We start from the raw sequence: 255,755 nt of genomic DNA on the forward strand, positions 1-255,755 counted from the left end.
ACACTGATGACAAGTGCATAAACTAATTAATTAACACCGAGTCCCCGGCAGCGGCGCCAAAAACTTGTTCGGTGAAATCTACACGCAAGCGTACGCGATCACAAGTAATATATTAAGTTCGATCCCACAGAGACTGGTGAATTAAGAATACGCACCTATGCAACAATGTATGATCAATTATCACTGCTAAGACAATTAACAAGGATGGTTTCTTTTATACTACTAACTAAAATTACTAATCAGATTCAGAATAGGAAAACACATGGGATTCTAATTTCATTATCGAATTCATCTAGAATTGAAATTACTGATTAACATGCGACTGTTGATCCTAATCAGACAACACGAAAGTAATACATGCCAACTCTCGTTGCACACATATCATACCAATCAAAATCCACAATTAAGATAGAATTCTCATGGACACCAACAAAGCTCAGACCCTATATCTCTATAGCGGTAGTGTAAGCAGAGAGGTTTAATAACAAGTCGTCTATCGTGATTACACAGGGTGATAAAAATAGTTCAAGTCTACCACAAATTATGTTTCATTCACATAATCCTATGTTTACATGGCATAGTTCTAAATTCAATCATCCACTCTCGCTTCAGAAAGAATTAACACACAACTTAGAAGTTAGCTACGCTTCTAAGAAGAATAAGCACGGCTCATGCAAAGAAATCAACGTATGTCACACAATCACGTAATAAATATTCATTACTAGACTACATCGATAAATCCATTAGAATCCCATGAAGGCGGTTAGTTCATAATCGAACTAATCGACATCATGGGTTCTAATGAAAGCATGATAAAGAAAAGACGAGAATTAAATAGAATAAAATGCTTGAATTAATAATAATAAGGATCACACGTTACAGATTTGATGTTCACGATCTCGCTCGAAACTGTCACTTTCTCGCGAAGAACGATCTAATACAAACTGATAATGTGCTTCGATACAAAAGAAAACTATGATTTACGATATTAGACTCTACTCAAACTACGACTATGAGGCTAGGGTTTTTACACACGAGAAATAAAAATGCATTGACTACGTCAACCGGGCCTCGACCGCTGCGAAAATCCATCAGAAAAGCTGTAAAAATCGGCCCGGGGAGTTTCTGCGGAGCGCCACCGCGCTACACTAGCGCGGGCGCGCTAGTTGACCCGAGGATAGCGCGGGCGCGCTGCCCTGTAGCGCGGGCGCGCTACTGTCTGTGACAGTGACCCCGTTTCTTCGTTTCTTGTTCTTTCTCGCGTGCATGTCTTTCCTCGCTTCTAGTACCACTTCCGTAGGTGATCACGGTTGCATTTAGCACATGCAACAAGCCCTTTAAACCCCTAGATAGCTCTAGTGGACGAGTGTGCTCTCGTGAGGGTTTGTAGAAGATATACCCACAAAATCCCAAGTCTCGGTGAATCCACAATTCTCTATTCTCGCAAAGAATGCACCAAAACCAACCTAAAATGATAGAAAATCACTTCATCACCTCAACTCGTGACCTGCACAGAAAAACAATAAAAACACATCAAAAGACACTACACACTTAAGTACAATCAACCAATTTAAGTGGAAATGAAGGCCTATAAGTGTGTATAAATACCACTTATCACTTGGCTCGGGCTTGTCTCTTTTTTCTGGTGGCCCAGGTGGCGGCAGGGCTAGTCGTGTCTTGTCCACAACGGGCTGAGTGAGTATTTTCTCGACTTGTCCTCCAGACGTTGCCGAGGTTGTGCGGTCAGAGTACCTTTGATGCGGCTCCTGTGTTCTCTGGTAAGTGATCCTTTCGCTTTGGTAACGGTGTGACTGTTGTTCCGGCGGGGCCCTTGTCTGCTTGAGCACTTTCATGGCTTCGATCTCCGTGATGAACCGTGACGCCAATTCGTAAGCTTTAGACAGCGTTGCCGGCCTTTGGTTCATCAGTTCGCATATATATTTTTCGCATTCGAAAGGGTTCAGTCCCCTCCTCAGGTGTACCAGGGCTTCCGTCTCATTTATCGTTCCCACCTTATCGACCGCTTGCTTGAAACGTGTCAAATATCCTTCTAAATCTTCGTGATCTCCCTGTCGGATGGATTCCAAATATACGGTATGCACCTCGTGCGGCTTATTCGCTCTGAATTTGGCAAGGAACAATTTCTTGAACTCCGCCCAAGAGTCGATGGACCGCGGGGGTAATCTATTGAACCATCTTTGCGCGTTTCCTTTGAGACTTGTCGCGAAGAAGCGACAGCTAGTAAGGTCTTTGTATTCGTAAAACTTGCTCAGTTGGTCGAATTGGTTGAGGTGATCCTCCGGGTCTCCTTCCCCGTTGTATGCATCCAAATTAGGGTGTTTGAGGTGTCTTTGTTTCTTTTCTTCCTCCAGTTTCTTCGTGAATGGGGAGGCTCCTTCCAAGGGGGTGACTTCTCCTTCGACCCGTCTTTTCAGGTCTTCGATGGTCTTGAGGAGTCCCTCGCGGGACGTTGGCTCCGGACTTTTCTTAGCGGTTCCGCCATCTCCTTTTTTTCGCTTTCTTTCTCTTTCTTCGTGCGCCCTATGCTCCTCTTCAGATTTATCTCTTTTTTCTTGTTCTCTTTTTTTGTCTCTCTCGCTCCGATGGTACTTCCATGTTTCGTCGCGGTGATGATCCCCGCCATGCCTTGGGTGAGAGGTTTTCTGTGATGATCCCAGGCGGGAGAAAATGGTTTCCTCCCTACGTGTCCTTTCTTGCCGCGTCGTGGCTTGTTTTTCGCTTCCTCGGGAGTTGTTTGCCTCTTCTCGGCGTTTGTGCTTGTTTTTTAAGGCTGCCACAGTTTCTCGCAAATCCTTAGCTTGTCGGGGTGTTAAACCTGTCAGGGTTAAGGGTCTGGAATGTTGGTCATGGGAGGATGCCTCCTGGCTTTCTCTTGTGTCTGCTCTGCTATGTTCGGCTTGCGATGGTGTTTTCTCTCTTCTAGGGATTTCTTGGTCGTGCCCCTTTTTGGTACGTGATTCCTTTGGGATCTCGGTTGTTGCCATCCTGCTCGGGCTTGCTTCGCAGTGTTTAGGTTTCTTCGTTCGTTTCCACTGATGATTTAAAAGGTTCGGGGAGGAATTTCCTTGCTACCACCCCCTTCCTGGCGCGCCAAATGATAAGTACAAAAGTATCTCCGAGCCTGGCCTGGATCGCGTGGATGTGAACTGAGGACTGGGGCCTGCAAAACAATGCCTCAGACGGGGGGTTTCCCCGTGAAGCACCTCCGGTGTGAAAATAAGTATCTTTTATAGTTTAAGGAATTTGGAGTATAACATAATATCAACCTACCTCGACCTCGTGTCTCTCCTTCTCTATTTATAGTTGTGGGGGAAAGTCCGTGACTTATGGGAAAGTGTGTGCCTCCCGGACTGACATAGCGGGTGAAGAGGCCTCATGCAAGGTGGTTCCGTACAGACGTCCTTCCAGGTTATACGTGTGCTGCCACGTGTTCGTGGTTTGGGTTGTCCCTTATCACTATCTTAAAGTTTTGATTACCGGTTTTATCTGGTGATGGTATATTTTAAACAGCAATCATCACTTTCGTCTGTCTAAACATTAGTATGATCTTTGCATATGTACTTCAAATCAGATCTAACCTTTTTCGTATTGATAAATCCGGATAGGATAGGAGTCGAACAGGATACCCACTTCTAAAAACACTAGTGCAGAAGCTTCAAGATTTGTTAATGGATCGATTCCGGGCAGGATTTGGATTTCATGTCTGTACCATATTTCGATTTAGAGTAGCAAAGCAAGTACCAGTATCCAGACACAGTGGCGGTGCCACACTGGGGCCTGGGGGACACGTGCCCCCACAGGTTTCCCTTTGTGGCCCCACATATTAGTAATACTCGTATGTTTTCGTATGTTTTGTCATTTGTGTCCCGGATAAATTTCTAAATCTCTTCATGAAATCATCTCAACTTCAGTCTATTTCAGTTCTAGCAGTAGTTTCAGCATGGTCATGCTTCTCTAGGATTTGTATGTTTAAATCAGTTGTGGTAGTAGGTTGGTTTTTAAATAAGATTTGAAGGCTAGGATGTTTAGCCAGGTCTGTTTGTTCCAGTTTGTAGTAGTTGCTGTTCGGATTTGTAAAACTAATTAAGTAACATATTTTGAGAATAATCGAAAAATTAAAAGTGATCCCCTTGAATATTTTGTCTGGCTCCGCCACTGTCCAGACACCAATTTGTATAGACTCCTGTATTATTTTTTTTGTGTTTCAAAGGAATAATTAAAATTCATGTTCTTTCCAAAGGAAAAAAATTCTGAATAGAATTATGTAATCTGAGTTTTAATTCACAAAAATATTAAATCACGAATAGTCAAAATTTTCTTCTTCTAAGAAATCCTAAAATTCTCTCTACTCTTATCTTTGAAGTAGCAGTCCAAAGACTTTCATCGGTGATAGAAAAACTCCGGTATAATTTTCTTTATATTATTTTAAATTTATCTCTTCACAACTTATTTTTCTTCTATAAGTTCCCAATATATTTGGGTTTTGTTTGAATTTTATTTTTTGCTAATTGATTATACACGCACACGAAGGAATTGAACTCTTGAGCCGCAAGGGCATCAGAACTCAACCACCGCACAATTTGATTTCTCCTTGTGCACAAGAGTTTGGGTTTTTTGTTTAGGTTTTACATTGTTCATCATGTCCACGATTACAGATTTATGGGATTTTGATGGTGTTGCGTATATGGTCGATTGTTCGTAATGATGCGTATATAGTCGATTGCTCATAACAAATGTAGTAGTATTGTAATATGTACATATTTTTTTCAAAAAATTACGCGATTATTTACCGAAAAAGGAAGGATTCAACAACAATGTGTTTATGCATTTGTTCAATTTAAATTATATATAACATGACTTTTTATTATTAGATTATTTTTTAAAACAAACAAAAAGTCAATTTTGCTATACAGCTATTGTATCTAAAATTGTGTATAAAAATATTAAAAAAGAAAAAAAAAAGAAGTATTTAAATTATGGCTTGGATAACACACTTACACACCATACTGTCGTTATTTCTTTAAAATATGCTTGTTGCCTGTGTTTCCCTCTCATTTGGGGCAGGAATATCAGTAGGATAAGTGATAATTGGCCATATGCAAGGAATTGCACAGATTAGCACTTGGCCTCTTTTGTCTTGTTAAAAAGGAAAAAAAGAAAAAGAAGACAACATTGTTTGTTTGACAAGATGCGGTGATTGAAATATAGCGTTAAGTTTATAAAATTGGATAAATTTAATAATAATGTTTTAGTCCTTATTAGATTAATATAGTGACTTTTTTCACAAATTATATAGTTATATTTATAATTTATTTCATTTTACAGATGTCTTCTCCATTCTTTTATACATAAATCTCCTATTATTTAAAGTAATTATAATTAATTTCAAATATTACATGCTCATTCACTTCTATTAAATTTCTCACACACATATCTAAAATAATTCATTAATTCATTAATTATTTTTCTTATATTTATAGTGAATAATATGACCAACGTTCATAAATTTGTTATTGATGTGAAACTGGAACTTATATTTAAATAAAAATGTAAAACTTCTTTCGAACAGAGATGAAAGAAAATAAAAAGGTTGGGCCTTTACACGAAGAAGAAATCGGTGGAAGCCCTCAACTAGTTTAAAAGAAGACTACGATTTTCCAAACCCTAATTTCCAGAGAGATGGGGCGATTTTATTTTAATAACTCATTTTTAACGTGGAAGAAAATTTACACGCACTTGTTAACAAAGATCGGGACTTTTAGACCAAGATTTCGGTAAAAGTACGGGCAGGCCCTAGTTTTGAAGATTAAACTCTCTTTTAAGCATGCAGGAATTTCAAGATCTGCGATAAAAAAAAAATATGTTTGAGATATCGATGAACTTTTTTATGTCGTGATATCTTTTCTAGAGATAGAAGCATATTTTGTGGAAGCTTTTAAGGTTTATAACACTTGAGGCTTATATTAATTTCAGAAAAAAAAACACTTAAGGTTTATAACAATAAATTTTTTAAGTATTGTTTTTCTTTATAAAGTTAAGTTTTATGGAGATCATAATTTCTTTTGAGATTTTGAATACCATTTATGTTCTCCGAGTAGAATGTCATATAAAAATATAGCAAAACGCATAATTTTAGAATTTTCATCAAGTTCAAAAATCATTATTTTATTCAAAAACTTGAATATTAATATGTTTTGCATGTAAAGCATTACAAATATTTTATTCTACAAAATATGTATAGTTTGCAAAATATTTGTTCAATTTACTGAACATACACATGCCACTTATAAAAAATAAACGATTTTAAACAATTTTAGTGAATTTGTAATATTTGTTGAACATGCTTCACAAAATAATATATTTTATAATATTTTAATTGCAAAATATATATGATCTCCTGAATTCTCTAATAAAATATCTGTCTTCACAAAATTTTACTTCATTTGTATATAGCAGAATTTGTTTTAATAAGTATCAATATAATTAACATTTTAACATGTTATACTGGACTTTTCCAATGTTCTTTTTTAAAGCATGTTCAATTAATTGGTGTAAATTATTTTAAAGATTGTGTTTTAAAATAAGTATATAATACTAATGTTTTTGTCATAAATATGTTCACTAATCACTACTCCTTCCGTCCCTCTCAGTTTATACGTATTTTGAGGATCCCATAAGATATAATTTCATAATATTTTTTTAAAATTTTCTTTTTTGAATAAAAGTTTATATATCAAATTTTTATTCAGAGTAAAAAAATTTAAAAAATATATTATGGAACATATTTTAAATGAGTGTTGAAAAGCTTGCCAAAAAGTAAGAAATGATGAGGATAGAGGGAGTATCATTGTTACGAACTTGGGATATTAAAGTACTCGCATTATATCCGCTCCCGTTGTTCTATTACTCCACTATCAAATATCAATCCCTAATCTGTAGTCTAAGTGTTTAACCAATTCAATTTCAAATTAATTAATGATAGACTTATGACTTATGAGTACCCAATGATAAGACTTGAGAGGTGTCTCTTTAACCCGTTTGGCACGCTCCTAGTCCTATCACGTGTAAATATCTATCTTTCCCCCTGTAGTAGCTGGAATGGCGGACTCCGGGCCAGGCTAGATTCTTACTCTATATCATGACTATGTAAGTACTCCTGCTGTTCCGATTCCACCCGGATTTTACGTTAATATTTTCTCTATTCTTATATATAGTTTTATAATATTTTTTTAAATTTTTTTCTTCAAAAGATTTGAAATTTATCTTTTATTCATTAAAAAAAATTAAAAAATATTATGGAACTATATTTTATTGGAGACTCAAAATACAAACAATGAATATAAACAACATGTTGTGACGGAGTGAGTATTAATTAAAAACTTCTTTTGCAAATCTTATTTTTCAATTAAAGTTTTATTGAAAAAACATTTTGATCATAAATAAACAGACAAAATCAACTATAACATAATCGTATACTACTTCTGTCCATTTTAATTACTTGCGTTATTTTTTGACACATTTTTTAAGATTTTTTTAAAGTATAATTCTGTAATATATTTTTTAATTGTTTTTTATAAATAAAAAATTCATGTTTAAACTTTTATTCAAAACAAAAGAAATTAAAAAATAATATTAGAATTATATCTTAAAAGAGTCTCGAAATACAAACAGTAAACATATAACCCATGGAGACAAAAAAAGTATCAATTATAAATTTTCAAATATACATGATCATATATCGATCATGGATTCTTAAATATCCAACATCGTGAAAATTTTAGATTATATAGTATATAAATTTGTAAAACATATGTGAATCAGAATAAACTGATTTCAACTGGAATAATATAAATCTTTATTTTTGTAGAATAATGTAAATTTTTAATCATGCTGCAAAATTATAATTTTAGCCCGTGTGTATCTAATTTGATTTTATTAAATTAATAATAATATAAAACTTTAATAGATTATAAATTATTTTAATTTTATAAACTAAATTTATATAAAGTTCTTGCAATACAAACACAACATCCCAAAATTTGTAAATTATGGTTGGATTTATAAAAATGTAAAATATATTGAACAACACTTCAATATATATCATTTCCTAAAACTCCGAAAAATCGATGAAATTTCGAATACTATCATATTTTAGATTATAAATAATCTCAATTAAATATAATCGGATTTTGGATATAATTCAAAATTCTAAATGGATATCATTAGATTTTTTAGAATATTTAAAAGTCATACTATTCAAATATCCTAAACTCTAACATATTTTTTAAAATCTGAATTGCACCTTAATTTCAAGAATAATTTTTTAATAAATACAGTCATTTATTTAGTAGTATGAAAAATAAGAACACATGTTTGTAGTTGTAACGGTGATTCGGCACACTAAAAGAACACACATCTCAGTATCTCACCAACCACAGTGTAGGAGATCTGATCACCAACACCCTATAAAATATTGGCACCTTGTCGACCAAGTTTGGGGTTAGATAAAAAAATCGTCAAATAATAGTGACGTCATGCGTGACGATTTTGATATCTAGACCAACCGGTCAACGGTGCCAAAATTTCCTCGGCTAGGTGTTGCTCATCACTCGTAGTAAAATTATACACATTGGATCATTGATGAAGCGACGATCAAGTCGCAGTTTGTGTGTACACTAGGCGGTGGGACCCACATTGTCTGAAAATAAAAGCATGATTCGAGTCTTCTTCCATGCAGTTGAAACTTCAATGGCGTCAGTTCAGGTTGTTGGATAGAGCAGTGAATGATTGTGATTTCATTTATGTTTGGTCTCAGAAGATTCACCTCGTTTAGGTAATGACAATTCTTGGGAGTATTTCGTTTTCTTTTTTTTTTTATTTTGAAGTTGTTTTTCTAAATTTTCATCAATATTCAATTAAATTTTATTTGGTTTCATTGGACTTAATATTGGACGAGTAGAGCGCAAGTAATGAATCTCTCCTCTCCATTCTTTAATCTTAAAGATGACCAACTTCTCTACGTATCATTTTGAAAACGTTGTTTTAACGCATGAGATTAGTCAATAATGTATAATAGACGTACTAGAAAACCACTTCATCCGGCGCTAGAGATATTTCCGTTTTAGAAGGTAGTCATTAATTATGAAAAAACTTTGGCGAAATTTACATGAAATTGGCGCACTCCTTCCGTCTCTTAATATTTTTCATGTTTTTTATCACATTTGTCAATACAGAATTTTAATCATTAATATCTTTAATTTTCTATTAATATTAAATATAAAAATTTCACCATAATAAAGCACTTGTAAATACGAATCCAACAAAATCACTCGTGATTATATTTAGTCTTATAAACTAGAGGTAAATTAATAATTAGTCTCATGTGATGAACAACACTGCACATCAAACAGGAAATGAAAAAAAAACCGGAAGGAGTATCATCATTTTGGGACACACAAACTGCTTCACAAACCAGAAGTCCGGAATCAATATTTTGATGTGACTTGGCACCTTTTTTGGTCATACCAATTTTTTTTTGGTTTTTAGTTATTTTGACGTCCTTTATTTAATTTTTCACTGATTTAGGATTTGCTTCTTTTTAACATGTATATTGTATCACAATCACATATTTCTTTTTTGTCTTCCTAATTTCTTTTGAGTTCTGTTTTATTATTATGAATTCCTATAAATTACATGATATTTCAAATATAAATATATGTTTTTCTATGTCATAATATTTAAAATATTATGTAATGATGGATTATGATTCAATATTATTTAAAATTCCAGCTTGGGTGCCAACGAGATCATATATATATAGAGAATATTATTGTATATTGGCATTGATTTATTTGTAATTTTTTCTCTTTTTTATATAAAAATATAAATATTAAATTTTAACAATTTATAGTTTAACAAAGCGTTAAAATACATGTCAGATCTCCATGTCCATGTATACTTCCCGTCTCCATAATCCATATACACTCCCCTGTGGGATGGAAGGATTATATCTTTATTATATTCTCATAATAATTTGTGTAGAAGAGTTCCGGCCAGCATGATGGCATCCAATGTCCAGAATACCGGATATAAATTTGTGAAAGTAAGTCAATATATAAGGGCCCTTCAACCCCGATCAATCCAAGCCGCACCAAACTTATCGTTTACAGTTTGCTGTAATAATAATATCCTACCAATATATGTCCATGGGAGTGGAAAACGATTGACGTATCCTCTCCGGTTCTCTTCTGTTTCATCCTCCTTTTCTTCGATTTAAAGCAAATACCACAATTTCCATTAACTGCCCCGCACTTTATGCAAGACTTTTAAGAATTTTCAACTACTACATTTTGTTTTCATGCAAACTAATAAGATCATTATATATATTCCGCTGGAATTTTAATGTTACATCTTTCAAATTTCAAATTATCTACAAAATGATAATTATTTTAAGATAAATGGATCAGTCAATGATTTTTTTAATTTAATAATTATAGCACGGGACGTACGAGTCTTCTTTGATTGATCGAAAGAAAATTCTAATAAGTGAATTCAGTTATCTTTGCCTGACTTTTGTTACGAATACATATACAGTATTCCACATACCACGAAGAACTGATCAGAAAAATAAGTGGAAAGTTACGCTGAACTTTCCAAGTCCTATAAACAATTTAAGCTGACTATGTGAGCATGCCCCATGATAATAATGTTATAAAATTGCATGAAAATTCCTTGAAACCCGCTGAGGAACATGCATGTATTTGAATCCGAAAGAGGGAGTTTTTGTTTTTATTTATATATTAAATAATCATATCTTATTAATATAGATTTTGATTATACTCCCTCCGTCCTGGCTAGGAGTATACGTATGGAAGTGGCACGGAAGTTAAAAAAGTGTAATTTAGGGATAAAAATAAGAAATGTGGGTGAAGTGGCGGGACCGATTAATATTTAATGAGTGAAATGAGTGTAATGTGAGTAAAGTGGTGGGACCTATTAATATTTAAAGTAAGTAGCGGGTGTAGTTAGGTTTTTATATGATAAAAACTTACTGTTTTTTGTATGTATACAATTGATAGGACGTCAAAAAAAAGAAACTGTATACAATTCAATGGGACAGAGGGAGTAATGATATATATTATTTTTCTATTTATTTATTACATTTTAAAAATAACAAAAATAAATGAGTAACTTGTAATTCTTTTTCATGCTTGTTTATATAAGTGTCTAAAAGTGATACATAATTTTGGAGGGAAGGAATGTTTAATAAAAAATTACATAATAAGTTACAATTAAAATTTTATGTCCATATATCACATATTTCATACTTACAAAAACTCTTTTCAAAAGATATAAATATTATGATTATTTATATATAACAACAATAATAAATATAAAAATATAGTTAGAAACTACTCTCGTTGCGGGAGTTAAGTACGTACTCCCCCTCCAAAATAATAGTCGTTTTGCATTTTTACACGTATTTTGAAGTGTAAAAAATGTACTTTTACATATTATTTTTAAAATTTTTTTTTGAATAAAAACAAAGATGTTAAATTTTTATTCTTAAAATAAGAATTTCAAAAATAATCTATAGAACTATATTTTTTTTACATCTCAAGTCACGTACACAATATTAAAACGACTACTATTTTAGAATAGGGGGAGTAATATTTTATTAAACGAATTCAGACATTCAATTATATGTTAATCTTTTTTTGAAAAAATCCACGCGTTGTTACATATGCGTTGTTACAAATACATACATTTTGCATATTTGAAGAAGTGATTAGAAAACACAAAAGTCTGAAAAAACCGTGGTTGCTTTGAACTTCGGATTCCTATACGCTATAAAAAATTAAGCTGATCATGCGCCATAATAAACTAATAATCTTATAAAAAATGGTTTGAGAACTTTTTAATATGCGCAGAGGAACATGTTACATGCACGATCCGTCACGCCATTGCATACATTTGTAGATGGATTTGAATTCGGAGCGAGGGAGTTTTATATTATGTTTATTTAAATTCATGATTTTTCTAGAACTTTAATTTCATGATCTTATTTCTAAAAAAAGTATAATTAGCTGTTAGCGGATTATGTGGATATTTTGATCAGTTAAGTGAAGTAATTGTTTTGACCAGTAAATTGAATTACTTGTTTCGCTTGATAAACATATGTTATTTAACTTTTTATAACTTAACTAGATATATGTTAATATATTTTAATCTAATTTCTTTTGTAAATAATCTATTAGAATTATTTTAAATTTAAATTATTATTTAAATTCACTTATTATCAGACACTAATTAATTAAAATCCTAATTAATACAAATCTCTAATTTTCTCCCAGACCTCTCATTGCCAAACATGATTCATATATAGCAGCATAATAACAATAAACTTTCGAGCTTACTTCCCGGGAAATATGATGGTGCGTGTTAAATTGTTGTATTGTTTCGGTTTTTAGTTATTTAGTTCTTAAAATAACAACTACGAGTCATTGTTACCAAAATTTTATATTATAAAATCAATTCTTAGCTTACCCTCCCCTAAAAGGCCTTAATAATACATACGACACGTCGACACATATCAATTTTCTTGCGGGGACCATTGAATTTGTCTCACTTGCCACACATTTTTTATGTTTTAGCAATATGGACCACTACCGATACTCCAGAAATATATATTCTTTTCCGAAGATGGTTAAAAATCCATTAGAAACGTTTTTGAATTTGTAGGATACTGTTTAACAAGGATCTAAAGTACATTTCTAACTTTTAGTCCCCTTTGATTAATATACTTTTAAAGATTATGTTAGTGCTAAGCACCAATTTCAAATATCATTATTCACTGAATTAATGAAAAATGTTATATATGAAAAATAAATTATGCTATTTTTCTGAAAATATTAGAAATTCGAAAAGTCATCCCAAAAATTTTCAAATCTTTGCTATTTTTGATTATTTCTAGTCACTTTATTAATAATAATACCACCTTTTATATGCACACAAGTCGATCAATTAAAATTAATAATTTGTGTGTTGTACGTGGTATTATTCATTTTTTTCTAAATGATGTGACAGATGATAGATATTAATAGAATGTTTTATGTTTATACATGAGAATCATCATTATTAGTGTGGGTGACATTAATCAAAATATACCAACTAAAATTTGAGAGAATTTTTAAAATTTTATTTTGAAATATCTAATATTTTCTAAATTAATTATCAAGTTAAAAGGTGACTAATGAACTTTAAAAAATTACAATTCTAAGAAGTCTAAACTTCTTTGTTAAGCTCATATCAGAGCCGATTTCTCTCTGCCATGTTAAAAAACGAACAAAAGAAGTGGCTCACTTTAGAGCTAGAGTCACGTTTTTGTTTTTGTTAGATTGATATAATATGTATTTTTGTCTCTTCCAAATTTGTTGTTGGGACTTTATCATCTTATTATTAAAATTTCCTTTATTTTTAGAAAAAAAGTTGTCTCGATTTGGTTGTTATTTACACACTTTTATATATTGGAAATGAATAAAAAAAGATAATTTTGGAAGAGTTACAAATATACACTAAAATATGTTTAATTAAATTTGGACAAATTATTCCCTTTTAAATGGTCATTTAAAATTGGGATGGAAGGAGCATAACAGAACCTTCTGATTTAAAATTTGCTTGTTCAAACTTGATTAATGAAAACAAAGATATTAATCTATAATATCGACATAATAATAAAATCCTAAAATAATGAAGATCCCAAATTCTTTCAAAACCATCGAATCTTAATTGGATAAGACTCTCCTAAAGTATACATGATATATTTTTAAAAATCCTGAAAAAGATTTGACGTTTAAATTTTTATTCAGAAAAAAAATAATTAAAGATATGTTATAAAAGTATATTTTATAAGAATCTGCGTGAAAAGAGCGTACATAAAAAATCTGTCGAGAAGTAATTTCTAACTAATTTCATTCTTAATAATAGCGAATCTGTAAATTAATCAGTTAATTAAGTCGACCAATTTATTACTACAGAGATAGTTTCAATACGCAAGTTAATCAAGTACAATTCGGCCATAAAATACTCCACAAACAGGTGAAAGTTAATGATAAAAACCAATGGAAGCCGGCGCCGGGTTATTGAAATGTCGAAATGTTCGAATCAAATTATTTTCTAATCGCTAACTTCTGTTTTTTTTTCCATATTCTAATCGCTAACTTTAATGGATACACCTTTCTAAGTAGCAAAGCACGATTTTGGCACGTAAAACAAGACGTCTGCCTCGCTTACCTTTGATGATTTTTCGACATCTTTTAGTGTGCAACACTCATATTCATATATATCTCCACACCAACGCAGCCATTTCTCTCATCTCTTCGCTTGCGGCCGTGGCCACTCTGCTGCCTGGTAATTATTGCTAATTATTATCATCAAAATCTAATATGCATCTTCTTTGTATCTTCAATGATATTTACTCACTCAGATTTTTTGTTCTTTTTTTTCTGCTACAACTTGTTATTTATTACAAGCTTTCGAACATGTAATAAATACTATCTCTTTAATGTTGTTTGTTGTTGTAGGTAGCTGCAAAGTGGTGATTGCTGGCATATAACTCACAAGAACTCTCTGTTGCTATATATTCTACCAGGTTTTATGGTTTTGTGAGATTGTCTTGGAACATCATGGTATCTTCAGAATCTTCTTGGATCACAAGCTTTTCTTGTTCAAGTTCTGATGTAATAGTTTCGAATGATCAATCTGTGTCACCCGTTTTGCAATGGACAAGATTCTTGTTTTTATCCCCATGTCCTCAAAGAGCTCTCTTGTCTTCTGTTGATATCTTGTTGTTGCTTGTTTTTCTTGTGTTCGCTGTCCAGAAACTCTTTTCTAGAATTACTTCTAATAAGAATGTGAGTTCTGAGTTGAATAGGCCTCTTGTTGCAAACACTAGGCCTGTGGTGAAAGCCACTTCATGGTTTATGATATCTGTAGCTGTGACACTTGTTTTAGCAGTTTGTTTTGGAGTTCTGTGTGTTGTGGCCTTTTGGAGAGATACCCAGAATTCTTGGGATTTGATAGATGGGTATTTCTGGTTAATTCAAGCAATAACTCAGGTGGTGATTGCTGTTTTAGTTTTACATGAGAAGAGATTTCAGGCTGTTAGGCATCCTTTATCGCTTCGGGTTTATTGGGTGGTTAACTTTGTTGTTGTGGCTTTGTTTGCTACTTCCGGGATCATTCGTCTGGCCTTTGTGGAGGAGAGTGTTCCTGATTTGAGATTGGATGATGTGGTTTCAATTGTGATTCTACCATTATCAGTTTTTCTTGTTGTTGTGTCAATTAAAGGGTCAACGGGGATCATTGTGGAATCTGGATCAGTAGCGAGTGAAGAGCCTGAATTGTATGACTCCCTTTTGGACAAGTCCCATGTCAGCCGATTTGCTTCAGCTTCGTTCTTTTCAAAAGCGTTCTGGTTTTGGATGAATCCTTTGCTGAAAAGTGGTTACAAGTCGCCCTTACAGCTGGATGACATCCCAGCACTTTCACCAGCACACAGAGCTGAAAGAATGTCCAGGATATTCGAAATGAATTGGCCTAAGCCTTCTGAGAATTCAAAGCATCCAGTACGCACCACGTTGCTTCGTTGTTTCTGGAAGGACCTTCTTTTTACTGCTGTGCTCGCCGTGGTGAGGCTGTGTGTCATGTATGTTGGTCCTAGTCTCATTCAAAAATTTGTGGACTACACATCTGGAAAAAGAAGCTCTCCTTATGAAGGATACTACCTTGTGTTAACTTTACTCATTGCCAAATTTGTGGAAGTTATAACTGGTCACCACTTCAACTTCTATTCAAAGAATGTTGGAATGCTCATTAGATCTACACTTTTGACTTCTTTATACAAGAAAGGTCTAAGACTATCGTGCTCGGCTAGACAAGCTCATGGGGTGGGACCAATTGTGAATTATATGGCTGTCGATGCTCAACAGCTTTCTGATATGATGCTGCAGCTGCATGCTATATGGCTGATGCCACTGCAAGTATCTGTGGCGTTAGGTATACTCTATTTCCACCTTGGTTCAGCAGTGATTGTAACTCTAGTTGGACTCGTTGCAGTTATGGTGTTCGTGGTGTTTGGCACCAAGAGAAACAATAGGTTTCAATTTAATATAATGAAGGAGCGTGATTCAAGAATGAAGTCCACAAATGAGATGCTTAATTACATGCGTGTAATTAAGTTTCAAGCTTGGGAAGAACATTTCAACAAGAGAATTCAGTCATTTCGTGAGTCAGAATATGGATGGCTAGCGAAGTTCATGTTCTCAATCTCCGGCAATATAATTGTGCTTTGGAGCACTCCACTGTTTATAGCAACTCTGACATTTGGCGCTGCACTTTTGATGGGCGTTAAGCTTGATGCAGGTGTAGTGTTTACAGCAACAGCACTCCTTAAAATCTTACAGGAGCCAATTAGGACATTCCCACAGTCCATGATCTCTCTTTCACAAGCTATGATATCTTTGGGGAGGCTGGATAAGTATATGCTTAGTAAGGAATTGGAGGAGGACTCAGTGGAGAGGCAAGAAGATTGTGGAGGTCAGACTGCAGTGGAGGTGAAAGACGGGGTGTTCAGGTGGGACGATGAAGCTGGCGAAGCAGTGGTGAAAGACTTGAATTTTGAGATTAAAAAGGGACAGCTTGCAGCAATTGTCGGGACTGTCGGATCAGGAAAGTCTTCTCTTCTGGCAGCAGTTCTCGGCGAAATGTATAAAGTGTCTGGGAAGGTATTAATTTTGTGAACATTGTTCCTTTGTTACTTATAGGAACCTTAAAAATTATGAATTATCTTAATCTGGTTACCATATTACGGAAGTAACATATTTGTTATCAAGTTTCCTTTCAGTTTCCAACATATTCTGAGATTAACTTATAAATATTATTTTATTTTATTGCGTATTGCCAGAAATATTTCTGATAGCCAGCTGTTGCTTGAGTAGACAAAGTTTAGTAGATGTTCTCAACTGTAGTAGAATTAATTCTTTGGCCTATTGCTTAGTTCTTCCTCCTTGTCTGTCTTGTAACAGGTTAGAGTTTGTGGCAGCACAGCTTATGTAGCACAGACATCGTGGATTCAAAATGAGACTATTGAAGGGAACATTTTGTTTGGTTTGCCTATGAACAGAGAGAAATACAAGCAAGTTATCAAAGTATGTTGCTTAGGAAAAGACCTGGAAATGATGGAATATGGAGATCAGACAGAAATAGGAGAGCGTGGGATTAACCTCAGTGGCGGTCAGAAGCAGCGCATCCAGCTAGCAAGAGCTGTATACCAGAATTCTGATATCTATCTTCTTGATGATGTATTTAGTGCTGTTGATGCGCACACTGGCTCTGAAATTTTCAAGGTAAAAATTGGTCAGGACATCATTGTTACTGTACTGATGTTTCAGTTTTACTTTATTTCCTAATCATGTCATTGTAAATAGTCTTTTTTCCACCAGCAATCAAACTTCAAACACTTATTCAGTCACGAGACATTATTTTTTTATAATGATAGATTTGGGTAAACTACATCATTTATAGCAGACACGCCGTCCTCTTGATGGATCACCCTTTGGATCATATTTTAGTACCAACCTCATATGAGAGACTCGTAAACTATTTCCAAATGGTGCCACTAATATTTTGTCTTATTTTTATGAACAGGACTGTGTCAGGGGAGCCCTAAAAGACAAGACTGTTTTACTTGTTACACACCAAGTAGACTTTTTGCATAATGTTGATCTTATTTTAGTAAGTATTATCTTGTATTTCATAAATCCCTCTAAAATTCTTGACATCTGTGAGAAGACGTATCATCATTATTTTCCTCAACTAAAATGTTATAATATAAACCAGGTTATGAGAGAAGGAAAGGTTGTGCAGTCAGGGAAGTATGATGATTTACTTAAGTCTGGCTTAGATTTTTCAGCTCTGGTATCGGCCCATGAATCCTCTATGGAACTTATCGATGCTGAGACATCAAAACCAAGCATTAGTTCTCCAAAACTGACAAAATCTCCTCGAGGTTCATTTGAACACAGGGAAGCAAATGGGGGAGACAAATCCTTAGAACGATCTGAATCTAATAAGGGAACTTCAAAGCTCATTAAAGAAGAAGAAAGAGAAACCGGAAAAGTAAGCTTAAATGTTTACAAACTATATTGCACTGAGGCTTTTGGTTGGTGGGGTGTTGTGTCCGTTTTGTTATCATCTCTCTTGTGGCAAGCAACTCAAATGTCAAGTGATTACTGGTTGGCGTATGAAACTTCAGAAGATCGGGCCAGTTCATTTCGTCCTTCGTTGTTCATTGAAGTCTATGGCATTATTGCCGTGGTTTCATTGCTGGTTGTAATAGTGCGAATGTTTTTTGTTACCACATTAGGGCTCAAGACTGCACAAATCTTCTTCAAGCAAATTCTTAACAGCCTCTTGCATGCTCCTATGTCATTCTTTGATACAACACCTTCAGGAAGAATTTTAAGTCGGGTAAGATTTTTAACAAAATTAGAGATGCTTATTTTTCAACCCACGTGGTTCTTTTGTTTCCATGGTGTTAGTGTAAGCTCTATTGTGATGTTGAGTGCAAATAATTTATCAAAAAACTTTTACTTGTAGGCATCAAATGATCAGACGAACATCGATGTATTCATTCCTTTCATGATGGGAATCACCCTCTCCATGTACATTAGCCTGCTTGGAATTATCATCATCACTTGTCAGTATGCTTGGCCAACTGTATTCTTCCTTTTTCCTCTCGGTTGGCTTAATTTCTGGTATCGGGTATGAACAACACTATGAAGTAGACCATTTCTCTGGGACATCTACAGTTTTAGTTACCGGTGAAATTACAACTGTACTTCATAATACTTCTTTTGGTCTTTGGATTGCAGGGATACTTTCTCGCAACATCCCGTGAATTAACACGTCTTGATTCCATTACAAAAGCACCGGTCATTCATCATTTCTCTGAAAGTATCTCAGGAGTGATGACCATCCGTGGTTTTAGGAAGCAGCAGATATTTTTCTCAGAAAATGTGAACAGAGTAAATGCAAATTTAACAATGGATTTTCACAATAATGGATCCAATGAATGGCTTGGTTTCCGTTTGGAACTATTAGGAAGCCTCATTCTGTGTATCTCCACAATGTTCATGATTTTGTTGCCCAGCACCATTATAAAGCCAGGTACATTACATCAATGCATGTGTCCTGGCGTATCTTCTTGTAGATATCACCATTAAATTGCTACTTATCTTACGAATCGACATACCTGAAAAATAAGTATTATTTTCTCATAATTTTTATAAAAAAAGCTTGCAAGTTTAAGCCGGGAATCACATGGAGTAAATAGTATTCCATATACATTCCTTTCAGCTCTTCACTTATTTCTTCATATAAACTAATTTATTGTATTCTTCAGAAAATGTGGGCTTGTCTCTTTCGTATGGACTATCTCTAAACGGTATATTGTTCTGGGCCATATATATGAGTTGCTTTGTTGAAAACAAAATGGTTTCTGTTGAGAGGGTTAGACAGTTCACAAATATACCAGCAGAAGCAGAATGGAAAAAAAAGGATTACCTTCCTTCTCCAAATTGGCCCTTCCATGGTGATGTAGAGCTCAAAGATGTTCAGGTACTTGAATTTTATTTATTCTGACTGTAACTTAAAAAAAAAGAAGGGTAGACTGTTAGGCAAAAGAATAAAATTTGTGTAGCATATTCTTCGCTTTGGCATAGGTACGTATTTCCTTTCCCATTATTATTTTGTCTGAAATATATTCTAACATGAGTGCTTGAACACATGGTAAACAGGTAAGATATCGTCCAAACACCCCTCTAGTTCTGAAAGGCATTACCCTTAACATTGAAGGGGGTGAGAAGATTGGCGTTGTTGGTCGAACAGGAGGCGGTAAATCAACATTGATTCAAGTTTTCTTTAGGCTGGTGGAGCCCTCTGGAGGAAAAATTATCATAGATGGGATTGACATTTCCAGACTAGGACTTCATGATCTTAGGTCTCGTTTTGGAATTATTCCTCAAGAGCCCGTCCTTTTTGAAGGGACAGTGAGAAGCAACATTGATCCTATTGGACAGCATTCAGACGAAGATATATGGAAGGTAATTGTGGCCTACTTTCTTATTAAATGCAAAAGTTGAAGTAATAAAAACCTCCCAGTGTGCATTTTATGATTTATTAGTAGCTGATCCAAAATTTTACTCTTATAGAGTCTTGAACGATGCCAACTTAAAGACGTGGTCACTGCGAAACCAGGGAAACTTGATTCATTAGGTACTCACCTCTTTAATTTAATTAAGAATTTGCAGCCTGCGAGATTTTTTTTCCTTTATATTTTATTTTTGTTTATATTACTACTAAGTGAATCGACGGTCATTGATCATGTCCCCTTGTAAATAAACTCTGTAGTTGTTGATAATGGCGATAATTGGAGTGTTGGACAAAGGCAGCTTCTTTGCTTGGGTCGTGTGATGCTAAAACATAGCCGTCTACTGTTTATGGATGAGGCGACTGCCTCTGTTGATTCACAGACTGATGCTGTAATTCAAAGAATCATCCGGGAAGATTTTAACGCATGCACAATCATTAGCATTGCTCACAGAATACCAACAGTCATGGATTGTGATAGGGTTATGGTTATGGATGCAGGTGTGTGTTTTATTCTTCTTCCCTTGAATCCCTTCACTCCTTACCTTTATCAATGAAAGTTCATGTCGTCCAAAGAGCTAACATACAATTAATACCAAAAGTTTTTCTAAATAGTGCTGACAATGAAATTTCGCTGATCGTTTTAACATCTCCGTTCTCTAGCTAACTTCCTGTTGTTTCGTCTTTAATAGGACTGGTTAAAGAATTTGACAAACCATCTCGCTTGCTTGAGAGGCGTTCACTTTTCGCAGCACTGGTTCAGGAGTATGCAAACCGTTCAGTCGGAATATAAACTTATACTCCACTAGCAATGCAAATTTTGCCAAGCTTGTCGGAGCTTACTTTTGCTTCTGTCAATATGCAGAAGCGATAATTAAGTAGCGGTTAACCTGTGGAATGCAACCACTTCTTTATGAAACTGCATATTAATTTATCAGCTCTGTATCATAGAAAATAATTTTTGTAATTAGACAAAATTATTTACTAGCAGTAATGAATTTAGGCCAGTTTCTTGAATAACATTTCTCAGGATTCTATCAGTTCTGTTTATGTATGTACTGTAATGTGCTGGTATGTGTGGAGCTATAAGATAATGGAGCTTAATCATAACTAAAATCCACAAAGGGTTCATAAAGTGCACGCAACTATTCCCAGAACAAAGTTTATGTGTTTTTTCATCAACTTGCTGAATTTAGAGGGGTGACTGCAATGTTTAATTTGTAGAAAATATGTGAAAGTAAATTGATTTGAAAATTTGTTCATGTGTAAAAATAACAAATTGTCTACTTTGTGCCCTGCTTTTCCGTTCACTTCATCCCTCCAGGAATGGTTATTTCATTTCATCAATTTCTCTTGCAAGATGTTCTTATGAAAAGAATCAATATTTGTCTGAAAACATGTATATAAAAATAGTTATTTAATTCTAAATCGGTCTTATTTCATTTTTCAGTTCCTATGATATATTTTTATGATAAAAGATCAATATCTATTGGAAAATATGTACTATAAAAAAAGTAAATTATTTTATTTGTCTAATTTTAACCCTACTTTCTTGTCTCTTTCATTCCATATTATATTTCATTTCGCATAGAATATAATTAATTTTTCACTCTTCATATCAAAAAACTCAAATACTAGTACGTAAATTTAATATGCCTTTTTAATATTAATATATAAATATTTGTAGAAAAGAGAATTTAATATGATCAAATTCACTTTTTTCTGAAAGTTTTATCAAATTTACTTAATAATTGATATAGTCTCAAGAAAATTAATAACACTATCTCAGAACTAGTTTTCTCTACATTATTTATACATAAAACCTTCAAAATTTTCAACTATATTTATTCAACATAAAACAACATTTAATTATTACTTATATAATTAATCAGTCCTTTTTATTTATACTTGACTTTTGACTCGTCACTTTCTTCGTTCTTTTTTCTAAATTTTGATACTCTTAACAGTCTAACTAGATGATAAAAGCCATTACTTTTAAATTTATTTTATAAATAAAAAATAATCATAATTTTAGTTTAAACAAAAATTTGAAAATAAAAATTTTAGCCCAATAAAATAAAGGAGTCCAATTTCTGAATATATAAGCCGCTTATTGGGCCTCAACCCTCACTCGTTACACCCAAACACGCCCTACCCATCTCCCCACCCTAAAACCCTAATTAAACCCCTCTGCAACTCTTCTCCAAGCTCAATTCATGGCAGGCTCGAGAAGAAAGCTCAAGCGATCACGAGCCAAAGTCAAGGTTGGGCTTCCCAAGAAGCACCCCAATGTCTTCAAGCCTGCTTTCAACATGCCACCTAAGCTTGTCAAGCTCCTAGACTTGTCTGATACTCAATGGGATGACCAGGCCAGTGTTATCAAGAATTATAAGACCTTTGGTGTTGTTTCTAACCCTAATTTGCTTGGTGTGAGGTCTAGGCATGAGAAGATTATGGAGAGTGATGCTCTGCAAGCTCCTCCGCCCCAGATTGATGGCCCGGTTTCGGAGTTTGAGACGATTGATTCGGGGAGTGATGTCGAAGAGGACGGTTAGTTCTTCGATCCATTTTACTCGTTATTGTGGATTTTTGATGTATAATGCGATTGTTGTTGTGTATATAGTGTTTATTCAGGTAATGATGAAATGTGTCTGTTTGGTTATTGATGAATTGCTTGCCTCTGTATATGAAAAGATGGTTATCTGGATTGATAAAATTAATGGTCTCGTAATCAATGTTGTTGCTGTTTTTCCTTGGAGTCATTGTAAATAATGTCGGACAAAGACTTGTGCTTCTTTACTGGGGATGATCAATGGCTGTTGTAAATGCAATTCAATGTAGAAGTTGTTTTTTTACGATTCATAGAAGCAAAGCGCCTTTCATGTCTCAAAAAACCACTCTTCAAAGAAAGGAAACAGTTTTGAGTTTTGACCAATACAGCTTTAAATAATTTTTATCCTAGGAGGTTGATCACTTGATTCGAGTGGCTCTAGCAAAGTTAATTTAGCACTTGAGAATTTTCAAATGCGCATATTTGGCTGTTTATTCCCCCAAAAGACAGCTCTTTTGTTTTTCCCCAATCAGGTCCTAATAGGCATTGTTTCTCAATCTGGCCACACTTTAAATTCTCTCTCATTTCCTAGTTGTTTGCAAATTCTCTTACCAATATTGGAGATCTAACTACAGGCTACAGCCCTGCGCTCCTGTGGTTTCTCTTTGTTACTGACTGCTTGACAGCCTTGACTAGCCTAGTAGCCTTGAAATAAAAGCTATCATAAAAGTAATAATTGGCTGCTTCTTGTGTTGGCTACTTTTGTTGCAGCATATGCACTTTTGATTGTCCCATTTCTTATTTCACTTGTCATATAATTATTTTCCTTTTCCTTTCACATACACAGTCACAAGTTCCGTCTGTTACATGCACAAGAGCGTAATTAAATAAACATGAGTTTATGTTATTGCTTACCCTTTGATTAGTTTAATAATTACTTTAGAAGGTGATGAGATGATAAATTATTAAGAGTAATTTTTTGCTCAAGGAGATTAATAATTAGCTTTTATCAGTTTATGATAAGAGTGAATTACTTTTTGTTTTGAATGTGTATGTTCTATATGAATAATGGTAATATTAACTATCACAGAGTTCGAGAATTTCAAGATCATATACTGTAGAAGAATAAGCATATCGAAAGTAGCTACTTCACTGATACCTAACGGTTTGCTCACATATTCGAGGTGGTATGCTAATGCTTTGTTATCTGAACTAGAGTACAGGTGTCTGATATGGGCGCGGATCCAAGTGTCAGATAGTTTTAAAAAATTAGGATTCATTGATATGGTCCTATGGATCTGAAACTAAACACGGGTCCAAAGATTTGGCTTATAATCTTAAACGTGAATTATACATAAGTATATCTATTCAACAGTTTATAAATAGTGTTCTGTCAAAAAAAAAAAACAGTTTATAAATAGTGTCATTCTACCGATGAAACATACACATAATCATATATGTCAAATTTATTTCATAAATTAAAAGGTTAACCTGGAATAGCTTTCTATGAATATCTATCAAAAAAAAAAGTCTATGTGAGGCCTTGTAAAATAATTTGAACTTTGCTTCAAGATGAAGTGTCTAGTTTATTTATATATGAAGGATGCATCCCAGATTTAGCACCCATATCATTCGGTCAACGCGGGTATGAGGGCAAAGTTAAAGAGTCTGGGTAATGGATGTGTTGTGTATACTATTATGTAAAATATTGTAAAAAAATGATTGGGTATAATAGCTTTATCAATAAATTTTCATGTTCACTTTGATCTTGTGAATTGTCAGTTTATTTAAGCTATCATTGAAATTTGATATTGTTGTTTGAGCAATAAGATGTTACTATGTCAAGTATGAAATGAGTTGCTGGTTTTTCTAGAATTAGTGCACCAACTTTTAGGTTGGTCAGTGTGGTGGTATATTATTAAATCGTTGGAAGTTCTTCCCTGTAGTCATTCTTTTTGTAAATATTGATCCACGTTGCTCCCCAGCTGAAAGCATAATCAATCTATATTGTGAATTATGACATCCTAGGGCAAGAAGAGTGGGATGGATTGAGAAGGTTTCAAATGATTGACTACACAGTTTGCCTGAAAATATATATTTCATGACCCAAATATAACACTCAGCTGGATAGGAGGTTTTTCTTATGTGACTAACCTTTTCCCTGTCCTAGTCCTTGATGTTATTCTCAAACACACCTCACTAATCAGTAACAAAAACTGAAGACATGACCAAATTATATTCTGAAACCTGAATTGCATAAATAGTAGTGTATAGTTTTATTTAACCTTGTACGATTGGTATAACGACATGACCAAAGCATATTTTGAATTGCATGGTAGCACTTGTGTCTGTCGTCCCATCCCACCTGGATAATCAGAGTAGTACTGGTTTCACACGTGCTACTAATAGTAGCTTCTCAACTGTGCATGCATGGAGCTTGTCTTTTCTCGTATATTTAGTAGCTTTGTTTGTTTTTATAATCCTACAATTTACTACAATTTCTCAGATTTGAAGTCAGCCCTTGGAAAGAAGCGGAGGGACGGTAAAACTCTGCCACTGCTACCATTGACAAAGATGCAACGTGTTCACATTGCTCCACTCGTGGAGAAATATGGAGATGACTACCAGGTAAGAAGAGTGTATAAATTTATAAATCTTTGCAATTCTTTTATTTGTTGCTTCCCTTTGGTAACAAACATATTGGTTTCCAGAGTATGTTCAGAGATACAAAATTAAACAAGATGCAGCATTCAGTAGCAACTCTGGAGAAATTATGCGCAAGATATGTGATGTGGAAAAACCAGAATCCCTTACTCGTAGGAGGAAAATAACTTGTTCGCAACATTCATCAATGTACGAGATTTTAATCTCAGATGTAAACTTCAACATTTTGGTTATAATTTCCGAGACAGACTTAATTCAAATGCCAATCATATGTCTGATTTTGATGTATACGCCCACTATGTTTGATATATGAACAAATGAATATGGCAGAATTATTCATACCATGACTCTACCAGTTTTCAACACAGAACGACTCATGAACTAAAAGCAGGTTAGGAAAGACATGACAAGAACTTGACCCGATTTTCAGAAATCGACTTGGTCCACCTGAAACGATCCGAAATTAGAATTTAATGACTTCAACTGAAATATTCAACATAATGTCGTTTTAAGTAAATTTAGCTTGACCCGTCTACGGGAATCCCATCTACGGATACGAACCCTGAATACGTCCCTGATCCAGAGTCTTACCTATTCAGACTGTTGTCTGTTGTTGGCGACTCGGTTCTATTCCTGGAAAGCGTGTGTAAATTCTAGGTACACGTTTTATTAACATCACAAAGGACTTCATCTGTTGACTCATTCTGAAGAGTTATACTGGTTTCATGTATACAGAATAAGAACCAATATACATGTGTGTGAAATGTAACAAATGGAAGCCTAGGCATCCTTACTTTGACCAGACTTTCTTCAAAGTCCAAATTACTGCGTGTTCCACACCTTTTAACTACAAACACAACAAAACAAAACAAATTAGGCACTCAATGGTTGACCTAGCATGTGAGTTTTCAAAGGCAGGGCCAATTAATTTATCAATTAGTCTGTCAATTATTTCCATTAATCAATAATATCGTTTGATTAGTTGGATCCAGATAACATTTCACTTGTTAATTACAAAGTAATTTCAGAAACTTATTATGTCGCATGATTTCTATAAATTTCACATGAATTATTACAGATGAATTTCTTTTAATTTGTAAACCTGTATTTCTCTTTACATTATTTTGTTGTCTACTATTTTAAAGTTAAAAAAAACTGCTAAATATCTTGCAATATCTGAAACAATCTCTCTATATTAAGCAAATAAGTATGGAATATTAGTATCATTATAACTTTTAGCAGCTCTGTCGAGTAACATCGGGAAAAGAAGGTCAAACTGACCTTGACCGTACATTGAACCTGATTATACGATACTACTGTATCAACCAACGCATACAGATATTTAATTCGATTAAATCCTCTCTCTTCCAAATTATTAGTTCGCCTTCATATTAACAGGGATCCTTATATTTGTGCAAATCATTTGCTTATTAATTTATATAACTAAATATCAATTATAAATATATGTAAATAGAGTTAAGTTCAATGGAGTACATAAAAACATTGGAGTATTGGAGTACAAATCATAATTATTTGGTTTGATCCTATATAATATCTTTGATTATCCAAATTTTGATATAATCTATCATTTATAAGTTGTCTTGCACATAATTGTCAATTAATCATTAATATCTTTCAACTTTAACAAGTATTAAGATTATTGTTCTGCTTATTAGTTATATTGCAGAACATAGAGTCCTATGATTTAGAAAAGTAATTATTCTACCATTTGATCACGATGTTTATGTTGCAGAACATAATGTGCAGGTTGTCAAATATTTACAAATATTATTGGGAAAAAAAAATTGAAATTTAGATGACTAGATTACATTTTATCAAACTTTGTACTCCAATACTCCAATTTTTTTTTGTACTCCATAGAACTTAACTCTATGTAAATATTATAAAAAGTTTACGTGAATAAGTAATTATGATGAAAGTTAACGAATAATTTGAAAATGAAAACAATAATAAAATAAAAAAGATGCTTTATTTGTGGTTAATGAATTTAGTTGTCAGAAATGAAAATTTCAAATTCATGTGATGGTATTTGGAATTAAATTCTATTATTTAATTTGAGAATAAATTATTTTCATCTGTCTCATTCTCAATTCATACCGAGACTCTCATTACATCATAAGATTACTTATTCTAAGATATACAAAAATCTGAGGTTTTAATTCTCGTTGTCCGCTAAACAGGCTCGTTAATCATGAACTAAACATTGTATAAAAATCGGTTAAAAAAAAAAACATTGCATATAAATAATATATTTTAATATTATACGTTCCAGACCACGTAATCGGTAATCCAACAGATAGATATACAGAATATAAAGAAGACGTAGATAGAGAGGAGAGAGAATAATCATACATTCATATGATACTCACAACAAAAAGAACTAAATAAATAAAAAGATAAAAAATATGCAATTATTATTAATATAATTTCATCTCCTTTTCTTATGCTTTTCATTGTCTGAATTTTCACCAACTATATATCTATTTCTATCTATCCATCATCATAATTCACAAAGCTTTTGTGGCCATTTGTGTTTGCTCTGTTTATAATTAATTTCATTTTTAAATAAACAAACTATTTGATTTTGATCAATTAATGTGCTGAATTTGATGCTATGGATGATTCAAATTCGTTGAATTCGTGCTCGATTTGCCTCGATTTGGTCGCCGATTCTAAGGAACGATCTGTTGCTAAGCTCCAATGCGGCCACGAGTTTCATCTCGGTGATTTTTCGATTTTTTTTAATTTCTTTGATTATATTTTGGTTTTGTTTTGAATTAATTGTTGAAATGTGTTGTGAATGTTGATTATGATTTTGTTGTTTGTAAATGCTTCATGTGAATTGAAAAGAAGAGCTTAAAATGGATGTTCTGTTTTTAGTGATATGTGTATGCATAATTGAAGTGTTGTAGTAAATGATTTAGTAGAGTTCAGTTGTTTGGTTGAATTATAGGGTTTTGTTGATTCGGTGACGGAGAAATGCTGATCGGTTTATGGATTATCTGTTTTTTGGAGGATTTTGGTGTATATAGTGTTGGTTTAGTTAGATTGATCTTGGATTGCGTACTTCCTGCTCAATGATCACAAATTTGTAATTTCGTTTGGTGTAGAGTAGTTCTTTATATTGCGGGATCTTTTAATTGCCCAAATTGATCAACATCCTGTGTTTTCTTTTTTTGAACTGTGCCAAATGACTTGAATGCTTCTTATATAGGAATTTCTGTAGATCATAGGTGTTGTTATATGCAAGCACAAATGTTTCAGCTGGGTAAGGTTGAAGTAGATTCGACTACTCGAAAGCTTGAAAATTTACCGATTAAGCGAACACAATTAACATTTAAGCACAGAAACAAGAGAAAAACATCCTAATCGCTACAAGTTTCTAAAGATGCTAAGCTATCAAATTTTAGTTATTATTTATATAAATTCCTGTTTGGTTATGCCCTTGTCATCTTTGAATTCCTTTTCCGAATTTTGTTAGATGATGTTTGTTGAAAAGAAGTTTTCTACTCGGTTTTAGTTACCTGATCTGCTGGTGCCATGTGCCAACATAGAAAGAATTAATTTAGTAATTTACTTTTTTCGCCTATAGCTTTAGATTTTTCCTTTCTGGAAGGGATTGTTTGACGATGTTCCGATAGAAGTTATCAACCAAAAATTTGTTGATTCTCTTATTTGCATCTATAAAATGACATTTTTAATTTTTATATTTCTGAGTTGGTGGTAATTTGCCTGTCAGCATGACTCAATTCGTGTGTATGATCACTTCAGAAATGTATATATAATTTTCCTTTGTGGGAGCAATAATATTTGACAACGGCTATCTATTTTGGAATATTTTGTCGACATATTCTCATGATTCCGTTCCACTATGTATATAGATTGCATTGGTTCGGCATTTAATATGAAGGGAGCAATGCAGTGCCCTAATTGCCGTAAGATTGAGGGTGGTAGATGGCTATATGCAAATGGCTCTTCTCGTTCGTTGCCTGACTTTGGCGTTGATGACTGGACTTTTAGCGAGGAGCCTTTTGAGTATAGTTTTCCTGAAATGGTAAGCACTTTTACTTTTTCTCTGGGTCATTAGATGCCTTTGATGATCAATTTCTAGTGCGGCTCTTGTACTATACTTGGCCTCTATTAATAATCAGTATCTAGACTGCAATTATCTGTGTATTTGAAGTTGTGAACATATGATAGAGATTTTTCAATTATGTTGTATTAAGAATTTGTTGCTTTTGAACCTCTCAGCCATTTGGAGTACACTGGTGCCCATTTAGTAGATTGACAGGAGTCCATTCATCATTCGAGTAAGCACAATCAGAAGCCTTTGTGTAATTTTTATCGTATTTTGCTTCATTCTTATTTAGAATCCAACAAACATTTTTTATTTTAAAAAATAATTGTTTTAAAATAATCTTTTTCTACTACAGATACAGCTTCTTTTTTGTGCGCATGTGTTCCAATTGAAATGCAACAGTTTTTAGTAAAATGTATGTCAAAGGCACTTTTATCTCATTTTAAATGTCGGAACTCAGAAATATAATGTTCACATTTAGCTTTACTGTAGATTTATCATATAAGTGTAATGTGAGACATGCAGTGTAATAAAATAATGTTATGGATATTGTAAAGTTCACAGAAGTTTTGTTTTTCATGAAAATTTTCTTTTCAGCAGTATGCACTTATGTGGTTGTTTTTCGACTACTAAGATTTAAGGTTGATCGTGGAGGTTACTCAGGTTTTAGATGGTCTTTTCGATGCCTGGCATTTTACGTATTGGGTTTTGGGGAGCTGAGAGGTTTTTTAGGCATATCTCTTTGGTTGTGAGTGAAGGTAGGAGATATCTTATGGAATCTGGAGAGACTTATATTTACTACTACGTCCAAGTTACCATGGGTGATTGGGTGGAGTGCTGTATAGGATAGTTACTGAGATGGTTGGGGAGAGATTTAAGACCGCTTGCTAGGCTGCAGGCTTTAAGTGTTAAAATATGGGATTAATTCTATATAGTCACTTCAAAGCTGAGAAAGGAGGATTGGCATCACCATAATATGACAATATGGCAGGTAAATAACTGGTTGGGTTGGTGAACACCTGGTTGTGATAAGGTGCCGTCATGACTGACTGTGCCAGTAATGCTTTTAAGTTGGTGAGGGGCACAGCGTAGGTAAATAAATGCACCACTATCAAACTGAAACCCCTTTGGGGTAGAAGACTCGAGGTGGACTTCAGGAAAGTAGGGGGTTTAAAAGGCAGCTAAAGAAAATTTATTTCATATTCATCATCCGTTATTCTGTATCATAAACAAAATTTTGATAATAATAATAAATGCATAAAGGGAAATCTTATGAGGGAGAAAAGCAAATGGTCCTATAATTACTTCACTGACGTGGTTAACTACATTATGTGATTCTGGAAGAACTAATTTAGATGTGGATTGACTTGCAAGGTTTTCTTTGGACATGCTTAGTGTGCCCCTGCATATGTTTTTGTAATTTATTTATTTTTTGGCTAAATATTTTTTAATTTGTTTTGCCTATACTTTCTGTTGCATCATTTTGAGGACTTCAGAATAAAGCACAGAAAGCTACAAGGAGTTTGAACTTTTAGTTTTAGTTGCTTCAAATTAGGTCGAGCTTTAGTCATATCTGTTAATGTTCCTTGTAACAAATCCTGATTTGCGCCTGAATATCTTAGAACTTCTGTTTAAGCTTTTTTTTTTTTTTTTCCTGTAAATCTTACAGGGAAGTGGATCCACCATCAACCACTTGTAAGTAAAATCTCAAGTGATAATTTTAAAATTTCAGTATACAAGTGATTTTAAATTGGATTCTCCATTCAGATCACGAATTACAAGGAAACAATGCCATATTTGCTGAACATATCGCTGCGTCAACTCTGGCCCATTCCCATGTTGCCTATGCCCGACCTATTCCCCGTGCTATATCAAATGCCAGCGAGAATGTGGATGACCACACCCTCAGTCATCGCAGAAATGCACAATCTGGACATAACGAGATCTATAACTCTAACGTCTTCCCTCCTATGAATGTTCAGTATCAAAGTTGGGGTCATCATTCACCTCCAATCTCTGCTAGGAACCATCGTAATGGAGTCGATCAAGCTTCAGTTCCTCCAACGCTGAGATCGGCTAGGGTTGAGGCTGATGCTATAACAAGATCTGGGCCTTTTGCGCGTCCCTTCCTTCACGGTCATGGGTAAGCCCGTCTGAAGCCTTTAAGCTCTCGTTTGTATTCTTTCTAAAGTTTCAAGTAAATGATATGCAGAACATGGATTTATTTTTTGTTTAATCTTCCGTTGCAGTTCTTTTCCAAGAGCTAGAAGTCCATTCGTCCCTTCACTTAATCATCCGGGCAATATTACTCGGGCCCATGATAGGATCCAGGTTTCCCATGTCAGCCATCATTCACAAGGCAATCCTACGAATTTGATATCACCTATCGTGCCTGCTGTCAGAAGATTCAGTGGTCCACGGGGATTGCCTCTCATGATGCCGGCTCTCCCTCATGCAGATCATCAAGGTGGCTTCTATATCTTTCCTCCAGGCTTATCAGGCCAAAACCTACATGAAGCGGAGAACAGGGACCACTTATCTCGTTTCCCAGTTGTCTTACTTGATAGGGACCAAGGTTGGGGATCCATGCGACATGCTTCGGGTGGTATAGATTCCAGCAACAGGTCTGGCAACTTTTGGCGGCAATGGTCATAAAAGGCTTGGCCCCACTTTGTTGCAAGACTTCTATCAACCATTACAGTGCTTGAAACTTGCTTACAAACTGTGAAAAGTTCACATTAAAATCTGCAAGCATGTCTTTAAGTTTTCAAACAGTATATTTTTACGCACCATGTGATCCCAAACTGAAACCTATGTTGCCAACCATGTGGTCTGCATAACATTGGTGCCCATTTAGAGCACTGTGGCTCCTATATAACTGTTGCTTGGGTTGTGAGGACTAATTATTGGCAAAAACATTTTTTGCTATGGAATTTGGCTGTTTGTTTGCAAAATGAAGCCATCTGCATGATTTGCATGTTTCAACTTTCTAGTTCATGAATGATGGTTTAATGTTATTATGGAAGTCAAGCATATATATATATTGTGTTTGTTTCTTGGTCTGAGCGAGAGTATATCCTTGTTACCCTGTCTATGGAATATGTACACTAGGTCTCATATTACCATAAGTCTTCATATTTTCCGAATTAAGGTTTATAAGCCCTGGAGATCATTATTTCTGAATCCCAGGTTGTCAATCATTGTTCATTCTAATTTTTTGGTATAATCTTTCTATTCTGAGGGCTTACCCTAAGGTCTAATAGGAAATGTACTTGTCATCATGTTACTCTTTAATAAGTATGTTCTCCATGTATCTCATATCTTCCGAATATTTCACTCGTCAATTGATGACTTTATTTCTGTTTAGGCGATAAGCACTCATTTTTTTCGGATGTTTTTACTCTATTTTTCCCGCTTTGTCCCTCCCTTGATAAGAGCATGTCCAAGGGTGATTTCTAAATTTGTTAGCTATAATGATTATGTAAATTGTTTATACAAGTTTTTTGCTAACAGGTGAGAAAAACACTCCAATGAGATTATGTATAATTATATCAAGTTAAAATTATACATAATAGCTTTACTAGTTCAACAAATCTATCGAATCAAACATGATTATCTATATTCTTTTTGCTAAAAGATGATGGTTGGAGAGTATTTCTTTTTACATATCATCTAAAAATGCCACTTAGATGACACATGGGATGACACATAGATTTTTTAACTAACAGGTCTCAAGCCTTGGAGATGCTCTAAGCACTTATTTGTTTCTGGTCTTTTTACTCGTCGAGTTGACATTCTTTCTCTTTATCAATAAGCACTCATTTTTTTATAACATTTCCGCTCATCGAGGGGACACTCTTTCTCTCTTTTTTGATAAGTTGTCGTTTTCTTTACAATCCCGAGTGCCAAGTGGTTACTTAATATGTGCGTGTTCTCAACTCAACTCAGGAAGCCACTCGGTGATAAGTACTCATATTCTTATAAATTTTCCGCTCATCGAGGGGTTATAGATTGTCGTTTCCTTTACAACCCTGAATGGTGATTTGATAAGTGTACATTCGAAACTCAGCCACTCGCTGATCAAGATAAGCGTGCGTCCTCAACGCAATGACAAACAATGCACATAAAATTGGGCAAACAAACAACAAAATTCATGTTTGGAGTTTCACACGTGTGCCTCAGCTTCAGCATCATCCGTTGATCTTCTTCCTTTGAGGAAGCTACACCACCAAACTGTTCAGGATTTTGGAGACTGGTTAGGCGTTGTATGTGATGAATACATCTAGATAAGGGATTTCAAATTTCTACCAAATTATATGAAGACACATCACGTGCAATGCATATCTACTTGATTAAAGCTGAATATGTGAAATATACTTCAATAATATCGGAAATGCAACTTGTTTAGAATAATCATAGTCTTCATCAAATCACTGAAACCATTGTTTCACATCACCCAGTTGAAGGAAACAGACAGCCATAATATTGAAGATAAGATAATGATATACATTCTGGGTGGTCCATCAAAAATTCACTAATTTATCAGCATTTTCTATAACCATCAGAACATACCATCTACAATATATACTAATTGGTTTTCTTCTTCCTGGAGTTCCTTCTTCAAGGAAACTACACCGACAAACTGTTCAGAATTACGGAGAAAGATAAAACTCTGAATAGAATGAATATATCAATACGCGGCTGCTGCAATGAATAATCTACTTTGACAAAGCTGAAAATGTGAACTCTACTTTAATAATCGCAAATGCAACTTCTTCTAGAATAATCAGAGCCTCCGTCAAATCACTGAAACCTTTCTTTCAAATCATCCAATTGAAGGAAACAGACAGTCGAAAATATTGAAGATGAGAGAATGACATACTCTAGGTGGTCCATCAAGAATTTGCTAATGTATCAGCATTTTCTATAACCATCAAACATACCATCCAGAGAACTGAACGAGGCTTCTAGGAACATTTGTAAGAATATCATGTTCAGCCATCAGTGCAACTCCGGCAATTTGTCAGATCATGCACAACTGGGATTTAGTGGCCCACTAACAGAAATGTTTCTATAGAGAGTATGAATAAGAATATAAAGATGTTAAGCATTTAATATTATGTGGAAACCTCAAAAACTGCAAATTTCACATTAGAAGATAAAAAATATGGGCAACAAATTATGCTGCAAGATAAGTTCAGATGAATGTGCAACTAAATAAACAGATTGAATATAGAAATATATGCAGTTCTTGAGTGATTAACTGAGCTTACAAACAGGTTATATTGCAATTCCAAACCTTATATCAAATACGCCGACCAGGCGACCAATACAAATACTTGCGCAATTAAAAAGACTGAAATCGTATTCATTAACCAAAGCAGGAGAAGTTTGGATACATAGTTTTGCCTCCTACTACTACACCTTTATTTAACTTGGAAAGGATCCATATCAATCACACAATCCGGACAAGTTATTTAAGTGTACAAAGGCCAGTCAGTCCATGCTCCAGAAACATGTCCATTCTCGCAAACATAAGCTCTAACAACAGGCTCTCCATCATCATGGTACCCGAAAACCCTTTTCAAACAAAATGCAGAATGCAAATCCCAAGTCTGCTTACACGAACAAAACTCGCAATTCAAGTCAATCTTACTACGATCACCATCGTTGATCGTCCTCCACACCCTTGACCTCTTAAAATTCTTGAAAACTCCCCTAAACAACATATAAGACCTCTTCTCCTCTTTGTGGACACAACCAGGCCAATCACTTATATACAAACAATCCCCTCTAAATCTACTAGCCAACAACTTATTTCCTTGTTCCTTGCTCAAATTCCACACCCCAGAAGCTAAATGTGGTTTCAGTGATCTACAAAATTTTCTTTTTTTACTGGCAGTAAAATCACTAGCAGCCTCAACAATAAGACCATCTTTCTCAGTTGATTCTTCATTAATATCAAGATTATTTGTTTTATCATCAATACTATTATCCATATTATTAACAATAATATCTTGAGATTCAGAAGTATCATATACTGTATCATAATACAAATCATCATATAAAGACCAACCACAATCAGAAGCAACGGCAGCCGGAGAGCAAGTATTCGAGATTTGGGCCTGGCCCACTTGAAAAAGATTAGAATTCTTGTAATTCTCATCAGGGCCCAGCTCACGTTCAAGCCCGAAATCTGAGTTTTCAAGAAGCACACCCGAGTGAAGAAGCCCGGGACAACACACGGCCAGCTTGTGAAGAGCTGCCCAGCCGCCGGGAGGCGCGTCACCGGCGCGTGACTCTGCAAGAAAATCAGAAACAACATGTGGGATTCTCTCGGAGCACTTAGATTTCCAGCAAACCGTGCGCATTAAAGAAGAGAATTTATTGCACACACATGCAAGAACTGCCCAGTGTTTTGGATCATCTTCGAGATTGATAAATATCTTCAGAATCACATCATCGGATAGCTTTGAGAATACATTTTCAGACATGGTAGAGAGAGAGAGGGAGAGAGATTTCAGAGAAAAAGAGGGGAGAGATTTCTCAGACGGGTAGAGATAGGTGGAGAGAGATTGGGAGAGATTTCAGAGAGAGGGTGGAGATTGTGTGTTGTGGAAAGAGCTCAAACACTTTACGGTGAAACTTGTTATCTGTTGAAAATGAAGACGTGGAGTTTATGTAGAACATGAAATAAGATTATAGCAGGATTACTTTATTAATAATTTAATGTAGTACAGTGCATCTAATTAATATGGCAATATCTTGGGAACCCTATTTTTCTACTTTTGGTAAGCATGGGATCCTTCACCCATTTAAATATGTTAAGTTATGTTTTAAGTGGCTATTTATAGTTAAATCAGATCGGACACTATTAAATTAAGTCTTAAGTGTACTATACATGACGATATCATATTTTAGTCCTCAACCACTCCATCCACTAAAAATATGTTCTAATTTAAAATATGACCATTTCAAAAAATTTTGTGATCCAACGATATTTTAATGAAATTTTAAAAGTATTAGGATGATCAAAATATATCTAATTTTTAAAATATCGTTATATATTTTCTTATATTTCAATATATCTCTCACCTCTAATCTTTTTTTCTTCCCTCCTATATTATTATTAAGACATGTTATTCTAATTCAAATAACCAAATATTGTCCTTAATCATTATTTTCTAATATATTTATATAGTATTATTAGAAATAATTTTGAACCCACTCTTATAATTCTTTCCTAACATGTTATGCGGCTCGTCATGAAAATATGAGACTAAAATTATCGATTCATCTTCATAATAATTCAGATATTGCATATATTTTAAATTATATCTATATAAACTATATAGATATATTTTCTCATATTTGGTCTTATATTAACTCCTGTAGTTATCTTTTGTGTTTAATATTCTATATTTCGATTAGACTTAATTATAGAGTGTATTCCATTACATTTTTAAGAAGGTTTTTCCTTATAATACTTTTCTATTGGAGAAATCACATAAATAAATTATTAATATCTATCTGATATCATTATGTTATTATTAAATTAAAATATTAAAATTTTGATCGATTTGTCGGTAATTATTCAATTCATTTAGAGATCCTTTAATTTATCAAATATATTAATGGATCTTTCATTAAAACTAAAATATATTAAGAAACATATAACTTGGAGTTATATATTTATTTTAAAATCTTCTAATTGAGTTAACTATTTAAAATTCATTAAACTTATAAAAATATTTATTTAACATGTCCACTGAAATATATTATTTCAAAAGAATCTATTAATTATGTAAATAACAATTTGGATTAAATGACATATATTATCCTATTATAAATACATCTTTCAAATAAAACTAAATAAAAATATTATAAGTTACTCGTATCGCACAAATTATGAGATATAGATAATATTATATATATGTCTGTGTGTAAATTATTTTTCATAATTTTTGTTAATTATAATATCATTTTTTCGAATAAATAATCATCTATAACATTCAACTAAAAATACGAATCAAACTTTGCGAATATTATTAAACCTGAATCACAAATTATATAGATGTGATATATTTATATTTGGTTTGGATGTGAATCTCACTATCTAGATAAATTAAAATACAAATAAATAATATTAAAATAAGATTTAATTTAATAAAATAAGATAGTACAAATTTGAGTCATTTTACACACATATACCTTTTCCATCTAATATGTGCATTTATAAAAATACATAATTTAGATATAAAACGAAAATTCAGATAACTGGAGTCGCTAAGTAAATTCTAGAAGAAGATGCAAGTCACACAAGGAACTAATTTTTCTATCCATTAATCCTTTATACGTCGCTGCAACTTGGGAGCGTCATACACACAAACTAAAAAAGAGTAAAGATACTTTTTATGTGGCAGATAGTCTCCCATTTACTAGAAGGTAGGTCCCCATTGTGTTGGGACAGCAAACACTGTAAGCAAAGCCCTTTGTTTTTGGGGCCATTCAAGTCTTCTACATGTGAGAACAATTCTGTCCACATATCTCATATCGTGGAAATCCACAATTTCAAGCAAGCATCTCATTTGTGTTGTTTTACCTAATTATTTTATGTTTTTATTACTTGAAAAATCGGAGTCCACATGTTCAATTTGGAGAGTACGAGTATCATCTTTGGTTCCCATCAAAACCCGTGTTTAAATTCTACCCTATCTTCAAAACTTTTGGTCAGATGACAGGTATTAAAAACTGATTCCAACATTGATTTATCTGATACTCCATATGAGGTATATCTAACTCTATAGTTCAATTGATTTTTTAGAAATTAGTTATCAATGATTTTAGAATATTTTAAATGGTCTTGGTTAAATTAATATGTTGGAATAATATAAAATATTGATTATTTAAAATTTTGTTGAATTTGTAACATGTGTTCTAACGAAACTAGTTATAATGAGTAATTATGACCTGTATTCGAGACTTCTTCTTCTGGCTTATTTCTTAGAATTTCTGTTTTTTTTTCAAATACTTTATTAACTTATATACTTCTCACTTCTAATCAGTTTCTGTTTATTTTACAAACACTTTATTCACTTATATACTTCTCACTTCTAATCAACTTTTTTATTTTTAGCACAAAATCATTTTTATTAACTTGTCTAAACGACCCCTATGTCTTAAATATAGGATGTTATATATTATCTTAATAGTGAAATATATTAATTTTATAAGATAATAAACAATGTGATATTTCAGTACATGTCTCTGGGAGTTGGATTTAATTATAGATAAGCGTTTGCAACAATTAGTGGAAAGATTGATACGCATCATATATAAATTTTATTTTATTGTCGATATGTAATATAAATATTTTATTAAAAAATAATTTTAAAAGATAGAAATCCTTACTTAGAGACCAGTATTATGGGAAAAAATAAAAAAAATGATTTGGAGCTCTAGTTACGTACGTTTCGAATTTATTGAAAGTAAGTTTATAATTAGTTGGAAAGATCGTATTGAAGAACAAAACTATCCCTTTTCATTTTTGAATTTATTGAAATGAAGTTTTTTAAATATTAAAAAAATGATATTATATATATAAATGAAAAATGTTTCCAAATGGTAGGAATGACAATATAGAAAAATAAAACTATACTTTTGGCTACAATTTATGATAAGGATGTTTATAATTGATACATAAGTGAAAATATAGTCAACAATAAAAATAAAAACTATTATAAGTTAAGTAGTAAATAATATCTAAATTACAAAAATATTTTGTACGTGTCTAGTTTAGTCAAATTTTATTTCATTCTCAAGTTTCGTGTCATATAATGTAAGAATGATGTTATCCGCCGAAAAAGTATATAAATATACTGAATTATATGATTTATTCCTATTGTAATATTTTATAATATATTATTTTAATTAATCTATACATACAATATATATGGCACACTGTGATATGATATTTAATTATTCGTTAATTTATCTTAAAAAAATTATGACAATCTGCTAAGAGCATCTTCGATGCTATAATCGTTGGCTAAATGAGACTTGTAAGACATTATGTAAAATTTGTGAATTTGTAAGACATTTTGCTTCAATGGTATTGACTATATTGGTTGGCTATAATTTAAAACTAGTATGTTATTAATATTTTAGATCGTTAAAATAGAATATATCAGTTCAATATGGTAATAAATGATGTGCAATTTTCTTACAGTTTTCTTACAGACACGTAGAGGTTCGACAAATTTAGTCATCTATAGGAGGTTGGCTAAAATTATAGATTGTGTATGATTGGAGTTGAGTTTTTCAAACTGTTGGCTAAAATTTTGTATTTTTAATATGCCAACTCATATTTTAGCTAAGGGGTTTCGATATTTGGAGATGCTCTAAGAGCATCTCCAATGGCGTTGGCTATAATCGTTGGCTAAATTGGACCTGTAGCGCATTATGTAAAATTTGTTGAACCTGTAAGATATTGTGCTTCAATGGTATTAGCTATATTGGATGGCTATAATTTGAAAATAGCATGTTATTAATGTTTAGATTGTTATAAATATAATATATCAGTTTAATATGGTAACAAATGATGTGTAATCACCCTATAGATTTCTTACAGGTCTGTAGAGGTTCGACAAATTTAGCCATCCATAGGAGGTTGGCTAAATTTATAGACAACAAGTCACTATGGTTGGAGTGTGAACTTTTGAAATGGTTGGCTAAATTTTTTATTTTTGGCATGACAACTCATCTTTTAGCCAAGGGGTCTTCATGGTTGGAGATGCTCTAAGCCCTGCTTACATAAAGTTGTCACCAAAATTTAACAATTTTACAAATCTAAATTGAATATCTTTTTTTTTGAATAGCTTATATTGTATAATAAAGTAGTTACCAAAATTCAAACAATTTTACAAGTCCAAATTGAATTTCTTCCGGACCAAAGATAGGGTTGATATGGAAAGCTTCTGCATGAGCACAGCGGCCCAAACAAAGCCCATTTCTGACCCGTTAACGTCACCGCTCCACGTAGGCTGAGTCACTATTGGGCGAAAGCAACGCCAGTCAGCACCCTTGATCCCAGCCAACACACCCTGCGAGCCTGATTCTGTTTTAAAACCCTGGTCTCCACACACAACCCTAAGCGACTACTCCATTCTCTCTCTCTCTCTCTCTCTCTCCCTCCCATTCTCTCTGAGAAAGTAAGAGCGAGCGATGGTTTTGCTACATTCTCCGTCGTCCTCGTCGGAGGAGGGCGGCGATGTTCAGTCAAAATTCAAGCGACTTCCGATACACTCACTCAAGTCAAAAATCGTGGAGAAGATTCTCGAGAATCGCGTCACTCTTATCATCGGCGAAACCGGATGCGGTGAATATTCCCCCTCTCTTTTCGTGTTTTCTGTTTTTATCGCTCAGCTTGTTTTCTACTATCTTCTCGACTTCTCGTTCGCGTGTTAATTATGTTTTGTATGCGAGATGGAAAAGGAATTTTTTTAATTGTAACACTCGGAGGGTGCCTGAGCATGTTCCGGCCCTGGGAGGGAACATTTTTTTGAAGTCCATATTTATGTACATATTCTATATTAACAACACAAAAAAAATATATTAATCAAACTTAGTTGAAACTCGTGTATGTTAAACTGTGGATGACAGTTTTATGTCCACCATTGCATCTCCTATGGGCTATTTAATTACAGGAAAAAAATTACGGGCACTTTAAATTGGTTTAGCACAGGGCGTCCAAATTCTCAGGAACGACACTGGTCTTGTTAGTTAAATTGTGCTGCTTTTTTTTTTCCGCCTTATTTTCATGTTTTGTATGTTAACGTATCATTAATGTTGATTATGTTTTGTATGTGGAAAGGAGTTGTTTCTATATAGTAAGACTTGTTTGTGAATCTGTGATCTGTAATTGTTTTAGGAAAAAAAGGAATTTTTTAATTTTTGTTTAAATGGCGTGACCTTGAAAGCCGTTACAAATCTGTGCTAGTATGTGACTTGTCAATTATAGCGTAACTTGGTTTTGTTTAAAAACCGGTGATTGTATCTTAGAACATGTTTAGTTCGGTTTTAAGTCGTGGATTTAAAGCTATCTGCGACTTAAATCGAAAGGTATTTGTATGTGATCTACTTCATGGATTGTGATACTAGTTTGATTATTTAGTTTAAAGCTTAGACTAGTTTATAAGTGGACTTGCAAGTTGCAGACCACGTAATTAAGGCATTTTCATTGGAACTATCTGTTCATTTGGCAAATTTATTATCTGAAGGATAGCGTCAAATTTTATAATTATATCTGTTTTTCCTTATAAGAAGTTTCAGTTTTTGCATCTTGCGGAAGTAATGGCCCTTTCCAGTTGCCATGTACTCATATTTAATATGTGCATGGCCTTGAAATACCTGACATATTTTTTTAGTTCAGTAACTAACTTTTTTATGTATATATGTTTCTTCAAAAATTAAGGGAAGAGCTCACAAGTTCCCCAATTCTTACTGGAAGAGAATATGGGACCCATACTTTGTACTCAACCAAGGAGATTTGCTGTGGTAGCAGTTGCCAGAATGGTAGCAGCTGCTCGTGGTTGTGAAGTAGGGGGAGAGGTTGGGTATCACATAGGTCACTCCAAGGTCTTATCATCAAGGTGTTAATGATATTTCCCATATAAAACTTCTTCACTGTTAAGTCTTATTTTTTACTTGCTAAATATGTGCAGTTATTATGCTCTTTTTTTATTTATCTATCATTTTCTTTTTGCCACAAATACAACTATTTTTTGTTAAAATGATTATTCTCGTATAAAATTATCTCGTACTAGTGTTCCAAATTTTGTGAATCCATTGCCTTTAATATGGCCTTTTTCAGTAATAAGTAATACTTAGTAGGTATGCTTCAATTTGTATGACAGATAAATTCCATCTTATTCAATTCATGTATCAGGGTTTTGTTTACAAGGTTCAAGAGTGTCTTCCAATAATCGTTGCAAAGCTTGTGTGGATATTCTTGTCCACAACATAATAAATTGGTTGTTTCCTTTTTCTTTTTTCCTATCTTTGGATGATTGGAGTGAGTATTGTAAGATGTTTGATAGCTACACTTTAAAATCAATTAGTTTTTATGAGAAGAATCAGACGAAGACAAGAACAAAAATAACATTCTTTCATGGTTTCAAAGAAAACCTAATTATGATCACAAATACACACTCTTTCTAAATGCCATCCTATTGCCATAGGGTATGTCATTTTCTCCTGACATTCTGTCGTATTTATTCTTTCGTTTGACTATGAATCTTTATGGTTTAGTTTTATGCATACTCCTACCCTTCATTTTGTAAGTTTCAATCTCAGCTCAAAGATTGTCTTCAAAACTGCTGGGGTATTGTTGGATGAAATGCGAGAGAAGGGACTAAAAGCTCTAAAATACAAAGTCATCATCCTTGACGAAGTGCATGAAAGATCTGTAGAGTCAGATCTTGTTCTGGTTTGTGTGAAGCAGTTTTTGCTGAAACAAAATGACATGAGGTAATTGAGGAACAACCATGCTACTATATAAAATACATATTATACAATTTGAAATATTTGTTTTCACTAAAATCCTGATTTATGTTGTTACAGGGTGGTGCTAATGTCTGCTACAGCTGATATTGCAAGATATCGCGAATACTTTAAAGACCTAGGTAAGGATGAAAGGGTAGAAGTCTTGGCAATTCCGAGTTCTCCTCAGCACACAATACATCAGCAACGAGTTTCATATCTCGAACAGGTAGGTTAATCTTATCCTATATATGAAGATGTGTGATTACCTTTTTACCATAAAATGCTAGATATTTGTACTGTAAATTTAACAAGGTTTTAATTATTATTACAATGTCACTGACAATTATTAACTATAGCATGTTTATTAATTGTGCTAGAATAGTAATACAGGTGTAGCCAAGAACAGTAGAGAAAGTTATTTCAAGATCATTAAGTATTGAGCTAACTCTTCAGCTATGGATGTACTTGACTTTTGGTCATTAAAAAACTTGCTTCAATTTTAAGACGGCACCATATCATTGATTACTGGGGCATATTTTGATTTACCGTAAGGACTAAACATAATTGCAAATGGTTTTGTAAATTTTAGGAGGGGAATCAGTAGTTCACAGACAAATTATTGAACTCCAGTGATTTGGCAGTGTCAACCGCAGACCCAGTGTCGATCTAGTCGGAGCTTCGACCATTTAAGATGTTTTAGCAGTTCTCTTAAATGTACAGAATATTTCTTCTCTAAATACTAAATCTCGAGGGACTATATAGAATACTAACCTGCACAACACAAGTTCCACTAGAATTGTACTTAAAGGGATTGATACCAAAAGTCTAGATGTTGAATGCAAATATTTCTGAAATAACGTAGGTGTTACTTCATTTATTTGACTTTCACAATCTCTTCTCGATAGTCCTTTGTTGAAGTCGAACCTTATATGTGCTACATTGCAGATAATGGCATCATATATTGCGCATCCAATCTACGTTACTTTTAAAAATCTTTCATTATTTAACCATAACATTAAAGTCGCTACTAACATATAAAAACTTGTGGGTGTCTAAGATCCTTCCCGATTTATATTTATATATACTTCATTTATATTTAAGCTTTTATTATATTGTAAGTTGTGTAAATTCAGCCTTGTTATTGCAGTGATTATATTTTCTCACCCATTCTCTGCTGCACTTGCTTTGCAGGTCACTGAACTTCTTGAAATTAGACCAGAGTCATTCAGTTTAAAGTTTGATCATCATCCTCTGTTTGCTGAGACTGTTATTAAGCATGAAGAGCGCGTGCTTATACATGATTTGGTTATACACATTCATAAAAATGAACCAGACATGGAGAAGAGCATTTTGGTTTTTCTTCCGACTTATAATGACCTCGAGCAGCTATGGTTTCTTTTGAAGCGCTTTCCAACAGCTTTCAAGATTCACATTCTGCATAGTAGCATAGACACTGAACAAGCTCTTAGAGCCATGAAAATATGGCAGTCACATCGCAAGGTGAACCTAAAGTATCTCTACTTTTGATGATTGTGTAATGGTGGTTGATGAAGGAAGAAAACTTAGTATAACTTTGTTATTAATTGTTAATTTTTAATTAATGCATAGGTTTTTTTTTTTTTTTTGCTAAGATGAATAGATTTATTTAGTTCACTAAACCATAACCAACTACTTTAGCAATATGGCCACTGGTCGGAGTATAAAATTATCCAGTCTGGCTATATTGTAAAGTCCTTTTTAGTTAATCATGAAAACGAGTTATCTTATTCTGCATAGTATGTATTCTTAGTGCAGTTATCCTGGTGCAGGTAATATTGGCTACTAATATAGCGGAGTCTTCGGTAACAATTCCAAAAGTAGCTTATGTCATAGACTCGTGTCGTTCTTTACAAGTTTGTTGGGACAATGTTAGGAAAAAGGAAGTTCCGGATCTTGTTTGGGTTTCTAAGTCTCAGGTAACAATTTCTTAGTAGTCAGTAATGACAATTTTTCTCGGGTAATATATGTTATCTTATATTGATGTCAAACAGGCTGATCAACGCAAGGGAAGAACAGGTCGGACTTGTGATGGTCATGTATACCGGCTTGTTACAGGATCATTCTACAACCTGCTAGAGGACTATGAATCTCCTTCTATATTGAGGATGTCATTGAGGCAGCAAGTGCTTTCTTTGTGCTGTGCGGAATCTAAAGCAATTAACGACCCAAAAGGTAGATTATAATACCTTAGACCATGCTTGTTTGAAAGGATTATAATCCTGGGATAACTACATTATTTTCTTAAAATTAAAGGATTATAATCCGATGGGATTGTATTGCAATCACTTTTTTGAATCATTTCCATGGGATTATAATACCTTGTAAAGGTATTATAATCCCATGAAAATGGACTAAAACAATGATTGGATATGAATTCATGTGATTGTAATCCTTTACAATTGAGATAAATATGGTAATATTTCAGGGATTATAATTCCTGCGAACAAACATGGCCTTAGGAAATGTTTCCTTCTGGAGCTTAAAATTATCTGTATCTAGCTCTCACGCTTGTATGCAATATTTGGAAAGAAACAGACACATGTGCTTTTAAAAGGATTGTTCATAATTATTAAGTAGACAGTCACACTGTACTTGTGGTGTAATTAACTTGGCAGTTTTATACTTATGTGTCGGAATTTCGGTGTGGCCAGAGCCAGACCTTTTTCTGGCAGTTTTTTTTGGAAATTATGAGTGTTATTTATAATGCAAATCGCCCTTTTGGCTACTGATTAGTAATGCAAGCTTGTTAAGTAGGAGTTCTGGACTGCTATATTAATATAAGTAGGTTTACAGTCTCTTTAAGTACTATATGCTGACCCTGCATAATTTAATCAATTAATTCAATCCAAAAGTTAGGGACCTGTTTGAAGTATTCTGGGATCTGAAGATACCTAATTTGTTCAAACCAAAAATTACTGTTCATCGTGTGTGCACAGGTAATGAGAGTTCTTAATTAAAGAAATTGCTGAAGATATCCACATCTCTCTAGAAGTTATCAGTCTGCATTAGAAAACTTTTGGCCATACCAAAACTTTGAAGTTCCAAGATGAATAATATTGGTTATTTCTATATTTATAGAATCTAGTGATTTTTTAAATTTGTATCTTTAAACCGTGCAACTAAAGTGTAAATATGTCTGTCTGGGTTTTGTTTTCAGTCTTACTGCAGAAGGCTTTGGATCCTCCAGATCCAGAAGTAGTCAAAGATGCATTGGATTTGCTTGTGAGCATTCGTGCATTGGAAAAGATACCTCCAAGAGGCCGTTATGAACCCACATTTTATGGGCGATTGCTGGCCAGTTTTTCTTTGTCTTTTGATGCGTCTAGAATTATACTTAAGTTTGGAGGGATAGGACTGATGCGAGATGGTATTTTGCTTGGTATTTTAATGGATACACAGCCTTTACCCATTCTTCGCCCTTTTGGCCAAAACAATCTGGTATGTCTTTTGGTGTTAGTTAACAAATTCTTGAATCTTTTGAGTTCTCTGATCAATTAAATCCTCGGTTCTAACTGCTAAATTTATTAGTCTACTAAGTACACTGCTAGCTATTATTCTGGAGATAGTACGGAAACAGGCCTAACTGGTAAGAAGGAAGAAGCTCTAGTAGGAAATTTTGCTGCATATCAGTTTTGGCAACATGTTTTTAAGGCAAGTTTTATCTCTTGATTAACTGAAATGTACTCTTCTATTTTTAATACCATATGTAGATACTAATCATTTTATTATGGATCCCCTAACAATTTATTTCTTTTTTTGAAGGACAAGTATCGTTTTGAACATTTACAAGACCTTTTATTAAGTGACGAGACAGAGAAAGAAAAAAATTTGCAATCTGTGACGGAAGAAAACTGGTGTTCGTTTCACCATCTTGTCCTGTCCTCACTTAATCATGTTGCTGAAATATGTATGTCGCATTAGCTCCTCCACCTTGTTGGTGATTAAATGAAAATTCTTACTCACTGAGTTTTTTATTTGCACAGATGACGACGTTTTGAATACTTTGCATCGTTTTCGACCCAATTTCCTTGTCAAATCCGGTGGCTTGCCATCTTACTACGATCCTTATGAATTTCAACATGCATGTCATCTCAAGTGTGAGCACATTGAGTTAGATGGTGATGTTCTTGATATATATGAGGACGAACACCGTGACACTGTTAGCAAAGTGCAAATATGCACTAATGAACCATTTGCTGTTGCAAATTCCTTGCCGTTGGATGATGTGGCTGTAAATTTGGCCAGTATAATTAAAGAGGTACAGAATTTAGTAGCTGTATGGTGTTAGTTGTTGCATCGATGTTTCTATCTCATATGTTTTTCTTTTGCATTTTGTCAGATAAGAAGCATCCAGTTCGTCAAAGAAATATCTTCTGATCAGCTGAATTTGAATAAATATGACAGTGCTCTAGAATCTGGGGAGGCTTATCTTTGTAGATACTTCCTCAGTGGGAACTGCAACCGAGGCGACCAATGTATATTTTCTCATTCACTACAAGCTAAAAAGGCGGCTTGCAAATTTTTCTTCTCTCTGCAGGTAATTGTGCTTGATTTTTATAGGTTGCACTCTTGATTTTCTGTATTAATCACTTTTTCGATCTTTGCTATAGCACTGTAAGATTTTTAAGTTGGTTCTTATAGTAAGTTAGTGCAATCTCCTCGTTTTTGATGCATCAGATTGTTTTTGCAGGGATGTCGGAATGGTTCGTCGTGTTACTTTTCCCATGATATAGAGATAAATCATTCATCACATAATGGTTTGAGTTTATGCCTACCAGAGGAGGAGGTTACAGACTTTTCAACTCTTCTGCATCTGTTTCCCACATCGTCCGATGAACGCATTCTTATATTGGACGACACTGATTTTCGGTTCTCTTCAAATATTGCTCGATTCTATAATCCATCCTCCATTATCTGCACAACCTCATCGGCAGGTGGTTCAGTTAGTGACCCGTCATTGATGGGTATCAAAATTCTGTCCAATCTCTCTCATCCGTACCAGACACTTTTAAACAAGGAAGGGGAAAGCTACATTCCGTGGAATCAAGTTAAATGTGTGTTATGGTTTCCATTTTCTGATGGATGTAGGGGAGACCTGGAAGCAGAGAAGAGGGTTGTGCAAACTTTCTTCGAGTATTTAGCTATCCGAATATTGGCTGATGCTCTGTTTGAAGTGCAAGTTATCCTAACTATGAACAACATCCGTTTTTCACAGCTACAGGTATCAATAAACTCTTATCATTTTTTTAGGTGTGACCGTTGAATGACCTATATGAAGTGAGTTCAGTTTTTTGAATGCTAATATTCAATTTATCAAGTAACCAAATTCAAAGATTGTGCAAGGTCATTGAAACCCAACTAGACTACACACACTCAGTTTTCTTGAAGAAAACATGTTTCTAGATACTGTCTATAATATTTGGCATGCAGTACCCAGAAAATGTAAAAAAGACTGGAGGGTAGTGGGCCTGTGGTTTTAACTCAGCAACAAACTACAACTTTAAATAACCGCAATAATTTTGCTACTATCTTGAAACATCTTTTATTAGATATTATATCTCATATACTGAAAATTACTGCATCTGTAGTTGATTTAACTATTTATTAAAATTCTATGATGTAACGTTGTTGTCAATGTTGTTCCAGACGGAAAAGTTGGGCCGGGAGAGCTTCTTCTTACTTAAAGAATCATTTCCGTACAATGAATCAAGATTCGGAGTACTTTCACTGTCTGATACTGTCCCTGTTAAAAGGCCAATGTTGGTGTCAAAAGCTGTATCATATGTTTTCTGTCTTCACCCTCCCAGCAGCATCGAGTTTGACAGTTCTACACCAGTTCTTTTCCAACCTCTTAATTTTATTCCTTAGAATTTAAGTTTGATGTAGTAAATTGCATAGTTTTTGGGTTAAATAGAAGTCAAATACCAATTGCTATATGCATGAAGCATTAACTTATGTCTTTTGTCCTAGATAGCAGATGCACAGTAATTTTGTTTTGCATTAGTATTTCTGGGTAAACTTTTACCAAGTTCAAAATTTTAAGCTGTATTGGCAGTTTTTGCCTCTGGATGCACTGGACTTCTATAGGAGATGTAGATCTCGTAGCTGTCTGGCTTTCTTTTTTCTTTTTTTTCTTCTTCTGAAATTCTCTCACCATGTAGAGAGCCAAGATTGAGAAGATAAAAAAATTAAAAATTCTCCCTCTGTTTTAAACTTTTTTCCTCAGTATTCTGATGATACTGTTATTAAAACTGATAATCTTGATTAGCTGTTCTTTTTTTTTGAAGCAAATTAGCTGTTGATTCTTATCATTACTTTTTTATATGCTCGTTCAAAATTAGTCCATTCATTTGTTTACTGTTTTTTGTTTGGCTGATATATTCTAAGACGTATATAATCTAATTTCATAACTTATTTAAAACAAAAAATTTTGTTTAGTATAATTTTTTAAAATAATTTATATAATTATATTAGAAAATAGAAACTTAAAAAAACGAAATATAATAACATCAAAACCTCTCAAAGGCAATTAAATAACTTATCCATGTTAACCGATATTATTTGTTTAATTAGCTCATTATTTGTTTAATGAGCTCATTGATCTTAACTGGAATATCATTTAATCCCTCCGTTCTAATATTTTTTCGCATAATTTTTTCGATATTTTGATAAAGTATAATTTCATAATTTATTCTTGAATATTTCTTTTTATGAATAAAAGTTTAAATAATATATTTTTTTTAAAAGAAGTTTTTTAAAATATTTCGAGTCCCCCCCAAATAAAAAACAAGAATTTGAAAGGACGGAGAGAGTATAATTATAGTCATAATAACTATCAAGCAAACAACTATAAATATTTGTGCTTGCGAAATAAGAATAAATTTTATAATTTTTGCATATTTTTAGTAAAATGTTATGATTTCTAATAGATTTTATCAAATTATTTATTATTTATTTTTAATCAAAATATAAAAAATAATTATAAAATTAAAATAAATAGTAGATAAATTTGATAAGCTAAATATATTATTATAAATACTTTTTTTTAAAAGATTGTAAATACTTTCTTTGTTTGTTTTGATGTAACGTTCAAGAATGACGTATCCAAATTTTATACAATAAATCTTCACGTACATCCTTATACACTACTAACTCACTACCTATAATTTAGGAACAGTTTTAACTTCTGCCCACCTCTACGTCTTCAGAATTTCTTTATCACTTCAAGTCAACTGTAGATTAAAAATACACTTATAAAAACTTTAACCTAAATCTTTTTTTTCTGTTTTATTTATTTACCTTATGATCACATATTTAACTTTTATTATATAACCATTTTATAATTTAGTGAGCCTAATATATCTATAAAATAACTTATATTATGAAATTTGTTTAGATGGGTGATAAAATATTAAATACTATATCATTCATTTATTTATTAAAAAGCTAATTTTATTTACTTTGCCGTGCATTTTATTTTTATTATGTAAATATGATGTTTATTATGATTATATTTTGAAAAAAAATTTATTTCAAAATAAATATTTTTAGCATAATTTGAAATAAAATTTATTTTTATTCATTCAAAAGAATGAATGCAATGTGATATAAAATTATATTAAATTTTTGTATAATCATTTTTGAACATAACTATGTCCACTAAAAATTATATATTTTATAGATATATTGATTTGAGAAATGTTTTTAACACATATTTATATATTATATTATTTTTTTCATAGAAATATAGAAAATATGATTGAGTGTCTTATAACAAAAATAAATAAATTTAAAACTATAAAAAATTGCATTAATAAAGAAATAATGTATACACATAAGTTTTTCATATGAGTTATACTTTTATAGATTGAATGGATAACACAAATATGAAAGCAAAACTGGAAACGTGTGTTCTAATCTGTTCCTAAATTCTGTTCCTAAATTTTAGGTAGTGAGTTAGTAGTGTATAAGGATGTACGCGAAGATTTACTCAATAAAGACCAATCTCATTGAATTGGATTACTAAGAGTATCTCCAACCCATCAAAACTCTTAGCTAAATTTCATTAAATCATATCATAAATAAAAATTATAGATAATGTGTGAAATTTGTTTTACTCCAACCACACATAACCCTTATCTAAAAATATACCCAACCAATTGATGTTGGTTATATTTGGCCAACCACTACAGCCTATAGCAATATCTGTAACAAGATTTCGTATCATTTATTACCATATAGCTAGTACCATCGAAACAAAATTGCTTACATTTTCGACAAATTTTACATAATATTTTATATGTCCAATTTAGCCAACCAAGATGCTCCAATTCGCCCTAACATTTACTATGGTCATGTTAATATTTAACTAATACTAGCCTTTCCCCCGTGCGAAGCACGGCCAGTTATATAATTCGTAATTTATTTTTTACAATTTAAATTTTAACATCATATTATTAGTATTTTAATATTAATAAATTGAATTTTAATCAAATTATATTAACCAACGGATTATATTTTGTTACGGAAATTTAGTTTTTTACAATTTATTATCTATTAAAAAAATAATTTTTGTTATTAATATGGGATAATTTATTATTCAATCAATTTTAAATCATATTTTTCATATTTTGTATATCTTCATATGTATGAAAAAAGATATTTGTCGTATAACGGATGATAGTTAGAAAAAATTATGAAGTTATTTGTGTTTGTATTGAAATAGAACATGTTAGAATTCGAAAGAGTTATATGAAGTTTCTTGTTAAAAAGAAAATTCAAAAATTATATGTTTATAATTTTATTTTAACGTCATTATAATTTTTTTAATGAAATTATAAAGCAAGTCGAAAGCTCGAAAGTTATATGCATGTGGTGCTTTGGATCGGTTTAATTTTTAATGTGTTGTAATTTATTTAAAACTTGTGTTTATAATTGATAGATTTTTAGTCGTATAATTGTTTAAGACTTGTACTTATTAAGAGATAGATTTCTAATGTGATTCTTTTTGTTTTTAGTAAGATAATAATATAAGAATGATTAAAAAAACATGACCAAACCAAAAAATATGAACAAAATTTAGGATTACAAATAATACCCATATTGGCTTATTATAATTTAATAATTATTATATTTAAAATTTGTACTTATAAGAGATAGATTTTTAATTTTATAATTGTTTAAAACTCGTACCTATTAAAAGACTTGTACCTATTAAGAATTAGATTTCTAGTGTGATTTTTTTTGCTTTTAATAAGATAATAATATAAAAATAATTAAAAAACATGATCAAACCAAAATTATGAACAAAATTTAGGACTACAAATGCTTGTTACATAGTACAGATTATAACAGAAATTTAAATATTAACGGAGGGTATGGTCCGTATGGATCAATTTCAGAGGATTAGTGTTACTAACAAAGATCAGGAGCGGAGAGTTGTATGTATTATGTATGTATCTTCTTCTTCATCCCATTCTTCAAATCAATAAAAATCCAATCTTTACTTCTCCTTAACAATAAAAATCCGATCTTTACAACTCCCCGATAAAAAATAAAAACCCCCAATTGAAAAAAAATAATGTCACCAAGGTTTGCAAGCTTAGATTCAAGAAGCAGCATTGAATCTTGCACATTTCAGCTTCATTCTTGGCGCCCTTTTCACCTCCCAAACAAACTGAAAACCCTGGACTCTTCTGATCATTCCCCTATAAAACCCTCTTGTTATTCTTCCACTAAGCGGCCTTGTCTCTCTGATCGGTCCACTGTTGATTTTCTTGATTCTAGTATGTCGAAACTGGGGTTGTTTGAGCATGACGGGAATGAAATTGGTGGTGTTGGTAGTGTTAGTTTGGGGAAATTGGGGAGTAAGGTGGAGGGGTTTAGGTGGATTGCTAGGAAGAGGAGGAGGAGAGGGTCTAGGTCTGTTTCGGGGAGGAGTAGTGATCGGAGTGGGACGAGGAGGCGGTGTTGTTCGGTGGGGGCTTCGGCTGCTTATGCTACTTGTTCCGATTTTATGGTGGCGAATGGGACGGATTCGAGTGGGGAGTTGTTTGTGAATGTGGGGATGGATGTGAATTGGGGTTCGGATGTTAGTGAGGCGAAGGGGAGTGTGGTGAGGAAGGAGAGGGAGGGGAGTGGGAATGGGAATGGTGGTGGTGGGGGTGGGGAGAGGGAGAATTTGAGTGGTGGGGTTGGGGTAATTGGGAATTTTGATGGTCTAGGGAATGAGTCGGGGTATGGAAGTGAACCGGGGTATAGAGGTGATGCGGAGTTGGGGTATGGAGATGAGTTTGATGAGGAAGAAGATGATCCTAGGTTGATGTTTTGGGGGCATAACTTTGGAGGTATTTCTCGGTTCATGTACATATAAATTGTTTTGTTGCAAATTTGATTTTGTTTGATGATCTCATTGATGAACTTGATTCTCTAAAGTAGTATATGTTATGGTTTAAAGTTACTGATTTTTTCGATAAAAATACTTTGACCGAATATATGAGAGTTTTTAAGGGGTCCAGGTCAAAAATTAGCTGGTTTTGGAATAAAGGGTATATGGAGTACTAGCATCTAGCATGTTCACATCGATTAGAGTAAGTGTTGGATTGATGCTGTCCTTGTGGTTTCAGTGGGGGTGCCTTGTTAGACTTTGTAATTTATCAGTAGGTCTGAAAGAATATTATGCTGTTTTTTGTTAGGTTGATGTGATTAACTATTCATATCAGTTGCATAAACATAGATACTATTGATAGTACTGTCATTGTTGTCATTATAAATGTGTTGTGTCAATATTTATATGTACAGTATGCTCAAAATGATTCATACGGGTTTAGAACTTGAAATTGCCTCTTATGCGCATATACATAATGTGTGATATTTTATGTGGAAGTGGAAGTTGCGGAGAAAAATTTATCATTATAGTCTAAACAAAACCAGGCTGGAAGGTGATGTAATTATCTAGTAAACATTATTTAGCAAAATACACGCGTCACTTAAAAGTGATTTTTTTTTTGGGCGTAATTTGTGGTCTAATCAGCCTTTTGCAATCAGTGCGACAGCTTTTGTTTTTATGTTAAACATTTTGAGACGAACATTTTATCTATATACTTTTGTTTAATTAAGATTGTAGATTTGTAAGTTGAGTACACACACACACACACGCATATCTACATTACATATCACAATTTTTTTTAATATTTTGCTTTATAATATCAAATCTTGGAGCTGATGATGGGTCAAGGAAGAAACAGACTTGTAAACAAACAACATATACACTCACACATTTTCATTGATGCTGCATCAACCGATTAATGGATTCACTAGGTAGATTTTATCTTATCCATCCCATTTTCATGGTTACCTTTATAATCCTCAATCACTTATGGGATATTGTTTTTCTTAGCTTTTTTGGACATGATCACAGAGACTCTCGGATCTGTAAAATACTTGAATATCTGCTACCCGTGTGCTCTTGGCTTTAACGTTATTATGCTAAATAAAGAACAGTCCATACAGATCTAAACCCTAGATAATAGTCTTAAGTCAAAGATATATATACACATACAAAATGTTGTTGCAGAAGTCTTTACTTCTGTACTTCTCGTCAGCTTCGATATCTGAAATTTTTAAAGCAAAGTTTTGTTATATTTATGCACACTCAAAAATCGATTTATAGATCCGCAATCTGAAATCAAAGAGAATAAAATGTTTTATATACATGCACACTCAGACATTAAAGCATCAATGTTAGATTTTCCAATGAATAGTAAATGGGTTTGCTTCTAAGAGCATATCTAATGGTGATGAAGCTATTGCTATAATTTAGCACCAAAAAGTGGTTTTGGTGCTAATATAACATCAAATTCAAAAGTCTCAATGGATTCTTCTAAATCTTGTTTTAAATATAACTAATTTTCAAATAAATCACACTTTTGAATACAATTTTAACCAACTTCTAATTACTATCTTTATCTATTTTTGTCCTTTTTTTTAACTTCTTTATGAGTGGGCAATTATAGCTTTTTTGTTCTATATATAGCACAAATTATAGCATTGTTCTATTTTAGGACAAGATATAGCACATCATCAGAGTGGTGAATTTTTGTTTTTGTTCTGTAATGTAGGTATAGAACAACATAGGCTTACCCCAAAAAGCCTTTATAGATAACTTTGACATATATGTATAGATTGTCTTATACTTGTTTTCTAGTTGGTGATCTTTCATCTTAAACCATAAAAATTACCTATTAGAGAAATTTTGAGGGGGTAATTGTACGAATCCTATTTTTTGCATTTGAAAAATGCAGAAATGTTCGTAGGGAAGGAATACTCGCCAATATGTTATTAAACCTGAGCAAAATGCTGACTTAATTGACTTCTTTTCTAAACAATCTTGCAATTGTATGAATGCAATTTTACTTAGGTTTATTAAATTATTACGATGTCATTAATTTTCATTGTTTATATTATCATTTTCTATCATTCATTCTACGTGAACAAATTATTGTAATTTTCCAGTCTGCAATGGTGTCTGGTTGGTAACTTAAAGAGTATATAACCGAACAGTGTGAAAAAGGAACCTCTAACTCTGTCATTTTCTATGTTAATAAAGTTCCCGAAACATAAGACCAAAGAGCGAAAGTTGTTGAATAACGAAGAACATAACTTCAAAATGTGAAAAAGCATACAACTGATTTGGTGATCATAGTTGGAGTGAAAGTTTATACAGGATTACAGGACAATTAGCATGAGAAAGGCAAGGTTATGGGTGGTTGGGACGTGTTTTTTAAGAAGATAACAGGTTATGAATGGCCAGAAAATTTTCAGGTAGTAAATGGTGTGAATAGCAAGACGATGTAGGACAACTATCAAAAAAAGTAATTATGAATCTAAAACAATAAAAAGAAGATATTTGGCAAAAAATAAAATAAAAACAATAAAAAGAAGACTTGGGTGGATTAACTGCACAAATTTCACTACCCTAATGATTACCCAAGGGGGTGAAGGTAATGGATAGCAACCTGTAATAGAAAGAAGAATCTCATATTTAATAAACAATCAAAGTTTAAGCTATGTGGGGAATCAAATCATTTATGTAGGCTAACCACTAAAACACATCAAAATAATTTAGACCTATAAAAATTTGAGCTTATCAGTTAACATTATATCAAATATCTATATTGTGAGACTCGCATACTGCACTAACCAACTAAATAAGTTAATAATATATCTAAACTCGATACAAATATTGTAAATAATATATCTGAATTCCTATTGGCGCCAAGTGTTAGGGAATGCTAGACGTTTGGTAATTTCTCCTCCCACTTTTCTTCACTTGTGTTCCCCGTTATTTGATCAAAATGAGTCTGATGATGAAGAGGGAAAAAACATCTGCAAACGTCTGAGCAGAAAGCTAGTTAGCCTCCGAGTTCTTTGTTGTACATACATTAGATTAGTGGTTGGAACAAATGCCTATAACAACCCATGTCTAGCACCTAGTCAACAAGTTAAGCACCTGTAAAGAATAGGCTAGTCTATGACTTTCCAGGTGTTTGTGTCAAGAGCAGGTGATACACACAAATGTATGATGTTTGTTCATAAATTTGTAAAAAACAAAGATTGATCTACTTGGTTGAGAAAGGAAGTTTAGCCAAGTACATGTGCAGCCCTTAGAGTAAAATGAGTATGTATTAGAGAAACTGTTACATTTGGTCTGCTTTCATGATTTCGTCTTAACCTTTTTTTACATATTTTCCTTGTTCATATGGATGCATAGACCTAAGTCCAAAACAAATGTACTATGTATAGCTCCATTTCTGTATCGAGTGGTTTAATTCTTTGTTTCCAGCCAGCTAGTGTCCAGTTACTTTAAAAACAGATTATTATATGCTAGGCAAAATGTTATATAAATAGTATATATTTGAGATGTATTAGAACTTATCTTAGCTGAACTTGATCTGATAATCTGTTTCTATTTTTCTGATCCAAACACAGATTCTAATATGGAGATAGTTGGCGAGAATACACTGCAAAAGACCCATCACAGATGCCGACGCAAAAAACAAGACCTTAAAATGGTTGATCTCTATCACTAGCTGGCATGGTCAGTCTACAATTACTTGAAGAACTATTTAATTTTTTGTAAGTTTTTATTTATGTATCTTATTGTGAGGTGTGTGGTCTTTTTGAGGACCCCGACAGAATTTTGTGCATGCATTGTTTACCAGGCAGTTTAGCTTCCGAGTTCTGTTAGTATGCTAGTGAGCAGCTGATTGGATTTAAATGTACATAAATTAATCATATTATTTGACATCTATGTATGAAGATGTTTCGAGATTTTGTAGAACTCTTACATTCTTATCCAACTAATGCAACACAATTTTAAGATAATGGGTATTCGAGATGATGATCTGATGTTAAATGCCTACGAGCCCGGTGTCTGTCATACTGTCTTGACTCTTGATGAGTAGATGGTGAGCAGTGACTACTAAATTTCATGTGAAAGGGAAACAAGGTTCGTCAATGTTCGCCCACTCAGAGATCTATATATTGTTAAAACCTTTATTGTTTCTGTTTTTAACTCGGCCGCATTTTAAATGAAAACAATAAAAAGCTTGTTTTGAGGATGGTATAATTCAAAGTAAAATGTTTTTCTGATTTTTGAATCTGTGTGAGTTTCAAATTTAGTTAGCCATATTCCAATTCGGCTACTGGTGTACTTTTTTTTAATATCGTAAATGCAATTTTTTAAATTTTTGTAGATTTGTGTTGGATACATGTGAATATACTAAAGTTGATAAAACTACCAACATTTGGAAAGAAAACAAATAAAAAAAATACTCGACCATGGAACTGTCCCAAAAGTACTGTGTTATATAACAAAATATTCATGTATATTTAATGAACTAACAATATATTTTTTATTGAGCCTCTAAAATTTTTTTTAAAATTATTAGATTATAGGGATCTTTTTAAAAATACCCATCTGTAAAATTATTTTTTTAAAAATACTACCATCTTTTTCATTGTTTTTAAAAATACCTTTTCATAAATTTTTTTTTTCAAAAATACGATTTGCAACTTTTGCAACCTCATTTGCAACCTTGGGCGGCGCAGCCGTAAAAGTTGCAAATGAGGTTGCAAAAGTTGCAAATGAGGTTGCAAAAGTTGCAAATAAAAATGGAAAGTTGCAACTGTTGCAACTGCAATTGCAACTAGTTCAACTGAAAACTGTAAGGTCCCATTTGTTAATGGGTGGATGAGCCAAATACATCTGGACGACAAAAATGTTGGTTATCCAGATTGTTTGTTTACTTTGTAACTAGCTGGACGAGAACAAAATGTAGCTGGACGATGGAGGCTATAAAATATGACTGGATGGTTCAGATATCAACCTTCTGCTAATTTATCACATATTCGTTTTGATATAATATAAGTTTAACATATAATTTATGACATCAGAATATATTTATGATTGTAGAATTAATAGTATATATAATTAATTTTTATTAACGAGATTTGAATCTTATACTTGATAATAATCAATATTCTAATGCATATTTTCGTTATTATATTGAAAATTGGTATTTTATATTTTCTTTTTGCTAAATAATTTTTATTTTATATTCTTTCAAGCTAAATTAATGAAATTATCAATTATAAGTTTTTGCCATTTAATTACAATATTTATGAAATAAGCTTAATTTAAAAAATTTAGTCATTCAGATCTCAATTTAACAAATGATCCAATTTGAACTCATCCAGAACTATACTCATTCAGAATTTTCATTCATTCAGAAAATATGATTCAGATTTAACAAATGACCCCTAAGTTGCAAAAGTTGCAAATGAGGTTGCAACTGCAGTTGCAACTTCATTTGCAACCTCAGTTGCAACTAAATTCAATTGAAAACTATATATAGTTGTAAATGACATTTGAAAACTGGAACTTGAAATCAGGATGCAACACGGCTGGCGCCGCCTGTAGTTGCAAATGAGGTTGCAAAAGTTGCAAACAGTATTTTTGAAAATTTTTAAATCGAATATATATATATATATATATATATATATATATATATATATATATATATATATATATATATATATATATATATATATATATATATATTATATATTCGATTCCGAAAATGAGGTCGAAAATGACATTTGAAAACTGGAACTTGAAATCAGGATGCAACACGGCTGGCGCCGCCTGTAGTTGCAAATGAGGTTGCAAAAGTTGCAAACAGTATTTTCGAAATTTTTTTTTTATGAAAAGGTATTTTTAAAAATAATTCTGGAAGGTAGTATTTTTGAAAACAATAAAAGAAAATGTAGGTAGTTTTGTAGATTTCCCTAGATTATACATTAAGTGATATTATTAATTTATTCAATTGATCAAAACCGAAACAGAGAGAAATTATTTTTAATTTTTTCCCCCCTCGGACACGAGCTAAGACTATTTCTACATATGTGCTGCTGCAGCTTGCCCTACAGACAGCTTTCACAAAGTTTCTACAAATGCAAACGTACATCATGTGTTTTCAGTATGACAAGTGTAGATTTTCTCTCCACTACGTGGCCAAGATGTTCTTCCTCTTGAGTATCTTCGCTGAACCCACATGACCAGACAAAGCTGTTGTTTTTCCTCTATGGAAGGCGAAGCTACAGGTCCGTAACACTACTCTTATTTGTAGCCGATGGTTTGCAATCATCTCCAACCCTACCGATTACTCCCTTGGTCCATCTCATTTTTTTTACGATTTTATTTGATTGGCATGCATTTTTTTTGTATTTAGATCATTTTGATTGGTGTGGTCGGTATATTTGCAGGGGGTCCACCATTATTAAGTAGGAGCCAATCAAAATAATCTAAATACAAAAATTTTCGCGTTTAGCATGTGCCCAAGCACACCATAGAAAAACCGTTTTTTGATTATATAAAGTATAGTTTTGTAACTTATTTATAAAATTGAGGGACCGGGGAGCATCAGATGCTCTCGAAGGCTATTTTTTCAGAACAAGACGACTACCACAGTAGCTTATCAGTCACCATACATATACGACCATTTCACAACTACTTTGAGTAATTTTTATGATATTTTCATAGCCACTCTTGTGCTCCAAACATGATTAGCTCTGCTTTGAATTTGCGGAAAACTCAATTGGGCTGTCGCACCACAAATATGGATACAAAGCGGAGTGTTAGCAAACATCTCCAGACAGTTTCCAACATCAATGTTGTTGCACTAATCATAACACTTGCATACTCATTTTTTGTTGAAATTTAGTGCCACATTAATTATTAACTATCTCCTAGTTTTTCTAGCAGTGCAAATGTCATTTCAAACTAGCACAACATGTGAAAGATATTAAGCATGAACTCATGGTGAAGAACATGGGACGTGGTTTGATCATGGTAGACGTTGTTCAAAGGTTAGGGATTGATTATGCGTTTGAAGAAGAGATTGAACTTGTCCTCGACAGCCAGTATAAGGCAATGGATCAAGTTGAAGATTTATACTTTGTTTCACTTTGTTTCCGACTGTTCAGACAACACCACTACTATGTGTCTGCAGGTTACGTTAATTTTCAATATTTTTTCTTAGCTCATAGAGAAATTGTAGCTATTATAATTCGTATAAAGGAATTTAGATATTAATTATGTTAACACATGCAGATGCTTTTGACAAGTTCATTAACAACAAGAGGGAGCTAGAGATAGCAGGCAATAGTAATGAGGCGTTGATGAGCTTATATGAAGCGTCTCAGCTAAGAATTGAAGGGGAAGGCGTTCTTGATGAAGCCGAATTCCTCAGCCGCCAACTTCTGGAGGAAAGAATGAAGTTTCTTGATTATGACCAGGCTATTACTATAAGGAATACCTTATCTCATCCCTACCACAAAAGTTTTGCAAGGATTAGTGGAAAGCATCTTCTCGGAAATGTATTTGACAATGAGTATGGAAAGGCCTTGCAGGAACTAGCAACTATGGATTTAACTGTTATGCAAATTATACATGAGAAAGAGTTAAGTACATTCTCAAGGTAAATATGTTTTAAACATTCTCTTACTATGTCGTCAGAACCATAAATTTATTATATAATTTTGTGAATATGATCAATGCCATCTAGGTGGTGGAATGGCTTAGGATTGGCACAAGAGTTGAAATTAGTGAGAGACCAGCCTCTGAAATGGTATATGTGGACTACGGCTCTGCTGACAGATCCCAGTTTTTCTGAGGAGAGAATCGAGCTAGCAAAACCTATTTCACTTATCTACATCATAGATGATATTTTTGATCTTTATGGGACCATCGATGAACTCACTCTTTTCACTGAAGCTGTCAATAGGTTTGCCTCAAATACCTTGTTGTAACTAAAATATTGCAGCTACACGATTATTTAATTAACTTGTATTGCAATCTTGCAATATATGATTACAATTAATAAGGATTGAAAAAACCATATATATTATATGCAGGTGGGATATCGCGGCTGCTGAGCAACTTCCAGACTACATGCAGAAGTGTTTCCTCTCTCTGCTTAACATCACTCATGAGATTGGATACAAGATTTATAAGAAATACGGACTGAACCCCATAGACTACTTGAAGATATCGGTACATGGATTCATATATTTTGTGTTTAAGGAAAATGAAAGTCATTAAACTTCACTAATTGAACACTTCTATTTGTTGCTGTAGTGGTCCAAATTGTGCAGTGCATTTTTAGATGAATCAAAATGGTTTTTTTCGGGGCATTTGCCACGAGCAGAAGAGTACCTGAATAATGGAATTGTTAGTTCAGGGGTGCACGTCGCCCTAGTACACTTGTTCTTTCTCATAGGAGATGGTTCGACAAGAGAACAAGCTGATCAATTGATAAATAGCGATGCTAGTATGTTATCATCTACAGCAGCCATTCTTAGACTCTGGGACGATTTGGGCAGTGCCAAGGTAACAAATATTCCTGATTTTTCTAATAGATTTTTTGATTTATAGATGTGATGTTGAATGCGGCACTACCTATGCAACCTTGTTGATAGGATGAAAATCAGAAAGGCCATGACGGGTCATACGTGACTTGCTACATGAAAGAACATCAAGAAGTTTCGGTTGAAACTGCCCGAAAACATGTTGAGAACATGATTTCTGATACATGGAAACGTCTGAACAAGGAGTGCTTTTCTCCAAATCCATATTCAAAAACTTTCATTAAAGGGTGTCTGAATCTGGCAAGGATAGTGCCACTGATGTACAATTATGATGACGATCAGAGCCTTCCACAGCTTGAGGAGTATATGAAGGGCATGTTTCTTTGACCTCTAAATAGATCCAAGTTCTATGGAGATCATAAATATTTGGAGTTTTGGAGTCCTTTATCTGGATCATTCATTTCTTTCCAATCTAAGCAAGACTTTTTCCAAAGCAAGTTAATATTTTGACAGAATAATCTGGATACTTAGCTTCTCCTGTATAAGCTATCTGTGAAACTGTAACTGTCACTTGCTAGCAGGTGACATCTCCAGATGTTGCTTTTTCCGCTCAGGCGAGTTTATTAACATGCTTATCTTCAATTTGTCTCCCTGTTCTGCTGCTCGTTATTGTCCTTCACTCTAATTCAGAGTGGTTTCATGGTTTTTATATCTCAAAGTCACATATTTCCATTGTTCTGCAAATAGTGATTCAAGAAGAACAATAAAAAAGTATCTAAATTCTTTTTATCTTCTTTATTTGATAGTGTTGGTAAATGTATTTTTTTCATGTTTGGTTGCTTCTGTCACTCATAATTCTTATTTCCTCCTACTGTATTAATGAACCAAGAGGAGGCAATCGAACAATGCCCTCTTTCTGAGTCTCGCACTTGATATTTGATTACCATGCTTCTATCTTCTGCGTTTTGATTTGATTTAGAGGAGAAAGCGTTTCTATATTTTGTGATTTGATTTGATTTATGAGAGAATTTGCCGGACATTAATTGGGTATAACAGTATATAAATGGAAGCAAAAAGCAGGATAGTGAATGAGGAGTCAGAGTAGAATACAATCCCCTTAGAACACGTGTAGGACAATTAACATGCTTTTTTAAAATAAAAACATTTATTTTGTTTTAATCCAACGGGTGTTCAAAGATTCCAAAATCTTTAGGCTCCATGGAGCCCAACTCCCTCTGAATAATTGAGGTTCAATATAATTTAGAAGTTTATTTTCTGTGTAATAGAAAATGTATTTGTTAATAAAAAGTCTCACACACACCTAATTCCGAAGGAGAAGAGGTTCTTGATGAAGCCCAATATTTGAGCCGCCTACTTCTCCAGGAAAGAATGGAGTAAGAATTATATTATATATAAAGTGATATTATTAGTTTATTCAATTGATTAAAACTGGAATTGGGAGAAATCATTATTTTATCCAAATTATTAATATATCAAATTTTACTTTGGCATTTTTTTTTTAAGAGGCCAGTGACATAGGTGCCCAGGCCGACCTACAGTGATTCAGAGAGGATAAAACTACAGTAAAACCGAACAAGTGAGAGCAGGGCCGGCTCAAGACTCTTGGTGGCCTTAGGCGAATCAAATTTTTAGGCCTATTTTAGTAAAAAATAAAATAAAATTTGACATATGCTTTTCCTTTTAACAATATTATACTATAGTTTTTTAATATTTCATAATTCTTTGTTTCATCCTAAATTTTTTTATTTAAACAATTGTTTATAAATTGGTAGAAAATATATTGTGTAAATAATTGATATATCTAATTAAATATGAAGATAAATATTTTACTATTTAAATAATTTCACTGTAGATAGTTATGTAGTTATAATGAAATTTGTGAATTTAATTTAATTTTGATATTTATTGACATTTTAGCAAAATATAGAAGTTAAATTTTCAAACAAGTACAGAAATTATAAAATTAACTATTAATTAGTTTTAATAAATAGTAATTAGAATTTTACAAATATATTATAATAAAGCAAATTAAGTAATTTTAATTCTATGTTTTATAAATTTAAAATAGCATTAAAACTACAAATATTGAAAACTGAAAAATTGATAATTCATAAATACAATTATATAATTGAAAGTACAACTACAATAGAAAAATCGAACTTAAGAAATTATAATTAGTCACATTAATATAAAAATTTTATTTTTGTAAATCTCATTCATAAATAAAATCATTATTTTTTTATAATAAAATATAATTTTAATTATATATATATAACTAGAGGCCTTATGTAACCAAAATTATATTTTTTGGAGTTTTCAAATATAAGCATATATATTTTTTTCCAATTTTAAAATTACAATGAAAAAATATATATAATTTTTGGGGCCTTCAAATATTGGGGGCCTTAGGCCACCGCCTAAATGGCCTGTATGGTGCGCCGGCCCTGAGTGAGAGTGTGTTAGGAGTGGTTACGAATACGATACGTTGAAATAATGAAATTTCTGTCTGGCATTTGCATTATATGAGGTACAAACTAGTACATGTGTTGCTGAAGCTTGGCGTGCAGACAGCTTTGACAAAGTTTCTCTCCGCTGCATGGCCAAGATGTTCTTCCTGTTAAGCATGCACGATCGTGAACTTTTCGGGTCCAGATTATAAAGTAAATTGAGACTCCTTTTAAGAAATTTTGAATTTTTTTAAATTATCAGATATTTACTAACAAATATTAAATCAATATAAATAATTTATAAGTCATGACTTAATACATAATCTAACAATTCATAGAAATGAGTTCTACGAGTGTTTCGAGATACCAATCGTCAATAATATCATTGAAGTTGGTATTTTTTAGAAGTTCCTTTTGACTGATAAAATTCACTGGAGATAGTGTTTTTCACAAGTCCTTTTTTGATTGATAAAATTCATTGGAGTTAATGTTTTTAGAATTCCCTTTTTGATTGATAAATTTCATCAACTTCAGCTTTAAAATAATTTTTTTCGCTGATGCCACTGTCATCGGAATTTTGGGCTCATTCTAATTTTTTCGCTGATGATATCATTGAAGTTAATGTTTTTAGAAGTCCCTTTAAAATAAATTTTTTCGCTGATGACACTGTCACCGGAACTTTAGCTATTTTCATCTTGACAAATAAAGTAATAATATAATTAATACATAGCGTAAAGTTTAATGGAGACCGCTTTTCATTGGAGACCTTGGATAATAAATATTTTGCAAGCAGGACATTGGAGAAGATATGTTCCGCAAAATATGCATAGCTTGTAAAATGTACATTTTTGTAGATTTATAATAAAATAGACTATTTATATAACATGTTTTGTAGAAAATTAAATTTTATAATATTTCGATTGCAGCAGTCATGCATGGTGTTTGATTTTTGAGGTTTCCAATGAATAACGATCTTCGTAAAATTTTGACTATAAAATTTTGGCCTGCTTCTAAATTTGGAAAGTAGGCAGTTGCTCCTTCCGACTATGATGAGGCCTGAGGACGCCGGACGGGGCCTGCTCTTAAGAAATGTTACCTTCGCTGAACCCACATGACAGCATTACCAAACAATGCTGTTGTTTTTCCTCAAGGGAAGGCGAAGCTACTCTGATTTGTAGCCGATGGTTCGCAAACATCTCCAAAATTTAAGTGACATGTATTCTTTGATATATATAGAAAGTATAATTTCATAACTTATTTATAAAATTGAGGGACCAGAGTATCAATTGCAGGCTATTTTTTCAAAACAAGACTACCACAGTCCACAGTAGCTTAGCAGTCACCATACATATATAGACAAGCCATTCACGATTATTTCAAACAAGCACAAGATATGGAAGAGATTAAGCATGAACTCATGGTGAAGAACGTGGTACGCGGTTTGATCATGGTAGACGTTGTTCAAAGGTTAGGGATTGATTATGCGTTCAAGGAGGAGATTGAACAAGTGCTGGAGAGGCAGTATACTGCGATTGATGAACTTGTGAACCATAAAGATCTATACTTTGTTTCACTTTGTTTCCGCCTGCTCGGACAGCACCACTACTATGTTTCTGCAGGTTACTTTTAATTTTCAATATTTTCTCTTTTCTCATATAAAGAATACTAGCTATTTTTACTTTTGTGTACAAAGAACAGTTATTAATTGTGGTTGTGGGAGTTCTATCTCTAAATTCCAACCCCTATTCCAGAAGTCTCTTCCTTTATTTATAGGTCTTTTCTATGTGCCTTTCACTAGGTTGAGTCCCAACACTTATGTTTTCGTGTGAACAACACATGCAGATGTTTTTGACAACTTCGTTAACAAGAAGAGGAATCTAGAGATAAGGGGGGAAAGTAATGACGCCTTGATGAGCTTGTATGAAGCGTCACAGCTAAGAATAGAAGGAGAAGACGTTCTTGATGAAGCTGAATGCTTCAGCCGCCTACTTCTCCAGGAAAGAATGGAGTTTCTGAATAATCATGACCAGGCTATTTCTATAAGAAATACCCTAGCTCATCCCCACCACAAAAGTTTCGCAAGGATTACTGAAAAGCATATTATCAGCAATGTAACTAATGGTAAAGATGGATACGGAAAGGCCTTGCAAGAACTAGCAATTATGGATTTAACTGTTTCGCGAACTATGCATGACAGAGAATTAAGTGCAGTCTCAAGGTATATGTATAATATTGTCTCTTATACTATATGTGTTTAGCTAAACATTTCTAACTTATATTCATTCAAATATTATCAATGCCATATAGGTGGTGGAATGACTTGGGATTAGCACAAGAGTTGAAATTAGTGAGAGATCAGCCCCTGAAATGGTATATGTGCACTACAGCTCTCCTCACAGATCCAGGATTTTCTGAGGAAAGAATTGAGCTAGCAAAACCTATTTCACTTATCTACATCATAGATGATATTTTTGATCTTTATGGGACCATCGATGAACTCACTCTTTTCACTGAAGCTGTCAACAGGTTTGCCTCAATGACACGCCTTGTTATAATTACAATTCAGCTACTCAATTACTTAATTAGTTTGTATAGTAATCTTGCAATACATGATTATAAATTTATAATTGATGAGGACGGAAAAAACCATATATACTACTATATGCAGGTGGGATATCGCGGCTGCTGAGCAACTTCCAGACTACATGCAGAAGTGTTTCCTCTCTCTGCTTAACATCACTCATGAGATTGGATACAAGATTTATAAGAAATACGGACTGAACCCCATAGACTACTTTAAAATATCGGTACATGGATTCATATATTTTATGTTTACGGAAAATGAAAGTCATTAAACTTCACCAACTGTACACTTCTATTTGTTGCTGCAGTGGTCTAAATTGTGCAGTGCATTTTTAGAAGAATCAAAATGGTTTTTTTCGGGGCATTTGCCACGAGCAGAAGAGTACCTGAATAATGGAATTGTTAGTTCAGGGGTGCACGTCGCCCTAGTACACTTGTTCTTTCTCATAGGAGATGGTTCGACAAGAGAACAAGCTGATCAATTGATAAATAGCGATGCTAGTATGTTATCATCTACAGCAGCCATTCTTAGACTCTGGGACGATTTGGGCAGTGCCAAGGTAACAAATATTCCTGATTTTTCTAATAGATTTTTTGATTTATAGATGTGATGTTGAATGCGGCACTACCTATGCAACCTTGTTGATAGGATGAAAATCAGAAAGGCCATGACGGGTCATACGTGACTTGCTACATGAAAGAACATCAAGAAGTTTCGGTTGAAACTGCCCGAAAACATGTTGAGAACATGATTTCTGATACATGGAAACGTCTGAACAAGGAGTGCTTTTCTCCAAATCCATATTCAAAAACTTTCATTAAAGGGTGTCTGAATCTGGCAAGGATAGTGCCACTGATGTACAATTATGATGACGATCAAAGTCTTCCACAGCTTGAGGAGTATATGAAGGGCATGTTTATTTGACCTCTAAATAATTGAAGGTTCAATATAATTTAGAACTTTATTATCTGTGTAATAAAAGTGTATTTGTTAATAAAAAGTCCTACACGCACCTAATTCCAAAGTGTGGGTGATATCAAGGCTGGGCTAGTTTTCCTGAAAATGTTTTCTCCTATTTTTCATCTTTTTCAGATTTTGGTTGAACTCTTCAAAATAATTTTAAGAAAAAACTAGCCTTCAACCTGTGCAAAGCACGGGCGGCTATATAATTTTAAACTAATTATTAGTTATTATATAATAATAATATATATTAATGATAGTTAATTTACTTTTCTTATTTTTTAACTAATTATAATTTATATTTAAAAAAATAATGGTAGAGTTCACGTTAGACTTTTAGTTATAATAACAAACCAACATAATCAAACCAAAATTTTGTGCGACGACCGATTATACCTATGTTGACTTATTATAATATAGTATAGTATAGTATAGATGTTTTATGTGTTTATTGGAAAATTCTCTCCCAAAACTTTGCGGACTCGATAAATTTTTCTTGAAGAGTTGTTTTCGGAAAAATATTTGAAAATTATTTCTGAAGAACTTGTTTAGAGGAATTTTCACAAAAATTACTCAAAAATTTCCCGTGACAATTTTCTTGGAAATATTTCGGGAACTTTTCTTGAGAAGTTATTTTGTAATTTTCCCCGAAATTATCTGGAGAAATTTTTTATCGAAAATTTGTCATTAAATGTTCTTGAGAAAACCTACAACCAGAAGTGTCCATAACCGGATTTGCGGTTGGGATTAATTACATCTATTCCAGTCAGTAAACCGTTATTTATGCGATTTGATTTTCGGTTCAACCATCAATTATAAATATAAAATAATTTAAGAAAAATAAATTTTATAAATTATTACACATCTTCCGTCGCAAATCATCAGTATTAAGATACTAAAATAAAGATAGGAGTCAGGAGTATAAGTTCTTGAAAGAGTAAAATGCAAAGTGTGTACCTGCAGTTACACGCTTGTGCACTTTGTGTACCTCTGATTTTGAATCTAGCAAAGTGTGTACTTATAGTTTGAAGATTCTAGCATTGCATGTATTTCTGTTAAAAGCCATCTAACGGCGTTAATATCAGAGGAACATCACTAGTAATTGTGTGAATATGTATGTACTGCATGCGCTCAGCTTGTTCTTGTTTCAAACCCAGCAGGCAGCAGCTCATCAAAACTCTGATAACCGAATAGGTACCGCAAAATTCTCGTCTATATGTACTCCCCGTACTTCTGATTTTTTTTAAGGTTTTTAGAAAAACTATTATTCTATTTTAATACATATATAATACAGTTAATTTATTTATAACTTTTTATGAATATTTAAAAATAAAATTTTTATTCACAAAAAAATCTAAAATAATTTTTAATCAATTATATTTTATGAAAATATTAAAATATGTGTGAAGTCCCGTCCCCAAAATAAATTGTTTGAGGGACAGAGGGATAACTCCCCTCGTCTCATGAGTACGTATACTTTAGAGGACGAGGAGGTGGGACATAATTTAATGCTCCTAAAAAATATAATTATATAACTTAATTTTAAATTTTTTTTTCTAAATAAAATATTAACATTTGAATTTTTTTTTCAAAAAAGAAATATTTAAAAATAAGTTGTACAACTCTACTTTATTGAAGTATTAAAGTGTGCCGAGTAGTGAAAAAAAACGTACAAATATGAGTGAGATAAAGATGTATGTTTATTTTAAATAATATTTTTTGATAATAATGATTTCTTAAAGTTTTGAAACTAAAAAAATGATGGAGATAATATATAATTTATTTACTTCAATCTTCAGCGACCTAACTTTGATAAATAAATTATAATTTAAATATATTATTCTTTATTAAATATATTTAATAAATTAAATATTATAAAAAGGATTATGCTTTATTATTTTCCGTAAGAAGTTTTTTGCAAATTGTCTCATGATGCATATTTATACACACTGTTATCATATAACTTACAAATATTAATATTTATAATTCTGTTTTTATGTAACTAGGAACTGAGACTAACAAATATAATATACATATTACTACTCTCTTGTCTCTCTAATCGTATTTAACACTTATCTTAAGACTTATATAAAAATTAAATTCACAAATTATGTTATTTTTTTGTATTCAATAATTCTTCTTCTTAAATTGCCTCATTAATATAATAGATATTTATATACATTATTATCATATATTTTACAAAAAAATAATATTTGTAATTTTTTATGGAACAAATATTTATAAATAAAAATTGGGATCTACAAATAAAATATACATAATTACAACTCTCAGTCCCTCTAATTATTTATCTTGGAGGATGGGGTTTAGCATGCATTTTAAAAATTTATAATAAATAATTTCATAAATTATGTTAGACTAAAAGAAATTAAAATTTTAAATATTTATAAGAAAAGGAACCTTGACTTTTCTTTTCTTGTTTGATTGACAGAGCAGATGGAGGCACGGAGCGCACAGACAGATACAGCCGCTGGCAACGCAATTACACTGCTGCCCCTCTAACACTAACTCTGTTAAATGAATATTAACGGAAGTACACACAATATAAGAATCTTAAAACCAGAGGTACACACTTTGCTAGATTCAGAAAATGAGGTACACAAGTGTGTAACTGCATGTACACACATTGCATTTTACTCTTCTTGAAATAATTTCTACAAATGCAAACTTGGATGTGTTGGCCCAAAATTAGGAGTATGATTTTACCATATAGCCATTCACTCGGAACTACTTTTGGTCCAAAGCTCGTCCGCTAAAAATATGTATAGCTTTGCTTTCGATATGAGAAACACTCAACTCTGCTGTCGCACCACAAATATGGATCCTACACAAAAGTGGAGTTCTAACACAGATCTTGTGCCTGTTTGGCGATGCGAGAAAAACGTTTTTTTTTCCAAAAAAGTTAGCTTCGGCTTTTTAACTCGTACGTTTGTGTAAAAAAATAGAAATATTTTTTATATTTTACAAATGATAGCTTTTCTCTAGTAGTTTCTACTTGTTTCCCGAATACTTCAATCACTTATAAGTTTTAATCTATTTCTAACTTCTATTTCACTTTTTCATTTTAATAAATAAGCACTTATTAAACTCACTCATACGGCCCTAAGACAGATTCCAGGATAAATGTTATTGCAACAATCTTAAGACTTGCACACTCATTTTGTGTTACTGATGTAAGTTGTTGAAACCTGATGCCACATTTAACAATCTCATTTGACAGAGATTAAGCGTGAACTCATGGTGAAGAACAATCTCATTTTACTTGTTTAAACAGACATCAGATATAACAGAGATTAATCGTGAACTCATGATGAAGAACGTAGGACGTGATCCGTGTAAAGATTTGATCATGGTAGACGTTGTTCAGAGGTTAGGCGTTCATCAAAATATAAAAATGTTATAATATTATTATTGAATATATTCTTATTAAATACAACATTTAATTTTTACTAACTCATACAGAGTAAATTTATTTAAATTTACCTTAATTATATTATTAAAATTAGTAAAAAGATAATATTTTGAATATAACTAATGATTATAACTAACACTGTTGGAGCAAAAAACACTACAGGTTCAGTGAAAATTATAGCTAACCATATTTTAGCTAACAGTTTTTGTTGTTAGCATTGGAGATGCTCTTATTGACAATAATTTCCAAGCCCAAGAACATGGGACTGTTTGTTTGAGTTTAAAATTATTAAAATATATTTATATTTGCAATAAATTAGAAATTGGAAAATCGATTAATCAGTGTGAATCTCAGGAGACATATAGAAATAAGTACGAAATGATTTAAAACCAAAAAGTTAGTTTGATATACTTTTTTCACTGACTTAATTTTTTTCTATTTTTTTATTGATAAAAATTAATTATAAGTCATAAGTTATTTGTAAATCATTTTTATTTTAATTATTATATTTTTAATCATCCATAAACTATTAACAAGCTAAAATTATCCCAACAAATATTTTGAATTATCATCTTATCACATTAAATTACGTTATATTATAAATCATAATTTTAAACTTAGTTAGAACCGGTTCTAGGACGTCTTGGCAAAACTAAGGGTCTGATTTTATCTTAAACGTTTGGCCGAGATTTTTTTGCCTTGGTAACTTCAATTTTTACAAATATTCGGATATTCCATGGTCATATTCCCTCCCTCTTTTTCATTTTTTAACACCTTTTTTGACATATTTTTTAAAACGCATATAAAATATAGTTTTATAATATTTTTTGAATTTTTTTATAAATTTTAGATAATTAATATTTATTCATAGAAAATAGTTTTCAAAACAATTTATCTTATGAGATTATTAAAATACATGTCGACTGTCGAGTCTCCGTTCCCCGATGTAAATAATATAACTATATAGGGACCGAGTAAGTAGTATACTACTCCTTCCGTCCGTCCTTCTCATTTCTTTACGGTTTTTTTTCACTGCTCGACACGCATTTTAAGACTCACATAATTTCGTAACTTATTTTTGAAATTTTCTTTTTGTGTATAAAAATTCAAATATCAAATTTTTATTAAAAAAAATAAAAATAAAATTACAAATCTATGTTTTATAGGAGGCATGTTAAATACTCGTTCCCGACAATAGACTAGCTTGGGGACCGATGGAGTCCACGATAGTGAGATGTTTTAAAATATCTGCATGTCTTGTCAAGCTCAGAGAGTACGATATTTTCTCAACCATTCGTAAAAGATTCTAACTTTTTTCTCATATTTTGAGAATTTTGTAAAATATAATTTTATAATATTTTTTTTAAAATATATTTTTAATAAAAATTTAAAAACCAAACTTATATTCAAGAGAAAAAAATTAAAAATATATTATGAAACTATATTTTAAATGAATCTCAAAAAACGTATCAAAAAATAATATGAAGAATTGAAAGGATGGAGGGAGTAGCATTGTTTACATGATAGCGAGATGAGCATTAAAGAATCCTTCTCCTCTGTCTAGAACTATATTTTTTAACCTCCGTATCTAAATCATAAATAAATAATTGGTTGTGATCGAGAAAATACTAAATTATGATGACTTGTCAAATTAGAGAGTACTGTGATAGCAAGGTGACCGTTAAAAAGCGTACTAAATTATGGATGTCTGTCTCCAGTTGAAATGTGTGAAAGAATTTTATTAGCAGGTGCTACTGAAGTCTTGTGACAAGACTCTTGTCTGGGCAAAATTGCGTCAAAAATCTTACTTTAAGAGCAATGGTACGTATCTAACAAATTTGCAAAAATATTCTAGATAATGAGGTGGATGATTTCCATCGATAGAATTACGTGAATACAAGAGGTCTCGTTATTATAAACAAAAATGACAGATATTAAGACAAGATTTTCTACAAAAATCATCATATCCCAACACCTACCAAACCTCTCTCCTAAAAGACTTGCACACTCATTTTGTGTTACTATGCAAGTTGTTGAAACTTGATGCCACATTTAACAATCTAGTTTTACTTGTTTAAACAGGCACAAGATATGGCAAATATTAAGCGTGAACTCATGGTGAAGAACATAGGGCGTGATCCGTATAAAGATTTGATCATGGTAGACGTTGTTCAAAGGTTAGGGATTGATTATGAGTTTAAGGAGGAGATTGAACAAGTGCTGGAGAGGCAGTATACAGCAATTGATGAACTTGTGAACAATAAAGATCTATACTTTGTTTCACTTTGTTTCCGACTGCTCAGACAACACCAGTACTATGTGTCTGCAGGTTATTTTTAATTTTCAATATATTTGTTTTAGCTCATATAACAAATTCTAGCTATTTTTGTGTACAAAAGAATTTTACTAATTATTTATATACATGTCTAGCTTACGTTTTCGTGTGCTTAATACATGCAGATGCTTTTAACAACTTCGTTAACAAGACGAGGAATCTAGAGATAAGGGGGGAAAGTAATGATGCCTTGATGAGCTTGTATGAAGCGTCGCAGCTAAGAGTGGAAGGAGAAGAGGTTCTTGATGAAGCTGAATACTTGAGCCGCCTACTTCTCCAGGAAAGAATGAAATTTCTGAATCATGACCAGTCTATTGCTATAAAAAATACCCTAGCTCATCCCCACCACAAAAGTTTCGCGAGGATTACTGAAAAGCATATTATCAGCAATGTAGTTAATGGTAACGAAGGATATGAAAAGGCCTTGCAGGAACTAGTAACTACAGATTTAGCTCTTATGCGAACTATACATGACAGAGAATTAAGTGCAGTCTCAAGGTATATGTATAATATTGTCTCTTATACTATATGTGTTTAACTAAACATTTCTAATATATATTCATTCAAATATCATCAATGCGATATAGGTGGTGGAATGACTTGGGATTAGCACAAGAGTTGAAATTAGTGAGAGATCAGCCCCTGAAATGGTATATGTGCACTACAGCTCTCCTAACAGATCCAGGTTTTTCTGAGGAAAGAATCGAGCTAGCAAAACCTATATCACTTATCTACATCATAGATGATATTTTTGATCTTTATGGGACCATTGATGAACTCACTCTTTTCACTGAAGCTGTCAATAGGTTTGCCTCAATGAAACACCTTGTTGTAATTCCAATTCAGCTACTCAATTACTTTTTTTATACTTTGTATAGTAATCTTGCAATATACTATATGCAGGTGGGATATCGCGGCTACTGAGCAACTACCAGACTACATGCAGAAGTGTTTCCTTTCTCTGCATAACATCACTAATGAGATTGGATACAAGATCTATAAGAAATTTGGCCTGAACCCCATAGACTACTTAAAAATATCGGTACATGAATTCATATACTTTTAATTTAAAGTAAATGAAAGTCATTAAACTTCACTAATTGAACACTTCTATTTGTTGCTGCAGTGGTCCAAATTGTGCAATGCATTTTTAGAAGAATCAAAATGGTTTGCTTCGGGACACTTGCCACTAGCAGAAGAGTACCTGAATAATGGAATTGTTAGTTCAGGGGTACACGTCGCTCTAGTCCACATGTTCTTTCTCATAGGAGATGGTTCGACAAAAGAACAAGCTGAATTGATTACTAGTAATGCGAGTATGTTATCATATCCAGCAGCCATACTCAGACTCTGGGACGATTTGGGCAGTGCCAAGGTAACAAAAAATCCTGATTTTTCTGATAATTAATTTGATCTAAAGCTGTGATGTTGAATGCAATTCTGCCTATGTAAACATATTGATAGGATGAGAATCAGAAAGGCCATGACGGGTCATACGTGACCTGCTACATGAAAGAACATGGAGAAGTATCTGTTGAAGCTGCGCGAAAACATGTTCAGGACATGATTTCTGATACATGGAAACGTCTGAACAAGGAGTGCTTTTCTCCAAATCCATATTCAAAGACCTTTATTAAAGGGTGTCTGAATCTAGCAAGGATGGTGCCACTGTTGTACAATTATGCTGACAATCAGAGCCTTCCACAGCTTGAGGAGTATATGAAGAGCATGTTTGTTTTACCTTTAAATTGTTGAAAATAATAAACTATTAGCGCAACAATGAGGCAGTTATATATCAGGAATTAACAAGAACAAGCAAGGCACCAAATAACGAAACAATACACGAAGGCAAAACAGAAATATAATCAGTACCTTAAATTGACAAGAAAAGACAGAAATCACTTAGCTTGCAAAGCTTTATCAAATACTGATCAAAATCAGAATCACAGCTGAGTCGCCTAGCCCTTGAAAAGTCTAGACTGCTCTTGAAACGATAATTGCCCCACTTACGTTGTGTTGGGTTGCAGCAATCTCGCCTCCAGGATAAAACAGCTCAGATCAACTCGTTCACAGACACGCAATTGATCAACAGCGACCTGACCTCAGTTCGCCCAGAAAACCTATGCAATCTGTTCTGTATGTATTATTGTAGAGAGAAAATAGAGAAGAGTAGCAGCTAGGGTTTTTGTATTTTTGATATCCCTCACTCACAAAAACGTTTTGATTCTGTATATAATACAAAATAAAACGTAACTGAAGATATGGCATTAATTACAATAAATATTCTGACTTAATGCATTTTATTTTAATTGAATATACTTCAGTACATTCACCACTCAGGGGCACGTACATTCACCAGTCAGGGGCACGTACATTCAGCACTCTGGGGCACGTACATTCAGCGCTCAGGGGCACGTACATTCAGCACCCTGGGGCACGTACATTCAGCGCTCAGGGGCACGTACATTCAGCACCCTGGGGCACGTACATTCAGCGCTCAGGGGCACGTACATTCAGCACCCTGGGCCACGTACATTCAGCGCTCAAAATAAAATTATAAGTCAGGATTTATTTAATTAATTAATTCAAGCTACTAACTTCAACTCAATTTATTTATGGATTACACTAAGAAAATGTCTTAGATCCACACATGAAAGTTTAAGTCCTCATTACAAGGAACAACCTCCAACAATTAGATTAAGGTAATTCCATCAAGAACCCATATAAAACGAGTTTTAAACTTACCATTTTCTAACATAAATAACTTATAAGTTCAATATAGTTTAAAAGTGTATTATCTGTTTAAGAAAAATGTATTTTGTTAGTAGAAGCTCTAGGGACCAGGGGCATGCCAGTCAACCAGCATGCTTACATGAACAGGACTCATGTAGTCTCATATTTCGTTATTTTAGGATTCTTCATGCTTTTGTAATTTTTATTTAATTCGTATTTTTACTTGTTGAGGTTGTTTATGCAAATCAATTAAAAACGTTCATTATGTGATTAAATGTATGTCTTCTATGTTTCACCAAGTGTTTACAGTTTACTACTTCAATAGTGTTCGAGGTTAGCTGACATAAATTTGCATGGAAGAAAATTTACATAGGAGACTCGGAGTACATTATTCGAAAGTACTAGTTCTGAAAAGGACCTTGCCGAATGAGTACCAACTACCAATTACAGTAGAAACTCTTTATATTAATACTCGATAAATTAATAAATTATTTAAAATAATAAATTTGTCCGGTACCGACTTGGGCCAATGTAAAAAATTGAAGAACTCGATAAAATAATAAGATAATAATTTTTCGGGAGATCCTTTTATAATTTTCGATCCCAAGAAAATCATAAATTAATAATTCATAGAAATTAGAAAAAAATATATTACACTCTCTTAAATATGATTTAATAGTTGTCTTTAGCTTAAGAATACTCTACAACGAACACATTTATTCCTCTTGTTTACATTTACCGTCCACATTTAGTGTCGAGTACTTTAAAAGTCATTATTGACTTCCAATACATATGAACACATTAGTTATTGATTTACGTTGAGTCCCAAGATCTTTTTGTTTGATATTTACAGTAGAATCGGTTAAAAATTCTTTAAATTAATAATTATCAATTTATCGATAAATTAAAAACTCTCTAAATTAATAAAATTCTCCGGTCCCGACATTATTAATTTATAGAGTTTTTACTGTAGTGTAACGGTTTACCTGGTTGTGTTTGGGACTCGTTTTAAAACATAAAAAAGATAAAGAAAAATATTATTTCAGAATGTTTTGGAGGTTAATATTTTTGATAAATTTTGATGATAAAATTTGTAATAATTTTTCTAAATGATGAAATATAAATTATTTTTGCTGAAAATGGAAAATGGAGGAACTAATTTCTTTTGCAATTTAAATGCGCTCTTGTTAAATTTAACAAACAATTTTTTTAAATCTCAGAAAAGAAAACTAATATTATATTTATTTCTTTTTTTTTGAAATTAATATTATATTTATTTCAAGAGCAATATAACACGGTTCGAATGCGAATCAAATAGACAGATTAAAATTTCGTTCTTTTAGGAAAAATTTTCGCGTATCCGTAAAAAATTATAGCGGATATTTTAAAAAAAAGTTTCAATTCAAACTGTTGAAATACAGATTTGACTATAATAGACATGTCTGTTAGATAAAGCGCAAACAAAACCCTAAATTAAAACGGTTTTTCTATGGTGTGCCCATGGGCACATGCTAAGCACGGAAAATTTTGTGCTTCGATCATTTTGATTGGCTCTTATCTCATGATAATGGTGGACCCCCTGCAAATACACCAACCACACCAATCAAAATCTCCCAAATCCAAAATTTTCCGCGCTTAGCATGTGCCCATGGGCACACACTAGCCAAACCGAAATTAAAATACCTGTAACCTGTTACTGTCCGTTAAGATCCACCCCATAAAACGAGTCAAGAATCAGCCTAACCGAGTCACTGATTCCAGATCAGAAATGGGCGTGGAAGCGTTGAGTGCATACAGAGCGGTTCTCCGAGCGATTCGTAAATCGTTCCGAGGTGACGATTTGATGCTGAGGGAATCAGCGAAAGAGGTTCGCAAAAAATTCGAAGAGAGCCGTTTTGTTAACTCGCCGCCGGAGATTCAGAGACTTCTAGACGAAGCTCGCGAAGCTGCCGACTTTATCGCCAACATGATTGTACAAGCCAAGCCCAATGATCGTGGCACCTATGGTAATTTTATCTTTAGTTATTTGTGCTGTACGCCATGTGTTTGTTGCTTTGTTTGTGAGAAAATGATTTTAGTTTGGGCAATTATATGATTAAATTGGATGGAGCAGTAAATTAGTTAAAGATGTTATTTTGCATAGGATACATTAGGGAATTATGAATTTTGTTCTTGATTCGGAGTTTAATGTACCGGGATAACTAATTTTGTATAGGCAGTATATTAGCTCGTACAATCTATACAAGTGATGAGCATCTTAATGACTTATTTTGTGGAGGACTTTCTTGAATTGTCTCCTACTGGTTGTTGGAGGAACATGTTTGATTATATGGGAATACGTGAGATTATCAAATGTTCAGCTGAAATATGAACCTAGACATAGGACGTCTTTCCAAATTAGTGTTCTTTCGGAAAATGTCGTTTTTACATTCGACTGATGTAAATTAATACAAGTATCGCTGTTTTACCAATGTAAGAACATTGATTATAAAGTTTTCCGCTTAGTGAGTGCACATGGTTGTCACCAGAGTGGTAATTGTTTGTACTAGTATAATCGTGACTACTAATGCTTGGAAAGGGCACATTTTAATCTTGGTATTTACTAGGTTTTTTTTAAAGATTTCATTGTTGATGTTAAAAAGGAACATATCAATCTCATATCTCCACACACTGACTAGATAATAATCCACTCACTTTCCATCATTATAACTTCATTTCCTAGGTACTGATCACCATCTGTGTGACAATGATAACCGGTAATTTTTCACTAAGGCTTCGTTTGTTTGCCAGAAATTTTTCAGGAAAAGGGTTTCTAATGTTTCCCGCGTTTGTTTGGACTTTAGAAAATATTTTCCTAAAAAATATTTCTAATATTTTCTAGGAAAGTATTTTGTGTGTGTTTGTTTGACTTTCTGGAATTTTTTTCCCAGATTTTCCTATGTTTATTTGGTTTTCTGGAAAATAAGACATTCTGTAGGAAAAAAAAATCTTTAAATAATGTGATAAGTTTAAGGAAAATGACTTTCCCTTTTGAGAACGGGAAAACCTTTTCCAAGAAACTGTTTATCACAATTTTCATAATTTTTTTAATGAAAGAATTGGGAATTCTCTGAAACATTTTCTCGAGAAATTCTTTGGAAAACTTTGATGGAAATTTCTCGAGAAATTCTCCAGAAACTTTTCTCAAAAAAAAATTCGAGATTTTCTCGGAAAAATTTTTCTCAAGAATTTCCATAATTCTTGGAAAAATTTTCAAATAAAAACATTTTTGAGAAATCTAAATTTTTGACATATATTTTCCATGGAAAACATTTTACGGGAAAATATATTTAAAGAAAACATTTTCTAGGAAAATAGTTTCCAAAAAAAATATTCCAAAATCAAGTTGCTTACCGTGAAACAAACGGAGTTTAAGATTGTGTCTTTGTTAGTTTTAGGGTAGGCAAATGCTACTAAGTAAGTAATCAATTTTTGCTAACATATTGAATTATTACTTGATTGTATATTTAATGAATACTCTGCCATATTGTAATATTGAATATCCTTTGGCTGAGCATTTGTCCTAAATTGCAGAATAGTTGGTTGCTCAGGAATCTTTTAGTCAATTTAAAGTTATATGATTGGTACAAACAAGGCAACGTCGTCGTGATTATATTTTCGATGTCTTAATTACATAATCATGTCACAAAACTACTACTCAACTAAATGTTCATTGTGTATCAAGTCATTTACATGAAGGGTATATTAGCTTAGCAAGTTATTACCTCTAATCATTTGAATTTACAGTTTCTGTGGAATTTATTTATTTTTGGCTTGGTAGGTGTGGTAATAGCAATACTAGTTGATTATAACTGCAAAGGTGCTCTTAGTTTATTTGCTGCTTGGTTGTGTAATAGTGGCTGATGTTCTTGTGCTAAAATGTTTTTACAGAAGTGAAACCGAGCACTGAGCATGCAGGGGCTACTCTTGAAGTTGTTTCTGAAGAGCTCCTTAACAAGTCTGTATGATGTAGAAGATCTAAAAATAATAATGCTGGAGGTTGTTGCCCTACCCAGAGAATGAAGAAAATTTTGCGGGGTTCTTTTCTCTTTGCATTTGAGATTTATCTTTTCCACATTGTGGAATTTATGTTGCCTCAAAGTGGTGTTTCCAATAGAATTTAATTTTATTAGTGTTAAAATCATGTATACTCGGTTATCCTCAATGAGTTGTATTTGAATTAGCATCCTGTGTGCTAAGTTTGCTCCATCAATCAGGTAGCCATAAACAAGTTAGTACGATATGCTTCTGTTTTTGTTTTTTTTTTTGAATTCTATATACCTTTATATTCAGTTAACACATAACATCACGTGCTTAGTAGGCTTCAACAATGAGGCGCCCATTAGCGGTTAGCCAACTTAGTTCTGAGATTTGACTTGCGTTCTTCAGTTCTACTTAATTTTTCTCATCATCTAATATGTTCAGATAGTCTGTATGATATGTTCATGCTTTCTACAAGTGAGGCTATACTCATGTCTCTAAGATTCATGCTAAGGATGCCCATTTCACAGAAAAGGTTGCTAAATTTTAAGCATTTTGTTGCTATCAAATATTACTCTCTTAATGCAGGGTACAGTAGAGTGGATCTCCAAGTTGTAGGGTGCAGATATCTGAACCCTGAAATGGCTTGCTGGTGCTATGGACTATGGAGAGTAGATCAAAAGGGGATCCTTTTTAGATCTTGTACTGCATTATCCATGGGCGGCTCACCTAGCAAGTCACATGAATGCTATTATTCTCACCTATTTTTGCTCACCATCTCACGACTTCCGCTTAATAAATGCACTCATACTCTTCTTGTTTATCCAACGAACTCCTAGATGAAAAGTTTCCTATAGTTTCCAGCACATTCAGTTGCTTTTCATCCTATAAAAAACCCATCTCTTTAGTTCTTAATATAGTGTTCTGCAATATCTTTTGTAGATCTACCCCCTGTAAGAGCCTAATAAAAATGATGTCACATTTTATAACTTTTCTTTTGTCACTGACAGTCCTGACACTGCTCACGTATTCCGCCTCGTCCGAAAACGGTGATGATTACGTTCAAGATGCTTGCAGTGTTACACGATACCGCAATCTCTGCATCCGCTCTCTATCACCGTTTTCAACTACAGCAAAGCGCAACCCTACTACATGGGCACGAGCCGGGGTGTCAGTGACCATTAGCGAAGCCAAGAGAGTCGCTAGTCATCTCGTGAAGTTGAGTTCCTCTGGAGGAAGATATAAAGGTGCCCTTCAGGACTGCGTCGAGGTTTTTCAAGATTCACTTGACAATCTTCATAAATCACTGTATGTACTGAGAGAACTGAATGGTCAGACATTCACTTCGCAAATGAGCGATGTGACGACATGGATGAGTGCTGCTCTTACTGATGAAGACACCTGCTTGGATGGATTTAGCGGGCACAAGGGAAGGCAGATCAAGTCGTTGCAGAATCGAATCAGAAATGTTAGTTATATCACTAGCAATGCCTTGGCTCTTGTTAATAAACTCGCAACAACAGGTGTATCAGATCCTTAGAAGTATATGATTAATTACTCCATACTACAGAAGGTAGAAAGTGTTGTGGAATAAGTAGGATTGGTGAACATTTGTGTACACTGCTCCAACCTGGATGTCCGGAAAAACAGAAGATAAACTCATCATTTGAGCTATCCAATCGTTAAGGTTATGTAATATATCTGTTTGGTAATTATTGTTTGTTGTTTTCGTGAACTGAAAATCTAGTGCATGGTTCTTAAGGGGATGGGTTTTCTGTTTATACTTATTTTCTGCCTTGGTCTTTGACAACGCTAAACCCGTCGACATCCGAGCTAGAGACTGTTGCAGGGGTCATTTGGGTGAATTTAAAATAAGTGTTTTTTTATTAAAGTAAAAAGATGAAGTAGAAGCAGAACATCTAACATAAAAGTTAGCATTTATAACTTCTAAAAAATGTTTTTACTTTTCTACACAAACATATCAAATTTTCCCAACAACTCTCGTGCATGGCCAAACAGTCACGTGGTCTTGTAGACTTGTAGTACACTTTCTCAGAGTTTTGTTATTTCTACTAAGCCCGTCAGCTAGTGGCCCAACCTCATGGGCTCGTGATAAAGTGAGTAAAGTGCACATAGTCCTGGCTTGGGCTTAAAGATTGGTTTGTCATAAATTGTTAAGAATTAAGATGTATTTTTTAAAAAAATAATTTTATATTTATAGTTTTTTATAATAAAATTTAATTTCATCATTAAAATAAATAATTTATTAAAATTAATTTCATTCTCTTATTTTCAATAATAAGTCATCGATAATATAAAATACCAAATATTGTTATCAGGCTAAACAACACGACAAAATAATAACATACACACATTCCAGAAAAAAAGGTTCACTTTCTTTATTTATGCTAAATTCGCTGGCTAAAAGGTAGGCTTTGGAGGAAAATTAAGAAATCGAAATATGGGCTGAAATCAAATAATTTATAATTAAAAGATATGAATAAATTTAAAATATACTTAAACTCTAAATAATACACAATGAAAAATGTAATTGAGAAAACTCTAGTCTCTGTACAATGACAAGTAGCATCAATATACTTATATAAAGGAGAAGCGAGGGGCGTCTAGGTGGCGCCTCTCACATCGCTCCGTTCTATTTTTCTAATTTTCTGAAATTTCTGGATGAAAAATATCAAAAATTAGAACTACCTTTTTTAGTTTCGGGTATATTAGAAGCAAATTTCAGAATCTGATTTTGTTTCAGATTATTTATGGAATATAGTAGCTTGAAAGTTTTAATCTGATTTTGTTTCGGATTATTTAATTATGGGAAATATAGATTATTTATGATTTCAGAATCTGATTTTATTTCAGATTATTTATGGAATATAGTAGCTTGAAAGTTTTAATCTGATTTTGTTTCGGATTATTTAATTATGGGAAATATAGATTATTTATGGAATACAGTAACTTGAAAATTTTATTCTGATTTTGTTCAGATTATTTAATTATGGGAAAGAGTAACAAACAAGTCTCTCTGCACCTATAAATACCCGTATAGATCGTAGGGTTTTGGATCATCTAAACACAACCTCCTCTCTCAATACCACAAACCTACCTCTTTCTGGTGATAGTTCTCTTACTCGATCTCGATTTTTAACCACAAATCCAAACACGGAAAAGAATATAGTCTTGACATGATATTGATGGTTGATATGAACAAAATAAACTATTAGTGATGTATGTTTGTTGGTTATTCTTTTATAATATATGTTTTGTTCATCAGACATGTTTGTTGTCGTTAATTTTTATATGATTTACTTTGTATACGGGAAAAAAATATTTATGCATTATCTGTTTGCTCCGTTCAAGCAACTTTTAAGAAGGGAGTTATAGACCGCTATCTCACAGATTTAAGTTAATGTTTTTGTGCACAATCAATCAAAAAAATTGGAGGAAGGTGACAATGCAAGAACATGATTACTTTTCAAAAAAAATAATTAAGATTCGTCATGCTTTAAATTGTTAATTACGTGTATAAATTTATTTTTCATTTTTTCACCATGAACTATAGTCCAATTTTGCAATTTTATATATTAGTATTGGTATTATATCAAGATTTTTATAATATAAATTTATTTTATTGTACAGATATTAACTTTGAAACATTAATATACTTTTTATAGACAGCCAAAAAATATTTTATTCTATAAATATTAATATTGAATCATTAATATAATTTTTATTGGCCGCCGCAACGCGCGGCTTCTCAACTAGTACTTATATAAAGGAGAAGCGAGGGGCGTGTATGTGGCGCCTCTCATATCGCTCCGTTCTATTTTTCTAATTTTCTGGAATTTTTAGATGAAAAATATCAAAAATTAGAACTACCTTTTTTAGTTTTGGATATATTATAAGCAAGTTTCAGATTATTTATGGGATCAATATTCAATATAAAGGAGAAGCGAGGGGCGTGTATGTGGCGCCTCTCATATCGCTCCGTTCTATTTTTCTAATTTTCCGGAATTTTTAGATGAAAAATATCAAAAATTAGAACTACCTTTTTTATTTTGGATATATTATAAGCAAGTTTCAAATTATTTATGGAATATAGTAGCTTCAAAATTTTAATCTGATTTTGTTTCAGATTATTGCGTTCTATTTTTCTAATTTTCTAAAATTTTTAGATGAAAAATATCAAAAATTAGAACTACTTTTTTAGTTTTGGATATATTAAAAACAAGTTTCAAATTATTTATGGAATATAGTAGCTTGAAAATTTTAATCTGATTTTGTTTCAGATTATTTAATTATGGGAAAGAGTAGCACACAAGTCTCCCTGCACCTATAAATAACCCTATAGATTGTAGGATTTTGGATCATCTAAACACAACCTCTCTCGTGATAGTTCTCTTGCTCGATTTCTAACTCGATGGTGCCGTTCTTCTGCAACGATAAGTAAATGCTGTTTATACAGTATTAAAAGCAAAGGTAGTTATCGACCGCTATGTAGGATTCCGACAAATTCAAACACGGGAAAAGAATATAGTCTTGACATGATATTGATGGATGATATCAACTATTAGTGATGTATGTTTGTTGGTTATTCTTTTATAATATTTGTTTTGTTCATCGGACATGTTTGTTATTGCTAATTTTTATATGATTTACTTTGTATACAGGAAAAAATTATTCATGCATTATCTGTTTGCTCCGTTCAAGCAATTTTTAAGTGAAGGCTGTTTATACAGTATTAAAAAATAAAAGTCAAGCAAGGGTAGTTATAGATCACTATCTCACGGATTTAAGTTAGATGTTTTTGTACACGATCAATCCAAAAAAAATGGAGGAAGGTGATGATGTAAGAACATGATTACTTTTCAAAAAACACAAATAAAATTAAGATTCGCCGTACTTTAAATTGTTAATTATGTGTATAAATTTATTTTCTTTTTTCACCATGAATTATAATCCAATTTTACAATTTTATATATTATTATTGGTATTACATCAAGATTTTTATAATAAAAAATTTATTTTCTCCTGCAAATATTAATTAATCATTAATATACTTATAGACAGCCACAAAATTATTTTATTTTATATATATTAATATTAAATTATTAATATAATTTTTATAGGCCGCCGCAACGCGCGGTTTCTCAACTAGTAACAAGAAATACGACTTGGTCTAACTAGTTTTAGATCACTTGGTCAGTTCCAACTGACTGCTAGATCGATCGCTCTATTTGCCGATGCATTGTCACGCGACAGAAGCCCATAATATAGCACCAACTTGTCAATTAGATTGGTCGTAATTGATCAAATTGTTACATCAACTAACACATTTATATTATTTATATTTTAAATAGAATACTTATGAATTATGCACTAATTTAAGTAAGAGCAATTTGTTTGTATATTCAGTGAGAATAATTATTTTACAAATATTCTATTTTTCAACTGTTGTATTGTTCTAAAACTAAATAATAATATTCTAAAAAATCAAACACGTTCAACCCTTGGCTCTCTAAAGTGATATCGTGAGGCCGTGGGTATACCCAGTGCGCACTCAAAGTGTAGCGATTGTGGCTTCCTACGTTTAAAAAAAAATTGATATCGCAGTGTCTATAATATAAAACAAGAAATATCATAAAAAAGTTGGAGAGGAGAAGTGATGCGAATGTTGGCGGCACGTCAGTAGTTTTTTACTTTAGTTTCAACTTTCACCTGCTAAAAGTGTGGGAAAACGAGTGTAAAGCCTCCCTCAAGCATCGAGCTTCACGTGTCTGGTAAAAAGAGTTGATTGTCGCTTCAAACGCACAACACATCAACATATACATTAATCGAGTAGCCAAGTACAAACCCTCCCCAGTCCACACTATATTTCCGGCTCCCATGTGATCGTCACAGTTTTACATCTCGCTTTTTCAAATACAACGTGTCTGTAGCTGTATTTACACTCGCAATAATTCTTTTATTTGACTCCCTTTTCTATATATTTTAGTTATTTGAAAATCGTTTTTCTCTTCTATTTTGTCATGTTATGTCCCGTATGTTTACAAGGGAGCATTCAGTATCATGTTCAAATAAGCCAAACATACAAATGAAGAAGTCTGTTACTAAAACAATGCAAAGTGTCATCAAGCCAGAAAATGGTGCTAGTGTGTCATTGCTCCTCCCTTTGTCCTGACACAATCTTTGCGTTAATTTTTTGCACGTATTTTAAAATTTCTATAAAATATAATTTCATGATATTTCATTCACTACTTTCACGTATTTTTTGTAATATATCATATATGTGTCTTAAGTTTTTTATATAATATATTTTTTCACATCCTTTACATATATCACATCCCAACTTGTTGGGCAATGCTTCATTCATCATCTCCTCGATTTCTTCTTGATATGGTAATAACAATCTTATACTCGTCAAATTATTATTTTTCAAAATTTCTCACATATATTTATTATTTTTATTTAATTTTAGTCATTTCATTTCTTCCCCGTTACAACATAAGCAAATGAGGGGAATGTTATTATTTTAACCAAAAATGTTGCAAAAGTTGTAACAGGTTTTTGTTTTTTGTCTATATACAGTTGGCCCAGAAACAAGCTTCATTTTTCCTAAATCCTAATAAGCAATGAACCTATCTTTTTCACACCATACGACTGAAGTTTGTAAACTATCAATTCAAATTTCAAACCATGACTATAACCGGGATCGGACTACTAAAAACCTGTCACAATACTACAAGTGGATTATTATAGTCAACTTCTTCTTCACAATTCAGATATATGAGATGTCCAGAAAATTTCTAGTACTAACATTATATCGTATTTTTTATGCATGTATATTAAAAAGGAGTTAAATAAGAGGAAGAATAGAATGGATTCGGTACAGATGAATAATATACCTTTTTCTTTATAACAAAAATTGAACATAAAAATTCAAAGAGCAATGAGAAAGAAGGTGTTCATTTGTACATAGTACATCTCCTCAAAAAATTTAGTTATTTATTTTAAGAAACAAATATCAATTCTTTAGAAATACATAAAAAGGTGGTGTTTAGCAACACTTATTTTAACTACTTCCTGAGTTCTCTTAACTCTTTAAACTGCTTTACTTTTTACTCAGTGGTTAGTAAATGCAGGAGAAGTGCTTCTTTGGGGTTTTTAAGTCAGAACTGGATTTTTTAGACCTTTTTAGTGATTTTTATTTTTGTTATGAAGTTTATAAAATTTTATTATGTAATAACCTTTATTTATTACTCCTAATGAAGTTTTCTTTAATTTTAATATTTTAATTTTTTAAAATTATAAATTTAAATGCTTAAACAATCAATGAACTTATAAGTACAAACATTTTTAATAATTTAAAAGTTAAGTTCATTTATCACTTATAATTCACTTTTTTAATTTAAATAATAGGTACTAACTTTTTTAAAATTACGCCAAACTGTCGCAAAATAAACATTTTATTATTCTAATATTTTGTGATCGCGCCATGTGATATAAAGCCTAGCTTCAATCCGGGACTTGAAACGATTTGCAACTTTAAACTCAAAATTGTGTGTTTGTGTAATAAATTTCAACTTTAAACTGAAAAATATGTGTTGTGTTAAGTCACAAGCCGACTTAGGGGCCGTTTGGGTGAGCTTAAAATAAGTGCTTCTTGCTTAAAATAAAAAAGTGAAGTAGAAGTTAGAAGTTAGTTAAGACTTATAAGTGATTAAAGTGTTTGGGAAAAAAGCAGAAGTCATGAAACAAAAGCTAGGAATCGTAGCTTTTTATAAGTGCTTCTCGACTTTTTACACAAACGGTACGAAATAAGTGCTTCTAACTTAAAAGTCCAGAAGCGGGGCTTAAAAGCCCCGCCAAACAGCCACTTAAAGTCGGAAATAGGTCAGAAACTGAACCAGAAGTTGGTTTGAGACATTTTTTTTCAATGAATTCATTTTTTTTGATAAAAATTATTAATAAAATATACCTACCTATAAATCAATTTTACTTTAATTATTCTATTTTCAATGATTCATAGATTACTGATAAGTGCCAACTTATCAGGTTAAATCATAAATCAAATTAAATCATAAGTTATTAACTTTACCGGACTCACAGTGACATTTTGAATACAAGATCTTTTATAGTTGTCTTTGTATAATTGCGGAGTCCGTAGATGCAATGATTTTTTTATTTTTTTTTTGACAGAATGCAACTTCATTACTCATTCAAATCATTCAAGATACAATTCTTAACGTTAACCGGAACAGAACTCCAGTCAAAGCTACGATCAGGATACATATGTTACACTTGAGCAAGTTCATGTGCCGACATATTCGCAGATGGTTTAATAAAATACAACTCTAGGTTGTTAAACATACTACTCAACATCCTGCTCTCCTCAATCACTTTACCAAATCTTGATCTCATGGGGGCTGTACTACGGATCATCTGCACCACCACAAGACAATCTGACTCGATAGTTACTCTGCTCCATTCCATTTCCTTGGCCCAACTCAGCGCTTCCTTCACTGCAATTGCCTCCGCCAAGATGGGATTCATAACTTCCGCAAACCTTCTTGATATTTAATTGTCTCATCAAAACAAGAAAACAAAATAGACATGTAACTGTTCTGATACTATTGATTTAACGTGAGGTCAATCTCAAAATAATTCTCACCAATTACCTACTTCCTCTATAGCAGTCAATTATATACGTTTCTTTTTCACTGCTCGACACGCTTTTTAAGGCTCTTATAAAATATAGTTCTACAATTTATTTTTAAGATTTTCTTTTTTTGTATAAAAGTAGAAATGTTATACTTTTATACATTTTTTTTTTAATAATTTACATAACTATACTATTTTAAAGCATTAAAACCCGTGTCGCGCCCCCATCCCCCGATGTATACTATTGACTGGGACGGAGGGAGTATTAGATGGTCTAATCAGAGATTTATCATCTATTGAGCAAATTTTTTAAATAACACTTTTTATATTTTCAAATTTTATAACAGTATAATTTTATAAAATTTAAAATAATAATAAAATGTAAAATCCTAAAATTTTTATTATTCTTGAAAAACAGCGTCTTTATTATCTCGGATTTCTATTGGCTTTTATCTGTGAATAGTCCAACTCTTATCTTCTTTTTATTATTCTTAATAAGTTTTTTGTTTTTTTCAATATATTCCCAATTTATCTTGGTTTTGTTTGGTCTCTCTCCTTGTGAAGATTTGATTTTTGTTTAGATTTTTTCATTATTCATCATATCCGGGATTGCTAGGGTATTGATTTGATGATAAAAAATCGTATAGTGATATATTTATGGTTCATTACTCCAAACATCAATGAATATTATTACATCACATATATATATTTTTTAAAATCGCTCGACTGTTGTACAATTTCAATTATGTATATAGATGCGGTGATATTTTGTTATTGAATTGTTATTTTTTTCCTTATTTTAAGGACGTGATGTATTATTACTACATCCTCCCCTTACCGCGGATCCTCTCTGAACCAGTACGGTAAAAGCTTCTGTCTCAGTCTCCCGTTCGAGAGCCTGGATTTTCCTATTAAATTATTTCCCGAATTTTTATAGTAAAGAATTCGAGGAATATTTGGTCACCAACTACAATGACACCGATGAACAATTCTTAAGGGAAGAGATTTAACAAAAGGATAAAGCAGATTTTCTTTTGTTGTTGTTTTTGATTTATATAGCAAGCCATGTGAATCACACAGAGCTATACCATACCAATGGCCAATAGGCAATGCCGCAATAGTATAAATTAACTTAGTTTTACTGTGTGACGCATACATTTAGATTTTAGGGGTTTTTTCATAAATATATAGAAAAAAATAAATTTTTGTAAATTTACTTTTCTCAAGAATAGCTATTTGCAGTTTTACTACACTAAGGGGGTGTTTGGATGATTGGTGGGAATGGGAATGGGGAATGGGAATGTGGGGTATGGGAAAGGAGGGTATGGGAAATGGTAACCCAAGGGGTGTGGAGGTATTGATTTACCCTTCAAGAGGGAACGAGGTTCCCATTCCAAGCAAAAATTTTACTAATCCAAACACAATGTATGGATATTAGGTTCCAATTCCCGTTAACCGAGCTCATTAACCATCAACCAAACGCCCTCTAAGTTTCTAAATTGCAAAAATACTACCCCTCCCTTCTGCAACTGAATGCAACCACATGCAACTGAACTCCTGATTTCAAGTTCCGGTTCTCAAATTTGAGAACCGGAACTTGAAATCAGGAGTTGCAGTTGCATATGAGGTTGCATTCAGTTGCATATGGTTGAATGCAATCTCATATGCAACTGAAAACTGTATGGGTGCCTCTGGCGGGACCATTAGATCAAAATAGAATCAACTGAATGCAACCTTATAAGCAACTGAATTTTTTTAGGGTGGGGTGATATTGTGGTGGATTTGGGTTGCAGGCCCCGCAGGGGCAATATTCAACTGAATATGCAATCTCATAAGCAACTAAATGCAACTGAAAACTGTAAATTACAACTGATGTATGGGTGCCCCTGGCGGGGCCATTAGATCAGAATATAATCAACTGAATGCAACCAAATGCAACTAAATGCCTGATTTCAAGTTCCAGTCTCCAAATGTCATTTTCGACCAGATTTTCAGAATCTATATATATATATATGGATTGCAAGGATGAGGTCGAAAATGACATTTGAAAAGTGGAACTTGAAATCAGGCATTCAGTTGCATATGAGGTTGCATTTAGTTGCAGGGGGAGGGGTAGTATTTTTGCAATTTAGAAACTTAGTTTAGTAAATATGCAATTATTTTAGGAAGATGATATTTTTGCAAATAAGATCCTAAAAAGTAGTATATTTGATAAATTCCCTAGATTTTATATCTAAATTATATCCTCACAAACGTTGAGCTGTGTAATTAAAGTATCAAGTTATTTCTAAAACAGTTTTCATTCTTTCTTCCACTAGGAGAAACCCTGTATTCAATTTATATGACTTACCATAAATGCATTAATATTGTCACCAAAGACTCGACGTGTATTTTTTTATATATAAAATATGATTTAATCAAAAATTATTTTTATTTTTCTAAATAAAAATATGATGTTTAAATTTTTTAAAGAAGAAATAAATTTTTAAAACAATAAATAACTTTTTTTTATAAAAATTAAATATTATATTTTTAATTAAAAAATATATTTTATTAGAATTTCAAAATACGTGGGCTGAAAAATTTATAGACAGATGAAAAAGACCGAGGGAGTATATGCGTATGGACGGAACGGAGAAATATAAATGTAAATATATAGATATAGATCAACAGGACATGTCTACGGCAGCCCCGTAAGCCAGCGGGGGCGTGTCTCATATGGTCAGAGCCGTGGCTGAGGGTGTTCCAAGTGTTCAACGGAACAGGGCCCAAAAATTTGGAGGGCCCATTTTTTAGTGTCTTATACACATAATATATACTGTTGGAAAAAAAGTAATTATAATTTTATTTCCAAAAAAAGTGCAGATAGATAAAGTTTAAAAAATAATACATGCTAACTAATTATCAATTATAATTATAAGTAAACTTAAAACATGTTATATTGATCTTAAAGATTAAAATTAATCCTAATAATTTAATATAGACTACTGGTCTTACTTATTTCATTAAAATATAATATAACCGTGAACACTAAGATTTTGTAGACAACTTCTAATTTTATCATTTTTTTAGTAATTCAATTCTTAGGTGATTAATTTATTTTATTTTATAACTACATGCAATGTTTACATATTAAATGAAAAATATTAACTTATAAAATTACATTAATTAAATTATATATTTATATAAAATTTTAAATAGGTTTACATATAAATTAGGTTTATGTCATTGTTTTTTTTGTTTATAATGATTACATCTTATTAATCATGTACTTGTAATTTATCTCTTAATCTTCGTTGTATTTAAATTATATTATAAAAGAAAATATTTAATTAATTTTTGAATTTTATTTACTTTATTATTTTATTTTATTTTAATTATAGGGCATCATTCTAAAATTTTGTACAGGGCACATAAAATCTCAGGCACGGCTCTGCATATGGTCGATGGTTTACGTAAAGTTGAGATGATTCGATGAACAGAATTACTGTATTTTTTAATGGAAGTTGAAACTTGAAACTACTCCTTGTTGGTTGTATCATGATCATCGTGTAAAGAATGATCATTTTGATATTCAGATGAAAATAGATGGCTAGTATAGATCTTGACTTTTCTAAATGAAGGAGGCAGCAGCTTAAGTGTTACTTTACCCTTAGTTTTCCACCTAATTGGTAGTGGCTTCCATTGGCCCCCGCAGGTCGGTCAAATAGTCTATAGGGCCGTTTAGACAAGTTTAAAAAAACTGACTTCCTTAAACTAAAAAAGTGGAGTAGAAGTGAGAAGTAAATAAGTGAATAAAGTGTTTGGAAAAAAAGAGAAGTTGTGAGAGAGAAGTTAGGATTCCCAGCTTCTTAAAAGTACTTCTACTTTTTTACACAAACGGATAAAAAAAGCAGAAGTCAGAAGCAGAAGCTGCTTCTGGTAAACAAACAGGCCCTATATAAATTGTTTTGTCTAAAAACATAATAAACACAATATGTTTAGATTTTAATAAATATTACATTTATAACAATTACACCAATTTAAAATATTAAATAATGATTATTTGGATGAGTTTGATTGGTGTGGCTGTTGTAAATACAGGGGGTCTCTTTATTAAAGAGTGCAAGCCGGATAACTTTAAATTCAATATAAATATGTATGAGTATTTCTAAAAGAAATAAAATTATAGTTAATTAATTATATTAATGAAATATAGATAATACATTTTGATGAATTAATAATAAATTATATTAGTCGTGTGTCGCGTTCCATCTCCTCCGATATATACAAATCACAGTTACGAGAATATTATATTCTAACTCAAGGAATAAAGATAGGAAAAGCATCCGAGATTCAATTTAAAAATATTAACTTTAAATTAAAGCAGAAAAAGAAAGAGATCTTTCTTTTAACCTTTGCTGTTCTCGAAGACCATAGTCCAAAAGTTTATTCGACACGTTCACGGTTTTCATATTGTTTGTGCAAAATAAAAATCATAGCGAGAAACATCAAAGAGGCAAACAGCTATCTTTTGCCTACATCAAAATGTGATAAATATAAAAATTAAAAAACCGATGGAGATAAACAAAAAAAATGTGAATAAAGTACTAAGTGTGACGTGAGAAACGTAAACTAATCTAAAAAACATAACGAGAAGCAGACGAAAAAAAGAGAAATATAAGCACGAATGTAGGACAGGACACAGCACGCGCAAGATAAGAGATAGTCCCACCTTTTCCCGGCGACATTTACTCTCTTGCCGGCCAGCAAGCTCCGCTTAAATATTTATTAGTACATAATTTATTTATTTTTGAAACAAGTACATATATATATATATATAGGGTCAGGTTCCAGACAGAACCGCTTAAACTTAGAACCTTAGAACCACATTAATAGTCATTAAATGAAAGTAATTTTAATGTATGAAATTAAACATATGAATTGTTTTAATATGATACATATTTAAATATACATGCCTTCAATTAATGCACATTCTTAATTTATATTTGATCATTTTGCAATAAAAATACATTCAATATTTAATTCATATATCTCAGTAAAATACGAAGAGTTCGAATGTGTATGTTTTGATATCTTATTATTATTTATATGTACTGCTGCAGAATTTCGTATTTTGTAATATTATATGAGCTAGATATGTATTGTATCAGAATATTGTGTTGTATAATATTATATAAGCTAGATATGTACTGCAGCAGAATCTTGTGTTTTGTAATATATTTTAGTTAGATATGTACTACAACATAATCTTGTTTTTTGTATTATTACATGTACTGCAGCAGAATTTTGTGTTTTGTAATATATTTTAGTTAGATATGTATTGCAACAATATCTCATTTTTGTAATATTAAATGTACTGCAACAAAATCTCGTGTTTTACAATATTATATTATTAAAATTGATTGAGAATCACAAGTTGTAGATTTGATTTGCATTTATAACAAAGTGCATATATATTGACTGATTATTATAATGAGTAGGTAGCATTTTATGATTATTATGATTTGTAATAATGATTTACATATAAGATAAGGTATATTAAATAGCATTAAGTTGTACTACCTCCATCCCAAATTAGATGTCCCCGTTGACTTTGGGCACGTAACTTTAGGTGCATTGACCGTCTACTTCCGAAATTTGTTTTTTTATTTTTTCTTTTATAAATGAAAATTTCATATTTTAATTTTTATTTGCAAAAATAAAATTTTAAAAATAAGTCACGTATCTATGCGGTCAATGAACCTTAAATTGTGTGCTCAAAGTCAACGGGGTCATCTAATTTGGGATGGAGGGAGTAATTTATATAATATAGCTAGACACATCATGACCATTGAATTCATATTGATCTAATGGATGTGTGTGGTCCTAAGTTCTAATTTTAATATTGGTTCTAATTTGAACCTCACCCTATATATATATATATATATATATTTTAAAATCGTTTATTTAATAAACCAAAGATCCATTTTCCAAATGAGATTTAGCAGGCAATTTATCCTAAAAAAAAATATAATTATTCGTTTGTCAAAAAATAATTGTTTTTTATATAATTGAATTTAGTTACATATATATTATATATAAAATTTTAAAATTTTAAAATATATATTCAAGTTTTAACTTATTTTTATGAAAATACGGTATAACTATATATGCAACCTCGTTTGGACCTAAAACGTGAAACCAACTGTTTTCGATGAACGTGTAGCTAATTTACAAATTAAACAGTAATTATAACCAATAAACTCAAAAAATTGAATATTTTTATAAATTTTTCTAGATTTTCTTACTACATGTTGTAATAGAATTGAAACGAGACTCGGATCTAATATAAAAGACATAGATAGATAGATTGTACTAAATTGGTTAGGTTGCTTTATGTTAGTCGCTTTGACTCTCTGCACGTATTTTGACGTCAAGGAAAACGTATTTCTGCATATTATATTTCAATTTTTTTTCAAAATAAAAAAGTAAATTTAAAATTTTATTTAGAAAAAAAATTCAGAAAACAATATGTTTAAGTATATTTTTTGCATCTCAAATTATGTGAAAAAGTCAAATCGACTAATATAAATAAACGGAGAGTATTATGTTAATTTTGAAAAACTAGTGACCATATTTATTATTTTGAAAAATTGTAGGGGCAGCAACATAGGCTACGTGACATAATTTGATAAATCGCACCTCCCCGGCATAAATATCACTCTTTCAAACCAAACTCTATTCCTCCGCGTTTCTTTCTCCCTTCCCCCGAGAGTCCACTTCTCTTCCACATCTTCAAACATGGCTTCCGAATTGATCTTCCGGGGCCACGAATCCCAGCTCACCCCCGACGCCTACTCCCCCAAGCCCACCAAGCCCTGGCTCTCCGTCGCTCGTCCCCTCCGCTACATCCTCCGCGAGCAACGCCTCATCTTCACCCTCGTCGGCATTATCATCGCCACCCTCTTCTTCTCCCTCCTCCCCTCCCGCCCCTCCCCCGCCGCCTCCCACCTCTACCCCACCACCACCCACCTGTCCTCCTTCTCCTCCCCCCGCCGCGACTTTTTCGCCGATAAATTCGTGAGCTCCGGCGGGAAGATCCCGCTGGGGCTCAAGACCAAGGGGCGGAGGATTGTGGTCACCGGCGGCGCCGGGTTCGTCGGGAGCCATCTGGTGGACAGGCTGATGGCGAGGGGGGATAGTGTGATTGTGGTGGATAATTTTTTCACTGGGCGCAAGGAGAATGTGATGCATCATTTTGGGAACCCTAGGTTTGAGATGATCCGACACGACGTCGTTGAGCCCTTGTTGCTTGAAGTCGATCAGATCTATCATCTCGCTTGCCCTGCTTCTCCTGTTCATTACAAATTTAACCCCGTCAAGACTATCATATCCTTTTTTTACCTTACATCTGTCTTTCATTTTAAAATGTCAATAATATCGGTGATTTGTATAGCGATTTAAATGCGAATTACACAATTATAATTCGCATCTAAATCTCTCGTCTCGTCTCAGCTATACAAATCACCGATCTAGCATTTAGTGTTTTTAGGATCTAATAATTTGAATTGGAATCCTTGACTTTTGTTTACAAGACAAATGTGGTGGGGACCTTGAATATGCTTGGACTCGCCAAGAGAATCGGTGCGCGCTTCTTGCTAACGAGCACCAGCGAAGTGTACGGTGATCCTCTGCAACACCCACAAGTCGAGACTTACTGGGGCAATGTCAATCCCATTGGTAATTATCAAAATTTCGATCTTTTTTATTATTTTTTAGTTTTATTTTTCCGGCGGTTTATTTTAGCTTTTGCAAGGGGATGTGGCTAATGTGAGCCAGGTCTGCTTTTTTAACAGAAGACTAGTACTTTTCTTAGTTTGGTGAGTTGTTTGGTGTCCAAAGCCACGTGTTGAGTTATAGTTGAGGGTCATGACTTTGTGTAAGTAGATCTGGTCGGGTTCTCTCTAGTCAAATCAAACCCCTCGTTTGTTAGTTAAATGGACGGCTCTGATCGTGTCCTTTTTAATTGCATGGTACTATAATATACATTGCTGTCTGAAAGTTTGTCATGACTATTTATGTGAGAGTACTATTTGACATTTCAAAATTTAATGGCTGTCAAATGTTGTTAATCTTGTACTGTATTGTTTTGGTACAAAGATGCAATCTTTTTTGTTTTTCTACCTCATTTAATTGAATATTAATAATAATTTTATAATTGCGGAAACAGGTGTGCGAAGTTGTTATGATGAGGGTAAAAGGACAGCTGAGACGTTGACAATGGATTACCATAGAGGTGCTGAAGTTGAGGTATGCATTTTCAATTAGCTGTTCGGAGTGGTTCTGTATGATTTAGCTAAGTGTTTCTGTTTGACATTTTTGTATTTATAGGTGAGAATAGCCAGGATATTTAACACTTATGGCCCTAGAATGTGTATCGATGATGGTCGCGTGGTCAGCAATTTTGTTGCACAGGTAAACACATTTTGTCCTAATCTTGTTCATTTTGATTTTTTGTACCGACATATTGTAGTGGTTGTGATGGCATTTTGGTGAAACTACAGGCGTTGAGGAAGGAGCCATTGACAGTTTATGGCGATGGAAAGCAAACAAGAAGTTTCCAATATGTTTCTGATTTGGTATGTGTCTTGATCATATTATAGTGAATTTGATGGAATTCTACTTAGCTGTCTTCATTATACTATTTTTTTAGCTAATTATAGTTTAGTAAATTGATATATTTGATAGGTAGGTGAGACTGAGTTGCAATTAGATTTAGTCTGCTTGGACTTTCTTTTTAATAGTATTTTTTCGGGTGTAGATAAGATGTTACAGACTGTGACATACTTGCTACCATGACAAAACTTTCCCCAAATATTTTCTGAATTAAAATGCATGTTCTTAGCATACATGAAATATACTTGAAACTGTTTTAGGTATGAATGCTCATCAAATTTTCATGAATCAGAAGGCTAAAATTACCTAATGAATGTTCCCTGCAATTTAGATGATCAACACAGGAAAGCAAACATTTTAAAGCATGGTCAGTTATTCAGATGAAAAAGTCCTATATACAAACATAGCCTATTAGCTAAATTTTATAATCCATCGAGTCTTTCCCTTGATGTTGTGGTATTTGATTTCTGACTAACAAATCATTGCATATGCCCATTACACGGGAATGGGAAGTTACTTATGTGTTACCCATTTAAATTAAATTAAGAATTGCTCACAGAAATGGTTCTATTTCTTAAAATATGGTTTAAACTATTAAACAAAAAATAAATTGAAATCATCGCTAGGACAGGAAAAGCAATGCATCTCAATTTGTATCATCTCCCTAGTTACTACTACTAAATAACACATTGAGGTTTTAATTTGGTGACAAACATATCTGATTGCTCTGTTATTTGATTAGTAGTTAGTACATTGATTTGTGAAGCACGTGACGTGAGACTTGTAAAAAGTCCTTCAACAGTATTTGTATCGGATTAGGTACCAAGGCCGCCTCTTTTAGGATTAACTATGAAAATGTATATATTGTTTCAGAGGGTCAAGGCTCTCATAAAGTTGGTTGATCTTGTAATAAATCAGGCAGCTATTTTATACATGAGATCTTTCTTTTATCTGGTAGGTGGAGGGTCTGATGCGTCTAATGGAAGGAGAACATGTCGGACCTTTCAATCTTGGAAATCCCGGAGAATTCACCATGCTTGAACTTGCTCAGGTATCAGCTGTATTTGAATACTTATAGTTATTAAGTTACTGATCCCTCGTGTTAATGGAAATATTAGAGGCTGTGTTAAAATATTTTATACAGTATTGTGAGGCAAATAATAATATTGTTTCATGTGTATATCAATGCAGGTGGTCCAGGAAACAATAGACCCAAATGCAAAGATCGAATTCAAGCCAAACACAGAGGACGACCCTCACAAGAGGAAGCCCGATATCACAAAGGCAAAAGATCTTCTTGGTTGGGAGCCCAAGGTAGCTCTTCGCAAGGGTCTGCCTCTGATGGTATCTGACTTCAGGCAACGTATCTTCGGTGATCAAAAAGAAGATGGTGCCACAACAGCCTAAACACGGAACATATATACCTTTATACCGCAAGGGAGGCCAAAATTGTTCGATAGAACTATCTTTTCCTTCCTACCCCCTACCTGGTACAGCAGCAGCCAGCCAGCCAGCCAGCAGAGTCATGAGCCTATATTATTTTCTTGTTTACTCTACGTAGTGATAGTTTTGGGTCTTCAGATATATCAATCTTTATAATGGTTGAAGACTTCTGTACTATAATATAAGCCGTGTATCGCAGAATATCTATCTTGTAGACTTTAATACCAGCTTTCTGCACCCTTTATATTTTATTTTCTTGCCACATTCCCTCTTTCAGTTTTGTTTCAGATGTTCAGGAATGTTATATGGAGTATCTTATAATGAAAAAGAGTTTGAATTATGGGCAAAGCAAAGATCTAAGAGGTCAATTACCATGATCAAAGCAAAGATCTAAGCCGTGTCACCTTGTGTAAGGAAAACCATGGAGACTAGCTGAAATGGTCCAATGGCTTATGGCTAGTCTTATTGACAGCGAAGTCACAATACGTAGATATCAAGTCAGAAATGTGATCATAATTATGGACATGTTTGCAGAGGGCGTGGACAGAGCTTGAACGTATGATAAACGTTATAGTCATGTTTGATGAAGACATCTGATAACATCTCTTTCAAGATATTCATTCTGGCCAACTTAAAAGGGAGAAACTAGCAAACCTGGTTTGGAATTCTCTTTGCTGAAGAACCGAGCAAGGATGGTGAGGACTGAGGCCGATGGGGCTCTAAACACAAGTAAGTTTTTAAACATGTGAACTGAATCATAAGAGGCCTATTCAATCTAGATTTTAATGTTTTAGTAATATTTTATAGATAGTGAATCATAGCTGTTTTGTAGAAAGGAAAGGAAAAAAAATCACAAAAAATTCGATATTAAAATATCGTAGCGTAACCTAACAAAAATAAAATAGTAGCGTAAAGTAAGTACAATCTTTCAATATTTTGTGGATTGGGAAGAGATTGCTGCAAATATAAATACACGGAACAACTTCAGAAAATTCATTATTTTATAAAATTTTAAAAAATACATCAGTTTTTAATATCACCAAATTTTTAATAAATTTCAAATAATATCAATTGAATACTAACTGAATTTAAGTATAATTTAAAATCACGTCATCAAATTTTTAACGATAGTTTTAAATTCTAATTGATTGTCTCAAAATTTTAATACAATTTTTAGGAGTGCAATTGAATATATCTAATTTTCAAGAATGAAAAAAAAATCTTTAAGAATCCCAATTGAATGCACACGTTGGAAGTGTATTTAATTTGAATTTTTTTGTATTCAATTAGGATTTTAGTGAATTAGTAATAACGTATTGATTGCAACAGATTATATCTTATTTATGTAGAGTCTAATAGAATTAAGATAAAATATTAGAATTGATGGATCATGAAGAAATTTTAAAAAAAAACAATAAAATATGATGAATAAAGGTAAAAAAATCCATCATTTTATGAAATCCAAACAAATCCATCAACGTTCAGAAACTTTCATATTTTAATGAATTTTTGATAAACTCAATTCGATACCCTAAATTTTTAAGCATAATTTAAAATCATGATCGAATATCACAATTTTCTTTTTAATATAATTCAGAATCCTAATTAAATAATCTAAATTTTTAATATAAAATTTAAAATCCTAACTGAATATACCTGAATTTCGTGAATGAAAAAACCTCCTAATAAATTCAAGAGCTTACTGCACTTTGCAACCCTCTACTTTGCTCGAAAAACACTTTGGTACATAGACTTCTAAACGTGTCAGTTCGCCCTCCAAACTTCTAATCCGTTAGCAGTTTGCCCCATTCCGTTAAATTTTCCGTTAACTTTGATGTTAAAAATAGTTTACAGCAGTTTGCACCCCCTAATTTTATATTTCGTTTTAGTTTGCATCCTTGAAACACTTTTTCATTAAAATCAATCATATTTCGTTAAAAACAGAATCAAGTATATTTTAATTTAATAGTTTGTATCTTCAAAAAGAATTTTTATAATACAATAATATCAAAAAAAATAATATGCTTAAGTTTGCTAATTAACTAATTGAATAACTGAGCAAAATATTTGAAGCAAAAAATCGTCACTAAAAGTATGAAATAAACACTAAACTTTATTTTATTATATTATTTGACAATGCAGACTAAAATTTATCTGTTCTAATACTTTTCGGATGAGCCAGAGTTGAACCTGGGGTCTCCCGGGACATCAGAGGATAAACCCACCACTTGAGTTATCTAATTGTAGTCTCGTGTACATTTTCTCAAATCGTCTTTTTAGTGACTCAAGTGGTGGGTTTATCCTCTGTTGTCCCGGAAGACCCCAGGTTCGACTCTGGCTCATCCGAAAAGTATTAGAACAGATAAATTTTAGTCTGCATTGTCAAATAATATAATATAATAAAGTTTAGTCTTTATTTCGTACTTTTAGTGACGATTTTTTGCTTCAAATATTTTGCTCAGTTATTCAATTAGTTAATTAGCAAACTTAAGCATATTATTTTTTTGATATTATTGTATTATAAAAATTCTTTTTATAGATACAAACTATTAAATTAAAATATACTTGATTCTGTTTTTAACGAAATATGATTGATTTTAATGAAAAAATGTTTCAAGGATGCAAACTAAAACGAAATATAAAGTTAGTGGTGCAAACTGCTGTAAACTATTTTTAACATCAAAGTTAACGGAAAATTTAACGGAATGGGGCAAACTGCTAACGGATTAGAAGTTTGGAGGGCGAACTGACACGTTTAGAAGTCTATGTACCAAAGTGTTTTTCGAGCAAAGTAGAGGGTTGCAAAGTGCAGTAAGCTCTAAATTCAATTAAATACCTTCTCGCTAATCAAGACGGTGGAGATTGGGGCGGAGGAAGTTAGTTCACTACCTGTATGTTGCACTTACTGGGGAATGGGGAAGGGGATGGTACATCAAGTCGAAGACATATGAGAGAAATACTAGAAAGTGATTTCCACCACTTGTAGCCCGGTAAATACATCTTACCAGTTACCCCCGGTAACATGAAATCGAAAGTTTAAGTGTAACACTCTTCACGACTAATAAACACAGAGTATATCACAAGCATACAACCAGGAATGAGACTACAAGATGCAGAAGGGGGGACCATGGACCTTAAAGCTCTTGGTACTTGTCACTCTTGGGGTTAAATTGTAGTGCCTGCAACAGGTTTGCCTGGTCAGTGATTTGAAAAATGATGAGAGCAAGAAACAAAGCTCCATTGTGTAATCACACCGGTATATGAAGGTCCTTGGAGATGGATTCAAAACCCATACTATGCCATAATGCTTGTTATGCCATTGTATTAGGAATTTAGGATATTATGATGCTGTTCAGCATCAACTTAATTTCACATGATCCTGAAAAGTTCAAGCTAAATTTGTGCATCTAGATTTTAACATTGTGAGTATAGCTTAGTTACATTTATTGCCTCACATTCACAAGGCATAAATCATAATAAATGCTCCTTCCGCCCCCTCAGCTACAGAAGCTTGGCATGCATTCTAATTAACTCCGCCCCCTCAATTACGAAACTCTTCTAATGTTCTCATAAAATATAGTTGGATAAATTATTTTGAACTTCAAGAAAATTTTCAAAAAAAAGTTAAGGACTGTGTTTTATTTCCGCCTTAAAAAATGTGTCTGAACAATACAAAAAAAGAGTAAAAAAAATAAGAGGGGCGGAGGGAATACGATTTTCAAAATGCTCTAGCAACCCTTTGTTGCACTACTACAAATTTTAACTTTGGGATACACTACTTAGATAGCGTTCATTTTGATGTGCTATGTAAGTGATATCTTAGAAAACGTTTTTTCTAAAAATGCTGTGCAAGATATTCTGAAAAGGACTGAAAAAATATATTAAAATAAAATAATATACCAACATAGCGTTTGTTGAGCAAGCGCTGTATAAGTTACAACTTAGATAGCATTTATAAAAACGCAATGCAAGTTTACGTATTTTAAGTGTTTTTTGTATTTTATTTTAATTATTATCACACCAAAACAGCCCTTTTGTAAACGCTATCCTAGCAATCAGTCCTTTTATTTTTAATTTTATTTGTTGATTTCTTCAAAATTTGCATCCAACAAGTCCACCTAGCTTCGATCCGCGAGAATATCCGAGTAACTTCCGATATTCAGTCTGCTTTAGGGAAAATTCTTTTCATCATTTGGGTATTTCTTGAAATTCCACACCTAGAGAGGGGTCAATAGGTGTTATGGCTAATATGACCGATTTTTAATGTTACCGAATAGTTATACTGTCATAGACAGCTTGCTGTTAATTATCAGAGTAGACAGTCAGCTAGCTAACAATGCAGATGCAATGCAAAACAGATATAATCAGTAAGCTAGCAACACAGAGAATTTTAGCCAGGTTCGACCCCTAACCCTAATGGTCTACGTCCTGGTCCCCTAGCAACTGGTAAGAGATTATATTATTAATCAATAATGTTAACAATTACAATGATTCAATAATATAACTCCCTTTAACCCTTGTTCCTGTTATCAGCTTGCTGAAACCCCTGAACTACGAACCAAAAGCTCTCCAAGACCTATACTTCCCAGGTATACTCTTCTAGCTAACTAGTCCCCTTGTTCCCTTGTTTCACAAGCTCGATACACAGCAACAAAACTTTACACTTTGAACAATACAATGTATGAGTGTAATACAACCGAAACTATGAACTCAATATAGATATATATTCAAATATAAGTACTAGAGCTCCAGTAAAGATTTTGCAACGAAAGTATGTTGTATTTCAGAAGCTTGAAGTGTGTTCTTGTTCCACAAAAACGAAAACCACACTCAAGTATTTATACAAGCATTCCAACGGTCATAATTCAACAAATTATCCAACGTTCTTGGCCCAACAACCTCACGTTTAATTTGCTTGAATAATGAACGTTTGAACAATGTATTTTTACTGAGTAAAAGCATAAAGACGTTTGAAACAACTCGGTAAACGTTTGTTTATAAAACAAAACAGTATGAATAGAAGTAGGAGTCTAAAAGGATAAACAAGGTTTGAAATCAACTCCTATATTTTAGGAAAACGATTTTGAATAAAACTCTTTGATAAAAGATGAGCTCTAATATTTATATACTGTATATATATGTATTAGAGTCCTCACAAAACGTTCCCTAACAAATCTCCTTGAAAATAGGACTTGATCTTTATCCGATAAGCATCCTGTCAGTACGCTGTGAGCTTGCTGATAGTCTGTCAATATTCCTGTAAGCTTGCTGACAGAACAATGATAACTTCAAAAGACATTAGCTGTTAGCACAGTTATAATCTAGTTCTCAGCTAGCTACCAGAGTACAGTTTTATGTTATCAACTTGCTGTTAGTGTGATCATCAAAATCTCGAGAGTATCATTTCTATTAACTCTTGGGTCTTGTAGAGCACTCTGTCCTTCAAGTTGATTTGTAAGTCTTTGCAACTCTTCCTTATTTCATGTAAATCGTTTTGTTAAGTTTAGCTATATAAGTTTGGGGCTTTTCGTATACTCAATTAAGGTAATTACTAAGGTAATTTTAGGGTTTGTTGTGATATGGTGTAACCCGGATTAAAGGACCCGGGCATACGTTGAGAACCCCGCTCCCCGGGAAACCACCAGCAACAGAACACGATCTACCAGCCCTACCAGGACACACCGCCGGGGTAGGGTACAAGACCCGGGTAACTCCTAACCATACCCCTCGACCGGGGTCCAAACATGTACCAGCCGACAACTACTGCACGAGCCACAGACTGACACGATGAAGACAAATATAACGGTCAACTACTGGCGATAGAGACAAGCCAGGGAACATTCCAAAAGACTACTTCTACGCCGACACCTGGACACGTGTAGGGGATCAAACCCCTACACGTGTAGGACCAGGATCCAGGTACGCACCCCCGAACCCTAATCCTTGGCCTATAAATAGACCAAGGACCAAGAGTCTGGGGGTTAACTTCATTCTCTCTACACTCATTTTTACACACACCTGCACTCAGCTAAATACAAAACACTAAAGCCACCAGCAACCACCACACAACAGCCATACACCTTCACCACCACACATAGATAGCACTTTCTCTAATCTTTATCCTTCCGAAGCCTACGCTTACTCTCACGCCGGAGGCGCTTTGGGGCAAAACCCCCCCGCCGGCGTTGTTTTGTAGGCTCCCATCCAGCAGCTGCACCACGGAACCACCAGTCACGGCGGAGGAAGGACCGGGATCGGAGATTGGCGTTATCATTTGGCGCTAGAAGGAGGGGAAGGTGTCCCCTGTCCTGTGGTCACGGTGCCACTGGACTCATCTTCTTCAACAAACCCCCGAAACGGGGGTCCAAATCACACCAGTAAGCTTTCGTAAAACACCCAGCTCCTCAAAACCTTCAGCCATGGTTTTTCTTGATGTGTGCATGATAGCAAACCCTGCCTGAGCAAAACCCTAATCTTGTCTGTAGCACATAAAATCTTTTGTCTCACACCTGGTCACACTTTGTCACTTAACTACTTATAGTATTTCTGAAAATAGTAAGTTGACTACCTGTACACACTATTTCTGTCACCCTGTCACTATCTATACTATTTGCAAGCATTGTCACAAAAACAGCAACCATACACCCTGTGTGAGTTCTTGAAACCATGACAAAAAGGACACGCTCCCACCTGGGGCTTCCCCAGAACCCGGATAACCCTCAGACAGACCAGGACAACCCGAACCAGGATCATGCCTCAGGACCCCTTTTCACCCATGTGAACCCAGACGAGAACCAAGCAATCAACCCCAATGATGCACGGGTCACGATCGAAGCAAACCAGTACAAGTATACTGATGTCCCGGTCACCACCCTCCACCTGTCCCAACTCACCAATGTGGAGTTGGCTGAAGCCATCCGGCAGTACCATGATCGCCGGGAAAGCAACCGCAGACTTGAGGACATCGGCGAATCCGAGGACTCCGGGAACAGCCGTCAATCCCGGGGTTCCGTCTTTGACCGGATCGGAGACAAAGCAAAGAAAAAGAAACAAAAGGAAAGTGAAGAGACCCGGCTGAAAATTTTGGCTGAAAGGAAAGAACAGATCCGAAAAGAGGAAGAGGAAAAACTTGAGCAAAAAATCGCCCTCCGGATCCAACTCGAGGAGGAGAAGTTAACAAAAGGATCCCGGTCCAAGCGATACCGGAAGGAGACAACACCCGAACTCATCTCTGATGAAGAGGATGAGAGACCAGGGCAAACCAACTTGAGAGACATGATGAATGAACTCAACCGGAAAATCGGAAATGATGCCGGGCTTGAAATTGGGGGAACCCTGACTCCCTTCAGCCACTCCTTGGAATCCATACCCCGACAAAAGGGTATGAAACACTACAACTTTGAATCCTTCAATGGACTGGGAGACCCGGAAGAACACCTGCACTACTTCGAACAGATAGCCCAGATCTACTACTACAATGATCTGACCAAGTGCCGTTTCTTCGCTTCCACATTCAAGGGAGGGGCACAGAGATGGTTCAGCCGGATCCCCTCCCGGAGCATCGGGTCCTGGAAAGATTTCAGGGAAGCCTTCCTTAGAAGGTTTCGAGCAAACAAGACACATGAACTCCATATGTGTCACCTGGAAACGGTTCGCCAATATGACAATGAGGCACTCTCAGACTACATGAAACGTTTCCAGGAAGCAATCAACAAGATTTCCAACCTGGATGAGCGAGAAGCCCTAAGCATATTCCGAAGGAACTTAGACCCGGAACAAAACGAGAGGTATGTGGTCGAGCTGATCAACAAGGAACCCCAGAGCCTGGCAGCTGCCTATGCCATGGCCGCCAAATTCATCAAGGAAACCGATGTACTCCAAGCCATGAGAATGACCCGACAAGGAAGCTCAAAAGGGAAGCAGGTCGAGGATAGACCCCGGAAAGAATATCACCAGGACAAGAAATTCAAACCCGACAGACAGACAAACTTCATCCAGCAATCAGGTTCCAAGAGGACCAGCCAACAGGGATCCGGGTCCAGGAGTGACCCCGGTCCAAACAAAGCAACCAGGGAACCAAAACCAGAGCCCGAATGGACCCCTCTAAACAGATCCCGAGAGGATATACTCAAAGAAATCAGAGACAAACCCTTCTACTACCCACCAAAACCTATGCAGACTCCTCCAGAGAGCAGACCCGCTAACCGACATTGTGACTACCATGGCACCCACGGTCACAAAACGGAAAACTGCATATCCCTCAAGTATTTCATTGAAGAGCAAATCCACAAAGGCAACATGGGACAATATATAGCCCGGAATACAGCCGACAAAACAGGAGGATCCGGGAAACAGAAAAACATTGTCAACGTAGTGCTGGGAGGATCCTGTTCCCCTCCCCCTAGCCCGGACTCCTGTCAAGAAGTCATGTCCATCCAAGCCTTCCCCGAACAAGTCATCTCCTTCAGCAGCAAGGACTTCGAGGGTGTCACCCGGGGTCACAATCAGGCCCTGGTGGTAACCTTGGATATAGCCGAGAATGAGGTCAGACGGATCCTAGTGGACAACGGCTCTTCAGCAAACATCTTGTTTAAACATACCATGGACCGAATGCAACTAGGGAACATCCGGATGAACGACTACAGGGAGGACCCCTTATACGGATTCGGGAACAGCATCGTCCCGGTCCTAGGAACTCTTTACCTCCCGGTCCGCTTTGGAACAGCCCCAATCCAGGTCGTCCATATGATCAAATTCTATGTTACAGACACTCCTTCCTCTTACAATGTGATCATTGGCCGTCCGGGTCTAAACAAAATCGAAGCCATCACCTCTGTCACGCACCTGAAATTCAAATTCCCAACCCCATTCGGTGTAGGCGAAGTCAAAGGAGATTCGGAAACAGCCGGGGTATGTTACAGCCAAGCCTTAGTTATGGCGGAAACCCACATGGACAACAAGAGAAAGGCTACCGTCTTCCAAAAACAGAGAAGTAACAAGAAGCATCGACCCTACCCGAGAACAAACCCTAAGGGTGAAGTCCAGGTCATCGACCTAGACCCGGGCAGTCATAGCCCGGGAGCAATCAATCCTGGTCCTGGACAAAGCAACCAGAAAGCAACCATGAGCTCAGCTCAAGATTTTGTGGAAAAGAACACTGACGCCCGGATCCAGCAAATGATCTCGGCACAAGAACTAACCAAGGTCGAGGCTGCGGTCGAGACCGAGTCGGTCCTGATCGAAAAAGACAACCCGACAAGGAAAGTCAAAATCGGAAAAGGCCTGGATACTGTTTTTAAAGAGGAACTCATCCAACTACTCCGGAGCTATGCAGATGTCTTTGCCTGGAGCCCGGACGACATGCCCGGGTTGGATGAATCATTAGCAATGCACAGCCTTGACGTCGATCCCAAAAAGAAGCCTGTTAAACAAAAACGAAGAAATTTCGCCCCGGAGAGGCAGAAGGCAATAGATGAGGAAGTTGGCAAGTTAATGAAGGCGGATATCATATGTGAGATCAAATACCCGGAGTGGCTAGCTAATGTAGTCATGGTAAAGAAAGCAAACGGAAAGTGGAGGATGTGTGTTGACTACACGGATCTGAATGCGGCATGCCCGAAAGACCCTTATCCTCTACCAAGCATAGACCAGCTTATTGATGCCACATCAGGACACCTGATGTTAAGCTTTATGGACGCCTTCTCCGGGTACAACCAGGTTAAGATGAACCCAGCAGACATAGCCAAAACAGCTTTCATAACCCACCGGGCAGTGTATGCTTACAAACTGATGCCTTTCGGGTTAAGGAACGCCGGATCTACATACCAGAAGGCAATGAATGAGATTTTCAAAGACCAACTTGGAAGAAATTTGGAATGCTACGTCGATGACATTATCTCCAAATCCACTTCGGTCCCGGGTCACATTTCAGATCTCAGAGAATGCTTCGAAAACATGAGAAGAACTAAACTAAAGCTCAACCCGGACAAGTGTACCTTTGGAGTAGAAGTTGGAAAATTTTTGGGTTTTATGGTGAGCAACCGGGGTATCGAGGCCAACCCGGAGAAGATCAAAGCTGTACAAGAGATGCAACCACCTCGGACTCAGAGGGAAGTTCAAAAGCTAGCGGGGTCCTTGGCAGCACTTCGAAGGTTTGTCTCCAAACTCGCTGAAAGATGTCTACCATTCTTTGAGTTGTTAAAAGGGGCAAAGAATCAGAAATTGGTAGAATGGAGCCCGGATTGCCAGAGAGCTCTTGATGAAATAAAAGCATACCTGTCCAAGCCCCCGATCCTGACAAAAGCCTTGCCCGGAGAACCCCTCTACCTATACCTGTCAGCCGGACCCTTTGCCGTTGGGGCGGTTTTGATCAGGGAAGAAGCCGGGCAGCAGAAGCCTGTCTACTATGTCAGCCAGGTCCTCAAAGATGCGGAGACCAGATACCCCAACTTAGAGAAATTTGCTTTCGCACTGATCACCGCATCCAGAAAACTCAGACATTACTTCCAAGGAAGAGAAATCAGGATTGTCACAGACCAACCGCTAAGGAAAATCATTCACAAACCAGACATCTCCGGGAGACTGGTGAACTGGGCAATTGAACTTAGCCAGTTCAGCCTAACGTTTCTACCCCGGACAGCAGTCAAAGCCCAGGTCCTGGCAGACTTCGTAGTGGAATGCAACTTCCCAGAAAACCAGTCAACTCCTATGGAAACCGAACCGGAAGCCCCAATAGAACCCAATCCGGAGTCTTGGATACTCCATGTCGATGGTTCCTCAACAACCGAAAGGTCAGGAGCCGGGCTAATCCTGAAGAGCCCGGATGGGTTCACCATCAAAACAGCAATCTCTTTCAACTTCGCAGCAACCAACAACCAAGCAGAATATGAAGCCCTATTAGCGGGATTGAGGTTGGTCCGGACCTTGTCAATCCGGAACCTCACCATCTACAGTGATTCCCAGATCGTGGTCAGACAGACCAATGGGGAGTACCTCGCCAAAGACCCGATTCTGACCAGGTATCAAGCCTTGGTAAAAAGCTACCTTACCCTGATCCCCGGGTACAAAATTTTGCAAGTCAACAGAGAAGAAAACGCTGAAGCAGACAACCTCTCCAGGTTGGTCCAAAATTCGGCGGATCTGGACAGCTCAGTCTATTTCGAAGAGTTGCACAAGCCGACAATAGAGCAGGAAGAAATCTTTGAAATCAACAACGACCCTACCTGGATGACTCCCCTGATCAACTACATAGAGAAGGGAGAGTTACCCGAAGACAAGGGGAAAGCACAACGGCTGAAAGCTAAGGCGGCCAAATTTTTTGTCGAAGGAGGAACACTCTTCCGCCGGACCTACTCATCCCCAATCCTGAAATGCATAGGTCCGGAGGAGGCCGAATATTGCCTAAGAGAAGTTCACGAAGGGATCTGTGGAGATCACATGTCGGCAAAAGGCCTGGCATATAAAATCATCCGGCAAGGCTACTACTGGCCAACAATTCATCAAGACTCCGTCGAGTTTGTTAAGAAGTGCAAGAATTGCCAACTATTCAGCAACGTGCCCCGGGTAAGCCCTGTCCTACCTTCCTCAGTCTTATCCCCGATCCCCTTTGCTGTATGGGGGATAGACATCATGGGACCCTTTCCCCGGGCTAGAGGAGACCTCAGATATTTGCTTGTCTCCATTGATTATATGACCAAGTGGGTTGAAGCCAAGGCAATGCGGACGATCAACCAACAAGATGTCATCCGGTTCATGGACAACATCCTGATGAGATTCGGGCTACCAAGAGTCCTGGTCTCAGATAATGGACCCCAGTTCATAGGGTCGGACTTTGAAAGCTACCTGGCTGAAAGAGGCATCAAGCACAAGAAGTCTTCAGTCGCCTACCCTCAAGGGAATGGCCAGGTAGAAGTTACTAACCGGATCCTCTTGAGGGGAATTGAAAAGAGGTTGGAAGAAAGCAAGAGCAAGTGGCCGGAAGAACTACCACATGTTCTCTGGTCCTACCGAACCAGTCCCCGGACAAGCACCGGAGAAACTCCCTTCAAGTTGGCCTATGGAACGGAGGCAATGCTCCCAATCGAAGTCGGGTCACCTTCCCACAGAGCGATCAATTTTGATGAAATTGCGAATGAAGAAGGACTCCGGGTCAACTTAGACTTGGTAGATGAGGTCCGAGATCAGGCAATCGCAAGAATGGAAAAATACAAGGAAAAAACCCGGGATCACTTCAGCAAAAAGTCCCGGGTCAGAAACTTTCAAATAGGAGACCTGGTCCTACGGGACACCGAAGCCTCTGATCCGACCAACACAGGCAAGTTGATGCCTAAGTGGGAAGGCCCTTACAAAGTCAAAGAAGTCCTAAGGCCGGGCACCTACAAATTGGAGCATATGGACGGGTCAGAAATATCCAACACCTGGCATGGTCTTAGGTTGAGGAAGTTCTATCAGTAAGATCAACGAGAAGGAAGGATCCTAGAAGACAGCCATATATCCCTAGAAAGCAATCATGTACTTTTGATCATTATCAAAGCTGTGTAATCATCTGAATATCAATGAAGTCTTTTGCTACTAAAGAATCTATATTGTTATTTACTTAGAAAATTTCTAAGGCAACCAAAAACATGTTAAAGCAGTCAACCCGGGAAAGATCTACCCGGGTCCATCCATTTCATTTACTTGGAAAAAATTTCTAAGTGCAAACATGTTAAAGCAGTCAACCCGGGCAGATGTTACCCGGGTCCATCTATTTTTATTTACTTAGAAAAATTTTCTAAGTGCAAACACCTTTAAACACTCAACCCGGGTAGAAGTTACCCGGGCCCATCCACTTTTATTTGCTTAGAAAAATTTCTAAGTGCAAACAGGTTAAAGCAGTCAACCCGGGAAGATGTTACCCGGGTCCATCCACTTTTATTTACTTAGAAAAATTTCTAAGTGCAAACATGTTAAAGCAGTCAACCCGGGCAGATGTTACCCGGGTCCATCCACTTTTATCTAGTTAGAAAAATTTCTAAGTGCAAACATATCCAAGCAATCATGTAAAACAGATAAAAGCATCCACCAGGCAAAAGCGTACATGAGTAAAAACGGCGAGACAATATTTGATAAGAAACAGCAAGAACAACCATCCATAAATCCGGGTCTACATAAACCCCGGACAAACATCCAAATCCAGACCAAATCAAACATCCAGATCCAACAAATTTAGTCTTACAAAAACATTGTTCTTAAGTCAAAATATGAACAAACTAGAAAGAGAAGGAGATCAGACAGCAGGAGTCTCATTATCCCGGGTCTCGTCAGCAGGAGTCTCATCAACCGGTTCAGAATCAGAGGAAGAGCCCGGATCAGCATCAGCACCCGGATTGGCAGGAGGAAGAAAGCTAGGAGAAGGGCCTTCGTAAGGCTCCGGTTCTCCTTTCCCAGCCTTGATTTCATCCTTAGCAGCAAGATAGAGCTCTATAAAACTCTGCAAGGAAGCCTCCGGGTCAGTCTTGATGTGCCGCTCGGCAACATGCCAACACCGGACGACTTCAAGAGCTCCAGCGGCGGCCAAGGCATCCGCATAAGCAGAGGACTTCTGGAATTCTGCAATAACCTTCTCCGGTTCCTCTCTCCCTTCCAAAAGCCTCTTCAGATCAGCCACTTCCTTCTCCAACCCGGTGACTTTCTTCTCAGCGCTATCAGCCCGGGTACCAGCATCTTTAATCTTCTGATCCAGTTCAGCTTCTTTCCGGATCTCAGCCTCCTTGATCTTAGAGGCCATCCCGGCCTCCAAAGCCTCCCGGGCTGATTTCTCCACATCAAGATCCTTCTCCAGCTTTGTGACCCGAGCAAGGCTTTTCACGGAAAGATCCCTCTCCTGCTTCAAACTGTTCAAGGCATGGGTATTGAACCCGGCCAGACGACCACCAAGCTAGAAAAGAAGCAGAATACCGGGGTCAATAAAACCAGAAATTAAGAAAATGAAGAAGGAAAGCAAAGTACAAGAAAAAAGAGAGAGAGAGGAGTCGGATCGTAAGATACCTGACCCCACAAGTTCCCAATTTCTTTGAAATTCGAGGCAAGACCCTCGTCCTCCATCATCTCCCAGTCCTGGTCGGAGGGGAGTTCGGACATCAACCCGAGCACCTTCTTAACCGGGTACTTGCCGAATTTAGGGGCCGGGCGGGAACCACCCTCAACCTCGACTCCAAGATCCACCACCTCCATAGCCGCCTTGCCCGGATCCTCCACAGTCATATCAATCACTTCCCTTTGTGAAGAACCAGCATCAATCTTCTTCCTTTTTCTTTGTGGTCCTTGATCCGGGCTCTCCACTTCTTCAGCGTCAGCAACCAACTCCGGATCCGGAGTTGGTTGCGGAGTAGCACTGGAATGCCCGGTACCCTCCGTCCCTTGACGGGAGGACCCGGACTCCCCTCTTTTCGACCCGGACTCGCCCTTCTTCGAGTCTCCCTTCTTCCCCGACTTCTTCTTTGGTGGAGGCTTCGGAGCCACATGCACACCTCCCAAATTCCGAAGAGCAGCAGCAAAAGAATCCTTCGCAGACATGATAGCCCAAAGATCCGGATCAAAGTATGGGAGACCTGCCAAAAAGAAGAAAACCCGGGTCAAAAACAAAGAACAGGGACAAAAATCCAACAATATCATACTAAAGAAACATGACTAAAGGAACAGTCAAGCCATAAACAGAAGGACCCGGACAAACAGAAGGACCCGGACAAACAGAAGGACAAGACACTACAAAAGCAAAGTAAAAAAGCGAAAAGAGAAGACAACTCACAACCACCCTCGTGCAGCTTATCATGCTGCATGAATGTATCCCGGGTTAATTGGAACCCGATGCAAGTACAGAATTCGACCAACTGCGCCCGGAATTCCCCATCAGCACCCGGGGCACCGAAGTCGGTCCTCACCTTCTTATCGTCAGTCTCCATATAAGGCATAAAGGCCAGATCCAGACCCTTAAGCATAAGAACCTCACCATTCCAAAGCTTCAGCGAACTTTGGTGAATCACCGGACTCACGAGCCCGGTCCCCAGGCCACACTCCTTCGAACGGAAGCGAAGCTCGTACAAAGGTTTCACACCGGACTTTTTAAATTGAAACAGAACGTGGAACAGCTTCAACGTCGGATAATAGTTCATCTTATTACACGCCCACAGGAACCAGGTCATCCATTTGACCGCGTTCGGGGTCAGCTGCATCGGAGAAATCTTCCACTCATACTTGCACAAATGCTTGAAAAAAATGTGACACCGGGGGTTCCAGCCGGATCGAAGGTGCTCCATCCATACCGGAACAAAACCATCTTCGGGCCGATGATATATCATCTCCCCGGGCTCAGGCCACCTCCACTCGACTTCGGGAGGAAGCTGAAAAGCTGCCCGGATCATCCGGTCCGCCATATCTGGAGCCATCTCTTTGACATAACTCCTCACCGGGAACGGAGCCCGGATCCCAGGAAACTCTCGGAACATCTCATCGAATTTCTCTTTATTATAAGGGGCCAATTTCCCGTTCGGGTGTTTGGATCTATAAAACCCCGACATATTAACATAAAAACCCTTCTCTTCGACAAGTGGGCCCTTAGTGATGAAGAACGATTTGCTATCGCCCCAAATACCCTCCGGGGTCATAATAACTTGTCGTCCGACCGACACCACCACCTTCTGGCGTGCAGAAACCACCCCGGACTCCTCAATCTCGCGATCGGCCATCCTTACCCGGGCACGATGAGCGAGTGAGCGGACCTCGTCGGACTCAGAATCACCCGAAAATTCCCCGGGTACTGCCGAATACGCAACAATTTCTTGCCTCGGCCTTTTTGCAGCACGGACCCGAGCACGATAGGCGAGGACGTGAAACCCGTCGGACTCACTATCACTAGAAGACTCCCCAGAAGATAGGGAACGAACAGCAACCTCTTGTCTTGGCCGCTCGGGGATCCGGACCATGGACCTAAACAAAGAAACAACTCGGGTCAATTTTAAGAGTTCAAAGATTGTTCCACGTTTTATTAAGGTCCGGATCCCATCCTAAATCTATGTGAAGAATACCAACCGGAAAGAAGCACTCAAACGCATCTTATAAACCAACCCGGGTCCTCTCCTTTTTCAGATTTATGTGGGAGAAGAATACTAGGTATTAAAAGCAAACCCGGGTCCTATATACATACTACAGCACAAAAAGCTTTCCCAAGTACAAAACAAAACACCCTAAATCTACCCAACCCAGGCAGAAGGATCGAACCCGGGTTCAGTTCAAATAACCCCAAAGCAGCCATGCCCCAAACTTACCCTACCCGGGCATGATTATTCCACCCGGGTCCAGTTCAAAAACTAAAAGCCATAAACAGTTTTATAAACATTTCAAACCAAAAATCAAGATCAAAACCCAAGCCCTTACAGTTATACACATACAGATACATATACACGACCAAGAACACCAAGAATTTTCAAACAAAGATTCAAGCTAAAACCAGATTCCCGAGAAACCACAACCCCAAACCAAGCGCAAACATCGAAACCATTTCGAATCAAAAACACAAAGCTACGAACATTACATAACCACAACAAACACAAAACACGGCATACAAGCGAAGCACTAACGGAATTCGAAAACTACGAGTGCAATATCAAGCACACATCAAAACAATACGGTATGGAAAGAAGGAGCAAGAGCGAGTCACTTACTAGGTACGAAAGTGAAGAAGAGAAACAAAGCCGCAAGCACCAACCAACGAAAATTCCAGCAAAAAATTAAGCACGAACGAGCGATTTTTGAAAAGAAAACAGAGAAAAGCGAAGAAGCAAAAGTAAAAAATGAAAAGCGTGAAGGAAGCCCGTACTTATAGTCACATCTCGTGACACGTGGCGATTTCCCATTCGACAAAAATTGGTAATTACAGCCGTAATTATTACAAACCCCTCAAAAGACGTGCCTTTTCAAGTTTCAAGATAAAGAAACCGTTCAGACAAAAACCCCTTGGAATGCCTCGGGAGAGCTATCGATTCATTTACTCTAGACCCGGATATCATCACCTTACCCGGACCCACTTGCCCATCAGGGCGAGGGAAAAGGTCACCACCGATACCCGAATCCAGAGCAAAGCACAACCTATATCCGGGTTTACCCAGTCAGAGCGACTTCGGCAAAGCTCCTACCTCCACCTTAACCTGGATCTATCCGGGCAGGGGGGCAAACACAAACCTCCACATCTACCCGGATCCACTCAGCCGGGGGAGCAAAAACAAAAACTCCACTTACTCCCTCACATAGAGAATCTATATAAGGGAGTGGGGGGCAAATGATATGGTGTAACCCGGATTAAAGGACCCGGGCATACGTTGAGAACCCCGCTCCCCGGGAAACCACCAGCAACAGAACACGATCTACCAGCCCTACCAGGACACACCGCCGGGGTAGGGTACAAGACCCGGGTAACTCCTAACCATACCCCTCGACCGGGGTCCAAACATGTACCAGCCGACAACTACTGCACGAGCCACAGACTGACACGATGAAGACAAATATAACGGTCAACTACTGGCGATAGAGACAAGCCAGGGAACATTCCAAAAGACTACTTCTACGCCGACACCTGGACACGTGTAGGGGATCAAACCCCTACACGTGTAGGACCAGGATCCAGGTACGCACCCCCGAACCCTAATCCTTGGCCTATAAATAGACCAAGGACCAAGAGTCTGGGGGTTAACTTCATTCTCTCTACACTCATTTTTACACACACCTGCACTCAGCTAAATACAAAACACTAAAGCCACCAGCAACCACCACACAACAGCCATACACCTTCACCACCACACATAGATAGCACTTTCTCTAATCTTTATCCTTCCGAAGCCTACGCTTACTCTCACGCCGGAGGCGCTTTGGGGCAAAACCCCCCCGCCGGCGTTGTTTTGTAGGCTCCCATCCAGCAGCTGCACCACGGAACCACCAGTCACGGCGGAGGAAGGACCGGGATCGGAGATTGGCGTTATCATGTTGTTTTTGGGTTTTCTTGGGTAAATCATAACTTGCTAGGTTATTCTCTTTTCACATAACTCTTAACCTGGTGTACAGATTAATAATCCATGTCTCAATTTGCAAAGTTATTGCTTCTCATATGAATTTGATTAGTTATGATACTTAGTGGTATTATTGAATTGATTTTAGTTCTATGCTTTTTACTAACAAATTTAAAGGCATATCTCTGAGAAATAAAAAATTAAGTAATTGTTTCATTATGATTGCACGTATTAGTAATTGCTCGCTCCATGTTTTTTTGTTATTTTGTTTGAAATGTGTGTTTTAGCTGAATCTAGTTTAGAAAAGTACCTTTAATTTAGTTTTCGTTTAGTTTGTTATAATTCTTTATCATTACCTCTGTTTTGTGGCCATCCTTTGACATGTTTGTCCACACTTGGAGACACACTTGCAATTCCATATTCTTTATTGTACTCTGCACAACGATACACAATATAAGCTATTCTTATGTATGTCTAGTTCGTGCAAAAGGGGTGTGAATAAATTTGGTTGGCCACATTGATAACGCCAATCTCCGATCCCGGTCCTTCCTCCGCCGTGACGGGTGGTTCCGTGGTGCAGCTGCTGGATGGGTGCCTACAAAACAACGCCGGCGGGGGGGTTTTGCCCCAAGGCGCCTCCGGCGTGAGAGTAAGCGTAGGTTTCGGAAGGATAAAGAAGAGAGAAAGTGTTATCTATGTGTGGTGGGTGAAGGTGTTTGGCTTGTGGTTGCTGGTGGCTGAGAGTGTTTGAGTGTATGCTGAGTGCAAGTGTGTGTATGTATCAGTGTAAAAAGAGAGTAACCCTTAAGCTCCTGATCTTGGTCTATTTATAGGCCAAGGATTAGGGTTTAAGGGTGCGTACCTGGATCCTGGTCCTACACGTGTAGGGGTTTGATCCCCTACACGTGTCCAGGTGTCAGCGGAGGAGTAGTATTTTGGAATGTTCCCTGGCTTGTCTCTATCGCCAGTAGTTGACCGTTATGCTTGTCTTTATCGTGTCAGTCTGTGCTTTGTGCAGTAATTGTCGGCTGGTACGTGTTGGGACCCCGATCGAGGGGTGTGTTTAGGGGGTACCCGGGTCCATTTCCTATTCAGGGTGGTGTACTCAAGTAGGGTCTGGGATGCTGTGCTCTCTCCGAGGACCATGGTCCGCCGGTGGGTCCGGGTCCATGTTAACCGGGTTACTCCATATCATTTGCCCCCCACTCCCTTATATAGATTTTCTATGTGAGGGAGTAGAGTGAAGTTTCCGCTTTTGTTTGAGTGGACCCGGGTAGATGTGGAGTTTTGATGTTTGCCCCCCTGCCCGGGTAGATCCGGGTAGAGGTAGAGGTTTGTGTTTGCTCCCCTGCCCGGGTTGATCCGGGTGGGGGTAGAGTTTTTGCTGTTGCCCCCCTACCCGGGTTGATCCGGGTGGGGGTAGAGTCTTTGTTGTTGCCCCCCTACCCGGGTTGATCCGGGTGGGGGTAGAGTCTTTGTTGTTGTCCTCGTACCCGGGTTGATCCGAGTGGGGGTAGAGTCTTTGTTGTTGCCCCCCTACCCGGGTTGATCCGGGTGGGGGTAGAGTCTTTGTTGTTGCCCTCGTACCCGGGTAGGTCTGGGTGGTCGCAGTTCTGGATGGAAACCCCTCGTTCCTGCTCTTCTGTCAAGGTGGATCCGGGTAGAAGGTGAAGGACCTGGGGCGCCGTTATTGGCCGGATCCCGCTCCTCGGTTGTGAAGCGTCTTATGGGGGGAATTTGAAGTGTTTTCTCATAACTCCTCCCGTCTTGAGAATTGAACCGTCGTTGCTTTTGAGGAGATTAATAATTACAGCTGTAATTATTATTTCTCCACGAATGGGGGCCTGCCACGTAGCCTATCACTGCGGCTATGTATATATAAATACACGCAACTCCTTGTCACTTTAGTTTTTACTTGTTTTTCTCTGTCATTTCTTCAAAAAACCGCTCGCTCGTCTTTCATTTTTCATCGGAGTTTTTGTTGATTGTTGCCTGCGGTTTCGCTCTTTTTCCTTGTCTCCGTACCAAGTAAGTGATTTGCTTTGCTTCTTCCTTTTACATTGTATCGTTTGATGTATGCTTGATGTTGCTTTGGTTAGTTTCGAATTTTGCCAGTGCCCCGCTTGTATTTTCGTCTTGATATTGCGTATGTTTGCTGCGTGTTTGGGAGTTTGATTTGTGGTTTTGTGTTTTGATTCGAAATGGCTTGACGTTCGTGTTTAAGTTTGGGGTTTTGGTTTTAAGTTTGGGGTTTTGGTTTTCGCAAATCTGGGTTTCAGTTTGAAGTTTTGCTTGAGTGTTCTTGGTCGCGTATATGTATCTGTATGTGTATAACTGTGAGGGTTTGAGTTTTGATCTTGATTTTGTTTTTGAAATGATGAAGAAGGTGTTTGTGGCTTTTGGGTTTTCGGGGGTTTGAACTGAACCCGGGTAGGAAGGTTTTACCCGGGTTGGGTAGCTTTAGGATATGGTTGTTTTGGTTGTTTTGAGGCTTGTATATATGATTGTGAAGGGTGGGATTTCCGACCCGGGTACATGTGTTAGGTCCGGGTGGGTGTTTCTGGGTTGTTTTGGGGGTTTCAACTTGGTGGATTTTGTGGTGCTGTACTGTATGTGGGACCCGGGTAGCTTTCTTGTATGTAGTGTTTTTCTACTTACGAAAACCTGGGGAAAGGAGAGGATCCGGGTAGAGTCAGGTAAGTGGCTGTAGTTGGTACCCGGGTAGTGTTGCTTGTACTTGGTCGTTTTTCTTTTCTTGATGCTTTTCCACATAGAATTTAGGATGGGATCCGGACCCAACTAAAATCTGTAACCATATGTGAATTCTAAAACTGACCCGGGTTGCTTTTTCGTTTAGGTTTATGGTCCGGATCCCTAGGCTGCCAAGGAGGGAAATCGTCGCTTACTCAGCGGTACCCGGGGAGTTCTCTAGTGACACCGAGTGCGACGAGGTTCACACCCTTGCTTTCCGCGCCCGGGTAAAGATGGCAGAGAGAGAAGTTTCCACTTCGGGGGTGATATCTGAGTTTCAGAAAGTAAAAAAGACGGTTGGGAGGCAGGTTATTATGTCCCCGGAGGGGGTCTGGTGTGACTCGAAGTCTTACTTCATTACCAAGGCTCCCCTCGTCGAGGAGAAGCAATTCTATACAAATATGGCCGGATTCTATCGGCTTAAGCATCCAAACGGGAAGTTGGGCCCTTATAACAAAGAGGAGTTCGACGAGAGATTCCGGGAATTGACTGGGATCCGGGCTCCGTTTTCGTTGAAGGCCCATATCAGAGAGATGTCTCCGGATGCGGCTGATCGGATGATCCGGACTGCTTTCCAACTGCCGCCGGAGGTCGAGTGGAGGTGGCCCGAGCCTGGGGAAATGATTTATCACCGGCCTGCAGATGGTTTCGTCCCGGTGTGGATGGAACACCTTCGGTCCGGGTGGAATCCCCGATGGCATGTTTTCTTCAAACATCTATGTAAATATGAGTGGAAAGTGTCTCCGATGCAGCTGACCCCGAACGCGGTCAAGTGGATGACCTGGTTTCTGTGGGCTTGCAACAAGATGAACTACTATCCCACTTTGAAGTTGTTCCGCATGTTGTTTCAGTTTAAGAAGTCCGGGGTGAAGCCCCTATATGAACTGCGCTTTCGCTCAAAAGAGTGTGGTCTGGGATCCGGGTTCTTGAGCCCGGTTATGCATCAAAGTTCACTGAAGGGATGGAACGGCGAAGTCATCATGCTTAAGGGTCTAGACTTGGCTTTCATGCCCTATATAGAAGCAGATGACAAGAAGGTGAAGGCGGATTCTGGGGCGCCCGGAGCTACTGGGGAGTTTCGAGCTCAGTTGATTGAGTTCTGTAACTGTCTCGGGTTTCAGTTGACCCGGGATACGTTTATGCAGCACAACCAATTGCATGAGGGCGGTTGTGAGTTGCATTTTTTCCTTAGCTTTTTGTTGTTACTTTTGTAGTATCTCTTGTCCGGGTCTTTTTATTTATCACCTGCATATTAATGCCTCGTCCGGGTCTTTTTATTTATCACCTGCATATTAATGTCTCGTCCGGGTCTTTATGTTTGCGATCCACATGTTGCCGTCTTGTCCGGGTCTTCTTGCTTGTAGCATATTCCTTAGCATGATTTACTGCAGTATTTCTTTGTGTTGACCCGGGTTCTCTTGTTTTTTGACAGGTCTTCCGTATTTCAACCCGGACCTTTGGAGAGCTATGTCTGCCAATGACTCCTTTGCCGCTGCTTTGAGAAACTTGGGGGGAGTTCATACCCTTCCGAAGCCACAGCCGAAAGATAAGTCGGCGAAGAAGAAGAAGGGTGCGAAGAGGGGGGAATCCGGGTCCATTTCCTATTCAGGGTGGTGTACTCAAGTAGGGTCTGGGATGCTGTGCTCTCTCCGAGGACCATGGTCCGCCGGTGGGTTCAATCATGATCTATCTCTTACTTGGAAAAATTTTCCAAGGCAAAAAGCAAAAAGCTACCCCGGTTCAATTTTGAGAACCCGAGTACCCCGGTTCAATCATGAGCTATCTTATTTGGAAAAATTATTTTCTAAGGCAAACAAACAAAAAGCTACCCCGGTCCAGTTATGACATATCTCTTACTTGGAAAAATTATTTTCCAAGGCAAACAAACAAAAAGCTACCCGGGTTCAATCATGATCTATCTCTTACTTGGAAAAATTATTTTCTAAGGCAAACAAACAAAAAGCTACCCCGGTCCAGTTATGACATATCTCTTACTTGGAAAAATTATTTTCCAAGGCAAACAAACAAAAAGCTACCCGGGTTCAATCATGATCTATCTCTTACTTGGAAAAATTTTCCAAGGCAAAAAGCAAAAAGCTACCCCGGTTCAATTTTGAGAACCCGAGTACCCCGGTTCAATCATGAGCTATCTTATTTGGAAAAAATTTTCTAAGGCAAACAAACAAAAAGCTACCCCGGTCCAGTTATGACATATCTCTTACTTGGAAAAATTATTTTCCAAGGCAAACAAACAAAAAGCTACCCGGGTTCAATCATGATCTATCTCTTACTTGGAAAAATTATTTTCCAAGGCAAACAAACAAAAAGCTACCCCGGTCCAGTTATGACATATCTCTTACTTGGAAAAATTATTTTCCAAGGCAAACAAACAAAAAGCTACCCGGGTTCAATCATGATCTATCTCTTACTTGGAAAAATTTTCCAAGGCAAAAAGCAAAAGCTACCCCGGATCAATTTTGAGAACCCGAGTACCCCGGTTCAATCGTGAGCTATCTTACTTGGAAAAAATTTTCTAAGACAAACAAACAAAAAGCTACCCGGGTTCAATCATGATCCATCTCTTACTTGGAAAAATTATTTTCCAAGGCAAACAAACAAAAAGCTATCCGGGTTCAATCATGATCTATCTCTTACTTGGAAAAATTTTCCAAGGCAAAAATCAAAAACTACCCCGGTTCAATTTTGAGAACCCGAGTACCCCGGTTCAATCATGAGCTATCTTACTTGGAAAAATTATTTTCCAAGGCAAACAAACAAAAAGCTACCCGGGTTCAATCATGATCTATCTCTTACTTGGAAAAATTTTCCAAGGCAAAAATCAAAAACTACCCCGGTTCAATTTTGAGAACCCGAGTACCCCGGTTCAATCATGAGCTATCTTACTTGGAAAAATTATTTTTTAAGGCAAACAAACAAAAAGCTACCCCGGTCCAGTTATGACATATCTCTTACTTGGAAAAATTATTTTCCAAGGCAAACAAACAAAAAGCTACCCGGGTTCAATCATGATCCATCTCTTACTTGGAAAAATTATTTTCCAAGGCAAACAAACAAAAAGCTACCCGGGTTCAATCATGATCTATCTCTTACTTGGAAAAATTTTCCAAGGCAAAAATCAAAAACTACCCCGGTTCAATTTTGAGAACCCGAGTACCCCGGTTCAATCATGAGCTATCTTACTTGGAAAAATTATTTTCCAAGGCAAACAAACAAAAAGCTACCCGGGTTCAATCATGATCTATCTCTTACTTGGAAAAATTTTCCAAGGCAAAAATCAAAAACTACCCCGGTTCAATTTTGAGAACCCGAGTACCCCGGTTCAATCATGAGCTATCTTACTTGGAAAAATTATTTTCTAAGGCAAACAAACAAAAAGCTACCCCGGTCCAGTTATGACATATCTCTTACTTGGAAAAATTATTTTCCAAGGCAAACAAACAAAAAGCTACCCGGGTTCAATCATGATCTATCTCTTACTTGGAAAAATTTTCCAAGGCAAAAAGCAAAAAGCTACCCCGGTTCAATTTTGAGAACCCGAGTACCCCGGTTCAATCATGAGCTATCTTATTTGGAAAAATTTTTCTAAGGCAAAAAAAAAAAAAAAAGCAATCACCCGGACTCATGTCAAGCAATCCCGTCCGGACACATGTGGAGCAATCCCGTCCGGACTCATGCCGAGCAATCTAACCAGACTCACCTCTTGTCCGGATCAACCCAGGCCGAGGGACAAAAAGCAAAATCTCACATCCTACCCTGATCAACCCAGACGGGGGGCAAAAAGCAGAATCCCACCAATTCGTCCAGATCGGTCCGGACAGGGGGGCAAAAGCAAAATTTCACACCATGTCTGGATCCACCTGGATAGGTGAGCAAGATTTCACACCTAGTCCGGGTCAACCCGGGAAGAGGAGCAAAAGCAGGATTCTTCGCCTAATACCGGATTAACCGGGATAGAGGCGCAAAAAGCAAAAATTCCACCTTGTCCAGGTTAGCCCGGACAGGGGGCAAATGAAAAACTCCACCTTCTCCGCAATCAGCCCGCACCGGACAATACACTCAACTCCCTCACACAGAAAATCTGTATAAGGGAGTGGGGGGCAAATGATAGGGTATAACCCGGATTGGCTTAATCTGGACCCTGGATTGGCTTAATCCGGACCCGAACACGATATGACCCGGAGATGATCCCGGACCCAGGAGATGGTCCCGGACCCAAACACAACCTATCCACTCTTCTCCCGGACCGGGACACAAGAGTCCAAGCCGACACCTGAACAAGCCACATTCTAACATGAAAAGGATTGGCTTAACCCGGACTCTGGATTGGCTTAATCCGGACCCGAGCACGATATGACCCGGATATGGTCCCGGACCCAGGAGATGATCTCAGAACCAGGAGACGATCCCGGACCTTGGAGATGATCTCGGACCCCGGAGATGATCCCGGACCCAGACGCAACCTATCCATCCTTCCCCCGGACCGGGACACAAGAGTCCAAGCCGACACCTGAACAAGTTGCAGTCTGACATGACAAGGACAATACCCAATGCCAGCTACTGACACTATGAAGACAAACCTCATAACACTCCAAAATACTATTCCTCAGCTGACGCTTGGACAGGTGTTAAGCATCCAAGCCCTACAGATGGACAGCAGGATCCAAGGTACACATCCTTAAACCCTAATCCTTGGCCTATAAATAGACCAAGGATGAGAGGCTTAAGGATCTTCTTCTCCACACTCTCATATTTCTCACACACTCTAAGTCATCATACACAACAGCCATACACCTTCACCCACCACACATAGATAGCTCATTTCTCGTCTATCTATTTTCCGACGCATGTACTCATTCTCACGCCGGAGGCGCCGCGGGGCTCAAACCCCCCTCCGGTGTTGTTTTGCAGACACCCGTCCAGCAGCTACACCGCAAGACACCAGTACACAGCGGAGGAAGCACCAGAACGGGATTTGACGTTATCACACATCACAATGCAGTTTAGAAGTCTTCTAAATATATTTTTTTATTAAGGTGTTTTGTTTATTTATCTAGGTCTTCTAATTTAATACATTATATTTGAGTGCATTACAAGTTAAAAGCATTGTCCCCCGCTTAATTTTATTTATTTAAAGGACTGCTACTTAGATATGAATTTATCTATTTGTTCTTCTTTTAATTAGTTCTGCTTTAATATGAATGGTCATCATACTTTCACCAAATTATATCTCCAAATTAAATACTTTCACCATATTTTTTGTTGCAGCTCTCCGTTCTTGCTCCCAGCTATTTGCCATGTATGAATTTGTGTAAAGTTTTATAGATTGTAAAGTTCTATTAAGCTGCATTTTGATCATCATACTCGCCCTTTAACTGTTCCAGTGCAATATTAGTTTTCATGCTAGCAGTACTGGTCGGCGATAGAATCTATCCATACAACAGGGGAGCTGCTCTGTTTACTGCATTGGTTGTCAGTTATGCACTTACATCTGGGGTTGCCGGCTATACTGCGGCCTCATTCTATTGCCAGCTGGAAGGGACAAACTGGGTATGTATACATTACCTTAATTACTGTTGTGTGGTTGCTTAGGAACTATTATTTCACTCATAGACTTACGGAGGGGCATGTAGAAATTTTCTTGTTCTGGCCTTTGATGCTCAAAGTAGAGTAAAGTCAGGGTATGACTGCTATTTGTACTAACCACTGAAGATATGACAAATTGCAGGTAGCCGAGATTGTAGTAGGAAATGGGAATTCAAAGTCAGAGAGAGAAATAGACGGGATGATTAAAGAGATGCATAAAAACAGTTAATTACATGTGGAAAAAAGTTATCCAGAAATGGCAGAATTGATCCTCTTCTTCCTATTCTTGTCCCTGTTCTCACTAAAGTTGCCTACATCTTGGGCCTCCGCGTCTCTCCTCTCTGGTATGTGTCATATATATGTCTACAAATCTCTTTCTCTACCACCATTTAATTAATTTATTCCAATAATAGTATAGTTAGTAGCTTTTACAACAATTTAAAAAGGAACTAGTGACATTTGGATCCAAAAGTTTATTACTTGTTTGCATATTAATCATGGGGAATTTTTTTTGTGTTGGTTACAGGATAACATCGTTCATTACTAGGTGGTTGAAGCGCAGTTGATGAAGGAGAACAATTTTATTTATTTTGACTTCTGTGTTGTATAATGATTTTACTTGTGTAATTAGTGATTTGTATTAAACGGAATTAGTGATTTATTGTTGGTTTTATAGAAGTTGATATTATTATTCATTTTTATTACTTGAGAGTAATATAAATTGTGCACTTTGTGTAATTTTATTGTATATATTGAAAATATTAAGAATATTACAAATAAAATAAAATTTAGAAAAATTATAAATTATAAATTTCATTAATGCATCACTTTGCAAACGCATTTTTAAAATAACTTCAATAGCACATCTAAAAATGCTATCTATGTAATATTTTCTTATACAAATCCAACTTATATAGCGTTTATTGAAGCGCTATGTAAGTGTTTGCACTTGGAAAACGCTTACTTTCATAGCACTTGTGGAAACGCTATTGAATTACGATACTAGCATAGCGCTTACGTAAGTGTTATTTAAGTAGATTCTACTTGCATAGCGCTGGCTTAGATAGCGCTTAAAACAGCTATGCAAGCTAAAAAATGAGCGCTATGTAAGTTAAAATCTGTAGTAGTGTTGGTTCATATTACTCATATTTTCATCCCCTTTTATATGCTCCATATACTTGGGATGAAGGGAGAAAACAAACACCATAAGGAAAATACAATCTACGAGGTGCATCACTTCAATAGAATAAAAACTTCCAAATATCATACAGCTCCCAGACTTCAATTACACAAAAGCCTTAAAACTATTCAGCTGGTAAAAGAACCACATTGAAGTTAAAACACTGAGTGTAGATAAGTAGATAATGAAGTAGTACAACTCTTCCTACTACTACAAAGTAGCTCCAGATTCCAGGTTCGTATTCATCATCTGTACAACAAAGAGTAAACTTATTGTAAATATAAGATATATTATCAAATGGATGCAACCTACATTAGTCATACTAAGCCTAATCATAGGCATCATGGAGACATGAAAAATCTAATCGGCCTGCTTGCAAAAATTGCATACCTCACTTGGGGTTCCTGAGGACAATGATCACTGAATCTCCTCGCAGGAACATCTTGCTAATAAACCTCTCTTTGTTGATTGGAAGAGATTTCTTCTTGCCTTTACCAGCCTTTGGAAGCTGAGTGGAACATTATGGCAAACATTAGTTAAATTTTTAATTAAAACAAAAGGGATAAGAATATAATATACTCTAATACGAAAACAAACCTCTGTCCACATCTCCCTAACATTTTCCAGCACCATGTTGCAGTGCCGATCAAAAGCTCTCACACGGCCCAGAAGCTTTTTATTGTTACGGCAGTTAATAAGGACCTAATGGGGCACAATATAAATGAAAACTGATCGAAACATAATCTGTGTATATCTTACAAGGTAAGTGTAAATAAATCGTTGTAATATAAAAAAAGGAGCTTGAAATTGAGCAATAGAAGGATCATACCTGTGTGTTATTTTTGACACTCATCATGAGCACGGATAGTGGCCCCGTGTTGAAGTCCTCCTCCTCAGTCTTTGCCTATAAGGGCATATATGCAACTTAAAATTAAGTGTATGAAGAAAATTTAAATATCAATAAATAACGTAACTGCAATATACTCTACAGAAGAATAGAAAGGATGTTCTTGCTAATAAAGGAGTATAGAGAAACATCAACAAGATTTGAGGTATAACGAACTCCAATCATGGATAAAAAATGGATTAAACAAAATGCTGCAAGTCTAATAAATCATAACTAGCGCAACCTGCACCCTTCCATGAAGTATTGACCTTGGTTCTATATATTCTTGCTCATATAAAAAGCATACCGGATCTTTAATCTTTTTAAAATTATACTAGTACCTGACAAGGACATCTCAAACTAATAATGATAAATTCAAAAATTTAATACGAATATACGATTGTATTTCTATTTCAAAAAAATTACTAACATTTATCCTTGGAGGGCACACACTTAGTTACAGGTGGTAAGGCATTATAGAAAGAATGCAGCAATAGCATAGCGTACATTTTCTCTAAACATAAAGTCATAAAGGAATTACTGTATGCACATTTCGAAACCAAAATAACACTAATCTGGGCAGATACAGTAAACATAGTAGCAGAACGAAACAAAGTGAGCAAACTTACAGGAACGTCTTCATCCATTGGCCGACTGCAAAGAAAAACACGAAACAAAAACAGTCAGTAACCGCAAAAAATTAAGCCGATATAACAAGTCAATTATAAAACATAGGTAACTTAAAAGCATCTGTCATCTACAATTCCAGAATTAAAACAACCGTTAACATAACAAAACCACGAAAACTGCATTTGTAAATATCCAGTTGCGAATACATCGGAATTACAATACATGATTAACTACTATAACATATTCTAAATTAAAGTAATTAAAACGAATAATTAAAGTAAGCAGTAGCTATAATAGTGAAGCAGAGTGAACATACCTCATCTTTAACCGAAGAAAAAGCTCCAAAAATCCGAGAAAATCGGTGCGACGAAGCTGAAACCCTAAAAAACAGAGGCGTTAGGGTTTTAGAAAAGAGAGGAATTGTGTATATCAAACTATTAAGAGCCTTTGAAAAGGCAGAGTAATGAGAAACACATAGACACTATTTGTGTGTGTGAGTGAGTGTGTGTAAAATAGCAGAGTTAGGGTTTGGAACCTGTGTTGGCAGAAGCAGATCTCGAATGCTTTCAAATTAGCTTCACGCTTCGTTCGGCTCGAATTAGAGACGACATATATCGGGCGGTTCTACATATGTTGTTGGGCTTGAAATGTTTTGGGCCTACAAATCACTACGGTCGGCATATAATATTGGACTCAATTTGTTGGGCCAGATTTATTGTCCTTCATTGCATCCATGATTTATGTCGAAATTCTAATAATAATATGGAATTCAGTGAATTAATTTAATACTCCTCGTTTTAATTTATATGTCCACTTTTAAAAAAATATTTTGTTTCAAATTAGTTGTCCACTTCAACTTTCAAAACAAAATTATGGTTCCAAAGTCAATTATGCTCTACATACTTCTTATTTATATTTCCTAGATCAAACTCATGCCACATATTATGGTCATTTAATACAATTAATTTGTGAATATCCACTTTTCTTAAACTATGTGATTTTTTGAAAGTGGACATGTAATTTGAAACGGAAGCATAAATTTAGATTTATTATTTAAAGATTATTATTATTATTCCTGTTATTATTAGATTATACTCCCTCTTAATCGCTTGACTTTTTTTTAAAAAATTTTGACCGTACACTCATAAATATTATCTTTAAAATTTTCTGTTTTTGAATAACATAGTTTACGTTTTTGGTCGTGTTCACTGTGATACTTGTTTTCGTAAACATTATGGTGTGCCAAGGGATACTATGTGCCGTAGTTTAATGTCAACATTGAACAATCAGCAATTCAGCATCACTTCGCCAAGATGGACAGTCAGGACACAGGGTTGCATAAGCAGGCGTAAATATTAAGCATGTAGAATCATCAGCATCCCATGCTTTGTATGCATCGCTAACATATGGTTGGAAAATTCAAAGTAATACTCAAGTAAAAACACAGAAGAATACTACAAACTGGCGATCAACCATAATATCCTCCCTAATTAACTTTTGACCCTCTAAAATTTCTTTTTACTCGGAGAGCAGGAATATCTCACAGTTTATTACAATATGGAAGGGTGAGCCAAGGATTTAAACGGCTTGATGGCACCAAAAGTACTAACGCATGCGCTGCTGATCCTTTGACTACTTTCTTTTTTCCTCTTCCTTACACCACAAATAACCAGATCCACTTGGCATCAAATTCCAAGTACCTGCTGTAGCAGAATATTGCTTTTACCGATTAATTGGTGTATGCATCCTCTCGACTATTGTATTGACAGCATCACGTGACATAACTAGAGTGTCATGCAACAATATGCTATAGACATTCAAACCCTGCAAATTAAAATCACTGATAGAGCATGAGCACAGGGGTAAAGCTGACAGGAGGCAAATGCACAGAGAGAACAAATAGAAAAACAAATAATGCTAATAGTTCTTCCAATATATACTTTCACACCAAAGTGCTGCAAGTTTAGGCATGGCCACCAAAAGATGAGATGGGGTACTATAGAATTTATGAAACCGAGGACTTAAAAAATTCTATTGCATGACATAATAAGCAATAAAATAGATAAAGTAGGACTTACGATTGAAGGCAGAACGTTGACATAATGCAGGTTTTGAGTTGACAGCTTTAATTTTTCATTGATGAGACCTCCATCCACCAAAAGAAGCTTCTTAGTGTTTTCCATATGCTTCAGATAGTTTACGATGTTCTTAGTCTTATGTGTAGGAACATCCAGATCATCAAATATTGCTAGCTGTATATTTGGCAAATACTTCTAGTCAGCTTACAAGTATGTTCCAGGAATATCAAAATTAATCATTTACTCCCAGAAATAATTAGGATTAAACAAAGAGGAAATAGAAACAACCATGTTACATATAAATATAGAATAATAGAATAAATAATGGGAATTGCAACCCTCACCATCCGACTTTAAACCATAACGTGAACTTGTGAATGTCCAGGGTTTTTTCCTGAAATCCTTATTGTTTCTTGTAGAATTATAAAGGAATACAAATGCACACATGATTACTGATAGAGAAAGGTAAGTTTCTAAAACGAAAACAAGTACTCCCTCCGTCCCTTCCATTTCTTTACACTTTCCTTTTTGGGGTGTCCCATCCAATTCTTTACATTTCAAAACTTGCCAAAAATAGTCAATGGGTCCCACCACTTCTCCCCTTTTCTTTCCTTTTCACACTACTTTTACTCCACTATCTTCTTTTTATATATTAAAAATCAATGGGTCCCACCACTTCACCCACTTTTCTTTCTCTTTTCCACTACTTTATTCATATTTCTTAACCTCCGTGCCCAACCCATTCGATAAGAAATGGGAGGGACGGAGGGAGTAACAAAATTATCCGACAAACAAACAAATTTCACAATACACCAGAAACTAAGACGATAAAGTAAATAGCAAAAAATAAGAAGCAAACAGTAGGTAACAAACTACAACTACGAATGGGTTCACACTTACTGAAACAAACCTTGACAATCTTTGTCTCTATCATTCCAAGTAGAATACAATCAATATAATTAAAAGAGAGATACTCTATATTCTACAATCATCCCGCATGCAAAAATGTGACTGATAGTGATATTTAATCATCTAATTTCCCCCCTGAAAGTGGCTGACGCATTGTTGCATAGCAGGGATATTATATGAATCATAATTTTTAGTTGAGATTATCTGCAGCATTTAACAAAGATATTTTACTGGTCTCAGCTCCTTGCAGAAAAGAGGTAAAGAATTCAATTTAATTACAATGGTTTTCTACCTGATAGTCTATAACATATCAATGAATGAATGAAATGCCAAAACTGTAAGCTCTGTTCCCAAAAACGTTCGTTTATAATGTCATAACCATATCGTTTCAGCAGTTAAATGGGACAATAAAGGGTATGGGATCTGAATCTGATCCTTCATATTGATACTGAAAATTTACTCTAGCAGTCCAGTCCAAATATGATAAGGGCTGATGGTAGCTTGCTTTAAATTTCATTATTTTGATATTTAATGTTTATAAAATTTATAGATTTATTTTAGGCACTATTTCAGATGTTTCCAAAATAATAATAGAGAATGTACAAATCCTGAGCATTAAGCTTTAATGCCGGATCTCCCCCGTGTTTAATTCCAAATTATATCCAAGAATCCTGATATATTAAGGAAAGGGAATTCGACAAATTGAAATTTGAATGACACATGTCTGACTCCTGCACCCGAACTCAGATAACATGGATACTAACCACACTTTGGATGCAAGATGCTAGTTTTCCATTTATATGTTCCAAAAATCACACTTTGTACAAGACAGTCGAGGTTGCTAGGTGCAGATAGTGAGGAAAATTACCTTTCCTTCTGCTGCACGAGCTGTTAATGCTATCTTAAGTCCTAGTCGACGAACTTTCTTGTTTAGCTTAATCTCATGACTTCGTGGCTTTGGACCATGCATGGTAGCACCATGTCTCCACTGTTACCCATCAAACAAATCTATCAATTTATGTCCAAGTATTCTTACCCATGTTAATGAAGAGCTAAATAGTAATACAATTACCTGAGGTCCACGTCTTGAACCATGCCTTGCTTGACCTGTGCCCTTCTGTGGCCATGGTTTTCTCCCAGTCCCACTGACCTCACTGATGGTTTTTGTGGAATGAGTTCCCTGGAGAATATTAGACAACATAATTCCAAATTTTTTAGCTACGACTCGAAATTGAGGGCCTAATTAGCGATGCGGAAAGATTATGCCTTTAATGCACAAACAAAGACATTGAACTATTAGGTGATAATTATAAACTAAGTGAAAATGAAAGCGAGTGCCTCCAATAATTTTAGCATAACATATCACTATTTATGTTTTCCTGGACAACATATAAGTCTCCAGCTAAGTTCCTATAATACAAGCCACAAAAGTTGTGCGGTAATACCTGTTGTCGTTTTGCAAGCTGCCATCTTACAACCCGGTGAATAATATCCTTTCTAATAGGAACATCAAAAACATCGCCAGCCAAAACCATATAGCCCTTATCTTCATTATTAAAATTGGTAACGGGAATTACCAAATCCTGATAGAGTCCTGCAATATGATGAATGAATCAAATCAGATAAAATTTGACAAGTCTATGAGACTTAATAGAATTTTAGTGAAGGGCTTCGTAAAAAAAAAAGGGTGCTGGTAAAAAACAATAATAACTTCTTAAGGATCAACAAAAAAAATAAAACCCCCCCCCCCCCCCCCCCCCCAAAGTGCTAGCCTAAACTGCTCAAATTTGGAGATGGCACTACCCAACCACACATAAAACCAGATATTTTAATAAATTCAAAATAGTATCCTAAATCTGCACGCGGATAAAAGACTGAAGTACTAGGTAGCAGAGGGAGGGCCTAGGAAAATTCCAAGGCAGTCTTATTCATTTCACTGTTGCTGGATTAGGATATATTTGTAAATAAAATATATATCATCAATAGGTAAGAAACTACGAGTTCCACAAAAACAAGTAGTCACACAGATGAGAAAAAGGACTCTTACCAAGTTTGTTCACAGAGTCTCGTCATAATCATATATGCACTGGAGTTTCTACTGGATGATGGTTTATTGATATATTACATGGAAAGAATCTTTCAACATGGTGACAAGCATGTATATATATGTAACAATCACCTTTTAACAAAAACCTTCGACATACCTATCTTACGTTCTGGAGTTAAAACTTGCCCCCTGGATAACAAATCAGAGGGAAATGTTCCTTCACTTGATTCTGGAGTTAATATTGAAGTTGAAAATTTCCGAAAAGCAAGGAAAGGTTGTCCAGTCTGTATCGACGAAACAATAACATGAATTTGATGCGTTCAAGTGCCAATAGGAACCAACATTGTATCAATATTTAACAGAGCAAGAAACTAAAAATCAAATTTTCGAAACAACTCATACACCTACAAACATCCACATGAGTAATAAATTACACAACAAAGATGAGTAAAAATCTAGACTTTTACACGTACATACACCAAATGAATTATATTTGTAATGAAGATCTCTAAAAATTCAAACTTTCGCAAACATATATACACTGTTATACATATAGTGAATCAAATGTACAATAACGATTAGTAAAAATCTGAACTTTAGCTTAAATAACAAATGTAACAGCAAAATAGAGAGGGAGAGTGAAAATTACGGAGATTGGAGAAGAATCATGGAGGAATGTGGGACGGAGAGACTGACGAGAGAGCAATCGGAGAAGCTTGAAGCCATTTGAAGAAGCCATTTTTGAAGCAAGAGATTTCAGAAACCCTAGAAAACCCCCCCGATATGATTCAATTTAGAGGACCCGAATCATAGATACAGCGTACAGGTGCGGCTGGACACGGGTTAACGACACCAGCCCGACCCTGTTTATGGCTGACCCATACCCACTGTTTAAACTTTAAATTCAAACAAATATGAACCCGATTATAATGGGTTGTGCATGAGTTTCCTTTTCTTTTAGACCAATCCGACCAAGCTGATTAAAAAAATTACTATAAACATATATTCATTTTCAGTATTAAATTGTATATTTTATTCTTAATGATTTATAATTGATTTTCATATATTTTTAATTCATAATAATAATTCATTAAACAAAATTGTTTGAAAAAAATATAGGATTGGAATATGGATATATTTTTAACAGGTTAGATTAAAAAAATTTAGTCAATTTCGTTGGAAAAGATACTGTTTCGTATTGCATATAACAACAACAGATTTAAGTTAAAAATAGTAGTATTAAGAAAAATAGGATATGGACTTGAAAAATAAAAAACCTATAATTCACGTATTGTATTAGTTATCCAACTTTATCTTCTGTAATTTGGTACTTCCATCATAAGAGAGAGTAGCCAATAGTCTCAAACATGTCACTTACACTTGTTTAAATGAAATTGTATATTATATAGTCTGAACATTTACCTGGTTTCTGTTTCTAATATCATATTCGGAAATATCGGAGGATAAAATCATTATTTCAAAATTATTAATCAATAATATCTGTTTCGTGAATTGTCGAATAGATTACATTTTCGATTTTCGATTACATCCCACTAATCTCTAATTAATTTATTTTTTTGATAAAATTTCCGATTAATTCTTGTTTCCGACTCTTATTAATTAAGCCTGATCCATACTTTTTACAATACTGATAAAATAAATAATTTGTTCTCATTTTCATACTTTCCCTTTCATTTTTTGATAGATCTCATACTCCGCCCACCTTCTGGTTCCAAGTTGATGTACTAATCACCAAAGAAAGTAAAATTACCTGAACATAATCAAGAACAATCCCAGCAGTTTCCACATAACAGTATACCACATATTCAGATGTTCTGCTTAAGTTTCTTATGATTAAACAAAAACAAGAACCAAAGAAAATAGCCTCGTTACGCCTGCATTTCGTAGTTATGGTGCATTTGGCTTCCTTTCCACCCACACAAATATCTTCCACCCAAGCGTTTTTTATGTTGCTTCTGTCCAGTTATACTTCTCGACCATTTTGCAGCTGTTACTCTCTCAGTCACAACAGGGCTAGAATTGTGCTGAAAATTCTCAGCCAGCGGTACCATACCATCACCTTCAGACCTCTTGTCCAGCCACGCGGTGATGTCTTTAAATACAGCCTCAATGTTGTTATCCGGTTCTCCTGATGTCAGACCGTGCCACATTCCTGGGTACAATTTCATGGTCTTGTCAACACTACCCGCTAGCTCATATAATGCCCGACTTACGTCTGGATCAGTTACTGTATCTGCCTCTCCATGTAGCACAAAAAAGGGTAAAGTCACCTGCCCAAAATCCATTTATCCGGTACTCAGAATTTAGAAATACTGGTAATCACTCAGAGTCACAGATGACATTTCAATTTTATTAATTATATCCCTGCTAGACTTAGTTATAGATTCAACACAGAACACAATAAGAGGCCCCTTGTACATATTTAAAGTAGTTGTGTGGTCTTACAACATAATATGCAACTAATAGAATCGAGTGAAAGAGGATACTAATTAGTTTTGATAGAATTTGGCGGGCAAATGGATCAGTGAATTATTCTACTAAGAGTGATAAACTGAAGCAAGTACCATGCTTGACAGTGTAGGCCCCTAAACTTATCTTCACAATAAGAACTAGCTAGTCGAAATTAGACTCTCACAGAATGCTTGGTTTTCTGTGGTCACATTATTCTTTACAAGTGACATCCGAAAACTACTTCTACATTATATAGTTGTATCACTGAATGATTATACGGTTGCTTTTGTCAGGTCTCGTCTTCCTAAATGCCTTCTTACCTGATTAACGCCTTCGCTATGTATAATTTACTTGCAGTTTTATGAATTACTATTAACTGTACATCTGACAGTAAACTAGATCAACAGAGAATTAAATAAACAAGGACCTGACTTAAGCTATCCTCAAGGTTCATGCTAGTTCGTAGCATTTCTAGAGCTGTTTTCAGTCGGGGTTTCTCTTGGTAAATTAGTCTATTACCTCGTATCTGCACAATTAAGAGAAAGAGAGATCAGAAAAGCTGTAGTCTTTTAGTTATTGCAGTTCAGAAAGTTGGTTATCAGTTGAAGAAAACTTACCTCTTCTCGCTTAACAGGGTCCTTGAAAGATGCTTCAATAACATCCTTTGTGGGAACTATTTTCCACTTGGGTATAATATCTTCGACAGTAGTTAACATGCTTATGACTACTGGATGTGGTTTCACCTTCTCAGATATCTGAGGGAAAAAAATGATACTTTAATAGCTAATCAATTCACATTAGCAATGTCATTGATAATTGGGTATTCTGAATAATTTTGTTGTTAGGCAACATTAACAGGAACAATGTGGTACAAGTCTACAACGCCCACCTTACACATTGGAGCCACAAGAACTGCTCCGTGCCAGAATGCAGGGTCGCTTTTGTGAATAAGCAGAGCCACAGCCCCGCCCATCGACTCTCCATACAGGAACCTTCTCTTATCTTTGTACTCCTCCTTACCTGATGTCCATGCAAATATTTTTTCATCATCAATTAAATGCTCCCTCTAGTCTATAGTCCTGACACTATAGTTAGAAATCTAACAAGTAACATTATGTGCCGGATTGAATGGCTATCGGACTCTAGTGAATAACGTGCATTGAATTAGTTTACCATTTTTATGTAAATTAAATAAGCACCTCCACCATTATATGTTTGTTATCTCATCTGTATTATATGTCTGCAGACACCGGAAAGTAAAGTACTTAAGCATAATCCTGTCAGAGGCCCTCGGAAAACTATCTGCTGGACCGAGTTTTCGGTAAAGACATACAGGTGGTGAGTTTTTATATCATTGATCCACATTCTACACTCTATTATCATTGACTGTCAATTACTTTGAGAAAATGAATGAATGAATTTATTTTTTGTTCATAATCACATAGCTTGGTCTTGGCTACTAAAAGACGATATGATAAATGAAGTGAAGTTGTTAGGTAACTTACCACAAATAGATTTAAAGAAGTCGCTACAGTCATTGACAATGTTTTCAAACTTCTTGATGTAACAACGAGCTCCCATGGATCGTCCATGGCCTTCATAATCAATCCCCACCACAGCATAGCCGTAGTTGGCCAACCTTGTCCCGCAACCTTAATTATAGAGCATCGAGATGTGATTAGTTGAGCCATAAGACAGTTTATTTTTTATCAGGCAATTGTCAACAAGTGATGGTGTTAGCTAACCAACATAACTACCACGCTTAAGTTATACTCCCCCTGTCCTTTGTTTACCTCAGGGCTCGGGGCTGAAAACACATTTTAAAACTCCTATAAAATGTAGTTTCACAGGTTACTTGAAAAAATTGAATAAAAATTTCAATGTTTAAGTGCTTATACGATAAAGGAAATTCTAAAAGTAACTTATGAAAATATAATTTATATACACCATATAATCCACAAGCAATGCAAAAAAACCCGTAAAACCTGAGAGGGACAGAAGGAGTAACTTATACGATTACAGTACAATAATTTTAGTAAATACAACATATTGCAAGACAAGAAATTGCACATTGGATGGAAACATAAATGTGAAGTGAAAAGATGGTAGTTTCACTCTTGTGGGTAACAAATAAAGGCCTCACACCAACCAGTACAGCAATGTCGAAATGAGAAGAGAAAGTAACATCAATGGTGAAATAAATGACATAAGTGCTGGTATTTACTAGGTCGGTGAATTGGTTATGAACATTAATACAGTCGAGTCTCAACAAATATATATTTAATCAAAAAATAAAAAAAACAAACAAATATATATATATATATATATATATATATATATATATGGGCCATTGCTCAAAACAGAACACAGTTAAAAAAAGAACAACACAGAACACTTTAGAATCAAATATAGAATCTCATCTAAAACTTGAATTAAATTCAAATTTTAAGCTGAATAACATTTTATTATGAATGATAATAGTATCCACGATGTTTAATAATAAATATTTATTAAAAATAACATGATTCTATGTAAAATAATCGTGCAAAAAATATATTTATATGATTCTATTCTGGATTTTATTCTGGATTCTGTTCTCGATTCTATAATATTTCATATCAATAATTTGGATGAGTTTAGATGTTAGATTTCATCTATTAACTTTAATTAGTGTTTAGCTATGTAGTTATAACCTTAACAAATAATTATTTGTGAAAAATGAAGTGTTATGACAGTGTTCTGTGTTGTTCTTTTTTTAAAGTGTTCTGTGTGGAGTGCAACCATATATATATATATATATATATATATATATATATATATATATATATATATATATATATTCTCCCCTTTCCAATAATAAACTTTTAATTTCAATTAATGATCAATAATCTTGATAAAAAAGATATAATTTCATAGGAAATAAAGATCGAGCATAGTAATCAAATGGCACTGCATATGACAATGCAAAACCAATTGACAATTGCAGACCAACAAGAACCAAACCTGGTTGAAAAAAGAGAATTATTGGTATGACTATTAACAAACTGATACAGTATTGCATTGCTTAGAGTCCTAGACAAGTGCACTTAAGAAATATTTATATTTTTATCAAGTATTTAAGTCAATTTAATCCTCATTAGTCCTTACAAGATACTGTAGCAAATTGAGCTGATGAATTGCAAATGTAATTTGAAATGGAAAGACAGGTTATGAAACAAGTGAAACAAAATCACCAAGAAGGAGAAATTAAATTACCTTTCATGAAATCACTGCACTCCATGCCATATCCTGCACTCTCAGGTCTCATCATACAAAAATCAGATATAATAATATAAATAAGCTGTGTGTGTGTGTGTGTGTTTAAGTTGATCTAGTGAGAAGAAAGAAAGTGCAGACCATGGCAAAGAAAGACAAGGGCTTTTGGAGAAGAAACAGGCAGCCATCTGCAAGTAAAAAGCTTCACTCCTCTGGAATTTCTAACATATTCCTGAACGTACAGCACAAACATTTATAGATCACATTTGTCAAAAGATCAGTACTATAACAAACAGGTCTATTTACGACTAATAAGTTAAGACGGATTTCTTGCGCGTCTCAATTCAAGAAAAATTATTATAAAGTGAAAAATAAAAGACCCCCACCTCATAATATTCCACATCCATTTCTGACAAGTCTTGAGCCAAGAAAGAGGGCAGAAAGAAGAAGATGCAGTGTCAAGGATGTTTGTAAAAGAAAGAACCCTTTGTTTGTGAGAATTTAAAAAGAGGTGAGTAGCTGGTAAGAATAAAAAAATTAAAGAGAGAAGAGTGTGAAAATATGGAAAATAAATGCTGATATTGAATGAAATCTGGACTTTAGGATATGGTGGTTGACAATAGGGCAGTTACAATATTCATAACGTCAAGGACGAAATTTTGAATCAAATCGTATTGTAAGGATCAAGCAGAGTGTGTAAATGTAAAATGATGGGTACGTAGAGTACATGCAGCACAGCATTGATCATTGATCAAGACAGTGGATCCGTTCTCTTTCTCTACGTTACTTCACTCCATACGCATGTTATTACATGTATATGTGCATGTCACCAAGAGACCAATCCCGATTTTCTCCCTAAACATGGGGATGCGTGTCAGCATAAGAGTGAACATGTTTTACGTTCAATAACAAGAAGTAGTGGTTGGGAAGATGAGTGGTATTTGCCTCATTGCTGTCATAATAGTACTTAATTACTGTAATTAAGTTGTTTACCTACTTGGATTCCTTCGCTTTTAAATTGAACTAGTAGTACTAGTTGAATGGGTTAATTATCAAATTCATGATTGAATTGGATAAATGATATCAACTTCATCACTAATCTCCACGGCTTCGATACAATCAAATAGAATGACCCAAGGGTGCCATATTCTACGAACCCAAACTATGTGATTAAATAAATCCTCCTCTATCTGTTGCGGGTCGAGAACACGTGACACATTAATAAAAAAGACTGAAGGAAAAAAAATTCTTAAAATTTTAAAAAACTTGGTGATATAAAAATATTCACATAAATAAAATTTATTAAAAAAGAAAACATTTCAATATTATTCAAAAATAATTATAATCTAATAAAAAACGTAAAAATTAATCTTAATTGTTTAGTTAATTATATATTAAAATTTAGTTTCATGCATTTATTTAGATAATTATATCTTAAAATTAATTTAATAAAAAGATTGCATACTTTATTTTCATATAAACTTCAAATTATGTGCCCGCAAAGGTTGGTTCAGCTGGTTAAAAAAGGATTTGTATCCTATTTATCACATGTTCGACTCCGAAGAGGGGAGAATTTGTGATTATGCCTCTTAGATCAGAATCTACAGCTGGCATTTACGTTATAGTCAGGCGTTCCCTTTTATGGTCTATTTCAATTTTCTGCGAGTTAAATGGGTCATTTTTGATTAAATATATAAAATTCATTCATTTATCATTTAGAAAACCGAATGCTACATTTTAAAACAGATTAGATATTTTAATAACTATATATTTTATTTTTTCAAATTATATAATATATAAAAATTTCAGTCAAATTATAATCAATTTCACAAGTAAAAAGTCAAAATAAACAATTATTTAGAGATGGAGAAAATATTATTACATATAAATATATTATTAAATAATAGAATTTGAGTTTTTAAATATTTAGTTGAATCAGTTAGATAGCAGAATTTTTATTATCATATTTACTGCGATATCTTGTTTGATTTATATAATTTATTTCTCACAGGTCACAACTTCAAATACTTGGCGGAAAAAAAAAGGGTCACAACTTCAAATCATAATACTCCCTCCGTCCCAGTCATTTGTATACAAATGGTAACGGAGATCAAAAAATTGTGTAAAAAACGAGTAAAGTTAGTTGAAAAATGGGCATAGTGGTGGGATTCGTTTATATTTAATATTCTAATAGATTTGAGATAGGGATAGAAGGGAGATAGGGGAAGGAAGTAGCTGGTGTAATAGGTTTTATATTATAAAAATTTATTATTTTTGGAATGTATATAATTGGTGGGACGTTCCAAAAAAAAATCGTATACAATTCATTGGTAAGTATTTGCAGTTTCTGGGCTACAGACGTTTCATCATTAAGGACACTATCCTTGAAGCCCAAATCGTATAACTCCTCCAACCCAGCCCACTCTAGTAAGCTAAAAGCAAAACCCTAGAAAACACTCACCTCCTCTTATAACCTATTTCTCCCCATTCCTCCGTATCGAATTGCTGACGGCCGCTTCACATTTCCACCAGGTAATCCAATCTCTCCCCACACACAAAATCTGTAAGTATTCATCTACTGCTCTCGCATTCAAAATTGGAGAATTGAATTGATTCGTGTTAATTTAATTAACAGAGAAGAGTAAAGATGAGCAAAGTCACCGGAGGCGCCGGAAAGGGGGGGAAGAAGAAGGGAGCGACGTTCGTGATCGACTGCGGAAAGCCTGTGGAAGATAAGATCATGGACATCGCTTCTCTCGAGAAGTTTCTGCAGGAGAGAATTAAGGTCGGCGGGAAAGCCGGAGCTCTCGGAGACTCCGTCACCGTCGTGCGTGAGAAGAGCAAGATCACTGTCACCTCCGACAGTACCTTCTCCAAGAGGTAGTCTCACTTTTCGCCAATTACTAATCTTTTCGAATCGATTCATGCGCATTTATGCTTCGGGGCTGTGAATATTTTGGATTTGTTTTTTGTGTGGAATTTAATTAGATGATTTGAATAGTTTATGCGATGTAGTTTGAATCCTTCGATTTTCACACTGATAAGTGATGCAACTTGTCAGAAATGTATTGTTAGTTAGCTTACCTTTGCGGACTTTGTTTGTGATAACAACTTAGAATTACGGTTGTTGTGTGATTGTGCTGTTTCCGTGTATGATTCTTTTGCTAGCATGACTCTGTAATATGGTTATAAAATGCATTGGTTTTAAATTACTTGTATTTTTTATTTTTTTTTTTGTGCAACATTCTTGTAGAGTGAACATGCAAACAAAGAAGTGTGTCTATTGTAACTATGTAAATGTAAAAGAATCTAACAGATTGCCGATAGTTTCAGGTCTTGGACTCTAGTCTTGGATTTAGGGTTGTATTATGAGCTGCATACCTGTATTGTTTTCTACTATGTTGTCATGGTTTGAAACTGAGTTAGTGTGTTTTGGAATTTTTCCTCCGCTGGTATATATCTCTAGGAATTTACAATTTGTTAGATATATTTGAAGTTGCTGTTTTTTGCTTCCTGTTTAAAATTGAGTCCTGAAGTTAATAAACATCTTGCTCCTTTTCTTTTATGCTCCATAGGTATTTGAAATACTTGACAAAGAAGTACCTGAAGAAGAACAATGTGAGGGATTGGTTGAGGGTTATTGCCTCCAACAAAGACCGAAATGTTTACGAGTTGCGATACTTTAACATTGCTGAAAACGAAGGAGAAGAGGAGGATTAAATTGTTTGATTTGGTTCTGTTGTCTCTCTCTTTTTTTTGATGTAGAAGCCTCCTTTCTTGATTTCTCTTGTTTGAATGATTACTAGATGGAATCTATATATGTTCTTGGATACCTTGCAACATTGTTTACTAATGAGGAACTACTTTACATATTTGTTATTACATGTGTTGAATTCTTGGGAAGATCATAGGTATCCTGTTGCTTGACTGACTATGGCAGGTTTATGATGGTTTTAGTTCATCACTTTTGCATTTAGCATCAATTTGGTTATTTAGTTCTCAACCCTTGTATAACTTACTACCAAAAAGATTTTGTCTCTGAAAGATTTAGCCGGGTAATTGGAGCCCTGGAGGTTTTCAACAAATAATCAGCAACTCCTGAGCTCATTCAGCAAGAATAAGGATTCTGGGAGATTGATATTAGTAATTAATTAGTGTGGATAGTTATATCCATAGTTGTCATGTCGGTCGACTAGTCGCGACTAGTCGACCAAGCGGCACTAAGCGGTGAATGGATGTCGACTCAACATGTCGACTAGGTGAATGTTGATATTTTGGTCGCTTGGTCGACTAAGCGGTCGACTAGTCGTTGACTAGTCGACTAGTCGAGTTTGGACCACCGACTAGTCGACTGTTTTTTTGCAATTCACTAGTCGACTAGTCGAGTTTGGACCACGGACTAGTCGACTGATTTCTTGCAATTTGCATTATGCATGATCAATTTTGCATAAATTTTGTTATTTGTTTACTGTACTGCCACATCACATCAGTATCACATAATTGATATTTATCGATTGTTAGCTTTTTTTTTTTTTGAGAAAATATCGATTGTTAGCTTGATACATATTTTACTTGATCGTGTGTACTTTGCTTTGTTGTTAACTATTCGCTTTTCCACATTCTCTTTAGGTGTCTGATTTTTAATTCCTTAGAATCCGGAATAAAATTTTATGGAAGGTACATAATACAAATATATGTATGTGTTTATATGTATATAATAAATTTTTAATTTATAAGAAATATATATTTTTTAGCGACTAGTCCACGACTAGTCTACGGACTAGTCGACTAGCGGGAGGTCTATCGACTCGCCTCGACTCATCGACGTGACAACCATGGTTATATCCCAAACAAATCCTATCCTATTGGTCATTTCCTTATGATTTTTTCATTATGTGAGACACATGTTAAAGATAATTTTTTGTGGTTTTTTTTTATTACAAAACACACAATTTAAGATATAGGTTTGTAACTTATATTTAGATTGTATTTTTATATATATTTAAATATCAAACTTTTGTTTAGTAGAATTGTTTTTATAAACATTTAAATATTATAATCATAAATAAAGAAAAGGTAAAATAATTTATAAAATTCTATTTTATAGAGTATAAAAATACTACTCTCTCCGTCCGATTTATATGTATACAGTTTTCTTTTTGGATGTCCAACCAATTGTATACATTCCAAAAGTAGTAAAATTTTACAATATACCTTCTTCCATTATCTCCATTCTATAAAAGCATGTCCAACAATGCCCTGTAATAATGTCCTAAGTAAAATTTAAGACATTTAACATAAAAATGTGATCCAATAGTGTCCTAGTGGTGCCTTAAAACACCAGGACACACTACATGTGCCTTATTTATAAGGCACTACAACACTTGTCCTAAACTATTTTAATCTATAAAATATTTACTCTCTCTCTCTTTTTCACACCTTTTCATGTTTGGCTTATATATAGTTGTATTCAAATATATTAATATTTTAGTATTGGGTTTGTCTAGTGTGTGCCCATGGGCACATTCTAAGCGCAGAGTTTTATAAGTTTGGGAGGTTTTGATTGGTGTGGTTGTTGCATTTGCAGGGGGTCCACCATTATTAACATGCAAAAGCCAATCAAAACCTCCCAAATTTATAAAACTCCGCGCTTAGCATGTGCCCATGGGTACATACTAGAAAAACCGTTTAGTATTATGGCATGAGGATAAGGCATATTGTTGGAATAGATGTATGTGTATAGTATCGTAGATCACTGGGACATTATATTTTATTATATATTTAAGACTTCTACTAAGACACTGTTGGACTTGCTCTAATAATATAAACACTATTACACCCACTGTCTTTCTCCCCTATCTCAAATCTATTATTAAATATAAATGGGTCCCACCATTATACCCATTTTTTATCTAACTTTACTCATTTTTTACATTTTTTTCTTCGTCTCTGTATACCAACCAAATGTATACAAATGACCAGGACGGAGGGAGTACTTGTCAAGTCTATATAGAGTGAAGATAAATGACGTAAGTGACCCCACTTCATATATATCACTTCTTTTCCACCGCTTGCTCTGTCTCGAAAAAGATTGATATGCTAAAACATAATCGAACTGATCTAAAACTTGTAATTGTGTTAGTGAACTTAGAAGTCTTGCATTTATATAATTCAAGAAAATAAAATTTGTATTTAACTAACGGTCATTAATATAATAATAGAATAAAAACTGAACTTGTAACTTATAAAACTCAACTCAATCCCAACTTATATTTACATTTTTAAATTTATTAAAACTTTTAACTAAGTATACTGAAAGAATAATAAATTTTCATAAGTGGTACTCAACAAAAATTAACTTGCAATCACTCTAAATCACTCTCATCTCTCTTAATCTCAACCATTCTCTTATCTTTTCTCTTTCAATCTTTTTGATATTTACATATTTTGAATTATAATATAAAAAAATGTTTTTGATGTTGAAATTTTATGATAACTTCGTGGAGAAGATGAAAATCAGCATCTTCAAAAGTGTGGGCATCTGCTGTATGCAACAACAATATCAAAAATAGCCTAAATCTCTCTCATCTCTTAATCTCTCTCCTCTCTATTCTTTCCTATACTCTCTCAATTTCCCTCCTCTCTCAATATATTTCATATCTCTCTCTCTCAATCTAACAATTTTATCCCGAATGCTATAATATAGTTGTAACATGATTATCTTTTTTATTAGTTTGATAAGTACAAAATTGATTTCAGTTGTTAATTTTTACATTAAAAACTAATTGAGTATATAAATGTATATGAATGAAAATATGTTATAATTTTATAATTTTTAATTTTGATTACCCAATTACAAGTTGAGAATCAATTCAGTTATCCGATTATGAGTTTATATTAGTTTAGTTAGTTAATTATAAGTTTATATTAGTTCAACTAGTCGATGGTTTTTTTTAGTTCAGTAATCCAATTGCATGTTTTGAGTTAGTTCACTAATATTTTAACCTATTAACCCCCTCAAAAAGACATGTGTTTGGAAGAGCGTAATCTTTTGAGTTTTTTCTCACAAATTCGAGCTTAGAAATTTTTCTGAAAGAATACCGTAATTTTAAGAAAAATATAAAAAAATAATTTTTCAAATAAAAAATACAAATATATCATTTCCTAAATAATTTTTTCAAAAATGCGAAGATTATTTTTGAAGCCATATATACGAAGATTTTAATTGGATGGTTGTTGTAAACGCAGGGGGTCCATCATTATTAAAGAGCGTATGCCAATCAAAATCATTCAAATTCATACATTTTAGGGCTTAGTATGTGCCCATGACACATCATCGAGAAATCCTTAATTAGTTAATTACTTTTAGATACTATAATAATCAATTATATCCATTGGCTTATAATAGTATATTATAATTTGATTATTTCATATATTAATTCTCAAATGTTTTATTAAATATTATTGAATTATGATTTACTTAATTTTTTTATATTTTCTAATATTTTTTTTTAATCTTAGATGTATCTTTTGTTTTTTGAGTAAGATGTATCTTTTGTTAATTCTTAACGGTTTTTCTATGGTGTGCCCATGGGCACATGCTAAGCGCGGAAAATTTTGTGCTTGGATCATTTTGATTGGCTATTATCTCATGATAATGGTGGACCCTCCTGCAAATACACCAACCACACTAATCAAAATCTCTCAAATACAAAAATTTCCGCGCTTAGCATGTGGCCATGGGCACACACTAGCCAAACCGAATTCTTAATTGCTCATTTGTATACTATTTTCCTAAAGTTTGTTGACATGTCCTTTTTCTTGAGCCCAAATCGTATAACTCTCCCAGCCCGGCCCGACCCAGTAAGCTAGAAGAAAAACCCTAAATAACTAAAGTGATATAACCTACTTCGTCCCTTTCACTCGTATCGAGTTGCAGACGGCCGCTTCACATTTCCACCAGGTATTCCAATCTCTCCACACCTACACACACAATCTGTAAGTATATATTTGTTAAAATTGAGCTAACTTGTGCTAATTGAACGAGCAGAGAAGAGTAAAGATGAGTAAAGTCACCGGAGGCGCCGGAAAGGGGGGAAAGAAGAAGGGAGCGACGTTCGTGATCGACTGCGGAAAGCCGGTGGAAGATAAGATCATGGACATCGCTTCTCTCGAGAAGTTTCTGCAGGAGAGAATTAAGGTCGGCGGGAAAGCCGGAGCTCTCGGAGACTCCGTCACCGTCGTGCGTGAGAAGAGCAAGATCACTGTCACCTCCGACAGTACCTTCTCCAAGAGGTAGTCTCATTTTTCGCCAATTACTCTTTCTGTATTGCGTATTTACGGTTTTCATGATGAGAATGTGTAAAATGTTGTTGAGACGGTTAAATTTGGTGTTAGATGTAGAGTTTACGTGATTTTTGTTGGTGATTAGTAGTTTGCTGGTGATTCATCGATTTTAATTTTTTGCTAGGCTGATAAGTGATGCAACTTTTAGAAAACATGTTAGTGTATAGTTTAGTTTGTTGCTATTGGATGATCGTTTATCGTCCTCTATATGAACCGGGATTTGTTTCCGCTATTTGATTGTTTGTTTGTTTGTGTTGTTTTTTTTTTCTTGTTAAAGTAGAAGCACTAAAGAAAATTACTTATTCATTCTGCATATTAACATGAAATACAGGAAATAGCTTTATATAGGCAGCACACCTACTAATTGACTAAAGATTTAACAGAACTTAAAGAGTATCCTATGACTAAAAAATTGGAGCTAACAAACTAATTAAAAAAATTTCAAATAACTTTGAATGATTCTCAACAATTTCAGATAATATTATTGATCGCAACTTAGAAGAATAGGTTGCTGTTTGATTGATGCGATTCCCTATTATGGTGGTTATATAATGCATTGGCTCAAAAGTACTTGTATTTTTGGTTTCTTTTGTGCTAAATTCTTGTAGATTGAACACGCAAGTTAAGATGTGTGTATCTATCGAATACTGTAACCATGTAAAGAAAGAATCAAACTGGTTGCAGTTAGTTTCAAGTCCCCGATTCCCAGTTTTGAATTTAGGGTTCTATTATTAGCTATTGACCTGCATTGTTTTCTTTTGAATGCAAGTGTCTTCTGTTTAAGAGAGGATTAAACCTCTACTATGCCCTCTACTATGCTGTCATGGTATGAAACTGAGTTATTGGATAGTCATTACAATTTGTCACGTAGGTTTTTTGGGTTAAGAGCTAGTGCAATTAATTCATCATTATGGTTTGTAACTAAGAGTCCTTGAAGTTAACAAACATCTAACTTAACTTTTCATTTTTGCTCTGTAGGTATTTGAAATACTTGACAAAGAAGTACCTGAAGAAGAACAATGTGAGGGATTGGTTGAGGGTTATTGCCTCCAACAAAGACCGAAATGTTTACGAGTTGCGATACTTTAACATCGCTGAAAACGAAGGCGAAGAGGAGGATTAAATTGTTTGATTTAGCTCTATTGTCTTCTTTATTTTGATGTAGAAGCCTCCTTTCTGGAATTTTCGTGTTTCAATTATTACTGGACAGAGTCTTTATAGGTTCTTGGATATCTTCAATATCTTGCAACTTTGTTACTAATGCGGAGCTATTTTGTTTTGTTATTAAGTGTGTGTAGACAATATTGGGAAGATTGTCTATCATTGGGTTTATTGATGGCCTTGTTTCATCAATTCTGCCATCAATTGGACTAATCAGTTTTGAAACATTATATAACACTGAATCACTGATATATGTTTTCTAAAAACCTATGGCACACCGCACATGTCTCCAAATGATTTCTGCGCTGCTGCAGCAAGAATGAGTACCCATCAAGATTTTTATATTTGGAAATAAACTTTCTTGATATTTAGAATCCCTTTTCCGATATGCCAAAACAGTTAACCTCTGCATCTCAGAGAATTATCCATTAGATGAAATTATTTACGTATAGAGGTTAAGAACATGCCTCAAACCCAACTCAATTCTAAACGACCGTCTAGATGGATCTTTAACTGAAATATAACTTCGATTGTTCCGGCCAGAATCGGGGTCGATGCTTACAAACGAGAGGCCACGGGAATGCGATTTCTGAAAATGGGTGATCAGATAATTTTAGTCCCTCGCGCTTTGACTTTTTGACACACTTCTAAATCTTTTGACAGCTTATTTAAAATTGTTATTTTTAAAATTTTCTTTTTCTGAATTATAATATTAATCATATATTTATATTGAATTTTTTAAAAAAAAATAATAATTTTAACTATGCGGTCAAAAGATTTATAAATATGTGCCAAAAAATCAAACGACTTATATTTCAAAACAGAAAGAGTATCATGTTTTATGTCAAGAATAGATTAAAAAAAAACCTTTATCCATTTAAATTGATCTTTTATCTCGAGTATTGATCATTGACCATCGCCGTAAAAGAACCGAGAAGTATTGTAAAATTATTTTCTATATTTTCCGTTAACATCTTCAGCAGCTGACACGTCAATAAAGCTCTCTATTTTAGTAAATCACACAGCGTGCTTGTTCAGGACAGTCACACTCACTCAGTCAAGTCTCGTAGCATTTGGGTCCAAAACCCTAATTTTGTCTCTTCGGTTAGTGCCTTTTTCATTCAGTACTAATATTATTTGTTGGCATTGCATTCTGAAATTGATATGTTTTTCTGGTAGAATGTGATTTGTTTAGTTTGTTTATGCTTATCAAATGAAACCAACGCCTTGCGTTGTGTTCAATTATCAAGGGCGTTTGTATGGTAGATGGGAATAACATTTGGGAATGAGAACGAGGGGTATGAGAGTGAACAATGAGGGTATGAGAGTGAACAAGGGCCGTATTATGAATGATTTACCAATCAAGTGGGAATGAGGTTCTCATTTCATAAAATGACTAATGCAAACACCAATGCATGAGTTTGAGATTCCGATTCCCGTTAACCAGACACATTAATCATGAACCTAACTCCCCTAAGTTCATCAAATGATGGATTTTAAATGTCATGAATTATCGTCAATTCCAAACATGTTATTGGGACAAAATAAGTGGCGGAGCCGGAATTACAAACTAACCGGCGGTGCTAGTATAAATATCTTAATTGGATTTGGGGCTAAAAATATCTTGTTAACTAGTTTTTCTATGATTAGAAAGTAGTTTTCTAATTAATAAATCGGAGACTGGGTCACCCCTATCCTGGTTATCCATTACTTTAAAATGAAATTCTACTATACAAACGCAATACTATCTTGCATCTACATATTATGGTGATTAGCTGGGAAGTTTATATAATAATCAGTGTTACAAACATATTATTTTATATTTTTAACTGTACATCATTATCTTACTAACCTATGTCCTGTCAGGTTGTAATTTTGTTTATTTCTAATCTACACATGCTCTCAGGTTACATTTTTTGGGGGAAAATACTTCACTTTAAGAATGGTTCACTTTCACTTTGATGATATTATTAAGGTTGATCGCTTGGATGCCGATGGTAAAAAGTACGACAAAGGTATATCTACCACTCTTGAATCCTGATCACTGATTTTGATCTCTATTCTTGTATGCTGCTTACTGTATATATTGTGAATTCTGTCTGCTCAAAACAGTGAGATATTTATTACTAATACTTTTGTTTTTTCACATATATTAATCTATGCTCAAGTATTACTAATTTCTCTTTAGTTTCTCGCATCGAAGCTCGAAGTGAGCAATTGAAAATGCAGCTGCATCTAGATGTGCACTCAGAACTTTGTCCTGTTCGTGTCGGGGATAAGTTTAGGATCGTGTTGGCTGATACTCTGAATGAAGATGGTTCAGCTGTTACAAGCCTTTTACCTAAGGTAATTGGTTGTTGCACTTCAAAATACCTAGATATATATCATTATAGAACCTTGATTAATTGCTTCTTGGATAAATAATTGTTGAACCTTGACCGCTTACTTCTTGGATACTAGTCACGATACATGTACTTTTTCCTACTTGAAAAACTTGTTTGTCTGTAGTTAGCATGTCTGATTTCAGGAAGCAAGCGGACCCCTATGGCTTAAAAATACATTTTAAATTGGAAGTCCATATTCATGTAGTTGGTAGTTGCTCATACTTGAGGTTACCTCAAATGGCTTTCGTCATATGTTTCCCAAAAATAAGTCCCTGGACACTGCCAGATACCTCACTACCTCCAGACTTAGGGTTGTTTACATTCTAACCCCAAAAGTTAGGGCTGTGATTTTGGTATTAACCGAAAACCGAACCGATATTAAAAATTTTCGGTTTGGTTAACTAAATTAAATATTTCGGTTCATTTTTCGGTAGGCAAAATCCCAAATTTCGGTTTTCCGGTTTTTCTTTTTGGAACTGCGGTTCCCGAATTTCGGTGTTTCATTTTTTTTTGGTTTTTAACTGCGGTTAACCGATAACCGAGCGGTTAACCGAAATATTAAATTAATTATTAATACCTAATATTCTATACAGAAACAAGATGTCGATATAGTCCAGTACTCATTCACTTCAGTTGCACTTTCTGGATAGCTGGTAACGAACAAGTGGTTACAGATAGAGTTGTATTTAAAACTAGATTAGCGTGTAGTTGTTTTCATCAACACATACTGCACGATATTTAGGATCTGGTTTTCACCCAACTAGTAAGGGGGAAAGCAGTTGCGTGTTGTTCCTGATTTGCGATTTACTTCAGTGAGCCCTTTGTTTTCCTTTTCTAGTTGAGCATACTTGCTATCAGTTTTGCCAGCATCTGATCTAGTTCAGCTTTATGAGCTTCAACAATTTTAGATTCTTCATGAGGTTGCTCTTTATACAAATTTAGCTGCTCTTCAAGAATTTTAAGCTTTTTATTCTTTCTATTCTTAAATTTCAGATTTTTAGCAACTGTGGTTAATTTCGGTTTTACAATTCGGTTTTTGGGAATAAACAGAATTTAGTTCGGTTCGGTGTTCGGTAGGCATTTTGCTGACATTTTGGTTTCGGTTAACCGAATTTTTATTTGGTTCCGTTTGGTTTTTTACTGAATGCACAACCCCAATAAAAGTATCTTTGATTATGCACATAAAACCTAAAGTGAAAAATGTATATCCCTTCCTTTGTTTGTCGAATATACAGATCGCCCCCTTTTCCTCGTGTTTCCCTAAAAATGCCCTCCCTAGTCCCCAATATATTTTCAGCTAAGATATTGCTGGATTTAGGAAAAAACCATGCCCTGATACCTTATTCTTGGGTTTTTGATTCAATGATTTTGAAAGATAAAACATAACTAAATCAACGAAAGTGATCAGCCACTAGGTTTATGTCACCAAACAAATGGCCATCGCTCATTCATACAATATAAATATATATATGCAAAATCGAATCAAGATTTTACTATACCTCTCTTTGGTTCTGATTTTGCTTTTACAAATGGATACAAACCATACAGTGCAAAACTGAATTCAGATGTCAGTACACCTCCCTTCGATTTTGTTTTGGTTTATACAAATCGATGCAAACCATACTGGTCCAATCAATTCAAATACATGAGCCGTACGATAGAAATGGTGCAGGATTATTAAAATCAGAACTTGTATTCTTCAAGAGGATACCATCGACAATATAGATAGTGAGAAATATGAATTTTTGTCATTGGTTAGAAAAACAAAGAGATTGTTGGAAAAAGGAAATGGGACTGATGTACTCAAAGGTATGGCTTTTTTCCTTTAAGGGGTTACGACTTGGGTACTTGTTGGATGAAAATATAGATAACCCTCAAAATTATGCAATCTGAACCTTCAATTTGCTGTGGCCACACTCAAATTGGATGATTCTGAACATCTGCAGTTCTTATTTTTTATTTTTGTCTGATTAGAATATTAGACATATTTTACTTGTTGCTCTGGATCCTAATATCTGTAGTCATATAATCTCCTGCTGGAGTTCGGAACCCCTGAGGGTTCAACTTGAGCTGTGTGACCCCATCTACACTCCAGTAAAAAGAAAATGTGATATTGGAGTTAATTATAAAACAAGCTCCACATCGTAGTAATTATATGTAAATAACAACCTAATGCAAGTTCATTCTGCTCTAGTAATTATCTTGAAATATGGGTGCAACTACTGTTACTCTTTAAAGTTGCTTCCTTTTTTTTTTTGTGCTAGAATAATTTAACTAATTGTAGCTGAATTGATGACATGCACTGAATTTTCAGGGCAAACAGAATTCACTTGCGGATAAATTTGAGTATGTCATGCACGGACTGCTGTATAAGATATCAGATGAGGGATCTGACGCTAATGCTGAAAAGTATGTATATGTTTATAGATTGTTACATCTTAAAGCATGTAAATCATCGTCACGGAAAGCAGACCCCTTATGTTTGTTACAGTGGCCTTGTTAGTTGCACCTAAGTAAGCTAGATTGTTCCGCTCGTAGATGTCTATAATCAGGCTCTGTTTGTATTATAATGTGGCTAGTCATGCCCAATATATGGCCTCACTGCTGATGTTAAAAAACAATTATGCTTTTGTAAGGATGTTGTATGATCACTTGTTTATTGTTATTTTTTTTCTTTTGGTGTTAGAGTGGCACGTTTATCATTTGGAGGACTTCAATTGGTGCTGAAGGGCGACGCTGCCAAGATGGAAAGTTTCAAGGTTCATGAGAAATATTTTCTCTGTATGAGGAAGGTTTGAAAGTATGAAACGGGCGGAGCTGCAGGTCTTTATCAGCGTGTACTTTGGCCCTCCTTGACTGAAGTTAAATACTGCTGTAAATGTAAGAACTTGGATACTTTCAATGTGGAAATATATTAGGTCTTGGTTTCATCAGGCGTAGCATTATTATCTCACACTGAGCGTAACTATGCTTTGTTATTTCATGTAAAAATTAACTGAAAGCAGTTTTTCCCTTCGGACAGGGATATTTTCTATAGTTGTCTACTGTATGGTCTGTGCTGTTTGTATTAAGGAACTAGGTACTCATTTGAAACACTTGCTCCAATGAGCTCTTCCACATCGTTTAAATTGATGCTTATTTAGATAAAATCCGGTTGATTCAAAAAAAATTAATGATATATTGATAAATTTGTTTATTGATAGAAATGTGACAACTAAAATGGAACGGAGGGAGTACATAAATTAATGAAAGAAACGAGGGTACCAAAAAACGGATTGCCAAATACAAAGTTGAATTAAACATGCAACTTGTATGACAAGAAAAATAATCCAAAACTCATACTATAAATTAGAGACAATATAAACATTTGAATCTTGAAGTTTCCCGCCATAATATTATATCCACCAGCAACAATGAGCAAGCTGATGATTCAAACCACCCACCCAATTCTAAATTTGAGGCACCCATCTTTCGAATCGTTCATTTGGAACACTCTCATTCGAACCCAATCTCAATCCAATTCATCTTGCTCCACTAATGCCATTGCTTCCCCCCTCTCTATCTACTTTAGAATGCGATTTCACAATGTCTCGCCTGATTTTCACACATTCCCCTTTCTTCTACCTTCCTTCAATTCCCCTTCCCACTTCTTGTCTGGCCAAAATATCCATTCCCAGATTCTCCGCTTCGGGTTTGGTTCTGACCCTTTTGTTCAAACTTGTTTGATTAACATGTACTGTTTTTGTGGTCATTTGGGTTGTGCACACCAAGTGTTTGATGAAATTGATGAACCGGATTTACTGTCGTGGAATTCGATGGTGAATGCGAATGTGAAGATGGGGTTGGTTGATGTGGCGCGGGGGTTGTTTGATGCAATGCCGGTTAAGAATGTTGTTTCTTGGAGTTGTATGCTTAATGGGTATGTTAAGTTTGGGAAGTATAAGGAGTGTTTGGCGTTGTTTAGGGAAATGCAGAAGTTGGGGGTGGATTGTGTGAGGCCTAATGAGTATACGATGTCGGTCTTGTTGTCTGCGTGTGGGAAATTGGGGGCGCTTGAACATGGGAATTGGGTGCATGCTTATATTGAGAGATGTGGGATGGTGATTGATGATGTCTTAGGGACTTGTTTGATTAATATGTATGCGAAATGTGGGAGGGTTGATAGGGCGAGATGGGTTTTTGATAATTTGGGTTCGAGTAAGGATGTGATCACGTGGAGTGCCATGATCTCTGCCTTTGCTATGCATGGGCACTCTGCTGAGTCTCTTGCCTTTTTTTCAAGGATGATGTGTAGTGGGATTAAACCTAATGCTGTTACGTTCTTGGGTGTACTTTATGCGTGTGTGCATGGTGGATTAGTGAATGAAGGGGAGGCATATTTTGAGAAAATGACTAGGGAGTTTGGTATTGTCCCTTCAATCAATCACTATGGTTGTATGGTTGATCTTTACGGAAGAGCTGGTCTTATTGACAAAGCATGGAATGTTGTTAATTCAATGCCAATGGAGCCAGATGTTCTTGTATGGGGTGCTCTTCTAAGTGGGTCTAGAATAGCTGGGGACATTAAGACATGTGAGATTGCAGGCAAGAAATTGATTGAACTAGAACCTACAAATAGCTCAGCCTATGTACTTCTGTCAAATGTGCATGCCAAGTTGGGTAATTGGAAGGATGTCCGGAATGTACGAGATCTTATGGAGACAAAGGGAGTCAAGAAAGTTCCTGGCTGCAGCTTGGTGGAGCTGGATGGTGTAATACATGAGTTTTTTGTTGGAGATGAGTCTCATCCAGAGACGAGGGAAATATATATGATGCTTCAGGAGATGATGAGCAGATTAAAACTAGAAGGATATGTGAGCAACACCGGAGAAGTATTACTTGATTTGGATGAAGAAGCAAAAGAGAAGGCACTTTGGCTTCACAGTGAAAAATTGGCAATTGCATTCGCCATATTAAAGACAAGTGCTGGTACACCTATCCGCATTGTAAAAAACCTAAGGATATGTAGAGATTGTCATGTTGCCATAAAGATGATATCTAATATATATGGTCGAGAGATTGTTATAAGAGATTGTAACCGCTTTCACCATTTTACAGAAGGAATATGCTCCTGTGGTGATTATTGGTAAAGTTAAAATTAGAAGGTAGTCTTCAAGTTACAAAAATACCCCTGCAGATGACTTTATAAAAAACTATAAAATTTATAGTGGTTACATGACTATGTGTCATTAAGTCTAATCTGATCTTCTTAATTACTCATATGCTTATGTGCTTGTGTGTGTGTGTATTAGCTATTTTTTTCTGCTCTTTACTCTGATTCTAGTATTCTCTACTGTCTTTGATGTCGCCGCTGGCCACTTGTATACAGTTTACTGTTGTCTTTGACCTCTTCATCAACTCATTTCTTTGTATAAACAATTGTCAGCTATCTACACTGTGCTTGGTAAATCTGATATGTATTCCAACTTAATATTTTTATAATTGCCTAACAAATTTGTAGTTAAAATGATTTGGAGCAGAACTTGAACCTGTATATGCATATGCTAGTGTTGCTTTTGATATATCTAAAAAAATCCAACACTGACTCCACATCCATCATCTACATTATAAGTCGAATTGTTTGTTACTGAATACTGGTTGCTGCTAACATTGTTTTGTTCCAAGTGCTACATTGTAGGAGGTTCATTGTTGATTGCTTAGGTGATGAAACAATTAAGAAGTTATTACTTGGCTTACATGCATCTCATGAATTGGTTCTGGACGGGCTTCCTTCTTCAGTTTCACATTTAGTCTAGAGATGGATGTATCATAATCCTCTCTCATCTGCACTCTCACATGCTCCCCTGCCAGATACTTAGGCGGTGTTTTTAATTTAATTTTATAAACACTGTTTTCTAGTGTTATATTTTCTGAAAACTATTTTTGAAAATATTTGTCTTTTGAAATCTGTTTTTATGTAATAGCTTTTTAGTTATGAAGCCAAACATGCACATGAATATTGAGTTCTAAATCACTGTGACTTTGCGGTACATTATTGACATTATGTTGCAAGTATGTGATGCTTGATATCGTAACATCTTGAAATGACTATAGCATATAATCACGCTGCTCATGCTATAAACACTTCATTAACCTATATACTTCTCACTTTTAATCCACAAACGCCCCTAAATATGATCATATTTCTCTTCTTGTTTGTTCTTTGACATACAAGTAATTTTTAATAAAATTCTTATATGGTATCTGCTTTAGATAACTTGAGTTAAGTTTTTTGGCCATCACAATCACAATCTGTTGTACAGAGTATACATAGTTGCTGAGTGATTGTCTCTGCTGTCCGCTGTTACTAATTACTAATTAGAGTAAAGCTCCAAAATTACCACTTAATACACAACCAAATGGAATCTTAATATTCTTTGTAGAATAAATCTTATTGATCAAATGATTGCGATAGCATTTTTTGTGAAAAAAATTGGGCCTCGAAGTAAAAGAAATAATGACAATGGAATATTTAAAAAATGAAATATTGTATCTTGAATTTCCATTATCTTAAGCTAATTACACCAAAGGCTTCCAAGGGAAATTGCACCCCACTAACAGATTCAAGCAAAGTTACATATTCAGGAGAATATTGAACAAAAGAATGAGAAGCACACATTCCACACTTGTTCTGCCAGTGACAACACATATATTAAAGCAACTCATTATGATGATATCTCCAAAAAATTTAGGATCCCCAAATTAAAGAGTTCATTAACTACAGTTTAGATAAGAACACAGAGAAGCAATATGCTCCAAGCGTATTTTCACATAATACTTCCTCAGGCAACAGCACCTGTACAAGCTGTGACTGGAGCAGCATTCCTCTGTTTGGCGGAACTATACTTTTTAGTAATGAACCTGAAACAAAGAAATAATAGGTGGATCAGTAATATGATATACAGCAAATAATTAGTCACCAGGGCAACGCTGAGAGCCTACTGAAAATTTTTAAGATAGAACGACAAATATCCTCAGATGCCCACAATGAAAGTCAGTAAACTAGTAAATACTCTTTTCTTGGAATGTGCATGTTTCATCTTACCTGAAGAAATCCCTCCACAACAGCTCATACAATAACCAATTCATTCCAGTATCAGATGACCCACTGCCACCATCTTTCTTGGTTGAAGCAGCAGAAATTGATCTGTAGATAACATAATAATTATAAAACCCATTAATCAACAAGTTTGATTGTCTTATTACTAGAGACAAAGAAGCTAACTTTAAACCTAAGAATACCTGGAAGCAGAACTCTTAAGCTCGTCGAACATGGCCCGTGGAGAAAGGCAGCCCATAGCTAGCCATGGTGAGATTCTACAGGAGAAGTTTGCACCATAGATGCTATCACTACTACCGTCCTTGCTTGGCTTGTGAGGTTGTGCCTGGCATTCAGCAGCAAATTTTTTAAGCCTCTGCATTGCTTCAGTCTCACCTCCCACTAGAGAAGCACTAGCAGCAGGTTTCCCATCCTGCATATCAACAAACAGCATTATATATTGTTGACAGAAGCAGCAGCAAAAAATTTAGAAATCTACTACTCCCTCTTGTCCATTATATAAGTCATTTGACCTTTTACCTGCATCTTTAGGAGGTTTGACCACATATTTAAAATTGGTATTCTTAAAATTTTCTTTTTCTGGATAAATATGTTATATTTTTATTCAGGGAAAAAAACAAAAATATTAATTTTTGCTATATGGTCAAAGCACCTAAAGTTACTTGTAAAAAGTCAAACGACTTATATAATGGACCAGAGGGAGTACTCATTAACATATATGATAATAAACTCATAATTACCAGCCTATAACTTCATTCAATAAAACATCAACTTGTGCAAATAAACTATATAATGCAATAATTCTTGATCAAGTAGGCAGATAAGTGCATATAAATGAAAAATAAAAGATTATACATATAACATAATAGTTATCCAAAGGCAGGAAGACAGAAAGATAAGTGATTATTTTACTTCTGTCACAGATTCTTTAAGGTGGTCTTCCAATTTGTATCAATTGATCAAAATCAACATCGGCAAATGACGATGGCCGTGTCCAAAGTACACTACTTTAAGTGGCCTAACTAGATAGTCCAATCTAAACTGTCCTATATTTGCATTTTAGAAAATAGTAAGCTTTTCCTCTTCCTCATCAATCTCAGTACAGTGAGGTCATATGAAAGCAGAGGGAGACAACTCGGATAGATATATATGGAACCAGCACATATAAAATTACTTTATAACATTGGTCCATTATATAGTTGAACTTCTTTCTGTTTATGCAGAGCTGAAATTATTTTCCAATTTATTCCTTACAGATAATAATAGGCCTCGAAACTGAACTATGTAAACCTCCTTTCTGCTTTTGCTTAGTGATGGGCAGGTAGCCTATCAACTAATGCAGATACCAGGCAGAGACTGATACGAGTAGACATTGAGGGTTGAAACTTTCAGATCCTAGTATTTGAAAAGTTTAAGAAGAGGGGTTGAATTCAAGCGGGTTGGAGAAGGGTTGAGAGGGACTGACTTTGAATTATGTGGAGAATAGTTTCCAACACCCTAAATCGGGGTGGTGCTGAAAATTGAGCTGCTTTGTTCACTGTTCTGATGGGAGCAAGCTTTTATGGAGTGGTCAATGGTGTTTTTAGAAATACTTTTTACCTAATTATTATATTTTCCCCTGGGGTACCCATTCTGAGAAACTGTATCTGTCCTTCATTTGACTTTTTTATCCATATAAGGTGAGAGTTGAACCAAACAAGATAATTGTTCAATCTAACCATTCATCATCAACCCAATCCGATCTGACCCTTCCTTCTTAACTCACTATCCAATAGACCCTAAGGCTTCATTGCTACTGTTTTCTGATGATTCATTCCTCCATTGTTTGGATCTCCATTCTCTCCTTTCTTTGATAACAATTATATAGCTATAGCTACTCTATTCTTTTTATTATTTCCATCCATTTGAAGACACTGCAGACTTACACAGGGCCTCGCCTCTATGGATTATCATTTTATTAGGAGTTCAAAAGGAAGCTTATGCTTATCCTCTCTCCTTTTTCATGCTTTTCATGTACCAGAGTGTACACCGGATTTAACTTAAAACCTTCTAGCACAAGGCTATAGCGGGTAACAAATTGATGATTAATAAATTACTTTAAAACTGCTATTATGTTATACATTGCCATATAGGACAAATCTATATCTGTCTCATTGGCTACTTAGTTTAGTTTGACATTTTCTTAGGTTTAGCAACCAGACCAGTAGCTTTTAGATGAGGTCCAGCAAGATTTTATCTACTATTTTAGCAGTGTAAAGTATAGAGAGGGTTGGCTCTATGTTGGATCAAAATAGTGTCATTTTTCTTGGCCACTTGTAGATTCCCATTGCTGTTAAAAGGTTTATTTATACACTATACTAATCAGTAGATGCAGGCATACTGCATACTACTGTTGCGAGAATGAAGCTGAATGAACCATCACCACATAAAATGTAGGCTTATGGGGCAAGTCCACTTCAGTCGTATGGGGCAAGTCCACTTCAGGCGTATATATAACTTGGTTTCCATTGACATGAACCGCCTCCTAGATCGTAACATATGGTAAACTTGTCTCGTCTGCTCACACAAGTATATACCATAAGTTGTCTGCTTTCCTAAAGTTTCAGGCTTTTTACATGTGTGTTGGAAAGACTTACACTTTTTAAGTAATGAACATAATTATATAGTTATCTATATCAAAGGCACACATAAATATCACAATTAACTCATACATTATTCAACAAACAACATTTACCTGCCCCACTGCTGCTGCAGAATTAAGACCCAAATCAGACAGAGACGGAATCTCCCCAGGCTCTACATCTCCTGCTTTAGGCAACCCCTTCAACTGATCCAACGCTGCTATTGTCTTCCTAACCTCCAAACCTTGAACTTTCTCCCTGAACCCCCCATAATTAGTCGGCATTTCCTCCAACTTAAATGGCAAATCCTCAACATGATACAATGTACTTCCCCAGAAGTACTTAACTTCCAACCCCTCATCTTTCATCACATTCTCAATTTTCCCCTCGGCCTTAACCTCATCATGCGAAACCTCTTGATGCGAATAAACCGCTTCCGCCCCAACCGCCTTAGCCAACTCAGCCAAAACCGACTCCGGCTTCCCGATCCTCACCACCAAATCCGACCCTTTCGCCTGCAAATTCTTCCTCAAATCCGACACAGACTCAATCAAAAATGTAGCTCGATACGGGCCCGTCTTATCGAACCCACTACTCGATTTCCCATAATCAGTTGGGTCAAAACAATACACCGGAAGCACAGACATAGACTCATTATTAGCAGCAGTGAGACACTCATTGTCATTAACCCTAAGATCATTTCTAAACCAAACAATCGAAGCCCTCCGTAACCCAGCCGCATTCGAAGGCTCAGAAGGGCGTTTAGGGTTCAAGAACAGAGTATTCTGTAAAGGGGTCGGAGAGACGGTGGACTTAAAGAACGGCTTCTGAGGAGAGAGAGTGGAGCAAGAACTAGAGAGAGAAGCGTCGTAAAGAGCAGAGATTTGCGACGGGATTTTGACTCTAGACGGAGAAGACGAGAAAAGGGAAGTGATTTTAGGAGGGAGGAAGAAATGGGTAGGGAGAAGTGAGGAGAGAGATAGTGTAATTGAAGCAATTGGGAGAGATTTGGGGAGAGAGAGCTGTTGGGTATCATTTTTATCTTCTTGGGTATCTGGGGTTTGTAATTTGGACTCCATTTCTCGAGGGATTGGTGGGTGAAGATGAAGAAAGAAGAAGATAAGCTAATGTATGTCTGAAAGGATGTTTGGTGTGAGTATTGTATGTATATGTTGTGGCAAAGGGCTAATTGGGCTGCTGGACTAGCTACCTAACCTCTAGTTTTACCAACTTATATCACTTAGTTGCCTTTTTGGGTTGGTGAGAATTTATCAAAATTATTTTCCTTCACAGGGTTTATTTATCAACCGGGTTTATTTATGACCTAGAGTCAAAGTGCCGTAAAAATTGTTGTATTGTTAGGAAAAATGCTGGTAAAAAAAGTGTTGTCGTAAAAATCAGATAACTGTTTGATAATCTTTTTAATATTTGCTTATTTTGAGTTATAATTTTTTTAAAAATGATTTTTTGATGAGGTTTGATAGTGAAATCTGTAACAGCTTACTGCAAAAGCTAAAAAGCAGTTTTTTCAAAAGAATGGGAGGATCTATTTTTGCTAAAAGCAGTTTTTCCAAAAGTATGGCAGCGCCTGTTTTTTCTAAAAACAGCTTTTTAAAATTTACCAAACAGTTTTTCACTTGTTTTTCATCAAAAAACTGGTGTTACTGCCTGCAACAGCAACGCCAAACAGTATCTAAATTAAGGTCCGGAGTGCTATAGAAATCAAAAACCGAAACTAAAAAGATTTATCAAATATTTTTTAGAAATCTGAAAATTTCTAGTTAAATTAGTGCAGAATAAATAAATTAACAAAAAATTTAAAAATTAACAATAAAGTTTTACAACAGTGATGGTATGTTTTTTTCTCCCCCGAGGAGTGACGGTATGTTTTAAGAACTAAAAGGTTTTTGTTTTGTCGAGGTTTATATATAAGATTAAAGCGTGGATAAAAAGGTTAGGTGGGTTTTATCGTTGATTATCTATTTAAACTTGTTTTGGGCTTGGTATATGAACACGTGATCCTATTTCAAAGTCCTAACTACGTGGTAGATGTGGTTAGTGAAGAACGCGGGTCGTTGGTCGGATTAGAGGAGAAAACACGACCGAATCTATTTAATTAGTTTATGATTATTCTAACCCATTAATCTAAAAGTATATTTTTAATCTAACATTAATTCGTTATCACGGTTCACTTTTGAGATAGAAATATAAAATTAAAATCTAACATTAATTTGCAGATATTGAAAATTTGACGTAAATTTTGAAGTTGATTTTTTTTTGACCGGAGAGCATGACCATAAGTAGACCTATTTTTGACGTAAATTTTGAAGTTGATTTTTTTTAAAGTTATATACTGACTTATATTCTTGTTGTTGTTTTTTTTATTTTTCAAGATTCTTGGTAGAAGACGGATTTTTCTTTTCAAACATTAAAGTTTTATTGTCTAAATTTTCCCGGTCATCTTGCATGTCCGACAGATAGATAATAAGCTTTCTTGAATGAAAGAATTATCACGGTGAATTGTCGGTTCATTTTTGTGAGATTTATTCTCATTTTCAAAAACAAAATTAATAAATGATCAAATATAAAATTGATGAGTTGCAGAAAGAGTGTTATAAATGATCAAAAATTATGGGCGACTGCTATTTTAAAGATCATATTCACATCATACCACCCATGATTTTAAGCAACAAATTTCATGTATAAAAGCAAGTCCTTAATTAATCGATTTGAGTATACTTCAGTAACTTTTATCACCTGACATGATATTGTTGTTGAATATTTTAAACTCAGATGAAACTTATATTTATAAAATATATGTATTTATCAATTTTACAAACTTAAATATTAATATATAATTTATATAATATAACGGGTTGTGTTCTGTTGGGTTGAATAAGGGTTGAGATTTGTTAAAATTTGACCCAGCCTATTCTGATTAAAGAAAAATGAACTCATTAATACTTCGGTTTTGGATGGTTCTGACTGATCGGGTTAAAAGGAAGTGGGCTGGGTTGATTTTGCGGATTATTCGGGTTTTTGTTCACCCTGATACTAGGCTACGCACTTAAAAAAAAGGATCAGTTTTTAGCTACCAGTATTAAAGAAAGGATTATATATATATATATAGGGGCTTATTCCACTACAAACCACACTCTCATACAAACCTAAAAACCACTATTTCCACTCCCATTTTTGCTATGAGCACTCCAATCTTTTTATTTTTTATTTTTTTTTGATTTTCAGGGGGGCCCCACTGCTGACATCATCTGCCACGTCAGCACTGGGTCAGTCCACTGCTAACGTGGCAGATGACGTGGCACTGCCACGTCAGCAGGTGCTGACGTGGCCGATGACGTGGCACTGCCACGTCAGCAGTGGGTGTGACGGTGTGACCCAGTGCTGACGTGGCAGTGCCACGTCAGCAGTGGGGGGACCCCCTGCGCTGACGTGGCGTGGTGATGTGGCGGGGTGGAAAGTGTAAGTTTGGGGAAGTTGATGGCAAAGCTGGGGGGGGGGGGATATTGTTAGTTTTTAAGAGTTTGGGGGGATATTTGTTTAGTTTTGAAATTGGTTTTTAGGTTTTTATGATAAAGTTGGTTTGTATTTGAACAAACCCATATATATATATATATATATATATATATATATATATATATTTTCATAAATATCTAATTTCTTCTAAAACTTTTTAATTCTTTTACCCATAAATGTAAAAGTTGTTTTCAATTTAAAAATTGTTTTTAAAAAAACAGGGCCTTATTTTTGAAAAAAGCTTATTTCCATCTTTTACGGAAGTTGTCAATAATTTTATTATCAAAACTTATCAAAACGATGTGAAATCAAAAAATTATCCAATAATAATATGATTTCGACAATAACACTTATTTTACCAATATTTTTTAACAAAGCGGGAATAGACCCCTAATTATCATCGGTATATCTTCGTAATTTTTTTAATTTAATGAGTCTTGTTCTATGAAAAAAATATTCTAATCATAAAAGTAATGAAATATTACTATTAAATTATAAGATAATATTATATTATAATTTTGAAAAATAATTATCCTCCAATTTTCACTTCCAACATATAAAGCATACAGAATCGTAAAAGAAACCTCTATGTATTAATATTAAAAATAAAATGAATATTTTTTTTGAATTTTATCCAAAATTTTACTTGTGAAAAATAAAACAACAAAAAGCAAAATGCAACATACACTTCTGCAAAATGGAATGTTTGGCGGGTATCGCCCCTGCAAATCTTCTTCTACGCCCATCACACTTTTGCTCTTACAACACTCGCAAAGCTTTTAGATTAAACGCCAATTTCAACCCGGCCCGGCCCGAGGAAGAAGACCCGTTACTCCGCTTTGCCACTACTCGTGCTTCACTTCGTTTCAAAGAAACTATTTCTTCAGGCAATTTCAACTGTCCCCTTTCATTCTCATTGCATTCTTTTATATAAAAATTTAAAATACTTTTGGTTCAGGCATTTCCTCAAACAGTTGCTAGGCGTTTCTAATTGTAATTTTCACCTCATGTTACTGTAGTAACGTTTAATTGGTACATAGAGAGTTAACACTGATGTGTAGCAGAATGATTGCATATTCATATTTAATATTCTGATTTTGTTGTTAACTAACAATATACATGTTACTATGTTAGTACTAAATCATGAAAAAAAGTTTAAATCTATGTTGCAGAGCCTCTTTTTATCGACACGTATTCGGCCTGTTTCGGTCCTACTGCTGAGTTGGATGCAGAATACCATAGCAATCACTACTGTCTGGCCACTAAGTTCATCGATGATAAATTGCTTGCTGTGATCAAGAATATAGATGGAGTTAAGCAGGTACACCGTGCTAGTGTTTTCAGAAAGTAACTGATGTTAGTGGTTAGAATTTCTGTTGGCCCTTATATCTGTGCAATGCAGGTTGTTCTGTTGACAGATGGCATGGATACGCGGGCATATCGTCTCAACTGGCCCAGTTCTACCATAATTTATGATATATCTCCAGAAAATGTATTCAATCGAGCAGCTCAAAAGCTCAAAGGTAGGTATTGTTCCACAGTAATTCTATTTTTTTTTAAAATTTCATAATCGTTGAAGCAAAAGCGGATATGATATGATGTTTGGCAATAATCGAAAAATGTCTCATGATCCTAAATGTTTTCTCAGCATACATTTTGGTATTGACACTTTGACAGTGTTTTCTTGAGAAACTATCAGATGTCGGGGCAACGATTCCAAAAAACTGTATATTACTTCATGTGCCAGTGCAGTCATTTAATATGGAACAACTATGCATGAAAGGATTTACTGGTAACCAACCAAGTCTATGGGTATACCAGGTAGCAAAACCTTTTAATTTTGACCAATTCTGCGACTCTTTTCACTAAAAAATTAATTGTGCTCAGGATTCTTTATTTTAGGGGTTTCCTGTTGTGAATTTGGTACACTTTAAAGAGATCCTATCTCTTGTCAGTAGTTTAGCCATGAAGGGATGCCTGTTTTTGGGAGAATTGCCTGTCTGGTTGGTAAAAACTGAAATCGGGGTGCAGGTCAGTTGATTTCACAGTGTTTGTGTATGCTGTCTTCATGAGTAGCTCTGGTATAGTAATGACTTTAGATTTTTCTCATATTAGTGGCCCATAAATCAATGGCTGGACAAACTTTTCATGACCTACGGTTTCAGAGTGAATATTATTGCCTATGATGAAGTTGCAAGAACCTACAGCAAGCACTTGATTCCAGGAGAGCACACAAGCATCCTTTTTGTAGCTGAACACTTGCGGTTTTCTGATGATCAGGTTAGGTTTTAGAATATCAGTATGAGTTATATTGTTCGCATGCTGCTCAATTTGGCAAGTCTCATGCCTGACATTTTTCTTTGCATAAGTGATCAAAGATCAAGTTGAACAGTCTTATACACAATATTCTAGAATCAGGGTTACTAAATAGTACTAACAGCCTTTATAAATTCATAGTAAATCAACTAGTTTCAGCTTTTTTACGTGCGAGCACCTACCCTTGTGATTACATTAAGCTTGTTGTAATTGCAGGTAATATCTTTTTTGCCTTGAAAAGGTAAAACATACTGAGGAAAAAGTTACTGTGAAACCTTAGATAAGGTTTGGGTTGGGCAGCAGTTTACAAGTATATGTAGGAGTTAATGATTATGATAGAAATTAAATCAACTTAATAGCAGAAGAGAGAATATTGCTCCTACAATTATATTTTATACTAGTTACTGCCGCCTTTGTACTCGTCATTACAAACTTGAACATAACGCTCAAATCATCTGCATAATTGTTAAATAAGATTTCTTTGCAATATTTATATGTATATGCCGACTATTTACATGTACACTTCAAATTTCTTTGTTGGTCGTATATTTGCATCTCATAGATGGAAACTTGGAGAAACGTATATCAGAGGTTAGAGGAAGAAGCAGATGAAGAAGGTTTCGAGGAGCTATAAAGATATCTTGTAAGACAGTTTTTTTTTTTGTTTTTTTTGGGAGTGCTTTGTTGTATGTACCTCTTGCATTCTTAAATATTTTTTTTACGTTACAACCACATTACACTTCTGCCATTGAGATACTTCAGGAACATCTGTGATCACTGTTCAGATATATGCCTGCATGTGAAAGATGTGAGTCTGCCATGCAAGTAGAGTACTGTACTATTATAAGTTTACGGAATCATAGAGAAGCCAATAAACCAGCACTTTATATAATGTTTTGTAGGTACCATGAATTTATAATTATATTAGAGTATAAATTAAAAAATTACAAAGCTCGACAAACCTGTGATTGCATTTTGTATTCATATTGAAAATCTTTTTATGACCAAAATACAATTACTTCTCTTATGTGAAGTCTGAGTCATACCAGCGTGTTAAAATGTTATTTCTTGGGTACGACATCCACCCAGATAATTATCGTTTTATTATCTATTAAATGGTTCTGTTACCATATCAACTAGCAGGCCATTGATACGAGTAAGCATTGACATGAGTAGGTTAATAGTGGCAATTGATAGACGAGTAATTTAGATTGGCAATTAGGCCGGAGATTTAGGTTGTGTCCACTTCTTGGATGGAAAGGAATACGGAATGAAATTTGAGGTGATTAGAAAAAATGTCTAAAATCTTCCCTCTTTCGGTCATTCCATTCCAAATTATTTTAAGTAAGACCCACATGTTTTGGAAGGAACTCTAATTCCACCTCTTCATCATGTTTCCCAACAATCTTCTTGATGAAAAATTTGGACTTACTCATATCCAAGTGAATCCAAGCTTGGAGTTAAAATGTTAAAAAAAATAGCATGTGAAGTCAGAAAGATTATAGGTTTTTCTGAACGCTATTTGTGCTTTGGCAGAGCCGAGAGACTTTAGATAATTGTACTCTTACGTGACTTGTTTATTTAAATTATGGCGAATATTTACTTTTAAATATGACCGGGGCGTGCAAACTTTTCTTTAGAGAGAGCACTGGTCAATGAATTAGCTTCGGCCCTTCATGAAAGCAGAAAACAGAAAACAGCAGGAGAAAGTAAATGAAGTGAAATGTAATAAATTTTAATAATCCAAGTTCTAAACAATAGAGTCAATACTTCTATCAACGTGCTTCCGAATTGGAAGGAAATCATATCATAATTTATTATCAGATTACGAGCCTAATTAACGTCCTTTCGAATTGGAAAAAAAAAATCATAAAATTCATTGTCAAATTGCGAGCCTAATTTTTATGGTTCAAGTGTCCTAATTTAATTAATAAGGATATATGATTAATATCGAGCATTTGTTTATATTAACTCTGCACTTAGCTCTTTGCCTCTATCCTTCATCCCATTCTTGGACTTAAATTTGAGACCGAAATTTTATAGTGCACGGACATGAATGCAAATTACGTAATATTTCCTCTATTTTTAGAATTCATAGACTGTTTATTTGGATGGAATAGGATGATGAGAGAATGAAATGAAATTTGTGTTATATAATTAGGGATGACCAGATTAAATGTCTATATTTTTCATCACTTCAATTATCTCATTCCAAAATATAAGAATTAAATTTAACTCACATATTCAAGAAAAAATGCTCATTTCAATTGTCATATACACATGTAGGAAGGAATGCTCTAGTTACACTTCACCATCATATTCCATCATATTTCCTTGCAATCTTCTAGACTTACTCTTATTTAGTCATTATTGTCGCATAATTTCTTATTTCTTCATACAAGTTGTTTATAATTTTTCATTCAATTATATTCTCATTTTATTTCATCCAAATGAACGCAACCTTAAAAGTAAGCGATGCAATCCCTAACCTGACAACTAAATCACATCACACAAAAAGAAAGGTATTATGAGCAACACTAGCCCCCGAGTGAGGCAAAATCAAAGAAGTCCAAGACGTGTAAATATGATATAGATCTTCAAGAGCAGAGCCATGAAGAGGTACCACACCCGAATAACTGCGAGACCAAATCCCCCAATTTGCAGAAGTAAAAGGTCACAAAGTTACAAACCAAAGTACATTTCTCACGCATAAGCATTAACTTCATCCCCACCCCTTTAGGCTTTAGCAAAGTGGTCCTCAAGAAATAGTAGAATCGTGTAATAAATATTCCAAGCAAGGCTGCAAGAGGAAGCTACTGTCACTATAAAGCCACACACAAATTGTACACATCCTGAAGAATTCGAACTTGTATAGATTTGGATGAAGTCACCACCGACTCTAGATCGAGACCTTGCGTGTGAGGTCTTGCAAGTGTGTAACATGTATCATTGCTTACATACATTACCAAAAAGATTGCACATGGCGATGGCGTTCTGGGAGGACATAGCTTTACACATCTGCTCACCCTTGTTATCCCGTTTATTCAAATCTTCTCCAACTCGAATCATTTCTTTGTGTACCCATATTCCACCACACTTATGCTCATTTTGACTTTAGAATAATTTCATTCCAACAGATTCAATGCAAAACTTATGATCAATAATGATCCTAGCTTCAATTTCTAAGCTTCTTTGAATATCTATGGAGACTTGTGATCAATGATGATTATAGCTACGATTTATAACTGGAGAGCATATTTTTGTTTTCGGTGCAATTTGCAGCAGCGTTCAGTGATAGGTTGAGCAGGTCGCTTGCAATTTGATTAACTCAACTTATTTAATCTGGTTTTATAAAATTCTAGTCAATTTTAAAAAAATATCTCATCTAATCCAACTTTTCTATCTATAAATTGATTGAGGTTGGGTTGGTTTAGATTGCTCCCGTCGATATTGATAGCCAATTCATCTAATTTTTCGTTCGATCTCACGTTGATAATGTTATATAGCTGCTTCATTCAAAATCTATACTGGATCAAGTTGTTTCAGACTGTTTCGAGTTGATATTACCGATATTCTAAGTAAGTTGTTTATTTAAAATCTATATGGGATTGGATTGATTCGGATTGTTATTGTTAGGTTATAATTATTTTTCACCAATAATTTGATATGTAATTCTTAATATCATATTAAGTAACGAGTTTATTTCAAATCTTAAAATGTAACTTATATTAATTGAGATTGTTCGTTTTATATTTTGATATTGTTAAACAACAATTATACACTTAAATATTTTGATATTGTTAAACAACAATTATTCACTTAGATTGTTCATTGCAGTCATGTTCAAGTATTCAGTGCTTCACAACAAAATCTAACTTACGAATAAGAATTTCACAATAATATTACATTTTAGGTTGATATTTTGATATTGTTAACTAAGGATTGTTTCATTGCAATCATATTTAAATATTGAGCCTTTCATAACAAAACCTAACTTATATTTCGCAATAATATTACATTCCATCATAATTATTCAAAGACGATAAGACGACTTAACTTAATTCTTTAATATATTCAAACGATACAAAGAAAAGAAAAGATAATATAAGTCAATAAAAATATTTAATTTGCCTATAAAATTTTAATTATAATTAATTTCATATAACTTTTGAATAAGCCCAAAATTTATTCACTTTTCATCAAATAGAATTTGTATTTATTATTAAATATAATGTGGGAAAACGAATATTGAAAAAGTCTCATGAATCAGAATTTTTGATTTTTTTAGTTTTAGAGAGGACTATCTTATATTCGATGTAAACGTGATATTTAATATTTGTTTTATATTTCAATCTAAACATTCATTAAAATTTAATTTTGTTAAAAATGATAATTTAAAATAAATTTTAATAATTTATTTAGATTAACATATTTTTATAAGTCTATTAAAATAAAATTTTAATGATTAAATCCGTTTTTAAAATAAATTAATCTAAATATGATCGGTAAATATGAGAGAAATACTTCATTACATTTTCCACAATATTTTGTTCAATTTGTTCAATTTCATTCTATTCTTTTTAACTAAACAAAATATTAGTAGCGTACATTTTAAGGAAAAAGATATTTGTTTATAAAAGTCTTTCAACTTTCAGGTTTACAATAATATTTTAAATATAACAAGCATGCAGTTAAGTTTGTTTAAGCACAAAACATATTTTCAGAGGCTATTGAATTATTATTTTTTGCCCAAAGAGGCTATTGAATTTAACAAACTCCTCAAATAAACTATTAGCTATCTGCCTGAACTAGCTATAAGGCTAGCTACCATGCACTTTCTGAAAGTGTTAGTATGTTTATTGTTTCATCAATTGGTGTAGCAAGACTATGTACTAATATAATGCAACCCTAAACGTAGCTGGTTTTAGATACAAGATAATTACTAAGACAAGTAAAAAGTGGGCAAGTACTGTATACAATTGAGTTTCCCATTTGCCTTGGATGATGCCTATACTACTTAACATCTGCAATCTGCATAAACCATGCATGTCTCGCTTTGAATAAACATGCATGGCCAAACCATGCATGTCTCGCTTTGAATAAACATGCATGGCCACTTAACACAACACACATGGAAGAATGTGAGATGAGAAGATGAGCATTACTACACATATATATGTGATGAGGAATCCTAGTTGGAGAAGGGGAGCACGTGCAAATAGGCCGGAGTGGATCGGTTTGCACGTGCCCTGCTTCTCCAACAAGGGACTTGCTCATCCATGCAGTTGATGAGATGCCCAGAGATGATAATGAAGAAGGAAGACAAGGGAGGTTCTGTATTTATAGGGCCAAAAGTGAAGCTGAGTGCTCAAGAGTAGTGAGTGACATCATTACCTAGCTAGACTCCTTTAAGTCCAAACTAATCAATACACAAGAGTAATACTTTCTACCTCTCCATATAAATGCCATAATACACGTAGTGATGTGTGTGTATTTGATGCAGCGCGAAACTAGGCTTGATATTGGATCCATGTTGCGCTAGCTACTTGCTGCTTTTTGTAGCTTACGTATAGGAGCAAGTTTTCTGTGCTTTGGTAAACAAAGACAAACCACAACCCCCTCTTGCATTCGCACGCAACGACATTTTCTTACATTGTAATCCCGTGTGTGCACCGCCGGGATTCGATTCATCAAACTTTTTTCATTGTTGCTTTTATTTATACCTACAGTGTTGCATCTGCTACATACCCTTTTCTTTTTGTTATGTGTAACTACATACTTTTTGTTAGATGACCAATTCTCTTATCTTTGAAGTATAAACTTGCCTTCATGTCGTTAATAAATTATGAAAATATCGGAGATCGGAGATTGTATGAGTCGTATCTGAGTTTCCCGTGAATTTTTTAATTGAAAATATGAAAATTTATGAGGATCATATTATGTTATAATACTTTTCTTTTTGTATTCTACATTCATACTAATGACAATGCACTAGTTTCTTTTATATTCATACAATTTTTGAAATTATTATAATTTAAATCGAATTTTGTGAACACGCGCGATAGATCTGTTCCTCTCCAATTTAAGTTTAAAGAGGCCAAGGAAATTTGTACATCACTAGTGCTATTATATATTCTTGTTTTCAAAAGTGGCAGTCATTTTGTATACAAAAATTATTCAGATTCCCTGTTGCGTAAATCTATACATGCACATATGAGTACATAGCTAATGTGGTTAAGGAGCATGCATAAGAGTTTGTAAATTAGCAGAGAAGAGAGAAAGAAACAAAGGTGATGGGCGTGTGGAGAGGAATTGAAGGTGTAGCTGGGGAAAAAAAGGAAGACGTAGATGATAGATGGGGTCTGTGCGTGAGAATAAAGGAAGGGATGTTTTTTCTTTATCCGTCATTGCTTTGCGTGTTATCGCCACCTTCTTTGGATTACTAGATTCTACTACTCCCCGTACATATCCCCACACTACTACTGTCCCGTTCATCAGCGAACTTTTTCTTTTTCTTAAAATAGATGGATATTTAAGAGGTGTGATGTGATCAATATACATGTAAATTGTAATTATTGTTATAATTATAAAATTAAATATTAAAATATGATTTATATTTTATTGATAGTTTTAAAATAACATAATATTTTATATTCGGTCTTTAAATACACAATTTTATTTCTTAACATTATTTTAACTATTAATTTTCCAACTTGCATGATTATGTGACAATCATAATCATGACTTTTTTAAATGAATTATATGCTCAACCGGTTTCACATAATTTAATTAAAATAAAGTATTTTAATTCTACAGCATTAACATTTAGGAAAATAATTGGTTCAATTAATAATATATTTAAATAAATAAACAAAAAGAAAGAAATTAAGAATTTTAGCTTTTTAAATAATCTACTAATCACCATCTAATCCAAACCCTTTTTTTACAGCAAAAACTCTATAAATTAATAATATCAGGACCGGAGAAATTTATTAATTTAGAGAATTATTAATTTATCGATAAATTAATGATTATTAATTTAAAGAGTTTTTAGCTGTTTATACTGTACATACCAAACAAAAACCACACTGTATATAAATTAATATACCAAACAAAAAGATAAATTAGTCTATGCCTCTTAGCTACATTCAAGCCGTTTTGGGATCGTACCATTCAAGCTGTTTTGGGATTAAACTTTTAATTAGTAATTGTATTGGAAATCAATAATAACTTTTGAAATATTGTACAGTAAATGTAAATAAGAAAAATAAATGTTTTCAATGTATTCTTAAGCATGACATATATAAATTACATGAATATATTAAGTATTCAACCCATATCTCACAAGAAGTGTTGCGAAATCTAAAATGAAAACTGACAACAGACAAGTATTGAATCATATTTCAATAGATGAGTGTATTATATTTTTTTTTTTCAGTTTTTATGAATTATTATTTATATTTTCTTGAGCCCGAAAATTATAGAAGGATCTACCAAAAAATTAAAATCTTATTATTTTGCATTGGCTCTAGTTAGGACCAGACAAATGTATTTTTTTAGAAAGCTTATTAATTTACCGAGTATTAATTTAAAGAGTTTCTACCCAATTTCTTATTGAAAGGACCATAAATTCCTTTTTCAACAGTTATAAAACAATAGAACTATTAGAATTATAACGAGGTTAAAAAAATTTATTTAAATTTTATTTTTTGCAGAAAGGGGCTAATTTTGTTAATTAACAATTTAACATTCAAAAGCTGCTAGTTGCAGAGGAGCCCTTCTATTCTACAAGCCTCGTTTCGCTTCACCAAGAGTGTATTAACCAATCAGATCTTTCCTGTACCGGTAATCTTCGCATCTTTAAACTCGTTTGCTTTCATGTATTTTCGTGTGTATGCGTGTATGTATATATATATTCTTGATTGGGTTTTTTTTGAACTGTATAAGTCTGTGGAATTATTAGATAGATTTGAGCTAATATACTGTGACCAATTTGGTTTTAATGTTGTTATAAGATGAATTGATTCGATTAAGCTGAGCAAGTTATGATCTTGGTGGTATTAGCTTCAATACTTTTTGATAATTTGAAGAATGTCAAATATAAGCAGTTTGAATATGTATAAAGTTGGGTGATAATTATGACCTTGATATTGAGTTAATAGTGTTACAGACTTACAGTGCATTATGTTTGTCTTTTGCCCGAAAGATAGAATTTTTGTGATAATGTAAATCATTCTTCTATAATTGTTTTTCCTTGGAGTTTTTTGACAGTCAGTTTGTTTAAGGTTTTGCCGTTTTGTTGATCTAAATTATTATGCAATTAAGAGTTTAGTAAGTTGTGGTAAAGCTAGTTGTATGTGTAATGCATATGGGTTTTTTGGTAGCAGGTACCGTCAAATTTGGACCCCTTGCGTTTTTCCTGTAACTTGGTAGTTACTAGAAAGCCTAAGAATGGCTGATCGACAGCTATTGGATCAACAGCCACCTGCTGATGCACAGATGCAGTCTCCTCTGCCAGGAGAGGATATGATTGCTTGTGTGATGGCTCTCGAGGCTGCTTTGCTTCCATGCTTGCCAGCAAGAGAGCTTCAAGCGATTGACCGTTCGCCCCACCCTTCACATCAGAGTGAGTGTCTATTTGTTTTGTACATATTCTAATTCATGCTTCCATGGAGACAAAAGCACAATACTTAGTTCTGTTCACTTCTCAATGTGTGACTTCTTTAGTTATCATTCCTCCATTTTGTTTCTAAATTTCATGACCTTTCCACTAATTTATGTAGTGCGCACATTTTATCAATCGCGAGGCATTTCAATGTATCATCTTATTTAATTTTTCTTTATTTCAAGTTTGGAAATTCTGATCCATGAGAAATGTTTTTGGTAACCAAGAATAATGAATCAACAGATCTCACTTGATTGATTATTGTGTAACTGTATATCAAAGTGTTAGAAGTATGTCTTTCCCAACTATGCAGGCAACTGACTGAAAACTTTATTTGTTATCATTCCAAGTACAGGTGAATAAGTATCAAACTAAAGCATAAGAAAACACAACCTAAATTAGTGATATCTAATACTCCCTCCATCTCATTTCTTGTTTGCAAATTTTACATATATTAAGAAACATTAAATATGATGTCTTGTTCTCATTTTTATCATCATAATAACATTAATTACACAAGAATATAGCCAAGTGTTCACCCATTTTTTAAAATTTTATAGTCATTTGCATGACAATTTTTAAATGTTGTGTGAGCTAATGATAATAGTCAACCTAGAAACTAGTATAAAATTTGTATTGGGTAAAGAAGAGGAAGAGGACAAGTATTGTGCGATTTTATTTTTTTTTTGACAAAAGAAGACTATTAAAATGAGATGGAGGGAGTATTAAATAGTAAGGATTTTCTTATTGACTATACTAGTAAGAAAGATGACTTTAAAAGCAGTTTGTAATTTTGTTCCTACAGGCTCTCGATATTTTCTAGAAATCTGAACTTTGAAAGACTTTCAGCTAAGATGATGTATTACACAAGAGACTAATGTTGTTTGGTTGGGGTGAATGAATTTTGAAGGAATGGAATGAAATTTGAACTATACTATAAACAATTATTCAGATGTTTCGTTCCTCCCCCCATACACTTACACCTTATATACCAGAAGTCACACCCCCAATTTGAGAAGGAATACACCATTCTCTCATATACCCAATTTCTTCTCAAATCTCATCATTACAATTTCGCACTCATTCACTTTTTTACGAAAATTCCCCTCCTACCTCTAGTAGTTTCTTTTATTTCTACTCATTCTACTCCATTCTCCCCAACCAAACACAACATAAGGGATTGATTTTTTTAATACATCATTAATTGGGCCAAGGGAGCTTACGAGCTCGCCTCCAATTCCAAACAGTAGAAGCCAACTCGCTGAAGTTGAGAAAGACCAAAAACAGAACTATCTGTAGTATAGTATCACTATTTACTGTTCTCTCATAGTTAATAAGAATCAGCTAAATTAATATGTTTCTCTGTACAGTGTACCCCACTACCAGTATGAACCAAAAGAAAAGCCGGTACCAGATTACAATTTACAGGTGTATTAGTAATGCTAGCATCTGTTTCGACCTTTGATGGTTTGAGCGGATCTTATATTTGTGAGGATCCTAAGCCCTGTTATAAGTTAGTTCTGTGAGAACCATTGTTGTTGTGCAGTAAGAATGCATTTTTCTCATGTCATGTGTTCCATATCATTTTTTTTAAAATTGCAACGAGCTTTATTATTGAGTACTATAGTATGTCATAACGAAATCAAGAAAAAAAACCCAATGATGCTTACATTATGTTGAACCTGCTGTAGAAACACCGAGGGTAATCATTTACAAAATTACGCAAGCCACAAGTTTGAAGTTTTCAGTCAAATTCAGAACCTGTCAAAGATTACTAAATTGAGAATTTAAAGCGATCCTATGTATTGTGGTTTAAATGATTGTTAATATGCATGCTGCAACTGGTGTTGTTTCTTAATTACATAAGTACCTGCATGATTTCTAGTTTAATTATGTTGTCAATCGTATTTTTATTTGTACTATGTTCAGACTGGAAAAATCCACTTCTGCCTTTTCTAAATGAACTAAGAAGGTCGCTATACTTTTTTAAAATTTCAAGTTGAACATTTTTTAATTTGCAATGTTTTATTAGTTGATGTGGAGAGACATGCCAGAGACTTTATGGAGGCTGCAAAGAAGCTCCAGCTTTATTTCATAGGTCTGCAGCGGGAGGATCAACCAACCAACGCCGAACTGCTCAAGAAGGTATTTATGGTCAATTTGTGATGTATGTATTGAATCTCATTCTGGATATCTTTTGTGAAACCAGAGTTTGATTCATTGGTTGTTGGCGTTTGATAGGATATTGCTGTGATGGAAGAAGAGCTGAAAACGAAGAATGAGCTTATCAAGAAGCAAGAAAAACTGATTCAAGGATGGAGGAAGGAATTACAAGACCAGTTAGAAAAGCACAAAGTTGAGTTAGAGAGGGTATGATTTTAATTGGTTAGAAGAGACATGAGATATGTGTTTGGAGTGTTGGACGCACAGTCGCACACCATCTATGTAAACTGTTCTCCTGTTAGAGATCCTTGAGAGTCGGAAATTAATTAGAAAACCATAACTGTGTAATAATTTTGCAGTAAATTATGATTATAGGAGTAAAAATCTATCCTTGTCAGTCCCAAGCACTACTAGTCAAGCATGAAAATAATTTTATATATTCATGATTTGTAATTATAATTAGAGATCGCCTTCTAATATTTTTACTGTATGAAAATCTATTTTTGTAAGCTGTCTATTCAACAAAAGAACTTCTGTAACCATCACAACATCTGATTTAATTTGTAGTAGCAAGTCAAGTCTGGCATTTCGATGAAAATTAGCAAAGCTTGGAAATGCCAGTTTATGAACTAAAATATCAACTCAGCTAAATCCAGTGCTATAATTACAGTAATTCTGCAGAACTAACAATATTAAAGAAAGTCACAAACCATTACATCATCTACTTGGATTGATAAAAGACCATTTAAATGCCCCATAGCTCAAGTAAACACTTCCCTTCCCCGGGAACTCCCAAGATTACTACAATTAATAAAACCACAGCTAAATAAACACCCTTCTATTTCTTGGCGTAGGTGATCGACATTGGGTTCTCGGGCACTATCTTGAATCCTTGGAGTCCAATCATAGCTTGAGTTGACTGAGCCTCATTTTCATACTCAACAAATGCTATCCCTGGTCTGACTTCCACCATTCTGACTTCCTTAAACCCAGGATACTGGCAGAAAAGCATTTGAAGCATCATTGGAGTTGTCTGATGGGGAAGATTCTCGATAAACAAAATGCTATTTGGTGGAGCAGGAGCCTCAGGAACAGCAGACTTAGCCATGTATGGTATCTGTGACAACTGCAACATAATAGAGAATTAATGACTGCATAGAAGAAATACAAAAACTTATCGCACCTTCATAGGTAATTTGTAAGTATATACATAATCATTTCATCGATATACGTATACTAACTAGCACCATGTATTTATAAAAAGAAACTAGCAACATGTAAGAGTCAGCTTTTGAATTATTCAAAAGCATCCTAAAACAAATTACAAAGGGGTTTTATATCAGAGTGCCCACCATTCTCGCCAAAAACTATCAGGATAACTACCCCATTTCCACGGGGACTCATTTTAAACATGACTATATATATCGCTACGTTAAATATTGAAAAATAATTAACTGAAAACTTAATAGAATCCTAATCAGCAGATGTGTGAGCCACATGGATTACGAAAAAGAACTAGAACCGAAAATTACAAAGAAATATATAAAAAAAATTGTAGCAAACACATCATCAGTTTTTTTAAAAACTTTTTCATTAATATTTTACAAGATTTAACAAAATGATATATATAGTGCTTATAGTGGCTTAAATGAGTCTCCGTGGAGATCAAGTAGTCACTTGATAGTTTTTGATGAGAATAGTGGGCACTTTAATATAATACCCAATTACAAAGTCCTAGATAACAGGTTGAGACAGATCCACAAATCTATGTTTCCCAAAAGATTTAAAGAAAAGCAGTAATAGAACTAAATGATCTGCTAACCTGAGGAGCTGCACCATAAGCACCATTGTAAGCAGGATTCAATCCCATTGCAGCTTGATTTGCATCATGTTCTTTCCGCTTCTTTCCTATAGAAACAGTGAGATTATATTACTAATCCAAAATAATACACGAAAACAAAACATTAAAAAAGAGAATTGGATCCAAAACAAGTATGCCATAAATTTTCTTATACCAACTGTCATTCTACATGCCAAAAACCAACACTTGTATATTCACGTAATATTGTGTCATAATTATGGAACAAGCAATGGCATATTTGAAACAGTTTCACAAAATCCTTCTGCCTCCACTGAAAGGTTTACCCGACATTTCCATTTGAGAAGAGCCTAATGGACTTATATTTTTACAAAAAATGATCATGATCATATTCATAATCATGTAAGAATACCAATCAGGCATTTCACTACTAGATTCACTAAAACTAGCTACCAGCTACTACCACTCATATACCTCTAGAATCTTTCAGGCTTCAGCAGATACAGATAAATCCACATTCTGTTAATTTAAAGGCCGAAGAATTACCATATACAAAAAAAAAAAAAAACCTTAGTGACTTAGTTTGACAAGAAACATCTAGAAATTAGAATACAATTAAAAAATATGTTACTCAAATTTATCGAGTTAAATGTACTTGCAGAGACAATTGTGACTCAAATGTATTCGAATTTTTTACCCAAAAAAAGAAAAGAAAAGAAGCATTCAAATTGCTAAAAGATAGCGTTTAAAAACCTGTCCGAATCCCAAATCATGGATTTTTGTTTATTAGAATATTAACTAACATTTCATTCTCAGAGTATGTAATCAAAGTAGTAAACCTCAATACCAATGCCACACAATGACACAAGTTATAGAAAACAATATAAAGACCAATAATGATCTACGTGACAAAACAGTTTCTAAATATGTAACTCAGCACTGTCTACATGCTAAGGCAATATATAGAGGACTTAAAGCCATTAAAGAGGAGAACCAATAGACATCTTCTGGATGTCGAACCTTATTTTTCCCATGTTCAATAAGGTAATCCAGGTTCTAGATGACAGCTAGGTGTAACTTGCATTACTAGAAAAGTTCACGGTGCATTAATTAGTAAGTAGAAAACATTTCCCTGTGGGAATCTGGTTCTATTTCACAACTCATAGGATTCTCAGACACCAGATTGATATTTCTTTGGAATACCAAATGGTTTCCCTATAGCTGCTTCATATGTTTGGCTCTACCTCATCTGTAAACTTTTAAATTGAGCTTATAACACAAGCATTTTTTCCCTGAACTATTAAATTTATTTAACATTACAGAGGCTGATTACCTTTATTTCGAAATACGCTTAGTAATATTCTAAAATAAATTTTTAGATACTGCCCAGCCAACAAACTCTTCCTTACTGTAGAAAATGGTCACTTCTACATTTACGTGTGTTACCAAAGAAAACATTCCAGTACCGGATTCTGCTATTTGCAGAATAGTTATGGCCCAAGCATATTTCAATTTGTCAAACTAGTCGTTCGGACATAAACAAAAGCCATAAAGTGATCACTGCAAGCATAAAACACCTCAACAGCCCTTAAAAAGTAATATTAGAACCCCAAAAATTGAACTAGTATGAATCCACTTATACAACCATATCGACTTCAGGCACTCTGTATTTGATCATAATATTGTCAGTAAACATTGATCTGTATTATTCCCCTAAAACTGTGAGGAACAAAAATTGTTACTCTTGAACAGCCAAGTTTCGTTTGTATAAATTTCTATTGCTATCACTAAAGATGACCATCTAATTAGCAACATCTGGCAACTTACTGTACTGTTAAGCTTAAATCATTCACAGGAAAAGATATTACCTTTCTCCTCGTGCCTCTTCTTTTTTTCACGTGGCACAAAAGTTCCATCCTTCTTAGCAATAATATCAGATTTCGTCCTTGCATATTGTATCCTCTGCCAGTTGATATATCAATAATTAGCAAAAGTGTAGCCAGAAAAAGTAGTGAGAAAGCTATTTTCCTAGATATAACTAGAACATATAAACATATCATCTATCATAAACTCTACAACAGTAAGGGAACATAATCGCATGAAGTGCATTCTAGGGTTATGATTCTTAATATATTTTCTTAGTAGTAAACGATTTCTGTGGTTGGTTGAAAGAAATAAATGAGGTCAAAAAAACTAAATCTAGTAATTTGTAGTCACAAGCACAATCTTAGTACCCTACAACATTGAACTTAACAAATTAAAATTAAAATGCATTTCCTCCTCCTACTCGTACCCTTCATAAACCCCATGAAAAATCTGCACATCATATTGTGTAACACCCCCCCCCCCCCCCCCCCCCCCCCCCCCCGCCGCTCCATCATTCTTCTCCACTGATTCTTTTCACAATTGTATTCCATTCTGCCCAACCAATTGAGCCTTACATAGAGTTGTCAATACCTAGTCAGAGAATGAGGGTCAAGGAGATCTGGTCACAGATATGAGGGTCAAGGGGATTATTATGTTTAAAAGAAAATACTTCCTGATAGTTTATATAACACTCCAATCCCTTCACCGCATACTATAGCACTAAAATATCCATACACTGGCTGGCCAAATATCTAGAAGAGTCACTTTTATGTAATCTATGTAATCCAGGAAGACTAAAACATAATATCTTAGTATAAAACTTACTTAAGCGTGTGAGCGTGAGTACACATCTCATACATGTATCTACGCAATAACCAGCCAGAAAAGATCATACAACTAACTAAACATTCAAACAATAAATTCAATTCAAAAAATCGAAGACAATATTTCTAAATTCCTATACATATTTATATATCAAACCATCGGCTTATCGTGGAAGGGGAAATTCTGCATCTTCTGAATGGCTCGAGAAGCCGACGAAGCATCTTCGAAAACAACCCAAGCTTGGCCCTTATGTTTTAGGGTTTTGAAAGCTAGAATCTCCAGTATATTCCCAAATTGACTGAATATAGCGTGCAGTGATTTCTTCAACTCTGTAAAAAACACATCAAGATTCAACTTAAACGCATCGAGATTCAATTTTTCAAACCTTACTACACACACATTGCAAATATACATAACATAATTACACAAATAAATGAAATTAAGCGAAAAAGTCGTGAGTAGTACCGTCAAGTTTGATTTTTTCGTTGATATTGTTGATGTAAATTGTATTGTTGACGGGAACTTCGCTGCCTACATTCATCTCCGCCATTGTTTCACAAGCTTTCTTTTGTTTTTGTCAAAATTGAAAGACCTGAAAGATTAACTGAGTGAGTTTTATTTTGGGGGTTTTGGGTTGTTTTATGGGCCGAGATTTGTGGCCAGACAAGTTGAAATAAGCCCATGGCTATAAAAGTACAAGTATTTTGAGTTTTTGACAGTAGAGATGCCCGATCCACTGGATTATGTCAATAATTTTGTCAACTTTGCCGATTAGAATGTATTTTAATCTCCCTAATTCTCTTGTAATGTATAATTTTATAACTTACTTTTAACTTCTTTGTTTTTAAATAAAATTTTAAATATCATATTTTAAAATTATATTTTATAATAATTTTAAAATAAGTATCTAGTTCTCTATCTCAAGTACTTCGTTTGCTATATAAAGTGTATAATTCTCACAGAGTATAATTTACAGAAGAGTGCAAAGAAGGGAGTAATTAATAATTTTAAAATAAATATCTAGTTCTCCATAAGTACTTGGTTTGCTATATAAAGTACCATGTCTCAGATTTCGTCACTAGAGTTCACAAATTGTTATGTACTATTCTCGAACTTTATCGCCTGGCTGAAAGTCCGGATCGTATCAATCCCCTGCAAGCTGCAATTATACCATTCACTCATCAGTTATGATCAGTTTTTGAGACGTGCTTAATATTTATACACATTACACATTCATATGCCTAAATCGACCTTTATACACTGACAGGCCAGACTTAAAGTCTAGTAAGAGCCACATCTTTAATTCATATACAGAGCTATTTCAGAACGAAAATCTATAAAAATTTATTGAATTTTTAATCAATTATACATTAAATGATAAATGAAGTGGAGTACTGCAAATAGAGCTCTTAAACATCAGGACTATCTTTAGTTGATACAGAACCAGAGCTCCCCATGATCTTAGAACAATCCATCTCCCTCAACTTGAGCAACAAAAACAAGACAATCCCACATCCAAATCCCAATGCAGCACTAGACCCTGTCATAGACACAGCAGCACACACCAACATCACAAAAGACTCTTCCTTTGTGTTCATATCTCTTGATGCCATTGCTAACTCTATCCCAGCAAACAACAATAACACTCCCAATATCCCAATTGGGAACTCTCCTAATATCCTCACAAATGAATTCCCAAATACCAGTCCTAATATCAATTTTCCGAGGCCTAGAAACACGACAGAGGCGCCACTACGAGCACCAAATCGATACTGACCAGCTAGGCCTCCTGCACCGTGGCACACTGGCATTGCACCGAACCAGCAACCAACTAAATTCATAAGTCCAACACTGACTGAGACTTTCGCCACTGAAGCTTCGCGGTCAGGGAACATATCACCGGACAATTTACAAACAGCAATCACCGAATTTAGTATAGATAATGGAATTTGAGGGATCGCGGCTTTGAAAAATCCGATTTTCCAGTCATCCCATGTGATTGTCAGAACATGAAACTTGGATGGACCAAATTTTAAATCTTTAATGATTGAAGGGTCTCTGACAAAACACAAAAATAACCCAATTAGGAAGACAATCAGAGCAGCTGGAATAGCTGACAATAATTTCAATCTGCGTCTCCTAAAACGATCTGATGAACTCACGGTTTCTCCCGGATGGATAGGTTGCCCTAATTCACCCGACCCTGTTGACAAAACAAGAAAGCACAGACATGATATCGCTAAAATCAGACCATCAAGACCCAACCAAGAACGAGCCCCTCCAGATTTGTTAGCAGCAAAGTCTTGATCATAACGGATATACTTAACAGCAGAGAACGCAAAATTGAGTCCTTGCGAAAGCTGCACACCACGGACGACAGGGAGAGGGATGTACTTATAGAGCACAGACATGAGTCCCGTGGAGCCGAGGAACAGAAGGGTGACAGCTGTGCAGATACCACCAGTGGCGATCTGCGGTAGAGTCAGGGAGTCTGAAAGCGCGACAGAGGCAATAGACTTCATGGGCTGGACAGGCATGGGGATGGAAAACAGGAGGCCAGTGGAAATGTTGTAGAGGGCAGTGAAGATGAGAGTGGTGGAGAGGTCAAGGTGGGAAACAAGAGTGAGAGCTAGGACGATCGGGATATACGTGCCTAAGTCGCCTACAGAGCCACTGATCTCCGAGGAGAGGCTTGTTTTGAGGCGGAGGGGATTGGTAAGGTGGTGGTACCATCTTCGGGGCTCGTTGTCAGGAAGCAAAGGCGCGGTGATTCTTGGGGATTCTTCTTCCATGGTTTTCACCTGTAACTAAAAATTGGTTGACCTGAGAAGCATAAGAGTATATACTGTATATATATGCTAAGCAATATCTACATATGATTGGATCGGAGATATGGGTGCCTCCTGAGTTGCGTCAGGAGTCAGAATTGGTATAATTTTTTGAGAGAGATGGATTAGCGTGGTCCATTAGATAGAAAGATATCAAGAGCTGTAATGAACTGATACCGCATCTATCAGTTTCGCCATTTGTATCCTTATAATTAATTATTGTAAAGACAGAAACTTTATAAATGCTCCGGTGTCATCCCTGCATACAAGTGAAGTGAACGATATAATACCAAAAAAAAAAATACAATGAATTTAAGGGGTGTTTGGATTAAGGTTGGGAATGGGAATCGAGAATGGAAATGGAGGGTATGGGAATGAGAATGATAGGAAATCCAGAGGATGAGAAGGATATGATTTAACTACGCAGAAGGATTGAGGTTCCTATTCCATACAACCAAATAACCAATCCAAACATTTATGCATGAGATTGAAGTTTCAATTCTCGTTAACGGACTAATTAACTATAAACCAAACACTCACTTGGCATATTCTATTTATTAATATAGCATCCACTTTTGAGATCTGAAAGGCTACTTACTATTCATTCTAAAAGTAAAGCATCAAGATTCAAGAACCGAATGCAAAAGCCAGCAAATCTAAATTAACAGACTTGCAGACTCATATCCTGGAGCATATGAATAGGACAAGAGGATGATAATTTCATACAAGTTTGCTATTTGCCATACATTTAGCAGATACCTCCTTCACTGAGAATGTTTCTCTTGATTGTTTGCACTTCACAAACTCCTTCCCTTCTCCTTCTGCGCACACTTCTACAATGACATTGTCTTACTCAGGGTATGCAATACTAACCATCTGTCTGTATTGACAAAGGGAAACAAAGGCAACACACACTATTTCTCTGTAAAGATAGTAGGTCGTACACAGTCCTGCTGCAGAGATACTTCACTAATCTACCATAATAGCTAAGTAAAGTTTTAGGCTATCAGAGATCCTTCCGTTTGCTGTGCGACTTTTCTGTATCCCTCCAATTCATCACAATGAGATTGAGATGTCCTGCATTACTAGGTCCGCTTACAAGACTTATATTAAGACTACAACTGAAGAAAATATATCTGCCCGCCTTGGCTACTTCCACAAAACTTTGAAACTATATATAATCTGTTTCTTTGCATAACAGGAACCAACAAGTCATTACAAAATTTCACCCTGTGACACTTGGGAGACCTAAACTTTACCAGATTCCAGCTCTTAACAATGGTCTTCCAGGAAGCAATTAGTGAAACAACCTGCAGCTTACTACAACTATAAGGCATAAGCTAATGCATTCTTACAAAATTTACTTCAAGATATTCTTGAATACCACTAGATAACAAAAAATTAGAAATGCATTATGTACTTTCGACTACACTCCCCTTGTATTCGAAAACACAAGTAGATTAAGAGACTGTTTTTATATGATTAAGCTAATACATGACAGAAAATCATTATCTGCCATCTAGACTTTTATATTGTTCGCCCTTGAGAAATTATCTCCACTTTTTCGCCTCTCTAGACTCACCTTGGCAATAAAAAGAGGTTCCAAAACTGAGAATTTTCGAACTTAATTGAAATAGATAATATCTCATAGCAACATCCTGGCTTCTAGACCATAACTCTGCAAGCTTCAATACTCATAACTGTAAACAGCGTAAGTGATAACCTTTCAAAAAACGCCCTCAGTTCCTCAAGATCTTTTACAGCAAGAATTAATTAATATTATAAAATTGTGCAACAAACAAAACTAAGAAAAGAATCAAAAATAAGAACTGATCACTTGTAAAATGATTGTAGGCTGCAGCTTCAATCAGACCTTCTGCTGATCCAGCTTCAGCAAGCACTAACAGTGAACACCCTATCCACACTCAGAGTTGATTGGTGCTCTTTGCAACTCTGGTCCCTATACCTTTATGAAGTTTTCTCCGCAATCCGGATTGCCCTGAAATTCCTAGTTTAAATGCAAACACTTCTAACTCTAATGATTAAGCAGGTCGAAGATTGAAATCTTATTTTGTATGTAGGAAAAAAAATTAAGAGAGATTAAGGGTAGAAAGAGAGTGAAGTGAGATATCTTTGTGGTGATTGCTCCATCAGATTCATTTACTATGTATAGCTCAGGGAGTGAATGCCAAAGAATTGTCAAAACCAGGCGGTGCTGCCAATTGCTCTGATTAGAACTAGTGGAGTGATGACTCTTGTAGTGCTAGCAGGAGGGGGTGAAATTAGGGGATCCGAAGGGGATTCAGCTAATGAATTAGCAGTTGGTTTACTGATTATGGGTCCAAGAGGTGATTACTATGTGGAAGCGTCTCCATTAACCCTACACATGGCAGCATTTCATTGGGCGAGTAAGAAGCAGTCAAAACCGTATGAACTACAAGAGTATGGAAGCTGGCACGAGGGTTATAAGTGTGGGATAACTTAATTGGTCAAGCCTACAGGCTTCCGCAGGGTTTCCCTCAGAGATTGGGGACTGCAACAGAAGGCTTCTAGTGTTAGAGTCCTTAGCTTAGTCTAAAGTTATATATACAGAATATGGGGCAACAATTTGTTAGGACAACCTTAGGTAAGTGTTTTCTGTAGAAATAGTTTTTGAGGTAGCATTATCCATAGGAATGACTATTAGCTAGCCATTAAGCACATATAGCACTAGACTGTTATATCATTGTGAGCAACACATTTCTCCTCCAAAAATCCTTGTTCCCCACAGCCTACTCAACACATCATCTAATCTCTACTAACAAACAAATTAAACCTTTCCAAAGAATCCAACCATACATAGATTTAAAACCCTTTATTCAATAACTTGTAAACATCTTACATCATCAATACCAGACAAATGCACATAGATCACATTCTTTGTAAACATACTAAACACTGAAATACAAGATGAATCATCAGATAAAAAAACATCCTTTTAATCCATTTTGACAAATTCCCGTAATTCTTAGTCCGTAGCAACATACAATGTAGTAACAGTTTACTAAAGCCTAAAATGCAGTGTAAATCACATAAAGCACCTAACTTGATTGCACAAAAGAATTCAATTTCATCTTCCTCAAAAGCCCATTATTCCTGGCTTTAGCGCAATCCAGCCCACACCCACATTGCGGGCATTCATCGAAATTCCCCACCGGAAAAACAGCAGAAGCAAACCCCACAGAAAGCTCAATTTCATCACCGTTTCTATCAACCTCAACAATATTAAGCCATAAAAACAGTATCTTTACACTAATTCCGCTTAAATTAGTGAGCTTATTTTTCGCAATCTTTCCGCTAATGGTGGACTTATATTTAAGCTGATACGATCCTTCAGCTGAGAAACTACAGGAACCATTTAAGTAAAGACTGAATTTACCGGTGGATTGGTCAAGATCGTAGCCCTGGACGCCTACTGGGAGAAGGCCTGCCGGGAAATTGTAGGATTCGAGGAGGTCGTAGGCGTTGGAGGATTCTCCGGCGAGAGACGGCGGAGGGAGAGAGACGAGAGAGAAAGAGAGGAGGGAGAGAGTGAGGATGGTGATTGGAGACATTGAGGTGTGGCTTTGTGATTCTGATTCGGAGAAATGTTCAGTTTATTATATCTTTGAAAATAAATTTTACGGATGTTGATGACTTATATTATTTTACAATTTATTATTTTTTTTGAAACTGATTACTCTACAATTTTGATCAATAAAGTAAAAATATTTAAAATCGATTTATTGATTTTGAGTTCGATTGAAGGGATATTATGATCAAGATAATGTATAGTTTCATCAAAAGGATATATAGAAAGATACTCTAATATTTATGTAGAATATAGAGTATCTTTTCATTTTATTGATAAAGAAACGATATCTTAAATCATTGTTCTAAAGATTTTGTAGATTAAGGTCTTTTTATGCAAGCAACTCGGCTGTGTTTGACTGTTTGATGGATTAAATCTGAGATCAACTACAGTTAAACCTCTTTAAAGTAATATTCCTCGGACCGGGAAAAAATATTACTTTATCGAATTTATTATTTTATCGATATAATAATATTTTATTACTTTATCGATAAAATAATATTTTATTATTTTACCGAAATTCTATATGTTTATAAATATAATTCATTATTTTTCAAAACAAGAATCAGTCAAATACAATGTATGTGATTTAAAATTACTTTGATAATAATTAATCATATGTGAAAACTAAATTCATGCATGCACTAGATAGAGTATACATGTTACAACATGAGTAAAACATACCGGAGTTATTTATCCTTTACATAAAGTCAAGGATGAGGTTAATTTTTGCCTTAGTGGAAAAAAAAAACAAGCTACCATAGATCATATTAATTTAAAACTCAGCTTCTTACTACACTCTTTCAAAAGATGGCAAGAACCGAGGGGCAAAACCCAGCGGACAATAGCAGCTCCGGAGGTCGTACGACTACTCACAGCAACAAGGATGAAGACAGAGAGAAGATGATTATGTCGGAGAAGGAGATCTTACAGCACTGGTTCTTTCTCGAAACAGAAATGGTGGAAGCTATAATGAAAGGCAACAAATCGCTCATCCCTGCAGCTCGGGCTAGAGTGATCTTCCTAAGTAAAGTGGTTAAACCGGATCTGGTACAGGAAGGGGTAAACGGGGAAGAGGATGCTCTCTGGAAAATTCACAAAGTGTTACACAACAAGGGATGGTGGGAAAAGGCCAGAAACTTGGTCATATCGCCGCCAGCACAGGGAGAAAAGACATCTGATATCGACCCGCTCTTATTGGGATTCCTGCGAACTAATGAAAGGTATGTCCATCCGAACACTCGCATTTTGGTCAGGCAAGGGAACCAGGAGGGGATAAGAATGGCGTTAAATCAGATTCACTATAACTCTCTCCGACTTCTGGAAAAAACTAAAGATACACAGTACAGAGCCTTTTCCCCAAAGTTTAAAAAAGACTCTAAGATCAATCAGCTAAATGTTTTGAGGTCTTTTTTACTAGCTTATGAATCTCTAGTGGAACCTTCTGTGTTTGTTGATGCTATGAAAGGAAGTGACAAAGCTCTCTCTTTAGCGCTAGGACAAATTCATCATAAGACTCTAGAGGGGAGCTCGAATGTCCAGGTCTCCTCTCAATCACAGAATAAGGCTTCATATAAGAACACTCTACTGCACGGAGAGGGAAAAGCTCATCCCATCCCCAGAGTAGCAAGCCCCCTAGCCTCTTCTCGGTCTGATTTACCACAAAAAAAGAATGTTGTCTTCTTCACTGGAATTGATGTTGGGATACACCTAGGTGACCTTTGGCAAATTTTCAAGCAAGAAGGTCACATAAAAGATGTTATACTTCCCAGAAGAAGAGACCGATATGGCAATAGAATAGGTTTTGTAGTAACAACCAACTTTACAGAAGGGGAGAAAATCATAAAGGCCTTGAATGGGAAACTAGTAAAGAACACCCATTTGTATCTTTCATGGGCAAAGGAGAGGAAATCAACCACAAATGTTGGGGAGAGTCCAAGCATGTTTCGGAAAACAAATAGCTTTAATCTAAACAGGGATGGGAGTACGGAAAACGCTCCACTAAAAAAGTTGGAAGAGCCCTATTTTGTTTCGTCGGAAAACTTGGCGTCCCCTCCATTGTCTGAGCCAGGAGAAGGGAAAAAAGGAAGCAATTTGGAAGAAATCCCCCTTTCCTCAAATGAAGAAATGGTTCAGGTAACACAAACCTCTCTCTTTGTTAAAACTGTAAAACCGGAGACTGTGGGCAATGTAGAAATGATAATTGAAGGCTTAGGGGTTCATGGGGGCAAAGTCAGAGGGCTGACGGGCAATAGCTTTCTGGTGTACTTTGAAAGCAAGGAATATTTCCAGCAGATAGATAGAGATTTTCTAGAGATTGGGTTTGCTGAGATAAGAAATGTCCGGATAGAAGATCTCATACCCACTCGTAGGGCCTGGGTTGAAGTTAGAGGTCTCCCACTTTTAGGCTGGACGGAGGAGAACTTCAAAAAGTTGTTTGATGAATGGGGCCAGATACAACACTACTGCAAAACAGTAGATGAGGAGAAGTTTTATCAAACCCCAAAAGTTCTAATTGAAACACATTGTCTTGAAAATTTTGATGTTACAAAGTCAATCCGTTTGATGAAAAAGGTCTGGAAAATTCGGTTAGTGGAATCTCATGGTTTTGGTGCGCAGCTTAATGATGTTGAGATTTTGTCCAATGTCTCCGAATTTGAGTGTGTAGATCATACTGGAACCCCATTGGAAACAAAGTCCTCAAGTGAAAACTTCCATGAGAACCAGTCCCAGGCTAGAAGTGAGTCTCATAGTTCAATTCTTGACAATAATCGCAATGATGAAACAGCAATTGATAGTCAAGATAACGGTCTGCACTCAGTGGAGTTACTGGATGGTGAAGACAATGCGGCAAGTGAAAATGAAGTCTCCACTTCTCTCCTAAATCCACCAACCCCAAGATACAATGTGATTCCATTCCCCCCCTATCCCAAGCTAGATGAAGCTGTCACGGATAATACCATCCACACAAATTTGTCAAATTGGAAGCCTCGTGACCATGATTCCTCTGTCTCTCTAGATTGTAGCCCTTCTGAAGAAGAAAAATCTATAGTGGATGATGCCTCGGTGGAAGATATAGACTCTTTGGCTGATTCTCATCCCAATATCATCAAGGATCTGTATAATCTTAAGGTGAAAAGTAGAAGAGGCCGTCCAAGGAATTTTGCAGCAAAGCACATAAACAAACATTTTCGTCTTCCGAAACGAAAGAAGAAAAAGGGAGAGGGCCTAAAGCAGATAACTCACTTTTGTTTAAATAATAATCTTGATGAAGGGGAGGCAATCTATGAGACGGGAGTACTAATGGGTTTACTACCTGTGCATTCAAAAGAAAAGTCTATGGAGCTAATCAGACTCAATCTGAAGAAATAATCTTCAACTTTTCCGCCTTTTCACCCAGCTTCATCTCATAGTATTTATTTTATGGAGCTACAATCTTATCTCAGTTGGAATATCAGGGGTTTAATGAGTTCTGCAAAGCGTTTTGTTTTGCGTCAAATGGTGATGCATGAAAGACCAGCAATTATATGCATCCAGGAAACAAAATGTTCCCATTGGAATGCTCACATGATTAACTCATTAGGTTTAGGATCAAACATTGGTTGGGAGCACTCTCCTGCGAGAGGACAATCGGGGGGGTTACTGACTTTCTGGAACCCACTTCTAGTCGAGGTTACAGACAAGTCCCATACAGCAAATTGGTTGCTCATTACAGGCAAGTGTAAGGTGGACGGCTCTGACTTTGTCTGCATCAATATCTATGCCCCTCAGAAACTCAGAGATAAACAGAGTATGTGGGAAGAACTACTTCATGTCATCTCACATTACAATGTCTCCAATATCATGCTAATAGGCGATTTCAATGCTGTGCGTGATTCAAATGAGAAAGAAAACTGTCACTTTAATAAGTTGGAGAGTCAATGTTTCAACGACTTTATTCTATCCTCGTTGCTTATGGATGTCAGTCTGTCAAACTCTACATTTACGTGGTATGGACATTCGAACAAAAGGAGCAGACTGGACAGATCTCTTATTTCAGTTGACTGGTTTAATAGTGGAAGCTGGGTCCTGAAAGCTCTACACAGGAAATCTTCGGACCACAAACCCATTTGCCTGACTAACATCAAGCTCAACTGGGGTCCGAAGCCTTTTCGCTTCTTCAACTGCTGGCTTGAGGATAAAGATTTCTTAAAACTTTTGTGCACAAAATGGTCTCAAAACTACAACTCATCGTTTTCCTCAAAACTTAAGTCGCTAAAATCAGCAGCAGCAGGATGGAACAAATCAGTTTTTGGGAATATTGACAAGAAAATAAAAGAGGCGGAAGCAGAGCAAGAGAAATGTGACGCCTCAAAGATTCATGAGGATAACATCAGTGATAAGATTGGCTTGGATAAACTCTATGCGATCAAATCAAGTATGTTATGTCAGAAATCTAGATTAAACTGGTTATTAAAAGGCGAGAGAAATACGAAGCTGTTTCATTCTACCATAGCCAGGAGGAGAGCACAAAACAACATCAGGCGGATCAAATGGGGAGACTCTTTTACCTCCAATCCGGCGGAAATAAAGGGCATTTTCTTTGACTATTTCCGGTCCTTTCTGTCAGATGCAGGGTATGAAAAAATATTTTCCCTCAATGATTCGGATCTGCATCAGCTTCCCCTGAACAAATCCAATGCTCTGCAGACGATTTTCACTCTACAAGAGGTAGAGGACGCCTTAGCTGACACTGACAAAACGAAGGCGCCTGGGCCAGACGGTCTCAACGCAGGGGTATTAACTGCTATTTGGCCTACAATCAAGCTTGAGGTGATGGACTTTTTCAGAACTTTCCATGACTCTGGAAAAATTCCGAGTGGCTTCAACTCCTCATTTATAGCTCTCATTCCAAAATCTATGAACGCATCAACTCCAGCTGATTATCGCCCGATTAGTTTGATGAACGCCCTCATAAAGTTGTTGAGTAAAGTCTTGTCCAGAAGATTGAAGTGTCATATGCCGTTCCTAGTTTCCCCTTATCAGTCTGCCTTCATTAGAGGACGTCAAATCTCTGATAGTATATTGCTTGCTAGCGAGGTGGTCTCTTCGCTAAAACTCAAAAAAACAACAGGTTTGGTTCTTAAGATAGATTTTGAAAAGGCTTTTGATAGAATTCAATGGTCTTTTGTTTATGAAGTTCTTGCAAATATGAACTTTGGAAACATCTGGATCTCTTGGATAAGGAACATATTCGAATCTTCTCGTATCTCCGTGCTAGTTAACGGCTCTCCTACGGGTGAATTCTCCCCCAAAAGAGGCTTACGACAAGGCGATCCACTCTCTCCTTTACTTTTTAATCTTGTGGGAGAAGTGTTCTCTAACTTCATCCAAAGAGCGTCAAAGCTGGGCCTATTTCAAGGGATAAAACTTCCAAATGTTAATTCCCGCCTAACTCATCTTCAATTTGCCGACGACGTTCTGCTCTTCGTTGATGGGAATGAGGATGCTATTCGTGGAGTTAAAAAGGTCCTTCAATGTTTTCAACTTCTAACAGGTATGAAAGTAAACTTCAACAAGTCAACCTTGCATGGATACTCACAGGATGACCCTACGCTGCATGCTTGGGCTGGTATTCTAGGATGTGGTGTTGGAAACTTCTCCTTTAAGTACCTGGGTGCAACTCTGGGATCGTCTCCAAAATCTATAAGTTATTGGGATCCTATGATTGCAAAAGTACAGTCCAGAGTTAAATCTATGGAGGTGGGTAACATTTCTTTGGCTGGAAGGGTAGTGCTGTTAAATTCAGTCCTGGATAGCCTCCCCACATATTGGTTTAACCTCTTTAAACTCCCTTCTGCTGTGTTAAAGAATCTCGAAGGTATTCGCAGGCGTTTCTTCTGGGGATACTCAACAGGCTCCACAAAGAAAATACACTTCCTCAAATGGGAGAAAATCTGCCAATCAAAAAAATATGGTGGCCTAGGTTTGTCTTCTGTTAAAAACAGGAACCTGATTTTGTTGGGGAAATGGTGGTGGCGTGCATATGGAGAGCGCCAGGGCTACTGGAATGAAATTTTATCGCAAAGATACGGCCTGAATTGGCGGCTAGATTTAACAAAAATCATTGACAAATCATGTTCTCCGGTAGTCTCCAGTATCATTTCGCTGAAAAAGGACCGATCTTGCCAATTCATCACGGATAGCTCAAACTACAGATGGATCTTAAATGATGGGAAACAAGTCCTCTTTTGGGAGGACTTATGGTATCATGATAAGACACTAGCTGAGTCACACCCAAATCTCTACAACACCTCATCATTCAAACAGGTTACTGTCTCAGAGCTCATCAATGTTAATCTCGACTCAAGAGTGTTGAATGTCATGCGAGCACAGGTCTCCACCCCGGAAGGTTTGGCCGAGTTTAACTCAATTAGTCACCTTCTCAACAGTGTGCGGTTGTCCAATAAAAGTGATATTTTAGTCTGGAAACCAAGTGGGGGCACTTTTTCTACCAAGTTAGGTTACAAACTCTTATTCTCTGCTGATCTCCCTAGCTCCAATCACTTCCGGTGGAGTCTGGTATGGGGTCAGATTGTCCCTCCAAAAATCAAAATCTTCTTATGGAAAGTTATGTGGACAATTCTCCCTACCAAACTAGTTTTATCAAAGAGGCTGTCAAATATTAACCCCTTATGTGATTGGTGTGGTGTAAAAGAGGAAACAATGGAACATATTTTCTGGGGCTGCGAGGTGGCAGATTGGATGTGGCAATACCTTGGATCATGGTGGAGCATTCCCTCCCTTTTGAATCGACACTTTGATTTTTCCCTGCCCAGGTTGTTTTTGTTAACACGAGGGAAGTTTATAAAGAAGGTGTGGGGACTGGTGGTCGCTGCAGCGTTGTGGACAATATGGCTAGCTCGTAACGACAATGTATTCAACAAGATCCGGGCCACAAAAAAAACTGTCATTCATCTGCTTAAATTTAGAATTTCTCAGTGGGGGGAGGCTGCAAAGCTTCTTGACTTTGGTAACGATCCACTCTGGGTTGTAAATCCGATAGGTGCTTTATCTTTGCGGCATTTCAATTCGTCGAGGAAGTACTGGGATTTTAAACAAGAAAACTATGATTTTGTATGCATGGTTGATGGTGCATGGTCGTTGGGAAACTCGGGATTCATGCAAGGTGGTATCGGTGGTTGCATAAAAGCAAAATCTGGGAAAATTCTATACATTTTCTCAGGCCCAGTTCAGGTATTTAATGCTGATGAAGCTGAACTCAGTGCTGTCATTAGTGTCCTGCATTTTCTGTTGGAGAAAAATCTTCATAGAAGTCATGTAGTTATCTGCACTGATTCGTCCAAGGTCATCAATGCTTTGTACAACGGCCTGAGCAATTATTTCCCATTACTTGTTCCAAATTTTGATGTCGAGGCTCTTCTTAATGGCATGGTTAGTGTACAATACGTACCTGGAGATATAAATGATATAGCTGATCAACTGGCCAGAGATGGTATAAACAGGCCTTCTCTATTTAGTTATTGGGCTGGCGAGGCCTGATTCTCCAGCTTGACCACTTTCTATGGACCTTTGGTTTAGCTTTCGAGCTGTTTATGGGGCAGATTCAATTTTTAAATGTCTCGATTTTAGGAGATCTTCTAGCCTGAGTTCGTAGAGTTATGGCACAGTATTTTGCAGATAATTATGTGCGTTAATTCCTCTGGACCTTTGTGGTTTCTGGGGATCGTCAAAAATTCCAGTTGATGCAGGTGGACGAGGTCCTCGAAGCGATGGGGTTCTCATCTTCTATGGAAAATCCAAATTCCAATAGGCCTTCTACTTTATGCTAGTCAGTCCCAGTTCTATTGGTATATTAAAGTTATTGCAGCATGTAGTGTTTCTTCTCTGTGTTAGTTTCTATTCCCAGCTGTAGTCTCTCGGTCCCTCTTGCTTTGCTTCTGTGGGTGCTCAGTAGGTGATGTGGTAGTTTGCTGTTGTTGTCTTTTGTCATGGTTCTATAATTCCATGTTCTTGTAAGACTTCCGAGAGTTTATATAAATCTTTTGCTTATCAAAAAAAAAAAAACCATAGATCATATTTTAAAAAGGAGTAAAGGACTGAATTTTGAATTCATATACATTATATACATACATATATATATATATATATATATATATATAAATATATAATTCATGAATTATTACTTTACATATTACCTGGGTCTTTAATGAATTTCTAAATTTTTATTATCTTATACTTTTAGCGAAAATATTATTTTACGATATTGGCCCAAGTCGGGACCGACAAAATTTATTACTTAAACGAGGTTATTACTTTATCAGATATTACTTAATCGAGGTTTAACTGTATAATACACTTAACTACGTAAGTTAACTTGCACGCCTTTGACATGACTATTTTCATTTGTTGTAATTATATGGATAGCTCATTTCCAAAATATTATGGATTATTTCGGGTATAGTTTTATTATTATATTAAGAAAAATTCAACATGATTTGTTGAGTTATTGCGGCAAACGAAAATCTGTTATTTATTTGAAAATTCAGTTATTTATCTATTTATCAATCACAGCTTCTGAAATAAATATTTTTGATTTATTCAAAATCTTCAATAACTTCTAAATCGGTAAATAACAAATTAGTTCCATTTACCCGACTTTTATAATTATGATTACATCTATACTAGAGAATTATGCCCGCGTTTCGTGTGCGGGTAAATTATTAAAATTTTCATTAAAATGAGGTCGAAAAGTAAATTAAATCAATATTAACATTCAATTTTTAATCTTTATTTCGTATATTATGTATATTTACATCATCATCAAAAAATTATTTATTTGAAATTTATGAATTGAGATTTATGCTAACAAAATATAGTGAAAGTAAAATTTGTATTTGAATTATATTTATTAATTTATTAAATTTTATATGTTACAGCATTTTTTTAAAATTCTAAATTCCGGTTATGAAACGTTAAGTTATATCAAGTTATATCTGCATAAAATTTACAAAACGAGTCCCGTGGACAAAAGATAATCACAATTTACAAATTACAGAAGAAATGCGCAGTAAAAGTTGATTCGATAGAATAATCGTGCCAACACATTTAAAAATTATTTATGTCATGTCACATATCCGATACGTAAAAACCCGATCGAAAAAAAAAACAAGTCTCCTCTACCGAAAAATCACATCTCTCTCTTTAACAATCCAGCACCGCCATTACAATCAAAGCCACACCCACACTGCGGACTCTCGACAAAATTATCGATATAAAACCCCGCCGACAAAACCCCCACCGAAAACTCCAGATCATCTCCCTCCCGGCTCACTTCCCCGATATTCAGCCACAAGAACAAAATCTTCACGCTTATCCCGCTCAGATTCTTCAGCTTCCGATCCGATATCGTCCCCGATATCGTTGACTTGTATCTCAGCCTGTAGTCCTGCACGAAGAACTCGCAGGTTTTTTCTAGGTAGACTTTGAACTTGCCGGTGCTCCGGTCGAGCTCGTAGTTGGTGATGCCGACGGGGAGCATGCCGACCGGGAAGTTGTATTGTTGGAGGACTTCGTAGACGGTGGGGGTGGCGGCGGCGGCGGCGAGGGAGGAGAGGAGGGTGAGGAGGGAGAGGAGGAAGAAGAGGGGGAGGGGAGACATGGTGGGTGATTTGGGGACTAGAGAAATGAGTTTCGTACAAGGTATTAGGTTTATCTTTTTATAAGTAAATAGTTGAGGAGTTTGTGTACTTGTTAGAAAACAAAATATATCCATGTTTATTGCAAGAGGGGACCAAAATACTTGGGATATTCTTTTTGTGAAAGAGCGGTGTTTGTCGACATAAAATTAATTATAAAATTTTACATAAAACGACATGATAATGTGGAGGAGATAATTTAATTGATGTTATTTATTTGAACACATTGTATCTCATTTGAATACAAATTTAATTCAAAGTTAAAAATATTGATGATAAAAAATATGTGTTCACAAATATGATAAAGGCAAACAGAAAAAATGTTACGAGACCGAAGGATGTTACGAGACCGAAGGAGTCTCATCTAGTGAAAAAAATTTGTACATTGTGTTTGAAAATATTTTTTGTTGAAATAAGTTTCAGAAAAAAAAAATCTAAGAAATGATCCCTTTATCACATTATCGTAATATCCTGAATATTACATTTCGGGAAAAGACTCAAATATCACTTCCAAACTCGGTACATTAGATTATGTAATATTTTTGATATTTTTTTCCTTTTCAAATCCTGTGGGAAATTGCGTTTCCAGAATTCAACTTAAAATAGTCTTTTCAATTTAAATACCAGTTGATTGCATTTTTGATAATAAAATTCTCATTCTCATATATAAATAATACGAAAACTATATTTTATAATAATATTTGAAACTATTTTTTCAAATTTTTATATCTTTTTATTTGAATGTCTCAAAATTGTGATATAATCGCATATAAGGGCACATTAGAAGTACTCCTTCCGTCCCCTTTTACTTGTCCCTTTTGAAAAAATAACGCATCTTAAGAAAATGTTAGGTGGATATCTTGTTTTCATACATATTCCTAATAAATGTAATGAATTAGATAGAGTTGTGTATATATACTATGCTAGTCAAACATTGGAAGTTGTTACATTTTGAAAAAAACATACAGAAAATTGCTTTGAAAAGAGAAGTGGACAAGTAATTTGAGATAATTTTTTTTTCTTCAAAAAAGCCATATAAAAAGGGACGGAGGGAGTAACAAATTCAATAGTTCACGGTGAGACTTTTCTTTTCTTTTTTTTTTGGACAGATTCACGGTGAGACTTTGATTCCAAAGCAATTGAATTATTGTTATGTATCGATTAGAAATGATGCAGCGGTGGTTGGTCAATGATTCATATAAAATGCCGTGAGTCAGAGCATAGGAAATTGTGTCATTTATATGCTCAATTTTAGCATTACTACATTAAACTAACGCATCTCAAGAAACGAACAAATCGGTAGCATGAGGCCATAATGCAAATCCACAGACTCCGATGCTTGTGAACTTGTCTACTTGCCAATTTATGCAAGTCAAAAAAAATTCTTCCATGGGTTGTTTGCGAAACCTTATCTTTTGGCCATTGAATCAATTTAAGTAGAGAAGTTTTTGGTAGAGGAATTGATTATCTTCAAACGTATTTATTGACTTGTCTGATATTAAGGGCCTGTTTGGCGAATCCAGCTTATAAAAAATCAAAAGCACTTGTAACACTTCTAATCCACTTCTTTAAGCAAAAAACACTTTTCTTTTAAGTTTAACAAAACGGCCTCTTAAGTATTCGCCAACTGCATTAAGAATGTACGAATTTGAATTCTGCTTGCTAATTACGAAAATAAGTTGGATGCAGTTTTTTTCCCTTGGTGATATTTACACATATTGAATCATAATATAAGAAAATATGATAGTGAAATCTACATTAGCTTCCCATAAAAGTTCTAAAACATCTTTTCTTCAAAAATATAGGAGGACCAAATTTCGTAAAACCAGCTACAAAATGATGCTCGAAGAACTGTTTTTAATTTACTAAACCATTTTTCACCTACCTGATGTCTGCGATAACAATCCTAAACAGTACTTGAGTGGATAATAGCACAAGAAAAAAAATGGTCCTCGATATAAAAAGGGGATGCTCAACCTTCCCCACCATCAGCCGTTCCAAACTTCTAATCAACTTTGTGACTTAAAAGTCAGAAACAAGATGGGACTGTAGCTATTTCTAACACAAGTCAACTTGCCAACTGAAAGAAATAAAGATGAAAAAAGAGGAGAGGCTAAACTATAAAGTTTCAGGCATGGATACTTGGATAGCCGTATAAGAAGCTATGTAGATTTGAAGGATAGTAACTTTTCTATACAACTCTCAAAAGGCAACAAGCAAAAGAGTGTGGCAAATGACTGTACTAAATATTTGTAAAATCTTTTTAAGGGCTTTTGAAGATAATTTCGGTAAAACTAAAGTATAAGTGCACACCACTACAGCAATTTCCCCCCAGTGCCTCATCTTTACTGAAACTCGACATTCTTATTAGCAACTTTGCATGCTGACTTGCTGAGCCCTCAAGAGTCTCAGACCCACAAATTACTACTCTAGTAATTAAGAGCCAAAGTCATGTACTCCCTCTGGTTCTTTTTACATTTCTCGTTTGAAATGTCGGAACTGTTCATGATATGAGACAAATTACTAATTTACGTATAATCTATGAGACCAAATATAGTCATGAGTGATTTCGTTGGATTCGTATTTATGAGTATTTTAATACAATGAAATTTTTATATTTAATACTAACACGAAATTGAAGATATGAATGATTAAAAATGTGCATTGGCAAACGTGAAAAGGACAAACGGGAAAAGTATTAAGAGACGGAGGGAGTATATGGAATAACAGTACTAGACTACTAGAGTCTAGACAGGTTTGACACTCTCATATTTACTAAATCATGGGTTGTCTGGTGACCACAGGTGCACAAAAAAGGGTAGCTTGAAAGTTCATCAGCTCCCAACAACCTAACAAGCAGACCTTTACTTCATGCCCTCGAGGCCTTAAATGTTGCTATGTCTATTAAAACCAAACCAAACTGGGTAGGTTTGTTTGGTTTACATATACATTACTATAAAAGTCCCTGGACTACAAATAATTATCTCCCTAAAGCACAAGTTCAGTAAAAAAGCAATGACCGGATACTGCAATTTATGATCCGGCTCTGTCAAGAAGCTGACATAGAACTATAACACTGATGTTATGTCAAGTATAACGTCCAATACTGACAGACCACAATTTATGACTCAGGCTACTTCAAGAAGACAACACAGAACTATAAGACTTGATCTTATCTGTACTCTCGGTGCTCATCTGGCATAACCAGCCCAACAGGAATATAGTTTAACAAGCCTTAACCTCAAGCATATATGATATTGCTTACATTGGTACACGTCCTACATAAAAGGCTAAGCAGAGAATGAAATGAAAACTACGTCAGAAGTGATTATTAGCAACAGAATCATTTAAGCTTTCCTGGTCATCAGGAAGTATAATAATATCACACTCAGATTTGAACCATGAAGTAAAAACCGATAAATGAAATATACATTACATAACTTGAAAAAATTGGATTTAACTAATACTGTATGCTTGTGAAATAAATACACACAAAATGAATATGCATCTCTAATGATACAATTGAACTGCGATGACTTGCAACAAACATGAAGAAAAGATTGGGAAGCAATAAATTACCCCAAATCAGTCAACGGAAAATATATGAAGAAATAGATACCGGGTACTTCAGGAGGCATGTACTTTCTATATGAAATCAGTTAACATCCTTAAGTCTTTTTATTAATGAATCAAGAGATTTCTTCTTAGGATTTTGCTTGTAATTCCTTGATCCAAATGTTCCAAACAGCCGCTCTGAAGGTTCTCTTAACTTCTCAGAAATGGTCACTACCTTCCTATAATCCAAAGCATTATAACTCCTTTCTCGGATTACTGGATTCAAAAAGTTTTCTGGGTGGTTGCTTAAAAGCAAGTTAACCATCTGCCTTGCCCCAGCAAGTGCATTTTTTAATTGATTAGTGTCTGCTTCAGGCAGAAGAGAAGCTTGGTTTTCTGCAAATGTCTCCAGTGACTTTATATCTATATCTAAACCCATAATGGCATTTAAAGTAAACCTTTTTACAGTTTCCCCATATAAAGCCCCAATGATGAGCTCTGAAATGTGAGAAAGTACATCTTGTAAAACTCTTCTAAGAACCTGACTGGGTAATATCTGCTGCGCTGTTGAAAGCAGAGTTTCAAGAAAAATGCTGACCTCATTCACATATTCATTCTCAAGCTGTGGAGGTTCATCAGCTAACCAATTCACATTCTCAATCAATGTCATAAATCCATCTACCTTCTTCTTAAGCAGCCCTGAGAGCATCTCTTCGGCGGCATCACGGGCTTTGTTTAATGGAAACTTCCTCCTACTCCTTTCAGCCATTCTCAATGGAATTCCTGAAAGCTGGGCCGCATGTCTGAAAAAGAAATCACAAGCACGCTCCAAGACAGACATATTAGCAGCTACTATCATCGCTTGGTTGACACCATGGATTGATGTACTGATCAGCTTTAAAAGAGCCCCATCCAAGACATCACTCAAAAGTCGGTCCAAGTACTTCTTCACAACATCATAGAAATCAAGCTGCCCACCGTAAGACATGAAACTGACAGAATCCTCAATAAATGATCTTACAATTCGACAACAATCAGGAACTGTAGAAGAAAAGGGGGCAACATATGGAAATGCTGGCATAATATCTGATGTCTGTATTTGAAATGACAGCACATTCATTGAATACTCGTACTCTTTCCTCATATACATATTCTCAAATCTATCGGCCTGGAGAACTTCAGAAATTTGTTTACGACAATCAGACAACAATAACTCATGATACTTATCCCTATGTTTACTCAACACATCAAGCAACTGAGCAACAGGATAACCATATCCACGTAACGTAACACCCAATAAACTGACATAATCCTTAATAAGCAACAAATGATTAGCAGTTTGCATCCTAGAGAATTGATCTTCTAATACGGAACACATTTTACTAACAGCAGTATCCCATAAACTCTCTACTTCCATTTTCGATATCAATTGCCCACCGGTTCTCAAAACACGATCTTCCACAATAAAAAAGCCAGCAATTTGCGCAAAAAAAGTTTGATGAGATTCCAAAAAAGGTGTCATCGAAGATACCTGAAAGTCAGAAGTAAGCTGAAGCTTCCGATTCTCAAAATAATACTGCTTGAACCGATCTTCAAGCCCTAACGTCTGGTGAATATGATAAGCCCTATACAATGGAGTCAAATCAAATTCCTCACCAATTTCTGCAAATCCTTCATCATCTTCCTCCTCCAACGCATAAATACAATCTCGTGAACTCAATCGACTCTGCTCCTCAGCTTGTCTCTGCTTCATCCGCATCTCCTCTTCTCGTTGTCTCGAAGCAGAAGCTTGTCCAATCGCCATCTGACCTAAATTCCTACTAACCAACCGAATATCAACCAACCAATCCCCAAACTCCTTATTAATCAACCTCTCAATATGAGATCGGATCGCGGGAATCTTCGTCTCCAGCATTCTCCTCATAGTCGACGAAGGCGTTTCGCTAAAATACTCCGACTCAATCATCTCCAAACACTTCAACGCCATGTAAAAGTTCTGTTCTTTAATGTGCACATTCGCTCGCGAGCAAAGCTCCATCAGCTCAACGCATATTTTCGACGAATTAATCGCTAAATTGATATTCTGGCACTTGTTCTTCGCCTCGATAAACGAATCGAGCGAAGTCAAAAGCGGTCCAGCAACAGACTGTAGCTGCGAATTCGAGTTTGACAGCGACGATTTAAGCGAATCGACATCGGAGAGAAGCGATCGGAGATCATCAACGGCCAAGATGAAGTCTTGATAATGAGCTTTACAAACATCTTCAATCTCGGACTCTTTGGATCGAGAGAAGTGACGGAGATGATGAACTAGGGTTTCAGGCTTTCCGGAAGCGAAGGCTTTGCGAATAAAGGGGCCTAAATCTTCGCCGTTAGCGACGGCGGCGGAGAGGAGGATCTGGTCGAGCTTGTCGCCGGAGTCGCCGTTCTCTGCCGAGGCAGGAGCGACTTTCCGGCGAGATTTTGCCGTCTGCATCTGTGGGTAACGGTAGATTCACGGTGCCGTTAGAGACGGAATAGATATAGGGAGAAGAGCAGTAGTTATGCAAAGAGATAGAATTGTTGGGCGTTTAGACAGCGAAAAGGGAGGCTGTGTCGCGTGGAATGACCCTTATGACCTGGCTGTCATGCTAGAACCTAGAAGTAAAATTAAAGTTTTGGGATATTATTTAGATCCGATTGCTTGTCAAATGACCAATTATTTTTTATAAAATATTTTACCGATTACATTCAAATTAAAAATTTTGATTTATCGAGCACGATTGGATAGTTCAGTGGTGGGTTTATCCACTGTTGACCCGGGGCACCCGGGTTCGACTCTGGCTCACCCCGAGAATTATTAGAACAGATACTAAATTGTAAGGCATATAAGCCTGCATTGTCAAAAAAAAAAAATTTGATTTATCAAAAAGTCTTTATGATAGATCAGCCGATTAATTCTAATCCAATCTTTGACTTTTAAAACCATACCCCATACCCGCATCCTTAAATTTGGTTCAACAACAATTTAGTTGAAATTCAATTTAATCTAATTTATTCATGATATTTGTAGAATCGAATTCGAACTTCAATTTAATCTAATTTATTCATGATATTTGTAGAATCGAATTCGAACTTCAAAATTGTAGTGTATTCTAAATACTGTCTTTCTAGGGTCACACACTAACAACTACTCCTTCTGTCCCTTCCCAATTCCTTGCATTGAGTTTGGGCACGAAGGTTAAGAAATATGTATAAAGTAGATAAAGTAGTGGAAAAGAGAAAGAAAAGTGGGTGAAGTGGTGGAACCCATTGATTTTTAATATATAAAAGAGAGATAGTGGAGTAAAAGTAGTGTGAAAAAGAAGAAAAAGTGAGAAAATGGTGGGATCTACTAGCTATTTTAGGAAAGTTTGTAATGTAAAAAATGAGGGGTGCGTCCATAAGAGGAAACGGTAAAGAATCTAATGGGACAGAAGAAGTACGTTTTTTAGTGTATTCTAAATAGTGTCTTACTAGTGGCACACACTAACACTAGAAAATCCGTTCTAAATATTATGTATAAAACTAGTATATTATATCTCCAATCCAGTTTATCCCATTGAAAATTATCAAACCTTTTTCTAAAAAAAAAAAATTCGAGCAAATCTAAGCTGAAAAATAATGGGGTCATTTGGGTGAGTTTAAAATAAGTGCTTATTCCTTAAAGTAAAAAACTGAAGTAGAACTTAGAAGCAAGTCTTAACTTATAAGTAATAAAAGTGTTTGGGAAATAAGCAGAAGCCGTGAGACAAAAACTAGTAATCGTAGCTTTTTTTAAGTACTTCTTGACTTCTTACACAAACGGTACAAATAAATGCTTCTAACTTATAACTCAGAAGCTAGACTTATAAGTCTGTGTCAAACACCCACAATGACTTTATTAAATTTAAGCTTCAAGCTCGAAGCCGTAATTTGTAATCGAATTTCGAATTCATGCTTCAAGGTCTCACCGTAGAAGGGTATTATGATAAATGCGACGGTGAGGGCTTAATAAATTTTGCAGGAGAAGAAAGAAGAGGGGTTGACTGATCGTGGTCACGACGCGCTTTTAAGCCAACTAATCCACAACTAACTAACAAATCCACGCACTTAGTTCGCTGTTTATACAAGTAACAAAACAGATAAAATTATACAGAATATTTTTATTGGTGGTTTTTGTCACCTAATATTGTATTTTCAGTAATTAATAATTTTCGACTCGTTTTTATTCCTCCCGCATAGCTGGGTGTGATATGTTATGTTGGAGAAACATTCTGAAAGGAACACTCGGTGACATGTTCATAGAATTAAGTCTAGCAAGTAGCATTAATATAAACAAACTATTTAATAGTTCATTTAGTTTAAATAATTGTAGTCTAAACAAGTGCATTAGCCACTAATTATGCATCACATAGTTAATTGCTGTCTGTGTGTGTCAACCACTCAAAATGCCTAATTCTGCAAGCTGTTCTTGCAGAATTAGGCTAGCATTTCTGATTCATGTTGAAATAGCATTATAAGAAATCAACGGTTTTTAACGTATCTTTCAATGGGGATAGCACTGGAACAGGCTGAAGAGATTTGAGTTTTTGCATGGTGACTATTCTTCTGGAGGCCACTCTTACTGATTCAAACATTCTTGCGGAGCAGATGAAGCTCATAGTCGGGGTGTGTGCTTAGTTTCTGTCCCCTGCAGTACATTAAAAGCAACTTTGAATCAGAGAAGCTGAAAACTTACTTAGGTGGCAAGTCATGAGTGGTTACCTGAATCACTGAATCAGAGAGAACTAAGAACTCCAAGAAATTAATTTAAATGAGAAATAAGAACCCGCGATTTGTACAGTCGAAACTGATGATTTGGATGCAAATCCCTAATTATTTCAGTGACTGTAATTGGTACTTAACTCAATATTGTTGATTTGCACCAAACCACTAATTTCAGGTATATAATCATTGATTCTCACTGTTCCCATATTTAAGGAGTTATAATTTGAACGGGGACCGAAAGTGGCCCTGGCTATAGCCCCGTGAACTTCAGGGCTGCCCCTAATCTGAACAAGGCTATATGAATGTAATTACCAGGGGATCTACTAATAATTTTAGAAAAATCAAAAGATGAATTGTATTCAGATATGAAGAAACTTTTGTGTATTTTAGGAGGCAGGCAGATCCTCGAACCTAGAATATATATTGTCAAACATATAAAATATGAACCAGAGATGGATCTGCATCGGTTCAAGTTTCCTCATACTAATTACAGGAATTTGTCAGATAAAGCCCAACAAGATACCAAGAAGTATAACTATAATGATCAAGTGATGAGCAAAACCAGTAAAACATTTGTTAACACATGCTTCAAGATAAGTAGAACTGCACTGACTATATCTTCTGAACATAAATGGCAAGTTGATATCCATAAAACGCATGGCTAATACTCGAGAAACCAGAATATTGCAAAATTTAGTCAGTATTAGACGTGATTTTACAGTAAAAGCTAAATTATGGGTACAGTATATTACTCACCAGAGGAATCTGTTTCATAGCATGTTCCACTAAATAAGGACAGGGCTCGAAGAACTTGCCATAAACTCTAGACCAATCCTCCAATCTTGAGCAGATGTATTTAGAGCCAATAAAATTGGCCCAGAAAATGATCCCTCCTCTAATAAGATTAGACAATTAGTTCATAGGCATTTGCACAAAACATTACTGTATAGAGTACCAAAAGAAAGGAAGCAGACCTATATGCAGGAAATCCCCTTCCCAAAACAGAAGCAATATCAAGATCTGATGCTCTAATTGCAACTCCTTCTGCAAGTATACGGCAGGCCTCATTCACAACAGGAAAGAATAGCATTTCCACTATTTCTCCAGCAGACAGCCTTGACAGCTGCAAACACGCGAGAGAGAATTTGAACAATTTAAACAAAAGGAGAGACATGCAACTGAACTTTAATATAAGCACTGACAAACTAATATATAATTAGTTAATTACTGATCCTCGAGGGTTGAGGTTGAGTCAAAAATAGTAATTTAGAATGCCGAATAAACTAAATCCAGTGAAGGGAAGCGGGACCTTGGGATCCACAGTAACTTGAGATGCTCTTCTAGCTTTCTCGACAAATTTCACTATTTCTGGATCTGGACTAGCTTTCCGCTTTTCATCATAAAGATAGAAACCTTTACAGGTGGATTGACCTGAAACTCAACAACAACAAAAGCCGATTGCAAGCTAACTTCATTGTCTTCCAAGCAAGGGCGAAAAAGATATATAAGTACCAAGAATAGCTAGCCCCTGAAACTCAAAATACATGACAGCAGTTGTTGTATACAGTATGCTCTATCAGACTCTACCTTCGCGTTTATCCTCAAGCATGAAGGGAATCAGATATGATTTATGGACTCTTTCTTTGAACTTTTCAATGTATTGAGAACCACTGGCAACAGCAACTCGAAAGCCAACTAGATCGGCCAATCTGTACTAATAAGGATACCAAAAAGAAGGTAATTAAGAGAATTAACCGGAGAACTACTAATTTAAAAAGTTATAATCCAGAATTGTTTATAACAAGTATGTAAACTTGTATAGCAAAACAAATGCAGTGTTGCAGAGTTGCTATGTCTACCTCTTTAAACCTCTAGATATAAAATACTCCATCAGTTCCTAGAATAATAGTCACTTTGAATTTTTTTTGCACATAATGAGGTGTAACGCAATAGTTCTACTTAATATTTAAATTCTAAATTTTGTATTTAGTAAGATATAACTAAATTTAACTTGTGGATTTCGTAGTTAAGAAATTTTGGGGGTGAAATTCTAGTCCGTGGTGTGGATTAGTGATCGGAACAGATTAGTTATAAGTGCAATTAGACCATGCAGCATTCACCTAAACGGGCCCATCGGCATTCCAAAACTTGTGATAGACTGATCAATCTGATAGATATCTGCACCACGTTCTACGAGCAGTGTGGCTGCTTGGGAGAACGGAAAGAACATGCGATTTACTGCAAATCCAGTGCAGTTACCAACAACTACAGCTGTTTTCTTTATCTTCTTTGAAACATCCAGCAAGTCCACAAGCACTTGCAAGGATGTCCATTCTGTACGTACTATCTCCAGGAGAGGCATGAACTGAGCAGGACTGAAACAAAATGCCATATCAGTGATAAATCAAACAGAGATGATTAGGTAGAAGTATTACCTAAAAAAGTGGGCCCCAAGGATCCTATTTTGGGATGTGGTGTTTTCTCCAATTTTATTTAAGTCAATAGAGCTGGTATTACTGGCAAAGATGCAATGCTGAGGGCAATACTTCTCGAGATCAGCAAAAACTTGTTGTTTTAAAGAGACATCTTCAAGAACAGCCTACCATCAAATAAAAAAGTTATAATATTTTCTGGTTTGATAAACCATACCAGAGGAAACAGCAGCATAACATAATGTTATACTTTTAAGTCTCAAGAAGCAGAGGATAGCAAAAGTCAGCCATGTACATGTACTGGGCTAATGGATGTCACCTTTATTAGCTCATTAGATGTTAGAAGGAGCATTACTTCTCATGACAATATTTCATAAAATGATGTCAAAGACGTACCGATCTTCAAAAATCAACTGAGGCTTATCTAACATGCTATTGTCCTTTGTATTTGAATTTGTTAATCATGTAGATTTCTAAATTCAAGGAAAATATAAGAAGACAAATTTTGCTGGAACTTACCTCTATGACCAAGTCCACATCTTTGAAGCTATCATAATCAAGAACACCCTCTAATAGAGAAGAAACTGTCTCCAGTTTCTCTTTAGTCATTTTCCCTTTTTTAGCATGACTTCGGAGATTGGCTGGAATAAGAAAGCATTTGTTTCATTACAACATAAGAGCATAATTTTTCTGTATAACTCCACCCCAGAAAATATTTACTAACTCTACTCCAGAAAATATATTACTAACCTTTAACTCTGCCAATCCCAGCTAACAGTAAATTGTGATCTACTTCTTTAAGGATTACATGGTAATTAGCCAGAAGAAACGCTGTTGCTATTCCAGAGCCCATTAAACCACCGCCTAAAATGGCAACCTTATTTATTTTCCGTGGTGAGAGTGCCATATCAGTGATGCCAGGAATCTGCAATTATTTCTATCAGTAAGAACTAAACAATCGAGTGAAAAAAAGGATATATTATAAAGTAATGCAACATAGTTAGAAGTAGCAATGTTGTACTACTATCTATAGTTTCTAAGTTTGGATGATCGATGCAAAAATTGAAAGTTTGATTACCCAATACATACAGGAATTGTGTCAACATTGAACAAACATACAGGTGAATATAACATTTTGTTACAAAAAAAAATTAGATATCAAATCACAAAATAGATGGAAACTATTCCATATAGGCATAACCAAGTGCTTTGTCGGCACCTGAAATTTGCTTTCTTGTGTTAAACTTGTAATATAGGATTTAAAACTAATTAAAGCAATAAAATTTAAGGAAGTTAAGACAGTGGTAGAATGTTCCTATATTGTCTAGATAAATATCTTACTAGAATCATCTGACCAACATGGTACCGATGATATATTATGGCATAATTGTTCAAGGGACATTATAAATCGTCACAATAATCTATACATAATATTCATTTAGTATAAGATTTCCATGAATAAGGAAGAACAGTGCTGTAAAAAATGACATTGCCACTACTGTATACCTTCAACGTTGCTCGCTGAGCAAAGAAAAAGTGGACTAAAGCCTTGCAAGTGTCTGATTGTCGAAGTTGTAGCAAAGCCTCTGCTTCCTGCCAAGATTAGGAATAAGCTTAGTTTTATTTGACCTTCCATTTGAACTGCAAGCAGAAGTGAATAGAACCTTTATACGCACCTTCCATAGTCCAGTACGAGGACCGGCAACTATACCCTCTTCAATGACATCAATGCAAACCAGTGGGTGTGTCAAATTTGGAGTTCTTTCCCGTGCTTGAGATTTGGCTAAGTTAAGTATTATCCTAGCTTCTGACAAGGGCTCTAATCTGTCAGTTTTGTAAAGGCTAACAACCCATGGTTTTCTGTAATCCGATATATCCAAAGCCCACTGTCGTGCTGTACTAAGCAATGTATCCCTTGGAGCTATAGCGTCCACCAGTCCCAACTTTAAAGCATCTTTCCCACTTATTCTTTTTGACATCTTTCAATGGGTGGAGAGAGAAATGAAACTATGCTTTTACATAATTGATGTATTGAAGCAACGGAATTAAAAGAAAACAAAATCCATTGCATACCATAATCATCTCAAGGGCCTTAGGAAGACCCACTAGCCGTGGAAGACGTTGAGTTCCTGAGGCACAACATATCGTGAGATTTTACAACAGTTAAGGACCTCAAAGTGTTTTCTATTTGGTCTCTAAACAATAATATCAATTACTATACTAGGGAATCTTCATTCCCTGGGCTTGATGTGTGTTTCAATGAAAAATGTACTCAATTTTGTCGCACACCAGTTATGGATGTTTTTTTCCTATTTGAACAAATTCATAAAAGCAGCATGTAGTAAAGTTTATCTTGACACAATTACTTCACAAATTGCAGGAAGGGTTGTATGTACCATAAAACTGTACATACGATACAAGCAGCTATGCTCTCAAGTCCCATCAAGTCGGAGTAAATGTGTGGATCGTGTCAATTCATATACTTGTACATGATCGCTTGTCCGTTGGATATTGGAACCATACATAATGCATTTCAATGTAGATTATTATTATTAAGTTGCTATTTCTTCAAAGAAATGCATCCATGTATATTCATAAACTCATGCAATTATCAGATATCAGGAAAAAGAGTAATTGCATTCTATTAATAGAATCCATGACAACATATGCATGGAGTACATGAGACACCACCTCCAAGTCCAGGAAGGATTCCGTACTGGAGTTCAGTCAAGCCTAGTTGTGCTGCAGAGGTGGATATACGGGCATGGCAAGCCTGAGGGGGAACAACGAAGATGTGTTTTAGTGTGAGCTCGTACTGAAATAAGAAGTTATCATATTCGTAACATATACGTTGGGGTGCATACCAGCGCAACTTCTAATCCACCACCAAATGCAGGTCCATCAATTGCAGCCACGATAGGTTTTCTAGCAGCTAAAACAAGGTGAACCTGTTCAAAATGGTCTGCAGATGCAGTAACTTTAATAGACTAAGATTGACTAACCTTCCAATGTGTCGGTTGCAAATTCAATGGATAGGAAACCAAAGTCAGTGCGCGCTGTTGTAATTTCAAAGTTTACATGTTAGAAAGAACAATTTGCATTTATTTCTTCATTCAGACATATCATAGAATGTTAACCAATTACCCTTTATCCCTTTCCCAAACGTTGTCACGTCGGCACCTGCTGAAAACTTGCCTTGTGAACCTGCTTAATCAACCCACGTATCAGCTGTTATTAAAACTGCAATTGTCTGCAAAGGCAAAATTAACTGAGCATCACTCTTTACCAGTTATAACAAGTGCTTTAATGTCATCACGTTGTACTGCTTCCTCAATGCTCTTCTTTAAGCTAAGAAATACTGAAATTTTGCATGACATTGTTAATTCCTCATACAGTGTAAACATTCTTATCAACCACCACTTACAGAATTAGCCAGTGTCAAACATCTAATGTCACTGCACTTAATTTTTAGGTGCATACAGTAACATCCGCTTGGTTGAAAGGAATGAAATATCTGAGAATGGCTTAAACTTTGGAGTACTATTTTGTGGGTGAAAAAACACGATTTACATTTCATTCTTACAAACTTGAATAAGAGCTCAATCCTGCAATTTTTGGGGATCAATGCCTACTCCTACTTTGCACTTGTTTTCTGCGAAAGTAAAGAAGTACAAAAAACCTTACATTGTTCCATCTGTTTTACAAATTTCATCTTTTTCATCTTTACCCCTTCGGGTTCATGCTTTTTCATCCCAGTGGCGATCGATATATTAAAGGTATATAAGTTACGTAAACAGTGGTTATATAAGAACTTAACAAGTTCTTACAAAATTACTAAGGATACTGATAATGCGATCAATGAAAATTGGGCTTAAAAATGTTGGGTTGCAGGTAGCCATATCTCCAGAATAATACAATATGTCGGTTCATACTAATGGAGTTTATTGGTCGCTTATATATGCTTATATACAAGAAATATACAAGAGTGTATGACACGCCCCCGACCACTGACCAAATCACCTAGACTTTCGATACAAGGCTTCACACATTTGATATTTCTGTAGCCGCCAGCAAAAAAAAAAGATTATAATTGCTCCGGCAGACAAAATTAAAGTAGTATTGCTCTACTTTTTTCAAAGTCACATTTTCTTGCTTAGGGATGAGACGCCCGCGCAAGGGCCTCAATTCTCATTAGGAGGTCGAACCAAGGACCTGTGGAAGTCGGGGCTACCCCGTCCCTATGGGCAACGCAACAGTGTCCTGAGGGAGGAGTTTAGAGGCCTTATAGTAGCACGGACTTTTTTGCTTTATAGGTCATGCGAAGGGGGCCAGTCCAAGATCGTACTGTTCCTCTACATAGACAACTGACGCTCTCAACGGCTAGGCGCCACTCTCTTTCTGAGTTCTTAGCACCAGTTTAACTTGGGGAGGGTGTTCTATTTGCTCATAGCTCCCGTTTGATACCGGATAAAGCACTTGTTGAAAGCGCATTTTGAAGTAGGCCTCGCTTTTCAGAGCTGCTCCCAGCTCACACTATGGTGGAGGAGGTGCCGTGAAGATCTAGTAGTGTGAGTAGTATGAGCTGAAAGGCTTCCATAATGTTTGGAGGGCAGAGGGCATAGATGCCAAACAAACCTGACCCCTCTCTATCGTCGTAGAAGCTGTTTCTAGAAAAGATTATGGTTCTCGGGTATCCAATCAATTAATCCCACAAACTGGGGAAGCTTAAGCGGAAATGGAAGAGTAGGGTGAGGAAAAAGGGGGGAAGCAACTAAAACTCAGAACAAGCAAGTGGAACTTATTGCATTTCACTTCATTTACTTTAGCCCTTAAAAACGCAAGAGCGGAACTTAAATAGTGTAAATTCCAGAGCCAACAAATGCTTTTGCCCAACATGATGGTAAGATATAGTACCTCCATCCCGGTTTTCTATTCACCATTTCCTTGTTTCTTTCCATGTTAAGTTAATACCTTAAGTTTTGTCTGGTTGAGGTGAATGATTCCGAAAGGAATGGAATGAAAAGTGAACTATCTTATGGACAATTTTTAAGAAATTTCATTATTTCCTCCATTACATTCCTTACATCATGTGTTAGATATCACACCTTCAATTTGAGATGGAATGCTCCATTCTCTCTCATCCTCAATTTCTTCTCAAATTTCATCATAGCAATTTTGCACTTCCTCAAATCTTTTTCAAAACTTTCTTCCTATTTCTATCAGTTTCAAGTATTTTTACTCATTCCATTCTCCCCAACCAAACACAACATAAGTATTAGAATACAATATGATCCTAATAAACCCTCATCCCTCCTCCTAAGTTCTAACACGCGGGGGTTTTAGAAAAATTGGTCACTTAACATTTAAATTACACGTTAAATTTGTTTTTTATTCCTGGAAAACAATACAAATTTTTGATATTATTCGGACAAGTAAAATGAGACGAAGCAAGTATGGGATGATAAAATTCAAAGAGCAAAAGAAGAGATATAGAAAACTATGCTTATGCTACACAGAGAAGTAGACATAGATACCATCAACGGAGACCAAGTTGAGGGGAGGATTGACGATGGTGATGATGCCAACTCCGTCGGCTCCGACCTCCAGAACGGTCTTATTCATCGTCGATTCGTCCATCCTGCTCGATGCTTTTTAGATACTGGTGTTGCTGCCTATATATAACATGGAGATTCCGTGGCCACTTCAGACAAAATGCTGCTGCCCACCGAATTGGTTAGCTCACTATGTTCCGAAAATAGTAAGTTAAAAAATACTAAGTTAAAAAATACTAAAAATACGTGTAAAAAGTCAAACGCCGTATATAATATGTATAATGGATAGAGGGAGTATTAGGTTAAAATTATTAATATTATAAATTTTGTATTTCAAAAAAAATAATTATATTTTTTGTAAAATTAGATTAAAAAATGGATTTTCAACTTTTAACTTTTTTATACTCCTATGTAAATACTGATTATAATTTTTTAATCATTTATGTATTTTTGAAATATATATGCCTATATGAAATAGTTTCCATCTATATAAATACTGATAAGCTCTTTGTTAATCTTTTATGTATTTTTGAAATATATTTCATGAAATCGTATACTCATTTTTTATCACTCTAGTATAGAGATCAACAAAATTTTGCAAAATGAATTTTACAAAGATGAGAGGTGAAATTAGTGAGTCTGATGTAGAGTGATTTATGTTCAAAACTTTAGTCAGTTTTCAATTTGAAAGATTTTGATTTTGTCCGGGTGTTGAAAATTCTGTTATGTATAATATTGTTGGTTAATTTGTATTTGAGAATTTTGTACGTAATATCAACTTCTATTACGATAATTTCATGTCTTTCTCTTAATTTTTTTGTATTTCTGAACATGTGTAGCCAACTTCTATTAGATTATATTTGTAAATGTATTTTATATTAGAATTATGATACCTAATATGATTTAATTATTTTTATAAATATTATTATGGTTCTAGAATTAGAATTGGCAAACATAATTTGTTTTGAATTAAGAAAATAAATCATAAACAGGCAAAAATAAGTAGAAATTGTTTTGGATCAAGAAAAAGTTTTTGTGTTTGTTCCTCATATAAATTCGGCTTATTAATTTTAATATTGTGCAAAATATTATTTTTGTTTAATATGTTGTTTAAGAAAATATATTAGAGAAAAATAATTTTCTGACTGTGTGATTTATATGCTTCCACAATTAAAATTGGTAGAAAATATTTATTTTGGATTAAAAAAATTCACAAACATTTGTAAAGTGGAATTTGTTTTGGATTAAAAAAAGAATATTTCAGATTAAAAAATCATAAACTTGTGAAAGGTATAAGCTTTTTGAGTAAAAGGACCATGCGACCAAATTATCTCCCTTACGCTTATTATATATAAGTATATAATAAGTATATAATATAATATAATATATAATTTGTAGTCAAAATCAAAATACATCCAAATGTGTAAAAAAACTAAAAAGCATTCAATGCTATAATTTGTATTGGATCATGAATAAGTGTGGACTGAACCCGGATATTTTAGCCCATCAAACCGAGTCTTTACTTCCTAACCCTGACAGGCCCATACACCTAATATTAGGGTCCAAGCTGAACCCGCAACCCCAAACCTAATAAAACGGCTCAACTACAAAACCCTAACCCCCTTCTCCTTGCCCATTTCACAAGTTGAAGCGGCGAGAGAGAGACAGAGGAGAGAGATAAGCCGACGCCATGGTATCTCCCCACTTCCATACATATCACTCTATTATATACAATCTCTTTCAGTTCCGATTTATAATTTTCACTAATTTAATTTTGTGGGTTTAATTATTGTTGAATTAGGGTATTGATTTGATAGCTGGAGGTAAGAGCAAGAGGACCAAGAGGACTGCTCCTAGATCTGATGATATCTACCTAAAGCTCATTGTCAAGGTTCTTAATTTTTTTTTTCATTTGTGTTAATTGCTGTAAATAATTGTGTGAGTTGTTATGTGTGTGTGTGATTGTGTGCTAGTTGGATTTTTGAAATCTGAAAATTTAATAATGAATAATGTTTATGTTTAGCTTTATCGATTTTTGGTGAGGAGGACTGGGAGCAAGTTCAATGCTGTGATATTGAAGAGGCTCTTTATGAGCAAAACCAACAAGCCTCCGATGTCTTTGTCCCGGTTGATTCGGTTCATGACCGGAAAGGTATAACTCCTGCTGTGCTCATATTTTATATTGTTTGCATTTGATGGTATGTAACCATGTATATATTTTTTATTGATAATGAAATCAGTGGAAAATATACCATCTTATATGGTATTTGATAAAAGTGTATTTGATGCTGTGAGGAAAATGGTAGGTGATCAAGTGTTGAATTAATATTCAACTCTATAACCAAGTAGTTGCTTGTACTTCAGTTTGATTACGTTGTTCTATAGACTGAGGTCCCTTGATAGCATTTTGATCATTTTGTTTCGAACAATTATGTCATTTAAGCATGGTCTGTTGTTTGATACCACCATCATAAAAATTTGTTCCTTTAATGGGTAAAATTTTAGTTATAAACGTGTTTTTAGGTAGTTGATTGTTTATTTTTTCTTTTATTTTCAGAAGTTTGACGGTCAAATTTAATAAAACATATAATCATTTGGATTCCTGGAGAGGGTATATATAAATTTTTAATCAGCCATGGTTGCTGATATATTAATATGTTTCTCTAATTATTAAATACAGGAGGACAAGATTGCTGTTATTGTTGGTACCATCACTGATGATGTTCGGGTGCATGAAATTCCCTGCATGAAAGTAACAGCTTTGAGGTTCACCGAAACTGCCAGAGCAAGAATTGAGAAAGCAGGAGGTGAATGCTTGACATTTGACCAGCTCGCTCTTAGGGCCCCTCTTGGGCAGAACACGGTATGTACATCAAGTGTATTGCTAGTGGTTATTATTTGTTGTGAGTTCAGGTCTATACTCTCTACAGTAGGATGAGGTGAGTGAAGTCTGTAATTTTGGTGATATGTTGAATGGCACAAATGTTAGATTAAAGAACTTGAAATCTACCCACCTGGAATCTGAAGTTGTGTTGAATATTAATATTGTAAACTACTAAATTTTAACAAACCTTTGTATTTAAATAAAATCAAAATAACTAGATGAATTGGTGAAAAACATTGGTGGATCCAAAAAATGACAAGTGGAGTTAAATTACACTTTTTAAATTTTTCTTTAAGGTTGAATTTTGTAAATGTTGAGGTGGAGCTAAATCACTTTCTGGGAAGGTTAAAAATACACCTAAGAAGGGTCAGAAAAATTGAAAATTTTAATAATTATATTATTCATGAAAAAGGTGGGGGTATGTGGCTGATAACCCTTGTTCACCCGCTGTTATAAACCCTAACCTCTTAGCACAACAGAAGTAGTCTACAATAGTGAACTAGAGAATTTTACCATAGCGGTTGAATGTGTATATATCTTTCTTCTATTAGGTATATAAGTGTGTAATCAGATTAATCATGTATCTGCTTGTGTTCTTCCATTTATAATGCACCCTGTAGGTTTGAGTAAATCTTTCTGGCTCAATGATTTTCTATGCGAATATTTGCAAATGTTATTGGAGTCTAACCAATTTGCTGTATTGAACATAAATTCTTCTTCATATATTATAGGATCGAAACTTAAACCAGAATGGGTATAATCTCTGCTACAATTGAGGATTATTGACCGTTTACATGCTTCCCTCTCTTTGATAGTTAATTAGTGAACTCTATGTATGTTGGATATCAGAACTAATCTATTCAAATTTTAGTGTAGTATTTGAGTCCTGTAACTAGGATCTACTTGACCATCCATGTGTGCTTTCAGGTACTTCTTAGAGGCCCTAAGAATTCCCGTGAAGCGGTTAAGCACTTTGGCAAGGCTCCTGGTGTGCCACACAGTCACAGCAAGCCATATGTTCGATCAAAGGGAAGGAAATTTGAAAAGGCCAGAGGAAAAAGAAACAGCAGGGGCTTTAGGGTTTGATTTATATATTGTGGGTCACAAACAGATCAGATTGTTCCGTCTATCAGTGCAATACTCTATCCAGTCTACTTTAGCGTGTTCTTTTTGTTGTCTTCTGTTTTACAACTTAATACTGTTTTGACTTGGAGTAGCAGTTTGTTATTTGAATCATTCTTGACCTTGGATTACATATTATCTGTGTTTAAGTTTTAGGTGGTATGTGATGAACGCAGTAGTAAATGCTTTATTGTTGTCTTAAATTGGGAGAAACTTAGCGAGTTCTGAATTTATAAGATGTCATGTATATCAAAGAAGAATCTCCTAACAAATAATAATTAGTTTAAGGTGTATATCAAAGAAGAATCTGCAGGTGCATGTATATATAAGCTGAAGATAGATCAAGACATTTATAACAAATGTCTAGTTTTGCTTAAGAACTTGAAAAACTGCCATGGCATTATTCAGCAACTCTAAAAGTTTTTGATTCATGCCGGTAAGCTCATCAGTTTTTTGACCCTTCCCTGTGGCACTCTTCTGGCACGTCTCAACGGCAACAATGGAATCCTTTAACCAAGTTTCTATCTTTCCATCATCGTCTCTTCTTCTGGTAGCCAAAGCGCTGACCGCATCATCAACCTCATCGTTCATGCCTTGATACTGTTCTTGGCAATCTTGAAAGCTTTGTGTAACTACAACGTCATCAGGCTCCTCCGATTCCTCAATGTCCTCGAGTTTTTGAGAAACAAATTCAGCATTTGAGGTGGAGGCAATGGAGGCAGCTTCAAAGGCTATAAAAGCAAGATCATTCAGGTCTTTCTTCGGTTTGTCTTTCGCTGAATTGATTGTCTGTTGGCATAGATCCTTGTTGGGTGCAAGAGAGCAAGCTTTTGTGAGCAGGTCAACCGGAGAGGCCGCGGCTAAGGTGGAGGCGGGCCGGGCCGATATAATGGGACAGGGGAGAAGGGTCAAGAAGCAAATGAGAGACAAGAAGAAAAAGAAACTTGACATTGATGGATTCATTTGTTTCTCCTTGTGCAATTGAGGTTTTCTTGGCTTTTGTTTCTTGTTGTTTCTGATTGGACTGTAATCTTGAAATGTATTGTTAGAGTTGAGTTAAAAAGATCGATTTTTATGTGCGATAAACGTGTTTAAATTTAGAGTGCTGCTGGCAGACAAGGAAACAGAACAGGAGCCAGGGAGAAAAAGCCATGCAAGATACGCTAAACCACCCAAAAACAAAAACTACAGATTTAATGATTACTATTATTAGTTAATCATACACTCATGCGAATTGCCAACTAGAAAAATTGCCAAAGATACAAAACATGTTATACAAATATTCATTTTCTTATGGCAAAAAAAAAATATTCATTTTCTAAATGTCGATCGTGATACACGTTTCTTATTTAAATATCACGAAAAATTTAGCGTTCTTATATTTTGGGAGACGATTTATATAAAAAGAAAATGGACGGAATAAGCGCTTCTCATTCACGTATGAGGTATCCGAAAAAATCGAAAACTCTTGGACTGATATGGAACTAGGGGTGAGCAAAAACGAACCGGAACCGAAAAACCGAACCGAACTGTGTAAATTCGGTTCGTTTCGGTCCTAATTTTCTGAAAATTCGGTCCATTCGGTCCGGACCGAATAGACCGACCGTAAAAAAATATTTCGGTCCGCACCGAATACACCGAAATATATATAATTTTAATTAATTTTTATATTATATATATCTTATATGTTATAGTTATAATATTTAATTTGTAAATTTAATTATATCTATCTTTGATGAATTGGAGGTGATCAATTAATATGAAAATTTTAAAATAAAAGTTGAATTTTAGTTTTATTTATAATATAACTTTTTATTTTTAAAATAATTTCGGTTATTTCGGTCCGGACCAGACCGAATCGAATTATTTCGGTTCGGTTCGTTCGGTCCATTATAAAACTTCGGTCCGGTTCAGTCCGAAAAATAATTAAAACTTCGGTTCTCGGTCTATTCGGTTCGGTCCGGTTTTGGACCGGACCGACCGAATGCTCACCCTTATATGGAATGCTGAAAGATGCCTCATCGATGTCAACTCCCTCCATCCCAAAGAGAGCACGCATTTTAATACTCTTATAAAATATAGTTTATAATTTTTTTTAAAAATTAATTTTAATAAAAGTGTTTACACCAAATTTTATTTAGGAAGAAAAATTAAAAAAAATATCATGAAATTACACTTTCAAGAAGTCTTAAAAAAAGTGTCAAAAGTTAACGTATACAATTTATTGGGATAGAGGGGTAATTCTCAATATCTTAAAAGTATTTAAGAATAAATAAAACACGTGGGATACCTAAGGATTTATTCAGTTGGGATTTTAATGAATTGTTTTTAGTTGTTTAAAAAAAAGAATTGTTTTTAGTTTATGAATTATAATGAATTGTATGTGATTTTGATTTTACGCAGATTCTTGATAAAATGTCGCAAAATTGATACAAATTCTTTACGATTTAAGTACAATACTTCAAAATCTTATGAAATTTGAGGGGATTTCAAAAAATTTAATATACACTTAACAATTCCACAAAATACGTCATTTTACGAAATCCAAAAAATCCATCAGCATTGAATATCATCAAATTTTAGTGGATTTTAAATAATCCCAATTAAAATATCGAATTTTTAAGTATAATTTAAAATCTCAATTATATACTCCAAGATTTTAATGAATTTAAACAATCGCAATTGAATATTCTCAAATTTCATGAATGAAATTTTTTTTTTAAAATCTAAATCAAATATACCCATCTTAGTGAGCAAGATACCGTTCCAAAAAATCCAACATCTTACACTGTCTCACTCATTTTTATACTTTTTCCGTTTCAAAATAAGAATTATTTTAATTTTTTAGTTTTTACACGTAATTTGAGATATAAAAAATATTTTTTTTGAATAGAAATAAAAAATAATTTTTTATTTAGGTCTTTTATAAAAATAATGTATAAAATAATATTTTTCCACTAACACATATTTTAATTTCCCCATAAAATATAGTTTTATAATTTATTTTAAATATTTTAAAAAAATTTAAAATTAAATTATAATATTATATTTACATAAATATTAAAATACATTTCTGTTGCCGCATATAATTGAAGGACTGAGGGTGTATTTGTTTAGTCACCCACACATACTTAAAGAGCACAATTTTATAGTTGATCATGTCAGTTGACCAACAGAGTGTAACATGTGGTATCAAAAATTTAAGATTCCGAGCTAGAAACAACAAAGCTACAATTATCCAAGTAAAATTAATAATTCTTCCTAGGCTGGAGATGGTGGTTTTCTTCAAATATATAGACCTTCTTCCCAACCGCAGCTCACATAATCCTCAACTACATTAGCCATGACAATTTATTTCACAACTCTTTTCTTCATCATTTTCCCCATCATTCTCTTCATATTTATCCGGAGAAAAAGCGCAAGATCATCACGGCTTCCTCCAGGCTCACTTGGCATCCCCTTCATCGGCCAAAGCCTCACTCTTCTCAGCAAAATGAGGTCCAACACAGCCGACAAATGGGTTCAAGAAAGAGTCCAAAAATACGGTCCAGTCTCGAAACTAAGCCTGTTTGGCTCCCCCACTGTTTTTTTGCATGGACCGGCTGCCAACAAGTTTATTTTTAGTACTAGTACTAGCATCATCAGTAACCAGCAGACAGCATCAATAAAGATGATTTTGGGCGAGTGCAATCTTTTTGAGCTCAGTAGCGAAGATCATAAGCGTGTCAGGTCCGCGCTTGTGCCCTTCTTGAAGCCGGAATCTTTGAAGAGATATACTGGAAAGATGGATACTGAGTTTAGGAATCACCTTAAGATGTACTGGGAAGGCAAGGACCAGGTCACGGTATGTGTTCTACGTTTAAAAGCGGAATCAGGGGAGGCTAATCCAGGCTCTAGCTCTGGTTGTGTCTTTTAATATTTGTCTAAATATAATTATTCAAATCCCAGTTGTTCATTGATAAAATTAGTGATAATATTTTGGGAATTCTGCAAAAATATGTATGTTTTCAAAATTATTTGCAAAAATACGGTCAAAGTTGCAGATGAGTTTGCAAGGCCTTGTTTTTCTGGTAGAAACAATTGCAATTAAGGTTGCACCGTATATTTGAAAATAATTTCTGCAACTTGAATATATTAGTCATGGTTAGTTATGCATCTAACAGCTTTTGCTATGTCCTGGTAGGTATTGCCATTGATGAAGACGCTCACATTCAACATTATTTGCTCTTTACTCTTTGGACTTGAGTCAGGACCGAAAAAAGAAAAACTGATCAGGCTTTTTCAAGAAATGATTGAGGGAATGTGGTCGATCCCCATTAATCTACCATTTACAAATTACAACAGGAGCCTAAGGGCGAGTGCAGAGGTCAAGCAATTGGTGAAAGAACTTGTATGTGAAAAGAGAATTGATCTTAATTTGAAGGGTGCTTCATCCAACCAAGACCTTATCACTAGCCTGCTCAGTGTTCGCGATGAAAACAACAAAGAAATTATCTCAGAAAATGAGATTGTTCACAATGTCATGCTTATCATGGTCGCGGGACATGACACTTCCTCTGTCGTGATCACTTTTCTGATGCGACTTCTGGCCAATAACACTGAGGTGTATAAATCTGTTCTTCAAGGTAAACACTTTTTGAATCTCTCTCCCCAAAATCTTGGCCTTTTTCAAATGAGATTAATGTGTCATCATTTGAGTTGCAGAACAAGAAAATATTGCAAAGGACAAGTCGTCGGGGGAGCTTCTGACCTGGGATGACCTTGTTAAGATGAAGTACACATGGAGAGTAACTCAGGAACTACTAAGAGTAATTCCTCCTGTATTTGGAGGCTTTAGGAAGGCACTAAAGGACATCGAATATGGTGGTTATCTCATTCCAAAAGGATGGCAGGTAAGAGAGAAAGCCTTTTATAACAGAGAAATATTAATTGAAGTTTGTTGCTAACTATCCTTTTCATTGCTTGATTACCAGATATTCTGGGCAACAAACATGACTCACATGGACAGTACTATATTTGAGGAGCCATCAAAGTTTGAGCCTGCAAGATTTGAGAACCAAGCTTCTATTCCTCCATACTGCTATATTCCATTTGGAGGAGGAGCTCGTGTATGCCCGGGTTATGAGTTTGCAAGGATTGAAATCCTGGTGGCAATACATTATTTGGTCACCAGATTTACATGGGAATTGTGCTGCAGCGACGACTCCTTCAAAAGAGATCCAATGCCAGTGCCTACTCAGGGTCTTCCTGTCAAGCTAATACCAAAGAAAGTATAGTAATTTATATCTTGTGTGCATGATTAAACTGCTTATACTGTAGGATCAGAGTCTTCAAAGTTCAACTTTTGATCATACAAACTTGGGGTTCTTTCAATGTAAACCTGTTCTGCTTACATGCTTATTTATTCTATACAATAATTTGTTAAAGAATCAAGAACACAGAAAGCAAGCTAATTAGCTAGCTACTAGTATATTGTTCTCTATTATAAGCCACTTGAGTATGGCACTCCTGTTAGAGGTAACCAGTCATCTCCAGATATGAAGTTGGTAACAGTGAAAGCAGCGGCTTCAGTTTCATTTAAAGAGGGTCGATATCCAGTCCATGTAACTCTACCGCTAGTGTCTGATTTAGGCCCCGTGTTGCTATACTCAGCATAATACAATGTATCCAGCGCGAAAGTTCCAGACCATTCATGCCAACCAAGGGAGTTAATCAAACTATCCATAAAAGATTGCATATAAACTGTCCTTGAATACAATTTCCAAGGCCTTCCAAGATATGTCTGCGTGCTTCCACTGCTCGAGGCCAAGTCATCAGCAGCTCTGATATTACAATTCTGTATGGAATAGCCCGTGTTCTGGTTTATATCCGTCCTTCCTTGTGCAGTAATAGCATTGAATTGGCCAGACAGAGGTAGACGTGGATAAATGTTACAATCTTGTAACACAGCAGCTGCGTTACCAAATATGAAGTCCACGGTGCCATATATGTCACATTCTGTGTAAAATTGCCTATTGGAGTGTGTATAAAGGGTATCTTGATACCCTTCGAAACTGCAGCTATAGAATGTTGACAAATCCGCCCCACTTCTCATCGCGACAGCCTGATGATTAGCCCCCCCTGCCGTGTTTCTGAATGTTATGTTCACTGCTACAAATCCGTCTCCCACAACAGCTGCATAATTACATCAAAAATATTAATATTACCATCATTATGGAATTGATCAAAACTCAGAGGGCTTTTGGAAACGTGCATTTCATTTCACATGATGAATTTTAATTGACAGGATTCGAGTTGTCATTTTAAATTTTTAGTTCTATACTAATATTTGAATGGCCTGAATTTCAAATGAAATCCAAATCCATATTCCCAAACAGGTTATTTGTTCAAATTCAGAATTTCAAATGAAATTCTGGTTCCCAAACGGACCATCAATAGTTAAAAAGTTGTGATGTCTTACCAAATGTTGCAGAATTGAAAGTTGTGAAGCCATCCGCAACACTACGGTTGCCAGTGATGACTGTCTGATTAATTCCATCGCCAATCATCATCACATACTTATTGTTCTTCGGAATGGACACATATTCTTCGTAGACTCCAGCAGTGACATAGATCACAAAGTAGCCAGCACTCGCTAGAGTCTTGTTGGGAGCCATAGATAAGGCCTCATTAATAGTACTAAAGTCCCCAGTTCCGTCTTGGCTCACAATAACAATGTTACTCACCACTATATAATCACCACCACCATCTTGAAGGAGCTTTCTTCCACCTAGTTTTTCAAAATTAGTACTGCCCTGGCCAGCCTTTTTAAATGGGAATCGACCGTTCACAAATGCCCCTAAAGTCCTAGGAGCATAAGAAACTGGCATACTCATTGTTTTCGGAACCCATCCAGTTTTGAAAAGTGATAAAGAAACACTATAGAGTTTAGTAGCATTAACAAGAGGAATGGAGACTCCATCTTTTAAGCTCCAAGAGGGAGCAGCTTGTTCGAGTCCATCTAAGCAAGTCTGCGCGTTTGTTAAGATGGAACTCATCAATGTATGAACACTTTCCATTTCTGAAGTTGACAGACTCTGAGCCTGGCTGATCACTTTGGAAGATTCTAGAATATTATCCACGTTTAGCTCAGCCAGTACGCGGCAATCTTCAAGAGCAGCAATAGCTCCGGGTGTTAAGTCAGAGTTTCTTTGCAGAAAATTCTGTGTTAATGACAAGAAAGTCCGAGCTTTTGACAAGGAGCTGGTGAAGGAAGAGCGGCCATAGTCATAGACATTAGCCGTGGCATTGTTGTTATTTGGAAGAGACCTACACAAGGATGGATAAGGCGTGGAAGCACAAATGTCGGCGGCCTTGGCCACCGAAGAGAACAACAATGGTAGTAGAAAGATGAGGAGAATTGAGGTGAAAGAAGAAGAAAGAAAGGGTTTGAAGGCCATGTTTATGTTATGTATGAATAGTTGTTGTAGTAATATTGGTTATGACTTATGAGACTAAGTTGCAGGGTATTTATAGTACTGGAGGAACTGAAGAATGTCTTGGAATATTGTTGGTAAGAAAGTCAACTTGTTCATAAGAAACAAAAGGCGCGTCTATAGGAAATGTGGGATTGACTTTGATTTTGAGTGTTAAAAATGGGACAAGTTGTTGTTGTATGTTATTTTAAGAACTCAAATTGTCTTCTTTGATCTGCTATCTGTAAAGTTGGCATTGTGAAGATTGTGAACACTAACAAATTAACATAATCATAAGTTGAGTACAAGACCATAAGAAATTACTTTGTGTAGAATTACACGTATCTTAGAATATTTAAGCACTATCTAGCATTATCACATGTTTAGTAGTCTTGGTGGTATGTTTTAGGAATTAAACATTCTTGTATTTGATCTTGCAAGCTAGCTCTTGCAATCAAATGTAAACCTACACCATTCAATATTGTAAATCTTGTGATTTCTTTAAGTTTTTAAGACCATTTATCACCTATTACAACACATCTTTTTGAACATAAAGTTATAATGTGATTGTTTAAAAGTAACTCAAACACCTCATAATCTAGAAGTTTAGTGTGGAATATATAAATATTACCAGGTGATTGTTTTAGTAATTTTTCTTAGTCATTTACTTCAATAATACTACTACTTTGAACAGATGTTTATATACTATCTCGTTCCTTGATCCATACATGTGTACTTAGAGTTGATAATAATGTGAATTAAGCGGCATTGAGCATGCCTTGAGTCCCTTCCACCATGCATTTTCATATCGAAACCAATTGGTCTTCGATTTGCTAAGAGATACAGATCTTTGCGCTGCTGTTTTGAGTTATACTGCATCTTCTTCTACGTTTTTAACTACTTTTTATTTTGCTACTCCTCAACGTGGATAGCTAGTTGTACTCTAGCTTCTCTCTTAATAAAACATGTCCAGGTATGTGTAATGTGGAACTGGAGGTATGGAGCTAATTGTGACCAAGTCCATGCAGGATCTTGATTATTTATATTCTATCATTTTTTCTTAAATTTGTTAATTACTCAAAGAATGTTCATGTAATGAACAAGTCAATATAATTGATATAACATCATTTAGGGATAGGAGGTGATAAGCTTTGAAGATCCACGTCGATTCGTTGAAGATAGGACTGATTAAAGTTTAACAGCCATGCTTTGAATTAACGAGAGTAAGTGGAGACCTGGCTTGGGGTTCGCTAGAGCTGACCATAAGTTTTGTTATCGTATTTTATCTTACCAACGGCTACACCTCTGCTTCTCATATTTTTTATATTTTTTTTTAGTACTTAACACATATTTTAAAAAAATATAGTTTGTAAAATCATTTTAAATATTAATTTTTTATACCAATTTTTTTTAAACAATGTGTGAAATTATATTTTATAAAAAGTTTAGAATACGTGTCGACTTTCTGTCTCAAGTTTAAGCAATCAGATGAGATCGAGGAGGCTGTATTTTGTGACAATTTCAGTCTATTTTCGACACTTGTTTTGAGCGGCCTGAACTAATTAAACACTAGCGTTCATCTTAGCTACTATATTAGGACTCGTTAAACACAGGAATTGACCTGAGCTAGTCTGAATATACATTTTTGTGCAGGTAATAATATTTCTGTGCTAAATATTTGTACGAGCAAAACTCACCAGTAACATATGAGTACTAATCGATGTTTAACAAAGAAAATGGATTTGCAAATATTTGTTATAGAGAATTCATATCATTTATGTTCAAGTTCGCTTGAGGGTTGCTAACTTGCCGGGGGGCGAACATTTGATAATCGTTCTACTAGTGTGTACATATAATCAATAAAACATTTCGAACCCATTAATATACATTTAAAAAAGACAAGAGACTGTTTAGTTTATGGTTAATTAATAAGAACAGTTAACATGGGAATCATCGGAATCTTAATTCTTTTGATATGAGAATTCAACTTTTTTAGATGGTTAAATCATATTTTTCCAATCCAGGTTTTCATTTCCGTAACCTCCATTCTCGTTCTTTCCTGATTCTTATTATCAACCTTAATCCAAACGCCACCAAAATCGCGGATCAGCTAGTCACAACCCACCTGAATACGGGGCTCCAGTCTGCGGTAACCAATCATCCCCCAACAAAAAGTTCGACACCGTAAAATTACTAGCATCCGCAGCACCAATCTGATGAACTCCCGGCCACGTAACTCTCCCATCCGTCTTCGATCCCGGTCCCCTGTTATTAAACTCCGCATAATACGACGTATTTAAAGCAAAATCTCCTGCCCATTCGCGCCATCCATCAGAATTTATCAACTCGCCCATAAAAGATTGCATATACACAGTCCTCGAATACTCTTTCCACGGCCTTCCAAGATAAGTCTCTGTAGTTCCATCGCTAGAGGCCAGATCATCAGAAGCCCTAATATTACAATTCTGTATCGAAATGCCCGTGTTCTGGTTCGGATCAGCTCTTCCCTGAGCAGTGATTGCATTGAACTGGTTGGCTAGAGGCAGCCGCGGATAGATGTTGCAGTCTTGGAAGACTGCAGCTGCGTTGCCGAATATGAAGTCGACTGTGCCATAGATGTCGCATTCTCTGTAAAATTGTCTGAGGGAATGTACGTATAATGTGTCTTGGTAGCCTTCGAAGCTGCAGCTGTAGAAAGTTGATGAATCTGCTCCGTTTCGTAGTGCGACAGCTTGGTGCTTGATGGCTCCTGCTGTGTTTCTGATAGTCATGTTTACTCCCACAAAACCTTGTCCTAAAACAGCTGCATGACATCGAAAATTTTGTTTAGTTAGAAAATTACATTCAAGAAGAGTGTAAAAGGACATTTAAATTATACGGAATTGAGAAAACTATATAGACTAACGGTTTTTCTAGTGTGTGTGCCCTGATAGTTGATCAGTTACTTACCAAATGTTGAAGAATTGAAAGTGGTCCAGCCATCAACGACACTACGGTTGCCTGTTATGATGGTTTGATTGATTCCATCACCCATGATCATCAAGTACTTCATTTTCTTTGTGATGGTCACATATTCTTCATAGACCCCGGCCGTGACATATATCAGAAAGTAGCCATCACTAGCCACTGAATTATTAGGAGCAACTGCCAAGGCGTCGCTTATGGTGGTGAAGTTCCCCGTGCCATCTTGACTCACCACCACCATTTCACTGACCGGAATTTGATCAACGTCACTATCTGTATCCTGAAGAAGCTTTCTCCTCCCAACTTTCTCGAAAATGGCTTTGTTTTTCTTGGACATTTTCACGGAAAAATGTCCCTTCTCTAATGCTCCTTGCTTCTTGCTAGTACTAGATGGTCCTTTCTTCTTCTTATGCACCCACCCTTTTTTAAATAGAGCTAAAGAAACACTATAAAGTTTAGTGTCATAGTTAGACAAAGGGGTGGAGATTCCATTCTTCAAGCTCCAAGATGAAGCAGTCTCTTGAAGGCCATCCAAGCAAGTCTGCGTGTTTGTCAAAATAGCACTAAGTAGGGTTTGAACATCATCAGCCTGTATTGCCGAGAGTGTCTGAGCTTTGTCCACAACTTGAGAAGAACTCGAAAGAAAATCAATATTAAGTTCAGCCAGCAGATGACAATCTTCGAGTGCACGAATTGCACCGGTTGTCAATGCATGGGACTTCTGTAGATATTTTTCAGTTAGCCTCAAGAATTTACGAGCAGCCGATAAGGATTTACGCACCGAAAATCGGCCATAGTCGTAGACATTGGCAGTGTCATTGTTGGTTTGAAGAGAAGATGAACATAGGCCAGGATAAGGGGTGGAGTTGCAAATGGAAACTGAAGGAGTGGTACTATTTCTTGCCGAAGTTGTTGAGTACAGAAGTGCAAGTAGAAAGATAATATGAGTTATGCTACTATAAAGCTTGGAGGCCATTGAGTTGAGAAGGAAATTAAAATGTAGTGTAAGATGTGTAGTGATAATGCATGGCTAGTGTAATGCTTATATATAGTACTCGGGGAAGCTCACGGCCGATAAGAATTGATTTGATTTGATTTTAATGTAAAGAAAAATGCGTTCGAATTAGAAAAATGAAAACGTTTATTCCTTGGAGGTGAAGTCAACTTGCATGGCTCCTAGCTAGGACACTAAAAACAAAAGAGTTTAAGAATGTTGGTGTTGTCCGTATGTGTGTCGTTAATTTAAGATTCTACTAACTACAAGTCTAGTTAGTTTAGGAAGTAGTTTAGTTTCTAAACGTTGAATATTTGTTGTCTGTCGTTTCCGGTACAAAGATTATGTCAACGGAGGCGCAAATCTTCGCAAGGTGAGTAACAATATTGTTCTGAACTTGTAATTTTATAAGTACTGTATTTGATCTAGAGGTGTGAATCAATATAGAAATATCAGTGGTTGGCACATAAGGGGCATGAAACAACCGAGTAGGAGCCGATCGAACTATTTGGTCAGAGTAATAAAATTCCACTAATAGTTTTTGGGCAAGCACGTTGATCACAAATCACATATATATTACGGAAAATAATATATATTGTGAGACTACAAATTCATAGAGAATGTTTAGTTGAAGATTATAAAAATCATAAAATAGAGTTAGCAAATATTATTATTTCAATTAAAAAACTTGTATATTAAGAGGACATGTTTTAAGCTTTCAAAAAAAAAGAAAAAAAAAGACATGTTTTACGGCACAATAATTTTGCTATATATGAATTGTATTAAGTGTAGCATAGACCACATAGAGTAAAAGGATTATAATATATGATTTTATATTCTCTTTTACATATTATATATATTTTTTATATTTACTTTATTATATAAATTTTTCATATTCTATAATTTTTAATATTTTCTAAAACAGATAAAAATTTATGTGATCAAGCTGGTATTAAATATTAATGAACTAAAAGATCGGTGCTAAGTTTTTCTTTCTTGTTACAACACAGTCGCGTGATTTTCTTTTAATTGTTGCAGAAGTGCTTAATTTGTCTCATACGAACACCTTAACTTGAAATAGCACTGTTAAAGAACTCAACTAATTTGGAAATTTTCACTTATAAAGTACGGGCATCATCCATAGCACATTTCATATTTTAGTATATATTTTTTTTAGTATAATTTAAGATGGTAGAAATCCCAAATGCATATACATAATTCGAACCTTATTATTAATATAGAATGATTCTATTTTTGTATATCTGTATATATATGGATTCTAGGTTGGTGCTACTTTGGTTTTACCTATATTTTTATTCCACGACAATATAAATTTGCAAGCGGCTGTATCACGACTCGGGCGAAGTTAAGATCGGCAAAATAATCGTCGAATAAGTGGGTAACAATATAGCTATACTTATGGATAACCATGAAGGTTTCGAAGGAATAATAAAATTGTGTGTAATTTCAACGAATTTGGCAAGGAGAATTTTCAATTACTAGATTACTATGATGGTTAGGGGTACGTGCATATATGTAAGCAGATGCAGCCTGCAAATCTAGGAAAATAGATAGGTTCGTATGACTTATAAATGCAAATAAATTAATAAGACGGGTCAATTATGAGGTTTAGACGTGCCTAACTTCTCTGTTTGGTACGGCTTGTTTCGTATAGTCATATTCGATGGAATAGGATCGGTTGAGAAGTTGCTATCTGATTTCCATTGACCCGCAGTGCTCTGTAAGAGACGAACAGTATTACATTTCGTCATTTCGTGGTTATATGCATTGATGAATCTGAGGTTCATAGAAAATCAAATACTACTGGCTTTTCTTTTGCAGTTTCCAAAATAAAATCAGATATTTTATTATTATTATTATGTTTTGTTTAGTTGACTATGTTATGAAAAATTATTAAGAATCTTCATTTTATCCTCCATTGCTATATATCAATTATCACACTTTCATTTGAGATGTGAATACTTCATTCTCTCTCATCCTCAATTTTTTCTTAAATCTCTTTATAATAAATTTGCACTCACTCAATTTTTTTATACAAAATTTTCCTCTTATCAATACTATTTTCAAGTTATTTTAATCATTCGGCTGCATTCCATTCTTTCCGACCAAGCACAACATTATAATCAATATTTTAAAGCAAATCTATGACCAATAAAACTTTTTTAACAGTGTTGTCTCAAAATATTTTTCCCCGCCCGCATTCTAAAGCTTGGTGCGGTTGCATTTCTAGCCAGCTTTCTGATGTTGTGACAATTTGCCAAATGCATGAACTCTAAAATTAAAAAATGCTGACCAGGTTGCCTCTAATTGTGACTTTTGAAATCTGATTATGAATTATGATCTTGGGCTTTTCAGGATGAGATGCGTGTTTGTCTTGGACGAGATATATGAATGATTTTTTTTTTTTTGTTATATTCGTATAAACTTGAGTTTATAAATTAATAATTCATAAAATGATATGTTCAATGTGAAAAGTGTTGTATCATAATTAAGTATATTTTCTACATTATATATTTTTATTTTTCTAGTTGACGATTTATGAATAAATGATTATTGTACGGATATGAGTTTATTTTACTCTTATCTCACATGATCGATTTTGCACATAAATGGTTAAAAATCATTCACAATTAGTAATAAATAATTCTCTTAATATTATATCAGAATTCAAGAACTACAGAAACTAGCCAATCCGAAGGAAATGTAATGTAACAACCAATCTTCAAGACTACAACAAATAAATTTGTAATTTAAATGAAGAAACATACATAACCATGATGCTACACAGCATAGAACAATAAGGCCCAAGCACATTAGCCCAAAAGATTATGGCTCTTAACCGATATTAAATACTCCCTCCGTCCCCTTTTACGTGTCCATTTTGACTTTTGACCAGTCAAATTGACTATATTTTGACTGTATTTTATATATATCAGATAATTGAAAAAAATAATAAAAATTATATCATTCAAAAGTATGAGTTTATTTTAACATACAACTTTTAGATTTTAGAAATATCAGATAGATAACTCATAATGTTTAGTAAAAAATTGGTCAATTTGACTTCTTGAAAAACAAAATGAACATATAAAAGGGGACGGAGGGAATATTACTAATATTTGAATATTTAACTTTATGACATTTACATTTGTACATCAGCTTCTTATGCTAAAAAATGGCCAGTCTTGTGAAAGAATAACTTAGAGATCGTGGCTTAGGAGAGTGAGATGATAACTAAGTCATCTCCAACCGTGATCAAAAATCTAAATTTAAGGCAGTTCTGGCTCAAACCATTCCAACGGTGGACTAAAAAAGATCCAAATTTGGATCAGTGAATAATACTGGTCCAAATTTGGATCACTACTATTCACTGATCCAAATATTTTAACATTAAAATATTATTACTTTTATTATTTGATGATTTTATTAATGTTATTAAAGATAGATTAATTTAGATTAGAATATAATAAAACAATGATTAATTATAAATTAAAATTTTAAATAAATAAAATTTCAAAATACATAAAATTTCAAGAATTTATCCATGGCTACAGAAAAAATCAAAGATAAATATTGACCATCTTGAATTTCGAAAAGCACTAATTGAGCATTTGTGGGAAAACTATACTATTCTGAGAATTAGTATTTTAATGCAATATTTTAATATTTTTAATTTATTTTTATGTACCGTTTTAACTTTTTCGAATTATTTTGTAATATTTTATCTTTGTCTAGTCGTTAATTATATTATTATAATGAATGATGAAATTTGTTAATCATTCTTTTAAATATTTAATATCAAAGTATATAAATATTATAAAAATGGATGAATTTCGATCTATATTTGGATCACATGATTGGAATAAGATTTGGATCACGTCCTAAATTTGGATCATTCGGTGATCCAAATTTGAATCTATGGTTGGAGTTGGCTGACGTTAGTTTTAGGAGAGGGAGATGATAATCAGGTCGTATACTAAGCCCGGGGTTATTTAAAAATCAACATTAAATCAACTATGAGTGCACATAAGGACTGAACATTTTGCTATTCTTGTATTACAATATCAATGCAATGAATATGAGCTAGGAAAGTACAATGGTCACTACATCTACTAGTTACAACAAATCTTGATTGAGAATGATCTTGAAATCAAAGAATAGTAAGAATATAAGACAAATATACATGAGCTTCGCCCATGATTACAAGCTACTTGAGTAAGGAGCTCCAGTCTGCGGCAACCAATCATCTCCGAGCAAGAAACTCGACACTGTGAAATTTCCAGCATCCGTGGCATTAATCACGCGATATCCAGGCCATGTAACTCTACTTGTAGTATTTGATCCAGGCCCCTGGTTACTGAATTCAGCATAGTACAATGTACTTAGCGCGAAATCCCCATTCCACTCGCGCCATCCAGCAGTACTAATTAGATTATCAATGTAGGATTGCATATAAATTGTCCTCGAATACTCCTTCCAAGGCCTACCAAGATATGTCTTTGTAGTTCCATTGTTAGAAGCCAAGTCATCAGCAGCTCTAATATTACAGTTCTGTATTGAAATGCCTGTGTTCTGGTTCGGATCCGTTCTGCCTTGAGCAGTGATGGCATTGAACTGGCCGGACATTGGAAGGCGCGAATAAATGTTGCAGTTCTGGAACACGACAGCTGCATTTCCAAATATGAAGTCGACTGTGCCATAAATGTCGCATTCTGTGTAGAATTGCCTCAGGGAATGTACATATAATGTGTCTTGGTATCCTTCGAAGCTGCAGCTGTAGAATGTAGAGAGATCTGCACTATTGCGTAGCGCCACAGCTTGATGCTTGATGGCTCCTGCTGTGTTCCTGATGGTCAAGTTCACCGCGACAAATCCTTGTCCCACCACAGCTGCATAATTGATTGTGTGACATAAACAATGACTAGTATTGCACTCACATTTTATTTTTCAAGAAGTAGTTATGGTGAAATTGTTTTAAAATTCTGTTTGAGCTCAGCAGTTTTGTTTGTCCCCCCGACTAAGTTGGGATTGTTCTCTGTTTGTTTATAGTTGTCTCTCTGCAACAAGTATGGAAGCCTTAAAATTTTAAATGTTTGACATGTTGATATGTTTGGATATATATGCGATGAAACAAACAACTCAAGTTGACTAATCAAAATCTACCATTTTTCAAAAGCTGCAATAGGTACGTATTTAGATAACTTATTTAAGTACTTAACATGTTAAATCTAAATGACGTAGGGCTGAATCTCAGACTCAGAGCATCGTGTTATCAAGGCCACTCTGACTCTTAGATAGTAATTTCAACATTTTAGATCCATTTTACAGGACATCAATGGCATTTTACTAACATGATGGCAGTGCTGATATCCTTCGTGTTTGTTCTTAAATTTCGAAAGTGGTAGATATTTATAAGTTGTAAAAAGTAAAAGGAATGAGGTGAAACAATAAGCTAGAAATTGTAATGACTTACCAAATGTGGAAGAATTGAATGTAGTAGAACCATCCACAACATTATTGCTGCCGGTGATCACCGTCTGATTAATGCCGTCACCGATCATCATCAAATACTTTTTATTCTTCGCAATGGACACATATTCTTCGTACACTCCTGCCGTGACATATATCAAATAGTAGCCACTGCTAGCTAGAGAGTTATTCGGAGCCGCCGCGAGAGCCTCATTGATGGTGGTGTAATTGCCGCTTCCATCTTGACTCACAGTCACTATATTGCTCACCAGAACCTGATTAGTCTCAGTCTGGAGAAGCTTTCTTCCTCCCACGGTCTCGAAAATGGCTCTGTTTTTGTCAGACATTTTCAATGGGAGCTTCCCATCTTTAAATGCACTGTGCTTCCTGTGAGGCTTAAATGGCCCTCTATTCTTGTTATGCACCCACCCTTTTCGAAACAGAGCCAGAGAAACTCTGTACAGCCTCGTGTCATTAGCAAGAGGGATCGAGACACCGTTTTTCGATCTCCACGACGAGGCGGTTTCGTCTAGGCCATCGAGACAAGTCTGCGTGTTGGTTAGGAGTGCACTAAGGAGGGTTTGAACGTCATCAGCACGCAATGTCGAAAGAGTCTGAGTTTTATTCACAACCTGAAAAGAATTTGTTAAAAAATCGATGTTGGATTCGGCTAGGACGCGACAATCTTGAAGTGCACCGATTGCTCCCGGTGTTAAGGCCGAGGGGCGGCTCAGATATTTTTCGATCAGTGATAGGAATTTTCGGGCGGCTGAGAGAGATTTTTTGACCGAAATTCTGCCATAGTCGTAGACATTGGCCGTGGCATTGTTGCTGGGAAGAGAAGATCTGCATAATGAAGGATAGGGAGTGGAATTACAAACGGGAATGGGAGGTGAAACGGTGGCTGAGGAGGAGAATGAGAATAAAAGTGAAAGCACAAAGACAGTGAGAATCTTAGAACAAGACATTGTGAGAGCTAAGGCCTTGGTTTTTGAATAAATGAATGAATGAAATTGTTAGAGATTGATGAATGAATTTGTAGGATACTAAAGTTGATATTTATAGAGTAAAGGGAGAGATTAGGTAACGTTTGATTGTCGAGTTATATAGTAAATTTTAAAAGAAGGTTTGTTAATCTTGAAATGGAAGTCCACTTGCATGGCTCGCAAAAATCAATTCAAAACCGCGTTCGGCTTTAACTTGGGATTCAGTTAACTCTTGAGCGACCGAGTTCATTTTGTTATTTTGCATGGGGATCGAGGGAGTTGGTGTTCACATTACATTAATCTGTGATTTGAGTATTTAATTCACGAATTTAAATGTTCAGGTTCTAGTTAAGTCCTGCTTGGATTATGGTAGTAAATCTAAAGTGGGGTCCTTGTACATGTTTGTAAGTTAAAAATGTGGAAACAGCATTGCTGGATACTACTATTACATGCTGCACTAAAAATGTGCAATGCAGCTTCTAACTGCAATTCCTTTTACTGATTATTCTCGAGTAAAACATGGTTTTCGTGAAGTGTATCTATCAATCTGGTCCCTCCCTCCCTATCATTTTTACTATTTATTTTTTTATTACGTACACACATATTTTAAAATATTTATATAAATATATTTTTAAATTTTATTTTTAAGAATTAGTTAAATATTAAATATTTATTCAGAAGATAAAAAAAACTAAGATAATTTATGAAACTACACTTTATAAGGTTGTGTTCGCTTGGATTGGATGGGATGGAATGGAGAGGTACGGAAATTAATTTAGTATTCTAACATGGTGTTGATTCGAGAAAATGTTTATACTTTTCATTTTTCCAATCATTTCTTCCTATTATTTTAATTATATTTTTTTTGAAAAAAATGCTTATTTCATATTTACATCATATTTCCTTATCATCTTTACCACAATAGATTTTAAGCCACAATTATCTTATACTTTAATCTTTCTTCATAAATTTTTATATAATTTTTCATTCCATTATTCGCTCATTCTAGCTGTCCTCCGGATGATAAAGAGCTACGAGGACATATAGTAATTGCCGACTGATTGCCTATACCCGCGATTTTTGCTATGTTTGGATTTTGATCTTCAAATTATATGTCTCATTATCTCACTAATTAGTTCTGAGTGCACACGTAGACTAATTGGTGTAGGAAATATTATACATATACAGACATAATAATTAATCATTAGGATTATGTTTCCTGGAGATAAGAAAATGAAATATAAACTAATAGAAATGATTTCGTTGGTGTAGCACCTTTTAAACGAAAAGTGAAAGAGGTGGATGAAACAAGTTGTTGCTACCCGATAGGTGGTTGAATATAATGGTGAATAAATAATTTACATGCCGCCAGATTTATCGGTTCTCTTCACTGTTTTTACCTAATCTGCAACCACAACCTCTCATATGCATGATACTCAAAAATATATAATAAATGTTAACCAGGTTTCTTCTAGCATAATACATTAGCCAAAAATATATAGATCATCATTTGTTAACATCTATTTCAATCGTGTCTTGTCTCGTTTTATTGTTTTGAAGTTCTAACTAACTGAGAGCATATACAGCGTCAAATCGATATCTGATTTCACCAAAACCCTAGAATTAATATGCAAGAAAGACAAAGGATTAGTTCCACCCACTATGAAGTGAGTAATACACACATTAGCTAACTAATTATCCCGATTATATATATATAATCTAATCAATAGCAGCGACAAATTAGCTAAACTATTTGACAGTAATAATTTCGCATACGGCGGATAGTGATGTCCACTTCAGTTTGAAATAGAAAGACTTGGGATTGTAGGTAGGGCAAGAATTTGAATAAATCTGTATTTTTATATGCGATAGTGATTAGTGATGTCAATTTTTCAATCAGAATTTTATTTCAACATTAAAATAGACTCGCCTAACCTTGCCTTGATCATGATGTACGTACGTTATACTGAATAAAACCTAAATTTGAATGTAGGGTTTGTTTGTTTGGTTTTGACCATTTCTTCAGTGCAATCAGATAGAGTCGGGTCAACACGCTCAATTATGCTGACACGCACATGTCAACTTGGCTGCTAAATATCTTCATTATCTGAAAACAAAATTATTTCCTATTCTTGTTCCGATTTTCCTATAAGATCCGTCTTAAATAATATATATACATGCCTAATGCAACGACATACATATACTATACTGCCTTGGCTGTCATTTCTATATAATTTTTTTTAACATCCCACGTCAAAGATTAGTTAAAGAGATTTTGACATTTATAAACACAAGTAAATAACTCATGTATACGTATTTGATAGCATTTTTGGACCGAATTGTAGTGGATTGTTGGTTTGGTATGCATCTAGTTGTAGGTTTGGGGATGTTATACATGGTATCAGAGCTCTACCCGACCGGAAGTGCAAAGGCACTGCCTGGATTTCATAAGTTTGATTGTGGGCTCAACGGGGACGTCGAGCATATAAGAGGGGGTGTTTGTAACATCCCACATCGATTAGTTATAAGCACAAGCAAATATACGAACTTGTGGTGGGTTGTTGGGTCCGGTATGCATATCTAGTTGTGGGTCTGGGGATGTTATATTTTTATTTTAAATATTTTTCTCATTTTTAAATATTTTAAAAGCTAACAATTTTAATTTTTATGACATCTTTTACTTTCTTCCATTATTACAATTTATTATTAAATATGAATCTTTATTGATTTTTTATCTAATTTTACTCATTTTTTAAACATTTTTATCATCCATTCCAATACAAAGTATACAATTTCAATGAGATGGGAACTATAATGTTCTGATATATGTAAATATAAAAATAATACTGAAGATATGGCATTGGCAGTACTCGGTAGTAATACAGAAAGTTTTCAAAATGATAGCGAGTAATCGCTGTTCAATACCATTTTATTAAAGAAAATCAATCAAATAAAAGGGACAGATCGAATAAAAAGCCATGGGCTACCAAACAGTACTTTTTAACTCGATCCATACGTTATATATATCCTACTGCAACTTGGAACCAAGAATTGTTTAATTTATCGGCTACATAACACACACATTTATGAAGCTTCCTAATGAGATTTACGTATAAACTGACAATAATCCGGTTCTTGTTGATTTAATAAAATATTGCTTGTCTTAAAAATTATCAATGTGGGATATTTTAGTAGTTTAGAGTACTTGCTTAAGTAGCAAAAGTCAAACTAAAGAAGAGTTGTGCTAGTTAATTAAAGTTAAATGGTAGCAGAATGTTTGTTAATTATTTAGAAGAGGACTTGTTGCAAGTTCAACGTGAGAACACAAGAAAGAGCTAAAGGTGCGAAATCTAGAGTGTTTACGACTTTGAAATCCAAGTCCTTCGCTCACAGCCTGTCGTCCCTGATTGCTTAAAATCCAAACGGTGATCGATCCTTCCCTGCGTCTTTCTTAATACCGACACACATACAGTCACCGACTTTTACTTGGTCATATAGATGCATGTGTGTAGATAGAGTATTCGATCAAAAGAGAATAACTAAATTTATATATTTGATCTGCTATTAAATTTATAATTTAATCAAGACTAAAATCTATGATTTACAATATAATTACATAGAAAAAATTATACAAAGACGGTTATTTTATTGAAGAGTTTAGCAAGGAATATAATTAAATTTTGTATAACAATAAATTTTCTTATTTTATATAATTTTCAAGATGTTCAATAAAAAGATAATTTCAATAGAAACCAATATAATTGCGTAACTATGAATAATATTAAAAAGACTCGAGGTAATTAAGAGTAAATGTTAGTAATATATTAAGGGCCACCATCTTATACGGAGTTTATTAATAGTACACCACACCCACACACGTGTGTGTGTGTATATATGTGTGAAAATTTTGTTTAATAAATCAAAAATAAATGTATACATATATGATTTTACAACAAAATAATAATTACCAGTAATTATTTTAATAGAGAAATAGTTTGAAAAATTAAATTTTCAGATATTAAATATTAAATTGTTTATAAAATATATAATCATAATGTTTTATATTAAAATCACATTATATATCATTTTTATGATAACTGATACAGTGGTGTAATAAAAAATGACTTCATGAAATGTTAGTCAATATATATTAATAGGCCGGGAATAGCTTAAAATAAGTGTGTGCAGGTTAGTATATGAGAACGACTTTGATATACGGGGTTTAGTTTCTAGTATTAAACTGTAAACGAATCAGCCATGCATGAGTTGATGAGTGATAACTTGATGTATATCTGCACTAAAAGTCAAATTCAAGAACTAAAACAATTGAACATGCAATTTGACTTTCAAGTTCAACAAAGCTAGCTTGTATGGCAACGGTAAATAGATACCAGGGCCGTCTGGGAGAATTTTGGGGCCCTGTGCTAAAATATGAATTGAGCCTCAAATAATAAAAAAATATATATATTATAAAAATAAATAAATAATAAAAATATTATTTTTCTATAAAATTAAAACAGGTCACTAAAATAAGATAAATAATGTTATTAAATAATAATAATTTTTATATTTTAAACAAAATTAATATATAAATTTATTTGAGATATATCTATATTTCATTGAAAAGAATGAAATTTATGGTCCATATGAAAAAATATCATACGTAAAAAACATTATGAAAACATTTAATAAAAGTGTAATTATTATATAAAAAGTAAAGATACAACATAAAAGATTTAAAATGCAAATAGACATAATAAACTATTCTATTAGCTTATGTAATTATTTATCTATAAATAAACAGAATTAAAATAAATATATAATTTTTAATTTTTAATTTTCAATTTCATTCTCTAAATTTATTTTTATAAATAAAACATTGATTTCTAAATTTTGAGGCCCCTATAGTTTTTGGGCCCTGTGCCGTCGCCCACCTTGCACGCCTCAAAAACCGGCCCTGATAGATACTACTAAATACTCCCTCTGTTTCATTATTGATAACTAAAAATTATTTTAAATTAGTTGTCCCATTTCAGCTTTCAACGGAATGTAGTCAATAGTTATATTCCTTAGATAAAGTTTGTACCACATTCTACTAAATTATATTTCCTAGATCAAATATATCCCAAATATTATACTTGGTCAATGCAATAAATACAATAATAAATGAAGGTTTTTACAAAAGTTAGTTTTTCTTAATACGTGTGATTTGTTCAAAAGTGAACATATATTATGAAACGGAGGGATACATCAAGAAACATCCAATTTAACTTGTGAAGTCGTTTCTCGATAAGAAAATAATGTGTGTATTTGTCTTGGAGCTTTTGCGCGTTGCATTAAATTTCTGGAACACTATTCGGGGAAGGTTAGATAGTACTGGACTCCGGAATAATTTCGTCAAGTCCAGTTGTCTTTTACTAGATGACATTACATGATGTTGATTGCTGAAATACAAATTACTTGGACCTAAATCTTAAAAACCATTTCTATAATTTAAAAATATTGTTTCCATTTTCAACTGATTTTACCGTTTGAGTTTTAAATGATTAAATTAATCAATAAAGTTCAATATTATAACCTAATTATGTATAATTTTGAAGAAGTGAAAATGATATGTTAAATAGACTATAAATAATCTTTGTTAATATAATAATTCTTCTTTCAATTATCAAATATACTCCTATATAAAAATTTGAGACACATTTTAACAAATTTGATCGAGTAATAATCAAACCAGACTTCCTGAAAATGAAAAGAACAGGGGTGAACATTTAGTTGATTCGGTCCAAATCGAATAGATCAAAAAATAAATTTTCATTTTTTATGATCAAAATTATATTATGGACCACACCTAATTCTTTTGATTCGTATACGTAACAAAATAAGCTTGCAATATTAAATCTAAGTATATGATTTGGCGATGACCTTTGTATTCTGGGCTGGGGCTTCCCCATTCTGTTGATTGTCGAGGGCGCTCTTCTCTTTTACGATTACGAATTTAGAAACGCTTACAAGTTTTAGCCCACCGACTAGCAAAGCTCAGACTCTTGGTGGGCGTTTGGTTCTTTTGGCTGAAACGGAATCGCAAGAGAAACATGGAGGAAAAAAAATGAATGATGCTATATTGTTTATTTATTTTATTTTAATTTAAATAATAAAAATTTATACAACAAAACTTAAATCTGATTTTTATGATATTATATAATTTTAAAAGAATCTAATATATTAAAATTTTAGTGGTATTTTATATTTTTAAAATTAATATATTTTTATTTAGAAATTTTATTAACTTTTTTAATAAATATAATATATCAATTATATCATATTTCTAATTTACAACAATTTAATTAATTCTTATATATTTAAAAATGTTTAACATATTGTTTCTATTTTTTAATGATTTCATACATAAACTATAAATGAAAAGTAAAAAAATTGGCAAAGAGAGTGGAAATAAGTAGTGAGGGGTAGGGATAAAAAACCGAAACCGGAAAAACCGGAAAAAACGGAACCATTAAAAACCGATTCAATTAAAATTGAAATGAATAAAAATAAATAATATAGTTGCGGTTTGGTTTTAAATTTTTTAAAACCATATACAAATAACTAAACCGAACCAAATTATATTAACTATATAAATTTATTATATAACAATAATAATAATAATAATAATAATAATAATAATAATAATAACAATAATAATATTTTTTTTGAAGCAATAATTATTATTATTATTATTTATTTTATTTTGGCAGAGGATGCTCGGCTGACTCCTTTATTGGGCCTTGGAGCTGGAGCTTGTGCTGGAATAATTGCAAGTCCGCAGTTTGACATGCCATTTACCCAAATTTTAGCAGCGGTATTGACTATATTGGTTGGTTATAATTTAAAAATAGTATATTATTAACATATATTTAGATTGTTATAGATAGAATATATCAGTTTAATATGGTTATAAATGATGTGTAATCTCCTTACAGATTTCTTTATATCCATAGAGCTTCGACAAATATAATCATGTATAGAAAGTTGATCATAATTATAGACAAGTGGTGGGTGGTGTAGTTGGAGTGTGTTTATTGAAGAAGTTAGCTCTATTTTTATTTTTTGTATGTCAACTAAGGTACTGTTTGGGGTTGCTGTTGCAGACAACAACAGCAGCTTTTTGCTGAAAAGCAGGTGAAAAACTGTTTGGTAAATCTAAAAGCAACTTTTCCGAACAGCAGCTTTTAGCTGAAAAGCTGCTGTTAGAGAAAGCAGGTCCTCCCATGCTTTTGGAAAAAACTGCTTTTCAGCTTTTGCAGAATGCTATTATAGATTTTTTTATAAAATCTCACCAAAATCATTATTTTTTTTATATTACAACTCAAAACAAATAAATATCAAAAAAATTACCAAACAGTTCTCTGATTTCTACAACAGCACTTATTTTACCAGCACTTTTTCTGACAGCATAGCTATTTTTAACAGCACAGCTATTTTTAACAGCACTCTCAAACAGACCCTAAGTTTTTAGTTAAGAAATCTTGATGACCGGAGATGTTAATAGTAACCAATAACGGTGCTGGTTAGAGTTTTGGGAAGCCATTGTATTGTGTATTTGCCCCGGTTGAATCCAAATATTTAATAAAAAAAATATCATTATATTTCGTTTAAAAAAGGACAAATAGCAAATCCCTCCTTTACAATATAATAACAGTGTAATTAAACGAACTTACATATTCTGATTTGTGCATCACTACCGGCTACTGAATTCTTATTCTGGTACAAAATTCAACCTCGCCAGTCCAGCATCAGCTTTAGCCACAGCTTTTATTATACGCTGATATTGATTTTATATACCAAATATTATACTCGGGCCTCTGGGTTAACAAGTTCCATAAAACGGGCCAATGCATTCAGAAAAGCACATGAGATAACATGCTTCTCTATGGCCTAAAACTTCTGACAAAAAAGGTTCACCAGTATCTCATGTTTCATTATTAGTGTCCTCTCAGCTCAGGCCAGCATCCAGACATTCATAAGCTTCCCCTGATTTCTTCATTGTTGAGCCCCCTCTTATCTGGCTTTGTGTCAGTGCTTGTATTTAATGTTAAATGCACCTATCTCCTTGTGCCACTACAACACTAAAGCCCCACTTTGCGGCCCCTCTCCAAAAGTGTGTCTACATTTATAAGAATAATTTCAGTTTACTCCCTTTTGTTTTTGTCTTTGTCTCCAAACGTTATCGCATTACCTTTGTGTCGAAGGCTCCCTTTCATTAATAACCGATATGTTCAACCACTTTTCAAAAACAACCAGATTTTTTTCGAGTTTTCAAAACTAACCAGTTTAAATATTTTGAGTTTGGGCGACCCGAGCAGGATTCTGGAACCAAGCATGGGGCGCCCGTGCACGGGCGACCCCTGCTATTCATTTCAATGTTCAAAAAAGACTTCAAAACAACATGCATGTAATAATTACACCTATTTCTCAGTACCAGTAAAGTATTTAATCAATAAATTAAAACTAAATATTTTATAAGTACTTGACTCATATAGTGTAATAGTACAAAAATAAATAAACATATATAACAATATTTTATTTATATACCATATAGAAACGAATAAATAATAATAATTTATTTTCCTTAAAAAACAATAATTTATTTTATTTTTTTCATAGAATATTAAGTTAAGTAAAAGTGATAAATTTCTTTTTCTTATTATTCTCAAACACTTCAGTATCAAATATAATCAACTTTCCCTCACAAAAAAAATAAAAATATAATCAACTTTCTTATTCTTCTATTATAACCATGTAGGCCATTTATACAGGTTATCAATCAATTAAACATGATTTTAATCGATTTATAAAAAGAATATCTACATCAAATAATGTTCGATATTACATTTAAACTGTAAACTAATCAAATAATTCGGAATTAATCAATTAATGTTCGGAATTAATAAAATTTAAACTTAAACTAATCAAATATTTCGGAATTAAAAATTTTGAAAATGAAAAACTAACTTTTGGAATACAAAATTATTTAATATTCGATATTACATTTGAAAGATAAATACAAATAAAATATAAAATATAAGAAGATATTATTTCGAAAATAATGTATTGAGATATTATATTCGTACGAAACAAAATAATATACAATTAAAAAATATATTTGCAATTAAGGAAATTAATATTTGGAATTAATATTTATTTAATATTAAATACGAAGAACTGAATAATATGTACTAATTCATATGATTGGAAGAAGTTTGGTCGAAAAATCGAAATAGTGAAAATGTGGTCAAATTTAGCACTATAAACGCGCGTTTTCGGAATGACCTTTATTAAGAAAAATGAACAAAAGAAAAGAAATGTGTAGATTATGTAATGCAGGCAATAATCTAAAAACGTCCCATTAATCTTTAAAAAACTGATTTACTGATAACACTCCGATTTGACTGGATATTTCTGAATAATCCAAAAATATCTTCAATAAATCCCAAATATAACCTGAATCGGTATGTCAATTGATTAGTTTCGATTTTCACGACCATAAAATGTAGACAAGATTGCAGTAGTGCAAGTAGTGCTTGTTTTATTCCCCAGAGGCCGAGTTGTATGCAATGCAAGAGTGCAAGTATGCAACATCAAAACGTGAGCCAGTAGTTACTATAAACAATGGTCTTGATGTTAGCAGTTGATGCATTATTTAAAGCCCACAACTCCCCTCAATCTTGACTAACGACTGCCTACTACTTGCATAGAGTTGGTTACATTATCCACAACTAAAAAAATAAAAATTATCGAAAGTATAAGGTATAATTGTAAAAAAACGTGAAGCATGGGAAATGGATGGAGTTTGGGGATGGGATTCTCTTGGTAGTATTACGTAGATAAAGTGTAAGTAACTTTTCCTTGATCTAATGAGACTCTCAAATGCTCCACATCACATGCAGAGAATTGAAGCACGTAGCATGTTTAATGTATGTGTATAAGATGGTCCCTCGTTCATCATTTTGTGAGCAACTCATTGAACTCGACACTGGAGATGCAAGTCCATGCTTTTGTCCATGATATATCTACACACGCAAACAAAAACGCCATCGTCCATCTTGTATTCGAGGAGGGATCTTGGTTTGTGCTTTAATGTAAGATACAGAATTACCTCGACTCTTTCCATGTTCCGAACATATAGGAGCTACCGAGCTCGGGCAGTTCTTGCATTAAGTACATTGGTTGACGCTTGACAGTGACACAGTGCTGATGATTATTACGGTGTTCGGAGTTAGATGCAAATTTTGTTAAAATAATACTATATGATTCTGATTAGCTATTCTCCTGACATCTTTAATATTTTAAAAAAATTGTTCAATTAATATGAGAGTCTCGAATTTAATTATAAACACGAAAATAATATTATGTCCCGAAATAAATGTCAGCAATCCAGTCTTGGCTAACATTCTTGCTACGCAAGGATTCTGACTGCCTCACAGGAACATCTGGCAGGATGGAATGACGGAGATACTAATCTTTGACCGCATCAGAAATTAACTAGATTTTGTGTAAAGAAAGTTATAAACAGGAGAATTTTGAGATTAATAGAAATATTACTTATTACTTAAAATACCATCCGCCACTACGCCATATATGACCTACAACAACATCAAAAAAATGATGCCACAACCTCAAAATATGTTGCAATAGCCCGAAAAAAGGCTATTGCAACATAAAATTTAAGTTGCTTTTTTTCATGTTGCCCTAGGCCTCTACGGCAACATTATGGTCACCTATTGCAACATGGGGTTTTCTGTTACAATAGCAATACTACTGCAACATCTGACTACCCTATAGCAACTAAAATTTTATGTTACGTTAGATCTCATTTCAAAAAAAAAAAAATGGGATCCACGTGTGGGTCCCACGTGCAGGCTCTATTTTGTGGGCCCAAGATGCCACGTGTCAGTCTAGTGGCTGCCACATGTCTCTACTAGATGGAGACACGTGTCAATCCCACATATGGACACCTGTTGGTATGTCTCATTTTTGCAACATTTTGTTTATCAATGGCAACGTTACTTACTAAAACGAATTAAAAATATATTATTTAAATACAAACATCACAACAAATCCAACCAATTCCACATAGCTACACAACAAATTAGCTACACAAGTCCAAGCAACTACCAAATCCATATTTCGCTAACTAAAATCAAGGAAACATTAGCATCTTGTGTCTGATCAGGCCCCCATTTTGTTTTCCTTCGAGTCTGTTTACTACTTTCGTCACTAATAGGAGCAGTTTCTTCCGGCTTTTTACTACCCCGATATGCAGGTACCAGCGAGCCTAACAACTTATTTTTTGGTATCACAAATCCAGACTTTGCTGCAAACCTTGAAATTTTTGGACTAATTGTTGGGGCTGCAGATGAGGTGGACGTCATATTGGTCTGAATTCCATGATCAACTCTAGAAGCCTGCTGAACCTCAGTGCTCATCTTGATCTCAAGTACACATCTCTAATTGGTCACACTACAATGTTCAAGCACACAAAAAATAAGGATAGATAAAGATAACATAAGCACTTTACATATATGGCCTAATTTTTTTTTCATCATGGTGTATTTAATTATTATTTTCCAATTTCATGCTTGTGGGAGAAACTGATTTTAGCAATTATTAATAACACAGTCACCAGGTATTTATTTTTGTCGACATACCAATCACCAGTATATGCAAATACTGTTTTGCAATAAAGGGACTACCTCAGGAATTTCTTTATCAGTAGCCATCTTTGAATACCTGTAGACTCTCACAAAGTACATGTTGACCTTGAGACAATCATTACCCATAGATGCCACAAATGTTACATAAGCATCAAACAAAAATTGTAAAGCATATATACCTCAAGCTCAAAGTAAAGAAACTCACCTCAACAAGATCTTTACCAAAAAACAACAAAGCCACAACTCCGATAACCAGAGCTTTAGGAGCACCAATTCAAAACAAAGAAGCATACACACCATTTATTTTATATCTTCTTCTCTTTTCTGTAAAATTCAAGAAAACAACAATCCCCTGAATTTAAGTACAAATCAGCACACACCTAAATAAGAAAATCTGTAAAACTATTAATAAAATAAAACTTGTCAAAGAATACCTCAATTTACAAAATGAAGTTGTGAGGTTGAACTACCCAAGTGCCTCAACAACTACACTAGAAAAAGAACTGAGACCCAGTTGGTGAATCCGTGAGAAACTAATGTTTGTGGTGGTGGAGATTGAATATCAAGAAGTAGAGAGAGTGTTCAGACATTTGGGGTTTTTAAAAATTAGGACTAACGTGCTTAGCACTTCAGATTAGGCTAATTAACAAAGGTGGGGAAAGACAGATAGGGGAGAGAAAGAGGGAGACTGCATCGCAGAGACATGGAGAGAGAGGGATTGTACCTTAAATCCAAGCAAATCGAAGCCCCAATTAAAGTAAAAAGCTATTTAAGCCCTAATTCCGGTGAAATCCCAATTCAATTCAAGGCCTGAGAAAAATAAAGACACAAAACTCAAAACATTATAGTCAAAAACAAAATGAAGAAGCTTGAGCAGAGAAGTGAGTTTGACCAGAGCGGTGAGTTTCAGCGGAGAGAATGAGGTGAGTGTCTGCAGTGAGATGAGTTTGTGGAGTGAAATGTGAGTGTGTGTATGCGTGTCTACTGAAAAGAGAAAAGGGGGGAAATCTGCCGCTCCCAAATTTTTAGGAGCCGCCCAATTTTTCAATTTGTTTGTTTAAATTTTTAGTAATTTACTTTATTTTTAAATTTTTAATTACTTATAAATGTGATTATTTTATATATTTTATATTTTTAAAAATTCAATTGTTGCATTATTATCTTATACATAATTACTTAGTTTCAAATTTATTATTTTTATTATTTTATTATTTTAAAGAGATTATATAAAAATTAATATTGCATTTCAAAATTTAGCCTTTTTCATGTCTAATATATTATATTTTCTTAATTAATTATTTTATATTTTTTTGATTTTATGTAAATTTTATTCTCATATTATAAATAATTATTTTACTAATACTCTATGCAACACATATATTCCTCTATTGCAACATCATATGGACATGAATGGTTATCGTTGCTGTAGATATGGATTAGTGTCTCTAATGCAACATAATTTTGCAACACTCGTGTTCATACCATTGCGGTAGGCCATATATGGCGTAGTGCGGATCATTTTAACTTATAATTCTGCTACAGAAAATAACGGAACCATGCATGCACCTCTGTGGACACACCAAAAAACTGCACCTATCACTCGGTTGTTCGAATTTCTGAGGAGAGTGAAAAGGAATGGCAAAACTATAACATAGTTTAGCCAAAAAGGAAAAAAAGACAAATTGCGTGAAAAATTGTAATGTTCAACTTTAAACAAGGGTTAAATGATTAATTTGTCTTAACTCCTTTGATTCCGGGGTCAAAAGTATAAAGTGGCAAATTCTAATGTCCCTCCAAATCTATCTTCTTAATCATTTAGAGCAAAAACAATGTGCATGCGACAAATTAATTTTGTACAAGCCTGCCTTTATTTTATGTTAATGGGAAAGTTGTATAGTTTTACTCTATCAACTGCTCCTATTATACATGGAGGCCCCTGAATTATCATTATCACTACTTCACTACTATACGTAAAATATCACGCACATACAAAGATGAGATATGAATATATGATGCGTGTATTAAATTATGATTTTACAAAACTGAGCCTAAATCTCCGCTCAATACAATCAAAGAACTATACTAATATATTAAAAAATGTACACGCATATAACAGTGTTTCGAATGAAACATAAATGTGGCATAGTGCGGATGGAATTTTATACCGCAGGCACCTCCTTTATAAATAAATATATACACATATAATAGTAATATATAGCTTTATCAAAAAGAAAAAGGATGATAATGTCACGATTTATAAAAATCAGATAAATGGGATGCTGGTAACACATCAAATTCATCTTTGGAAGCTTGTTAGAAATGCTCTGTAGCGTTCTTCAGATCTAAAAATCATCTAAACCGATTTCACCTTCACGCTGAAACGAGGGGTTCAAGAGATCTCAAAATATAGACAGATTAATTTTTTGAAGAAAATGAAAGTTTTACATGTATACAACAGTCAACGAAATTAATTTTAATTTAATTTTTATTTAAAATATTAGATATTTTTTGAAAATTATAGTTTTATTTTAATACATTTTATTAATTATTCTTAGTAATTATTTATTTATTTTGTTATATATCTAGCCAAAGGGTCTCCCTTTGGTTAGATATATTTTTTATTCTGTTTTCTTTCTTATTTTATCTTCTTTTTGTCAAAATATTTTATATATATCATTTCTTCTACTTGTACCATTTTTTGATAATCTATACTGATTTTAATTATTAAATTTATTATTATTAATTTTCTTGTTATTAATGGATCGTATTTGTTTCAGGTGGCGTGGTCTTACAAATTGGGACGATTTCTTTTCGGACATTAAGGTCTTATTGTCTAAGCTTCCGGAGACATTTTCATGTCTTTCGGTTAGATGATAAGCTTTTTTGAATGAAAGAAACTCCTCGGAGTATTGGCGTATATCGATACGAGCAAGTGTATTTCTGTCAAAAAAAAAACAAAAAAAAACAGTCAACGAAATTAAATTTCAGATATGAGATGAAGTTTATATTATACAATACCTTTCATAAATATTTAATTATAATTACCATGCAAATCACAAAATATGGGTGTTCGGTAGGTAGTTAATTGAAATATTGGTTTAAACTTCAAATATAATTTTTGGAAAACTGTTTGAAGGAGTCTTACATGTATAATTATTGCTAAAAACAATTCAAACAATTATTTATTAAACAGTTATATACATAATTTGTTTGTCCGCATTTGACCATCACTAACCCCTTTCAGATTTGTTTTCGAATTCTTTCTGAAACTCATAGGAATTTAGTTGTTTTGACTACTTATATTTCTTTGTTTTTAAATGTAAAAATTGAATTGACACACAATCTATAATGACAATTAATTTTAATCGGTTAGTCAAAATCACATCAATCGGTTGAATAAAATAGTTAATTCAATTCTTAACAGCTAAATATTAGTCGATAATCATCTTGTGACCAAAATATTTAACTATAACCTCATTATCCGAACTTCATTTTATATCAATATATCATTTGAATTAATAATGCTCTGCCTTAAATTCTTTAGTGTGCAGGAATTTGCTGACACGCCTTGCTACAAACTGCATAATTTCATGCACGCCAAGATTCATCAGAGACATATATACGAAATTTCGGACATCCCAGGATTGAATTAAGCACACCAAAAGCCGCAGTTAGCGGCTCGAGATTTATTTAAAAGCACGCAATTCACATCCCCTTTTCCTCGTTAGGTGGTGCAAAATAACTTAAATATACTCCCTATGTTGTTTTATGTCACATTTGACATATACTTTTATGTGTTTTAATCCTACAGTTAAAAATATTGTTTTTAAATTTTCTCTTAATGCAAATATGAAATCAAAATCTTAATATAAACAATAATTAAAATTAATAATTTTTATTATTTAGTTAACTCACATGAATTCACGAGGCAAAACAAAGCATACCTCACATTGGCCTGCAATTCTGTAACGCTTTTTTACTATTTCGATAGTTGAAAAACATAAATCTAAAGCGCCTAACATTGGTGGGAGCTGCGCTTATTTTTATAAAATATTAATTTTTTAGCTGAGCGGGAATGAAATAATCATATAAAAATATGTGTTTGGCAGTTTGGCTTTATAAATACCGAGCTTTCTATTGGTGATTCTGCAGCTTGGAGCAGTTGGTTGGTTAAAATTTAGTTGCTTCTGGTTACTGCAGAGCTCTCCTATTTTTTAAGATAATAAAAAATGGGGTCCTCTGTTTTTCTTCTTGCTCTGTTTCTCTTCGTTTCATCTCATGTCTTCAACAATGCCCTTGCGTATCCTACCAATGTGCAGCACCATCGTCACCGTCGCTTTGCATCACACAATTACAGAGATGCTCTCACCAAGTCCATACTCTTTTTTGAAGGACAGAGGTCTGGGAAACTCCCTGCTAACCAGAGGGTTACTTGGAGAAGAGACTCTGGCCTCTCTGATGGCGCGGATATGCATGTATGTAGTAGCATCTCTCTCTCTCTCTCTCTCTCTCTCTCCTCTCTCCCTCCCCCCCCCTCCCCCCCCCCCCCCCCCCCCCCTCTCTCTCTCTCTCTGGTTTTCTAATCTTGGTGAAATTTTGACAATGCAGGTTGATTTAGTGGGAGGATACTATGATGCAGGGGACAATGTGAAGTTTGGGTACCCAATGGCATTCACCACCACTATGCTCTCATGGGGTGTCATTGAGTTTGGTGGGATCATGAAAAGTGAGCTCCCAAATGCAAAAGAAGCTGTTCGTTGGGCTACAGATTATCTCCTCAAAGCTACTGCTAAACCAGACACTATCTTTGTTCAGGTACATACATTCACTCTCCTCTGTTCTCTGGATCTCTGTTTTCTCCCATGATAAATATGCTGATTTAGCAAAAATGTGGCTTCCTTTTGAGTGACATAGAGCTTGTATGTTTGTTTAGGTAGGTGATGCAAACAAGGACCATGCTTGCTGGGAGAGACCTGAAGACATGGACACTGCAAGAACTGTGTTGAAGATAGACAAGAATAACCCTGGCTCTGAAGTGGCTGCTGAAACTGCAGCTGCTCTTGCTGCTGCTTCTTTGGTCTTTAGAAAAACTGACCGTGCTTACTCCAGACTCCTTGTAGCCAGGGCCAAAAGGGTAATTCACATTCTATCCTTGTAAACAGAATGACTTTTTTGACAAATATGGCTTATAGACTTACATATGAGTATCTGTTCTACGAAACTCTCGGGGTGAGCCAGGGTCGAACCCATGACCTGGGACGACAGAGGATAAGCTCTTTACCACTGAGCTATCCAACCGTGCTCTGTAAACAGAATGACTTAAATTATAAAAATTAAAAGAAATTATTCACTTATGTTACAGGTATTTGCATTTGCTGACAAATACAGAGGCGCCTACAGCAATGGGTTGAAAAGTTATGTGTGCCCTTTTTACTGTGATTATTCAGGATTCCAGGTAAGATATGGTTAATTCTCCCCCTTCTTCACAATTGGTTTATAACACTGAATAATATTGGTTTTTTTACCTTTAATTTTTTAATTTGAAGGATGACTTGTTGTGGGGTGCTGCTTGGTTGCATAAAGCTACCAAGGATCCAAGGTACCTAAGCTACATTCAAGTAAATGGACAGACCCTCGGTGCTAGTGAAGATGACAATACATTTGGGTGGGATAACAAGCATGTTGGAGCCAGGATCCTTCTTACCAAGGTCATAAAGAACCCCTCTGCTTTACTCTTCTATTTTGTTACTTTCTGTGTTGGAAGTTGTAACATAATCTTTTGTTTGATTTTCAGGCATTTCTTGTGGGAAAGGTTCAGTCCCTTCATGACTACAAAGGCCATGCAGACAATTTCATCTGTTCTCTCATCCCTCAATCCCAGTACACTCCAGGTAAAAAAATAAACATATTTTGGTTGATGTATCACATATAAATTAATGTCGGAAGTTGGAGGGTAAAATGTAAGCAGACTTTACGAAAAACTTGCTTAAACAAGGTTTACCAATTACCAGGCCTGAATGAATTATTATCACTAGTGACTTGTATAATTGAGAGGCTCCTGATCTGTAAAATACATGTGAAAGTCTTTATAATGATAAGGATGTGGTACAGGTGGGCTTTTTTTCAAGATGGGTGATGCTAACATGCAGTATGTTACATCAACTTCTTTCCTTCTGGTTACATATGCCAAGTACTTAACTTCTTCGCACAAAGTGGTCACTTGTGGTGGAGCCATGGTCACTCCCAAGAAACTCAGAGCCCTAGCCAAGCAACAAGTACATTTTCAGTTTTACATGCATTTACATTCTACACTACCATGTTTTCTTACATCTTTTGTCATTTATTACATGGTACATATTTTAAAGACATGTCACAACACAGGTAGACTACATCCTGGGAGACAATCCCCTGAGAATGTCCTACATGGTGGGGTATGGTCCGAGATTCCCCCGGAGGATCCACCACAGGGCAGCCTCCTTGCCGTCGGTCTCATCGCACCCGGCCAAGCTCCAGTGCTCCCAAGGGTTTGATTTCATGAGATCACAGTCACCTGATCCTAATATCTTGGTTGGTGCTGTCATCGGAGGGCCTAATGAGCATGACCAATTCCCCGATGAACGTTCGGATTATGAGCAATCCGAACCATCGACATACACCAATGCGCCCCTTGTGGGCACACTGGCTTATCTTGCTCACTCTTTTGGCCAACTCTAAGGCCAAACTCCAGACTCTATCTTTACATATTACATATATCTATCCAGTTCCCAACTTCCCATCATGATGTGTTCGGGCTAGAGGATCGAATGGACTCGAGCCCTGGAACCTTTGCAGTAGTTATAGATTAATCGATTGTCTCTATGTATGTTCATCAAGAAGTTACAATATTATCAGACACTTCCTCCGCCAGGCTTGTATGGATTGTGAAGTTGAACTCCCTTGTAAAACGGTGTGGTTTCTATATATGAACTTCTACTTAAGTGTGTATCTGGTCTCAGTTGTTCCTAAATTTCTGATGCACTGGTTAGCCACCTATGGTAAAAGTCAGGAGTAATCAGAACTAATTAATTGACTAGTTAATTTAGAATTTATAAGAGATTAATCAGAATTTTTTTGAATAAAGTAGAGATTATTAGTCAAATTAGAGTGTAATCAGCAAATCAGTAATTATTTTAAAGAATTAATTAAAAACTTTTTAAAATATCAGAATTTTCAGAACACGGGTTGAAAGACAAAATGGAAATAAAATTCCAGCTCTTTTTTATGTTGCAAAAGAAAAATTAAAACAAAACTGTGACAAGAGGCACAAGGAGGGCATGAATAACATAAATCCTAACATAAAAATTCCAGACTTTCTACATGAACATTGAAAGAGGATGGGCTAAGATTTGACTAATGAGACAAAGTGTAAATGAGGAGAAATGACATGTGTGTGTAGAGGTTGAGATGCTAGAGGCTATAGCATGGTTTGGTTCCTCTGGTCAAAAAGGTTGTACAACTACTATGTCAGACAAGCAGCTGCATGCAGTCATAAAAGCTGCAAGAGTTCAGACTTTAACCCTAAATTACTGAGACTAGTCGTAATATAATATAGCCTATATGATTCTGTTTAGATGAAAGAAATCATTTGGTACCAATGGCTGTATATCTTCTTATCCATACTTCAATCTTTTCCTGCTCTTCAGTCTCTAGATCTTGTAG

At 34.9% G+C, this 255,755-nt stretch overlaps 36 protein-coding genes and 1 long non-coding RNA gene across 47 annotated transcripts; 21 read left to right on the top strand and 16 right to left on the bottom strand.

Moving 5' to 3' along the window:
- Positions 1–14,292: 14,292 nt before the first annotated feature.
- On the top strand, positions 14,293–21,269 carry LOC108202380 (ABC transporter C family member 14). The gene is made up of 12 exons (XM_017370761.2): positions 14,293–14,430; positions 14,604–16,805; positions 17,106–17,426; positions 17,728–17,814; positions 17,920–18,549; positions 18,679–18,843; positions 18,954–19,248; positions 19,484–19,698; positions 19,878–20,183; positions 20,292–20,355; positions 20,491–20,730; positions 20,922–21,269. The coding sequence occupies exons 2-12, from the start codon at positions 14,706–14,708 to the stop codon at positions 21,020–21,022; spliced, it is 4,524 nt and encodes a 1,507-aa protein (XP_017226250.1). The 5' UTR covers positions 14,293–14,430; positions 14,604–14,705; the 3' UTR covers positions 21,023–21,269.
- A 1,083-nt stretch (positions 21,270–22,352) lies between these two features.
- Positions 22,353–25,732, top strand: LOC108208426 (uncharacterized). The gene is made up of 3 exons (XM_017378961.2): positions 22,353–22,779; positions 25,287–25,408; positions 25,492–25,732. The coding sequence occupies exons 1-3, from the start codon at positions 22,446–22,448 to the stop codon at positions 25,609–25,611; spliced, it is 576 nt and encodes a 191-aa protein (XP_017234450.1). The 5' UTR covers positions 22,353–22,445; the 3' UTR covers positions 25,612–25,732.
- A 2,061-nt stretch (positions 25,733–27,793) lies between these two features.
- LOC108205243 (E3 ubiquitin-protein ligase RFI2) lies at positions 27,794–32,605 on the top strand. Its single transcript, XM_017375119.2, has 6 exons — positions 27,794–28,188; positions 29,347–29,519; positions 29,717–29,775; positions 31,213–31,238; positions 31,311–31,686; positions 31,793–32,605. Exons 1-6 carry the CDS (start codon positions 28,080–28,082, stop codon positions 32,196–32,198), a joined length of 1,149 nt encoding a protein of 382 aa, XP_017230608.1. The 5' UTR covers positions 27,794–28,079; the 3' UTR covers positions 32,199–32,605.
- Positions 32,606–34,890: 2,285 nt separating this feature from the next.
- Positions 34,891–36,324, bottom strand: LOC108209297 (phytochrome A-associated F-box protein). Its single transcript, XM_017380130.2, has one exon. The coding sequence runs from the start codon at positions 36,035–36,037 to the stop codon at positions 35,021–35,023; it is 1,017 nt and encodes a 338-aa protein (XP_017235619.1). The 5' UTR covers positions 36,038–36,324; the 3' UTR covers positions 34,891–35,020.
- Positions 36,325–40,633: 4,309 nt separating this feature from the next.
- LOC108205089 (DExH-box ATP-dependent RNA helicase DExH8) lies at positions 40,634–49,193 on the top strand. The gene is made up of 14 exons (XM_017374873.2): positions 40,634–40,920; positions 42,016–42,193; positions 42,897–43,070; positions 43,164–43,311; positions 44,277–44,585; positions 44,894–45,040; positions 45,116–45,296; positions 46,282–46,562; positions 46,653–46,775; positions 46,887–47,031; positions 47,108–47,382; positions 47,464–47,661; positions 47,815–48,345; positions 48,771–49,193. Exons 1-14 carry the CDS (start codon positions 40,767–40,769, stop codon positions 48,990–48,992), a joined length of 3,066 nt encoding a protein of 1,021 aa, XP_017230362.1. The 5' UTR covers positions 40,634–40,766; the 3' UTR covers positions 48,993–49,193.
- A 3,294-nt stretch (positions 49,194–52,487) lies between these two features.
- Positions 52,488–57,465, top strand: LOC108209435 (uncharacterized). The gene is made up of 2 exons (XM_017380340.2): positions 52,488–53,470; positions 57,114–57,465. Exons 1-2 carry the CDS (start codon positions 52,705–52,707, stop codon positions 57,212–57,214), a joined length of 867 nt encoding a protein of 288 aa, XP_017235829.1. The 5' UTR covers positions 52,488–52,704; the 3' UTR covers positions 57,215–57,465.
- Positions 57,466–60,095: 2,630 nt separating this feature from the next.
- LOC108195795 ((3S,6E)-nerolidol synthase 1) lies at positions 60,096–62,681 on the top strand. The gene is made up of 7 exons (XM_017362755.2): positions 60,096–60,358; positions 60,451–60,697; positions 60,799–61,165; positions 61,253–61,471; positions 61,602–61,740; positions 61,825–62,076; positions 62,166–62,681. Exons 1-7 carry the CDS (start codon positions 60,248–60,250, stop codon positions 62,439–62,441), a joined length of 1,611 nt encoding a protein of 536 aa, XP_017218244.1. The 5' UTR covers positions 60,096–60,247; the 3' UTR covers positions 62,442–62,681.
- A 3,107-nt stretch (positions 62,682–65,788) lies between these two features.
- LOC108195952 ((3S,6E)-nerolidol synthase 1) lies at positions 65,789–68,143 on the top strand. Its single transcript, XM_017362986.2, has 6 exons — positions 65,789–66,141; positions 66,365–66,740; positions 66,830–67,048; positions 67,191–67,329; positions 67,414–67,665; positions 67,755–68,143. The coding sequence occupies exons 1-6, from the start codon at positions 65,916–65,918 to the stop codon at positions 68,028–68,030; spliced, it is 1,488 nt and encodes a 495-aa protein (XP_017218475.1). The 5' UTR covers positions 65,789–65,915; the 3' UTR covers positions 68,031–68,143.
- Positions 68,144–73,177: 5,034 nt separating this feature from the next.
- Positions 73,178–76,202, top strand: LOC108195714 ((3S,6E)-nerolidol synthase 1-like). The gene is made up of 7 exons (XM_017362690.2): positions 73,178–73,317; positions 73,579–73,825; positions 73,957–74,329; positions 74,419–74,637; positions 74,735–74,873; positions 74,958–75,206; positions 75,296–76,202. Exons 1-7 carry the CDS (start codon positions 73,315–73,317, stop codon positions 75,584–75,586), a joined length of 1,521 nt encoding a protein of 506 aa, XP_017218179.1. The 5' UTR covers positions 73,178–73,314; the 3' UTR covers positions 75,587–76,202.
- A 2,012-nt stretch (positions 76,203–78,214) lies between these two features.
- Positions 78,215–80,816, top strand: LOC108193703 (mitochondrial zinc maintenance protein 1, mitochondrial). Its single transcript, XM_017360491.2, has 2 exons — positions 78,215–78,570; positions 80,495–80,816. Exons 1-2 carry the CDS (start codon positions 78,333–78,335, stop codon positions 80,569–80,571), a joined length of 315 nt encoding a protein of 104 aa, XP_017215980.1. The 5' UTR covers positions 78,215–78,332; the 3' UTR covers positions 80,572–80,816.
- A 577-nt stretch (positions 80,817–81,393) lies between these two features.
- Positions 81,394–82,367, top strand: LOC108195189 (pectinesterase inhibitor 6-like). The gene has a single exon (XM_017362145.2). The coding sequence runs from the start codon at positions 81,555–81,557 to the stop codon at positions 82,122–82,124; it is 570 nt and encodes a 189-aa protein (XP_017217634.1). The 5' UTR covers positions 81,394–81,554; the 3' UTR covers positions 82,125–82,367.
- Positions 82,368–95,958: 13,591 nt separating this feature from the next.
- On the top strand, positions 95,959–99,609 carry LOC108204801 (UDP-glucuronic acid decarboxylase 2). The gene is made up of 7 exons (XM_064083213.1): positions 95,959–96,652; positions 96,835–96,979; positions 97,470–97,549; positions 97,631–97,714; positions 97,804–97,878; positions 98,874–98,966; positions 99,107–99,609. Exons 1-7 carry the CDS (start codon positions 96,041–96,043, stop codon positions 99,320–99,322), a joined length of 1,305 nt encoding a protein of 434 aa, XP_063939283.1. The 5' UTR covers positions 95,959–96,040; the 3' UTR covers positions 99,323–99,609.
- Positions 99,610–104,787: 5,178 nt separating this feature from the next.
- Positions 104,788–126,429, top strand: LOC108193338 (transmembrane 9 superfamily member 4-like). The gene is made up of 5 exons (XM_064083212.1): positions 104,788–104,812; positions 125,434–125,464; positions 125,550–125,715; positions 125,894–126,095; positions 126,278–126,429. Exons 3-4 carry the CDS (start codon positions 125,566–125,568, stop codon positions 125,978–125,980), a joined length of 237 nt encoding a protein of 78 aa, XP_063939282.1. The 5' UTR covers positions 104,788–104,812; positions 125,434–125,464; positions 125,550–125,565; the 3' UTR covers positions 125,981–126,095; positions 126,278–126,429.
- Positions 126,430–126,961: 532 nt separating this feature from the next.
- Positions 126,962–129,094, bottom strand: LOC108211388 (uncharacterized). Of its 2 annotated transcripts, none has more exons than XM_017382981.2 (7): positions 128,983–129,094; positions 128,764–128,827; positions 128,447–128,471; positions 127,761–127,835; positions 127,529–127,633; positions 127,322–127,439; positions 126,962–127,180 (listed from the first exon to the last, which is right to left on the bottom strand). In XM_017382981.2, exons 2-6 carry the CDS (start codon positions 128,766–128,768, stop codon positions 127,323–127,325), a joined length of 327 nt encoding a protein of 108 aa, XP_017238470.1. In that variant the 5' UTR covers positions 128,769–128,827; positions 128,983–129,094; the 3' UTR covers positions 126,962–127,180; position 127,322. The 2 variants fall into 2 exon arrangements, with proteins under 2 accessions (XP_017238470.1, XP_017238478.1); XM_017382989.2 differs by having other exon boundaries at positions 128,764–128,819; positions 128,983–129,049.
- Positions 129,095–129,857: 763 nt separating this feature from the next.
- On the bottom strand, positions 129,858–134,381 carry LOC108205490 (uncharacterized). The gene is made up of 7 exons (XM_017375471.2): positions 134,131–134,381; positions 133,639–133,765; positions 132,880–133,028; positions 132,507–132,614; positions 132,303–132,422; positions 130,526–130,699; positions 129,858–130,271 (listed from the first exon to the last, which is right to left on the bottom strand). The coding sequence occupies exons 1-7, from the start codon at positions 134,218–134,220 to the stop codon at positions 130,170–130,172; spliced, it is 870 nt and encodes a 289-aa protein (XP_017230960.1). The 5' UTR covers positions 134,221–134,381; the 3' UTR covers positions 129,858–130,169.
- Positions 134,382–135,238: 857 nt separating this feature from the next.
- On the bottom strand, positions 135,239–140,005 carry LOC108205489 (caffeoylshikimate esterase). The gene is made up of 8 exons (XM_017375470.2): positions 139,595–140,005; positions 139,350–139,440; positions 139,209–139,241; positions 137,459–137,605; positions 136,843–136,973; positions 136,571–136,708; positions 136,381–136,479; positions 135,239–135,772 (listed from the first exon to the last, which is right to left on the bottom strand). The coding sequence occupies exons 1-8, from the start codon at positions 139,613–139,615 to the stop codon at positions 135,371–135,373; spliced, it is 1,062 nt and encodes a 353-aa protein (XP_017230959.1). The 5' UTR covers positions 139,616–140,005; the 3' UTR covers positions 135,239–135,370.
- Positions 140,006–141,576: 1,571 nt separating this feature from the next.
- On the top strand, positions 141,577–143,090 carry LOC108209070 (large ribosomal subunit protein eL22z). The gene is made up of 3 exons (XM_017379798.2): positions 141,577–141,740; positions 141,844–142,088; positions 142,784–143,090. The coding sequence occupies exons 2-3, from the start codon at positions 141,856–141,858 to the stop codon at positions 142,926–142,928; spliced, it is 378 nt and encodes a 125-aa protein (XP_017235287.1). The 5' UTR covers positions 141,577–141,740; positions 141,844–141,855; the 3' UTR covers positions 142,929–143,090.
- Positions 143,091–147,031: 3,941 nt separating this feature from the next.
- On the top strand, positions 147,032–148,838 carry LOC108207062 (large ribosomal subunit protein eL22z). The gene is made up of 3 exons (XM_017377530.2): positions 147,032–147,171; positions 147,259–147,503; positions 148,533–148,838. Exons 2-3 carry the CDS (start codon positions 147,271–147,273, stop codon positions 148,675–148,677), a joined length of 378 nt encoding a protein of 125 aa, XP_017233019.1. The 5' UTR covers positions 147,032–147,171; positions 147,259–147,270; the 3' UTR covers positions 148,678–148,838.
- Positions 148,839–149,682: 844 nt separating this feature from the next.
- Positions 149,683–154,135, top strand: LOC108215206 (DNA-directed RNA polymerases II, IV and V subunit 8B). Of its 2 annotated transcripts, none has more exons than XM_017387597.2 (5): positions 149,683–149,819; positions 150,622–150,730; positions 150,904–151,061; positions 153,414–153,508; positions 153,786–154,135. In XM_017387597.2, exons 2-5 carry the CDS (start codon positions 150,658–150,660, stop codon positions 153,895–153,897), a joined length of 438 nt encoding a protein of 145 aa, XP_017243086.1. In that variant the 5' UTR covers positions 149,683–149,819; positions 150,622–150,657; the 3' UTR covers positions 153,898–154,135. The 2 variants fall into 2 exon arrangements, with proteins under 2 accessions (XP_017243086.1, XP_017243096.1); XM_017387607.2 differs by having other exon boundaries at positions 150,919–151,061.
- A 241-nt stretch (positions 154,136–154,376) lies between these two features.
- Positions 154,377–156,320, top strand: LOC108194820 (pentatricopeptide repeat-containing protein At3g62890). The gene has a single exon (XM_017361759.2). The coding sequence runs from the start codon at positions 154,513–154,515 to the stop codon at positions 156,226–156,228; it is 1,716 nt and encodes a 571-aa protein (XP_017217248.1). The 5' UTR covers positions 154,377–154,512; the 3' UTR covers positions 156,229–156,320.
- Positions 156,321–157,609: 1,289 nt separating this feature from the next.
- Positions 157,610–162,061, bottom strand: LOC108204870 (blue-light photoreceptor PHR2). The gene is made up of 4 exons (XM_017374525.2): positions 160,933–162,061; positions 158,381–158,610; positions 158,184–158,285; positions 157,610–157,999 (listed from the first exon to the last, which is right to left on the bottom strand). The coding sequence occupies exons 1-4, from the start codon at positions 161,896–161,898 to the stop codon at positions 157,921–157,923; spliced, it is 1,377 nt and encodes a 458-aa protein (XP_017230014.1). The 5' UTR covers positions 161,899–162,061; the 3' UTR covers positions 157,610–157,920.
- Positions 162,062–165,012: 2,951 nt separating this feature from the next.
- LOC108222387 (O-methyltransferase 1, chloroplastic) lies at positions 165,013–167,438 on the top strand. Its single transcript, XM_017396307.2, has 7 exons — positions 165,013–165,240; positions 165,526–165,674; positions 165,756–165,876; positions 166,053–166,174; positions 166,256–166,384; positions 166,469–166,633; positions 167,232–167,438. The coding sequence occupies exons 1-7, from the start codon at positions 165,051–165,053 to the stop codon at positions 167,301–167,303; spliced, it is 948 nt and encodes a 315-aa protein (XP_017251796.1). The 5' UTR covers positions 165,013–165,050; the 3' UTR covers positions 167,304–167,438.
- Positions 167,439–174,381: 6,943 nt separating this feature from the next.
- LOC108205194 (mediator of RNA polymerase II transcription subunit 28) lies at positions 174,382–177,961 on the top strand. The gene is made up of 4 exons (XM_017375034.2): positions 174,382–174,514; positions 175,057–175,295; positions 177,367–177,479; positions 177,576–177,961. The coding sequence occupies exons 2-4, from the start codon at positions 175,121–175,123 to the stop codon at positions 177,708–177,710; spliced, it is 423 nt and encodes a 140-aa protein (XP_017230523.1). The 5' UTR covers positions 174,382–174,514; positions 175,057–175,120; the 3' UTR covers positions 177,711–177,961.
- A 151-nt stretch (positions 177,962–178,112) lies between these two features.
- On the bottom strand, positions 178,113–182,618 carry LOC108205193 (U1 small nuclear ribonucleoprotein A). Its single transcript, XM_017375033.2, has 5 exons — positions 182,473–182,618; positions 182,164–182,336; positions 181,185–181,278; positions 179,320–179,405; positions 178,113–178,623 (listed from the first exon to the last, which is right to left on the bottom strand). The coding sequence occupies exons 1-5, from the start codon at positions 182,555–182,557 to the stop codon at positions 178,336–178,338; spliced, it is 726 nt and encodes a 241-aa protein (XP_017230522.1). The 5' UTR covers positions 182,558–182,618; the 3' UTR covers positions 178,113–178,335.
- Positions 182,619–183,326: 708 nt separating this feature from the next.
- LOC108205421 (molybdate transporter 2) lies at positions 183,327–185,084 on the bottom strand. Its single transcript, XM_017375375.2, has one exon. The coding sequence runs from the start codon at positions 184,797–184,799 to the stop codon at positions 183,417–183,419; it is 1,383 nt and encodes a 460-aa protein (XP_017230864.1). The 5' UTR covers positions 184,800–185,084; the 3' UTR covers positions 183,327–183,416.
- Positions 185,085–187,670: 2,586 nt separating this feature from the next.
- LOC108193808 (uncharacterized) lies at positions 187,671–188,481 on the bottom strand. The gene has a single exon (XM_017360635.2). The coding sequence runs from the start codon at positions 188,426–188,428 to the stop codon at positions 187,916–187,918; it is 513 nt and encodes a 170-aa protein (XP_017216124.1). The 5' UTR covers positions 188,429–188,481; the 3' UTR covers positions 187,671–187,915.
- A 9,028-nt stretch (positions 188,482–197,509) lies between these two features.
- LOC108193661 (uncharacterized protein At5g01610) lies at positions 197,510–198,171 on the bottom strand. The gene has a single exon (XM_017360416.2). The coding sequence runs from the start codon at positions 198,104–198,106 to the stop codon at positions 197,636–197,638; it is 471 nt and encodes a 156-aa protein (XP_017215905.2). The 5' UTR covers positions 198,107–198,171; the 3' UTR covers positions 197,510–197,635.
- A 3,379-nt stretch (positions 198,172–201,550) lies between these two features.
- LOC108203294 (exocyst complex component SEC15B) lies at positions 201,551–204,368 on the bottom strand. Its single transcript, XM_017372108.2, has one exon. It carries the CDS (start codon positions 204,172–204,174, stop codon positions 201,799–201,801), a length of 2,376 nt encoding a protein of 791 aa, XP_017227597.1. The 5' UTR covers positions 204,175–204,368; the 3' UTR covers positions 201,551–201,798.
- Positions 204,369–206,019: 1,651 nt separating this feature from the next.
- On the bottom strand, positions 206,020–214,647 carry LOC108203297 (peroxisomal fatty acid beta-oxidation multifunctional protein MFP2). Its single transcript, XM_017372118.2, has 18 exons — positions 214,432–214,647; positions 212,184–212,255; positions 212,042–212,101; positions 211,900–211,953; positions 211,762–211,829; positions 211,589–211,670; positions 210,971–211,026; positions 210,574–210,876; positions 210,404–210,490; positions 209,648–209,822; positions 209,417–209,538; positions 208,901–209,064; positions 208,586–208,840; positions 208,053–208,174; positions 207,775–207,896; positions 207,440–207,588; positions 207,222–207,360; positions 206,020–206,388 (listed from the first exon to the last, which is right to left on the bottom strand). The coding sequence occupies exons 1-18, from the start codon at positions 214,532–214,534 to the stop codon at positions 206,356–206,358; spliced, it is 2,166 nt and encodes a 721-aa protein (XP_017227607.1). The 5' UTR covers positions 214,535–214,647; the 3' UTR covers positions 206,020–206,355.
- A 1,330-nt stretch (positions 214,648–215,977) lies between these two features.
- Positions 215,978–218,588, top strand: LOC108205517 (large ribosomal subunit protein eL18y). The gene is made up of 5 exons (XM_017375509.2): positions 215,978–216,142; positions 216,251–216,340; positions 216,473–216,601; positions 217,130–217,312; positions 218,261–218,588. The coding sequence occupies exons 1-5, from the start codon at positions 216,140–216,142 to the stop codon at positions 218,417–218,419; spliced, it is 564 nt and encodes a 187-aa protein (XP_017230998.1). The 5' UTR covers positions 215,978–216,139; the 3' UTR covers positions 218,420–218,588.
- Positions 218,589–218,818: 230 nt separating this feature from the next.
- LOC108205516 (uncharacterized) lies at positions 218,819–219,418 on the bottom strand. Its single transcript, XM_017375508.2, has one exon. It carries the CDS (start codon positions 219,416–219,418, stop codon positions 218,819–218,821), a length of 600 nt encoding a protein of 199 aa, XP_017230997.1.
- Positions 219,419–221,718: 2,300 nt separating this feature from the next.
- LOC108212472 (cytochrome P450 716B1) lies at positions 221,719–223,847 on the top strand. Its single transcript, XM_017384199.2, has 4 exons — positions 221,719–222,299; positions 222,639–223,080; positions 223,160–223,347; positions 223,429–223,847. Exons 1-4 carry the CDS (start codon positions 221,799–221,801, stop codon positions 223,729–223,731), a joined length of 1,434 nt encoding a protein of 477 aa, XP_017239688.1. The 5' UTR covers positions 221,719–221,798; the 3' UTR covers positions 223,732–223,847.
- Positions 223,783–225,931, bottom strand: LOC108212464 (pectinesterase). Its single transcript, XM_017384193.2, has 2 exons — positions 224,916–225,931; positions 223,783–224,629 (listed from the first exon to the last, which is right to left on the bottom strand). Exons 1-2 carry the CDS (start codon positions 225,892–225,894, stop codon positions 223,938–223,940), a joined length of 1,671 nt encoding a protein of 556 aa, XP_017239682.1. The 5' UTR covers positions 225,895–225,931; the 3' UTR covers positions 223,783–223,937.
- Positions 225,932–227,667: 1,736 nt separating this feature from the next.
- On the bottom strand, positions 227,668–229,877 carry LOC108196931 (probable pectinesterase/pectinesterase inhibitor 7). Its single transcript, XM_017364436.2, has 2 exons — positions 228,859–229,877; positions 227,668–228,712 (listed from the first exon to the last, which is right to left on the bottom strand). The coding sequence occupies exons 1-2, from the start codon at positions 229,847–229,849 to the stop codon at positions 228,024–228,026; spliced, it is 1,680 nt and encodes a 559-aa protein (XP_017219925.1). The 5' UTR covers positions 229,850–229,877; the 3' UTR covers positions 227,668–228,023.
- Positions 229,878–233,917: 4,040 nt separating this feature from the next.
- LOC108207846 (probable pectinesterase/pectinesterase inhibitor 41) lies at positions 233,918–236,396 on the bottom strand. The gene is made up of 2 exons (XM_017378279.2): positions 235,362–236,396; positions 233,918–234,777 (listed from the first exon to the last, which is right to left on the bottom strand). Exons 1-2 carry the CDS (start codon positions 236,323–236,325, stop codon positions 234,089–234,091), a joined length of 1,653 nt encoding a protein of 550 aa, XP_017233768.1. The 5' UTR covers positions 236,326–236,396; the 3' UTR covers positions 233,918–234,088.
- An 11,014-nt stretch (positions 236,397–247,410) lies between these two features.
- On the bottom strand, positions 247,411–249,103 carry LOC108210905 (uncharacterized). Of its 9 annotated transcripts, none has more exons than XR_001804947.2 (5): positions 248,950–249,103; positions 248,782–248,867; positions 248,492–248,560; positions 248,263–248,381; positions 247,411–248,162 (listed from the first exon to the last, which is right to left on the bottom strand). It is a non-coding gene; the product is annotated as an uncharacterized LOC108210905 (long non-coding RNA). The 9 variants fall into 9 exon arrangements; XR_001804945.2 differs by having other exon boundaries at positions 247,411–247,863; positions 248,097–248,381; XR_001804942.2 differs by having other exon boundaries at positions 247,411–248,381; positions 248,492–248,543.
- Positions 249,104–252,193: 3,090 nt separating this feature from the next.
- LOC108202101 (endoglucanase 17) lies at positions 252,194–255,039 on the top strand. The gene is made up of 8 exons (XM_017370482.2): positions 252,194–252,532; positions 252,666–252,872; positions 252,991–253,191; positions 253,420–253,512; positions 253,604–253,765; positions 253,852–253,948; positions 254,169–254,332; positions 254,439–255,039. The coding sequence occupies exons 1-8, from the start codon at positions 252,287–252,289 to the stop codon at positions 254,769–254,771; spliced, it is 1,503 nt and encodes a 500-aa protein (XP_017225971.1). The 5' UTR covers positions 252,194–252,286; the 3' UTR covers positions 254,772–255,039.
- The last annotated feature ends 716 nt before the right edge of the window (positions 255,040–255,755 follow it).

Source organism: Daucus carota, chromosome 1 (genome assembly GCF_001625215.2).
Source record: "Daucus carota subsp. sativus chromosome 1, DH1 v3.0, whole genome shotgun sequence".
In the NCBI taxonomy this organism is placed as follows: domain Eukaryota; kingdom Viridiplantae; phylum Streptophyta; class Magnoliopsida; order Apiales; family Apiaceae; genus Daucus; species Daucus carota.

What these genes read in the sequence shown, in the direction of transcription:
- LOC108202380 (XM_017370761.2), top strand. Translation starts at nt 14,706, where the DNA reads ATGGTATCTTCAGAATCTTCTTGGATCACAAGCTTTTCTTGTTCAAGT. An exon ending in TGTATAAAGTGTCTGGGAAG is followed by an intron (nt 16,806 to 17,105) that starts GTATTAATTTTG and finishes GTCTTGTAACAG; the next exon opens with GTTAGAGTTTGTGGCAGCAC. An exon ending in AGGGAAACTTGATTCATTAG is followed by an intron (nt 20,356 to 20,490) that starts GTACTCACCTCT and finishes TAAACTCTGTAG; the next exon opens with TTGTTGATAATGGCGATAAT.
- LOC108209070 (XM_017379798.2), top strand. Translation starts at nt 141,856, where the DNA reads ATGAGCAAAGTCACCGGAGGCGCCGGAAAGGGGGGGAAGAAGAAGGGA. An exon ending in GACAGTACCTTCTCCAAGAG is followed by an intron (nt 142,089 to 142,783) that starts GTAGTCTCACTT and finishes TATGCTCCATAG; the next exon opens with GTATTTGAAATACTTGACAA.
- LOC108193808 (XM_017360635.2), bottom strand. Translation starts at nt 188,428, where the DNA reads ATGTCTCCAATCACCATCCTCACTCTCTCCCTCCTCTCTTTCTCTCTC.
- LOC108222387 (XM_017396307.2), top strand. Translation starts at nt 165,051, where the DNA reads ATGGAATGTTTGGCGGGTATCGCCCCTGCAAATCTTCTTCTACGCCCA. An exon ending in CAAGTCTATGGGTATACCAG is followed by an intron (nt 166,175 to 166,255) that starts GTAGCAAAACCT and finishes TCTTTATTTTAG; the next exon opens with GGGTTTCCTGTTGTGAATTT. An exon ending in AAACTGAAATCGGGGTGCAG is followed by an intron (nt 166,385 to 166,468) that starts GTCAGTTGATTT and finishes TTCTCATATTAG; the next exon opens with TGGCCCATAAATCAATGGCT.
- LOC108193703 (XM_017360491.2), top strand. Translation starts at nt 78,333, where the DNA reads ATGGGCGTGGAAGCGTTGAGTGCATACAGAGCGGTTCTCCGAGCGATT. An exon ending in CAATGATCGTGGCACCTATG is followed by an intron (nt 78,571 to 80,494) that starts GTAATTTTATCT and finishes ATGTTTTTACAG; the next exon opens with AAGTGAAACCGAGCACTGAG.
- LOC108209435 (XM_017380340.2), top strand. Translation starts at nt 52,705, where the DNA reads ATGTCACCAAGGTTTGCAAGCTTAGATTCAAGAAGCAGCATTGAATCT. An exon ending in TTGGGGGCATAACTTTGGAG is followed by an intron (nt 53,471 to 57,113) that starts GTATTTCTCGGT and finishes ATCCAAACACAG; the next exon opens with ATTCTAATATGGAGATAGTT.
- LOC108196931 (XM_017364436.2), bottom strand. Translation starts at nt 229,849, where the DNA reads ATGGCCTCCAAGCTTTATAGTAGCATAACTCATATTATCTTTCTACTT. An exon ending in TTTCAATTCTTCAACATTTG is followed by an intron (nt 228,713 to 228,858) that starts GTAAGTAACTGA and finishes GATGTCATGCAG; the next exon opens with CTGTTTTAGGACAAGGTTTT.
- LOC108203294 (XM_017372108.2), bottom strand. Translation starts at nt 204,174, where the DNA reads ATGCAGACGGCAAAATCTCGCCGGAAAGTCGCTCCTGCCTCGGCAGAG.
- LOC108205089 (XM_017374873.2), top strand. Translation starts at nt 40,767, where the DNA reads ATGGTTTTGCTACATTCTCCGTCGTCCTCGTCGGAGGAGGGCGGCGAT. An exon ending in TATGGCAGTCACATCGCAAG is followed by an intron (nt 44,586 to 44,893) that starts GTGAACCTAAAG and finishes ATCCTGGTGCAG; the next exon opens with GTAATATTGGCTACTAATAT. An exon ending in CTTTTGGCCAAAACAATCTG is followed by an intron (nt 46,563 to 46,652) that starts GTATGTCTTTTG and finishes TAAATTTATTAG; the next exon opens with TCTACTAAGTACACTGCTAG.
- LOC108204801 (XM_064083213.1), top strand. Translation starts at nt 96,041, where the DNA reads ATGGCTTCCGAATTGATCTTCCGGGGCCACGAATCCCAGCTCACCCCC. An exon ending in TCAGCAATTTTGTTGCACAG is followed by an intron (nt 97,715 to 97,803) that starts GTAAACACATTT and finishes GTGAAACTACAG; the next exon opens with GCGTTGAGGAAGGAGCCATT. An exon ending in TCCAATATGTTTCTGATTTG is followed by an intron (nt 97,879 to 98,873) that starts GTATGTGTCTTG and finishes TTTATCTGGTAG; the next exon opens with GTGGAGGGTCTGATGCGTCT.
- LOC108205516 (XM_017375508.2), bottom strand. Translation starts at nt 219,418, where the DNA reads ATGAATCCATCAATGTCAAGTTTCTTTTTCTTCTTGTCTCTCATTTGC.
- LOC108202101 (XM_017370482.2), top strand. Translation starts at nt 252,287, where the DNA reads ATGGGGTCCTCTGTTTTTCTTCTTGCTCTGTTTCTCTTCGTTTCATCT. An exon ending in TTGTAGCCAGGGCCAAAAGG is followed by an intron (nt 253,192 to 253,419) that starts GTAATTCACATT and finishes CTTATGTTACAG; the next exon opens with GTATTTGCATTTGCTGACAA. An exon ending in CCAGGATCCTTCTTACCAAG is followed by an intron (nt 253,766 to 253,851) that starts GTCATAAAGAAC and finishes TTTGATTTTCAG; the next exon opens with GCATTTCTTGTGGGAAAGGT.
- LOC108205421 (XM_017375375.2), bottom strand. Translation starts at nt 184,799, where the DNA reads ATGGAAGAAGAATCCCCAAGAATCACCGCGCCTTTGCTTCCTGACAAC.
- LOC108207846 (XM_017378279.2), bottom strand. Translation starts at nt 236,325, where the DNA reads ATGTCTTGTTCTAAGATTCTCACTGTCTTTGTGCTTTCACTTTTATTC. An exon ending in ATTCAATTCTTCCACATTTG is followed by an intron (nt 234,778 to 235,361) that starts GTAAGTCATTAC and finishes TCAATTATGCAG; the next exon opens with CTGTGGTGGGACAAGGATTT.
- LOC108208426 (XM_017378961.2), top strand. Translation starts at nt 22,446, where the DNA reads ATGGCAGGCTCGAGAAGAAAGCTCAAGCGATCACGAGCCAAAGTCAAG. An exon ending in GAGTGATGTCGAAGAGGACG is followed by an intron (nt 22,780 to 25,286) that starts GTTAGTTCTTCG and finishes ACAATTTCTCAG; the next exon opens with ATTTGAAGTCAGCCCTTGGA. An exon ending in AATATGGAGATGACTACCAG is followed by an intron (nt 25,409 to 25,491) that starts GTAAGAAGAGTG and finishes ATTGGTTTCCAG; the next exon opens with AGTATGTTCAGAGATACAAA.
- LOC108211388 (XM_017382981.2), bottom strand. An exon ending in CAATGGATGAAGACGTTCCT is followed by an intron (nt 127,836 to 128,446) that starts GTAAGTTTGCTC and finishes ATGCCCTTATAG; the next exon opens with GCAAAGACTGAGGAGGAGGA. An exon ending in TTAGGGAGATGTGGACAGAG is followed by an intron (nt 127,440 to 127,528) that starts GTTTGTTTTCGT and finishes TGTTCCACTCAG; the next exon opens with CTTCCAAAGGCTGGTAAAGG.
- LOC108203297 (XM_017372118.2), bottom strand. Translation starts at nt 214,534, where the DNA reads ATGGACGAATCGACGATGAATAAGACCGTTCTGGAGGTCGGAGCCGAC. An exon ending in AATCCTTCCTGGACTTGGAG is followed by an intron (nt 211,027 to 211,588) that starts GTGGTGTCTCAT and finishes GTTGTGCCTCAG; the next exon opens with GAACTCAACGTCTTCCACGG. An exon ending in CTCGTACTGGACTATGGAAG is followed by an intron (nt 210,491 to 210,573) that starts GTGCGTATAAAG and finishes TAATCTTGGCAG; the next exon opens with GAAGCAGAGGCTTTGCTACA.
- LOC108205194 (XM_017375034.2), top strand. Translation starts at nt 175,121, where the DNA reads ATGGCTGATCGACAGCTATTGGATCAACAGCCACCTGCTGATGCACAG. An exon ending in GCCCCACCCTTCACATCAGA is followed by an intron (nt 175,296 to 177,366) that starts GTGAGTGTCTAT and finishes ATGTTTTATTAG; the next exon opens with TTGATGTGGAGAGACATGCC. An exon ending in ACGCCGAACTGCTCAAGAAG is followed by an intron (nt 177,480 to 177,575) that starts GTATTTATGGTC and finishes GGCGTTTGATAG; the next exon opens with GATATTGCTGTGATGGAAGA.
- LOC108195189 (XM_017362145.2), top strand. Translation starts at nt 81,555, where the DNA reads ATGATGTCACATTTTATAACTTTTCTTTTGTCACTGACAGTCCTGACA.
- LOC108195714 (XM_017362690.2), top strand. An exon ending in TTCACTGAAGCTGTCAATAG is followed by an intron (nt 74,638 to 74,734) that starts GTTTGCCTCAAT and finishes TACTATATGCAG; the next exon opens with GTGGGATATCGCGGCTACTG. An exon ending in ACGATTTGGGCAGTGCCAAG is followed by an intron (nt 75,207 to 75,295) that starts GTAACAAAAAAT and finishes ACATATTGATAG; the next exon opens with GATGAGAATCAGAAAGGCCA.
- LOC108207062 (XM_017377530.2), top strand. Translation starts at nt 147,271, where the DNA reads ATGAGTAAAGTCACCGGAGGCGCCGGAAAGGGGGGAAAGAAGAAGGGA. An exon ending in GACAGTACCTTCTCCAAGAG is followed by an intron (nt 147,504 to 148,532) that starts GTAGTCTCATTT and finishes TTTGCTCTGTAG; the next exon opens with GTATTTGAAATACTTGACAA.
- LOC108195795 (XM_017362755.2), top strand. Translation starts at nt 60,248, where the DNA reads ATGATTAGCTCTGCTTTGAATTTGCGGAAAACTCAATTGGGCTGTCGC. An exon ending in AGACAGTTTCCAACATCAAT is followed by an intron (nt 60,359 to 60,450) that starts GTTGTTGCACTA and finishes TTTTTCTAGCAG; the next exon opens with TGCAAATGTCATTTCAAACT. An exon ending in GAGTTAAGTACATTCTCAAG is followed by an intron (nt 61,166 to 61,252) that starts GTAAATATGTTT and finishes AATGCCATCTAG; the next exon opens with GTGGTGGAATGGCTTAGGAT.
- LOC108204870 (XM_017374525.2), bottom strand. Translation starts at nt 161,898, where the DNA reads ATGGAGTCCAAATTACAAACCCCAGATACCCAAGAAGATAAAAATGAT. An exon ending in CTGCAGCAGCAGTGGGGCAG is followed by an intron (nt 158,611 to 160,932) that starts GTAAATGTTGTT and finishes GTTGATATGCAG; the next exon opens with GATGGGAAACCTGCTGCTAG. An exon ending in TTGTGGAGGGATTTCTTCAG is followed by an intron (nt 158,000 to 158,183) that starts GTAAGATGAAAC and finishes TCTTTGTTTCAG; the next exon opens with GTTCATTACTAAAAAGTATA.
- LOC108205517 (XM_017375509.2), top strand. An exon ending in ACCTAAAGCTCATTGTCAAG is followed by an intron (nt 216,341 to 216,472) that starts GTTCTTAATTTT and finishes GTTTATGTTTAG; the next exon opens with CTTTATCGATTTTTGGTGAG. An exon ending in TTCGGTTCATGACCGGAAAG is followed by an intron (nt 216,602 to 217,129) that starts GTATAACTCCTG and finishes TATTAAATACAG; the next exon opens with GAGGACAAGATTGCTGTTAT.
- LOC108193661 (XM_017360416.2), bottom strand. Translation starts at nt 198,106, where the DNA reads ATGTCTCCCCTCCCCCTCTTCTTCCTCCTCTCCCTCCTCACCCTCCTC.
- LOC108195952 (XM_017362986.2), top strand. Translation starts at nt 65,916, where the DNA reads ATGGAAGAGATTAAGCATGAACTCATGGTGAAGAACGTGGTACGCGGT. An exon ending in CCACTACTATGTTTCTGCAG is followed by an intron (nt 66,142 to 66,364) that starts GTTACTTTTAAT and finishes CAACACATGCAG; the next exon opens with ATGTTTTTGACAACTTCGTT. An exon ending in ACGATTTGGGCAGTGCCAAG is followed by an intron (nt 67,666 to 67,754) that starts GTAACAAATATT and finishes CCTTGTTGATAG; the next exon opens with GATGAAAATCAGAAAGGCCA.
- LOC108205490 (XM_017375471.2), bottom strand. Translation starts at nt 134,220, where the DNA reads ATGGCTTCTTCAAATGGCTTCAAGCTTCTCCGATTGCTCTCTCGTCAG. An exon ending in AGCTTGCAAAACGACAACAG is followed by an intron (nt 132,615 to 132,879) that starts GTATTACCGCAC and finishes AATATTCTCCAG; the next exon opens with GGAACTCATTCCACAAAAAC. An exon ending in CTCGTGCAGCAGAAGGAAAG is followed by an intron (nt 130,700 to 132,302) that starts GTAATTTTCCTC and finishes CCAAATATACAG; the next exon opens with CTAGCAATATTTGATGATCT.
- LOC108212464 (XM_017384193.2), bottom strand. Translation starts at nt 225,894, where the DNA reads ATGGCCTTCAAACCCTTTCTTTCTTCTTCTTTCACCTCAATTCTCCTC. An exon ending in TTTCAATTCTGCAACATTTG is followed by an intron (nt 224,630 to 224,915) that starts GTAAGACATCAC and finishes GTAATTATGCAG; the next exon opens with CTGTTGTGGGAGACGGATTT.
- LOC108215206 (XM_017387597.2), top strand. Translation starts at nt 150,658, where the DNA reads ATGGTTCACTTTCACTTTGATGATATTATTAAGGTTGATCGCTTGGAT. An exon ending in TGGTAAAAAGTACGACAAAG is followed by an intron (nt 150,731 to 150,903) that starts GTATATCTACCA and finishes ATTTCTCTTTAG; the next exon opens with TTTCTCGCATCGAAGCTCGA. An exon ending in TTACAAGCCTTTTACCTAAG is followed by an intron (nt 151,062 to 153,413) that starts GTAATTGGTTGT and finishes CTGAATTTTCAG; the next exon opens with GGCAAACAGAATTCACTTGC.
- LOC108193338 (XM_064083212.1), top strand. Translation starts at nt 125,566, where the DNA reads ATGCTAGCAGTACTGGTCGGCGATAGAATCTATCCATACAACAGGGGA. An exon ending in AGCTGGAAGGGACAAACTGG is followed by an intron (nt 125,716 to 125,893) that starts GTATGTATACAT and finishes GACAAATTGCAG; the next exon opens with GTAGCCGAGATTGTAGTAGG.
- LOC108205243 (XM_017375119.2), top strand. Translation starts at nt 28,080, where the DNA reads ATGGATGATTCAAATTCGTTGAATTCGTGCTCGATTTGCCTCGATTTG. An exon ending in GGATCCACCATCAACCACTT is followed by an intron (nt 31,239 to 31,310) that starts GTAAGTAAAATC and finishes TTCTCCATTCAG; the next exon opens with ATCACGAATTACAAGGAAAC. An exon ending in CCCTTCCTTCACGGTCATGG is followed by an intron (nt 31,687 to 31,792) that starts GTAAGCCCGTCT and finishes CTTCCGTTGCAG; the next exon opens with TTCTTTTCCAAGAGCTAGAA.
- LOC108212472 (XM_017384199.2), top strand. Translation starts at nt 221,799, where the DNA reads ATGACAATTTATTTCACAACTCTTTTCTTCATCATTTTCCCCATCATT. An exon ending in GTATAAATCTGTTCTTCAAG is followed by an intron (nt 223,081 to 223,159) that starts GTAAACACTTTT and finishes TTTGAGTTGCAG; the next exon opens with AACAAGAAAATATTGCAAAG. An exon ending in TCATTCCAAAAGGATGGCAG is followed by an intron (nt 223,348 to 223,428) that starts GTAAGAGAGAAA and finishes CTTGATTACCAG; the next exon opens with ATATTCTGGGCAACAAACAT.
- LOC108194820 (XM_017361759.2), top strand. Translation starts at nt 154,513, where the DNA reads ATGAGCAAGCTGATGATTCAAACCACCCACCCAATTCTAAATTTGAGG.
- LOC108209297 (XM_017380130.2), bottom strand. Translation starts at nt 36,037, where the DNA reads ATGTCTGAAAATGTATTCTCAAAGCTATCCGATGATGTGATTCTGAAG.
- LOC108205193 (XM_017375033.2), bottom strand. Translation starts at nt 182,557, where the DNA reads ATGGCGGAGATGAATGTAGGCAGCGAAGTTCCCGTCAACAATACAATT. An exon ending in CCTTCCACGATAAGCCGATG is followed by an intron (nt 181,279 to 182,163) that starts GTTTGATATATA and finishes ATCAACTGGCAG; the next exon opens with AGGATACAATATGCAAGGAC. An exon ending in GAAGAGGCACGAGGAGAAAG is followed by an intron (nt 179,406 to 181,184) that starts GTAATATCTTTT and finishes CTGTTTCTATAG; the next exon opens with GAAAGAAGCGGAAAGAACAT.
- LOC108205489 (XM_017375470.2), bottom strand. Translation starts at nt 139,615, where the DNA reads ATGGATGTGGAATATTATGAG. An exon ending in GTGCAGTGATTTCATGAAAG is followed by an intron (nt 137,606 to 139,208) that starts GTAATTTAATTT and finishes TCTATAATTAAG; the next exon opens with GTTGCGGGACAAGGTTGGCC. An exon ending in ACCCTGTTAAGCGAGAAGAG is followed by an intron (nt 136,480 to 136,570) that starts GTAAGTTTTCTT and finishes TTAATTGTGCAG; the next exon opens with ATACGAGGTAATAGACTAAT.